This window comes from Salvelinus namaycush, chromosome 12 (genome assembly GCF_016432855.1).
Source record: "Salvelinus namaycush isolate Seneca chromosome 12, SaNama_1.0, whole genome shotgun sequence".
NCBI classification, from domain to species: domain Eukaryota; kingdom Metazoa; phylum Chordata; class Actinopteri; order Salmoniformes; family Salmonidae; genus Salvelinus; species Salvelinus namaycush.
In genome coordinates, this window is record NC_052318.1 from 27,083,391 (window position 1) to 27,317,214 (window position 233,824).

General features: G+C 42.9%; 3 protein-coding genes across 4 annotated transcripts; 1 reads left to right on the forward strand and 2 right to left on the reverse strand.

The window, feature by feature from the left end:
- Window positions 1-14,841: 14,841 nt before the first annotated feature.
- Window positions 14,842-17,341, reverse strand: LOC120057056 (polyubiquitin-C). Of its 2 annotated transcripts, XM_039005437.1 has the most exons (3): window positions 17,116-17,341; window positions 15,165-16,538; window positions 14,885-14,936 (listed from the first exon to the last, which is right to left on the reverse strand). In XM_039005437.1, exons 2-3 carry the CDS (start codon window positions 16,528-16,530, stop codon window positions 14,929-14,931), a joined length of 1,374 nt encoding a protein of 457 aa, XP_038861365.1. In that variant the 5' UTR covers window positions 16,531-16,538; window positions 17,116-17,341; the 3' UTR covers window positions 14,885-14,928. The 2 variants fall into 2 exon arrangements, with proteins under 2 accessions (XP_038861364.1, XP_038861365.1); XM_039005436.1 differs by having other exon boundaries at window positions 14,842-16,538; window positions 17,116-17,339.
- Window positions 17,342-21,282: 3,941 nt separating this feature from the next.
- On the reverse strand, window positions 21,283-49,004 carry LOC120057451 (N-acetylglucosaminyl-phosphatidylinositol de-N-acetylase-like). The gene is made up of 7 exons (XM_039006067.1): window positions 48,527-49,004; window positions 47,923-48,022; window positions 42,087-42,120; window positions 31,736-31,826; window positions 29,214-29,277; window positions 26,608-26,638; window positions 21,283-21,288 (listed from the first exon to the last, which is right to left on the reverse strand). The coding sequence occupies exons 1-7, from the start codon at window positions 48,594-48,596 to the stop codon at window positions 21,283-21,285; spliced, it is 396 nt and encodes a 131-aa protein (XP_038861995.1). The 5' UTR covers window positions 48,597-49,004.
- On the forward strand, window positions 47,944-161,214 carry LOC120057057 (nuclear receptor corepressor 1-like). Its single transcript, XM_039005438.1, has 48 exons — window positions 47,944-48,026; window positions 49,444-49,588; window positions 66,531-66,722; window positions 69,657-69,751; window positions 73,049-73,268; window positions 73,571-73,753; window positions 74,895-75,017; window positions 77,046-77,102; window positions 77,265-77,317; window positions 81,706-81,772; window positions 82,961-83,133; window positions 85,150-85,240; window positions 85,574-85,752; window positions 87,818-87,872; window positions 88,057-88,158; window positions 115,103-115,233; window positions 116,167-116,465; window positions 122,597-122,677; window positions 126,916-127,052; window positions 127,356-127,446; window positions 129,193-129,649; window positions 135,582-135,708; window positions 136,410-136,614; window positions 137,355-137,516; window positions 138,405-138,571; window positions 139,750-139,867; window positions 140,174-140,260; window positions 141,073-141,131; window positions 141,387-141,552; window positions 141,630-141,749; window positions 141,845-141,928; window positions 142,331-142,587; window positions 142,742-143,072; window positions 143,356-143,580; window positions 144,924-145,130; window positions 145,578-145,727; window positions 148,489-148,674; window positions 148,856-148,994; window positions 153,706-154,175; window positions 154,428-154,598; window positions 155,618-155,766; window positions 156,258-156,496; window positions 156,680-156,826; window positions 157,209-157,351; window positions 157,605-157,658; window positions 157,895-158,083; window positions 158,310-158,486; window positions 158,689-161,214. Exons 3-48 carry the CDS (start codon window positions 66,612-66,614, stop codon window positions 158,865-158,867), a joined length of 7,413 nt encoding a protein of 2,470 aa, XP_038861366.1. The 5' UTR covers window positions 47,944-48,026; window positions 49,444-49,588; window positions 66,531-66,611; the 3' UTR covers window positions 158,868-161,214.
- The last annotated feature ends 72,610 nt before the right edge of the window (window positions 161,215-233,824 follow it).

Genomic DNA, 233,824 nt, shown 5'->3' on the forward strand with positions numbered 1-233,824 from the left:
ATTGACCAGATTGTTGACTTTCTCCCTCTTGAAAAGCTCACTTATGACCTCCACAAGAGACAGCCCAAGTTTGATAGACTCTGGTCTCCACTACTCAACTATATTTCAAATTGGACAGAGTGAATGGGGGAATCAGGGAGATGAGCAGATGCGTGTTGTGTAAGGTGCTGTAAAATCTAAAAACTAATTATTGGCTCGTCATCTCAGCTAAGGCTGGAAATAGCTAATAAGAACCTTGATAGTGCTGCTGCAAGTTCTATAATTTAAATTTTGTTATAATTATTATTTGTGTGTGTGTGTATGTATGTATGTGTATGTATGTATGTATGTGTATGTATGTATGTATGTATGTATGTATGTATGTATGTATGTATGTATGTATGTATATATATATATATATATATATATATATATATATATATATATATATATATATATACACAAATAATTTTGTATTATTATTTTTTTTATTTTTTTTAAGTCACATCTGTGAATGTGGAATGTGTTTGGTTGGTTGAAAACTTAATAAAACTTTAAATTGAAAAAAAGAAAAGAAACCAACCCTCGACCCCTCTGACATCAAACTACAGACTGGTATCTCTGATCACATGCTGTCTCTGATCACATCTCTCGTTATCACTCTCAGAATGTTCTTCTTGACCCTAATCAGTCAGGCTTCAAGACGGGTCACTCAAGTGAGACTCCTCTGTGTCACGGAGGCTCTCTGCACTGCCAAAGCTTACTCTCTCCTCTGTTCTCATCCTCCTAGATCTATCCACTGCCTTCGACATTGTGAACCATCAGATCTCCTCTCCACCTTCTCAGGGCTGGGCGTCTCAGGCTCAGGACATTCTTGGATTGTATTCTACCCTGCAGAGCGCTTCTACTAGGTAATGTGGAGAGGATCTGTGTCTGCATTACGTACTCACTATTGGTATCCCCCCAGGGCTCAGTTCTAGGTCCTCTCCTCTTCTCTCTATACACCAAGTCACTCAGCTCTGTCATATCCTCAAATGGTCTCTCCTATCATTGCCATGCGGATGACACTCAAATACTCCCCCCCCCTCAGGCGGCAACACGCATCTCTGCGTGCCTGGCAGATATCTCAGCTTGGATGTCGGCCCACCACCTCAAGCTCAACCTCGACAAGACGGAGCTGCTGTTCCTCCCAGACAAGGCCTGCCAGCTCCAAGACCTCTCCATCACAATTGACAAATCCACGGTGTCTCCCAGAGTGCAAAGAACCTTGGCGTGACCTCGGACAACACCCTGTCATTTTCTGCAAACATCAAAGCAGTGACTCGTTCCTACAGGTTCATGCTCTGCAACATCTGTAGAGTACGACCCTACCTCACATAGGAAGCAGCGCAAGTCCTAATACAGGCACTTGTCATCTCCCGTCTGGAATACTGCAACTCGCTGTTAGCTGGGCTCCCCACTTGTGCCATCAAACCCCTGCAACTTATCTAGAACGCCGCAGCCTGCCTGGTATTCAACCAATCAATTCAACCAAGTTAATAGAAGAGATTACTACAATGCCTTTCATATTCAAACTACGGAAGGACTTGAAAGATAAATACAACTAGAAATTGGATTTAAATATTCAATATAACAAAACATTTGACAAACTATGACAAATTAAATAATTCCAGCAACACACTGAACACTTCCCAACCCATCACAGGAACTGAATGGCAAATGAGAGTGGATTATTGTTGTAGAACATAGTCTACTTCTGCTTGTCCCCATAAGAGAACCACATTTGGTGCTAGGTATAAACGTTTGCAGAGGGTTCTACTTAGAACGAGAAATGTACAATAAGATCAATCAATCACTGTGTACAGTGTGTGTAAGGAGAAACCAAGAGAGAGAGGATCAGAGGGAGCATGCCTAAGATCACACCAGATAGGACAGGCTATGGGATTTGGCTCCCTGACTTATCTAGTGCTACTCTTTGGACCCTATGATCACTCAGCTACACATGCCTCTCCCTACTGTCAATATGCCTTGTCTATTGCGGTTTTTGTTAGTGATGGTCTTATTTCACCGTAGAGCCCATAGCCCTGTCCAATATGCCTTAGATAGCCCTTTTGTTCCACCCCCCACACATGGAGTGACCTCACCTGGCTTAACTGGTGAGAAGAAACAAAACCTCTCGTCACTCAATGCCTAGGTTTACCTCCACTGTACTCACATCCTACCAAAGCCTTGTCTATAACATTATGCCTTGAATCTATTCTTCTGCGCCCAGAAATCTGCCCCTTTTACTCTGTTCCGAACACACTAGACGACCAGTTCTTATAGACTTTAGCCATACCCTTATCCTACTCCTCTTCTGATCCTCTGGTGATGTAGAGGTTAACCCAGGCCCTGCAGCCCCCAGCATCACTCCCATTCCCCAGGCGCTCTCATTTGTTGACTTCTGTAACCGTAAAAGCCTTGGTTTCATGCATGTTAACATTAGAAGCCTCCTCCCTAAGTTTGTTTAATTCACTGTTTTAGCACACTCCGCCAACCCGGATGTCCTAGCCGTGTCTGAATCCTGGCTTAGGAAGGCCACCAAAAATCCTGAAATTTCCATCCCTAACTATAAAATTTTCTGACAAGATAGAACTGCCAAAGGGGGCGGAGTTTCAATCTACTGTAGAGATAGTCTGCAGAGTTCTGCCATAGTATCCAGGTCTGTGCCCAAACAATTCGAGCTTCTACTTTTAAAAATCCACCTTTCCAGAAACAATTCTCTCACCGTTGCCGCTTGTTATAGCGGGGCACAGCCCCCAGCTGTGCCCTGGACACCATATGTGAATTGATTGCCCCCATCTATTTTCAGAGTTCGTACTATTAGGTGACCTAAACTGGGATATGCTTAACACCCCAGCCGTCCTACAATCTAAGCTAGATGCCCTCAATCTCACACAAATTATTAAGGAACCTACCAGGTACAACCCTAAATCCGTAACCATGGGCACCCTCTTAGATATCATCCTGACGAACTTGTCCTCTAAATACACCTCTGCTGTCTTCAACCAGGATCTCAGCGATCATTGCCTGCGTGCGTGATGGGTCCACGGTCAAACGACCACCCCGCATCACTGTCAAACGCTCCCTAAAACACTTCAGCGAGCAGGCCTTTTCTAATCGACCTGGCCCGGGTATCCTGGAAGGATATTGACCTCATCCCATCAGAGGATGCCTGGTTGCTCTTCAAAAGTGCTTTCCTCGCCATCTTAAATAAGCATACCCCACTCAAAAACGTTGAACTAAGAACAGATACAGCCCTTGGTTCACCCCAGACTTGACTGCCCTTGACCAGCACAAAAACATCCTGTGGCGTTCTGCATTAGCATCGAATAGCCCCCGCGAAATGCAACTTTTAAGGGAAGTCGGGAACCAATATACTCAGTCAGTTAGGAAAGCTAAGGCTAGCTTTTTCAAACAAATTTTCTTCCTGTAGCACTAATTCCAAAAAGTTCTGGGACACTAAAGTCCATGGAGAATAAGAGCACCTCCTCCCAGCTGCCCACTGCACTGAGGAAAAGAAACACTGTCACCACCGATGATTATCGTAGATTTAATCATTTCAATAAGCACCCCCTGCTTCTCCTTCACACAAATCCAGACAGCTGATGTTCTGAAAGCCCTGCAAAATATGGATCCCTACAAATCAGCTGTCTGGACCCTCTCTTTCTAAAATTATCCACCGAAATTGGTGCAACCCCCATTACTAGCCTGTTCAACCTCTTTTTGTCTGAGATCCCCCTTTTCAAAGGGGGAGACACTCCAGACCCAAACCGTTATAGACTTATATCCACCCTGCCCCGCCTTTCTAAAATCTTCAAAAGCCAAGTTAACAAACAGATCAACAATCATTTCGAATTCCACCGTACCTTTTCCACTATGCAATCTGGTTTCTGAGCTGGTCATGGGTGCACCTCAGCCACGCTCAAGATCCTAAACAATATCATAACCGCCATCGATCAAAGACAGTACTGTGCAGCTATCTTCATCGACCTGGCCAAGGCTTCGACTCTGTCAATTTTTTATTTTACTAGGCAAGTCAGTTAAACCTCTACCGCTTCTCTCTCCCGGATCCGGGATCCTCCTCATCAAAAAAGCTGACTAGCATAGCCTAGCCTAACAGGACAGGGATATCATATAATATAATTTTCATGAAAATCACAAGTCCAATACAGCAAATGAAAGATAAACATCTTGTGAATCCAGCCATCATTTCCGATTTTTTTAAATGTTTTACAGCGAAAACACTATATGTATTTCTATTAGCTAACCACAATAGCAAAAGACTCAACCGCATATTTTCACAATTTTTCTACCGCATAGGTAGCTATCACAAAACCGACCAAATAGAGATATAATTAGTCACTAACCAAGAAACAACTTCATCAGATGACAGTCTTATAACATGTTATACAATAAATTTATGTTTTGTTCGAAAATGTGCATATTTGAGGTATAAATCATAGTTTTACATTGCAGCTACCATCAAAAATATCACCAAAGCAGCCAGAATAATTACAGAGAGCAACGTGAAATACCTAAATACGCATCATAAAACATTTATGAAAAATACATGGTGTACAGCAAATGAAAGATGAACATCTTGTGAATCCAGCCAATATTTCCGATTTTTTTAAGTGTTTTACAGCGAAAACACAATATAGCATTATATTAGCTTACCACAATAGCCAAACACACAAATGCATTTATTAGCAGCAAAAGGTAGCGATCGCAAAAACCAGCAAAATATATAAAATTAATCACTAACCTTGACCAACTTCATCAGATGATAGTCTTATAACATCAGGTTATACAATACATGTATGTTTTGTTCGAAAATGTGCATATTTAGAGCTGCAAACCGTGGTTATACATTGTGAATATGTAGCATCGATTCACCAGAATGTCCGGAGCTATTTTGGACACTCACCTAATCTGACCAAAGAACTCATCATAAACTTTACTAAAAAATACATGTTGGACAGCAAATGAAAGATACACTAGTTCTTAATGCAACCGCCGTGTTAGATTTTTTAAAATAACTTTACCATAACAAACAGCTTACGTTATAGCGAGACAGCGCCTGCCAAAACGGCGGATAATAGGACTCAACATTTTCCCCAGAAATACGAAATAACATCATAAATTGTTCTTACTTTTGCTGAGCTTCCATCAGAATCTTGTACAAGGAGTCTTTGGTCAAGAATAAATCGTTGTTTGGTTTTAGAATGTCCTTTTCTCCTGTCGAATTAGCAACCTTAGCTAGCCATGTGGCGCGAACATGCCCATCTTCTCTTGACGCATAGAACGGAAAATTCCATAAGTCCAAATAAACGTTGAATAAACTGATAGAACTCGGTTGAAAACCTGCTTTACGATGTTATTATCACATGTATCAAATAAAATCATAGCCGGAGATATTAGCCGTGTATACCGAACGCTTATCATAAGACAATATCGAGGTGCTTCCCGCGCCTAGGTAGAGAAAGGAAATTCTGGACACGTCATTCCAAAAGCTCTTGTTCGACCTCAGATCAAGCTAGACACCCCATTCCACCTTCCACTGCCTGTTGACATCTAGTGGAAGGCGTATGCAGTGCATGCATATCCATAAATATAAGGCAATTTAATAGGCAGGCCCTGAAACAGAGCCTCGTTTTCAGATTTTTCACTTCCTGTCTGGAAGTTTGCTGCCAAATGAGTTCTGTTTTACTCACAGATATAATTCAAACAGTTTTAGAAACTTGAGAGTGTTTTCTATCCAATAGTAATAATAATATGCATATTGTATGATCTAGAATAGAGTACGAGGCCGTTTAAATTGGGCAAGATTTTTCCCCAAAGTGAAAACAGCGCCTCCTATTAAGAAGAAGTTTTAAGAACGAATTCTTATTTTCAATGACGGCCTAGGAACAGTGGGTTAACTGCCTTGTTCAGGGGCAGAACGATAGATTTGTACCTTGTCAGCTCGGGGATTAGATCTTGCAACCTTTCGGTTAGAAGTCCAACGCTCTAACCACTAGGCTCTCTGCCGCCCCAATCACCTCATTCTTATCGGCAGACTCAATAGCCTTGGTTTCTCAAATGACTGCCTCGCCTGGTTCCCCCACTACGTCTCAGATAGAGTTCAGTGTGTCAAATTGGAGGGCCTGTTGTCCGGACCTCTGACAGTCTCTATGGGGGTGCCACAGGGTTAAATTCTCAGGCTGACTCTTTTCTCTGTATATATCAATGATGTCACTCTTGCTGCTGGTGATTCTCTGATCCACCTCTACGCAGACGACACCAATCTGTATACATCTGGCCCTTTGGACACTGTTAACAAACCTCCAAACGAGCTTCAATGCCATACAACACTTTCCGTGGCCTCCAACTGCTTATAAATGCTAGTAAAACTAAACGCATGCTCTTCAACCGATTTTCTACCCGCACCTGACTGCCCAACTAGCATCACTACTCTGGACAATTCTGACTTAGAATATGTGGACAACTACAAATACCTAGGTGTCTGGTTAGACTGTGAACACTCCTTCCAGACACACATTAAGCATCTCCAATCCAAACCTAAATCTAGAATTGGCTTCCTATTTCGCAACAAAACCTCCTTCAGTCATGCTGCCAAATATACCCTCGTAAAACTGACCATCTACCGATCCTTGACTTCGGCGATGTCATTTACAAAATAGCCTCCAACACTCTACTCAGCAAACTGGATGTAGTCTATCAGTGCCATCCGTTTTGTCACCAAAGCCTCATATATTACCCACCACTACGACCTGTATGCTCTCGTTGGCTGGCCCTCACTACATATTCGTCGCCAAACCCACTGGCTCCAGGTCATCTATAAGTCTTTGCTAGGTAAAGCCCCACCTTATCTCAGCTCACTGGTCACCATAGCAACACCCTCCAATAGCATGTGCTCCAGCAGGTATATTTCACTGGTCATCTCCAAAGCCAACATTTCCTTTCGCCGTCTTTCGTTCCAGTTCTCTGCTGTCAATGACTGGAAGGAATTGCAAAAATGACTGAAGCTGGAGTCTTATCTCCCTCCCTAACTTTAAGCATTAGCTGTCAGAGGAGCTTACCGATCACTGTACCTGTACACAGCCAATCTGTAAATAGCTCACCAACTACCTCATCCCCATATTGTTACTTATCCTCTTGCTCTTTTGCTCTCCAGTATCTCTACTTGCACATAATCTGCACATCTATCACTCCAGTATTAATGCTAAACTAATTATTTCGCCTCTGGCCTATTTATTGCCTACCTCCTCATGCCTTTTGCACACACTGTATAAAGACTTTCTTTTTTTCCTACTGTGTCATTGACTTGTTTATTGTGTTATTGGCTTGTTTATTGTTTATTCCATGTGTAACTCTGTCTGTGTCACACTGCTTTGCTTTATCTTGGCCAGGTCGCAGTTGTAAATGAGAACATGTTCTCAACTAGCCTACCTGGTTAAATAAAGGTAAAATAAATTGCCTTACCTCCCTACTCTTCTACATTTATACACACTCTACATATATTTTTCTATTGTGTTATTGACTGTACGTTTGTTTGTAACTCTGGTGTTTTGGTCGCAGTGCTTTGCTTTATCTTGGCCAGGTCGCAGTTGTAAATGAGAACATGTTCTCAACTGGCCTACCTGGTTAAATAAAGGGGAAATAAAATACAAATGACCTGATGCACCCTCATAGGAATGGCATGGGAGAGCATGAGCAGGCCAGTGACTCGGCCTCCGTAATAGGGTCAGAGGCAGAGAATCCCAGGAGAGAGTGGGGACCCGGCCAGACAGAGACAGAAAGGGTGGTTCCTCTTGCCAGTGCCTTGCCGTTCAACTCAATCATAAGACCCACTGAAGAGATGAGTCTTCAGTAAAGACTTAAAAGGTAGAGACAGTCTGCTTCTCTCACACGGATCGGCAAACCATTCCATAATAAAGGAGCTCTAAAAGAGAAAGCCCTGCCTCTAGCTGTTTCCTTTGAAATTATTGGGACAATAAGGAGGCCTGCGTCTTGTGACCGTAGCGTACGTGTAGGTACGTTAAACCTTGAAATCAGCATTGGCCTTAACAGGAAGCAAGTGTAGAGAGGCTAGCACTGGAGAAATATGATACAATTTTGGCGTTCTAGTCAAAACATCTAACAAGAAATGTTGCTAAAATACCTGAAATGGTTCCAATTGTTTTTCCACCATTCCTTTTCCCATAGGGAATTTTAGAAATACTTAAAATAAGGGCAGTGTTTTGTGTAGGCTTAGACTGGTGTTATGTTTTGATAACCATGTAAATCTCTCTCGGACAAGGTGACGTCGATTAATATATTTGGCTCTATTTACACTCAGATTCGAAAATGCTAATTATCATCAAAGTGGACATCATGCAAGACTACAAATCACTGCAAGCTCCTCCACATCATCTCTAGCTGACACCTTTGCTAACAGGTATTGTGTCAATTTAAAACTTGCACAAGACTGTTCACAGAATTGTTAATTTAAAGAAATATTGCCAATTTATTAATTACTAAATTTAGCTAGCATTAGATCGTTAATCCAGAGATTCTTACATTTGCCTCAATTCCGCAGTCTCATCCAGATGATCATGGCATTTGTAGTTCTTTACGATAGCCACATTAACAGCTAATTAGCATTACATTTTGGGGGGTAATTACAGGCAAATATATTGATAAAACTCACCTTGTCCTAGGGAGATTTATACTGTTATCAAAACGTCACACCAGGGTAAGCCTACACGAAACACAACCCTCAGTGTTTCTAAAATCCCCTATGGGTAAAATGAATGGTGGAAAAACGATTGGAACCATTTGCTTATTTGACCGCTAGGTTTTATGGGTATTATGACTCATACTGTGGTTCTCTATTGAAGGAGCGCCAGGCCACCTACACAATTAATGTGTGATTATGAAACTCGAGTCTGAAAATAAGACATGTGCAGTGTTGCACACCTTTTTTCCACCATAAAGAACCTAACTAGAGGTATGTAGCTCAACTCTTTCGTTAGCTATTGAAGTTTGAAGGTCCGAATATATGACGAATATCAAAACAACTTTACCACAGTCCTGAACCGTGAATATTATAGTCATGAGGGAAAAACACCCGAACTCCCTAGCCCCGTTTCATGATGACAGCTTGAACGACCTCAAAGACATCCACGATTGACAATGAAATCTATTTGCGACTTTGTATGGAAATAATTCTTGCCATTTTAATACATTATTCATGCTGTAGTATTGATTATTTCTACATTGCTAGCATGCAATAAAAAAAAAATACATACAACTCACCCGATCACGTATGCCAGCACACAGATCTGAAAAACTCTAAATGAGATTCCCAATTTTCTGTTTTCGGCGATGACATATTTTTCTGTCTTGAAATTAAGGAAACCCAGGAAAAATGATCCCCAAGTCAATTCGCCCATATTCCTGTCCCCAGAGTTCGACAGCTGGTGATCGCGCGTGTGAGACTGGCAGCACTGAAGTTAGTGTCACTGGCAACTGCATGGGCTTTCATTAGTCCAAGTAAATTGCTGCAATTCCAATGACTTGTGCCTCGGCTAACCTACCATGAACGCGGTTTTAGTTTCTGCTTTAAATTGATAATGAAACTGAGACTGTAATGAAACACAACAATAATGTGTATAAATTATCATTCTTAAATCAGATCTCTGGTCAGCTAATAATTAACAGCGAATTCTTTCAATTAATATATTTATTCCCATGACTGCCAATCTTAAACATTACCTTCACCCTATACCAGGGGTCGGCAACAGGCGCCCCAAGTGAGTTTTGAGGCATCAAAAAAGACTGTAAAATCACTAGGAATTCATTTAAAAAAAATGTTTAATTTAGAAAATATTTTCAAAAGTATTCCCACAAATAAAATAAAAAGACATGTGATCGTGTTTCAATGTAATCACAGTATGAAAGTAGTTATTTTCAAATGCAACCTCTCTTTGGATTCAGATGCGGTCAATTAGCAGTTTAGAAATTATTATAATTATGTTCCGCGCCCGACCATTCTCTCTGACAAAAATGTGTATTGATTAGGGTACTCGAGGACTGTAGTTGGGAAACACTGGACTAAAACAACTGTTTAATTTGTATGAGCTATCAAATATGGCAAGAGCAGCCTACAGGCAACCGGCTGGGCTGGCCTGGCCTGCAAAAATACAATTGTTCAGTTGAGTAGCAAACTACAGCAAAGGTTAAAAAAATATTCTTACATTGGGAAATGTGGCCTGGACTGTCTGGGTAATAGACTAAATATTATGTCCATTATAACAAGCAATATGGTGTTAGGTCTAATAAATACCAAAACACATTGCGCTCATTAGGCGTGTGTGTGTGTGTGTGTGTGTGTGTAATATGACATTGTAGACTGCTGAACTGTGTCACCTGAACTGCAGTACCATCCCATTTAATTCAATCAAACTGTATATACGGAATATACAGTTGAAGTCGGAAGTTTACATACATTTAGGTTGGAGTCATTAAAACTCGTTTTTCAACCACTCCACAAATTTCTTGTTAACCAACTATAGTTTTTGCAAGTTGGTTAGAACATCTACTTTGTGCATGACACAAGTTCCAACAATTGTTTACAGATTATTTCACTTATAATTCACTGTATCACAATTCCAGTGGGTCAGAAGTTTACATACACTAAGTTGACTGTGCCTTTAAACATGGAAAAGCATGGAAAAGCATGGAAAATTCCAGAAAATTATGTCATGGCTTTAGAAGCTTCTGATAGGCTAATTGGCATCATTTGAGTCAATTTGAGGTGTACCTGTGGATGTATTTCAAGGCCTACCTTCAAACTCAGTGCCTCTTTGCTTGACATCATGGGAAAATCAAAAGAAATCAGCCAAGACCTCAGGAAAAAAAATGGTTCATCCTTGGGAGCAATTTCCAAATGCCTGAAGGTACCACGTTCATCTGTACAAACAATAGTATGCGAGTATAAACGCCATGGGACCACGCATCCTTCATACCGCTCAGGAAGGAGAAGCGTTATGTCTCCTAGAGATGAACATACTTTGGTGTGAAAAGTGCAATTCAATCCCAGAACAACAGCAAAGGACCTTGTGAAGATGCTGGAGGAAACGGGTACAAAAGTATCTATATCCACAGTAAAACGAGTCCTATATCGACATAACCTGAAAGGCCACTCAGCAAGGAAGAAGCCACTGCTCCAAAACCGTCATAAAAAAGCCAGACTACGGTTTGCAACTGCACATTGTACTTTTTGGAGAAATGTCCTCTGGTCTGATGAAACAAAAATAGAACTGTTTGGCCATAATGACCATCGTTATGTTGTGAGGAAAAAAGAGGCTTGCAAGCTGAAGAACACCATCCCAACCGTGAAGCACGGTGGTGGCAGCATCATGTTGTGGGGGTGTTTTGCTGCAGGAGGGACTGGTGCACTTCACAAAATAGATGGCATCAAAATTAGAGGCAGGAAAATTATGTGGATATATTGAAGCAACATCTCAAGACATCAGTCAGGAAGTTAACGCTTGGTCGCAAATGGGTCTTCCAAATGGACAATGACCCCAAGCATACTTCCAAAGTTGTGGCAAAATGGCTTAAGGACAACAAAGTCAAGGTATTGGAGTGGCCATCACAAAGCCCTTACCTCAATCCTATAGAAAAAGCGTGTGCGAGCAAGAAGACCTACAAACCTGACTCAGTTACACCAGCTCTGTCAGGAGGAATGGGCCAAAATTCACCCAATTTATTGTAGGAAGCTTGTGGAAGGCTACCTGAAATGTTAGACCCAAGTTAAACAATTTAAAGGCAATGCTACCAAATACCAATTAAGTGTTTGTAAACTTCTGACCCACTGGGAATGTGATGAAAGAAATAAAAGCTGAAATAAATCATTCTCTCTACTATTATTCAGACATTTCACATTCTTAAAATAAAGTGGTGATCCTAACTGACCTAAGACACAGAATTTTTACTAGGATTAAATGTCAGGAATTGTGAAAAACTGAGTTTAAATGTATTTGGCTAAGGTGTATGTAAACTTCCAACTTCAACTGTATAGGCTATAACACTTCACAACAATATTCTCACACAAAGTACTATGGTAAATCTCCCAGACAATCCTTATCTAAATACTGTTGAAGGGGGTCAGGGGTCACATGCTGCTTTTATCACGTTCTGTGGGTGTTCAGCTCTTCACCAGTTCTGGGTTCAGGTTCAGCTCATTAGTGTACTGTAGACATTTAGGGAGTTAAATTCTAATTCTATAGTATGTATGTACTATATGGGCTCCTCTTCAGGTTGCAAACACTTTGATTACAGAAGCTGGATAGGTCACTGCATATGAGAATCTTTTAGTCAGGCTGCTTGAGCCAGCTCATTTTTGTGTGGTAGTAATCCTGTTTTATGAGGGGAATGTAAATAGTGTTTACTTGATCCAATCCTATTTCAGATTCCGATGGAAAGATAAAACAGTCCTATGATATTTTCAGCGATCATATTTCAAATAACACCAGTCAGGTGTAAAGTAACAGGGATTTTTTTTTTTTTAAGTACTGCTTCAGTAGTTTTTTTGGGGATATCTGTACTTTACTTGAGTATTTATAGTTTTGACAATTTTTCTCCACTACATTCCTAAAGAAAATGTGTACTTTTTACTTCCATACATGTTCCCTGACACCCAAAAGTAGTTGTTACATTTGGAATGCTCAGGCAGGACAACAATATGGTCCAATTCACGTACCTATCAATATAACAAGTTGTCATCCCTACTGCCTCTGATCTGGCAGACTCACTAAACACAAATTTAATTTGTGTTTATGTAATAGGTGTACTGTATGTGTGTCTATAGTTTAGTTCAATGTTGTGTTAGTGTATGTAAGTTGTTTTGTCTGAAACTGAAGTTCCCCCTGCTGCTGTTTGACCAGGTCTCTCTTGAAAAATAGATTTTATCTCAATGAGAAAAACCTGTATAAAGGTTAAATTGAAATAAAAAAACTTTGTAAATTGTTTCTGAATGTTGTGTGTGCCTCTGGCTGTCAGTGTAAAAAAAGAAGACAACCGTGCAGTCAGGTTAGCTTAATATAAGGTATTTGATGTATATGTATATAACTTTAACTTTTTACCTTTACTCATATGACAATTGAGTCCCCCCCCCCCCCCCAAGAGTGTGCAAAGCTGTCATCAAGGCAACGGGTGACTACTTTGAAGAATCTCAAATATAAAATATATTTTGATTTAACTATTTTTTTGGTTACTACATGATTCCATGTGTTCTTTCATAGTTGTGATGTCTTTACTATTATTCTACAATGTAGAAAATAGTTTAAAGAAAAACCCTTGAATGAATGTGTCCAAACTTTTGACTGGTACTGTATATTTTGGATCAATTGTTGTGTGGTGAAAAATGTCTCCAAACAAAAAGCTTTGAATATAAAATTTGCTACATTGCTAGTGTTACCAGTTTGGAGTTTTGTATAAAAAGTTTTAAATTCACCACATACACCAAAGCGATAGAAAATAACTTTAATGCTCCATTCCATACACTGCAGCGTTGGTTTGTTTTAAGTCAACAGGGGGCAGCAAAGGCCAATTAACAGGAATTCAGGTACAAAATAGTACGTAACTGCCTGTGACCTTTGTTTTGGTGTTGGGGAGTATTGAACTACTACATATCGTTGAACTTGTAATTTAACAATGTTGCAGTAGCTTGGTCATTGAACTAAATGCAAATCTTGGTAGTGTTTTCAGTAGTGAATTACTTTCTTGCTTTGTAGCTAAGTACCAGAACTACACACTACTTACTTTGCAAAATTTAAATATGGGTGAAGAAAGCAATTACGATTTTTATAACTAAACCAAGATAAACCACAGCCTGTCGTTTCCAATGGGAGCAAATGAATCCTAGTGTGAAGAGCCTATTGGCACGTTCTAGCATGTATTTGGATATTTCGGTAGGTGGCCTAGTGGTTAGAGCATTGGACTAGTACCCAAAAGGTTGCAAGATCGAATCCCAGAGTTGAAGTTAAAATATGTCCTTCTGCCCCTGAACACTGTTCCTAGGCTGCTATTGAAAGAATTTTAGACTTGTGCAGTTAAAGGTAAAATAAAATTGTTAGAAAGGCTACTCTGAAGTGCGCACCCATGCACTCCTAAAAGTTGTGGAAACTTTGGCAAAGGGTAGTCTCACTTGAAACTGGTGTCTAAATTACACATTCAGGTAGCATAACCCCAAAGTGATCTGTCTTGCAGTTTGACTTCTGATTTATTCTTTCACAAAGTACATTTAGTTAAGTCTATATAGCCCTCAAGGGTCACTTTGTGTACCTTAACTTCCAGTGGGAATCAATTAGTAGCATGGTATACTACATTTGAGTAGCTTCCAACACGACATTTCACCCACCATTGAAAACTAAATCCCAGTGGAGTTGATCTGACAGGAAAATACTCTGCTCCTTGCCATCAGTGTGGCATAGGTTAATTTGGAGCATAAGACTAGGAATATGGTGGCAACATTGTGAAATACATCCCATGTAGACCAGATGGGTTGAGTCTCTCCAGCTTTAAAACCAGTGAAGTAATACCGTGGTAGAATTAAATTTGACAAATCACTCAACCATCCTGCGATACACCGCCATTGGTAAGTACTAAGCATGAAATGTTCCTGACCACTCATTATCTTATAGCATGCCTTCACTGCAAGTGTGAATTAATGTAACATCTTCCTATACTTCATGAATGACACCTCACGCAACCAACTTAAGATGAAGTTGCATTGTATCAGAAATCTATGAAAACAGAACAAATTAATTGCATTCATTTAGCCTTTAATGACTTCAATAAAAAAAAAAAAAAGGTGAAAACTGATAACATTTGTCAGAACAGAAGCAGGGGAAACGTTTACTGTCCTCCCCTGAGACGCAGCACAAGATGGAGGGTGGACTCTTTCTGGATGTTGTAGTCGGAGAGGGTGCGGCCATCTTCCAGCTGCTTGCCGGCGAAGATCAGACGCTGCTGGTCTGGGGGGATGCCCTCCTTGTCCTGGATCTTGGCCTTCACATTCTCAATGGTGTCACTGGGCTCCACTTCTAGTGTGATGGTTTTACCAGTGAGGGTCTTGACGAAGATCTGCATGCCTCCCCTGAGACGCAGCACAAGATGGAGGGTGGACTCTTTCTGGATGTTGTAGTCGGAGAGGGTGCGGCCATCTTCCAGCTGCTTGCCGGCGAAGATCAGACGCTGCTGGTCTGGGGGGATGCCCTCCTTGTCCTGGATCTTGGCCTTCACGTTCTCAATGGTGTCGCTTGGCTCAACCTCGAGGGTGATGGTCTTGCCTGTCAGGGTCTTGACGAAGATCTGCATGCCTCCCCTGAGACGCAGCACAAGATGGAGGGTGGATTCTTTCTGGATGTTGTAGTCTGAGAGGGTGCGGCCATCTTCCAGCTGCTTGCCGGCGAAGATCAGCCTCTGCTGGTCTGGGGGGATGCCCTCCTTGTCCTGGATCTTGGCCTTCACATTCTCAATGGTGTCACTGGGCTCCACTTCTAGTGTGATGGTTTTACCAGTGAGGGTCTTGACGAAGATCTGCATGCCTCCCCTGAGACGCAGCACAAGATGGAGGGTGGACTCTTTCTGGATGTTGTAGTCGGAGAGGGTGCGGCCATCTTCCAGCTGCTTGCCGGCGAAGATCAGACGCTGCTGGTCTGGGGGGATGCCCTCCTTGTCCTGGATCTTGGCCTTCACATTCTCAATGGTGTCACTGGGCTCCACTTCTAGTGTGATGGTTTTACCAGTGAGGGTCTTGACGAAGATCTGCATGCCTCCCCTGAGACGCAGCACAAGATGGAGGGTGGACTCTTTCTGGATGTTGTAGTCGGAGAGGGTGCGGCCATCTTCCAGCTGCTTGCCGGCGAAGATCAGACGCTGCTGGTCTGGGGGGATGCCCTCCTTGTCCTGGATCTTGGCCTTCACATTCTCAATGGTGTCACTGGGCTCCACTTCTAGTGTGATGGTTTTACCAGTGAGGGTCTTGACGAAGATCTGCATGCCTCCCCTGAGACGCAGCACAAGATGGAGGGTGGACTCTTTCTGGATGTTGTAGTCGGAGAGGGTGCGGCCATCTTCCAGCTGCTTGCCGGCGAAGATCAGACGCTGCTGGTCTGGGGGGATGCCCTCCTTGTCCTGGATCTTGGCCTTCACATTCTCAATGGTGTCACTGGGCTCCACTTCTAGTGTGATGGTTTTACCAGTGAGGGTCTTGACGAAGATCTGCATGCCTCCCCTGAGACGCAGCACAAGATGGAGGGTGGACTCTTTCTGGATGTTGTAGTCGGAGAGGGTGCGGCCATCTTCCAGCTGCTTGCCGGCGAAGATCAGACGCTGCTGGTCTGGGGGGATGCCCTCCTTGTCCTGGATCTTGGCCTTCACATTCTCAATGGTGTCACTGGGCTCCACCTCAAGGGTGATGGTCTTGCCTGTGAGGGTCTTCACGAAGATCTGCATCTTTACACCTGAATAGACAGTGAAACTTAAATTACCAGACCAACTTAATTATTAAAGCGCACTACTGACGTCCATTTCCGCAAGATGAACATTTTATACTTTGCTAGCTACTGGGGAAAAGGAATACAAACAAAAATATTTGTATTGCATGTATTATTTGCTTTCATGCAAGCCTGTTCAAAAGCATACGTAACAATTGTTTGAACTGCGTAGCGTTCGTTTAACTTCCGAATTCGATCGGGCGCCATTTTGTCAGTCCAATTTGCTCAGCCAGATAAAAATACGTTAAACGAAAGCAGCATAACAATTGGAAAAAGAAAAAAAAAACGGACAACCATAGTCATGGATAGCAAACTTGTAAATGGTAAGCCATACGAGGCGTATAGTAACAAGCCTTTATTTAAATTATGGCACAAAATCAAAATATTTTGTAAGGGAAGGGTGAAAGACGACGGTTGGTGAACAAAACCATTCGACAAAACTAGGTCAAGCCGAATTCTAGCAAGTAACGTTAGCAACTCTAGCATAGTAGTTAACACATGAATAGCTGTAAAATACAAAAGTTCAACTAATATATCTACTTACGATTAACCTCGAAGTAAATTTCACGAACACGTCTTCTTAGAAACTCTTCTTGCTTCTGTGTTCAATATGATTCACGAAAGGCGCGGACACTTTATTTATACTAAAAAAACATTGCGACGTGGAAAAGCGTCATGTGACAATATCCATCCGCGATTGAAAATATAGTCCGTGCTTTAACCTTAAACTTACAATATACATTTAATCCATTAATTTTGATTCGAATAAATACACATATAACACATACACGAATTATCGATTAAGAAAATATGATTTTAAAACAATTACTCTCGGCGGAGTTACATGTAATTTAATGTGTGCTGAGATGTCTCTAGAAATTGCTAGACCACCCGTAAGTCTGTGATTGGACGCTTATATTGTTTGTCTGAACAACGATTGGTGGATACTGTGTTGGTAATGTGACTTTTTTCAAACCTGTCTGACTGTACCATGAACTGTGTCAACAACACTGATATGTTGGAAAAGCCAGCTACCGTACATAAAAAACAAACGTGGTTTGTGTCATTTGAGATTTGAGAAACTGTAAAAAACTGTTTTAGGCTCAAATTATTATTTCCTTTGTTTCCACGTCACAATGTTTTCTAGGTATAAATACAGTATCAGTGTTGAGGGATAATTAATGAAACAATGGAAACTTTTGACACTTGTGTGTTATGCATTTTAACAATATGTACTGTCTGTCTCATCTCCTATTGATATAGGTCTACTCATATCAACACCAAGACACACCCTTCATTCACGCTATATGACAGTTGTCACATTTGTTTCATGTAAACATAATACGTAGAGAGCAAATGTCATGGTATTTCCCAATCCTAAAAAAATCCCAACATACTTCTTAATGTAGAGCAGAAACGTGTAGCATGAGGTCCAGCCTCCAGCAGATGAGAACATGTATCCCAGCTTTATCTGCACAAGTAAAGTATGTCAGGTTGAAGAGAAAGCTGACACTACTACCAGTAGTACCTTTCTTGCTCTACAGAGCACCTCCATGAGAAATGAATGAGAAATTCAGAGATATAAAGCAGAATGAGAAAAAAAAACACAGGCATGAAGGACCAAACTATTTTCAGACAGAACAACTTGAGGATTGTAATGTATAGGCTATTTACAGTGCATGGTAAATACAGGTTGCTTGGTAAAACACCATAGTAACTAAATACTGGTTTGCCCCACAAGTAAGTGCATCTATTTTTTGAAGGCCAGATATATTAAAAAAAATATACGACTCCTTTGACTCCTGATTCAGGATGGGGTACAGATCAACCCAGTTCTAACCTTTATCATCCTTACCCAATAACAAATCATGTTTGGATTGAATTTACACTATTGATTCAGTTGGTGAACGATTGCACCGTTGGAGGTCAGGTCCAAAGTTATACATTTGTTTATTCAGAATGAACAGGGCAGAAATTGTAAAACGGTGCTCTTTGGCTCTGCTTATCTGGATCCACTGCACTGTGAAAATGTTAACATTGTTGGGTCAGGGGCAGGGCTATGAAATTAATTCCACAGGCAGGGCCAACAGCTGCCTGAAACCAGATTGTTAAGCCAGTTAGGTCCTGTAACAGCAGCAACTACTAAAACACAATGCTGACATTTTCCATAACCTTCACAGTCTTTTCTTTTCATACATTATTTAACACGCTTTTCCTGTTGCTATAGTCCTTCTATTTTATTTCAAGAGGAGGCATAGAGATGGTCATACTGACCAAGCAGTTATCATCAGTTATTTTTAGGTGCACTGATTTTGCAGTGTGAAGGTTCCATTTATATCTGTCACATGTCCATACTGAGCACCATCTAGACTAAAGACTTGACCTGAGCTGGCCCACTGTAGTCCAAAACATGATTTTTCTGTGTTTTATATATATTTCCACACTATGAGGTTGGAATAATACTGTGAAATCGTGAAAATTATGATAATGCCCTTTTAGTGTAAGAGCTGTTTGAAAAGACTGCCTGAAATTTCAGCCTGTTTTGGAGGGATTGAGTTCTGACCTGCCAGACCACTCCCACAGTCCTAACAAAATTCTTGCTTTAGAAATTGTTCCATGCTAAGAAGCTATTTTAGTGCCTTTTTGACATTTGTTATTGAAAACATTCACAGTAAGGTACTTAATTGTTACCCAGAAATGTTTTGATATTGAGATAAAAAACAGCTGCATTAATTATAATATAATATTTGTGACATTATTGAATTCAAGCATTTTCATTTAAGGTTGATGAACAGTGTACCAACAGCTGCTGAGGGCCTAGTTTGATATTCTACTTCCTTCCAGGAACTCCGTAACTGACCAACTGTACAATATATTGAGGGCAAAGAGTGGTCTGGTCTGGTTTAGGTCAGTTACAGTATTCCCATGCGGATACACAGCAGCATTGTGGACTGTTGGTTCTTCATGTGACTCAATCCCAACGCGTGATCTCCACGTCACTCTTTCCTCAGGACTGGTTGAGCTTCACTGGAATGTGGTTGTGCAAGCCTCCTGTACTTTGCAACCCTGTCTGAGTGTTTATAATTATGGGAAGGAGGACAAGTTTTCATGCAAAACATGTTCCATAAGTCTCTGTTGAGCACTGTATATAAAGAGCTGCTTCAGCAGTGTTGTGATTTGAGAAAGTGTCAATTCTTTTAGAAAATATGAGAAATGATTTCAGACAGTCCGACATATTTCAATATACGTTTCTTGTGTGCTACAATAACCACAGCCCTTTTTACATAAGGTTATTTTATAATAACCCTCTACTCGATGTGATCATCTTTATAAAAGGGATAGTTGACCCAAATTACAAAATTACATATTGGTTTCCTTACTCTGAAAGCAGTCAATGGAAAAGGTAAGACAGCAATCCATGATTTGGTTTTATTTCCCTGTCATGGTTTCCAAGTCATATTAAAAATAAAATGTGATTTGTCACATGCTTTGTTATCAACAGGTGTAGACTAACAGTGAAATGCTTACTTTAAATCTTTATTTTTGGAAAATTGTAAGATAAAAGAAGGCCAGCATCCCGGAGTCGCCTCTTCACTGTTGACGCTGAGACTGGTGTTTTGCGGGTACTATTTAATGAAGCTGCCAGTTGAGGACTTATGAGGCGTCTCTTTCTGAAACTAGACACTCTAATGTACTTGTCCTCTTACTCAGTTGTGCACCGGGGCCTCCCACTCCTCTTTCTATTCTGGTTAGAGCCATTTTGCACTGTTCTGTGAAGGGAGTAGCGCACAGCGTTGTATTAGATCTTCAGTTTCGTGGCAATTTCTCACATGGGATAGCTTTCTTTTCTCAGAACATGGATAGACTGACAAGTTTCAGAAAAAAGTGATTTGTTGTTTCTGGCCATTTTGAGCCTGTAATTCAACCCACAAATGCTGATGCTCCAGATACTCAACTAGTCTAAAGAAGGCCAGTTTTATTGCTTCTTTAATCAGCACCACAGTTTTCAGCTGTGCTAACATAATTGAAAAAGGGTTTTCTAATGATCAATTAGCCTTTTAAAATGATAAACTTGGATTAGCTAACACAATGTGCCATTGGAACAAAGGAGTGATGGTTGCTGATAATGGGCCTCTGTACGCCTATGTAGATATTCCATAAAAAATCTGCCATTTCCAGCTACAATAGTCATTTACAACATTAACAATGTCTACACTGTATTTCTGATCAATTAGATGTTATTTTAATGGACAATTTTTTTGTTGTTGCTTTTCTTTCAAAAACAAGGACATTTCTAAGTGACCCCAAACTATTGAACGGTAGTGTACATTCAATACACACGCTGTCATGCACACCTTCTGTAGGACCTGTGGAGTCCAAAGTTTCAACACACCACACTTAAATCCTGATGGAGATGTTAAGGATGACTACTAACAAACACAGTAACAGTCATGTTTACCTTTGCTTTCTATGTAAACCTGAAACGTGCCCTGTATTGTTGTTTGTGGTACAACAGGGAGGATAGCAACGTGTTGGAGTGTCTCACATGGATGAAACTGAACTGACAGGTTTGGGTGTGTGTGTTTGTTCCCACCAGGCATAGCTCAACACTGTTTGGACCCAGGTACGGTACGCAGTGTGACAATTGAGAAGTTCTGTGGGCAGAAGTATGAGGAGACCATGTAGAACTACCCAAATATCAGAGACTTGTCTAAGCCTGTAGCAGACACGCACACAGCGGAGATAAAAAATGTACATACACATTAGCCAAATACATTTAAACGCAGTTTTTCACAATTCCTGACATTTAATCCAAGTAAAAATTCCCTGTCTTAGGTCAGTTAGGATCACCATGTTATTTTAAGAATGTGAAATGTTAGAATAATAGTAGAGAGAATTATTTCTTTCAGCTTTTATTTCTTTCATCACATTCCCAGTGGGTCAGAAGTTTACATACACTTAATTATTATTTGGTATCATTGCCTTTAAATTGTTTAACTTGGATCAAACGTTTCAGGTAGCCTTCCACAAGCTTCCCACAATAAGTTGAGTGAATTTTGGCCCATTCCTCCTGACAGAGCTGGTGTAACTGAGTCAGGTTTGTAGGTCTCCTTGCTCGCACACGCTTTTTCAGTTCTGCCACAAATTTTATATAGGCTTGAGGTCAAGGCTTTGTGATGGCCACTCCAATACCTTGACTTTGTTGTCCTTAAGCCATTTTGCCACAACTTTGGAAGTATGCTTGGGATCATTGTCCATTTGGAAGAACCATTTGCGAACAAGCTTTAACTTCCTGACTGATGTCTTGAGATGTTGCTTCAATATATCCACATAATTTTCCTGCCTCATGATGCCATCTATTTTGTGAAGTGCACCAGTCCCTCCTGCAGCAAAGCACCCCCACAACATGATGCTGCCACCCGCGTGCTTCACGGTTGGGATGGTGTTCTTCGGCTTGCAAGCCTCCCCCTTTTTCCTCCAAACATAACGATGGTCATTATAGCCAAACAGTTCTATTTTTGTTTCATCAGACCAGAGGACATTTCTCCAAAAAGTACTATCTTTGTCTCCATGTGCAGTTGCAAACCGTAGTCTGGCTTTTTTATGGCGGTTTTGGAGCAGTGGCTTCTTCCTTGCTGAGTGGCCTTTCAGGTTATGTGAATATAGGACTCGTTTTACTGTGGATATAGATACTTTTGTACCTGTTTCCTCCAGTATCTTCACAAGGTCCTTTGCTGTTGTTCTGGGATTGATTTGCACTTTTCGCACCAAAGTACGTTCATCTCTAGGAGACAGAACGCGTCTCCTTCCTGAGCAGTATGACGGCTGCGTGGTCCCATGGTGTTTATACTTGTGTACTATTGTTTGTACAGATGAACGTGGTACCTTCAGGCGTTTGGAAACCAGACTTGTGGAGGTCTACAATATTTTTCTGAGGTCTTGGCTGATTTCTTTTGATTTTCCCATGATAGGCCTTGAAATACATCCACAGGTACCTCCAATTGACTCTAATTATGTCAATTAGCCTAGCAAAAGCTTCTAAAGCCATGACATAATTTTCTGGAATTTTCCAAGGTGTTTAAAAGGCACAGTCAACTTAGTGTATGTAAACTTCTGACCCACTGGAATTGTGATACAGTGAGTTATAAATTAAATAATCTGCCTGTAAACAATTGTTGGAAAAATGTATTGTGTCATGCACAAAGTAGATGTCCTAACCGACTTGCCAAAACTATAGTTTGTTAACAACAAATTTGTGGAGTGGTTGAAAAACGAGTTTTAATGCCTCCAACCTAAGTGTATGTAAACTTCCGACTTCAACTGTATATTCTCCAGATTTGCCCAGACAAAATGTTTAATACAGTATGTTGTAAAACATATATTCTACATAACATTTTCTTTTTAAAAAATGCACCAAAAACACATTTAAAGTATTTTACAGATAGAAAGATGAAAAAAGTATTAGTTCACAATTTGCTCTGGACAAGTCCGGTCCTTGAGTGTTTTAACAAAACTAAACCAAAATAATTAGGCTGACTTCATCCAGTTTCCCAAAAAATGAATTTGCGCTATGTAAATATGCACATATTTACAGTGCATTCGGAAAGTATTCAGACCCCTTCACTCTTTTCACATTTTGTTACGTTACAGCCTTATTCTAAAATGGATTACATAGTTTTTTCCCTACACACAATACCCCATAACGACAAAGAATAAAAAAGAGAAATATCACATTTACATAAGTATTCAGACCCTTTACTCAGTACTTTGTTGAAGCACCTTTTGCAGTGATTACAGCCTTGAGTCTTCTTGGGTATGACGCTACAAGCTTGGCACACCTCTATTTGGGGAGTTTCTCCCATTCTTCTCTGCAGATCCTCTTAAGCTCTTTCAGGTTAGATGGGGAGCGTCGCTGCACAGCTATTTTCAGGTCTCTCCAGAGATGTTTGATCAGGTTCAAGTCCGGGCTCTGGCTGGGCCACTCAATGACATTCAGAGACTTGTCCCGAAACCACTCCTGCGTTGTCTTGGCTGTGTGCTTGGGGTCGTTGTCCTGTTGGACGGTGAACCATTGCCCTAGAGGTCCTGAGCGCTCTGGAGCGCACAAGATCAAGGATCTTTCTGAACTTTGCTCCATTAATCTTTCCCTCGATCCTGACTAGTCTCCTGGTCCCCGCCACTAAAAAACATCCCTACAGCATGATGCTGCCACCACCATACTTCACCGTAGGGATGGTGCCAGGTTTCCTCCAGATGTGACGCTTGGCATTCAGGCCAAATAGTTCAATCTTGGTTTCATCAGACCAGAGAATCTTGTTTCTCATGGTCTGAGAGTCTTTAGGTGCCTTATGGCAAACTCCAAGCGGGCTGTTATGTGCCTTTTACTGAGGAGTGGCTTCCGTCTGGCCACTCTACCATAAAGGCCTGATTGGTGTAGTGCTGCAGAGACGGTTGTCCTTCTGGAAGGTTCTCTCATCTCCAAAAAGGAACTCTGGAGCTCTGTCAGAGTGACTATCGGGTTCTTGGTCACCTCCCTTACCAAGGCCCTTCCTCCCCGATTGCTCAGTTTAGCCGGCCGGCCAGCTCTAGGAAGAGTCTTGGTGGTTATAAACTTCTTCCATTTTGGAATGATGGAGGGCACTATGTTCTTGAGGACCTTCAATGCTGCATAAATTGTTTGGTACCCTTCCACAGATCTGTGCCTCGACACAATTCTGTCTCGAACCTCTAAGGACAATTCCTTCAATCTCATGGCTTGGTTTTTGCTCTGTGGGACCTTATATAGACAGGTGTGTGACTTTCCAAATCATGTCCAATCAATTTAATTATTACAAGTGGACTCCAATCAAGATGTAGAAACATCTCAAGGATGATCAATGGAAACAGGATGCACATGAGCTCAATTTCGATTCTCATAGCAAAGGGTCTGAATACTTATTTACATAAGGTTTCTTTTTAAAATATTTTATAAATTTGCTAAAATTTCTAAAAACCTGTTTTGGCTTTATCATTATAGGGAATTATTTGTAGATTGATCAGGATTTTTTATTTTATTTAATCCATTTTAGAATAAGGCTGTAATGTAACAAAATGTGGAAAAGGTGAAGGGGTCTGAATGCACTGTAAGTACATACTGTGCAATTTGCATTTTCTAATAAAATATTTCAGAGAATTTTTAATACAAAGAAGTATTATATTTTTGTCTACATTCAACTGGTAAAAGTTGATTATGGGAAAACCCTATGAGGGTGTGGTGGCTAGCCTTAAGCAACATGTCTATGAAAAACACTGATCATTTACATATTTTAAGGAGACTGTGAAATGTGGATATCTACAGTAAATAGTTCATGGGGGAAAAGAGGCTTTAGGTAAGCTAGTGAAAATGAGAGGGGAGAATAGTATGCAGCTTTGCTAACAAGCTTTAGAATCACATTGAGGCTTATTTCTCCCGCTCAACACCGAACCCAGAGTACCAATGTGAAAGCACACTTGAAGGTCTGGGTGTGGCATGTTTACAGCTAATCAACTCGTGAAAAAACATCCCTCTCTCAACAATGCTCATCATTAAATAAAAGGGTCCTGGCAGAAATCAGCTGTCAGAGCAGCTTACAGATCATTGCACCTGTACATAGCCCACCTGTAAATAGCTCATCCAACTACCTCATCCCCATATTTTTTTTTTTTTTTTTTCTCCTTTGCACCCCAGTATCTCTACTTGCACATTCATCTTCTGCACATCTATCACTCCAGTGTTTAGTTGCTAAATTGTAATTACTTCGCCACTACGGCCTATTTATTGCCTTACCTTCCTAATCTTACCTCATTTGCCCACACTGTATATAGACTTTTCTATTGTGTTATTAACTGTACGTTTGTTTATTCCATGTGTAACTCTGTATTGTTGTTTGTGTCGCACTGCTTTGCTTTATCTTGGCCAGGTCGCAGTTGTAAATGAGAACTTGTTCTCAACTGGCCTACCTGGTTAAATAAAGGTGAAATTATATATTTTTTTAAAACATTCTAATGAACAGGTTGATCTCACATCCTATAGTAATAGAAATGTGACATCTCTCTCGTCTGTTGCCTAGATTAAGGGAAAGGATGACAGGGTATAGAGTGGTAAATGGTCTTGTTTGTTCAAAACAGTGATCAAGAAAGTGTCACTCTATAGGTCTAATAACACTTAAAACATGCAATATTTTCTACTGTGAGCCATAATGTATCTAGTAATAGCAGTAACTACTTCATTTACAATTAATTCACAAATAAGAGTCAAGATCCAGACAGCTGGGTTCAAGGGTCTGAATATTATGTAAGAGGAAGGTTTGAATCAGATGTCAGGCAGATTAATCTTGGCCAAGATGGAGTTAACGAGAGAGAGAGAGATCTGCCCATCTGCTACATTAAGAGGAGTTTAAAAGTTGGACCCTGGCCTGAGCAGTGCAAAGCTTTAGGAGGGGCTATGATGATGTGGTTCCACTATCTTACAAAGGCCAAAGCCATAAAGTGTTGGCGGAAACACAAGTGTAACAGAGGAGGGAGGGGGTTGTTGTATGGGAATAGATTCACATCCAGTCAGGAGAAAGGGACAAATGGCGACTGTGATAAAGGGGAGTTATAGGTCCACTTGTAAAATGCCCTCTGTCTTTTATTATTGTAATTGTGAATAGGCTGACTAAGAATAAAGTTCCTGCAGGATTTTTAGGTACTTCATTCATATTCAGTCTATTTACAATTACAGGAATATCACCCAGTTTGTTGTGTCCCCATCTACTCCCTACTGCCACCAGCTGACTAAGTGCAAGTGACACACACTAATTTCAACACTAGATGGCGGTCTTTTCTTAGGCTCCAGTTCCAACTACACTGCTTTAGATCAGTTCTCACTTGTTGTCCTTACGAGCTTATACGTGTACCAGTTTAGATTTGTAGTTCAAAACTCCATTTACCAACATGCAACATATCATGTAACTGATGCAAATGGTTTTAAATGTGTAATTTCTGATAAGGGCTCGGTCAAATAAAAAATACTCACCATCTGGTACTTCCCAGTGGAAGTGAGATAGCTGTTGGGAGGGGCAAGAAAAAAAACAATAGTTACTGAGGACTGAGCAGACAAACTTTGACTTGCAAGAAAATCCTACACATAGGCTTACTTGCTTTCCCCAGGTTTTCCTATGAGACAAATAGTTTAATAAAATCTGGACTGGGAACTAATTACATTGCCAAAGTTCTGGGCAGTGAAAGACTTTGTATGAGTGAACAATACACAATAATTATCAGGACACAGTATGGCCCTTCCAGCCATATTAAACCCGAAGGTTCCGTTTCCCTGGCTGCAGCTCAAATGGGTAAAAGGTCAACATCTTTAAGCCTTCACAAGGGAAAGTAGCAAGGCAGCAAAGTAACCTCTGAAATGTTAGGAATAAGATAATATGCAATTGGGGATTGTTCAAATCAAATCAAATTTTATTTGTCACATACACATGGTTAGCAGATGTTAATGCAAGTGTAGCGAAATGCTTGTGCTTCTAGTTCCGACAATGCAGTAATAACCAACAAGTAATCTAACCTAACAATTCCACAACTACTACCTTATACACACAAGTGTAAAGGGATAAAGAATATGTACATAAAGATATATGAATGAGTGATGGTACAGAACGGCATAGGCAAGATGCAGTAGATGGTATAGAGTACAGTCTATACATATGAGATGAGTAATGTAGGGTATATAAACATAAAGTGGCATAGTTTAAAGTGGCTAGTGATACATGTATTACATAAAGATGGCAAGATGCAGTAGATGATATAGAGTACAGTATATACATATACATATGAGATGAGTAATGTAGGGTATGTAAACATTATATTAAGTGGCAATGTTTAAAGTGGCTAGTGATACATTTTTACATCATTTCCATCAATTCCCATTATTAAAGTGGCTGGAGTTGAGTCAGTATGTTGGCAGCGGCCACTAAATGTTAGTGGTGGCTGTTTAACAGTCTGATGGCCTTGAGATAGAAGCTGTTTATCAGTCTCTCGGTCCCTGCTTTGATGCACCTGTACTGACCTCGCCTTCTGGATGATAGCGGGGTGAATAGGCAGTGGCTCGGGTGGTTGTTGTCCTTGATGATCTTTATGGCCTTCCTGTGACATCGGGTGGTGTAGGTGTCCTGGAGGGCAGGTAGTTTGTTGTTGTTGTCAACCTGTTGATGTTTTCTAATGAATTGTCATGTGGTTCCTGGTAATTTATGGATGGATTATGGTCTCTGGATGTTCCATGTCATATTTCACAGTCGCTACAGTAACTCTCCCTCTCCTCTCCCACTCTCATCAGTGACTGAAAGCTAGAGAACGCTTCACTTCTCCTCTTCCCTGTTCAGTACAGGCTCTCATTGGAGACTTAATCCAAGTTGACGAAATACAGATGGCCTTATACATTCACTTCCACAATGTTTTTTTAAACCAAGAGACAAAAATAAAACTCCATACAGCAAATCCTGAGGATTTGGCATGGTGGAGAAAACAGTGTGCATCACTTGTGGGTCTATGTCTAATGGGAATCATGGGATGTGATCTGGACAACACAACACACTCATCTTCTCAGACAAGAGACGAGGTCTGGGTGTTGGAGGAGAGCCATGGAGGCTCAGCTCAGAACAACCTGGTCTTGGAGCATTTCATATTATTATGTACGTAAATCCGAGACACATGGCATGTATTAATTTCTGAATGTCCATCACCCATTTCTTATTATATGTTACGAATTTGCAAAAAGTACAATATGTTACGAATTTGCTAAACGTATGATATGTTACGAATTCTAGCTAGGTGGCTAACGTTACCTTTGGGTTGCTAGACATTCACGTTATACACCCACCCATTCACCCTTACCTTGCCTTAAGCAATCATCTGTCTTATATAACCATACCAAATGTAACATATCATACTAATTTCAGTGTTTTCTTCACTCACTGTGTAAACCTTACTACACTGTAATGTAGCTACGTACACATCACAATAATTGCTGAGGGAACCCAAAACCAAATCTCCTGTGCACGCTGGCCAGCTACTACATTTTTAACATCTATTAGTTTATCATCACGGGAGACTATGACACGACCAAACATTCTTCATTTCATTTCACAATAGTCTGATGCTACTGTTGGACTGGTGTCCTCTCCAGTTCTCCTCTCTCATTCGCTAGTTCTCCTCCCTACTCTCATTTGGAAGTGATTTTATGTGGGTTTCTGAGAGCAGGGCCATCTGCAGATCCAGCGGTGGAGTGTGGGTTTGGTCGACCTCTCAACTATGCAACAATGTGTTTTTGTATGTGTGTGTGCGTGTGTGTTTATAGTGGGGTGGGGGGAAGGGAGGTTAATGTGTGCCGAGATGTTTAGCATGTGGTGTGTGTATGCTTTATAATTATGGAGTCTAGGAATGTAGCCTACAGGGCTGGTTCCTGGCATAGGTCCTGGATCTGTGGACAATATGTGTTTCCTAGAGTACTTCCCTTGGGATTGCCACAAACGGATCAAAAACAAACTATTAAAATACAATTAAATCTAAAGGACACACACAGGTCCGCCTTACAATGACGGACAGTGTTGTAAGGACATAGTCTAGTCTAGTTCGTACCTGATAGACTTGTAGATGGCAGTGTGATTGCTATGGCCACTCCTCTTCCATCGAAGGTCAGCACCTGAAACAACAAAAGTATTAATTTGAAGATACTTTATGCCATAACATAAGATAGCTATCAAATATCAATGTGAAATGTAGGCTATATGCAAAATAAATACATTGAACAAAAATATTAAACCCAACTTGCAACAATTTCAAAGACATTACTGCGTTAAATTCATTAAGCCCTAATCTACAAACATGGTTTGTAAACGATTTAATCATTTCTGCATCTGTTGGTCACAAAAAAAGTAGGGGGGCATGGATCAGAAAACCAGTCAGCATCTGGTGTGACCATCATTTGCCTCATGCAGTGCGACACATCTCCTTTGCATAGAGTTGATCAGGCTGTTGATTGTAGCTTGTGGAATGTTGTCCCACTCCTCTTCAATGGCTGTGCGAAGTTGCTGGATATTGGCGGGAACTGGAGCACTCTGTTGTACAAATTGTGTACAGATCCTTGCCACATGGGACCGTGCATTATCATGCTGAAACATGAGGTGATTGTGGCAGATGAATGGCAAGACAATGGGCCTCAGGATCTCATCACGGTATCTCTGTGCATTCAAATTGCCATTGATAAAATGCCCCACTGCCACTATGGGACACTCTGTTCACAACGATGACATCAGCAAACCACTTGCCCACACGTCGTCATACATGCTGTCTGCCATCTGCCTAGTACAGTTGAAACTGGGATTCATCCATAAAGAGCACACTTCTCCAGCGTGTCAGTGGCCATCGAAGGTGAGCATTTGCACACTGAAATCGGTTACAGCGCTAAACTGCAGTCAGGTCAAGACCCTGATGAGAACGACGAGCACGCAGATGAGCTTCCCGGAGACGGTTTTCTGACAGTTTCTGCAGAAATTATTTGGTACTGCAAAGCCACAGTTTAATCAGCTGTCCGGGTGGCTAGTCTGAGATGAAAAGAGAAAGAGAAAAGAGAAAGAAAAATGACTTGACTAAAGACACAGTAGTTTGAGAGTGAGTGAGGCAGAGGCTAAATGCTGACCATGACTATGCCCCTGAAACCAAACATAAAGTAGGACACCACCCACCTTCTAATCTAACCCATGTACTGGCCTGAGGGAAATATTTAAAATCTGCCAGAGGTGGCTTAGAAGTAGTGATGGGGGGGGGGGGGGGGGGGGGGGGGGGGGATCGATACAGTTACATATTGAGATATTATTTTTTATGATATATCGTACTGTATCATTTTTGACTATATCGCAATATAATTTGTGCTTATTCAGAGCTTGTTCTCCATCGTTTTCAGCACTTTTATTTCCATGACTGATTAAAACTCGTTTTCTCATGGCTCTCTCTTGTTCCTCTGTAGAAGACATATGGTGAGCAATATGTTTGGAACATCGAATCGCAATACAATCACAGTATAGAATCGCAATACATATCGTATCGGCACCTAAGTGTCGTGATAATTTCGTATCGTGAGGTTCCTGGCAATTCCCAGCCCTACTTGGAAGAGAAAAATATATATAATTACACATATAAACACCAGTTTCTAGAAATATTCCTTGTTGCCAAAGCAAACAGATAATAACGATGACTTCCAAAAGGGGAGAGAGGTGGATATCTGCTTTAACTCTTTCTTTGCTTATTCTAGGCTTGGACTTAACATGCTAAAAACTCTAACAGCAGTAAACTAATAGGAGGAATAGGTTATATTATGGGAAAAGTGAAATATTATATTTCTGTAGTTTCTTTTATGATCTAGTTCATCTTTTTGCATTATCCTTAACAGGATGGGGAAGACATGACCATCCAATAGATTTTTGTCTTTGATAAAAAACACAGATCGGTGGGATAGCCTACACTGAGATGTTTGGTTCTTAAGTGAAACTGCTAGCATCCTGCTGTGCCCTCTCATGCATATTTATTTATCTGAGAAAGACTGCATTCAGCTTTTGTCAGAATACTAATGGTTGAGGACATACATATATTTTTTGTTGAGATCTCAATTCCCAAATTCCTTTTGGTAAATGTCCTGTAACGAGTGAACATGCCAACAATGACCCGAGCTCCAACCAGCACCACAACCACATTCTGTTGCTGCAGACTGCAGCCATGTTGTTCCTGAGAGATGTTTACATGTAGCCAAGTCCCAGATCAATTTGCGCCGTCTTGCCAACTCCTATGCTCATTGCCATTATTTTGCATGACAATGACTATAGAAGTTGACAAGACAGACAGCACAAACCAATCTGGGATTAGGCTAATTTACATGTAATGTGGGGTTAATATAAAGAAAGAAAGAAAGACATGGCCCTCTTTCATTTCATTATCGGTGGATCTTGGGAAGCCTGTGAGAGACATACGCAGATACAAAACACTATTGACAATGATCAGAAAAATGTGGTGCAAAAACCGATACACACAACAGTCTACACAAATTTTCTAGCATTTTTCAGGATGAGAAATAATAGTGAGATTCAGTGATGAGTTGATCATCATACCAGGTTGATGGAGTGTGCTCTGATGTGCTTCAGGATTAGAGAGGAGGCCATTGAGATGCTCCATTCTACGTTGGGATCGTCTGGGAGATCTCTGAAAGATGAAGAGGGGAAAACGTTACGAGTTACACTGGGGCTCTGGTTGAAAGTACGAACAAATATGAAAATGTATGCACTCACTACTGTAAGTCGCTCTGGATAAGAGCGTCTGCTAAATGACTAAAATGTAAAATGAAAGTAGTGCATTATATAGGGAATAGGGTGCCATTTGGGACATATGCAGTATTAACAGAGGTCTATGCAGGCCCTTCTCTCCCTGACTAGAATACTGCAGCACACCAACCAACCAAAACAGTAACCTGACAACAATTTAACAAAATGGTGGCCTAGTTTTAGAACTAAAAGTTTGTTTTTGCCACTGAACCACACCGCTGGATTTACCAAATGTAGCCAACTTCTTACTATGCAGAAGATTCACACACTAGAAAATGTGTTCTTTCACATTTCACTTACCCCTACCTACATGTACAAATTACCTCGACTAACCTGTACCCCCGCACATTGACTTGGTACCCGTACCCCTGTATATAGCCTCGTTATTGTAATTTTATTGTGTTACTTTTTACAATTTTTTACTTTAGTTTATTTGGTAAATATTTTCTTAACTCTTTCTTAAACTGCATTTTTGGTTAAGGGCTTGTAAGTAAGCATTTCACGGTAAGGTCTACACCCGTTGTATTCAACGCATGTGACAAATACATTTTATTTGATTAGATTTATGCCAGCCAGGGTATACTGTGGCTGTGAGGTTAGGGGTCAGTGGAGCCTTAGCATAGCCTGGCTGACGCAACCGACGTGACTCACAGTGCACGGAGAGCTTTGACCACAGTGGTCTGGAAAGGAGGCCGTTTGTTAATGCAATATTTACTCAGAAATTGTGCAACAGGTTTGATTAGTTCTCTGAAATGTATTTTTTTTCTCAGGGGTTGAGACCTCTCGTTGTTTGGATTTGAAAATCCAACCATTGTAATTTAAACGGCCGGCGCTTGGGGGCTGTGTGTGGCTGGGTGTTTGAGTGATAAAGACACAGAGGTGAACCAAACAGTAAAAGCACAGCCCCCGTTATTGTCAACGCATTGTGCCGACAACATCATAGAGTCATTCCAGACTCTGAAGTCAGGAGCATAGAGTTTTAGGTGTTAGCTAGACTAGCCTTAGCATCCAATTATCTGAAACTACAGCCCAGCGAGAACGAAGACCATAACAGCTACATCACACACACACACAGCACTGGGTTCAAATAGTATTCAATCTTTTTCAAATACTTTAGATGTGCTTGATTGAGCCATAGAGTTTCTAAACCCAGAGGCGTAACATCACAAGACTTCCGGGAACGCTTGCAAAACAGACCAGGCCGGGGTTTGAGACGTCAATGAGAAGTGAAAAATTCTTCCTTAGTTGTTAATTTTCTAAAAATCTAAAGGCACAAGCTAGATTTGAGCCATTGTCTTAAGTAGTTGAACATATTACTCCAACCACGTGAAAGTGACAAATTGACATATTTTCATTTTTGTAAAAAAACAACAACTTTATATTGAAGGAGTGCCTTTGATTTGATGGCCTGTACATGCACATTTCGGTGCGAGACCACCCGTTAGTCCCGATGATGCATTTCTGCGCGTGAGTTTAGCTAGCCAACGTCGCCATGACATTGCCTACAAGTGTGATCAGGGATTTCTACTGAAGAAACCGTTTCTGCCTATCTTCATACTGTACTGTCTTTGATTGAGCTTTCCTGGCACCAGAGGCACAAGAGCACGTGCCCCCTCACGACAAATCTGAGGGGGCACATGCTCTACCAATTGAGCTACAGAGGACCACGTTACATGTTTTGTTGTTGGTTCTCTGTAATACTACTAGCCAGCTAGCAATTTTATGAAGTTGGCTTTAGCTAGTCCAGATGGGTTCCCAATCTCCCAACCTCATAACTAGCAACCAAGAAGCCATTTCAGGCTGTCAATCAAGTTAGCGCTAGCTTGTCTAAGTATCTTAGCTGGCATACCTGCTGGCAAGATTGGTAGACTTTAGAGAAGCAAACAATTACTAAATGTACTGAATAAGACTCACATTCCTTTCAATCTTTTATCCAGATTTTTACAGAGAAGCATATTTTGTTTCTTAAAAAAAAAAAAAATCTTACATAGAATTAAGCATTATGATTATGGCTCAGATCGCAGGAAAAAGCTGTTTCAGGTGTCAGAAAATAGCTAAAATTCTCCAATTTACAGATGGGAGGCCTAACCCCTATTTCTGACCACTCCCCATCCTTCCTTACATACTTAATGCACATTCAGATTTTGGGGATGCATGGGCCCTGCCTGACACAATGGAACCAATGGAATAGATCCAAAAAGTGCAAACCCACCGAGGCAGAATCAATCAAGCAGTCATAGTATTTGAAAGATTTCAAATACTATTTGGACCCAGGTCTGCATCTCACACTTTCCTGAGCTACCCAAGTCTGTCCATCAGACAACCTGATCACTCAACACACCATCTATCTATGGGGGGGCACTCATTGGCTAAATGCTGATCACTCTCACAGCTTCCCCCCTCCCTCTTTCTCTCTTGCACACTTTCCCTCGCTCTCACTCCCGCTTTAATTCTCTCTCTTGCTCTCATGTAGTCTTTCATTCCTCTCTCCTGCCTCTCTCTCCCTCCAGAGATATCAAACATTAAAAAGAGAGAGGGAGAGAGGCAGTGGAGCATGTCAAGAATGATTCCGACACACTCGGGTCGACGCAGTTCAGATGAAAACAAGGCGGGTGGAGGCAGTAGTTTCTCTCTCTCGCTCTCTCTCTCTGGTTAGCCATTTCTCTGCTAGCAACATGTTGATCTGAACCACAAGAATAGGAGGTTTGACCGGCGCAAAATGGATGCACAGGGCTAATAGAACGCATGGTGGCATTGGACGTACTTAGTTAAAAAACACAACCACAGCTCAACCTCGGGGAACCATATGAAAGAGAGAGCGAGAGGGCGGTTGTGTCGAGAAAGAAAGGGTAGACACTGGACAGACAGCAATGACCTGATGTCTTGTACATTTTGAAATGAGGATGGGGGGCAGAGCTGATTATATAAAAGAAAACACTGCAATATTGCATTTATTTACTTAGGAACCGTGGGAAGTCTAGTGTAGTCTAAATTGACTGTTACGCAGTGTGTTTTGTTAAATGTTATCTTTTACAGAGGGGATGATAGGCTGTGATTTTACTTTCAATATTTCTACAATGTTTTATTTGTACCCTAATAGGCCTACATGTATTTAACCTTAAAAAAACAGCTGTAGCAAATACAGTGTTCAGTCAGATAAGGGCTGCGATGCAAAAACAACGCTTCTTCTCAATACACACACACATTATTTACTATAAGCTGAGCTCCATGTCACTTTATTTCCCCCATCCAAAATGGACAGGTGTACCCTTGAGATGATGAAGCGTTTCAACCATCGACAGACAATTTTTTACTCTGGGGAAATTCCATGGTAAGAGAGTGACACTGAGACAGAGATTTTATACTCTAAAATGTATGTCAAACAAAAACCAATGATTGCAAAGTTAAACCATACAACTACGCACAAGGACTACTTTTAACAATTTCCACAGAACATTTTACAAAAACACATTAACTTAAAAGAGCAAAGTTTGGTAACAGAATGACTGCACAAACGGCACAAACCGTCATTGTGTTACCAAACTTTGCATTTGCACAGTTTTTCTGGTAAATGTGCTTTAAATGTGCTTTACTCTTACTGGATACCAAAACAACAAGTTGGCTAGGACACTTATATCCTACTGAACTATCAGGGTCATCTTCCTTAGCAAATACTGTATCTACTTGGTGCAGTGGAAAGATCAACATAAACACATGACGTATTTGAATTTGTGGAGAGACACTCAGGTCCAAATGAGGCTGTGATGGGGCCACTGAAGTTAGTCACCTCTGCAGAAGTTATAAAGTAATGAGGTGGGATGTATCTCAAATGGCTCCCCATTCCATATATAGTGCACCAATGACCATAGGCATCTTGTCAAATTTAGTGCACTATATTTGGAATAGGGTGCCATTTGGGATGCATCTATGAAGTTGCTGCTGTAGTCAGCCAGAGGGAAGACTTCAGTACAGTCTGTTCCATGCCAATGCGGCGATCGACAAGTTCTCTCCCTCTCATGTTGTGCAGGGAGTGGACAGGGTGAACAGAGGTCACGCCAGTGCAAGTGAAGCGGCAGTTGAGCGTGCTCAGATTAGGGCTGATCACAAAGGCCATGCCATATGATGCACTGGGGCCCTGCACAGAGACTGTCAACACAGCTGTCCTATTCAGCGGGCATTAAGGTCTGATGAGGACGAGGGGCCGACCAGCCAGCCAGCCACCAGTACAACTGACTGACTGTTTAGAAGAGAGGCAGAACACTGACTGACTGACAAGAGAGCAATAGATAGAAGATAAAAATAGAGAAAGGAACAGCATGCTTCACTTAGGATATGCATGGTGGTGCAGGGGGGGGGGAAATACATAATTTTTTCTAATGCCTGATTTGAGACGTTTTGCTTTACTTCAGTGCCTTCAGAAAGTATTCACACCCCTGGACTTTTTCTACATTTTGTTGTGTTACAGCGTGGGATTTTGTGTCACTGGCCTACACGCGCCTTTCTTTTTCCCAACACAATTAAGACAAAACCACGGCCCGTTATTCAGAAGGGCGTTCTACTACGCTCCCATTGGCTAGCTAGCGTTGTCTCACTCACAGGCAACGAGCGCAGAGACAGTGACCTTCCAAGGTAACGCAAGGATGGAAAGTGTAATTTAACAATTAGCTGCCTACCGTAATGCAGGCCTATTATTATCATCATGTTTGGTAACATTTGCCTATGTATTCGGTATTTTAAGTTGTTATATTATCATTAGTAGTCTATTATCAGGTAAAAGCATATGCTTATTATTCATAATTTCTCAAATATTTATTAGCTAATCATTCAGTCTAATACACTATGCTACAGCCATTGAATCTGTCTTTGAGCTTTAAGGGACGTTAATGCTAGCTCTGTCCACGACATTATGTTATTATATTTTTTCAATCTTGCAATACAAGGACAAATGTTATTAATCAGTTACTTAAATTTCGCGCTACGTGATATTCACTTCCGGACTTGGAGAGCGCTCAAAGCGTTCTAGAACGCCTCTCTGAATAACGGGGCGTGGTTTTGGCTTAACTGCATTGGGATAAAGAAAGACACGGCTTATACACAATACCCCATAATGTCAAAGTGGAATTAGGTTTTTAGAATTGTTTATAAATTAACTAAATCTAAATGACAGAGTGAAAAGAAGGAAGCCTGTACAGAATAAAACATATTCCAAAACATGCATCCTGTTTGCAATAAGTCACTGCAAAAAAACAGCAAAACACGTGGCAAAGAAATTTACTTTATGTCCTGAATACAAAGCTTTATGTTTGGGGCAAATACAACACAGCACATCAGTGAGTACCACTCTTCATATTTTCAAGGATGGTGGTGGCTGCATCATGTTATTGGTATGCTTGACATGAGCAGGGACTAGGAAGTTTTTTTAGGATAAAAAAAAATGGGAAAGAGCTAAGCACAGGCAAAATCCTAAAGGAAAACCTGCTTCAGTCTACTTTCCACCAGACACTGGGAGATTAATTCACCTTTCAGCAGGACAATAACCTAAAACACAAGGCCAAATCTACACTGGAGTTGCTTACCAAGACCGTGAATGTTTCTGAGCGACCAAGTTACAGTTTTGACTTAAATCTACTTGAAAATCGATGGCAAGACCTGAAAATGGTTGTCTAGCAATGATCAACAACCATGTTAACAGAGCGTGAAGAATTTTGAAAATAATAAATGGGCAAATGTAGCAAAATCCTGGTTTGTAAAGCTCTTAAGAGACTTACTCAGAAATACTCACACCTGTAACTGCTGCCAAAGGTGCTTCTACAAAAGTATTGACTCGGGGGTGTGAATACTTATGTAAATGAGATTTTCTGTATTTCATTTGGAATAAATGTGCAAAAATGTCTAAAAACATCTTTTCACTTCGTCATTATGGGGTAATGTGTGTAGATGGATGAGAAAGAAAACATTAATCCATTTTGAATTCAGGCTGTAACACAACAAAATGTCAAATAAGAATAAGGGGTATGAATATTTTCTGAAGGTACTGTACATCTGCACGAACTGGGCTCTAGAGACTGGGTAAACCATATTAATTAAATAACTTTTTGACAGCATCCCTTTTGATTTGAACAAAACTTTCCATACATGTTTGCCCATGGAAGAAGTGGTCAGAAAATTACTTTTTGGACATGAATGACAAAACATATATATATATATATATTTTTTTTTAAATTTCACCTTTATTTAACCAGGTAGGCTAGTTGAGAACAAGTTCTCATTTGCAACTGCGACCTGGCCAAGATAAAGCATAGCAATTCGACACATACAACAACAGAGTTACACATGGAATAAACAAAACATACAGTCAATAATACAGTAGAAAAATAAGTCTATATACAATGTGAGCAAATGAGGTGAGATAAGGGAGGTAAAGGCAAAAAAAGGCCATGGTGGCGAGGTAAATACAATATAGCAAGTAAAACACTGGAATGGTAGATTTGCAGTGGAAGAATGTGCAAAGTAGAAATAGAAATAATGGGGTGCAAAGGAGCAAAATAAATAAATAAATACAGTAGGGGAAGGGGTAGTTGTTTGGGATAAATTATAGATAGGCTATGTACAGGTGCAGTAATCTGTGAGCTGCTCTGACAGCTGGTGCTTAAAGCTAGTGAGGGAGATAAGTGTTTTCAGCTTCAGAGATTTTTGCAGTTCGTTCAGGTCATTGGCAGCAGAGAACTGGAAGGAAAGACGACCAAAGGAGGAATTGGCTTTGGGGGTGACCAGTGAGATATACCTGCTGGAGCGCGTGCTACGAGTGGGTGCTGCTATGGTGACCAGTGAGCTGAGATAACGTGGGGCTTTACCTAGCAGAGACTTGTAGATAACCTGTAGCCAGTGGGTTTGGCGATGAGTATGAAGCGAGGGCCAACCAATGAGAGCGTACAGGTCGCAATGGTGGGTAGTGTATGAGGCTTTGGTGATAGACTATCCAGTTTGTTGAGTAGAGTGTTGGAGGCTATTTTATAGATGACATCCCCGAAGTCGAGGATCGGTAGGATGGTCAGTTTTACGAGGGTATGTTTGGCAGCATGCTTGAAGGATGCTTTGTTGCGATATAGGAAGCCGATTCCAGATTTAATTTTGGATTGGAGATGCTTAATGAGAGTCTGGAAGGAGAGTTTACAGTCTAACCAGACACCTAGGTATTTGTAGTTGTCCACGTATTCTAAGTCAGAGCCATCCAGAGTAGTAATGCTGGACGGACGAGCAGGTGCAGGCAGTGATCGGTTGAATAGCATGCATTTAGTTTTACTTGCGTTTAAGAGCAGTTGGAGGCCACGGAAGAAGAGTTGTATGGCATTGAAGCTCGTCTGGAGGTTAGTTAAGACAGTGTCCAAAGAGGGGCCAGAAGTATACAGAATGGTGTCGTCTGCGTAGAGGTGTATCAGAGAATCACTGGCAGCAAGAGCAACATCATTGATGTATACAGAGAAGAGAGTCGGCCCGAGGATTGAACCCTGTGGCACACCCATAGAGACTGCCAGAGGACCGGACAACAGGCCCTCCGATTTGACACACTGAACTCTATCAGAGAATTAGTTGGTAAACCAGGCGAGGCAATCATTTGAGAAACCAAGGCTGTCGAGTCTGCCAATAAGAATGTGGTGATTGACAGAGTCGAAAGCCTTGGCCAGGTCGATGAATACGGCTGCGCAGTAATGTCTCTTATCGATGGCGGTTATGATGTCGTTTAGGACCTTGAGCGTGGCTGAGGTGCACCCATGACCAGCTCTGAAACCAGATTGCATAGCGGAGAAGGTATTGTGGGATTCGAAATGGTCGGTAATCTGTTTGTTAACTTGGCTTTCGAAGACCTTAGAAAGACAGGGTAGGATAGATATAGGTCTGTAGCAGTTTGGGTCTAGAGTGTCACCCCCTTTGAAAATCTTTGGGAATCTCAGACGATACGAAAGAGAGGTTGAACAGGCTAGTAATAGGGGTTGCAACAATTTCGGCAGATCATTTTAGAAAGAGAGGGTCCAGATTGTCTAGCCCGGCTGATTTGTAGGGATCCAGATTTTGCAGCTCTTTCAGAACATCAGCTATCTGGATTTGGGTGAAGGAGAAATGGTGGGGGCTTTGGCGGGTTGCTGTGGAGGGTGCCGGGCAGTTGACCGGGGTAGGGATAGCCAGGTGGAAAGCATGGCCAGCCGTAGAGAAATGCTTATTGAAATTCTCAATTATAGTGGATTTATCGGTGGTGACAGTGTTTCCTAGCCTCAGAGCAGTGGGGAGCTGGGAGGAGGTGCTCTTATTCTCCATGGACTTTTTTGAGTTAGTACTACAGGATGCAAATTCCTGTTTGAAAAAGCTAGCCTTAGCTTTCCTAACTGCCTGTGTATATTTGTTCCTAACTTCCCTGAAAAGTTGCATATCACGGGGGCTAATGCAGAACGCCACAGGATGTTTTTGTGCTGGTCAAGGGCAGACAGGTCTGGAGTGAACCAAGGACTATATCTATTCCTAGTTCTACATTTTTTGAATGGGGCATGCTTATTTAAGATGGTGAGGAAGGCACTTTTAAAGAATAGCCAGGCATCATCTACTGACGGGGTGAGGTCAATGTCATTCCAGGATACCCCGGCCAGGTCGATTAGAAAGGCCTGCTCGCAGAAGTGTTTTAGGGAGCGTTTGACAGTGATGAGGGGTGGTCGTTTGGTCGCAGACCCATTACGGATGCAGGCAATGAGGCAGTGATCGCTGAGATCTTGATTTAAAACAGCAGAGGTGTATTTGGAGGGTGAGTTAGTTAGGATGACATCTATGAGGGTGCCCGTGTTTACGGATTTGGAGTTGTACCTGGTAGGTTCATTGATCATTTGTGTGAGATTGAGGGCATCAAGCTTAGATTGTAGGATGGCCGGGGTGTGTCCCAGCATGTCCCAGTTTAGGTCACCTAGTAGCACGAGCTCAGAAGATAGATGGGGGGCAATCAATTCACATATGGTATCGAGGGCGCAGCTGGGGGCAGAGGGAGGTCTATAGCAAGCGGCAACAGTGAGAGACTTGTTTCTGGAAAGGTGAATTTACTTCTAATACTTCTTCTAATTTTAGAAGTAGAAGCTCGAATTGTTTGGGCACAGACTTGGATAGTAATACAGAACTCTGCAGGCTATCTTTGCAGTAGATTGCAACACCGCCCCCTTTGGCAGTTCTATCTTGGCGGAAAATGTTATAGTTAGCAATGGAGATTTCAGGGTTTTTGGTGGTTTTTCTAAGCCAGGATTCAGACACGGCTAAGACATCCGGGTTGGCAGAGTGTGCTAAAGCAGTGAGTAAAACAAACTTACGGAGTAGGCGTCTAATGTTAACATGCATGAAACCAAGGCTTTTACAGTTACAGAAGTCAACAAATGAGAGCACCTGGGGAGTGGGAGTGGGGCTAGGCACTGCAGGACCTGGATGAACCTCTACATCACCAGAGGAACAGAGGAGAAGTAGGATAAGGGTACGGCTAAATGCTATACGAACTGGCCGACTAGCACGTTCGGAACAGAGTAAAAGGAGCAGGTTTCTGGGCTCGATAGCATAGATTCAAGGCATAGTGTACAGACAAAGGTAAGGTAGGATGTGAGTACATTGGAGGTAAACCTAGGCATTGAGTAATGAGAGAGATATAGTCTCTAGAGACGTTTAAACCAGGTGATGTCATCGCATATGTAGGAGGTGGAACAACATGGTTGGTTAAGGCATATTGAGCAGGGCTAGAGGCTCTACAGTGAAATAAGACAGTAATCACTAACCACGACAGTAATGGACGAGGCATATTGATATTAGAGAGAGGCATGCGTAGCCAAGTGAACATATGGGTCCAGTGAGTGGTTGGGCTGACTGGGGACACAGCGATTCAGAGAGTTAGCAGGCCGATGCTAACAAGCTAACAGTTAGTAGGCCGGGGCTAAACAAGCTAGCAGTTAGCAGACCGCGGCTAAACAAGCTAGCAGTTAGCAGGGGCTAGCAGTTAGCAGACCGGGGCAGGCAAGCTAGCAGTTCGCAGACCGGGGCCGGCAAGCTAGCAGTTAGCAGACCGAGGCGAGCAAGGATCAGGAGCAGGAGATAGAGGTTCTCAAAGTTGACCTATTTTGCATACCCCACTGTACCGTGAGACATCCATGTCTTCATCCCTGGAAAAGACAAACGGGTGAGTTTGATATCATTTAAAAGCTTACAAAACAGGGTTGGTAAACTATTTAATAATTTATTTAAAAAATGTACATGTAATGTCAACAATTACTGAGTTACAGTTCATATAAGGAAATCAGTCAATTGAACTACATTCATTAGGCCCTAATCTGGATTTCACCTGACAGGGAATACAGATATGCATCTGTTGGTCACAGATTCCATAAAAAAAAGGTAGGGGCAGTATCTGGTGTGACCACCATTTGCCTCATGCAGTGCGACACATCTCGACCCATAGCATATGCCTGCCCATACCATAACCCCACCATGGGGCATCAGCAAACCGCACAACACCATACACGCTGTCTGCCATCTGCTCGGTATAGTTGAAACCGGGATTAATCCGTGAAGAGCACACTTCTCCAGCATGCCAGTGGCCATCGAAGGTGAGCATTTGCCCACTGAAGCCAAACTGCAGTCAAGTCAATACTCTGGTGAGGACGAAGAGCACGCAGATGAGCTTCCCGGAGACGGTTTCTGACAGTTTGTGCAGAAATTCTTTGCTTGTGCAAAACCACAGTTTCATAAACTGTCCGGGTGGTTGGTCTCAGACAATTCCACAGTGGAAGAAGCCAGATGAGGAGGTCCTGGGCTGGCGTGGTTACACGTGGTCTGTGGTTGTGAGGCTGGTTGGACGTACTTCCAAATTCTCTAAAACAACGTTGGAGGCGGCTTATGGTAGAAAAATGAACATTCAATTCTCTGGCAACAGCTCTGGGGGACATTCCTTCAGTCAGCATGCCAATTGCACACTCCCTAAAAAATGTAATAGATATTTAGCTTCATGTGAGTATGGAACATTTCTGGGATCTTTTATTTTAGCTCATGAAACATGGGACCAACACTTTACATATTTTTATTTTTGCTCAGCGTAATTCTGCACTGCGGCTCAGTGCGGGAGATGGGCTGGGGGCAGATGACCAGTCAATACTGGGGGCAGAGGTAGTGCTTGGGGCTGGTGAACAGGCAGTGCTGAGAACAAAATCAGGTGCTGTCTCCATTCACTGGAGTTGTGCCTTAAAACAAATGTATAAAAAAAGGGATACTTAGTACACATATCCAAACCATGTCATTAAGGGGTATTGTTTGTAGATTGAGTAAAAAAAACAAAAACTTAACCCATAAATAATGCTGTAAAGTAACAAAATGTGGAAAAAGGGGTCTGAAAACTTTCTGAATGCACTGTGTGTGTGTGTATACATACATACAGTTGAAGTCGGAAGTTTACATACACCTTAGCCAAATACATTTAAACTCAGTTTTTCACAATTCCTGACATTTAATCCTAGTAAAAATTCCCTGTCTTAGGTCAGTTAGGATCACCACTTTATTTTAAGATTGTGAAATGTCAGAATAATAGTAGAGAGAATGATTTATTTCAGCTTTTATTTTACATACACACAATTAGTATTTGGTAGCATTGCCTTTAAATAGTAAATAATTCCACAAGCTTTCCACAATAAGTTGGGTGAATTTTGGCCCATTCCTCCTGACAAAGCTGGTGTAACTCCCGGGTGGCGCAGTGGTCTAGGGCACTGCATCGCAGTGCTAGCTGCGCCACCAGAGTCTCTGGGTTCGCGCCCAGGCTGGGCTGGGTTCGCGCTCAGGCTCTGTCGCAGCCGGCCGCAACCGGGAGGTCCGTGGGGCGACGCACAATTGGCATAGCGTTGTCCGGGTTAGGGAGGGTTTGGCCGGTAGGGATATCCTTGTCTCAGTATGTAAAAATGTAATGAAATGTAAAAAATGTAATAAAATGTATGCACTCTACTGTAAGTCGCTCTGGATAAGAGCGTCTGCTAAATGACTAAAATGTAAAATGTAAATGTAACTGAGTCAGGTATGTAGGCCTCCTTGCACGCAAACGTTTTTTCAGTTCTGCCCACAAATTTTCTATGGGATTGAGGTCAGGGCTTTGTGATGGCCACTCCAATACCTTGACATTGTTGTCCTTAAACCATTTTGCCACAACTTTGGAAGTATGCTTGGGGCCATTGTCCATTTGGAAGAACCATTTGCGACCAAGCTTTAACTTCCTGACTGATGTCTTGAGAAGTAGCTTCAATATATCCACATAATTTTGCTTCCTCACGATGCTATCTAATTTGTGATGTGCACCAGATCCTCCTGCAGCAAAGCACCCCACAACATGATGCTGCCACCCCCACAACATGAAGCTGCCACCCCCGTGCTTCACAGTTGGGATGGTGTTCTTCGGCTTGCAAGCATCCCACTTTTTCCTCCACACATAACAATGGTCATTATGGACAAACAGTTATATTTTTGTTTTATCAGACCAGAGGACATTTCTCCAAAAAGTACAATCTTTGTCCCCATGTGCAGTTGCAAACCATAGTCTGGCTTTTTTTATGGCAGTTTTGGAGCAGTGGCTTCTTCCTTGCTGAGCGGCCTTTAAGGTTATGTCGATATAGGACTCGTTTTACTGTGGATATAGATACTTTTGTACCCGTTTCCTCCAGCATCTTCACAAGGTCCTTTGCTGTTGTTCTGGGATTGATTTGCACTTTTCGCACCAAAGTACGTTCATCTCTAGGAAACAGAATGCGTCATTCCAGAGCGGTATGACGGCCGCGCGGTCCCATGGTGTTTATACTTGCGTACTACTGTTTGTACAGATGAATGTGGTACCTTCAGGCGTTTGGAAATTGCTCCCAAGGATGAACCAGACTTGTGGAGGTCTACAATTGTCTTCTGAGGTCTTGGCTGATTTATTTTGATTTTCCCATGTCAAGCAAAGAGGCACCGAGTTTGAAGGTAGGCCTTGAAATACATCCACAGGTACACCGCCAATTGACTCTAATTATTATGTCAATTAGCCTAGCAGAAGCTTCTAAAGCCATGACATAATTTTCTGGAATTTTCCAAGCTGTTTAAAGGCACAGTCAACTTAGTGTATGTAAACTTCTGACCCACTGGAATTGTAATACAGTGAATTATAAGTGAAATAATCTGTCTGTAAACAATTGTTGGAAAAATGTATTGTGTCATGCACAAAGTAGATGTCCTAACCAACTTGCCAAAAGTATAGTTTGTTAACAATACATCTGTGGAGTGGTTGAAAAACGAGTTTTAATGCCTCCGACCGAAGTGTATGTTAACTTCCGACTTCAACTGTACACACTCCAGCAGTCAAAAGTTTGGACACACCTACTCATTCAAGGGTTTTTCTATATTTTTATTATTCTACATTGTAGAATAATAGTGAAGACATCAACACCATGAAATAACACATATGCAATCATATACTAACCAAAAGTGTTAAAACAAAATATATTTTATATTCTTTGAAGTAGCCACCCTTTGTCTTGATGACAGCTTTGCACACTCTCAACCAGCTTTATGAGGTAGTCACCTGGAATGCATTTCCAATAACAGGTGTGCCTTGTTAAAAGTCCATTTGAGGAATTTCTTTCCTTCTTAATATGTTTGATCCAATCAGTTCAGTTGTGACAATGTAAATAGTACCCGCAAAACACCAGTCTCAACATCAACAGTGAAGAGGCGACTCTGGGATGCTGGCCTTCTAGGCAGAGTTGCTCTGTCCAGTGTCTGTGTTCTTTTGCCCATCGTAATCTTTTCTTTTTATTGGCCAGTCTGAGATATGGCTTTTTCTTTGCAACTCTGCCTAGAGGGCCAGCATCCCGGAGTCGCCTTATCATGCACCTGTCTCGAAATTTGTTTTGATTTAGAATGAATCATTATCATGCACCTGTCTCAAAACAGGGGCAGCGGGAAAAGAATACATGAAATCTATGCACTTATAGCGAATGGAGGATGCGTTTGCCCTACCTGACTGTTCATTTTCATGCCAGCCAGGTAGGCTATACTTCTGTTGTAAAGATAAGCAATGTGCTTAATATTAGGAAAGTAGATACATAAATATATTAGGCCTAGCCTATGGGACCTCCTTTTTTTAATAGAGGCCATCACTCTGTTTTCTCGTGCAAGTGCATAGCCTACAGAAATGTTGTACAACATGAGTACATGGGCTCTCATGAAGTGTTTGATTAGATGTTCGATTACATTCGCATTGATGTCAGAGTGAGAGGGACAATATAGTGCTGAGTACCAGGTAGTTAGCAAGTTTGGCAGGCTACAATTGACCAACAACAGCATCAGAGCTTGGAGAAGCCTAATTATTGTGGAAAGCGGGCCGAACAGGCCCCCATTAACATCGACGGGGCTGTAGTGGAGCAGGTCGAGAGTCGAGTGTCCACATCACCAACGAACTATCATGATCCAAACATACCAAGATAGTCGTGAAGAGGGCACGACAAAACCTTTTCCCCCTCAGGAGACTGAAAAGATTTAGCATGGGTCCCCAGATCCTCAAAAGGTTATACAGCTGCACCATCGAGAGCATCCTGACCGGTTGCATCACCACCTGGCAACTGCTGAGCATCTGACCGTAAGGCGCTACAGAGGGTAGTGCGAACGGCCAAAGCATCCTGTCATCCAGGACCTATATAATAAGCGGTGTCAGAGGAAAGCCCATAAAATTGTCAGAGAGACTCCAGTCACCCAAGTTATAGACTGTTTTCTCCGCTACCGCACAGCAAGCGGTACCGGAGCGCCAAGTCTAGGACCAAAAGGCTCCTCAACAGCTTCTACCCCCAAGCCATAAGACTGCTGAACAATTCATAAAATCCCCACCAGACAATTTACATGGATCCCCTCCCTTTTGTACACTGCTGCTACTTGCTGTTTGTTTGTTACCTATGCATAGTCACTTCGCCCCACCTACACTTCTCCCCCAGATTACCTCAACTAGCCTGTACCCCCGCACACTGACTCGGTACCCTCTGTATATAGCCTCATTATTGTTATTCTTATTGTGTTACTTTTTATTATTACTTTTTATTTTAGTCTACTTGATAAATATTTTCTTATTTTTGAACTGGACTGTTGGTAAGTAAGCATTTCACGGTAGAGTCTACACCTGTTGTATTCGGCGCATGTGACGAATAAAGTTTGATTTGAAATTGCATTCTAAACTGAAGATCATGATTTGGTGATTATTGGAGTCAGGTGTGTTAGCTGGGGTTGGGGCAAAACTGACACCAATCAGGCCCTCGAGGACTGGAATTGCCCACCCCTGCTTTAGGTCAAACGGGGTGAGGGGCGTGACCGTTCAAAGTCAGTATTTTCAATTTCATGTTATAGCGCCACCATCTGGCCAATCTGTGTAATTTTGTAAATGCCAGATCTCAATGGCAAGATGCCTCACTCATCAAAGTTATGTCAAAATTAGGCCAGTGCTGTGTGAGATATTGTGTGCAACTAATGTACGTACTAACGCACAAACGGACAGAGACAGATACAGTCTCCTGCCCAATTTCATCGTTGGGAACAAAAATCACATTATTTGTTAGGCTTAATAAATTGACCATCGGTTGACTGTTCTGACAAGGTTACTTAACCACAAATGTATGCTAAGCAGGCACTTATTATTTAAAATAGCAGATTACTTTCTAAACCTGGATCCCAAGCACAACATGGGTAGTTTATATGCATGCAATCAATTTTTGTTATATAGTTAAATAAAATAAATTATAAGGGCATCATTTCTACTGGTACAACCAAGAAGCACCAAACTGGCGTAAGCCCTATCAATAGGTGTTTTTAAAAGGAATGTGTGGGGCTGATTGGCCACTATGTTCTGCTGCAAAATGATAATTATTCTGAAGTTTGCTTACTTGCTAGCTTCGCTGACAGAGACAACTTACTTGCAATCGTGCATAATGACTCTGGAGGCTGGTATTACCAACACCGCACAGCTGCCTAGAAGCTCTTCTCGACGCTGTACACCTTGATTGTAGTAATTGCCTAGGTAATTATTTGGAGAAAAGTAATTACTTTATATGTTGTCATTTAAAGCATTACTACTTAACGACATAAAAAATTATTAACACAAAATTACATGCACCGAAACATTTGAGTTGTTGTAGACTTCCGAACTATGCATGGCAGTAAGGTTAATGCTATCCGGGATTCTTGGGACCTGAGCGATTCATTAGAGGTGGAAAATACCAAATTTATTTGGTTGCTTGTACATTTTTATTTAGACCTTTTTTAGAAGTACATACCGGCCGTGACGGCAGTCAATGACGATAGTTAGTCAATCAGAAGCCCCTTTTTCGTGAGTAATTACCGTATTTTGACATTAAGTTTGAAAAGCTGTTACATGGCAAGTTGAAAGGCTGCTTCCTGGGCTTAATGGAGATTTAACGTCTCCATATCAACGTCTCCTGTAAAGCCAAATTCTGGTTCAGGAATACATAGGCTGCTCAAAGGACCAATCAAAACGAATGTTTTCCATTGTAAACCCACCTTGAGATACACAAATGAAGAGGAATTTAGTTCCTCGAGTCTTAAAATTGTTTGTACAAAGAACATGCATTCATCATCTGGATAGGCAGTTGAAGAGTGCTCGAACATCGCCAGACAAATCGCTTGTTTCAGATGAGTTGAATTGCTTGTCTCTACATAACAAATTTAAACAGTTTACGTGACTTTGCTGAATTCTGCTGATAGTAAATGCATTTTATCCAGACATAGGTACTACGAAAATTACAAATAAAACATGCATTTTTTTTGCCGTTCTTATAAACATTCCGTATTTTCAGTCTTATTTATCAAAGGTTCCGCCTAAAATAAGTTAATTTGCTACATTTCCTGTTTCTGGAACGCAACATAACATTTGAACTCACGACCATATATAATATCTAATTACAAAAACATCGAAAATTGGCATAAGTCAACGAATATCCAGTTGATATGAAAATCAGAAATGTTCTAATTATAATGTTAGTTAGGCATCTGAAAGTTTCCCGTTTCTGTTGCATGTGTAAGGTTAGGTAAACGACCAACCGATCATTTGTATTATTCAAGAAATAGATTTTTATTTATTTATCTAAACTGTGGACACATTATTACTTATATTTATGTTTTGGATAAATCAAAAATCAGGATCAACAAGCATGTTTTGTGTCAGGCGGAAGACACAGTTGATCTTTAGTTCGTCTATGGGGATGGTTTGAACGTTACACAACATTATCCTCTTTGGTATATCAAATAAAAAAATTTTTTTTTTAAATCGCGTAGTTTAGACAACGTTGACTTAATGTCTAATCACTGTTTTAATCCATATTTAACACACACAGTAAGCACTGAGAAAATATGCAAATGTGCATCATGAAAGTACTGTATTTTTTTCTTCTATATAACAATTTCTACAATCCTGCCAGGACATCGACAGACAAATGTGGTGCAGCGTTCTGTCTGCTACGACCCGTCTACTGTCCGTCAACAGCGGGTTTACAAAACATCTGCCCTTTAAGATCAATAAGAACACATTTTCTTCTTACACGGTACTTTTTCCCTGAATGTGAGGTGAGTGCCTATCTCTTCATATGTGCACAGAAGTTACATGTTTTTAAAATAGAGCATAACTTTGGGTTGCGTTTAGCTAGCATGTTAGCCACTTTAGCGTACTATATCGAGGCTGCAAATTTCCCTTTGCAAGATGGCGGCTTGCTTGAGAATTCAAAGTGAAAAATTGTAACAAACAACACTGTCGTTTCGCAGCATCCGATGTTTTCATGTACTTTATACAGTTCAAGTATGCTGCATTTACACATTTATGGGAGATGAATGCTAATTCGTCGATTTAAACTAAAAAGAAACGCACATATCCTTTAATTCAGCCACAAGCAATTGATATTGTAAACTAGTTAGCTTACCCAGTTAGCATACAAGCTAACAAGGCAAACACCAGAGGAAGGTGTAGACTGCAACGAGCATTACATTTGTCAAGTTGCTATTGATGTTTGCAGCTATATCTTGTTTAATACGTTTAGACAATCATAACTAATAATTGATTTTACCTTATGTAAGAAGGTTCGCTCCATACAGCAGTATCTGCAAACTATTTAGCTAAACTAGCTAGGTAATCATGTTATGTAGGCCTAGTAGCTAGGTAGCTATTATTGTAAACGTCTGTATAACCAACATCATCAACAAACCGAAAAGTAACCATTTGCATCTTTCATGGAGACACCATCCATGGTTAGTCAATAAATTGCGCTAATATGATCTTAGTGTGGTTTGTTGCAATATGTGCTTGTTATTTATTCATCCTCAACAGTAGGTTTTGTCCTTGCAGCTGTAATTCAACATCTGGTCCTGCCTGTCAACAAACTGGTATTAAAAGATAATAAGAGTCATATTAGATATTATGTTCTGTATTGATGAAAAACTCACTACTGAGGAGAATGTAAACAAGTTCACTAATGTCAGCTGGCCTAAAGAGGCAGACTCCAATCATCCCCTTTATTTACAAAGTGCAGTGCACACTTCACCTGTTTCGTCTCCTCTAATATGTCCTCCTCATTGATTTTACTTTAATACATTATATTAATGAGGGAAGTGGAAGAGACTCATTCAATACTTTAATTGGTTGTTGTGATGTTGCATTGCCTTAGGTTTTATAACTGTTACATTTCTGACGGAAGATAATTATTGTGCTGTCCTTGTAGGCATGCAGAACAAGCATGAGAAACACACTTGGGCCTTGTTTGTGCTTGTGGTCGGCGCAATTTGTTTTCTGTAGCCTCTATCCAAATTGTATCAGAGATGGTTTACAATCAGATAAATTAGAGGACCAGATTTATTTTTTTAGGCTCAATGTTTCATTTTAGGCTAGGTGTTGTGTAGAGTTTCATTCCAAGTATGAATTTGGATAGTTTCAGCAGCATATTTTATGTGATCTTATTGTTTTAAGCATTTTGAAGGAAAAACTCAAAGGAAACTGCAGAGATTTGGAGAGCAACTGTGGAGATTTTCTTCCCTTCAACATGCTTGTGTTTTTTTTTTTAGCAGCATGGCGTTGTAGATGCATAGCCGTTCATGATTTGTCTGACAGACAAAAATGTGCCTTGTTTGGTATTCCTAGCATTCCTGGCATTCTTGTCATCGCCATATCTGTCTGGATGGCACCCCTGTAGCAGACGTTTTTTACAAATCCTAGATTTTAAGATGACGAGGTGTTCATCAGATCAACATTCAGGCTTTCCTTCTCAAACAGGCTCTCTGTACAGGATTTCACTTGCGTCAGTGTAACTCTGAAAATATGGGAAGATCGGGACCTTCAACGTAAGCAGTTCTGGCAGAGCCCTGCACGGTAGTGATTAGAGGTCGACCCATTCATCGGAATGGGCGATTTAATTAGGGTCGATTTCAAGTTTTCATAACAATTGTAAATCGGGATTTTTGGACACCGATTTGGCCGAATATATATATATATATATATATTTTAACACCTTTATTTAACTAGGCAAGTCAGTTAAGAACACATTCTTATTTTCAATGACGGCCTAGGAACGGTGGGTTAACTGCCTTGTTCAGGGGCAGAACGACAGATTTTTACCTTGTCAGCTTAACTAGTCCAACGCTCTAACCACCTGCCTCTCATTGCACTCCACGAGGAGCCTGCCTGTTACGCGAATGCAGTAAGAAGCCAAGGTAAGTTGCTAGCTAGCATTAAACTTATCTTATAAAAAACAACCAATCAATCATAATCACTAGTTAACTACACATGGTTGATGATATTACTAGTTTATCTAGCGTGTCCTGCGTTGCATATAATCGATGCGGTGCGCATTTGTGAAAAAGGTACCTAACCATAAACATCAATGCCTTTCTTAAAATCAATACACAAGTATATATTTTTAAACCTGCATATTTTGTTAATATTGCCTGCTAACATCAATTTCTTTGTGTCACTTCTCTTGCAACAGAGTCAGGGAAAATGCAGCAGTTTGGGCCGCCTAGCTCATTGCAAACTGTGTGAAGACTATTTCTTCCTAACAAAGACCGCCAACTTCGCCAAACGGGGGATGATTTAAGAAAAGCGCATTTGCGAAAAAAGCACAATCGTTGCACGACTGTACCTAACCATAAACATCAATGCCTTTCTTAAAATCAATACACAGAAGTATATATTTTTAAACCTGCATATTTAGCTAAAAGAAATCCAGGTTAGCAGGCAATATTAACCAGGTGAAATTGTGTCACTTCTCTTGCGTTCATTGCACGCAGAGTCAGGGTATATGCAACAGTTTGGGCTGCCTGGCTTGTTGCGAACTAATTTGCCAGAATTTTATGTAATTATGACATAACATTGAAGGTTGTGCAATGTAACAGGAATATTTAGACTTATGGATGCCACCCGTTAGATAAAATACGGAACGGTTCTGTATTTCACTGAAAGAATAAACGTTTTGTTTTCGAGATGATAGTTTCCGGATTCGACCATATGAATGACCTAAGGCTCGTATTTCTGTGTGTTATTATGTTATAATTAAGTCTAAGATTTGATAGAGCAGTCTGACTGAGCGATGGTAGGCACCAGCAGGCTCGTAAGCATTCATTCAAACAGAACTTTCGTGCGTTTTGCCAGCAGCTCCGCTGTTTATCACTTCAAGCCTATCAACTCCTGAGATTAGGCTGGTGTAACCGATGTGAAATGGCTAGCTAGTTAGCGGGGTGCGCGCTAATAGCGTTTCAAACTTCACTCGCTCTGAGCCTCGGAGTAGTTCCCCTTGCTCTGCATGGGTAACACTGCTTCGAGGGTGGCTGTTATCGATGTTTTCCTCGTTCGAGCTCAGGTAGGAGCGAGGAGAGGGACGGAAGCTATACTGTTACACTGGCAATACTAAAGTGCCTATAAGAACATCCAATAGTCAAAGGTATATGAAATACAAATGGTATAGAGAGAAATAGTCCTATAATAACTACAACCTAAAACTTCTTACCTGGGAATATTGAAGACTCATGTTAAAAGGAACCACCAGCTTTCATATGTTATCATGTTCTGAGCAAGGAACTTAAACGTTAGCTTTCTTACATGGCACATATTGCACTTTTACTTTCTTCTCCAACACTTTGTTTTTGCATTATTTAAACCAAATTGAACATGTTTCATTATTTATTTGAGGCTAAATTGATTTTATTGATGTATTATATTAAGTTAAAATAAGTGTTCATTCAGTATTGTTGTAATTGTCATTATTACAAATACATTTAAAAAAATCGGCCGATTAATCGGTATCGGGATTTTTGGTCCTCCAATAATCGGTATCAGCGTTGAAAAATCATAATTGGTCGACCTCTAGTAGTGATGCACCGATATGACGTTTTTGGCCGATACCGATATCCAATATTTTCCTTGCCAAAAAGAAGATACCGATTTGTAAATCAAAATTGCACCCTTTTAAGCATTCTAGTACAGTAAAATAGTTAACACACACAAGGATGCAGCGGTCTCGGGCACTGCATCTCAGTGCATGAGTCATCACTACATTCCCTGGTTCGAATCCAGGCTGTATACATCCGGCCGTGATTAGGAGTCCCATAGGGCGGTGCACAATTGGCCCGGCGTTGGCCGGGGTAGGCCGTCATTGTAATTAAGAATTTGTTCTTAACTGACTTGCCTAGTTAAATAAAAGTTACACACACACACCACACTGACCAAAAATGTATTTTGTTGGCATTTACGTACAGTGGGGAGAACAAGTATTTGATACACTGCCGATTTTGCAGGTTTTCCTACTTACAAAGCATGTAGAGGTCTGTAATTTTTATCATAGGTACACTTCAACTGTGAGAGACGGAATCTAAAACAAAAATCCAGAAAATCACATTGTATGATTTTTAAGTAATTAATTTGCATTTTATTGCATGACAAGTATTTAATCACCTACCAACCAGTAAGAATTCCGGCTCTCACAGACCTGTTAGTTTTTCTTTAAGAAGCCCTCCTGTTCTCCACTCATTACCTGTAGTAACTGCACCTGTTTGAACTCGTTACCTGTATAAAAGACACCTGTCCACACACTCAATCAGACTCCAACCTCTCCACAATGGCCAAGACCAGAGAGCTGTGTAGGGACATCAGGGATAAAATTGTAGACCTGCACAAGGCTGGGATGGGCTACAGGACAATAGACAAGCAGCTTGGTGAGAAGGCAACAACTGTTGGCGCAATTATTAGAAAATGGAAGAATTTCAAGATGACGGTCAATCACCCTCGGTCTGGGGCTCCATGCAAGATCTCACCTCGTGGGGCATGAATGATCATGAGGAAGGTGAGGGATCAGCCCAGAACTACACGGCAGGACCTGGTCAATGACCTGAAGAGAGCTGGGACCACAGTCTCAAAGAAAACCATTAGTAACACACTACGCCATCATGGATTAAAATCCTGCAGCGCACGCAAGGTCCCCCTGCTCAAGCCAGCGCATGTCCAGGCCCGTCTGAAGTTTGCCAATGACCATCTGGATGATCCAGAGGAGGAATGGGAGAAGGTCATGTGGTCTGATGAGACAAAAATAGAGCCTTTTGGTCTAAACTCCACTCGCCGTGTTTGGAGGAAGAAGAAGGATGAGTACAACCCCAAGAACACCATCGCAACCGTGAAGCATGGATGTGGAAACATCATTCTTTGGGGATGCTTTTCTGCAAAGGGGACAGGACAACTGTACCGTATTGAGGGGAGGATGGATGGGGCCATGTATCGCGAGATCTTGGCCAACAACCTCCTTCCCTCAGTAAGAGCATTGAAGATGGGTCGTGGCTGGGTCTTCCAGCATGACAACGACCCGAAACACACAGCCAGGGAAACTAAGGAGTGTCTCCGTAAGAAGTATCTCAAGGTCCTGGAGAGGCCTAGCCAGTCTCCAGACCTGAACCCAATAGATAATCTTTGGAGGGAGCTGAAAGTCCGTATTGCCCAGCGACAGCCCCGAAACCTGAAGGATCTGGAGAAGGGCTGTATGGAGGAGTGGGCCAAAATCCCTGCTGCAGTGTGTGCAAACCTGGTCAAGAACTACAGGAAACGTATGATCTCTGTAATTGCAAACAAAGGTTTCTGTACCAAATATTAAGTTCTGCTTTTCTGATGTATCAAATACTTATGTCATGCAATAAAATGCAAATGAATTACTTAAAAATCATACAATGTGATTTTCTGGATTTTTGTTTTAGATTCCGTCTCTCGCAGTTGAAGTGTGCCTATGATAAAACTTACAGACCTCTACAGAAAACCTGCAAAATCGGCAGTGTATCAAATACTTGTTCTCCCCACTGTATGTCCCCATTCCCAGTAAAACATAATCAAAACCTATTTCTTTCACTTTATTTTATTTCACCTTTATTTAACCAGGTAGGCTAGTTGAGAACAAGTTCTCATTTGCAACTGCGACCTGGCCAAGATAAAGCATAGCAATTCGACACATACAACAACACAGAGTTACACATGGAATAAACAAAACATAGTCAACAATACAGTAGAACAAAAGAAAACAAAAAGTCTATATACAGTGAGTGCAAATGAGGTAAGATAAGGGAGTTAAGGCAATGAATAGGCCATTGTGGCGAAGTAATTACGATATAGCAATTAAACACTGGAATGGTAGATGTGCAAGTAGAGATACTGGGGTGCAACGGAGCAAGGTAAATAAATAAATACAGTATGAGGTAGGTAGATAGCCCATCTGTAAACAGTCCATCTATGTACAGGTGCAGTAATCTGTGAGCTGCTCTGACAGCTGGTGCTTAAAGCTAGTGAGGGAGATAAGTGTTTTCAGCTTCAGAGATTTTTGCAGTTCGTTCAGGTCATTGGCAGCAGAGAACTGGAAGGAAAGACGACCAAAGGAGGAATTGGCTTTGGGGGTGACCAGTGAGATATACCTGCTGGAGCGCGTGCTATGAGTGGGTGCTGCTATGGTGAATAGTGAGCTGAGATAAGGCGGGGCTTTACCTAGCAAAGACTTGTAGATAACCTGTAGCCAGTGGGTTTGGCGACGAGAATGAAGTGAGGGCCAACCAACGAGAGCGTACAGGTCGCAATGGTGGGTAGTGTATGGCTCTCTGGTGACAAAACGGATGGCACTGTGATAGACTGCATCCAGTTTGTTGAGTAGGTTGTTAGATGCTATTTTATAGATGACGTCACCGAAGTCGAGGATCAGTAGGATGGTCAGTTTTACGAGGGTATGTTTGGCAGCATGAGTGAAGGAGGCTTTGTTGCGATATAGGAAGCCAATTCTAGATTTAATTTTGGATTGGAGATGCTTAATGTGAGTCTGGAAGGCGAGTTTACAGTCTAACCAGACACCTAGGTATTTGTAGTTGTCCACGTATTCTAAGTCAGAGCCGTCCAGAGTAGTGATGCTGGACGGACGAGCAGGTGCGGGCAGTGATCGGTTGAATAGCATGCATTTAGTTTTACTTGTGTTTAAGAGCAGTTGGAGGCCACGGAAGGAGAGTTGTATGGCATTGAACTAACCTCCAGACGAGCTTAACACAGTGTCCAAAGAGGGGCCAGAAGTATACAGAATGGTGTCGTCTGCGTAGAGGTGTATCAGAGAATCACTGGCAGCAAGAGCAACAACATTGATGTATACAGAGAAGAGAGTCGGCCCGAGGATTGAACCCTGTGGCACACCCATAGAGACTGCCAGAGGACCGGACAACAGGCCCTCCGATTTGACACACTGAACTCTATCTGAGAATTAGTTGGTAAACCAGGCGAGGCAATCATTTGAGAAACCAAGGCTGTCGAGTCTGCCAATAAGAATGTGGTGATTGACAGAGTCGAAAGCCTTGGCCAGGTCGATGAATACGGCTGCGCAGTAATGTCTCTTATCGATGGCGGTTATGATGTCGTTTAGGACCTTGAGCGTGGCTGAGGTGCACCCATGACCAGCTCTGAAACCAGATTGCATAGCGGAGAAGGTATTGTGGGATTCGAAATGGTCGGTAATCTGTTTGTTAACTTGGCTTTCGAAGACCTTAGAAAGACAGGGTAGGATAGATATAGGTCTGTAGCAGTTTGGGTCTAGAGTGTCACCCCCTTTGAAAATCTTTGGGAATCTCAGACGATACGAAAGAGAGGTTGAACAGGCTAGTAATAGGGGTTGCAACAATTTCGGCAGATAATTTTAGATTGAGAGGGTCCAGATTGTCTATCCCGGCTGATTTGTAGGGGTCCAGATTTTTCAGCTCTTTCAGAACATCAGCTATCTGGATTTGGGTGAAGGAGAAATTGTGGGGGCTTTGGTGGGTTGCTGTGGAGGGTGCCGGGCAGTTGACCGGGGTAGGGGTAGCCAGGTGGAAAGCATGGCCAGCCGTAGAGAAATGCTTATTGAAATTCTCAATTATAGTGGATTTATCAGTGGGCAGCTGGGAGGAGGTGCTCTTATTCTCCATGGACTTTACAGTGTTCCAGAGCTTTTTTGAGTTAGTACTACAGGATGCAAATTTCTATTTGAAAAAGCTAGCCTTAGCTTTCTTAACTGCCTGTGTATATTTGTTCCTAACTTCCCTGAAAAGTTGCATATCACGGGGGCTATTCGATGCTAATGCAGAACGCCACAGGATGTTTTTGTGCAGGTCAAGGGCAGACAGGTCTGGAGTGAACCAAGGACTATATCTATTCTTAGTTCTACATTTTTTTAATGGGGCATGCTTATTTAAGATGGTGAGGGAGGCACTTTTAAAGAATAGCCAGGTATCACCTACTGACGGGATGAGGTCAATGTCATTCCAGGGTACCCCGGCCAGGTCGATTAGAAAGGCCTGCTCGCAGAAGTGTTTTAGGGAGCGTTTGACAGTGATGAGGGGTGGTCGTTTGGTCGCAGACCCATTACGGATGCAGGCAATGAGGCAGTGATCGCTGAGATCTTGATTTAAAACAGCAGAGGTGTATTTGGAGGGCGAGTTAGTTAGGATGACATCTATGAGGGTGCCCGTGTTTACGGATTTGGAGTTGTACCTGGTAGGTTCATTGATCATTTGTGTGAGATTGAGGGCATCAAGCTTAGATTGTAGGATGGACGGGGTGTGTCCCAGTTTAGGTCACCTAGTAGCACGAGCTCAGAAGATAGATGGGGGAGAATCAATTCACATATGGTATCGAGGGCGCAGCTGGGGGCAGAGGGAGGTCTATAGCAAGTGTGAGAGAGGCATGCGTAGCCAAGTGAACATATGGGTCCAGTGAGTGGTTGTGCTGACTGGGGACACGGCGATTCAGACAGTTACCAGGCCGATGCTAACACGCTAACAGTTAGTATGCCGGGGCTAAACAAGCTAGCAGTTAGCAGGGGCTGGCAAGCTAGCAGTTAGCAGGGGCTGGCAGTTAGCAGACCGGGGCTAGGAAGTTAGCCTTTGGGGGACGTCGCGATGGGGGAAAGTCTGTTTTTGCATCTTCGTGCGGTGACGTCGTGGAATTAGTAGGGTTCCAAGTAGCTCCAGGTAGCTAGCAGGCCTAGCAGGTTAGCAGAATGGGCCTTCAGCGTGTGTGGCGCCTGGGGCCTGTTGGAATCCTCGGGCAGATTATGTCTGTATTCCAGTCGTAGAGGATCGGCGGGGTTCCGTGCCCAGAACCGGCAGTAGAAGGGGTCCTGATATTGTAGCCCAGGAGTGGGCTTCGGTTGTAGCACAGGAGCCCTGGCCGGGCTAGCTTCAGGCTAATTGGTGCTTGCTCCGGGATGGAAACGCTAGCCAGGAGTGGTCACCCGGGATTGCGGTTAGCTAGTTGCGACGATCCAGATGAAAATGTTCAGAGTTTGCGGTAGGAATCCGGGCAAATGGAGAGAAATAGGTCCGTTATGCTCTGGTTTGAGTCACGTTGTTCGAACTGGCGAGAGTTTTCCGAGCTAAAGGTCAGCTGATGACCGCTAGCAATGGTTTGCTAACTGATAGCTGGTAGGTAGTTAGCTGGCTAGCTTCAGTTGAGGGATTCCAGATCCAAAGTAAATAGAAATACTGGAGAAAAAAAGCAGATCCACGCCACATTGGGTGAGGCGGGTTGCAGGAGAGTATTTAGGTTTAGGAAAATATTTTTAAAAGATATGCGAAGAAAAATATGTGTCCCTTGTATATCTTTTTACGACAGGACAACGGCGTCTGACTGCTACGCCATCTTGGAAGTTTCGTACTTACTTCCTGTGCTGTTTTGTTGTTCATTTGTTCAGTTTCATTCTCAACCAGGATTTCTATGGAACGCTGTTTGGCTCTTTGCATGTCAGATAACACTTTGACGTGTGAAATGCGCTTCTTGACCAATCATGACCTGAATATGACTGCACGTCACATAATAATTTAATGGGTTCAGTAATGTTTTTACGTAGATATTACAATATCACTCATTAATGCAAATGTCACAATGAATCATCGATACGTATGCTATGATGCTGGTAAAGTTGTCTCGTGTACCTACAGTGCTGGTCATAAAAAAAAAGCTAGCTAGCTCAGTGATGCAAACAATGTTATTCCCCAAAAACATAGCAAAACGACAATCTGTTTGAGTAGCAACAGTTAGCTAGTTAACTATATAGCTGGGTGTCATCTAAAATAGTCCTAATTTGTAAGACAGTTCTTACTTGATTACTGGTGGTCGGACCCATCTATGTGAAACTAGCCACAATAAGGATTGGCTGCAATAGTGGACTTTGCAGTTAGTCTTCAAAATAGAAGTATGTCATTGACAGTGATGTAAATGCATACAAATAGTAGAATTATGCCATAATTGAATAGATCATGCTAAACGAGGTTGGGATTTTGTTATATAAAGTCAACAAAAGACAATTTATTAATTTGACAAATCTGAAATCACTCTGCATGTATTATACTTTAGAATTGCATTGGGGGTGTATTTATTTCACTGTACAGCCTTACCTATGGATTGTGGATCAATGACATGGGGTATCAGTCTACTCAGTGTGACACCCAGAGAACATTAGCATCGTAGCTCTTATTGCGGGACTCTGAAACAACTGTGAATTGAACCACATTTATTGTCAACCTATGTGTATTGAACACTTTTACTGAGGGAAAAACAATGCTGCGTGGATGCTTTGAAGTCTGATAATTCTGAGGACATTGGGAAAACATATCTTGGATATTGAGTAGACTGATACCCCATTTCATTGATCCCCAATCCTTAGGTAAAGCTGTACAGTGCAATGTGAATATCAATACACACAATAGGCTGACTGGGGAGGTGATTTCACACAGTCACAGTCCCATGATAAGAGCTACAACGCTAATATTTGCGTAAACTCTAAATAGTTGTGTTCTGTTGGTGTCACCGAGTAGACTGATTTCACATTCCAACCTTGTTTAACAATATCTAGTCTAAATATGGCATGATTCCACCAATTGTAACCTTCTGTGACAGTACGTACATACCCCAACCAGAAGCCATGGATTATAGGCAACATTCGCACTGAGCTAAAGGATAGAGCTGCCACTTTCAAGGTGCAGGACTCTAACCCGGAAGCTTACAAGAAATCCTGCTATGCCCTGCGACGAACCATCAAACAGGCAAAGCGTCAATACAGGGCTAAGATTGAATCATACTACACCAGCTCCGACGCTAGTCTTATGTGGCAGGGCTTGCAAACTATTACAGACTACAAAGGGAAGCACAGCTGCGAGCTGCCCAGTGACACGAGCCTACCAGACGAGCTAAATCACTTCTATTCTCGCTTCGAGGCAAGCAACACAGAGGCATGCATGAGAGCATCAGCTGTTCCGGACGACTGTGTGATCACGCTCTCCGTAGCTGACGTGAATAAGACCTTTAAACAGGTCAACATTCACAAGACCGCAAGGCCAGACGGATTACCAGGATGTGTACTCCGAGCATGCGCTGACCAACTAGCGAGTGTCTTCACTGACATTTTCAACCTCTCCCTGTCTGAGTCTGTAATACCAACATGTTTTAAGCAGACCACCATAGTGCCTGTGCCCAAGAACACAAAGGTAACCTGCCTAAATGACTTCCGACCCGAAACACTCACGTCTGTAGCCATGAAGTGCTTTGAAAGGCTGGTAATGGCTCACATCAACACCATTATCCCAGAAACCCTAGACCCACTCCAATTTGCATACCGCAACAACAGATCCACAGATGATGCCATCTCTATTGCACTCCACACTGCCCTTTCCCACCTGGACAAAAGGAACACCTATGTGAGAATGCTATTTGTTTACTACAGCTCAGCTTTCAACACCATAGTGCCCACAAAGCTCAACACTAAGCTAAGGACCCTGGGACTAAACACTCCCTCTGCAACTGGATCCTGGACTACCTGACGGGCTGCTCCCAGGTGGTAAGGGTAGGTAACAATACATCTGCTACGCTGATCCTCAACACGCGGGCCCCTCAGGGGAGCGTGCTCATTTCCCCTCCAGTACTCCTTGTTCACTCATGACTGCATGACCAGGTACGACTCCAACACCATCATTAAGTTTGCCCACAACACTGGAGACCCTGATCAGACAACGATGAGACAGCCTATAGGGAGGAGGTCAGAGACCTGGCCGTGTGATGCCAGGACAACAACTTCTCCCTCAACGTGATCAAGACAAAGGAGATGATTGTGGACTACAGGAAAAGGAGGACCAAGGACGTCCTCCTTCTCATCGACGGGGCTGTAGTGGAGCAGATTGAGAGCTTCAAGTTCCTTGGCGTCCACGTCACCAACAAACTAACATGGTCCAAGCACACCAAGACAGTCGTGAAGAGGGCCCGACAAAGCCTGTTCCCGCCCAGGAGACGGAAAAGATTTGGCATGGGTCTTCAGATCCTCAAAGTTCTACAGCTGCTCCCTCGAACATCCTGACTGGTTGCATGTCTGCCTGGTATGGCAACTGCTCGGCCTCCGATTGCAAGGCACTACAGAGGGTAGAGCGTACGGCCCAGTACATCACTGGGGCAAAGCTTCCTCCCATCTAGGATCTCTATACCAGGCGATGTAAGAGGAAGGCAAACGATACCGAAACGCCAAGTCTAGGTCCAAGAGGCTTCTAAACAGCTTCTACCCCCAAGCCGTAAGACTTATGAACAGCTAATCAAATGGCCTCCGAGACTATTTGCATTGTCCCCCCCCATCTATTACGTTGCTGCTATTCTGTTTATTATCTATGCATAGTCACTAACTCTACCTACATGTATATATTACCTCGACTAACCTGTGCTCCCGCACATTGACTCTGTACCGGTACCCCCTGTATAAAGCCTCACTACTGTTATTTTACTGCTGCTCTTTAATTATTTGTTATTTTTACTTACCCATTTTTACTAAACACTTATCTAAAAACTGCATTGTTGGTTAAGGGCTTGTAATTAAGCATTTCACTGTAAGGTCAACACCTGTTGTATTTGGCGCATGTGACATGTGATGCATTTTTTTTTAAACATTTCATTAGCTCCTCTAAATCGCTCACTCGCTGCCTGCACACTCTGCATACGCTCTGCTCATGGCAGGTCTGAGTAACCATAGCAACGTCTCTGCTCGGGCTGCTCTGCTCAATGAAGAGACATGAGAGCAGTTAGCTGTTAGCTACCTTTCATCACTCTAAACTCAGTCAACTGAAGGAACATTACTTTCTGTGAAGTAAGAAAATATATTTGAGGTTGAAGCACTTCTGACCCTATGTTATGATCTTAGTCAGATATGACTCTACCGCGCAGCAGAGCACAAGGATAGTTCAGCTTCAAAATGTTAGTGATCAATTTAATGAAGCCCTGCCTGTTTCATAGTTATTGACGGAAAAAACAGGCCCTAACCCGACCATAATATCGGGTAGCAATACTCTATACAGTATATATGCGGGGTACAGTTTAGGGTATTTAAATAGGGTACACAAAACAAAAACTGCAACCTATAATGTGATTGAAATTGTATACTTTAAGTCCAACACTAAAAACATGAACATACAGTGAATTTGGAAAGTTTTCAGACCTCTTCACATGTTTTACAGCCTCATTTTAAAATAGATTAAATGAACATTTTCCCTTGTCAATCTACACACAATACCCCATAATGACAAAGTGAAAACAGGTTTTTAGAATTTTCTGCAAATGTATTAAAAATGAACTGATACCTTATTTACATACAGTGGGGAGAACAAGTATTTGATACACTGCCGATTTTGCATGTTTTCCTACTTACAAAGCATGTAGAGGTCTGTCATTTTTATCATAGGTACACTTCAACTGTGAGAGACGGAATCTAAAACAAAAATCCAGAAAATCACATTGTATGATTTTTAAGTAATTAATTTGCATTTTATTGCATGACATAAGTATTTGATCACCTACCAACCTGTAAGATATCTGTCTCTCACAGACCTGTTAGTTTTTCTGTAAGAAGCCCTCCTGTTCTCCACTCTACCTGTATTAACTGCACCTGTTTGAACTCGTTACCTGTAAAAAAAGACATCTGTACACACACTCAATCAAACAGGAGGGCTTCTTAAAGAAAAACTAACAGGTCTGATGTATTTCAAGGCCTACCTTCAAACTCAGTGCTTCTTTTCTAGACATCAAAGACCTCAGAAAGAAATTCTAGACCTCCACAAGTCTGGTTCATCCTTGGGAGCAATTTCCAAATGCCTGAAGGTACCACGTTCATCTGTACAAACAATAGTACACAAGTATAAACACCATGGGACCACGAAGCCATCATACCGCTCAGGAAGGAGACGAGTTCTGTCTCCTAGAGATGAATGTACTCTGGTGCGAAAAGTGCAAATCAGTCCCAGAACAACAGCAAAGGACCTTGTGAAGATGCTGGAGGAAACGGGTACAAAAGTATCTATATCCACAGTAAAACGAGTCCTATATCGACATAACCTGAAAGGCCACTCAGCAAGGAAGAAGCCACTGCTCCAAAACCCCAATAAAAAAGCCAGACTGCGATTTGCAACTGCACATGGGGACAAAGATCGTACTTTTTGGAGAAATGTCCTCTGGTCTGATAAAACAAAAATGAACTGTTTGGCCATAATGACCATCGTTATGTTTGGAGGAAAAAGGGGGATGCTTGCAAGCCAAAGAACACCATCCCATGTTGTGGGGGTGCTTTGCTGCAGAAGGGAGTGGTGCACTTCACAAAATAGATGGCATCATGAGGCAGGAAAAATATGTGGATATATTGAAGCAACATCTCAAGACATCAGTCAGGAAGTTAAAGCTTGGTCGCAAATGGACAATGACCCCAAGCATACTTCCAAAGTTGTGGCAAAATGGCTTAAGGACAACAAAGTCAAGGTATTGGAGTGGCCATCACAAAGCCCTGACCTCAATCCCATATAATGTTTTGGGGCAGAACTGAAACAGCGTGTGCGAGGAAGGAGGCCTACATACCTGACTCAGTTACACCAGCTCTGTCAGGAGGAATGGGCCAAAATTCACCCAACTTATTGTGGGAAGCTTGTGGAAGCCTACCCAAAACGTTTGACCCAAGTTAAACAATTTTAAAGCCAATGCTACCAAATACTAATTGAGTAATTTGACTTCTGACCCACTGGGAATGTGATGAAAGAAATAAAAGCTGAAATCAATCATTCTCTCTACTATTATTCTGACATTTCACAATCTTAAAATAAAGTGGTGATCCTAACTGACCTAAGACACAGAATTTTTACTAGGATTAAATGTCAGGAATTGTGAAAAACTGAGTTTAAATGTATTTGGTTAAGGTGTATGTGAACTTCCGACTTCAACTGTAAATATAAACAGTACCAGCACCCACAATGAGTACCGGAACCTATTTCTGTCCAAGTCATGCACTAATAAGAAGTAATCATCTAGGCCTATTTTATGAAGTTGCCTCTGGATCAGAGCATCACATTTTTCCCTTTCACACTGAGTGGTTATCTAAAAGAGACTTGGAAAGATTTTTCACATGTGTTGGGGAGCTATTGTCATTCTCAATGGATGTAAAACAGACATATTTGGTTACTACATGATTCCATATGAGTTATTTCATAATTTTGATGTCTTCACTATTATTCTGCAATGTAAAAATTAAGAAAACACATTTTTTTAATGAGTAGGTAGGTGTCCAAACTTGTGACTGTGTTACTGCTCAAGACACAACCGAACAATCCACCAGTCGACTAATTGGGGTCAGCCCTAAGCCTGTTTCCATTGATCAGCCTTGATGTTTCTATAACTTAATTGGAGTCCAGCTGTGGTAAATTCAATTGATTGGACATTATTTGGAAAGGCACACACCTGTCTATTTAAGGTCCCACAGTTGACAGTGCATGTCAGAGCAAAAACCAAGCCATGAGGTTGAAGGAATTGACTGTAGAACTCTGAAACAGGATTGTGTCGGCACAGATCTGGGGAAGGGTACCAAAAAATGTCTGCAGCATTGAAGGTCCCCAAGAACACAGTGGTGTCCATTATTCTTAAATTTAAGTTTGTAACCACCAAGACTCTTCCTAGAGCTGGCCACCCGGCCAAGCTGAGCAATCAGGGGAGAAGGGTCTTGGTCAGGGAGGTGACCAAGAACCCGATGATTATTCTGACAGAGCTCCCGAGTTCCTCTGTGGAGATGGGAGAACCTTCCAGAAGGACAACCGTCTCTGCAGTACTCCACCAAATCACGCCTTTATGGTAGAGTGGCCAGACGGAAGCCACTCTTCAGTTAAAGGCACATGACAGCCCACTTGGAGTTTGCCAAAATGGCACCTAAAGACTCTCAGATCATGAGAAACAAGATTCTCTGGTCAGATGAAACCAAGATTGAACTCTTTGGCCTGAATGCCAAGCGTCACGTCTGGAGGAAACCTGGCACCATCCCTACAGTGAAGTATAGTGGTGGCATTGTACAGATCAACAGCATTGCATATAAGTATCTCATTGAATTTTTTTAACCAATAGTTACATCATTCACGAGGCATTCGTTGTGCTGAGGCAATAGATAATCTTTGGGTGATAGACGCAGTAAGTGAATGAATAAAGTGTTTGGTGGAAATCAGCTTTGAAATCTGCATTTTTAGCATAATGACTTGCATTATGGTATCACAAACAAGGTACTAGGGTAGTGAATTGATGTTGGCTTTAGCTGTCAGCTAGCAAGGAAAGTTAGCCTTCTAAGCTGGAAGCTACCGGTATCATCTTCCATTGTAAAGTGTTCTGGGCTGTATGGACATTGTTTTGTGAACAGTAATTAACAGGTTCGACATTTCTACGTGCAGTGGCATATTATTCAAGTGTGTTAACTACTGTACAGCATGTGTGGGGAGCTAACATGCACCCGCCCAGACTCTGTGCAGGCTAGCAATGAGTAAGTAGGCAGGCACGATGTGCACTATAATAAGGGGTCGGCTGCACTGATAGACACATTTGACAGAAGTACCAAAAGTAACATTCTAGTACCAAACCGTTTTTCATGTTCTAGTATTGAAAATGTATCGACATTTCGGTATACCATGCAACACTAGTGTCCCTCTATCTGTCCTACGTCAGGTGGTTTGAGTCTCAAGCCATGCTCCAGCAGAGCCCCTGATCAGTGCAGCAACAGCCCGCCCGGCTCAACCCGGAGCTAGGATGTCCAGTAGCTCGGGCTATCCCCCTACCCAGGGCAGCTTCAGCAGTGAGCAGAGCCTCTACCCATCACACTCTGTCCAGTACACCTTCAGCACCACACGCCACCAACAGGTAAGAAACTGAGCTCAGAGAAACATCATTACTCTCTCAAACCTCTTAATGGTGGCACTGCACTGCATCTTTTAAACTTTTTTTTTTTTTTTTTTACACCTAGCAAGAATTCCTCTCTCTCCATGCAAATGATTCACTATTGTATGTTAATGCTGAATCCATAATATAATGGAAAATAGAGATTTCAAGATGAGACATGCCTTGGGATCTACTCTGGAATCAGGCAGACTTCTCATGTGTTTAAGTGAAAGCATGAGAGTATCCACTGGCTTGATCTAAAGGTACAACAATTGAGTTATTCTCAAGACAGTTTTACTTTTTTTTTTACTCTGGCTGCTTTAGTATTATTACAGTGCACTTGTGGTTATAATGATCAATCGATTTATCGCCTAATGCTGAAATGATCACTATAATTAGAGAAGAAGAGAGAGGCCAACTCTTCAGCAGGTGGTGTATTTTTGCTCACCAAGCGAGGAGTTTTTGTATGGAGGTCAGTGAGAGAGTGACGAATTTGGTCAACAAAAAAATTATAGGGTTATTTGTTACATGAGGTTATTTTATCGAATATAAGTTTTGTAATGCTTAAGTTGTTACGAGTGTACTGAAATACACTATATATACAAAATTGTGGACACCCTTTCTAATTAGTCGATTCGGCTATTTCAGCCACTCCCGTTGACAGGTGTATAAAATTGAGTACACAGCCATGCAATCTCCATAGACGAACATTGGCAGTAGAAGGTCCTTACTGAAGTGCTCAGTGACTTTCAACGTGCCACCTTTCCCACAAGACAGTTCGTCAAATTTCTGCTCTGCTAGAGCTGCCCCGGTCAACTAAGTGCTGTTATTGTGAAGTGGAAACGGCTCAGCCGTGAAGTGGTAGGCTACACAAGCTCACGGAACGGGACCGCTGAGAGCTGAAGCGCGTAGAAATCGTCTGTCCTCGGTTGCTGGCCTGCACAGAGCCCTGACCTCAACCCCATCGTGATTCTCTACACTATATTTGCTTGTTTTGTCACTACCTTAAATTAGGGGAACTGTTTAGAATTTTAGCAACCGGGAAATGGTGGTGCAAATTCTGCGTAGTGCACTTTTAACTTTGTTGTTCACATTAGGGACGTTAACAGCCGACACTCTGGGCCGAGGTGCTAAGTACCTATCGGGGGTCAGATTTCTCTGTCTGACCCTTTCGACTTCATCTGAGAATGTTTTTATTTTAGTCATTGGGTTATGAAAATCACTCAGTGTGTAAAACATATGTTTTTGCATGGATAGGCAAAGAGCTACAAAAAGCTGCAGCCTATAAAGAGGTGTGTGCGTGTTTCTGAACACTTCACTGTTTTTATCTCTCCTAGAATATGCCAGAACCCACTGTTCTAGCTAAGTTTAGCATGGATCTAGCCAGACCAGAGCTATGCAGTGTTGAGTGTTTTTCTCTCCACCACTTCCCCCTGGTCAGATGAAAGACTCCAGAAAGCGCTGGATTTCCATGGCTATAAATCAATTTGGTTATCTCTGCTCACTGTTGTGCATTCCTCAGGGCTTGATGAACTGATTCACACAGAGGCCAACATTTACTGCAACATAATCATCAATGCCTGATATTTTTACATGGAAAGGAACTTTCTGCATGTGTGTAGGACCATTTGTTGGGTAATTGGAGAATATATTAAAATGCCTATCTTTTGTTGTTTTGTGCAGACACTAACTGTTTTGCTATTTAATTAGTTAGCATTTGGTCTGACAAAGTTGAGAGATGCACAAGGTTTTCCTTGCAGTTATTGCAACATGATCACAAAGGTTGTTTCATGTTTGTTAGGTTGATTTGATTAGTGGTCAATGGTACATTTCTGTTTTTACAAACTATGTGGAAAAAATAAGGGTTGTTTTAGGAAATGTTTGGTCTAGGTAGGGCTGAACTTTCTGTTAAGTGCATTGACATGCTCTGGTTTGTTTGTAGGTCACAGTGTGCTGATAGCATAAGGGCATGAAATGCTAATTACTCCCTGATAGAAGCCTTTAAAGGCCCAGTGCAGTCAAATGTGATTTCCTGTGTATTATACTATGCGGTTGGAATAATGTGAAAATTATGATAATGCCCTTTTAGTGTAAGAGCTGTTTGAAAAGACCCCCTGAAATGTCTGCCTGTTGTGGTGGGATACAGTTTGCCTGCATGGTGTCATCATAAATGAGTTAATAGATCAATAAAGTTCCAAACCTCTCTGCCAGCAGTTTTCGGTTTTCCCCTCCCCACTCAGATCACGCACACAGTCCTAGCTAAATTATTGCTTGAGAAATTCTTTGCTGAGAACAATCACAGCAAGGTACTTAATTGTTACCCAGAAATGATTTGATATTTAGATAAAAACAGATGCATTTAACCTTTAAAAAAAACACAAAAAAACAGGTTTAAATCAATTCACTGGCCTCACTTGAAAGCAATAAAACTAGATTTCTAGTTTGACTGAGGTAAAAAGGTGCTTGAGGATGTGTGCATTGATGTAGTGTATTGTTGCTTCTCTGCGGTGGCTGGACAAAGACTTTTGTGTAAATCGTTAATAATCATCAAGTAGAGATGTTTCCCCTTTGATAGTGTATCATAGGCATAAATGTCTCTGCCTCCCTTTTGCAATCCAACATGAGGGATTCTGCAATGCTGGGCTTTTTTTCTCTTTTTTTTTTTGCATTCTGAATGCATAGGGCCCTACAAGTAGTTTTATTATCTTAATTTTTTTGTTGTTTTGAATTGTTATTGATTGGTTTGGGAAATAGCGCTGTTTTGGTGAAATGTGTTGTTGCTCTGACATGCCATGTGTGATCAACAGGCTGTGTCTCGTGGCTGTGCAGACCTGCCCTATTCACTGTGCAACTGGCTCTAGTCTAAACCAGCATGTTATTATAGTTTGCTTACTGTGTGTGTGTGTGTGTGTGTAGGAGTTCACCGTCCCGGACTACCGAGGTCACCTGCAGGACCAGCAAGGTCGACGAAGGCCTTCCTTGCTTTCGGAATTCCATCCTGGAACTGAGAGGTACTTAACGATACCAACGGCCACCTCAGCTTCAAAAGCCTGTTATCCTGTCTGGCACCGGGGTTCCGCTAGCGGAACTCCTCCCACATTCCACTGAAAAGGCAGAGCGCGAAATTCAAAAAATATTTTTGAGAAATATTTAACTTTCACACATTAACAAGTCCAATACAGCAAATGAAAGATACACATCTTGTGAATCCAGTCAACATGTCCGATTTTTAAAATGTTTTACAGCGAAAACACCACATATATTTATGTTAGCTCACCACCAAATACAAAAAAGGACAGACATTTTTCACAGCACAGGTAGCATGCACAAAGCCAACCTAACTAACCAAGAACCAACCAAACTAACCAAGAAACAACTTCATCAGATGACAGTCTTATAACATGTTATACAATAAATCTATGTTTTGTTCGAAAAATTTGCATATTTGAGGTATAAATCAGTTTTACATTGTAGCTACCATCACAGCTACCGTCAGAAATAGCACCGAAGCAGCCAGAGTAATTAGACACCAACGTCAAATACCTAAATACTCATCATAAAACATTTCTGAAAAATCGATGGTGTACAGCAAATTAAAGACAAACATCTTGTGAATCCAGCCAATATTTCCGATTTTTTTTAGTGTTTTACAGCGAAAACACAATATAGCATTATATTAGCTTACTACAATAGCCTACCACACTACCGCATTCATTCATCAAGGCACGTTAGCGATAGCAATAGGCACGTTAGCGATAGCGAATAAACCAGCAAAAGATATTAATTTTCACTAACCTTCATAAACCTTCGTCAGATGACAGTCCTATAACATCAGGTTATACATACACTTATGTTTTGTTCGAAAATGTGCATATTTAGAGCTGAAATCAGTGGTTATACATTGTGCTAACGTAGCATCTTTTTCCCAGAATGTGCGGATATTTTTATGACACAACTATTCTGACCAAATAACTATTCATAAACGTTACTAGAAAATACATGTTGTATAGGAAATGATAGATACACTAGTTCTTAATGCAATCGCCGTGTTAGAATTCTAAAAATAACTTCATTACGACATCCAGCTTAGTTATAGCGAGAGAGTACCCAAAATCTGGGCGCAAACGACTATTTCACATGTTCGACAGATATATGAAATAGCATCATAAAATGGGTCCTACTTTTGATGATCTTCCATCAGAATGTTGTACAAGGGGTCCTTTGTCCAGAACAATCGTTGTTTGGATTTAGAATGTCCTCTTCTCCAGTCAATTACCACGGAAAGCTAGCAAAGTAGCGCGAAGCTCTCCTTCCTGAACAAAGGCACACAACGCAAAACGCCTAACGTCCCGAAAAAATTTCAATAATCTAATAAAACTATATTGAAAAAACATACTTTACGATGATATTGTCACATGTATCAAATAAAATCAAAGCCCGAGATATTAGTCGTCTATAACGGCAGCTTTTCAGAAGGCAATACCAGGTCCCTTCTCGCGCTCTCCAGAAAACAGGAAACTGGTGACACGTCATGCCAAGAGCTTTTATTCGACCCCAGATCAAGTTATACACTCCATTTCTTCTCTCACTGCCTGTCGACATCTAGTGGAAGGTGTATGAAGTGCATGTATACTGATATATATGAAGGCCATTTATAGGCAGGCCCTAGAACAGAGCATCGATTTCAGATTTTCCACTTCCTGTCAGGAAGTTTGCTGCAAAATGAGTTCTGTTTTACTCACAGATATAATTCAAACGGTTTTAGAAACTAGAGAGTGTTTTCTATCCAATAGTAATAATAATATGCATATTGTACGAGCAAGAATTGAGTACGAGGCCGTTTAAATTGGGCATGATTTTCCCCCAAAGTGAAAACAGCGCCCTCTGTCCTCAACAGGTTATTATAGTCTGTTGGGGGGATGATGACAGTAATTTCTGGGATTTTTCAGTTATCCTAAAAGTAGCACAACAGAAAAGATCTACTCATATGGCCAGTTTCTCTGACCCATATTAAGCCTAGTCTTGGACTAAGAAGTACTTTCAATCGAGAGTCTCCACATGCTTTTTAGTTTAGTACTGGGTGTTATCTGGTGTCTGGGAAACCATCCTATAGAGCAGCGCTGTTAAATTCCAGTTCTGGTTTTTATTTGCACTCACCTGGTGTCCCACGTTTTTGAAGGTAAGGATGAAAACCAGAAGTGTTTCGGCCCTACAGGACCGACATTGAACATCCCTGCTATAGAATGTACTAGTGCATAAAACCCTGTTCTGAGTTCCGGATCCTGACTCAGAACAGGGTCAATACGGAATGCGGCTTCTAGGGCTCACCCCATTTTGTCAACTGGTCGACAGGGTGTTGGTCACCCGAGATTAATTTAGTCGAGCAGTAGCAAAAATTCTATTTTATGGTGTACAAGACACCGGTCTGACTCTCGCCTGTCCATTGTGGGGATGGTGCGGTCCATCACCGAGACGTGCTACTGCAATTGTATATGGTGATATTACGTAAGGACAATGGTACCACACTAATACAAATATTATTTTATAACAAATGCCCTTTTTCCCGTGTTGGATAGCGGTCGCTGTCCGCGGTTCTGAAACATCAATGCGCTGTTGAATTGGTGCCTTTTCCTAGACCGTGTTGCTATGTGCATAATAGATGATTATGATATGCTTTAGGTCAGGGCGTATTGGTCACGTGCGTGCGACGCATACATGTGTCACGTAAAGAGCGCAAGGGTTTAGGGAATTTTTTTCCTAAACGAATGAGGGATTTTTGGTAACTTTATCTATCGCGCAGCAAATCTGAGCACAATCAAGTCAATTGCAGTCGGACACCCTCTTCATTATTTCATCAAGCGGTGCGCTTAAAGCATCAGACCATCTCGGTGCATAAAGTTGATTTGATAAACTCATAGGATGTGTCTATAAATGGAAAAATATATGTTAAAATTCAATCAAATAGTTGGAAGATCAGACAACTCTGTCGACCAAAATTTTTTGCATCTCGGTATCATATTAACATGCATTAGACATGAAAAATATGTAGAATTGCAACAACAACTTAAAAATCTGCAAACAAGAGGGGTGTGAGCAGTTTGGGGTAGCATGGGTTGGGATTTGTTGCTACGCTGATGAATGACTATCCATCTGGACTTTTGCCACCTAGGAAATTTGTGTTACCGGACTTTCTCAAATAATACTTGAGCACCCCTGGCATAGATGTTATTGTAGAAGGTAGTCACTATAGATGTTATTCCTGTATCAGGAGGAGTGTGTGTGATCTGATGTTTACCTTCCCCCTCCAGGCCTCCAGAGAGACGTCATGGCTACGAGCAGCAGTTCCACAGTGTCACCTCCCAGCAGCAGGCTGACGGCCACGAGGCTCTGGAGGCCAAGCGGCCCCGCATGGAGACTGTCTCGGAGGCCCACTTCGCCCGCGGTGCCCTGCCCGGGGGCATCATTTTACCCCTGCAGTCCCACCAGGTCCAGGACAGCCTCAGAGCCAACGTAGGGGAGGTCAAGAAGGTGCACGTCGCCTATCTACCTAGTTCTAATAAAGACATAGAAAACAATGGCTAAAGCAATGTATTAAACCCTCAATGACTTTCAATATGTTTGAGGGTATCAATTTCAGCAAGGTGAGGTACAGCATGGCTCATTTTGATCACATAATGATTTATTTGGGATTCAAGTTGAGTTGTAGATTCTGTACAGTCCGTCAGTGACTCTGACTACATTGTAGTCGGAATGCACAATCTCAAACATGCACAATGTATTGAACCCCCGTTGACTGCAGTGGACTCACACGTTCTCTGTCTGTGTTCCAGGAGACCCAGTTCAGTGGCATGAAAGCTGAATCCCAGGCCCCAGGAGGGCTGCACCATGTGGGGGAGGTGCCTGACAGCTCGCCCTCCAGATTGTCCAAGGAGGAGCTGATCCAGAGCATGGACCGTGTGGACAGAGAGATCGCTAAAGTGGAGCAGCAGATCTTCAAGCTGAAGAAGAAGCAGGTGGTTTAGGCCATTGTTACGTGACACACTTTACTAGCCTGCCCCAGACCTGTTTAAATTATTAATATTCTGTGATTTGTGTCGATAAGAAAGATTTCCTATCTTGGATCTCTAGCCAATAGCATAAATATTGGAGTTGATTTAAACAGTGCCCATAAACCAAATGCATCAAAATTACATCTGATGGAATGTTGATTGAGCATAAACAAATTTATTTTTGTCATGCATACATGCCCACTAATACAAATATTTCACAAGATATTATAACTGAGTGAAAAGTCTCGTCTCAGTGACAAGGAGGTGGAAATGAACCAGTCTCTGTTGGAAGTGAGCCAGGCATGGTTAAAGGGCCTTAAGCTAAGACCCACAGGTTAGCTTGTTGTCTCAGGGATGGCCACTCATCTCCAGGCAGAGCTACAGGTTGCCCCCCCCCCCCCCCCTGCCTGTGGGATTATTTGCTATGTCAAGCGCTCTTCCTGTCCTGACCTGGTGAAGTGAGCATTAACTTGCTTTAAAACATTTTTTTGTAGTTGGATAGAAAAAAACCATATATTTTTGGAATCCCTACTCATTAGACAGGAAGGTAAACTGCGCTTGGCTTTGGGAGAAAGTCCATTTTTATGTTTCCCTGAAGCTTTTCCCAGGATTTTCTGGGATTTATTTATTCAAGGTATTCCAGGAGCCCCTAATCTCAGGCGCCTTACTATAACCAGGTTGTTTACTTAACCTTAGCATGTAAACGCACACACACACCAGTTCAACTATTGGACACACACAATACAAGTTCAACTATCAGTCAACAGTCTTAGATGGTGCATAAGATCAGCCATTATCAGTTCCATTACAGAGCTCTTAAAATAAATGCCCTAAAACAAGTGGGTGGGGAATAATCCGGCATGAGCCTCACATATCAGAGATTGGAATCAGATTAACACTGAGCCTTGTCCTCCTGTCCAGCCACCACCATTAGCTGAATCGAGGTGGAATTAGAAAACGTGAATATGCAGCATGAAACCCATGCCTAATTTTATAATTGTATGATTTATGGAGGAGAGGAAGTTTACCATATAATATTTTCCTGTGTTTGTCTGAGCACACACTCGTTTATTGACAGAGGTAATGTGTTGATGTTGTCTCTTAGCAACAACTGGAGGAGGAAGCGGCGAAGCCAGTGGAGCCAGAAAAGCCAGTGACCCCTCCCCCCATACCACAGGAACACAACAAGCACCGCAGCATTGTCCAGATCATCTATGATGAGAACAGGGTGGGTTTACCAGGGAATCCTCCTCTACTGTACACATGCTGCACGCCACCTTTACTATACATGTGACTACAGACAACTCTCCATGTGTCTGGTGGTTTTACCACGCTGTACTGTTATCTACTCCATACATGCTAAAAGTTATGAATCTGGAGGGGCAATGCATAACAATACTTAAATCTTACAATGCTTGTGTATAAGTTTCTAGGGCTAGAAAGGCTTGAATGTCATCCAGGATTCCGTTAAGTCTTGTTGTTCATGCATCATTGATATTTTTTCAAGACAGTCCCTGTGGATTTGTGTGTGTGAGTTGTATGTGTGTGTTTTGCTCGTGTGCATTTCTGTCAGCGAGCGAGACGACTTATTGAGAGAGAAAGGGTGCGTATAAAACAGGAAAGAGTGTCCCAGCTCTCCCAAAAAATTAAGCCGCCGGAAGTGGAGTCACCGCCTGGGTCCGGGACATGGCCGTGAATTGCGCAGCGCTATAGTAGCTCTCCCCCGCCTGACTCACGCAGCAACGCTGCTCAGTGAACAAATGGGAAAGAGGGAAGAAGGATTGAGTACATCGTGTTATGCTAATTATCGCCATCTACACGGAATATGTGAATTGCATGCAATTACCATGTGCCATGTGCTCAGGTAGAAGCTATTAGCCATTAGCCCAAACGAATAAAATTGTTTCAGTTGATACTTTTGCATCCAGGTATAATGATGTGGGTGAGTCAAATTATTTGATTGACTTTATTTCATATGATTTAATACATGCTACTAACAAAGTGCTCCATTATGAAATATAAATGAAAATAAACTTTATTACATAATATAAATGTTTAATCATTTTGAGACTACAGTAAATGGGTTTACTGCTATGTTATACATCTGCAGTCATGGTTGCCTTGTTTGTCTACATCCTAGTGCCTACTGTAGTCTTTTTACTGTAGAAAAACGGTTATCTCTAAAGTGGTACCAGGTGAGGCAGGTAGCATGCGAGGGAGTGCCAACTGCTCCTGCGCAATCCCCCGACTGAGCAAAGGAGTACAGCCACAGACTGCGTGCATCTTGTGTTTTTTAGCAGAAGGAAAAGGGAGGGAGGGACTGTGTGTGTGGAGGTTACTGTTGGTTGTGTCTGCACTGCATCCTTTTCAGGCAGCCATTAACCCTTTTAGCAGGAAAGCTTCTCCTCAGCCCAGCCTGTGAGAGCAGAGCTACGGGCCACGTAGAACATTCCCCTTGTGGTCTTGGTTATCTGCCACAGCAGTATCTGGGCAGAGTTTTTACAAAAAGATAATTTGTTTAAAAAAAAATGTACATGTGTTTTTAGGTTGTTTTTTACAGAGTTGACAGTCTTGTGTGATACGTGATCGGTCACTATTGCCAAGGTCTATTAATTATGCTCTACCGGAACACTATTTTCTCGGTCTTTGTATTGTGTGTCTGCTTTTCAAACAACTGTAGCTTCTCAATTCTTTATGTGTAATTTGGACAAAAGCTTAGAAACCACAAAAAATCACAAGCAATCAATATGCAAAAAGAATTCAGAGATGGACACATTCCTATTACTTATGTAAAATAGTTTGGAAATACAGTACATGGAGATCACATTTATTCGGTCACTCGCTCAGCTGATTGAGCTTCTTATTGAAACTCGTTTTATAACCTTGCCCGACAATCTCCCTTGGCTTTCCTCTTTTGGGCAGGGAGATTCGCTGCACAGTGCTGCCTGGGGAAAAAAAAGGTGGTATTTTTAGAGTTCAGACGCTTGGGAAGTCTAAAATATTGAAGCGTTTCTTTTATATAATTGTACCTAGTTGAGGGGAAGAAAGGGAAGATATTTAACAAATTAATGTGTCCAAATAGTAATTGTCCTACGCTGGTAAGAGTTTATGCAGCTGTAATTAAACACACGGAACAACAGAGCCTGCAGGCCACATTGTGTGTTCAATCACATAGGACTACTACTTTGAGTGAAGGGATTCTATTATTTTGAGACCTACTAACTATCATCATATTGTGTGTTTTATTACATTTCAGAAAAAAGCTGAAGAGGCCCATAAGATATTCGAAGGTCTTGGTCCTAAGGTTGAACTGGTAGGTGTTTGAGGGGTTTTTCAATGGTTGAATGATTGTTTCCTAGATAAGGTTCTTTGAAAAACTGCATATGGTAGTAATGAGTTGAGCTATTATAATACTAGTAGCTAATGATAGTCATTACTTAGACTGATTTCTACCCCCCCCCTCCCTTTTTCTTAGCCCCTATATAATCAGCCATCGGATACAAAAGTTTACCATGACAACATAAAGACGTGAGTATGCACTTTGTTTCTTGCATGTACGGTGTGTGTATATATGAACCTCTATTTTGATAACTAATGGTCAAGTTTTGTCTGCACTGTTAGCCGGGTCATGAATTCTCTGTTTGCTCCATTGACACAATTGAGAAAGATTGAAAAAGAGGATCCGTCGGTGTAAAGTGAAGGAAACTTATAGCTAGGTTAATGTAGGGTTGAAGGCCAGGCTGTCTGGGTCTAACCATGAGAAACTGGCCTATGGTTGAGGCCTTTTTATCAAGGACTTTCCTTCTGTGTGCTTAAGGTGGCCCAACCACTGTTCTTACCCCTCAGCGATGGTATCCTAATTAGAGATGGTGTGTAGGGTTGCACATTTTGGGAATTTTCAGGGGTAAACGCTCTGTGGGAATTAACAAGAATATTTTGGAATTAACGGAAATATATGCAAATTAATATTAATACCACTTAAATGTAGATGTTTTTGGCATTGGATATATTTACCATATCATATGGCGACCAGAAACATTAACCTTTTACCTTATCATAAGTAGACATAATTGCAAATGATTAAATCCTTCCAATAGATAAAAACATTTAGTTGCGAATTGAACTTTAATTAAATGGAATGATGACTCTTCACATGGAATGATTTCACTCTACAACAAATGGGAATATTGAATGATCCCCAATGATCCATCGCATCTCCCAAAAACGTTTTCAACATACATCGGTAAAATCATAGTCTAAACTAAAACTTTGGTTGTCTTCCTCTCAGGCTTCCATGTCTTCTCCCTGGACCTCCTCAATGTCCACCTCTTGAACATCAGACTCTGAGGCCTCATCTTCACTGTCCCTTTCCAACCTTGTTGCAGATGGCTCGTTGTCAGGCTCAAAAAGCCTCAACTTTTCCCATCATACTTGGGGTCCAACATGTACGCTGTGGCGTGTATGGGCTTCAGGCAGAAGTCTTCATGCTTTTTGATGTATTTCAGAACTGCAGTTTCCTCTGCTTGGCGCAACAGTGAAGTGGGCAGGGCAGTACGGATTTCTTCTCTTACATCTGCAAGCACAGTCTGAACGTCAGACAGAATGGCATTGTCTACCTCAATCTGTGCAATGGCTACTGCTATAGGTTTCAGGCTGCTTACCACTCTCTCCCAAAATACATCATCCAGGAGGATCCTCTTGTCCATATCGTCAGACTGTGATATGGCCATTTCTTGGAGAGACTCCTTCCCCTCCAGGAGACTGTCAAACATGATGACACCACCGACCCAACGGGTGTTGCTGGGCAGCTTCAATGTGGTGCTGTTATTCTTCTCACTTTGCTTGGTGAGGTAGATTGCTGCTGTAACTTGATGACCCTTCACATACCTAACCATTTCCTTGGCTCTCTTGTAGAGTGTATCCATTGTTTTCAGTTCCATGACGTCCTTGAGGAGCAGATTCAATGCATGATCCGCACAGCCAATGGGTGTGATGTGAGAGTAGGACTCCTCCACTTTAGACCAAGCAGCCTTCATGTTCACAGCGTTGTCTGTGACCAGTGCAAATACCTTCTGTGGTCCAAGGTCATTGATTACTGCCTTCAGCTCATCTGCAAAGTAGAGACCGGTGTGTCTGTTGTCCCTTGTGTCTGTGCTCTTGTAGAATACTGGTTGAGGGGTGGAGATGTAGTTAATTATTCCTTGCCCACGAACATTCGACCACCCATCAGAGATGATTGTAATGCAGTCTGCTTTCTCTATGATTTGCTTGACCTTGAACTCTGTTGAACTCTGCATCCAGAAAATGGGTAGATAAAGCATGTCTGGTTGGAGGGGTGTATGCTGGGCGAAGAACATTCAGAAATCTCTTCCAATACACATTGACTGTGAGCATCAGCCTTTCTCTGACTACGTTCCTCCACTGAGTCAAAATAAACTCCTGATTCCAGGAGGACCATGAGCTGTTGCTATCGATAAGGTGTCTGATTCATAATTTTCACCTCGAATAGAAGTAGAGGAACTTTTGTCAGAGGTTGCTTGTTGTGAGCGCTGAGGGAACTTTATGCACTTGGTCAGATTCTGCATCTTTGTTGCCTTTTTCACATATGATTTGGCACAGTATTTGCAAATTTACACAGCTTTTCTTTCTACATTAGCTGCAGTGATTACTATTTACTAGTTATCAAAAAAATGTCATATACAATATATTCACCCCACCCAGTATTGGATGTAGTCCTTGACTCAGACAGTGTAGTAGTGTGGGCTTTATATCATCTCATTAGTGTGCAAGATCTTGAGAATCAGCTGTACAGTCGTGGCCCAAATTTTTGAGGACACAAATATTAATTTTCACAAAGTCTGCTGCCTCAGTGTCTTTAGATATTTTTGCCAGATGTTACAATGGAATCCTGAAGTATAATTACAAGCATTTCATAAGTGTCAAAGGCTTTTATTGACAATTACATGAAGTTGATGCAAAGAGTCAATATTTGCAGTGTTGACCCTTCTTTTTCAAGACCTCTGCAATCTGCCCTGGCATGCTATCAATTAACTTCTGGGCCACATCCTCACTGATGGCAGCCCATTCTTGCATAATCAATGCTTGGAGTTTGTCAGAATTTGTGGGTTTTTGTTTGTCCACCCGCCTCTTGAGGATTGACCACAAGTTCTCAATGGGATTAAGGTCTGGAGTTTCCTGGCCATGGACCCAAAATATCGATGTTTTGTTCCCCGAGCCACTTAGTTATCACTTTTGCCTTATGGCAAGGTGCTCCATCATGCTGGAAAAGGCATTGTTCATCACCAAACTGTTCCTGGGTGGTTGGGAGAAGTTGCTCTCGGAGGATGTGTTGGTACCATTCTTTATTCATGGCTGTGTTCTTAGGCAAAATTGTGAGTGAGCCCACTCCCTTGGCTGAGGAGCAACCCCACACATGAATGGTCTCAGGATGCTTTACTGTTGGCATGACACAGGACTGATGGTAGCGCTCACCTTGTCTTCTCCGGACAAGCTTTTTTCCGGATGCCCCAAACAATCGGAAAGGGGATTCATCAGAGAAAATGACTTTAGCCCAGTCCTCAGCAGTCCAATCCCTGTACCTTTTGCAGAATATCAGTCTGTCCCTGATGTTTATCCTGGAGAGAAGTGGCTTCTTTGCTGCCCTTCTTGACACCAGGCCATCCTCAAAGTCTTCGCCTCACTGTGCGTGCAGATGCACTCACACCTGCCTGCTGTCATTCCTGAGCAAGCTCTGTACTGGTGGTGCCCCGATCCCGCAATTGAATCAACTTTAGGAGACGGTCCTGGCGCTTGCTGGACTTTCTTGGGCGCCCTGAAGCCGCCTTCACAACAATTGAACCGCTCTCCTTGAAGTTCTTGATGATCCGATAAATGGTTGATTTAGGTGCACTGGCAGCAATATCCTTGCCGGTGAAGCCCTTTTTGTGCAAAGCAATGATGACGGCACATGTTTCCTTGCAGGTTTCCATGGTTGACAGAGGAAGAACAATGATTCCAAGCACCACCCTCCTTTTGAAGCTTCCAGTCTGTTATTCGAACTCAATCAGCATGACAGAGTGAAAATTAATAGTTGTCATTCTCCAATCTTTTGGTCATAACTGTACATGTGATGGAAGAGTGCACTGTACATGCAGAAGGTGCAATTCCATTGAATGGTTTAACCAAAAATATTCCACAAGACATAGAATTGCTTTCTGTATCCCACAGAAAAGGTTCACTGTTATAAGCTAACTTTTTTTATGATAAATTTAAGCAAAATTTCCTGGCTTAACTTCCCATGGAAAATTTCCGGAAAAATTCCTGAAATTTAACGAAAATTTCCCGACCCTTTGCAACCCTAGTTAAGGTAATGAGAGCACCTCCCATGGACCGTGTGTGTAAAGTACTTGTTACACACCGATCAGACGGCAAGTAAATAAAATCTAAAATTACCCTGTTGTTTCTTCTGGATTGTTTACTGTGTCTGCGATCTCTATGTGAAATACCTCATGCACTGCATGTTGCTTTTGGAGAGAATGCAATTTACTACACCAGATGTTTTCTCCCCTCTATGGCTTTGGTGCCCCTCTAAAGTAATGACTCTGCAGTCTCCTGCTGTGTTGTAGGAAGGAAGTAGTGCTCTTTGCCCAGCTCTTGTTGACCAATGATAGACAGCGGTTGTGTTGTTGATACAGGATCCTCTCCTTATCGATTTCTTTATATCCATGAAGAAAAAGGCAAATAGTTAGGTTGATTGCAATTAAATAGGCATGTTTTGTGCGCATATAATATTGTGTACCTGTTTACTATTTCTTACAGGATCATTTTGTTGTATTGTTTACAGTAACAGTAGTGTCCCTATGGGCCCTAGATCAGTGCACACCTCACTGAACAAACAATTTTTCTCTCTCTCCCAGTAATCAAGTGATGAGGAAGAAGCTGATTCTGTTTTTCAAGAGAAGGAACCATGCTCGTAAACAAAGGGTAGGTCTCTCTCCCTGCTGTTGAGGGAGGGATTCAAGGGAAGGAAACTTCAAGGAATGTGTTGAATGCTTTGAACAAAACAGACTGATACAAACAATTGAACCCAAACACACATGGACAGCCTGACTGACATGGTTGTAAATCTCCACCACACAAGCTGTGCTCTCATAGAGATGACCCAAACGGACCATGGACAATAATACTTTAATTGTTTACCCCATTTGCAAGCTCTCTAATTGTATGCATACACAGTATGTTAAACTGCATCGCATTTCTCAATTTGGTGGCGTTTTATTGTCTGCTGCAGGTCTCTGATACCAATTTAATTTTAAATGAATAGGTGGCAGTCACGCACGCTAGCTTTAGCTTACATGCCCTCTTATTGGTTTCAGAATTTCATGGTTGACATGTTTATAACACACATTCTGTTTGAACAGGGTATCTCCTTGCATCCCTACTAGTATGGTACTGCATGTCCAATCAGTGGCTTTCCCTTAGGTAATGGATTGAGTAACCAATGTCATCAAAGGGACAGACCTCAGACCGAAACAGCACTGGCTAGCGAAATTACTCTTATCAGTTAGTCAGCCCATAGTTAAATATAGTTTTTACTAATGATCACCCCCATTGTAAACGTTTTCCTTTTTTAAATGTTAAAGGTAGCTAGCTATGGTTAACTGAGTGCGACTTTTAGCTGGCTGCTTCCAGGCAGGGTCAGGACAATGGCAGCACAGTGCGCAGCTTGGCCACCTGCCAAGAGGGAAGGTGGATTGTTTGGCCCTTGCTGGTTGAGAGTGGTAACAAGGCTGTATTGTCCTCTGTCTATGGGACTCTCTCTCGTCAATTATTTTTTTTTCTCTCTCTTTTGTAACAGTAAACGCTTGGTTAATGCACATAATTTGTAAAAGCCGTAATGTTCAAAATCAAACATATCAAGTCCAAGATGGCAAATGGAACTTTCTGGATTTGAGTTGTGGCCAGCATTATGTTTTGAGATGCGAAATATGACCAATAGGGCAGGGTATCATCAGCAGAAAATGTGTGATTTTTGGATACATTCTGCTTAGCCATGGCTATCTTGACCTACCTCTGAAAGCAAATGGCTAAGGTTTGCTTTAGGTCATCGTCATCATGTTGTACCTCAACATTCAAATCCCCTATTTATAAATGTGTATTATTGTGGTTCAGGAACAGAACATCTGCCAGCGCTACGACCAGCTAATGGAGGCCTGGGAGAAGAAGGTGGAGCGGATGGAGAACAACCCGCGTCGCAAGGCCAAAGATAGCCGCACCAGAGAGTACTATGAGAGACAGTTCCCCGAGATACGCAAGCAGAGAGAGCAGCAGGAGCGCTTCCAGAGGTAAACTGAGGGAACAGTGAACTGGAATTCAACTTTTCTCTTGTTCTGCCTGGCGGCTACGATGTAGCAGATTAATCTAAAGTCTTCCCTTGATTGGTTGCGTCCTCTCGCCACCGCCGCAAAATGCATTGACGAGGTTCCTCCCCTCTTCCCACTGTTTTGACACAACAAAGGTGAAAGCAATACAATCAGTGCCTCATATAATAAGCAATTGCTATCACCTGTCCAGTTTCTTTCAGGTCAGTGCATAGTGATGGAGATAAAACAAGGAGAGAGGAGGCCTCTTCACACTATTCAGATGCATCCTAGGTGGTGTGCTGAAGGCAGTCTGCAGTGGACTTATCAGCTGGCTGTGTCAGAGGACCGAGTCCAGCCAGTGTCTGGCTGTTTCTGGCACACAGGCATGGGTCTTTCCCAAATGTTAAGAGGCAGGTCAGGGCTGTTTGTTCAGACTGGTAGTACTAGACCAGGCAGAGAGAGAGCGCAAGCAGTGATTAGCCTCGAAAAAGTCTAGCAGATTTATCCCCCCCCCCCCCTGTCCCTGGTCTCTATTTTAAACTTATTTCCTTTTGAGAATTTTTCCCATATTTTGGATGCTATCATTGTAGCTGTAAAGAGTCAACATTTGGGTCAGGATGTGTCAAGGCATGTTGATTCATGATGTAATACAGTCCAGATTAAAAAGTTAAATGTGTCCTTTTTAGAAGTATTTTTTTCTGCAAAAAAACAAAACAGCAACTACTAGTCCACTATGCAGTAATTTCCCCCCAGTTTGAATGATTTCAGTCAATTTAAAGATGAACTTGTTTGGTCACAACATGTTGGCTATGTTTAATTGGATTCATGTTAGCTCTTTGCCTTTTGTGCTAATGGGGCTATTGTTGCCCCAGAATTAAGACATTAACCACCATTTACAAGTCCATAAGAACAAGGAAGCAACTGTACTTGTCTTTGATCCTTGTGATTTTCAGTTTTCCACTTCAAAGGCGTTTGCCAAACTCCCTAAATGTAAACTTTTTTTTAGAAATCATTCATTTGTACTTATTTTAAAGTAGGTTAACCCCTAAAAGTCTTCTGTGGGGAGATGGGTTCTACTAAGCTAACATTTCGAATTGTTTTAAGTTGGTCATACCATGGATAATTTAGCTGTTTGAGTTTTAGGACCCCTGTAAGTATAAAATGGAAATTATCCTTTACTGCTATGGCTCATAGAAATGCATTGATTAACACACTTTAATAAATGGCAAAACATTCAGTCAAATGTATCATAAGGAATAAGGTTTTCAAGTGTCTGTCCTATATCTAGAAGATATAAGATACCTCAGATTATAAAAAAAAAATTGTGGACACATATTTAACAATATTTTGGGGGGGCACAACCACTTACATTGTTTTTTTTTTACCCGGTCCCGGGTTACCTTCAGAAGAGTCACGTGACACTTGTAGGTGTCATAGAGCAAAACAGAGAATACCATCATGTTCGTGAGAGTCATCTTTCTATGTAGTGGTCATAATAGTTTGTGGGCCAAACCGTTCGGACGCTACCTACGTTTTTGTGAGATGACTGATTTTTGGCATGTCAAATGGCGCTGTAGCTCTGCCACTTTCCACTAGAGATGTGAAAGGCCAACCTAGGCGAATGCGGTGGATTGAGACGTAGCCCATACAAAAAACATTGCTAGTTTAAACAGACAGATTTTGAAGGGTGCATCAATCAACTCTTAAGGATTAAGGAATGGTGAGGGAGGTAAACTTCTTCCTGAATGCATAAACAGCCTTGTTAGCAGACACAATGTTTTCCCTGCTTTGTTTGCAGATTTCTCAGAAAACCTGTTTGTTACAGCTAGATTTAGCCTCTTTTTTTTTTCTGTGAAGAGGTAACGGAAGGGTCATGAGGGAAGGAGGGGCACACTGATGTGATGGCACCTACCCAGTATTGTTATATGGAGGATGCACATTTGGTATTTTTAAAAGGTCATTATGTTTCTTAATTTCCGTGTTTGTTCTCCAATTTAGGGTTGGTCAGAGAGGAACTGGAATGTCTGCGACCATTGCCAGAAGCGAGCATGAGATTTCTGAAATCATCGATGGGCTTTCTGAACAGGAGGTGAGTGCTGTCAACTTTGAAACATCTCAGTTAAAGGTCATCATCCATTACCACTTCCTCTAGTTCTCAAGAATTGTAGGCGTGCCATTGGCTACATCCCGATTGTCTACCCTTCTCTCTGTGCACTTCCTGTCATGGATTTCACAATGGTTGAAACTCCCTCCAGCCAATGCTTGCACCAATCCTATGCTTTTAAATTAATGACGAAGTATGCAAGTACATACTTAGGAAGAACGGTGTAGAATCTGGATGCAGCCATTCAATCATCAGTCAAGTTCAAGTTGAAACAAGGTTAACAAAAATTGAAATTGCTAAACCCCTCTCGTCCAATAGAATAACGAGAAGCAGATGAGACAGCTGTCCGTCATCCCACCCATGATGTACGACACCGAGCAGAGGCGAGTCAGGTTCATCAACATGAACGGCCTGACGGATGACCCCATGAAGGTGTACAAGGCTCGGCAGTTCATGAATGTGTGGACCGAACACGAGAAGGAGATCTTCAAAGAAAAGTGAGTACCAGTTATTTTTTTGTCCTTGTAGCAGGGATCATCAACTAGATTCAGCTGTGGGACGATTTCTTCTTGAGCAGATGGTCAGGGGGCTGGAACATAATTACAAATTTGTAGACTGCAAATTGACCACAAGAAGTCCAACAGACAATATTTGATTTGAACTATTTCAGTCCTTGCTTACATTTGTCTACGATCACATATCTCTATGTGTAGGAATACTTTTGAACAGATTTTCTCAGTTAAAATCACGTGGAGCTAGGGCTAACCCCATTTAGTCGACTAGTCGATTGTTTGGTCAATAGGCTGTTGGTCGACCGAGATTTCTTTAGTCGAGCAGTAGCAAAAAATAAATAAATGATCATGGTGTACAAGACACCTGTCTGATTCGCACTGAGTGGACTGATCCATTAAGGAGGCTGTGGGGATGGCGCAGTTTAAGACGTGGTACTGAAATTGTACGTGGTTATATTACATAAGAACAATGGTGCAATACTAATAAAAATGATATTATTTTATAACAAATGCGCTTTCTCCCTTGTAGGATAGCGGTTGCTGTCCATGGTTCCGAAACGCATCAGTGTGCTGTTGAATTGGCAACATGGTCTAAACGGCACCATGTGCATAATAGCATAGTTTACCAGCATATTGGTATTGAGAACAATACTGAAGCCAGCAGCAGAATGAGGAGATGAGATAACAGCCCTTGCCTTATTGTCTAAGAAAAGTGAGGAGAGAGGAAACCCAAACTTAATTAGGTCTATAATCAATAGCCTAACTGTTAAATGTGCCTGAGTTTATAAATCATCAGTATATCTACATAAATAAGACTGATCCAGCTTCTGTTGCCTGCTTTAGTGTTTGTTTAATAGCCTACTGATTCCGTGAGCACCAAGCCTCATGCAACGACATGTCCAGTAAACAATTTTGGCTGTTTTTATTCTTTGCTTTGCTGTAATAATGGCTTTCTTCTTTTTTTCTGTTAGAACAGCCTCTGGTATTATTTATAATTTGTCTGAAAAATAATATTTATAATAATAACACCTTGATCTCGTTCTTGTTTTTATAATAATAAGTAATGTCATTATCATTAGTTGGCTTAGTATAGCAGCCTTGTATAACCACCATCGAAGTGTATAACCACCATCGAAGTGTATACCTAAGGGATATCCTGTTTAGTCTTAATATCTACCGTACATTACTTAGACCTAAATTTCAATACTTCTATAAGCTATTGTATCAATCATTCATTCGGGGCCAATTGTGCGCCGCCCTATGGGACTCCCGATCACAGCCGGTTGTGACCCAGCCCTGGATCGAACCCGGGTCCTTAGACCGCTGTGCCACTCGGGAGGCCCTCCAATATTCTGTATCTTATCCACAGATAGTTCTCTGACCTCTTGGCTAGTGCTTTGTGGAAAAATATCATTCTGAACAAATTTCCTCGTAAATGATTTAAATTGTTTCCCACTGCGAATCCAAGTTCACTTGGAATTCCAAAATGTAGAAAAGCATTTAGCGACTCTAGGCTGCAAATATTTTTTTATGGAGGTTAGTGGCATCCTAACTCAACATTGTTTTCTTTCACTTAGCAGAAGATCTTTGGCTATGAATTGAAGAGGGGATATATTTCTTTAGCACCATCTAGCCTGACGACTCACACTGAAGTTGTTTGCTACGTACTTTAGTCCTAGACTGCCATCGCTGAAGTAATTTGTTGTGAGGGGCACAAGGGGCATTGTAGAAAACAGTCATCGGTGATTGGATTGACACATTACCCACGTTTTCTGGCTCTGGCCCAACCCATCGGTTTCTGGACCAATCAGACAGCCCCGAATGTGTTTGCATTTGGTGACGTGTCGGGCAGGTACTCGGATCCAGACTTTTGCAGAGAAGAAACTTAAGTCCGTGGACGTGGTGTAGCCTTTGGCCGGAGCAAGGAGTCTGGGTAGCCAGGCAACCATCCCTCAGCTGTATACCAAAACAAGTGGCGGGGCTGCCGTTTATTTTTTGAATCCCAAAATGTAGCTTTAACCGTGACTATTTTCCCTTGTTTTTCTCACAGGTTTGTTCAGCACCCAAAAAATTTTGGCCTCATTGCTTCTTATCTAGAGAGAAAGGTGAGCTACGGTGGATTGAATTCATTCTCTGGTGATTTTACTCTGTAGTAAAGCCTATTCTCCACTCCCCCATATGTTTATGAAGTTAATCCAACAAACCCAAAAGCACATGGTTTGCATTTGTTGTCTGTTATTTAAATGTTTCATGGGCTCATATGTCCCTCTGTCATCTCTCTCTCTGCAGTGTGTGTCCGATTGTGTCCTGTACTACTACTTGACCAAGAAGAACCAGAACTACAAGACACTGGTGAGACGCAACTACGGCAGACGGCGAGGGAGAAACCACGTGAGTTCTAGAGAGCATCTTCACTAGGGAATGACTAAATGTATTTGTGTTAATGAATGGGCTTTGGAAATACCGAGAGGCTGTCTGGGTGGGATTTAACCAGTAAATAGTGCTTGTGTCAGGGACTGGCATGCCAATGCCCCCCCCCCCCCCCCCCCCGCCCTGTTTTCGAGTGTCCCTCAAATGGAGCAACTAGTTACACGGAGAGATAACCCTATGGAATGGAACATTTTACTGCATCACTCGCGAACAGAAGAAGCAGCCTACCACGCAATTCATTGATGACGAGACTTGTGTTTTTCACAATACCTGTACTGGTGGCATTAATAGCTTTCCTTATATTTCTCATGCAAGAAATACGTACTTACCATATGAGTAACATACAGTATGAGAACTGCAAAATAACTATGCCCGTAATGTACCTGTAGTTCAATGTGGAGTAGTACTGAAGCATGACATTCCATAATAGCAGTTTGACATTTTAACAGTTGCGTTTCATTTGCGCAGTCATTTTCTGGAATTACTGAACCAGTGGAAGCAATTAAACATTAAAACCACTGTTCTGAACTAATATTAATACCAAATGTTTTAGGGTCCATACACGGATCAGCTACTACGTATTTGTATTTATTATGTATCCCCATTAGCTACTCTTCCTGGGGTCCAGCAAAATTAAGGCAGTTTATACAGTTTTAAAAACATTACAATACATTCACAGATTTCACAACACATAGTGTGCCCTTAGGCCCCTACTCCACCACTACCACATATCTACAGTACTAAATGCATGTGTATGTATAGTGCTTATGTTATCGTGTGTGTGTATGTGCCAATGTTTGTGTTGCTTCACAGTCCCCGCTGTTCCATAGTGTTTTTCCCCCCTGTTTTTTAAATCTAATTTTACTGCTTGCGTCAGTTACTTGATGTGGAATAGAGTTCCATGTAGTCATGGCTCTATGTAGTACTGTGTGCTTCCCATAGTCTGTTCTGGACTTGGGGACTGTGAAGAGACCTCTTGTTGCATGTCTTGTGGGGTATGCATGGGTGTCCGAGCTGTGTGCCTGTAGTTTAGACAGACAGCTCGGTGCATTCAACATGTACCTCTCATAAATAAAAGTAGTGATGAAGTCAATCTCCTCCACTTTCAGCCAGGAGAGATTGACATGCATATTATTATTAGCTCTCTGTGTACATCCAAGGGCCAGCCATGCTGCCCTGTTCTGAGCCAATTGTCTTTTTTTGTGGCACCTGACCTCCAGACTGAACAGTAGTCAAGGTGTGACAAAACTAGGGCCTGTAGGACCTGCCTGGTTGATAGTGTTAAGGCAGAGCATTGCTTTATTATAGACAGCCTTCTCCCCATCTTAGCTACTACTGCGTTGATATGGTTTGACCATGACCGTTTACAATCTAGGGTTACTCCAAGCAGTTTAGTCATCTCAACTTGCTCAATTTCCACATTATTTATTACATGAGTTGAGGTTTAGTGAGTGTTTTGTTCCAAATACAATGATTTTCGTTTTTGGGCTAACTTATTCCTTGCCACCCACTCTGAAACTGACTGCAGCTCTTTGAGTGTTGCAGTCATTTCAGTTGCTGTAGTAGCTGACGTGTATAGTGTTGAGTCATCCGCATACATAGACACTCTGGCTTTACTCAAAGCCAGTGGCATATCATTAGTAAAAATTGAAACAAGCAAGGGGCCTAACCAGCTACCCTGGGGAATTTCTGATTCTAACTGGATTATTTTTGAGAGGCTTCCATTTAAAGAATGTCCTCTGTTCTGTTAGACAAGTAACTCTTTATCAACAATATAGCAGGGGGTGTAAAGCCATAACACACATTTTTCCAGCAGCAGACTATGATCGATAATGTCAAAAGCTGCACCAAAGTCTAACAAGACAGCCCCCACAATAATTTTATCATCAGTCATTTGTGTAAGTGCTGTGCTTGTTGAGTGTCCTTCCCTATAAGCATGCTGAAATTCTGTTGTTAATTTTTTTTACTGTGAAATATCCATGTATTTGGTCAGACACAATTTATTCCAGAAGTTTAATAAGGGTAGGTAATAAGCTGATTGGTCAGCTATTTGAGCCAGTAAAGGGGGCTTTACTATTCTTGGGTAGCAGAATGACTTGAGCTTCCCTCTAGGCCTGAGGGCACACGCTCTCTAGTAGGCGTAAATTGACTATGTGGGAAATAGGAGTGGCAATATCATCTGCTATTATCCTCAGTAATTTTCCATCTAGATTGTCAGACCCTGGTGGCTTGTCATTGTTGATAGACAACAATAATTTTTTCACCTCTTACACACTGACTTTACAGAATTCAAAAGTAGAATTCTTGTCTTTCATAATTTGGTCTGATATACTTAGATGTGTAGTGTGAATGTTTGTTGCTGGCATGTCATCCCCAAGTTTGCTAATCTTGCCAATGAAAAAGTCATTAACTTCTAATGGCTGCATCCTGCTACCGGGATCGATATGACAGCAGCCAGTGAAAGTGCAGGGCGCCAAATTCAAACAGAAATCTCATAATTAAAATTCCTCAAACATACATGTGTCTTATATCATTTTAAAGGTTATCTTGTTGTTAATCCCACAAGTGTCCGATTTCAAATATGCTTTTCAGCGAAAGCACTACAAACGATTGTTAGGTCACCACCAAACCACAATAAGCACAGCCATTTTTCCAGCGAAAGATAGCTTTCACAAAAAGCAGAAATAGAGATAAAATTAATCACTAACCTTTGATTATCTTCATCAGATGACACTCATAGGACTTCATGTTACACAATACATGCATGTTTTGTTTGATAAAGTTCATATTTATAACAACATCTGAGTTTACATTGGCGCGTTACATTCACTAGTTCCAAAAACATCAAGTGATTTTGCATAGCCACATCGTTTCAACAGAAATACTCATCATAAATGTGGATGATAATACAAGTTATACACATGGAATTATAGATATACCTCTCCTTAATGCAACCGCGGTGTCAGATTTCAAAAAAACTTTACGGAAAAAGCAAATCATGCAATAATCTGAGACGGAGCTCAGAACAATAGCCAAATTAGCCGCCATGTTGGGGTCAACAGAAACTACATGATGAATGTTTCCTTACCTTTGATGAACTTCATCAGAATGCAGTCCTAGGAATCCCAGGTCAACAATAAATGCTTGATTTGTTCGATAATGTCCGTTATTTATGTCCAATTAGCTACTTTGGTTAGCGGTAAACAATTCCAAAGTCACAAAGCGCATCCGCTATAATGTGACAATGTCCAAAAGTTCCGTAACAGTCAGTAGAAACATGTCAAACGATGTACTGAATCAATCTTTAGAATGTTGTTAACATACATCTTGAATAACGTTCCAACCGGAGAATTAGATCGACTTCAGAAGAGCGATGGAACGGACGTCCTACTCATGTGAAGGCGCATGGTGAATGCGTGATCAGCTCGTGGCAGTGATTACTCATTCCTGTCTCCTTCGGCCCCCCTTCACATTAGAGTCATCAGACAAAGTTCTATTGACTGTTGACATCTAGTGGAAGCCGTAGGAAGTGAAAACTCATCAATATCTCGCTGTAATTTCAATGAGAGCTTGGTTGAAAATCTGCCACCTCAGAAACAATTCAACAGGAAGTGGAACTTCTCAGGTTTTTGCCTGCCATATGAGTTCTGTTATACTCAGACATAATTCAAACAGTTTTAGAAACTTCAGAGTGTTTTCTATCCAATACGAATAATAATATGCATATATTAGCAACTGGGACTGAGGAGCAGGCAGTTTACTCTGGGCACCTTTCATCCAAGCTACTCAATACTGCCCCTGCAGCCATAAGAAGTTAAAGAAGAAGCCATCTGATTCAATGAACGAAGGAGCCGAGTTCGCTTTTTTACCCAAAATTTCATTTAAGGTGCCCCAAAGCTTTTTACTATACTTTTTTATATAATTTGTCTTTGTTTCATAGTGTAGTTTTCTTCAGTCACATGATTTCTTAATTTGTAGTATGTTTGCCAATTAGTTGGGCTGCCAGACTTAATTGCCAACCATACCATTTTTCAATTCCTCATCAATCCAAGGGGATTTAACAGTTTTTAGTAATTTTCTTAATGGGTGTGTGCTTATTAGTAACTGGAATAAGTAGTTTCATAAATGCGTCAAGTGCAGTGTCTGGTTGCTCCTCACTTACACACCACAGACCAGCAAATATTCTTTACTTCATCAACATATGAATCACTACAAAACTTATTGTATGACCTCTTATACACTATATTAGGCCCAGCCTTTGGAACTTTGGTTTTCCTAGATATGGCTATTATATTGTGATCACTACATCCTATGGATTTGGATACTGCTTTAAAGCAAATATCTGCTGCATTAGTAAAGATGTGATCAATACATGTTGATGATTTAATTCCTGTGCTGTTTATATCTACCCTGGTAGGTTGACTGACAACCCGATCCAGGTTCCAGGCACTGGTTACAGTTTGAAGTTTTTTCCTGAGTGGGCAGCTTGATTACAGCCAATCAATATTTAAATCACCTGGAAATTATATTTCTCTATCACATACATTATCAAGCATTTCACACATATTATCCAGATACTGACTGTTTGCACTTGGTGGTCTATAGCAGCTTCCCAAAAGAATGGGCTTCAGGTGAGGCAGATGAACCTGTAGCCATATTACTTCAACAGTATTTAACATTAGATCGTCTCTAAGCTTTACACGAATGTGGTCCTCAATATAGACCGCAACACCGCCTCCATTGGCATTTCGGTCTTTTCTGTAGATGTTGTAACCATGTTTTGCTACTACTGAATCATCAAAGGTGTTATCTAAGTGAGTTTCAGAGAGAGTCAGAATATCAATGTCATCTGTTACAAGCAAGTTATTGACTTCATGGACCTTGTTTCTTAGGCTACATGTGTTAACATGGGCTATTTTTAGCACTTTTCTGGGTTGCTGGATTGTTTTTCATGCTTTACTGGGAAGCTTATCAGAAGTAGACTTACTCATGTTATTTACGTTGACGCTGATAGTGCAGGGTGAGCTGAATAAAGTGGTCTTCCTACTATTGCACACCGCCTCAGTGCTAACAGTGTAACTCTGGTTTATAGGCTCAATTTCTGCTTACAATAGCTGTAGGATAAACATATGTATTCAGTGCAATTAAGGGTACATAAATTGAATTTCTTACATTGTGTTTGCCAATGATCATGTACATTTGATGCAGCATTATGACGACTCATTGTTTCAACGCAGCCTTGAAATGCGGGGACAGAGTCCAGGAGCCAAGATGATTTGGATGGACTCCGTCATTCCTGTAGAGTATCTTCTGTTTACAGAAGGTGTCAAAGTAATCAATAAAAGTGACTCCAGCAGAGCTACAGTAGTATTTTAGCCAGATGTGTAATGCCAGCAGTCTGCTGAATCTTTCACACCCGCATGTTTCTCATATCAAAATTGACTGAGCACAGAATGCATCCCTGCGCTTTCTACAATGAGAATATCAAACACAGTTCAGAGCGTGATGTCAGATGTGTCATCAGAATCGGTGCTTCATCCAATATCACGTGTGACAGCTGTCATCAGTCAGCCGCATCACCTAACCAGCCATTAGCATTAGGCCTACATTAGCCTACTCAGCTGCTTCTCTCCGTTCACTCTTTCTGCGCATCTCCATCAGTTTTAAAATGTTATTTAGCCGTGATGGCGATCTGGGGTGTGCTGACAGTGAGGCTTCTGTTACATTTGTGTAATTATTGGAGCGGCTCGAGCGCGAGAAACGTGAATATATTGTATATTTGAACTTCGGCTGTAAGAACAAGTGCACATTACGGTCTGACTAGGCTTCACTGTCATCGCAATCTCCGAGTGCCACTGTCATAGAGGGGAAAACAGAGCACAGCGACCACATTGCGGCTTTACATTGCTGAAAACCGCGTGTCTATAGACCAAACAACTCAAAAGTTATGCCCTATATTATCGGAGCTATATCTTCTCCCCTTTCTACCACGAATCGCATTTTATAGAATTCCATAAATCGGGTCACGGGCCATTTTAAACTACTTGTGGGCCGCACATTTTTTTTTTATTTTTATAACAAATGATCTTGTTTAGTAATGTTACCTAGCTAGCTAACTTGGTAACTTGGATGGCAAAAAACTATCTATTTGGATATGAGCAAATCAGCTGTAAAATTTTCTGCAAAATATATTTTTTGCCTTTTTTATAATGCTTTAAAAATGTACTTAAACATCCAAGTGTAAACACTTAAGGAACTATATATGGCACATGCAAAATTAAAAAGCTAAACAAAACATCCCTTGCATGTAGGGCTGACCCCATTTAGTCAATTGTTAGGACGATAGGCTGTTGGTCAATGGACGATAGGCTGTTGGTCATCCCCACGATAGGCCGTGGGGATGACACACCAGTACCAGTAGTACATTTTACCATTAATTCCCATACATTTTAATCTACAATGTTTGGCTACTGTAATTTCTGAAAATGCATTCAATTTACTATTGTTATTATTTGTCTTTTACCGTTCTCATTGTCAGTGGACACGTTGTTCACGGAGCGCACAACCTCGGCTACACTTGTGAGGAACACGTTTTGGTTTATTTCATTTCATTTAGGAGTGGTCAATTTTATTCTTTGTCTTTTGTTTGTAGCACTCCTGTCAATGTTGAGTAAGGACACCTAATTATACATAGAAGGCGGCCTAGGCTACCTGGCCTGTGCGCAAATGTAGGCCTATAAATGTGGCCATTTGGGGATCGAACTCGCCAACACTGTGGAACTTCTCAAAGTAATTTTAATTTCACCTCAAACAGCAAGTAAGCAAAGTTTATTTATTTTTTTACATCCATTGAGTGACAATAGTTCCTCAACGTAGCCTATTTGAAAAATCTTTCCAGCTCTCTTTCGATAACCACTCAGCGTGAAAGGGGGAAATAAATGTCATGCTCTGTTCCGGTGGAAACGTCATAAAATAGGCCTACCTGATTTTCTTCTTATCCATTGCGCACAAAGCCTATAGCTATGTCTGTCCGGAGCTCACTGGAGCAGGAAACTGAGGGCCCAGAATATTTTATACAATGGTGCAAGTTTTCTAGCACGAGCTTCAGGCCTGACCCAAGTTAATAGTTGAAACATTGTATCAAGTTCCTTGCAGACAGGTCATGTGTAGCCAATGTGATTTATAGGATATTTGTTTTTATCAGGATATTTTCTACCTGCAGGCTGCAATATTTTTGTTTGTTGGCTTTATGTAGGTTATTTTTACATAGTTGGCATGGTAATAGAAGTTACTTTTTAGATTGATCATTTTCATTTAGATTTGGATAGAATTTTGATTAAACACATGACAATGATTTTGAGATACGAAGACTTTATTATAAATGAAATGAAACTGTTCCACGAAAATGTGCATATGAAAATCATAACGGCCACGCAGATCGGTAGAAATGGTATGAATAATTGGCACTCCAAATGGAAAAGGTTGCTCACCCGTGGTGTAGCCTATTAGGAGTGTAAAATCAGAATCTGCAAAGGCTAGCAGCAGCGGGAGGAAAAGGGTTGGGAACTTTTTTTTATTTTCTGGTTAGGCAATCTGGATTTCAGACTCCCTCTAGTCATTTGTGTCTTAATTATTTAATCAGTGTGCTTAAAGCATCAGACAAGCTCAGTAGCCTACATATAGTTGATTTTATTAAAACATATAGGGTGTGTCTATAAGGGAAAAATACACATTTACAAATTTCGATTGGTCAAAAGAACAGACCAAGAAAAAAAAAAGGTTGTCGTGGACAGCCCTAAACCAATATAATCATAGGAAGGAGATGGATCTGTTTTGTTTTTGTGTAGCACACGTGCAGAACATATAGAAAATGGTATCTTGATACTTGACTTGGCATCACATCGTTAGTAAAATGTTGGTATCTTGACAACCCTACTCTGAAAATAAGGCAATTGTTTGGCAGTTTACACAGTATTGATGCGTTTCCGTTTCACCTTTTTGGGCCCTCACCAGTTTGCATCCCTGCATTAAATAACAAGAATTACAATTCATACAAATTTCAAACGCACATAAAGCCAGCTAAATGTATATCTAGCTGGCTATGTTAGCTAGTCAGCTTGTTAAATAACAATTTGCTTAAATTAACATTTAAGAAAAATATACATGATTGTTTGTCTCCACATTTACAGTTAAGAGGAATATGTTAGTTAATGTTTTACATGATTCGTTGTGAAGTTATAGTTACTTACATTTGTTTACGTCCTAGTATTTTTGTCAGCCATTATTCTTGAAGCAACTCTCCAGTGTTGGGTCGCAGAGCTTCATGGAAGTTTTGGGAAACACTTGATAGAAAGTCTGCTCCTGAAAAGGCACTACGCCTTGCTCAAAGTTGAATTGGGATACCACCACGACTCGATGGGGGGGTGTATTGGGATTGAGCCTATATAACATGTTAGTGACGACGTATTTGTTTATCATCCGCCATGGTTTGTGTTGGGCTTTGGAGCAGGAGGCCCTCTAGTAAGCAAACCTTATCTTGGCTGCTCTTATTTTATGTCCTACCCTCCCTCTTTTTAAGGGGTCTACACAGAATACGCAAACTCGGTCTACTGAGCGTGTCAGTGTGGTTTTTCCGTCACAAAAGGGTGCGCTTGTAGTGTGCGCCGACATTCGACGTACTTCCATGCCAGATGACAATTCTAACGTGCCGTATCATCCCTTCCGTAGCCGTGTAGGCAATGAAGCTTGCTTGGTTCCTTGATCTGATCTATATGCTATTGGCTATGCATCAAAGTAGCCTATTTTGCATTGATAAGCAAATATAATCTCAGCAACTGTTCAAACAGTAAACGAAAAAACATTGTAGCCTTATTATCCCCCCCCCTCCCAAATGTATTTTGTTTTCGATGTAATAACTAGTGGTTCCAGGCTACTGGTAAAAACAGCTGTGAGATGTGCTTTTTTTGCATTGATAACCAAATATAATCTCAGCGAATGTTCAAATAATAAACCAAACAACATTGTAGCCTTATAGAATCCCACAAAATGTTTTTTGTTTAGAAGTGATCACATTATTCTAGGCTAAAACAAGCTATGTGTTTTTTCTTCATGACGACAAATGGACATTCTATTTTTGGCTAATATGGGAGCGAATGCATTGAAGCAGCATATCAAATTAGGATAATGTTGTAGATTACACTGGCAAGTATAAGAATGTTTGCCAGGTGATATTATTTCATTATAAATCTGATTATTTCACATGAAGATGTGAGAAGCTTAAGTTAGCTAGCTTGCAGTGTTTTAGCCAACTTGCTAGCAAGGGAAGACAATTGCCATTTTTTTTCCTTCTTTCACAACAAATGAGAAGACGACAAGAAGTATTTTGTTTAGAAGTAATGATTCCAGGTTATTGTGAAATGGTGGAGCCTGCTGTGCTTGTGCTTTTTTTTTTCTCCATGACCAAAACACGACATCCTATTTTCTTTTTAGCTGATAAGGGAATATATTACACAGGCAAGTAAAATATTGCCTGGCATATTTTATTTATTTTTATGAATCTGATTATTTCACATGGAGATGTGAGAAGCTAAAAATTCTAGCTAGCTTGGTGTACTTTTAGCCAGGCTTAAGCCAGCTAGCCACTATTTATTTTTTATTTAACTAGGCAAGTCAGTTAAGAACAAATTATTATTTACAATGACGGCCTAGGAACAGTGGGTTAACTGCCTTGTTCAGGGGCAGAGTGACAGATTTTTACCTTGTCAGCTCGTGGATTCGATCTAGCAACCTTTCGGTTACTGGCCCAACGCTCTAACCACTAGGCTACCTGCCGCCCCCTACTAGCAAGGGAAGGCGACTCAAAATGAAAAGACAAAAATTAAATACTTTGCTTTTGCCCCCTTGTGAATGGGAGTGGGATTGGCAAGGATATGTTACCAAAAGGCGCATGCATGCACATAGATCAACAGAGTGGAGCTTGTAGTGACCTTTAGCCCACAGTGCCTCCTCAGCTCTCCCTCCCTCTCTCTGTGTATTAGGCTAAGAGTAGAACCACAGGGGCTTGTGAGGTTTGGGAGCTGAGTGAGCGTAGGCTCTTGATGTGTTGTGTGGGTAAATAAGAACCAGGCCCCAGGCATAGAAGCAGAACAGAGTGGAGCTAGGTCTGGGCTGGCTTGCTGAGACTGATTTATGGAAGGGCTGGGGAGCAGCAAACGTTCCCAGGAATCTTTTTAATCTGGTTGCCATAGTTGGGAGGCTCCGTGTTGCTTTCCAGAGCCTGAGGGAAGAGAAAGTGAGAGGGAGGTCAAAAAGGAAAGTCAGACTCCCTCTCTGTGAACTCACCCAGTCATCCTCAATTCTAGTCTCCGTCCATCCTAACTGCTAAAATATGTTGATGCGCATCAGTAGGCTCTCTTGTTTAACTTTTTCGGGGGGTTTAAGGTAATTTCCTCAATTTTGGTTATGGTGAGAAACTTGTCAGAACCTTTATTTCTGCAGAGGGAGTGAGACATTGGCAGTTGCTTTTACATTGGGTGAGATGCAGACTTCACTTCACTCAATAAGGTTATCCGTGCCTTGGAGCTCTGCTTACCAACGGCGTGCCCGTGCTGTTTTACTTCAGACGTGTTAAATATTGTTTCCCTCTCTCACAAGAACACTGGAGGAGTTTTAATCAAAGAGGTTTATGCACATTTTGTCATTTTTGTTTCATAATCGCCTAGTCAGCCCTGAGACTCTGTTTTCCCCCATTCAAATCCAACAAGGCTCTCTGCTTGGAGTAGAAAAAAATAAAACATAGTTGGAGGCTGCAGTTGAGTTGATTGAGTGTTTTCCTTTGGATTTGAGCAGTGGTCTGAATGTGGGTTAGCGTTACATACGGTGCATTCGGAAAGTATTCAGACCCCTTCATTTTTTCCCACATTTTGTTACGTTACAGCCTTTGTAATTTAAATTTTAAAAAGTCTAAACGGGTTTTTCATTCCCCCCCCCCAAATTTCAAAAAAATTAAACAGATCCCTTATTTACATAAGTATTCACACCCTTGGCTGTGAGACTTGAAATTGAGCTCAGGTGCATCCAGTTTCTATTGATAATCCTTGATGTTTCTACAAGCCATGAGGTCGGAGGAATTGTCCATAGAGCACCGAGATAGGATTGTGTCAAAGCACAGATCTGGGTACCAAAACATTTCTGCAGCATTGAAGGTCCCCTCCCGGTGAAGCATGGTGGTGGCAGTGTTATGCTGTGGGGATGTTTTTCAGCAGCAGGGACTGGGATACATGTCAGGATCAAGGCAGAGATGAACGGAGCAAGTGCAGAGATCCCTGATGAAAACCTGCTCCAGAGTGCTCAGGACCTCAGACTGGGGCGAAGGTTCACCTCCCAACAGGGAAACGACCCTAAGCACACAGCCAAGACAACACAGGAGTGGCTTCGGGACAAGTCTCTGACTGTCCTTGAATGGCCCAGCCAGAGCCCGGACTTGAATCCGATCAAACATCTCTGGAGAGACATAATAATAGCTGTGCAGCGACGCTCCCCATCCAACCTGACAGAGCTTGAGAGGATCTGCGGAGAAGAATAGGAGAAACTCCCCAAATACAGATGTGCCAAGCTTGTAGCGTCATACCCAAGAAGACTCGAGGCTGTAATCGCTGCTGAATGTGCTTCAATATAGTACTGAGTATAGGGTCCGAATACTTATGTAAATGTGATATTTCATTTGTTTTTGCTTTGTCTTTATGGGGGATTGTGTGTAGATTGAGGGGGGGAAACAATTTAATAAGTTTTAGAATATGGCTGTAACGTAACAATTGGTGAAAAGTGAAGGGGTCTGAATACTTTCCAAATGTACTGTAAGTGGTAGTGGTATGCCCTGGGGCTGCTGTTGAAACAGGCAGCCAGCCTGCACTCCCTTTAGGGCTGGGCGATATTGACAAAATATATCACAACAATGTTCACATTTTTAAAGTTATTTTATGTTTTTGAATAAGTTAGAAATATGCTTTGAGTAATTCATGACCCTATGGTGGCAAAACATAAGTTATAATTGATTTCAATGGGGCTTTCTCCATTCAATTCAACTATAAAAATTGACATTATACACGCCGGAGTTGCGTATCACACTTAACAAACCAAACACTGACATAGCATTTATAGAAAGTAAACTGAGAACTCAAACGGGTCCGTGCATCAATACAAGTATATAGTAAAATATGGTATATGCGGTTCCAGCCTCAGGTGAGCGCGCAGAGGTCAGGCAGGCCTAGGGCAGGGCAAGGGAGGGTAAGGGATTGCACACAGGTTGGCTTTACGCCTAGATAAGAGTTGTGTGCGGGTGAGAGAGGGACTAGTGTGTCTTATGTCTGAGGACAGTACACCAAGTCCCATCTATTAACTGGCATACGGGATTTGTATTCATTGGTACACATTGTTTATGTTTGCAGGGTTACGGTAATATTAACCAAATGTTGTGAATTGTTGTACGCTAAAAGCTGTCTGAGTTGATGATCACCTCCATGACTCACACTTTTTCTGGGCGACAAACATTTAACACTGTTCAGAAATCCCCAGCATAGCTTTAACAGCTGATTTCATAATTTATTTCGTATCATCTCGTGTTGTCTGAGCTCTCCTCTCTCTAATGCCTGTATCCCAGGACGATGGACTGCCTTGGCTTTCCCTCTTGGGCTTTTCTAGCTCATTGATGCCTTTGGCGCTTCCTCTGGGCCTCTGGCCCATGTATGTGTAATTCACACATGTCCCTTGCCCCCCTATCTGCAGAACACACATTGAGGTCTGGAATTATTGGATCCCTTGATGAAGATGAGCAAAAAAGACGGCATAAAATAAACTGAGCTTTATTGTATGCACATAAAAATATATATATATATATATATATATATATATATATTACTAATACAATTGCTCAGAGAAAGATTTTGTTTAACAAGTAATAAAAAATAATATGGGGGTCAATTGTCAATTGTCATTGTGAGGATAAAACATTTTAGAAAAAGGCTAAGTGTTATGAGATTGGAGAACACATTGGGAGGGATCTTAGACCATTCATCTGTACAGAATCTTTCCAGATCCTTGATATCCTTCATCTGCGCTTATAGACTGCCCTCTTCAATGGTGTTCAGAGACTGAGATGGCCAGTTATAAAATGTTGATTTTGTGACCAATTAAACATTTCTTTGTGAATTTTGATTAGTGCTTGGGGTTATGGCCGCAAGTGGATCTTCCAGCAAGACAAAGTGTCAGCCTCCTGGCAGAGGCAACCAGGTTTTTGTCTAAAATGTCCAGGTACTTGGTAAAGTATGATGCTGTTGACCTTAACAAGGGCCCCAGGATCAGTGGAAACAAAATAGCCCCATAACACCAAGTACCACCATATTTACAATATGGATGAGGTATTTTCTTCATATGCATTTTTTTAACCACCGCTGGTGTGCATGGTCAGACTTCTATTTTTGTGTCATATGACCATACAATATAGCTCAGTATTTGTACTAGGCTATTAGTATTTTTTGCTAAGTAATTCCATTAATTCCGGATCCCACTGTACATGTACTTCATTGATCCCTGTGGACCCTGTACTTATAGAACATTCTGTCTATGTATGGATTATGGCCCCAGCCAACCAAACGCATAGATCAGGTCACAGAAAGGGCAGAGCACCAAGAGGCACCATGTCAGAGAATGAATAATAATCGGTTAGTCTAGCAATAGTGCTGTCTGCTGCCTCCAGACCAAATATTGCACACCGAGGTTCGATTCACTGGTCCGTCTCATCTTCTCCCTCTGACATACCACTGTCTGTGGAAAATATGTACAATATAATACAGGTGGGATAAGTGGGTATAATTGATGAGAAAGTGTTGGTGTGGTGCAGTTGTATTAATAGTACATCATATTTTATCACGGATGTAACATCGTGTTCCTCTCACTATTGTGTTTCCCACTGCCTGGTGACCTTCAGTCATATCTCGCTTGGCAGAGTAGCAGGGTATGACTGCAGAGTAGAGGCCCGAGTGGACTTCTCTACTTCTGAACCACTGTAGATTAATGCCACCAGTCAAGTCGTAAGAATCATGTGTGTGTTGTACTCATACCTGATGAGAGAAATAGACTAGTTTGTGTTAAGTCAGTAGACATTCCTGCTACTACTACTTGAGAGCTCATTTAAAGGATTGTCTGGCTTCTGACAATGGCTTTTACATATACTGAACAAAATATAAACTCAACATGTAATAATTTCAAAATTTTTACTGGGTTACTATTCATATAAGAAAACCAGTCAATTGAAGTAAATTAATTAGGCCCTAATCTATGGATTTCACATGACTAGGCAGGGGTGCAGCCATGGGTGGGCCTGGTTCCCAAGTGCCCACCCTGGCACAGCCAATCAGAGTGGGGGGGGGTTCCCCACAAAAGGGCTTTATTACAGACAGAACTCCTCCTCAGTTTCATCAGGTGGCTGGTTTCAGATGATCCTGTAGGTGAAGAAGCCGGATGTGGAGGTCCTGAGCTGGCGTGGTTACACGTGAGGCCGTTTGGACATACTGCCAAAACCTCAAAAATTACGTTGGAGGCAGTTTATGGTAGAGAAATGAACATTAAATTCTCTGGCAACAGCTCTGGTCGACATTCCTGCAGTCAGCATGACAATTGCACACTCCGTGAACATTTGAGAGATCTGTGTCATTGCGTTGTGTGACACAACTGCACCAAAAAGTGGCCTTTTATTGTCCCGGCACAAGGTGCACCTGTGTAATGATCATTTTTAATCAGCTTCTTGATATGCCACACCTGTCAGGTGGATGGATTATCTTGGCAAAGGAGAAATGCTCACTAACAGGGATGCAAAACATTTGAGGGAAATAAGCTTTTTCTGTTTATGAAAAAAGTCTGGGATATTTGTTTTTCAGCTCATGAAACATGGCACCAACACTTGACATGTTTTGTTTATTTTTGTTCAGTATAGTTAGAGGAAGCGACTCTGTTACTATATGTCAGTCTATACATGCAGAAACAAAAAGATAGGGCTCTGTTTACCTCGGAGACAGGAGGACATGTATCACAAGTTTGGTTCTGGGGTCACTGGAGGCATGATGTGTCCAGCAGCCCTCAGCATCATCAGTCCAATAATCACAAGTATTAGCCTTGTTCAGCCAGAGCACACAGCCACTGACCTTCTCACATGCAAATTCATCTGCCAGTCATTTCTTCTGCTGTAAAAGGGTTATGTAACAGTGTGGAAAAATGTGTTTGTATACATTATTGATAGGCTGTCATTATATATATATAGGAGTTCTTAACTGACTCGTCTGTTTACATGAAAGTTTGATTAAGTTAATATTCAGTCATGTATTACGGTATGCATTTAAAATACCCATTGTCAGTGAAGTGAAAATGCCACGGCCTTGTCATATGGTGGAAAGCAGCTCAGTCCGCCCAAGCCGTTGGCTGGAGCTTGTGTAAATTATCTAAACTTCCTCAGAGACTGTGTGTCGAGTGACTTGCGAGAGGGAGAGAGTGCAAGAGCAATGGAAAAAGAGTGAGTGAGGGAGAGAGGAAAAAAACACTGACAGTCTAGTCTATGGTTTTCTCTGGTTCGCTGTGAGCGAGAGACAACGATAACCCCCCTCAGTTAAAGCAGAGTGGTACGCCCCAGCGATCTGACAGGCCCAAAAAACTTGATGTGCTGCTGCGAGTGCCAATCAAAGAGAAGCGCTCGACAGGGATTACCTTGAGTGACCCCGCATAGATTAAAATGTGCATGTGAGATGGACGATTCTTCCAGCGGTTGAAGCGGCTTGATGACATGCTTTCCTGGAAAATGTGGAGCAGTGCCGGGGCCAGGCAGCTCTTCTAAGGAGCTCTGTTATGATGCTGCTATCCTGTCCTGCAGTATCTGTAGTGCTGCTACCGTTACCGCTGCTATGGAGGTACTGCTACTGGGGGTCTGGCCAAACTCACGACTGCTACACCCATAGGCTGTGGCTTGCTCAGGGGCAAAGGGCTTTTATGACCGACAAATGAATTTGCAGGTATGTGGCGTCTGGCTTTGAAACCAGTACTGTGGTGTGTTGGCTCTGTCTCTCTCCCCTTGCTTTAACCCCCCCCCCCCCCCCCCCCCCCCATCTTCTCTATTGTGCTCTTTTGCTCTCTCTCTCTCCCTCTTTCAGTTTCTTGGGACAGCCACAGTTGCTTGCATTTTTTAAAAACTTTCTGCGTATTAACCTTAACACCCATTTAAAGTTACAATGGGGAACACTGTGTGGATTTGAGTACAGTTTGTTTTTTCTGTACTCTTGCACAATCACACAGTTGCATAGCTACAGTGCCTGTTTTTTGTTCTTGATGATGTATGCTAGGCTAGTTGCTTGTGCATATGTGCCCGCTGTCTACAAATAGGCTACACTTAACATTAACTTTTTTAACCACGTGTTAAATTTTGTACAGATTGTGTACTTGTCCAAAAGTTGAAGTCACTTGTCTCCCCTTTCTCTCCCAGGGTGACTGAAAATGAGTGAAGTACATAGAAGGGGTCTGAAATAATTATCTGCGCTTGCCCATAGATGATGTTATTGCTCATTAGCGGCCGTCCAAAACATGTAAAACAAACATATCAAAAATGACATTGAAAAAATATATTTAGTGGGGCCAAATCCTTTCGAATAGTCTGTTCCACTCTGGTGGAGCTGGGGCATGAAAGAGATGTGTAGTAGCTAAGGCTACTAACTGTGTCTGTGTGCCGAAGCACGTAGATGGCGCAAGTGACCGCCATCGAGCCTCGCTGGCTGTGCGTCTTGTGATGGGTTGTAAATCTTCATGGCTGCAGAGCACCTGCTGTCCTCAGAACTGGATAATTATAAACTGATTTGCATTTTTCCCTCATCCTCCTCTCTTACTGGCCTAGGCACTATATGCGTTTTAGTTAGGTTGAACATTGCTAGAATAATATGGAAATAAGCCTAGGCCAACTACGCATATTTACATTCATAATTTATGCTACAGCTGTGGAAAGTTCTTTTGACTTTTCATTCGATTTTTCCATCTTGGTATTGTTTGCTCACTTTCACAGCTTGTAGCCTAAAATATTTGTCATTTAAAATAAGTATTTGAATGAGAATAGCATAGACTTTGATAATTATTCCCATTTTAAAAGCTGCAACTTTAGGACAAACACCTTATTAGAATAGTTTGGAAAATACTCTACTCTTCATAACCAGTGGTATAAAGTACTTACCCCAAAAACTACTTTAGTAGTATTTTTACTTATCTGTACTTTACTATTTAACTTTTACTTCACTACATTCCTAAAGAAAATAATATTTTTTACTCCATTTTCCCTGACACCCAAAAGTACTTGTTACATTTTGAATGCTTAGTAGGACAGGAAAATGTTCTAATTCACACACTTCTTAAGAGAACATCCCTGGTCAACCCTACTGCCTCTGATCTGGCAGACTCACTAAACAGTGTCAAATTTTATTGGTCACATACACATGGTTAGCAGATGTTAATGCAAGTGTAGCGAAATGCTTGTGCTTCTAGTTCCAGCAGTGCAGTAATATCTAACAATTCCCCAACAACTACATAGTACTCACAAATCTAAAGGGGTGAATGAGAATATGTACATAAATACGTGGATGTGCAATGGCCGAGCAGCATAGGCAAGGTGCAATAATGGTATTATATACATATGACTAATGTAAGATATGGAAACATTATTAAAGTGGCATTGTTTAAAGTGACTAGTGATCCATTTAAGGTGGCCAGTGATTGGGTCTCGATGTAGGCAGCAGCCTCTCTGAGTTAGTGATTGCTGTTTAGCAGTCTGATGGCCTTGAGATAGAAGCTGTTTTTCAGTCTCTCGGTCCCAGCTTTGATGCACCTGTACTGACCTCGCCTTCTGGATGGTAGCGGTGTGAACAGGCAGTGGCTCGGGTGGTTGTTGTCCTTGGTGATCTTTTTGGCCTTCCTGTGACATCGGGTGCTGTAGGTGTCATGGAGGGCAGATAATTTGCCCACGGTGATGCGTTGTGCATACCGCACAAGAGCCTTGCGGTTGAGGGCGGTGCAGTTGCCGTACCAGGCTGTGAAGCAGCCTGACATGATGCTCTCGATTTGTGCATCTGTAAAAGTTTGAGTGTTTTAGGTGACAAGCCAAATTTATTCAGCCTCCTGAGGTTGAAGAGGCGCTGTTGCGCCTTCACCACACTGTCTGTGTGGGTGGACAATTTCAGTTTGTCTGTGATGTGTGTGCCGAGGAACTTAACTTTCCACCTTCAACACTGCTGTCCCTTGGATGTGGATAGGGGGGTGCTCCCTCTGCTGTTTCCTGAAGTTCACGATCATCTCCTTTGTTTTCTTGACGTTGAGTGAGAGGTTGTTTTCCTGACACCACACTTCGTGTGCCCTCATCTCCTCTCTGTAGGCTGTCTCATTGTTGTTGCTAATCAAGCCCACTACTGTTGTCTGCAAACTTGATGGAGTTGGAGGCGTGTATGGCCATGCAGTCGTGGGTGAACTGGGAGTACAGGAGGGGTCTGAGCACGCACCGTTGTGGGGCCCCAATGTTGAGGGTCAGCAACGTGGAGATGTTTCCTACCATCACCACCTAGGAGAGGCCCATCAAAGTCCAGGACCCAATTGCACAGGGCGGGGTTGAGACCCAGGGCCTCCAGCTTGATGATGAACTTGGAGGGCACTATGGTGTTAAATGCTGAGCTGTAGTCGATGAACAGCATTCTTACATAGGTATTCCTCTTGTCCAGATGGGATTGTGCAGTGTGATGGCGATTGCATCGTCTGTGGACCTGTTGAGGCGGTATGCAAACTGAAGTGGGTCTAGGGTGGCAGGTATGGGGGAGGTGATATGATCCATGACTAGTCTCTCAAAGCACTTCATGATGACGGAAGTGAGTGCTACGGGGCGGTAGTCATTTAGTTCAGTTCTTTGCCTTCTTGGGTACAGGAACAATGGTGGCCATATTGAAACGTGGGGACAGCAGACTGGGATAGGGAGTGCCTGAATATGTCCGTAAACACACCAGCCATGGTCTGCGCATGCTCTGAGGACGCGGCTAGGGATGCCGTCTGGGCCAGCAGCCTTGCTAGGGTTGACACGTTTAAATGTTTTACTCACGTCGGCCACGGAGGGGGCGCAATCCTTGTTAGCGGGGACGCGATCGTGGCACTATTATCCTCAAAGCGGGCAAAGAAGGTGTTTAGTTTGTTTGGAAGCGTGACGTCTGTGTCCGTGACGTGGCTGGTTTTCTTTTTGTAGTCCGTGATTTCCTGTAGACCCTGCCACATATGTCTTGTGTCTGAGCCGTTGAATTGCGTCTCCACTTTGTCCCTGTACCTGCATTTCGCTTGTTTGATTGCCTTGCAGAGGGAATAACTACACTGTTTATATTCAGCCATATTCCCAGACCTCTTTCCATGGTTAAATGTGGTGGTTCACGCTTTCAGTATTGGGCGAATGCCGGCATCATCCACGGTTTCTGGTTAGGGTAGGTTTTAATAGTCAGTGGGTACAACATCCCCAATGCACTTCCTTATAAACTGACTCACCGAGTCGGCGTATAGATCGATGTTGTTCTCTGAGGCTGACCGGAGCATATCCCAGTCCGCATGATCAAAACAATCTTGAAGCGTGGATTCCGATTAGTCAAACCAGCGTTGAATGGTTCTTGTCACTGGTACATCCTGTTTGAGTTTCTGCCTATAAGACGGTAGGAGCAAGATGGCGTCGTGGTCGGATTTGCCGAAGGGTGGGTGGGGGAGGGCTTTGTATGCATCGCGGAAGTTAAAATAGCAGTGATCGAGTGTTACTCCCGCGAATACTGCAGTCAGTATGCTGATTATAATTTAGGTAGCCTTGTTTTCAAATTTGCTTTGTTAAAATCCCCAGCTACAATAAATGCAGCCTCAGGATATATGGTTTCCATTTTTACATAGAGTCCAGTGAAGTTTCTTGAGGGCTGTTGTGGTGTCTGCTTGAGGAGGAATGTACACATCTGTGATGATTACTGACGAGAATTCTCTTGGGAGGTAATATGGCTGGCATTTGATTGTAAGGAATTCTAGGTCGAGTGAGCAGAAGGACTTGAGTTCCTGTATGTTAATATGATTACACCATGAGTCATTAATCATGAAGCATACACCCCTTCCTCTTCCCAGAGAGGTGTGTATCTGTTGGTGCAATGCATGGAGAAGCCTGGTGGCTGAACCAATTCCGACAACATATCCCGAGAGAGCCATGTTTCCATGAAATGTTTCAATCTCTGTTTCTCTGAATGGCAACCCTTGCTCTAATTTTGTCTACCTTGTTGTCAAGAGATTGGACATTGGTGAGTAGTATACTCGGGAGCGGTGGGAGATGTGCACGTCTACGGAGCCTGACCAGGAGGCCGCTCCGTCTGCCCATTCTGCGGCGCCGTTGTTTTGGGTCGGCTTCTGGGATTAGATCCATTGTCCTGGGTGGTGGTCCAAACAGAGGATCCACTTCGGGAAAGTCGTATTCCTGGTCGTTGTGTTAAGTTAACGTCGTTCTTATATCCAATAGTTCATCCCGGCTGTATGTAATAAGACTTAAGATTTCCTGGGGTAACAAGGTAAGAAATAATACATAAACTAAATACAGCATAGTTTCCTCAGAACTCGAAGCGACCATCTCTTTTGGCGCCATCTCCCATGTGAGGGTTGGTGCGTGCCCCTGGCTATTTGTAAAAAAAAAAAAAAAAAATGGTGCCGCCTGGTTTGCTTAATATAAGGAATTTGACATGATTTATACTTTTGATACTTAAGTATATTTTAGCAATTACATTTACTTTTGATACTTCAGTATATTTAAAACCAAAGACTTTTACTCAAGTAGGATTTTACTGGGTGACTTTTACTTGACAATATGACAATTGGGGACTTCCACCACTGTTCATAACTTTAAGTTGTCTTAATTTAACTTTGATTTAATGATATTTCAGTTAGTAGTATTAGGCTTTTTGTCGTTTGGTTCGCAACAGCAAGGGGGAACTTCTTTTCTGGCCATAAAATAAAAAAAACTGGCTTTTGGTCCAGATCATCTGACATTCGAGAGAGAGAGAAAAATATATACAGTGCATTCGGAAAGTATTCAGACCCCTTGACTTTTTCCACATTTTGTTATGTTACAGCTTTATTCTAAAAATAAAAAAATCCTCGTCAATCTACACACAATACCACATAGTGCCAAAGCAAAAATAGTTAAACTAATTTAAAAATAAATCATTCATCATGTTCAGGGCTGACCCAGTAACCAGCTGAAATGTAGGGCACAAGGATGGCATGCCCCCCCCCCCCCCCCCCCCCCCCCCCCCCCCCCTTAACTCTCTCTACTCTTAAATACCCCTGCAATGGACTGTTTTTTGTTGTTGTTGTGAAATCTAATATTTTCTTCATACTCTGCTATATGGATGTCGCATGGATCTTTTATATATTTTATATTGACCTGCGTTAGTAGTTAGCACCTCATAGTTATTGCACTGGAGAAAAGCATTCACAAAAAGTATACACATTACACTTGTATTTCCTAAATGTCTGTCTATCCACCAGACCCGTTGTGTGTTCCTCTGCTTGGCTGCCTGCATTGCCATGCGGGATGTTGAAATGGATCCTGACTGGAATAGCTGTTATTTTATGAGGTGACGGAGCCTGCTGACCTTCTCCAGCCATGGCCTCCAGGGCCAAAGGGCGTGTGTGTCATGGAGTCATAAAGGTGACCTAGAGAAGTTCAGGTCACTGGGCTGTAACCAAGTCCACATGCAGGTTACATGGGAATTAATACCCACACTATAAGCCACACAGATGTTACTCTAGTCTACAGCAGGTGGCAGACTTTCACACAGACGGCAGGAGAAGAAATTAAGGAATGTAATTGTAGGGAAATCAGTCAGCGCTATTGCCACGTCTTTTTTTACACTACTCTCAATAATGCCTGCTTCTGTTGGACATGCAATGGCAAGAAGTGGTTTCCCTCTCTTGTTCTTTTCTTCTTCGTAATCACTTGGCAGTGAATGTTTATCTAGCAGCAGTCAAGCAGAACCCATTAGCTTTGGATAGCGACGCCAAGAGAGCCAAACCTTGCCTTCAGCGCCTGAATGACCAGGTGCCTACTTGGCACAGTGACCTGGATCATGACATGCAGGGGGAGAGTGGACAATCCACTGTTTTTGAGTTAGACCTGTGTTCAAATGCTATTTGAGTCTTTCAAATACTTGTTTGATCTAGCCCACCTGGAGTGCCATATGGACGGGTTTTGCAAGCTCAATAAAGCACAGAGTATTTGAACCCAGGTCTGGAGTCCAGTGTAGTGGAGGACAGAAATTCTAGTAAGTTTGTTATCTAATTGGATTAGCCTATTGGATCATTGGATCAAAGGTCAAACTGAACTGTAGGTAGGTGGGTTAGATGGCTTGCGGTAGATAAGTATTTTCTGTAAAGTTTGTTCTGTTTTTCTTTGCTCTCTTGGAGAGGAAACCAAATCGGACTTAATTGTACGTGATGAGTGTTTTCTGAAAGGGTTAAGTTTTTTTTTTCCCCCTCATTTGAGTTGAAGGTCATACCAAACTGAATTGTAGGTAGATGGGTAGGTTGAATAGCTAGCGGTAGATAGTATTTGGGTATTTCTGAACGGTCTATTCTCCTCCCTTTCCTCATTTGAAGGTTGTTAACAGCGTGTGTGTGTTTCAAAGATCTCTCTGATGCCCCATTTAAACTCCAGGTTAGGAAAAGGAAAAGATGATCTTGTGGTTGTCATTTCCTAACTCAAACAGCACTAGGGAACCAGTGAAAAGAAGGTGAAATGAGAGGGGAGAAATTAAAACTCAGACCAGGTCAGGGGGGGTGAAAAACTCAGTCTAAAAATACTGGCAAACAACAGGGCTCCATTGAGATTTGGAGAACATCAGTAGTGTGGAAGCAGCACTGGAAGCACTTGAGCAGAATGGGGAGAGAAGACAGGAATGCCATCATGGTGCCCAGATGGCCTCCAAAATAAACAAGTGATCCCTGACCCCACCAGGACTGCTCTAGTGTGGAGGAATAACTGGGGTACAGAAACCTTTTTAAATGGAGTTTCACAAGTGGTATTACCTGAACGTGTCCAAAAGGAACACAGATTTTTGTTGTTGCTAAATGTTTTCTGTTTTTTTGCTGAACATGACCCATGTCTACTTGGCCAAATGGTCTCTCTGATCTGTCTGTAGATCGATCCTACCACTAATGTCTGTCTTCATGCATTCAAATTCATCCTTGTCCCTCTTCATGCTTTTTAAATCTACTTATCTTCTCTGACTTTCTCCCTGTTTCTACTATTTCTCTCTTGTTCTCTTTCCCTCTTGCTCGCTCTCCTTTTATCTTCTCTGCCTCATTCCCCCTCTGCCTCACCACTGAGTTTTGAAATTCCTTGGCCCCATCCGGTACCAGCATGAGATGTTTGATTTGGCATAGCCAGACTTGTTCCAGCACAGTACTTTCGTGGAACAGGCAGAGGAGGGAGGTAGTCTGTGGTGTCCTGCGCCAGCAATGATAATAAAGAATGTTGCTCTATTCTCAATCACTCTGTGGGACTTGTCTTCAGACCTGTATCTGACCCAGGGGTTCTGCTATCTAGTATCTACTGCTTTTAGTGAATACATTGTAAACTATTACTGGTAAATATGTATGTAATGTATGCTTATGTGTTACGAACGTTCACTATGTGGATATACTTTACCAGTCAAGTTTGGACACACCTACTCATTCTAGGATTTTTCTTTAGTTTTACTATTTTCTAGATTGTAGAATAATAGTGAAGGACATCAGAACTATGAAAAAACACATATTGAATCATGTAGTAACCAAAAAATTGCATTTCAATTAACAGGTGTGCCTTATTAAAAGTTCATTTGTGGATTTTTTTTTTTTCCTTTTTAATGCATTTGAGCCTTGAGCCATTCAATTGTGTTGTGACAAGGTATGGTTGGTATACAGAAGATATAACCCTATTTGGTAAAATACCAAGTCCGTATTATGGCAAGAACAGCTCAAATAAGCAAAGAGAAATGACAGTCCATTACTTTAAGGCATGAAGGTCAGTCAATCTGGAAAATGTCAAGAACTTTGAAAGTTTCTTCAAGATCAGTTGCAACAACCATCAAGCGCTATGATGAAACGGGCTCTCATGAGGACCGCCACAGGAAAGGAAGACCCAGCGTTACTTCTGCTGCAAAGAATAAGTTCAGTAGTTACCAGCCTCAGAAATCGCCAATTAACTGCACCTCAGATTGCACCTCACGGAGTTCAGGTAACAAACGCATCAACTGTTCAGAGGAGACTGGGTGAATCAGGCCTTCATGGTCAAATTGCTGCAAAGAAAACACTACTAAAAAACACCAAGAAGAAGAAGAAGAAGAAGAGACTTGCTTGGGCCAAGAAACACGAGCAATGGACATTAGACAGGTGGAAATCTGTCCTTTGGTCTGATGAATCCAAACTTGAGGTTTTTGCTTTCAACTGCTGTGTCTTTGTGAGATGCAGAGTAGGTGAACGGATGATCTTCGCATGTGTGGTTCCCACCATGAAGCATGGAGGAGGAAGTGTGGGGGTGCTTTGCCGGTGACACTGTCAGTGATTTATTCAGAATTCAAGGCACGCTTAACCAGCATGGCTACCACAGCATTCTGCAGAAAAACGCCATCCCATGTGGTGTGCGCTTCGTCCAACTATCATTTGTTTTTCAACCGGACAATGACCCAACACACCTCCAGGCTGTGTAAAGGCTATTTTACCAAGAAGGAGAGTGATGGAGTGCTGCATCAGATGACCTCAACCCAATTGAGATGGTTTGGGATGAGTTGGACCGCAGAGTGAAGGAAAAGCAGCCAACAAGTGCTCCGCTTAAATGGGAACTCCTTCAAGACTGTTGGAAAAGCATTCCAGGTGAAGCTGCTTGAGAGAATGCAACGAGTGTGCAAAGCTGTCAAGGCAAAGGGTGGCTACTTTGAAGAATCTAAAATATTACATATATTTTGATTTAACACTTTTTTGGTTACTACATGATTCCATATGTGTTATTTTGTAGTTTTGATGTCTTCACTATAATTCTACAATGTAGAAAATTGTAAAAATAAAGAAAACCCCTTGAATGAGTAGGTGAATGAGTAACTTTTGACTGATCCTGTATGTAAATGTGTACTTTAGTATTTTTATACAAAAATGCAACATTAAGATCCTTTTCATCATTGGTGCATCAGCCAAAAGTTATATTGATTGGTGGCTGCAAAAGTAAATCTTGGTTTGTACAGTATCTGCATTCTTGCTGTAAGCTAATGTGATTACTAATTGTCATGGGCAATCATAATGACTTGAATGATTGCGAATATGATTTTTCTGGGTTGGGGTGGTTGTTGGTTCAGGACACCCTCTCACTCACCCCATCTTTCACTGTAATTCTCTTCATTTAGTCGTCATGTGAGGCCTTTGATTTTCTACACCAGCTGAATCCAGGGGGAACAATGGCATGTAATTGTACTTATGGTGTGTGTGTGTGGCATGATCCTGTGGACACCCTCTCCATGTGAAGATCATCAAAGGAAGCCATAGTCATCTTATTGGCACTGGGTGCATGACCAGGCTGTTAAACTCCACTCCTGGTTCCCTTTCTTTTCTTATCTGGTTAGCTTTGAGGATATTGGACTGCCTGGTAAGTGGGGGAATAACCCTAGGGCAGTTAGGCTAGCTCGTTACATTATGACATAGTACTGTTCAGTTTGTGGGGCAGTCTGTCTGTTCTCTCTTTAGTCTGAAGAATTAAGCAGCAGACCACTCAGTGAACTTTTAGCAGTCTTTTGAATGTGTAAGGGGTCAGACATTGTGAGTTTGGGTGATTGCTGCAACAGTAAAGATTTAACTGCTGTTTGATTTGTGGCTTCGCTTGGCTGGAGAGTGCATTAATAGGCCATGAAATGGTATATCATATCTGAAATAAACCGTAGGTCGCTCTAAAATTCATGCTGTGATTTGTAGGTCCGTCAGTTTATTGCTTTGTGAAGGGTTGTGAATGGTAATGAAGATATTGAGAACAAATGCTTGAATCCAATTCAAGTCTTTAATTTACATCCCAATGGAAGGATCATGCTCAGCTGAAACACTATGCCAGACAAGTTTTACACCTCATACTGTCAACTTGCACGTGTTCATTGGTCTCCTTCTCATTGGTCAAGTGCAAAAACACCGATACCAACTCATTGGTAATTTACATTAACACGGGTCAACATGGCAACATATGCCTTCAAGATAATACTGAAGATTGTGTATGCATTGGTACATCTGATCTTCTTAGTTCTCTGAGATGTGCAAAGCGGCCCATACCTTCCCGAGAAGTTAGCTATTCACACAGGCAATGTGTAGGAGAAAGGTGTTTTAGCCATGTTACAGAAATACACAGGTATTGAAACATAATCAGTTCCCATTTGGTATTTTTTACACTGTCACTGTTATTTTTCATCCTGAATCCTTTTCTTTCCTAAAGGGTGTTCTAGCGCACCACTATTATGTTGCCTTAAAAGGAAAGTGGGTCATGGCGAGCTGTTTTAGCTGTGTGCCTCATTAACCCCACTCAGTCACTAAATAGGAATTCAAACATGGCCAGACTTTTAAAACTAGACATTAATGAGCGGTGGGCTGCCTTTTTGTGTACTTTCTGGCCCAGATTGAACTGCGTCATCATAATGAACTTGAATAGACTAGAGTGCTCTCTGGCATCATGAGAGATTAGAGAATCTCCCTATTTGATGACTCTGGTGAAGAGTTGCCATGTATACATTTTAAAAATAGTAATAAAAAAAATGTATCCTTGTTTTTTTCCTAGCAAATAACACGATCCTCACAAGAAGAAAAGTCTGACGATAAACCTGAAGAGGACAAGTTGGAGAAGTCAGAGAAAAAAGAGGACGAGCAGAATAAGGAAGAGGAAGAGAAAGATGAAAAGGAGGACTCCAGGTGAGTTTTGAATAGCTCTGTGTGTGCGTATACACTTGTGCATGGGTTTCCCACAGGTACAGCTTTTAGTCCTGGCTATAGTCAGCCTCTGGCCTGGTCCACCTCTGAGAATCTGTACCTCCCAGTAAATGTTTACCTTCAGGTGAGGTGACAGGAATTCTGGAGCCCTCAGATGTGTTGTAAATCAGGCCATAGAGTGGGAGAGAACCACTGCCCTTCTCTGGGGTGATGGCCAGGCTGACCATACCACCCGACTGCTTTCAATGTTCCATCGATTACTCCTGTCCTCTCTCCTTCGGATGTTCTACTCCAATTAATTTTGAGATGGAGAAGGGTTTAGAAGAATTGAGGAAAAGCTAAATGAAAAAGAGCTACTGACTCTTAAGAGGAGAGCCCGGCAGACATCTTGACCCCAGGACTCTGATCCATTAGCCAGATAACTCCATGCCTTTTTACCCAGCTGGATCAGTGGGCAGCAGTTGGTCATGACTCATGTGTCCTAACCAACCATCAAATGAGAAATGCAAGTGCGAGAAGTGCAAGAAATGCAAGTACCTGCATAGCTAAATGCCTAGGAAAATCTAAATAATAGTCCAATCTAAATAATAATAATACATTTTTTTTTAAACATACATTTTTTTACAGGCACTTGCATTTCTCATTTGATGGTTGGTTAGGACACGTGAGTCATGACCAACTGCTGCCCACTGATCCAGCTGGGTAAAAAGGCATGGAGTTATCTGGCTAATGGATCAGAGTCCTGGGGTCAAGATGTCTGCCGGGCTCTCTTAAGAGTCAGTAGCTCTTTTTCATTTAGCTTTTCCTCAATTCTTCTAAACCCTTCTCCATCTCAAAATCAATTGGAGATGAATAAAGTTGAATAAAGAGTTGAATTGAATCAAATAAAACAATCCCTTCTCTTGTGTCCTCCAGGGACATCGGAAAAGACAAAGACAAGTGTGACGGCGGGGAGGACGAGGACGGTAAGGAGCAGAGCACGCCACGCGGCAGGAAGACCGCCAACAGCCAGGGCCGGCGCAAGGGAAGGATCACCACGCGCTCCATGGCCAATGAGGCTGCCTCTGTGGCGGCCGAGGAGCCACCGCCACCCGAGCATCTCTTGCCCTCCGAGCCCCCTCAGCCTTCCAAACCTGAGCCTACTACCCAGAAGGCTGTGAGAGAGCCCACCAAATCTGCACCGGGTGAGCCCCCCACGGACCCTAACAGAGGAGGTAAGCACCTCAGCTATTCTACGTTTTTGCTAGCCCACTACCATCCCCTGGAAGAAAAAAAAATGTTTACCAAGATGCATCTCAAAAAGATAGACTTTTATGCTTACTACGGTGGTTTACTAGTTTTGTGGTTATGTTGTATTTGTGACAATGGGACTGAGTATATAATATAAGTCTCAACTCCTGTCCACTCACGGTATTGCTCCTCAGCTATGGAGGCTTGAACAAGTGTGTGGGTAGTGAACTGTGGCTTCATGATTATGTTATGTGAGAGATCACTGTTGTGTTTTTTTCCTGGAAAGGCCCTGAAATATAATAGCATTGTGAGGATGCTTTTATAGGTCCCAGCTGTAGAAAAGGACGGCACAACTTGCTTAAATAAGTCCCAATGATCATGCAGCTGAGCTGAAACATCTCTAGCTTCAAGAAAAACACCACCATATAATTAACCCCAGTTACCTTTACACACATGTGATAGGGTGGGCAGTTAACAACTGGAGTCAGTTCTATTCATTAGCTATATTTCTATCATGTCACCACACTGAATAGGTCCCTGGTTCACCAGGTTCAGGTTGATTTTGTTTTGTTGTTTTGCTCCTCAACACAATGCCATAACATACTATCTCTCACTTCTGTAACCTAGCCAGAGGTTCAGTCTGTCTAGCCTATACCCTAGCCATCATCACCATGGCAATAGTGTGGTGTCTGGGGTGGACCTGTTGTCATGGCTCCTCACAGCTGTACCTCAGCCTAACCACTTAATTTGTCCTTGTGCTGCTCTGAGAGCTTCTTTTGATGTATGTGTGCTGAATGTCAGACAGTGCAGGCCCAGGTCTCTAACCAGAGCATTCAAGCAAACACAAAAGTGTTTTAGAAAGGTGAACTTAAGCTACATCCTTGTAAAGATTTGAATGGAATAATTGATTATCCATCTCAGAAAGGTGAATATCCATCCAAGGATGTAAAATCAAGTTGTATTATTTTTCAAGGAATTTAGTCTTTATGGCTGATTTCTGTATTAACCAAAACCTACATGTTGTGCTGTCCTTCCCTCCTCTCTGCTCTGTGTTTTAAGTCTGCACCTTATTTCCCAGTCTGTCTGTCAACCCCCTGACCCCTCTTGGCTCTGGTACGTCAGGGATTTGCATAGGACCATTTTAAGTTCAATCTTCTGAAATGACTGACTGCTGAGCAGACTGTGCTTGTCTCCTCTCTTCTCCTCTGCTGATTCACTGGTCGATTCACAGCCTCCGTGTTGGTTTTGTGTGTGTTAGGCTTGGGCGGTATCCAGATAGTCATACCGTTATCTTTTGCAATCCCGGGATATTCGGTAATACCACCACTGAACACAAAGGGGCTCTATTTTCAAACCCCACTGAGCCTTTGAAATCCAAAGGTTAGCAATGTTAACAAGTACATGTAAAATCCCATAGAGAATGCTAACGAGCATATTGCAAACATTTTATATGGTCTCTGATTGAAATTATTTGCAGGACAGACATCCCAGCTCAAAGTTATACAAGTAACAAAAAATGCTACTCAGTCTGCTGCCGGCACAAAACAAATATTAGACAGCAAGGCTCTAGAATCCAGGAGGGGAATTCTCTGATTTTACCAAGCAAAGCTTGATTTTGAAAGAAGCTAACCATTTAGCTAACTAGCTACTAAATCAGCAAATCAAAGGCACAACTGCATTTAGCACATTTTACACTGTTAACTTAGCCAGATAGATGTCTTATAACTACTAACATTTAGTTGTGAATTCCATACTGTAACTAGGTCCCTGGCGCATGCTGCACAAGAGTGAGTAACACTCAAGGCTCCGGTCTCATCTCTGTGTGCTTGTAAACAAACACCACTTGACTGGGGGCTACCGGTAAGCTTCATAATGAGAAATTATGTGACAGGTGAAATGAAGAATGCTATCTCCTAGTGTATTGCACAAGTTGACTGCAGGTATTTGCTTAAAAAGTAGCTTCAAATATAAACATTTATAAAAATACGTCAAAAAAATAGTTTCAAAGGTATTGACAGGATTGGTACAGTTGAAGTCTAAAGTTTTACATATACCTTAGCCAAATACATTTAAACTCAGTTTTTCACAATTCCTGACATTTAATCCTAGTAAAAATACCCTGTCTTAGGTCAGTTAGGATCACCACTTTATTTTAAGAATGTGAAATGTCAGAATAATAGAGAATTATTTATTTCAGCTTTTATTTATTTCATCACATTCCCAGTGGGTCAGAAGTTTACATACACTCAATTAGTATTTGGTAGCACTGCCTTTAATTTCTTTAACTTGGGTCAAACGTTTTGGGTAGCCTTCCACAAGCTTCCCACAATAAGTTGGGTGAATTTTGGCCCATTCCTCCTGACAGAGCTGGTGTAACTGAGTCAGGTTTGTAGGTCTCCTTGCTCGCACACGCTTTTTCAGTTCTGCCCACACATTTTCTGTAGGTTTGAGGTCAGGGCTTTGTGATGGCCCTCCAATACCTTGACTTTGTCCTTAAGCCATTTTGCCACAACTGTGGAAGTATGCTTGGGGTCATTGTCCATTTGGAAGACCCATTTGCGACCAAGCTTTAACATCCTGACTGATGTCTTGATGATGCTTCAATATATCTACAATTTTCCTGCCTCATGATGCCATCTGTTTTGTGAAGTGCACCAGTCCCTCCTGCAGCAAAGCACCTACACAACATGATGCTGCCACCCACGTGCTTCACGGTTGGGATGGTGTTCTTCAGCTTGCAAGCATCCCCCTTTTTCCTCCAAACGGTTCCATTTTTGTTTCATCAGACCAGAGGACATTTCTCCCAAAAATAGGATCTTTGTCCCCATGTGCAGTTGCAAACTGTAGTCTGGCTTTTTTTTCTTGACTTTCCCACCACCATGCTTGACTTGAGGCGGTGTTGGGTTTTCCCCAAACATAGCGGCGTTGATTGTGACCAAAAAGGTCAATTTTGGACTCATCGGTTCAGAGAATGGACTTCCAGAAACCTTCAGGTTTGTCCAGGTGGTCTCTGGCAAAGTTAAGATGGGCATTTTGGTTATTTTTTGACAGCAGAAGCTTCGTCCTAGCAACCCTCCCATGAATGGCATTTCGGTTCAAATCTAATTTTATTTGTCACATGTGCCAAATTCAACAGGTGTGGTAGACCTTACAGTGAAATGCTTACTTACAAGCCCTTAACCAAAATTCAAAAGGCACTTGCACATGCGAGCAATTTGTTTTGCAGGTGCATGGTAACAGTTGAACAGATGAAGGAAAAAGCCCTTAACCAACAAAGCAGTTAAGAAAATACCTTTTTTTAAAGTAAGATATAAGAATATCAAATAATTAAAGAGCAGCAGTAAATAACAATAGCGGGGCTATATACAGGTGGTACCGGTACAGAGTCAATGAGCGGGGGCACCGGTATTGAGGTAATTATGTAGGTGGAGTTATTAAAGTGGCAATGCATAGATAATAACAGAGTAGCAACAGCGTGGGGGGGGGGGGGGGGGGTCAGCAATGTAAAGAGTCTGGGTAGCCATTTGATTAGCTGTTCAGGAGTCTTATGGCTTGGGGGTAGAAGCTGTTTAGAAGCCTCTTGGACCTAGACTTGGCGCTCCGGTACCACTTGCCTTGCGGTAGCAGAGAGAACAATCTATGACTAGGGTGGCTGGAGTCTTCCTCTGACACCATCTGGTATAGAGGTCCTGGATGGCAGGAAGCTTGGCCCCAGTGATGTACTGGGCCGTGCGCACTACCCTCTGTAGTGCCTTGCGTTCGGAGTCCGAGCAGTTGCCATACCAGGCAGTGATGCAACCCGTCAGGATGCTCTCAATGGTGCAGCTGTAGAACTTTTTGAGGATCTGAGGACGCATGCCAAATGTTTTCAGTCTCCTGAGGGGAATAGATTTTGTCGTGGAACTTGAAGCTCTCAAGGAACTTGAAGCTCTCAATCTGCTCCACTACAGCCCTGTCGATGAGAAGGAGGGTGTGCTCGGTCCTTTTCCTGTAGACAATCATCTCCTTTTGACTTGATCACGTTGAGGGCGAGGTTGTTGACCTTGCACCACTGTTGACGTTGAGACTGGTGTTTTGCGGGTACTATTTAATGACGCTGCCAGTTGAGGACTTGTGAGGCGTCTGTTTCTCAAACTAGACACTCTAATGTACTTGTTCTCTTTCTCAGTTGTGCACCGGGGCCTCCCACTCTTTCTATTCTAGCCAGTTTGTGCTGTTCTGTGAAGGGAGTAGTACACAGCGTTGTACGAGATCTTCAGTTTTTTGGCAATTTCTCGCATGGACTATCCTTCATTTCCCAGAACAAGAATAGACTGACGAGTTTCAGAAGACAGGTCTTTGTTTCTGGACATTTTGAGCCTGTAATCGAACCCACAACTGCTGACGCTCCAGATAATCAACTACTCTAAAGGACAGTTTTATTGCTTCTTTAATCAGAACAACAGTTTTCAGCTGTGCTAACATAATTGCAAAAGGGTTTTCTAATGACCAATTAGCCTTTTAAAATTATACATTTGAATTAGCTGCAGCAAGGGAGGTCTGAAAATCTCTAGATGTTTTCTTTTACCTGATTTATTATTGTTCTTGTGGCTCTTGGGGATATTTTGGGAAGGTGTCCACTTCTAGGCCGAGTTCCTGTCATGTTAAATGCTCTCCATTTGTAAATGATTTTCCTCACAGTGGACTGATGGACTTCAATCTTTTTGAGATGGTTTTATAGCCTTCCCCAGACTGATGTGCCCTCAGTACCCTCGTCCTGATGTCCTCTGAGATCTCCTTTCCTCTTGGTGTGGTTTGTAGTCACCTGGATGGGTAACACCAAACTGACCAGGTTTTTGATCGGTATTTATCAGAGTTCCGCCCAAACTCATTCCTAAAGATCTCTCCTTTGATTAGTTCATTTGGTACCCAATTATTTACCCACCTGATTTTACTTACCTACTTGATTTAACCAATGCAACTTGGGGTTCACTTATTTTTGCACCTGCACTAATTCCTTTCTAATTGAGTTTTTCTGCTACACGCATGATTTCCTCTACACCAACATGTGGTATTGGTAAATATAAACCTGTAATGTCAGATCACAAAGACTGGTTCTGATTAAATGAAGATTTCATGGTAAAAACAAATCTGTAATTGCGCAAGGGGTTCACATACTTTCAAGCAGCACTGTACAGTATACTGCCCAAGCCTAGTGTTTGTGTGTTTAAAACCCAGTTTGATCTCATTCGGAGTCTCACCAGTCCTATGGGCCGGGTCAAAAGCAGTCCATTATATAGGGTATAGGGTCAGTCCAAAATGGCCCCCTATCTCTTCAAAGAGCCAGTCGTGATTAATGACCTGCCCACCTCCCTGGATCTTAAAAGCCATGATGGGGGCATGAGGGAATGGCAGTAAGATTAGACGAACATGTTGAACGTGACACGGGACAGGAGCAGTGATTCAGCAAACATTTGAGTAGATTCAAGTCTGTGTGGCCCTAGACTGTTCGCTAGGAGCCGTCTAAACCGTAAGAATGGATCTCCTCAGTAAAAATGTTTTGTGTAAATGTCGAGTTTGTACTGCAGCTATATTGGTCCAACTGTTTACACAGTCTCTATGGGTCCAGTGGAATAGGGTGGGCCAGGGTTCACTCTCTCTCAGCCCCAGCCTCCATCAGCACCTGTGTGTGTGTGTGGTTAATGGTTGTTGCATTGTAGCAGCAATATGAGTGGTAAATCTGTTGGCTGTTCTCTCTGTCTGTTTTGTCTCTGTCCAAGGCCGTTTCCCAAAGAGGGGGATGTTGGGAGGCCCGTCTCTCTACTCCGCTGTTTAGAGCCAGATCAGGTGACACGGACCCTCCCCTTGTGGGGGGGAGAGGGAGGAGGGGATTGGGAGGGAGAGAGAGAGTGAAGGGCAACAGAAGGAGGGTGCATGAGCATGAGAGAGCACGAGAGAAAGGGAGTGTAAGAGAGAGCGTGAGGGGTAGGTCTCGGCAGCGAGCCACAGAATGTAAACGGATTATTAGATTAGCAGCCATGAGAAGCAGACGGCTGAGAAGCGGAACGCGCTTGGTACTGTACTTTCTCTCTCTGTGGGCTGATTATGAAGGTTTCTGTTCTCTCTCTGACTTAAGCAGGAGGAGCTGCTGCTGCGAACGGCGAAACCGGAGAGACTTCTCGCTGGACCGAGGAGGAGATGGAGGTTGCCAAAAAAGGTAGTGTTTTTGTTTTATTTCTCTATCTACTGTTTCTCTCAGCCCTCTCTTTTTCGAGTTTGATCTCTCTACTCGTAATTTGTATTTATTATGGATCCCCATTACTTCCTGCCAAGGAAGCAGCTACTCTTCTTGGGGTCCAGCAAAATTAAGGCTGTTATACAATTTTAAAAACATTACAATATATTTGCAACACATTAAGTGTGTGCCCTCAGACCACTACTACCACATATCTACGACACAAAATCCATGTGTACGTGTGTGTATTATCTTATGCATGTGTTTGTGCTTGTCTCTTCACAGTCCCCGCTGTTCCATAAGGTGTATTTTTATCTGTTTAAAAAAAATTAAAAGGATTCTACTGCTTGCATGAGTTACTTGATGTGGAATAGAGTTACAAGTATTTATGTCTATGTAGTACTTTGCACCTCCCATAGTCTGTTCTGGACTTAGCGATTGTGAAGAGACCTCTGGTGGTATGTCTTGTGGGGTATGCATGGGTATCCAAGCTGTGTGCCAGTAGTTCAAACAGACAGCTCAGTGCATTCAACATGTCAATACCTCTCACAAATACAAGTTTGCTCCCACATAAACTGTCACTCTGACATTCTCCTGGCTGGGTGCATAACTGGTGGAGGCTTTTAGGGGGAAGCAAGACGGAGGGGTTTGAGCGAGGATACTTTTTCTGGTAGCTAACTGCAGTGGCTCTGTTCTGCGTGCCTCTCAAAACTGATCTATTAGGGCCAAAGTATGAAGTAACAGAGCGTGACAGTTTGAGTTTCCTCTAAAGATCATATCTATTATTCACAAAAACAATTTGCCAGGCCTCTGGATCTTATAGGACTTTACCCCAAAACAATTTTCTCTCCAAAACAACTCCTTTTGAGAGGTGAGTGTTTCATTTCATGCAGTTACTGACAGTGGACACAACAGCGTTTCTGCTTTCGCCAGTTGCGTCACTCAGTCCATGAGAGATTGACCCCATCGACCATAGTTACCTTCCAGCCAGGCCAGTACTCCTCCATCTTTGTCAGTGTAGACTCTGGTGGACAATGGGAGAAAAAGGGAGAGGGCGAGACATGTTGAGTTTCCATCATTTATCCTGGTGTTTTACCCAAAAGGCTCAGACTTTTCTGTTTCCATCTACGTGTACCGGCACCCGAGGCTTACTGGGCCATGTCTCCATCTACGTGTACCGGCACCCGAGGCTTACTGGGCCATGTCTCTGGCGGACCTGCTCCTCCTTGGGGCCAATGCCAGGCCACTGGTACTTTTCAGCTGTCATTTCCATAATAATGGCTAACTGTGAACTTTAGCACCTTCTCACAATGTAACAGTCTTGATAATGCTGATTCTGCTCGCCCACAGTCTTTAGTGTCACACTCCTGATGGAGAAACGATAACACTAGAGCTTACTTTAATAGAAAACACAGGCAATACTTTGGTGTGGGGTAAGTCTTAGGTGGAAGTGCAGCATGAGAGTGCCAATGGGGCTAAGCACATTGGACAGGAGAGAGTAAATAGGATTAATGGGGATTAATTAAGGCTGTCTTGGGTGGGTTTGCGGATTTGGAAATGATTTGGTCATGCCTCCCCCAACCCATGTACATTTTCGCTTTCTCCCGTACATAGACTTCAGTCGACAAACCTAGCCTATATTTCCCAGGGAGTTACTACCTCTGCTGTGTATTTCTGATCATTGTAATCATACAGTGACTAGGGCTGTTAATTTAGAGTAGTCTGGTTGAATTAACAGGGTCTAGCAGAGATGCCACTGATACCCAAGGTCTTAAATCTGAAGCTCCTCCAGACCAGACAGTACAGGGGGGGGGGGGGGGGGGGGTTTAAAAGCTGACATGTTTGAAAGGAGCACTTTCATTCATTGGGCTGTCTGACATAGTGTACATTAGATGCTGGCACGGTGTTCTGCGTAGTTTCACTACAGCTTTTTTATGTTTTGCCTACTGCTGGATGGGTCAGAGAGTACCCCCCCCATCTTTTTTTCTCAGACGTTCTCCCCCCCCATCTTCATGTAAGCTGTATGTAACAGGGCTTGTACGTGTGAGAAGGAGGATAGGTGGTAGTGCTGTACTGATCGTAGGCCTCATGATGAATATTAGGGATCAGTCGTCTGAAAGCAGCATTAAGTTCTACACAATTTAATTCATACATATCAACAACAAACTTTTAGGAAAGATGCTGATATGATTAATAGAAGTAATCTAAGAGATGGGTGAAATATAGCATTCACACATTTTCAAATGAACATGTATCACATTCTATGTAAACAACAGGTGTAGACTAACACTGACATGCTTACTTACGGGCCCTTCCCAGCAATGCAGAGAGGGGGGGAAAAGACATCGTAGAAAGAATAGCAAAGAACATTGAAAAATAATAACTCAAGGAAAAAACAGAAAAATAATAACACAAGGAATAAATGTAACTATGAGTAAGGATAACTTGGCTATATGCACGGCGTACCAAGTGGAAGTGCAGGGTTACGAGGTAGTTATGTACAGTGCATCCGGAAAGTATTCAGACCCTTTGACTTTTTCCACATTTTGTTACGTTACTGCCTTATTCTAAAATGGATGAAATAAAAAATATTTCCTCATCAATCTACACACAATACCCATAATGACAAAGCTAAAACCTTTTCTAAAAGGTTTTTAGAAATTTTTGCAAATGTATTAACAATGAAAAACAGATACATAAGTATTCGGACCCTTTTGCTATGAAACTCTAAATTGAGCTCAAGTGCATCCTGTTTCCATTGATCATCCTTGAAATGTTTCTACAACTTGATTGGAGTCCACCTGTGGTAAATTTTATATTGATTGGACATGATTTGGAAAGGCTCACACCTGTCAAAAAACAAGCCATGAGGTCAAAGGCATTGTCCGTAGAGCTCCGAGACAGGATTGTGTCAGCACAGATCTGGGGAAGGGTACCAAAAAATGTCTGCTGCATTGAAGGTCCCCAAGAACACAGTGGCCGCCATCATTCTTAAATGGAAGAAGTTTGGAACCACCAAGACTCTTCCTAGAGCTGGCTACCCGGCCAAACTGTGCAGTCGGGGGAGAAGGTCCTTGGTCAGGGAGATGACCAAGAACCCAATGGTCACTCTGACAGAGCTGTAGAGTTCCTCTGTGGAGATGGGAGAACCTTCCAGAAGGACAATCATCTCTGCAGCACTCCACCAATCAGGCCTTTATGGTCGAGTGGCCAGACGGAAGCCACTCTTCAGTAGTAGGCACATGGCCGACCGCTTGGAGTTTGCCAAAAGGCACCTAAAGGACTCAGACCATGAGAAACAAGATTCTCTGGATTGAACTCTTTGACCAAGATTGAACTCTTTGGCCTGAATGCCAAGCGTCACATTTGGAGGAATCCTGGCACCATCCCTACGGTGAAGTGTGGTGGCAGCATCAGGCTGTGGGGATGTTTTTCAGTGGCAGGGAGTCTTGTCAGGATCGAGGGAATGATGAACGGAAGAAGTACAGAGATCCTTGATGAAAATCTGCTCCAGAGCTCTCAGGACCTTAGACTGAGGCGACGGTTCACCTTCCAACAGGACAACAACCCTAAGCACACAGCCAAGACATCACAGGAGTGGCTTTGGGACATGTCTCTGAATGTCCTTGAGTAGCCCAGCCAGAGCCCGGAATTGAACCCGATCTAACATCTCTGGAGAGACCTGAAAATAGCTGTGCAGCGACACTCCCCATCTAACCTGAAAGAGCTTAAGAGGATCTGCAGAAAGGAATGGAAGAAACTAACCAAATAAAGGTGTGCCAAGCTTGTAGCGTCATAAGAAGACGTGAGGCTGTAATTGCTGCCAAAGGTGCTTTAACAAAATACTGAGTAAAGAATCTGAATACTTATGTAAATGTAATATTTCCTATTTTTTATATTTAAATTTGCAAATAATTCAAAAAAATCTGTTTTTGCTTTGTCATTATGGGGTATTGTGTGTAGATTAATGAGGGGGGGAAAACAATTGATACAATTTTAGAATAAGGCTGTAATGTTATAAAATCTTGGAAAAAGTCATGGGGTCTAAATACTTTCCATTAAATACTCCATTAAAGCTAATTGTTGGATTAGATAAGTGCTGTTGGCCTGCCGGGTTTTACCAGGTGAGATGGTGTCAATCTGTAGTAGGCTAATATGCTTAATCTGGGCCTGTTTTAGGTTCAGATCCCAACCCAGTCTCCCTCTCTCCCCTCTGCCAGGGCTTGTCGAGCACGGGCGCAACTGGCCAGCCATTGCCAAGATGGTGAGCACCAAGAGCGAGGCTCAGTGCAAGAACTTCTACTTCAACTACAAGAGACGGCACAATCTGGACAACTTGCTCCAGCAGCACAAGCAGGTACGGCAACACTCAACACAATTAATTATCAGGGTTGTGTTCATATGGGCACATCAAAAATGTAAATACAATGGCAATAAAAGAGTATACCTTATCGTCCAGGGAGTCCCTCCCGGTTTCAGTTAATTTTCTCAGTTTAGTGCTTAATGAATACACCCCTGTTCAGGTACAATGTGAAGAGGTTTGGTTTCTTTAACGTCTATTAGAACATCTATGTCTGTCACTATCTTTAATCGATTTTCTGTATTAATCAGAGGAGCAGTGAAGTTGATGTAGTCTGTTCTATAACCTGTGTTTCTTCAGGACACACGGCGGGCACGGGGAGATCGAGACCCGTCTCAGAGCGAGAGCATGGCTTCAGCTGACGACGACCAAAACCCAGAGGATAGTGATGGTCAGTCAGAGAGATGTTGCACACCATCCATCTGTTTATCCTCGCATTGACACACTTACACTGTCTGCACAGCACAAATACACAACCATTGTTAAGAAATTGTTTTTGATTATTTATTTACATTTGATCTGAGTGAATAAACAATGTAGTTGTGTGTGTGAATGAGAACTATTTTGAGAAACGCCTCTATGGAAGAGTGAAGCGAAGTGTAAAAGAGTGAGTCCACTTCAGAAAGAGCCTCTTGAACTGTCGGTCTTCTGAGAATTTGATTTGAATTATGGCGAAGGAGCCCCAGTATTTTCTCTATACTGTCTGTAGTTTTAATGAGAGAGAAAAAAGGGATCAAATGGAAAGGGAGAAGGAGGGGGGGGAAGCAAGAGAATAAAGATGTGAACTAATTCTGACTGCTGGGTCTGGGTTATGTAACTGTTCCTTGGCTTTGAAGAAAGCGTGCTGCATGGAACGCTGAGTGCTGCTCCACTCGTTTGATCCACCGGGCCTCCCCCGGTTTCTTTCTTTCTACCCCTCTCCCACTCTCTCCCCAACTCTCTGCTCTTTTCCCCATCACCCGGTCTCCTTCTCCTCTGTGTCTCTTCTCTCCCCCCTCTCTCTCCCACTCCACTTGCAGTCTTCTATCTCTCTTGGTCTTGCTCTCTCTCTCCACTCTTAAAGTTCTAAAATGCTGTCGTAACAGGGCAGAAAAGGCCTGTTTTGAATATTCAAATCCCTTGCCCTGCAATGCTCTGCCACGTATGGGGATAGGTTAATGCATGTGAGTCCAGATTAAGTCTGGGTTCTTTCCAGTTCATCCTGTCCCTAAATGTCCTCATGAATTCAATGTCTCCCTGGGTTTGTTACAGACCGATCACTCACTGACTGTTGCTCTTGGCCATCTCTTTCTCTCCCCCTCTTTCTTCTCCCCTTATCTCTCTCTTTCTTTCTCTTTTGGAGTGGAGCCCATCTCCCTCCAGCTTTTGGTTGTGGTAAAGCAAAGTGGCTGAGGTGAAGCAAATTGGTTTAGGGTTGAGCCTCTCGCCTGACCGGGAGGAGGGAGGTAGTAGAGGTTTCCCCCTACCCTTGCAGCCTGCTAGTCTCTCTCTCTCTATCCCTCCTGCTGCCTCGCTGCCCCTCCTGATGACAAACAACTACAATCAGATATTTGTAAAGTTGTCTGGACTACAGAAGGTCACTTATGTGTTGTTTTTGAAGCTCTCATTGACTCCCAAGGAAACTCAAACTGTCCTCAAGGTATTGGTTGGTTGGTGTATCTGACTGCAGAGTGTCACGTGGTTGAGCATAGGCAGTAATGCTGCTGGGAGGAGTGTTCAGTGTTCTAAAACCCTGCTTCTGTCAGAGGGGACACATTTAGATTATTTGTTTTTGGTCACATTATTTGGACAGAATCTTTGGCGTTTGATTTGATTCAGTTTGACCTCTGTGTTAGATTTATCTTGGCATCGACATATGCTTTTTTATTTTATTTTTTATTCAATGTTCAGGTTTCTTCTCTCCATGGCAGCAGTGCCAGACACAGGCAACATTGCGTGCATCATTGGTTTGCAGAATATTTACGCATTTTATGTGGTCTGTGTTTTTATCTATACTGCATATTTTTATCCATAACATTTCTATCTGCTTGGATCAGTATATATCTCCCTCTCCTCAGGGTCACTTCCTATGTATGCCATGCATAGTGATTTAAGTGTCTCTCACCCATGTCTTTTCCTGTTCTGTGTGCCCATAAAGGTGGAGAGAACAGCTCAGACACAGAGAGCGCCCCGTCCCCGTCGGACCCCTCCAAGGCCGGAGGGGATTCTCAGAGGGGAGACGGAGCTGGAGGGTCAGAGAACCAGTGGTCCAACAAGGGCCAGGCTAGCAATGGGAGGGTCCAGGAGCCCTCCTACGGAGAGCTGAGGGTCAAGTTGGAGAAGAGCCCCGAGGGAGAGACCAGAGAGCCTGGCTCTCAGGAGGATGGGGAGAGGGCCCGGGTGGCCTATGAGGGCCATGGGCTCCCCAAGAGCGAGCCCCAGGATGTGGACATGAAGCCTGGGGGGGCCGGGGAGGTGCAGGTGAAGGTGGAGCCTGACTCTGCCAAGGAGAAGGGAGAGCCAGAGAAGCAGAGGGAGGGGCACCACTCAGACAACGACTCCAGCGCCACCTGCAGCGCCGACGAAGATGTTGACGCTGAGCCTGAGAGACAGAGGTGGGTCAGGATGATGATCACAGGGATGGCCACTTGATTTGGACTTAAAAAACAAAGCTATTTGGGTGAAGCTAATGATCACTCAGCTGTTGATACTATCAGTATAGGGGATCAGATCAATCAATCAATCAAGTTTATTTTATATAGCCCTTCGTACATCAGCTAATATCTCGAAGTGCTGTACAGAAACCCAGCCTAAAACCCCAAACAGCAAGCAATGCAGGTGTAGAAGCACGGTGGCTAGGAAAAACTCCCTAGAAAGGCCAAAACCTAGGAAGAAACCTAGAGAGGAACCAGGCTATGAGGGGTGGCCAGTCCTCTTCTGGCTGTGCCGGGTGGAGATTATAACAGAACTATGCCAAGATGTTCAAAAATGTTCATAAGTGACAAGCATGGTCAAATAATAATCATGAATAATTTTCAGTTGGCTTTTCATAGCCGATCATTAAGAGTTGAAAAACAACAGGTCTGGGACAGGTGGCGGTTCCATAACCGCAGGCAGAACAGTTGAAACTGGAATAGCAGCAAGGCCAGGCGGACTGGGGACAGCAAGGAGTCATCATGCCCGGTAGTCCTGACGTATGGTCCTAGGGCTCAGGTCCTCCGAGAGAAAGAAAGAGAGAAGGAGAAAATTAGAGAGCCAAGATTTTCAAAATGTTCATAAATGACAAGCATGGTCAAATAATAATCAGGAATAAATGTCAGTTGGCTTTTCATAGCCGATCATTAAGAGTTGAAAACAGCAGGTCTGGGACAGGTAGGGGTTCCGTAACCGCAGGCAGAACAGTTGAAACTGGAATAGCAGCAAGGCCAGGCGGACTGGGGACAGCAAGGAGTCATCATGCCCGGTAGTCCTGACGTATGGTCCTAGGGCTCAGGTTCTCAGAGAGAGAGAAAGAAAGAGAGAACGAGAGAATTAGAGAGAGCATACTTAAATTCACACAGGACACTGGATAAGACAGGAGAAGTACTCCAGGTATAACCAACTGACCCTAGCCCCCCCACACATAAACTACTGCAGCATAAATACTGGAGGCTGAGACAGGAGCGGTCAGGAGACACTGTGGCCCCATCCGAAGATACCCCCGGACAGGGCCAAACAGGAAGGATTTAACCCCACCCACTTTGCCAAAGCACAGCCCCCGCACCACTAGAGGGATATCTTCAACCACCAACTTACAATCCTGAGACAAGGCCGAGTATAGCCCACAAAGATCTCCACCACAGCACAAACCAAGGGGGGGCGCCAACCCAGATAGGAAGATCACGTCAGTAATTCAACCCACTCAAGTGACGCACCCCTCCTAGGGACGGCATGAAAGAGCACCAGTAAGCCAGTGACTCAGCCCCTGTAATAGGGTTAGAGGCAGAGAATCCCAGTGGAGAGAGGGGAACCGGCCAGGCAGAGACAGCAAGGGCGGTTCGTTGCTCCAGAGCCTTTCCGTTCACCTTCACACTCCTGGGCCAGACTACACTCAATCATATGACCTACTGAAGAGATAAGTCTTCAGTAAAGACTTAAAGGTTGAGACCGAGTCTGCGTCTCTCACATGGGTAGGCAGACTGTTCCATAAAAATGGAGATCTATAGGAGAAAGCCCTGCCTCCCGCTGTTTGCTTAGAAATTCTAGGGACAATTAGGAGGCCTGCGTCTTGTGACCGTAGCGTATGTATAGGTATGTACGGCAGGACCAACTCGGAAAGATGGGTAGGAGCAAGCCCATGTAACGCTTTATAGGTTAACAGTAAAACCTTGAAATCAGCCCTTGCCTTAACAGGAAGCCAGTGTAGGGAAGCTAGCACTGGAGTAATATGATCAAATTTCTTGGTTCTAGTCAGGATTCTAGCAGCCGTATTTAGCACTAACTGAAGTTTATTTAGTGCTTTATCCGGGTAGCCGGAAAGTAGAGCATTGCAGTAGTCTAACCTAGAAGTAACAAATGCATGGATTAATTTTTCTGCATCATTTTTGGACAGAAAATTTCTGATTTTTGCAATGTTACGTAGATGGAAAAAAGCTGTCCTTGAAACAGTCTTGATATGTTCCTCAAAAGAGAGATCAGGGTCAAGAGTATCGCCGAGGTCCTTCACAGTTTTATTTGAGACGACTTTACAACCAAGATGAATTGTCAGATTTAACAGAAGATCTCTTTGTTTCTTGGGACCTAGAACAAGCATCTCTGTTTTGTCCGAGTTTAAAAGTAGAAAGTTTTCAGCCATCCACTTCCTTATGTCTGAAACACAGGCTTCTAGCGAGGGCAATTTTGGGGCTTCACCATGTTTCATTGAAATGTACAGCTGTGTGTCATCCGCATAGCAGTGAAAGTTAACATTATGTTTTCGAATAACATCCCCAAGAGGTAAAATATATAGTGAAAACAATAGTGGTCCTAAAACGGAACCTTGAGGAACACCAAAATGTACAGTTGATTTGTCAGAGGACAAACCATTCACAGAGACAAACTGATATCTTTCCGACAGGTAAGATCTAAACCAGGCCAGAACTTGTCCGTGTAGACCAATTTGGGTTTCCAGTCTCTCCAAAAGAATGTGGTGATCGATGGTGTCAAAGGCAGCACTAAGGTCTAGTAGCACGAGGACAGATGCAGAGCCTCGGTCTGACGCCATTAAAAGGTCATTTACCACCTTCACAAGTGCAGTCTCAGTGCTATGATGGGGTCTAAAACCAGACTGAAGCATTTCGTATACATTGTTTGTCTTCAGGAAGGCAGTGAGTTGCTGCGCAACAGCTTTTTCTAAAATTTTTGAGAGGAATGGAAGATTCGATATAGGCCGATTAGTTTTTTATATTTTCCGGGTCAAGGTTTGGCTTTTTCAAGAGAGGCTTTATTACTGCCACTTTTAGTGAGTTTGGTACACATCCGGTGGATAGAGAGCTGTTTATTATGTTCAACATAGGAGGGCCAAGCACAGGAAGTAGCTCTTTCAGTAGTTTAGTAGGAATAGGATCCAGTATGCAGCTTGAAGGTTTAGAGGCCATGATTATTTTCATCATTGTGTCAAGAGATATAGTACTAAAACACTTAAGTGTCTCTCCCGATCCCAGGCCCTGGCAGAGCTGTGCAGATCCAGGACAGCTAAGCCCTGGAGGAATACGCAGATTCAAAGAGGAGTCCGTAATTTGCTTTCTAATGGTCATGATCTTTTCCTCAAAGAAGTTCATGAATTTATTACTGCTGAAGTGAAAGCCATCCTCTCTTGGGGAATGCTGCTTTTTAGTTAGCTTTGCAACAGTATCAAAAAGAAATTTTGGATTGTTCTTATTTTCCTCGATTAAGTTGGAAAAGTAGGATGATCGAGCAGCAGTGAGGGCTCTTCGGTACTGCACGGTACTGTCTTTCCAAGCTAGTCGGAAGACTTCCAGTTTGGTGTGGCGCCATTTCCGTTCCAATTTTCTGGAAGCTTGCTTCAAAGCTCGGGTATTTTCTGTATACCAGGGAGCTAGTTTCTTATGACAAATGTTTTTCGTTTTTAGGGGTGCAACTGCATCTAGGGTATTGCGCAAGGTTAAATTGAGTTCCTCAGTTAAGTGGTTAACTGATTTTTGTCCTCTGACGTCCTTGGGTAGGCAGAAGGAGTCTGGAAGGGCATCAAGGAATTTTTGTGTTGTCTGAGAATTTATAGCACGACTTTTGATGCTCCTTGGTTGGGGTCTGAGCAGATTATTTGTTGCGATTGCAAACGTAATAAAATGGTGGTCCGATAGTCCAGGATTATGTGGAAAAACATTAAGATCTACAACATTTATTCCATGGGACAAAACTAGGTCCAGAGTATGACTGTGGCAGTGAGTAGGTCCAGAGACATGTTGGACAAAACCCACTGAGTCGATGATGGCTCCGAAAGACTTTTGGAGTGGGTCTGTGGACTTCTCCATATGAATATTAAAATCACCAAAAATTAGAATATGATCTGCTATGACTACAAGGTCTGATAGGAATTCAGGGAACTCAGAGAGGAACGCTGTATATGGCCCAGGAGGCCTGTAAACAGTAGCTATAAAAAGTGATTGAGTAGGCTGCATAGATTTCATGACTAGAAGCTCAAAAGACGAAAACGTCATTTTTTTTTTTGTAAATTGAAATTTGCTATCGTAAATGTTAGCAACACCTCCGCCTTTGCGGGATGCACGGGGGATATGGTCACTAGTGTAACCAGGAGGTGAGGCCTCTTAACACAGTAAATTCATCAGGCTTAAGCCATGTTTCAGTCAGGCCAATCACATCAAGATTATGATCAGTGATTAGTTCATTGACTATGACTGCCTTTGAAGTGAGGGATCTAACATTAAGTAACCCTATTTTGAGATGTGAGGTATCACGATCTCTTTCAATAATGGCAGGAATGAAGGAGGTCTTTATCCTAATAAGATTGCTAAGGCGAACACCGCCATGTTTAGTTTTGCCCAACCTAGGTCGAGGCACAGACACAGTCTCAATGGGTATGGCTAAGCTGACTACACTGACTGTGCTATTGGCAGACTCCACTAAGCTGGCAGGTTGGCTAACAGCCTGCTGCCTGGCCTGCACCCTATTTCATTGTGGAGCTAGAGGAGTTAGAGCCCTATCTATGTTGGTAGATAAGATGAGAGCACCCCTCCAGCTAGGATGGAGTCCGTCACTCCTCAGCAGGTCAGGCTTGGTCCTGTTTGTGGGTGAGTCCCAGAAAGAGGGCCAATTATCTACAAATTCTATCTTTTGGGAGGGGCAGAAAACAGTTTTCAACCAGCGATTGAGTGCTGAGACTCTGCTGTAGAGCTCGTCACTCCCCCTAACTGGGAGGGGGCCAGAGACAATTACTCGATGCCGACACATCTTTCTAGCTGATTTACACGCTGAAGCTATGTTGCACTTGGTGACCTCTGACTGTTTCATCCTAACATCGTTGGTGCCGACGTGGATAACAATATCTCTATACTCTCTACACTCGCCAGATTTAGCTTTAGCCAGCACCATCTTTAGATTAGCCTTAACGTCGGTAGCCCTGCCCCCTGGTAAACAGTGTATGATCGCTGGGTGATTCGTTTTAAGTCTAATACTGCGGGTAATGGAGTCGCCAATGACTAGGGTTTTCAATTTGTCAGAGCTAATGGTTGGAGCCTTCGGCGTCTCAGACCCCGTAGCGGGAGGAGTAGAGACAAGAGAAGACTCAGCCTCAGACTCCGACTCGCTACATAATGGGGAGAACCGGTTGAAAGTTTCTGTCGGCTGAATGAGCGACACCAGTTGAGCATTCCAACAGCATTTCCCTCCAGAAGCCATGAGAAAGTTGTCCGGCTGCGGGGACTGTGCGGGGGGGTTTATACTAACGTTACTATCTGTACTTACTGGTGGCACAGACGCTGTTTCTTCCTTTCCTACACTGAAATTACCCTTGCCTAACGATTGCGTCTGAAGCTGGGCTTGCAGCACAGCTATCCTCGCCGTAAGGCGATCGTTCTCCTGTATATTATGAGTACAGCGACTGCAATTAGAAGACATCATGTTAATGTTACTACTTAGCTTCGGCTGTTGAAGGTGCTGACGAACCATGTCCAGATAAAGCGTCCGGAGTGAAAAAGTTGAATGAGGGAAAAAAGTTGCGATGGAAAAACTAAAAATATAAACGGTAATTAAAAAGAAAAAGAAGAAAAAACGTAAAGTTGTCAGCTAGCAAAGTAAAGTTGGCAACAAAACGAACAGCAACAAAACGCACAGCAACACGTCTGCAAATTCAAGAGGAAGGGCAAAATGAGGGCAAAATTTACTTAGATTAATTATTAAGGTGGTAAATGGTTGATATTATTAGTGGTAATTGAATTGTTCCATACAGGACTCCTTTATTGTAACTCCTGTGACCATTACCTCAACTCTTTCTGACCAGTGTGTCTCACCGTTCCTCTCCTTGTCTCCCCCTCTCTCCTGTGACCTAAGGATTTTCTCTAGTATGGACAAGCCTTCGCTGCTCAGCCCTCCCGGCTCAGTGCTGATGTCCACGGCCAAGCAGGCCCACCTCAACATGCAGCAGCTCCAGCAGCGCGCCGCTGCCATCCCGCCCATGGTCAGTCACTATAGCAACCCACACTTTTCTATGATCAGATATGCCCATTCGGAGAGGCAGGCACACGGAGGCAGGCAGCAGGGTGAAAGCATGTCTTGTTTAGACCAACCTCCCTGTCAAGTGAGTCCATCATCCCCAGCATTTTTCCAACCAACCTGTCAATCAATTTGTTACCAATCATTAATCTTCTGTCATTCAATCAGTTGAGCAATGTGTCAGCATGGATTTAATTGTGCCCATGTTTTGTGTAATCAATCATGCTAATGTACTGACACTGTCAAATTGTTTTCTGATGTCAATTTCTTTCTCTCCAATGGCCTCTTCTATGGTGCTTCTGTCTCCTAATTTCTTATGGAATGAGATCAGACAAACTGGATTTTTTAAGCACTATGGCTGAGATTTGTGTGCAAAACACGAACACTATCAAATCTGACAACTGTTTAGCTAATGTTTTACATTTTAGTCATCCAATAATGTCCATTATCTTTTCTCTGGGATGGTTTAAAGTCATGCCTTAGTACTATGTGTTTAATTCTGACCCTGAAGTCCAATCAACATCTACTTTTCCTGTACTCTTACAAATGTAGATAGAGGAACTTCAGGGTTAGTGGGCAACGCATCAGCCGCTCGCTTCACTTGTACAGAGCTTGTCCCCCCCAGTCTTCCTCACATGGACATCTCTCCTCGCCCCCTTCCTGTAGGTGGTTCCTTTTGGTCCTGGCGGAATTTCCATAGGAGCCCCCCTCAGCGGTTTTGCCATGTTCCAGCACCAGATCACGGCTGTGCACGAGTCAGCCCACGCCGAGGAGAAACAGAGGCAGGACCAGGCTGAACCTGAGCGCAGCAGACAACCCACCAACTGCCCTGGCTTCACCACTCACAGCCCGACCATAGTGGACAGGGAGGGTAAGAGAGAGTACACACAAACACACCTACTCACACACCGATATCCTCCCTCTGAGTCCCTACCTACCTGAGCCTCTCAACCAACAGCAGCCTATTTGTAGCCAATGCATTTTTTCTGTCAGGTTCACTGTCAAAAAAGGAAATATGAGAGGAGAGAGAGAGAGCAGGTTCAGACTGCCACTCTAAAATGTCTTTCTGAGCCAGAACAAGATGTTAGCTGACCCCATTTCACCTCTGATGCAAACATGAAGCCTCTGATGGGGAAGGCTTGTTTTTCCTGAAATGCCTCTGGGGGAAGAGAGTGATTCTGCGGTCGACTTTTGAAGGCGCATGACTTGAGTGTGTCAGAGCAGGACACAGTCAGTGCCTCCCAGGCAGACAGACAGAGAAGCGGGTCCTATTTTGAACGGCAGAAGAGTCATTCAGCCACGAAGGTTTTCGGGTAGTCTCGCAATACCATGTTTGAAGAAGCCTGCAAAATTGAAGTTCGTGTTGGTGCATTAAAGCAGCCTTTGTTTTGTGAACTACGAATCAATGTCAAGATGCTTCTCAATCATTTTTAGTTGATTTGGAATGAATAATCAAAATCAACAGCATGTGTCTTCAGAAAACTGATGAATTTCCTTAAATTGTGTTTCATCTTCTGATTCTTTGTCTATTTGTGTGTGTGTGTGTGTGTGTGTAATTTGTTGTGGCAGTGTTTTCATTCATGTGTCTCTGTTCTGTATTGTGTTCTCCAGGTAAGCCCTTCCCCTACATGCCTTATGATATGAAGATGGCTCTGGAGCAGGAGGCCCAGTCTGGTCGGCCAGGCTCTCCCTACAGGCTCTCTCCCAGGGACATGAGCAAGGCCTCTCCTCAGCCCAACGACCCCAACGCCTCCCGCTACAGCGTGCCTCCAGGTAACCGCCCTCTGCTCTGTCCTCCCCCATCTGACCTCCTCTCTACCATTCACCTAGCCTGGTCCCATACGGTTTGTGCTGTAGCCAACTCTTGTTCCATTGGCTAAAGCTCGTACAGTTGGCCTTATTCTTTTTGCACTCCATCCCCATACTCTTTCCCCTTTGTCTCTGTGAGTAGATTCAGCTGTAGTGTAGCTGGCCTTGAGCATCTATCTGTCTCTATCATGAATTAACATTACACACACACAGCCTGGCTGCAGTAAGGCTTTATCAGTATTTAATTATGGAGTAGCTTGTTTTCTTATCTCCCGTGTGAGCTGCCAGGGTGCTGACATCTGTGCCTTCTGTAGGAACTCTCCCAGACAAATATAACATTTTTGATTTAGTAAAGTGCAGGGGCATGGAGAACGGGTGTGCGGTGGGGAGGAAAGGAGCGGGTCACTCCCGGTCACTGTGACTCACTAACAGAGTAGAACACTGCAGTCTGGGAAATCTGTGGGAGCAGCATTAGGGCAAATCAATGTTTGATCATCATGCACTCATAGATGGGAGATGGGATGCGGGTGGAGCCTGTTGGTAAGACTAATGAATGATTCACTGGCTGAGAATGAGAAACAATTTGGGCTGAATTTAGTAGCGAATTGAAGGAATGGCACCCAAAGAAAACATTATCCATACTGGACATCAATTTAGATAATTTTTTCCTGAAGTGTTTTTGGTGCAATCGTGCAGATACTTTTCAGTGCCTCGATTCTCTATTCTTGCCACACGTTTTTTTGTGTGTTTTCTCTTTCCTTACTCAGCCTATCCTAGACAAGTCTCATGCTAAGTGACCATATTATCGAGTGTGTCACTTTCTAACTTTTACTGTTTTCTCTCCTCTCCCAGTGCTCCAGCCAGCTCCCAACCAGGTGGTCCAGAGCCTGCCTGATGGAGTCCGTGTGACTTTCTCCAGACACAGCCGACCCGCCAACATTCCATCTCCTCCTCCGCTCATTCCAACCTCTAAACCCACAGACAAGCCTTCCTTTATCCAGGGTGGCTCCATCTCCCAGGTAAGACCCCTATCCATCAGGTGAGGCCTCAGATCCAGCCAGCCCCCTGGTAAAGACCGACACAGGTGTAGCTGGACAGGGCCGTTTCTAGCATTTTGAGTGCCCTAGCGGTTGTGGGGCCCTAAGCGGCGCTTACGTCCCTTGTGGAGCGTTTCCCAAACTAGGGGTTGCGATGTAATGTGGGGTCGCCTGATTTGAAAATGGGGTTATGCGAGAAACTCTGAAATACATTTTAAATGCGCTTGGTTCTTAGAACTAGCGTTACGTCAGTAACCTCCGGCAGCCACTAGATGCGGTTGTAATAAACAGTGGTTTCTGTTTTCTTCCTACAGATGTGGCTCTATCATTTGAACGGTTTATGCTACAAAATGTTATGACTCCATCACTGAACGATAAGACTCTCAGCAACACATATGGGTCTTCTGTTTCCCTCTACAATGAACACAAGCCTCATTAGAATAGAGTGGACATGAGCAGGCACTAAATCAGACTGGGAAAAATAATATCAATGATGATGATCTTTTCTACACAGAAGATCATACAAAATTATTGCCTGATGATCTTCTGAACTTCCCAATGCCTTTCCACATGCGTTTCAATCACTTGAAACCATACTAATTTCAGATCAAAATACTGCCAAATCTACTGACAGACTGATTTGTAATAGAATGTCATAGCCCCAATTTTTTTTTTAAGTAGGCATTTGCTATTGATGACATCACCTTTTTTTTTTTTACATGATGGGGTCACAGGCCAAAAGAGTTTGGCAACCCCTGCCCTTGTGCCTAGAAACTGCACGGTAGCTGGAGCTTTTGGTATGTTCTATTTGGTGGAAGAAGTGATCATATAGTTTTTCGGCACCATTCTCTCTTTCTCATTCAGTCATAATATAGCAGTATTTGTTGTGTGATAATGATTTACTAAGAAACCGATAAGGGTATTTGCCCTTGTAGCACACGGTAGTCTGTATTTAGTAACGGTTACTAGCCAATATGCCAAAGGGGAAACTTTGGTACATGTCACTTGGATCCACCTTTATTTGTGTACACTGCACCTTCCTTGTATTTCCCTGCTGTATATTTCCAGACAAGTTTCAAGGTTTTTCAGAAATCTTGGTTAACCAACTGGAATTTTGCAATCCTGACCTGATTCTGACCTGTCTGTTCCGGCCATTTCAGGGGACTCCTGGTACGTACCTGCCGTCTCATGCTGTCTACGGTGGCCCAGAGGGGGCAAAGAGTTCTGTGGGCTCCATATCCCTGGGCCTGCCCAGGCAGCAGGACCCCACCAAGCCTGGTATGACAAGCCATTCTGGACAACACACACACCCTACACACATTCCCAATGACTAAACTATAATACTACTTACAATAAATGCCCAATACATGTCTTCTTACTAAGTGGTATGCTAGTGTGGATATTGGAACATAGCCCTGCTGTCTATCATCATCTCCTGTCCTCTCACTGCTATTAGATTTGCATGAGAGAGGCATATTGTTAAAGTTTAATCACATTCAGACCTGATGTGACAGTCCCAAATATCCCACTTCCCTTCCCTAATTGTCCCCTGTTCATTCTCTCCACCTCCCTCCCTCTCCCTAGTGTCCTACATTAAGCAGGAGGAGTGTTCTCCGCGTGGTCAGTCTGAGGGACTCCTCTCTCGGACGCAATATGAGGGGGTAGTCAGAGGTGCGTGTTTGTCTGTCCATCTCAAAACCTTTCAATCTGTTTGTCAATGTGTTTATCCTTCGGTGTGGTTCCCCTTTCACCGTGGTGAAGTGTGTGAGTGTCACTCACCAAACGATGCAGATTCCAACAGTGAATACTCAGAAACCACACCTGTGTTCAAACACTATATTAAATCTTTCAAATACTCAGTGTTTGCCTGCTTGTAGTGGCAGATGAGTGGGATTTGCATTTCTGGGGCTAAATATTTCAAATACTATTTGAACCCAGGTCTGTGAGAAATTTAAGAGAAAAAGAGCATTATCGCAGGCTGAGGGAGAATGAAATGGAGGAGTCTGGCACCGACCTCCACCCTACCTCTCTCCAGCCCTCTGTTTGCACAGACCTGACAGAATGTGGCATGCTGGTGAGGGAGGGAGGGAGAGAGGGGGAGTGGGCCTTCACAAGCCCAAGTTCAACGAGCACCTCCTCTCACCAGCAGTCTTCCTCACACCTTCTTCTACAACTGACCTCTGAGGTGACATGGGGGTGTGGTTTGAACTTCAGGCCATTGCTCTACTCTTCACCCTGAAGTGTGCATTTGTTCACTCCCCTTCAAAGATTTAGAAGCATTACATTAGTGTAGCCAGAGTGTACCATATTTCTTACACCAATTATATTTTACATCCTTGGAGTCAACAAGTGCACAGTTCAGGGAGAATGAGGGGAAAATTGGCATTGAGCATTGAGTGATTCTGAGCAGGAATAAAATGCCAACTGTACAGCCCTCATGTATCCATGCATACCAACCTCTCTCTCTGTTGTCTTCCTTCTAGGAGGCCCAATGGATGGGGGTATCAGCAGGGGAAACCCAGCCAGAGGATCAATCACACAGGTATTAGAATGACATTAACATTGCTAAACCAGTATGTGTGTCCAAGCACCACCCTGTCTATGGATGTCTTATAGAACAATTTAGTTTATGATTATGTAAATCTGTGTATATTCTATGAAGTAGTCTAATATTCTTGGAGCAAATTTCTTTGAAATGAAAAATGTAACATCTATTAAATAGTTTCTGGTTGTTGATCTTCTCCCTCTCTCTGGACCTATTTCTCTCTCTCCCTTTCTCTCTCTTCCGTGTGACCAGGGCACGCCAGCCCTATCCGGGTCCAGCATTGCGGCTGACCTGCTGAAGGGCACCATCACCAAGCTGCCCACGGAGGACCTGAGTAGTCCAGAGAAGGCTCGGGAACAGCTGGCCAAGGGACACGTCATCTACGAAGGCAAGAGTGGACACATCCTCTCCTACGACGGTAAGGCTAAGTTCTGTTAGTGGTCACTCTGACCTTGATCCTTTTGTATATCTGTAAATCAGCTCCTGTCTCCGTAGCCATTAAGAACCCAAGAGAGGCCACGCGTAGCCCCAGGACAGGCCATGAGCTCAAACGCTCCTATGATATGATGGAGGTCGCCAGAGGCCACCCCGGGAGAGAAGGAGCCCCCTTCGAAGGTAAGGCGTGTGTGTTTTTTTTCCTTTTACCCTCGTCTCTGTGCATATATTCAGGCCACTGTGTGAGAGTGACTGACTGTGTGTGTGTTTGTCAGGGTTGATCAGCCGAGCCCTGCCCAGAGACAGTCCCCACGGGGAGTCTAAGGAGAGGCCCATCATGACTGGATCCATCATGCAAGGTAATTAAGCGATCAGGTGTCATCACAGCTCCAAAACTCAGATGTACTGGGTCATGAGCGAGAACCTGGCAGATCAGATAATTATAATGAAGACAACTGTATGTAAATCAGTCATTTGAAAACAGCTAAATCAATTAAATTAATCAGATATGATTTTTACTATTTAAATGTAACCCACATTAAAGCTGAAATCTGCAATGACACCACTGTTCACCCCCCCAACGCATTTGCTATTGTTTTGTTGATGAAACAGAGGAACAATGCTGTTCAATCTCATGTGCAATGATGTCCAAGGGAAAGAAAATGTGTTTGTTGTTTGAAGTAACTTCTTTGTTGTTGTAATATCTTGTCGTTTTCACCATGTACAGATTCCAGCTTTGTGTTTTTCTCTTCCCACTCCAGGTACACCCAGAACCTCTGCAGAGGTCTATGAGGAGAGCATGAAGTATGGCAAGCAGATAAAGAGGGAGAGTCCACCCATCCGCTCCTTTGAGGGAGGGATAGGTAAGGGTAAGCCCTACGAGGGGGTGAACACCATTAAGGAGATGGGCCGCTCCATCCACGAGATCCCCCGCCAGGAGCAGCCTGGACAGGACCCCCGCAAGACCCCCGACATGGCTGCCAACATCCGAGCCTCCATGGAGGGCTCCATATCCCAGGTGCGTGTTTGAGAGAGTGAGCACATTTGTGTGTGTAGGCGTGTGTGACAGTGTATTTTATTAGCCTGATTTGACTGAGTGCATCGTGTCGGTCTGTCCATTGTCACCAGCAGACTCTAATCCCTCCCCTCCTCTCCTCTCCTCTCTCTACCAGGGCCATCCTCTGAGCCAGTTGTCCATCAAGCACAACGTCAAGTCCCTGATCACCAGTCCCAGTAGGCTGCCCCATGGTCACACCATGCCCCCGTTGGAGGCCATGGAGCGGGCCAAGTATGAGGAGAGCAAGGCGGCAGCGGAGCAGCGAGCGCGCCACACCTCTGTGGTCAACTCGGCAACCTCCGTCCTGCGTTCCACCCACCAGGAGCAAGGAAAGTCCCAGCTCAGCCCGGGCATGTACCAAGATGCCGACGCCCGCAGGACACCGGTCAACTACAGCACTAGCTCCATGTCCAGAGGCTCGCCAATGCTGGGCCGAGGACAGGAGGGTACGTCTCGTCTGACAATCCCTCTCTTATTCTTCACTTTCAATGCAGATGTATCCTGTCAGCTGTATCTGACTGCACCATGTAGTTTCACTGTACAGCAATCAGTTCACAAGGGATGATGTGTTGCTATGGGTCTTTACATCATTACAATTTTCCTACATTGAAAGTGTTGAACACATTTTTATATTAGCTAGTTATGTTTACAGTACTATATATAAACCAACTTTGTGATTTTGTATTGATGAAACCCATTTGTAATTGTGATCATTTCTCCCCTATCCAGGCTCTGGGAAGCCTGCGTCCCATGACCGGAAGAGTACCATGACCCCCACTCAGAGGGACAGTGTTCCAGCCAAGTCTCCTGTGTCAGGGGGTGACCCCAACCACCCTATGGCCTCCCACAGCCCCTTCGACCCCCACCACCGCCCCATGGCCCCCGGAGAGCCCAGGTTCCACCTGCCTCCACACCTAGACCCTGCCCTCTTCCACAGGGCCGTCCTGGACCCAGGTAGGACACGCTACACAGCCACTCCAATGAACCTAAGCCAACCTCCATTAAACGACACAGTAATAGGCCTGAATCCTGGAATGATTCTGGGTAAACTGATGAAGGGTATCTTTGGCGTCTCTCATTCATAGGCACTGAATGTCCTGTCCAGTCTCAGGTTGAGTCAGTTGACGTTAGGGATCCACGATATATCGGAATCAGACGATATTAGCTAAAAATGCCAACATCGGTATCGGCCCGATGTCAAAGCTACCGTGCATACCTATATAACGTTGGTACATGATATAATGACGCTACGTAAAATTTTGCGCTACACATGCAACACAGCATTCCTAACCTAGCCCACAATGTCTGCTGTGTGGATCGAGCAGTCATTTGAAAGAGTAAGAAAATGTCTGCGAGACAACTCAAAGGCCAAATCCAAGATAATGTAATTCATTGCCCTTGACAATCAACCGTTCTCTGTCGTGGGTGATGTTGACTTTCGCCGACTGGTTGAGCACCGGTACACACAACCAAGTGCTCTATTTTTCATTTGTTGCCCTACCGGAGTTACACAGTGATTGCGTCACTGCTATTACCTTCACAACATGCATACTATAGAACGCCGTTTGGGTCTTTGCGTGTCAAGAAATATAAAGTAGTACTGTCAAAGCTGTACAAAAGTCTGCAAACACCGGTCACGAACAATGTGTTTACACTACCGCTTTGGTAATAAAGCATAATTTGTTCGACCACAACTTCTGGGGTAGCTAGCTTTAGCTTGGTACCAAGCTAGCACCAATACAACCAGCCTAAAAACAATGACCAGTAGAAACTGCAGTCATTTTCATTATTTTTAGCAATGATTTGGGAATCCTTGTAAGTATTAGCTAGGTTGCCACTTGCTGTTCGGCTATTGAAATTGAACTCCAGTTCATGAAAATAAATAGCTAGCCAGCTACTTAACCCTGTTGCCCAAAGCTAATGTTATAAGCAGCCAGCTAGCTTCATCTGGCTAGTGAGGCTCGAACGGACCGGGTTATGTGTTGTGAAGCTAGCCACAATAAGGATTAGGCACACTAGTGGGATTTGCGGTTTGCCTTCAAAATAAAAGTATGTCATTGACAGTGATGCAAATGAATACAAATAGAGTTATGCTGTACTTTTATTTTGAAGGCTAATCCTTATTGTGGCTTGCTTCACATAGATGGGTCCGACCACAATTAATCATATAAGAACTGTCTTATAAAATAGGATTATTTTAGATGTTATATCGGTGCATCACTAGTAAGGAGCGCTCCTGTTGTTCATATTATTGGTCTCTGTTTGCTCCTCATCTATCCTCCTCTTTCCCACTGCAGCTGCGTACATGTTCCCGAGGCAGCCGTCCCCAACGGGCTACCACAACACCTACCAGCTGTACACCATGGAGAACACGAGGCAGACCATCCTCAATGATTATATCACCTCCCAGCAGATGCAGGTTATCCCACGGCCCGATGTCGCCAGGGGCCTGTCGCCACGGGAACAGCAACCGATAGCTCTGTCTTACCCTCCCGGAGCGCGAGGTACTGGACTCTGGCGGCTGGCTGTCTGTGTGTCCCTCTCTCACGGGAGGGAGGTGGGGGGATAGTACGCAGACTGTGTGCTTGTGAATTAGTGGCTACCTTTTTCCAGACGCTCAGAAGCAAATGACCCTCACAAATGGCCTCATATTGATTTAGAATTTTAGTTTACTATAGCTGATTTGTTTATGTATATTTTGGGGCTGCAGCTGACTACAGCTAATACTTAATTTTATAAATTGGGTATTGACAAACTTCCAATTTTCATTTGCCCAGTGGTTGCCTCTCACAAGGTGACCACCACTCCACACACCTTGAGCATTGTTCAGAGTAAGGTGTCTGGTAAAACCAAGGCTACTGTACAAAGTGTTCATTCATAACTCTTCAAATTGATCCTATGGATTTGGTTCATGTTGCTCACTGTTGGCCCTTTGCTTCTGTCTGTAAAAGGGATTATTGATCTAGCCCAGATGCCTCCAACTATCCTGTTGCCTCACCCTGGGGGAACAGGTACTCCCACTTTGGACCGCATCACCTACATCCCCGGAGCTCAACCCCCTTTCCCTCCTAGGCCTTTCAACCAAGCCTCCATATCTCCAGGTGAGGACCCCATCCTGCCCCAACCTGACACCCTTCTTGTTCCTTTGTACCCTCCTCCTAACCTCACAGCCCCTTAAGCACTCTGCCCTGCTACACTCCCGAGTTCTGAGAATCTGAACATACGTCTACGCACCTCTATGGACCAGATCTAAATAAACACATAGTTCAGTAACTTCTCTTCTCAAAATCAGACATTCGCTTTGTTAGAAGTTCAATTTGAGATGCTACCATGCGACCGCTGTTGAAAGATTGGTCAACATCACGGTGATAGTCTAAACTTAAGCTTTGGTTGTCTTCCTCTCAGTCTTCCATGTCTTCTCCCTGGATCTCCTCAATGTCCACCTCTTGAACATCAGACTCTGAGGCCTCATCTCCACTGTCACTTTCCAACCTTGTTGAGGATGGCTCGTTGTCAGGCTCAAAAAGCCTCAAATTTGCCCGGATGGCCACCAATTTTTCAACCCTTGTATTGGTCAGCCTGTTGCGGGATTTGGTGTGTGTGTTCCCAAACAAGGACCAGTTGCGCTCTGAGGTGGCTGATGTTGGTGGGATTTGGAAGATGACTGAGGCAACAGGGGAAAGAGCTTCAGATCCACAAAGTCCTTTCCACCAGGTGGCTGATGAGATATGTTGGCACGACTGCCATATTGCATCTCCATCCCACAGCCCTTGCTTGGAAGTGCACTTCGCCAGACTGCCAAGAACCTTGCCCTTATCCAGGCCAAGGTGGCAAGACACGATAGTGATGACACCATAGGCCTTGTTGATCTCTGCACCAGACAGGATGCTCTTGCCAGCATACTTGGGGTCCAACATGTACGCTGTGGCGTGTATGGGCTTCAGGCAGAAGTCTTCATGCTTTTTGATGTATTTCAGAACTGCAGTTTCCTCTGCTTGGCACAACAGTGAAGTGGGCAGGGCAGTACGGATTTCTTCTCTTACATCTGCAAGCAGAGTCTGAACGTCAGACAGAATGGCATTGTCTACCTCAATCTGTGCAATGGCTACTGCTATAGGTTTCAGGCTGCTTACCACTCTCTCCCAAAATACATCATCCAGGAGGATCCTCTTGTCCATATCGTCAGACTGTGATATGGCCATTTCTTGGAGAGACTCCTTCCCCTCCAGGAGACTGTCAAACATGATGACACCACCGACCCAACGGGTGTTGCTGGGCAGCTTCAATGTGGTGCTGTTATTCTTCTCACTTTGCTTGGTGAGGTAGATTGCTGCTGTAACTTGATGACCCTTCACATACCTAACCATTTCCTTGGCTCTCTTGTAGAGTGTATCCATTGTTTTCAGTTCCATGACGTCCTTGAGGAGCAGATTCAATGCATGATCCGCACAGCCAATGGGTGTGATGTGAGAGTAGGACTCCTCCACTTTAGACCAAGCAGCCTTCATGTTCACAGCGTTGTCTGTGACCAGTGCAAATACCTTCTGTGGTCCAAGGTCATTGATTACTGCCTTCAGCTCATCTGCAAAGTAGAGACCGGTGTGTCTGTTGTCCCTTGTGTCTGTGCTCTTGTAAAATACTGGTTGAGGGGTGGAGATGTAGTTAATTATTCCTTGCCCACGAACATTCGACCACCCATCAGAGATGATTGTAATGCAGTCTGCTTTCTCTATGATTTGCTTGACCTTGAACTCTGTTGAACTCTGCATCCAGAAAATGGGTAGATAAAGCATGTCTGGTTGGAGGGGTGTATGCTGGGCGAAGGACATTCAGAAATCTCTTCCAATACACATTGCCTGTGAGCATCAGCCTTTCTCTGACTACGTTCCTCCACTGAGTCAAAATAAACTCCTGATTCCAGGAGGACCATGAGCTGTTGCTATCGATAAGGTGTCTGATTCATAATTTTCACCTCGAATAGAAGTAGAGGAACTTTTGTCAGAGGTTGCTTGTTGTGAGTGCTGAGGGAACTTTATGCCCTTGGTCAGATTCTGCATCTTTGTTGCCTTTTTCACATATGATTTGGCACAGTATTTGCAAATTTACACAGCTTTTCCTTCTACATTAGCTGCAGTGAAATGTCTCTACACATCAGATAGTGCCCGTGGCATTTTCCTGTAAAGATTAGAATTTCTTTTGTAAATTGTATTTTTTTTTATAAATACAATTCCATGTACAGATAAATAGTTAAGCAGTTTGATTAAACAACTCCTTTGTAAGATAAATGTTTTAAAAATGAAACCTGTATGGAAACAGGTGAATTAACACTCCTCAATTAGCAGGCTCAAGCAATATAAAACCCACATGGTAGCAACAACGAACTAGCAGAAATTGTTATAAATGATTTAAACATGTTTTGCTGTAGGCTACTATTTACTAGTTAACAAAAAATCATGTTTGTCATATAAAATATATTCACCCCACCCAGTATCGTAATCAAAACTTACCAGAAAGCATGTAGTCCTTGGCTCAGACAGTGTAGTAGTGTGGGCTCAATAGCATCTCATTAGTGTGCAAGATTTTGAGAATCGGCTGTACATGTGATGGAAGAGTGCGCTGTGCATGCAGAGGGTGCAATTCCATTGAATTTAGGATAGTTTAACCAAAATCTGCCACAAGACCTAGAATTGCCTTGTGTCCCACAAAAAAGGTTCACTGTTATAAGCTAACTTTTTTTGATGAATTTAAACAAAATTCCCGGGCTTACTTCCCATGGAAATTTCCCGGAAAGTTTCCGACCCTTTGCAGCCCTAATGGTGTGTAACCCTGCTGTGTGTGTTGTCTGTTTCTTTGTGTCTACAGGCCACCAAGCCCACCTCGTAGCTACTGCAGCGGCCAACCAGGAGCGAGAACGAGAGAGGGAGCGTGAGCGGGAGCATCGAGAAAAAGAGAGAGAAAGGGAGCACAGGGAGCGGGAACAGGAGCAAAGACAACGAGAGCGTGAGCGAGCAGTGGCTGCAGCGGTTGCCAATGACTACATGCGTGGAGGTGAGACTTGTCATTATATTGTATAGTGCTGTACTGTCATCAATAATACAGAAATGCATGTGAATGTGAGCTATATAATAGTAGTTTATTTCGATTGGACAGTGTTGGAAAAGCCATTATATGCTTCCAACTTTGAATTGCTCTTCTCTGTTATTGAAGTCCGCTCTTATTTGTCCCCCAGGTCAAGGGCAGCCAGACAGACCAGGTAGCCGTGGATACCTGCGTAGCCCCTCCCCCTCTATGAGGTCACAGGAAGCGCAGCAGCAGCGGCCCAGCATCTTCCAGGGAGCCAACAGCAAGGGCGTCATCACCCCTCTCATGTGAGTCTCTAAGCTTGCTCCGCTCTGGCCTGGTAAGCCCTGACCTCACCTCATGTACACTGAGTCTTAGTGTGTGTGTGTACTGTTAATCCATTCTTATGGGCATACTTTCAGTTGCAAACCGCAACACGTCAGGAGCATGCCTGCCTGCACTAAATGTTTTAATGTTATGCCGTTTGCAATGAAAACCCTGTACATGCTCACAAAACATAACAGCCCTTCTACTCTTTACCCTCTCCCTTGTTCTATATATGTACAGTACCAGTCAAAAGTTTGGACACACCTACTCATTCAATTTATTTTTTACTATTTTCTACATTGTAGAATAATAGTTTAGACATCAAAACTATGAAATAACACACATGGAATCATGTAGTAACCAAAAAAGTCACCTTTGACTTGACAGTTTTGCACACTCTTGGCATTCTCTCAACCAACCAACTACAATGTAGAAAATAGTAAAGATAAAGAAAAACCCTTGCATGAGTAGGTGTTCTAAAACTTTTGACTGTGTGCTGGACAAAAATGTAAAAGCATTATTTAAAGTGTTGGGCCCATGTTTCATGAGCTGAAATAAACATTTGTGAGCGTTTCTCCTTTGCCAAGATAATCCATCCACCTCCGGCATATCAAGAAGCTGATTAAACAGCATGATCATTACACAGGTGCACCTTGTGCTGGGGACAATACAAGGCTACTCTAAAATGTGTGGTTTTGTCATACAACACAATGCCACAGATGTCTCAAGTTTTGAGGGAGCGTGCAATTGGCATGCTGACTGCAAGAATGCTCACCAGAGCTGTTGCCAGAGAATTTAATGTTCATTTGGCAGTACCTCCAACCGGCCTCACACCGCAGACAATGTGTATAGCTTCGTGTGGGAGCGGTTTACCCCATGGTGGGGTTATAGTATGGGCAGGCATAAGCTACAGACAACGAACACAGTTGTATTTTATTGATGACAATTTGAATGCACAGAGATACCGTGATGAGATCCTGAGGCCCATTGTCCAGCCATTCATCCGCCGCCATCAGCTCATGTTTCAGCATGATAATGCACGACCCCACACCGCAAGGGTTAGTGGTTAGAGCGTTGGACTAGTAACCGAAAGGTTGCAAGATCGAATCCCTGAGCTGACAAGGTAAAAATCTGTCGTTCTGCTCCTAAACAAGGCAGTTAACCCACTGTTCCTAGGCCGCCATTGAAAATAAGAATTTGTTCTTAACTGACTTGCCTAGTTAAATAAAAGTAAAATAAAAAATGTTTAAAGTATCTTTACACAATTCCTGAAAGCTGAAAATGTCCCAGTTCTTCCATGGCCTGCATACTCACCCATTGAGCATGTTTGGGATGGTCTGTATCGATGTATGACAGCGTGTTCCAGTTCCCGCCAATATCCAGCAACTTCGCACATCCATTGAAGGGGAGTGGGACAACATTCAACAGGCTACAATCAACTGCCTGATCAACCCTATACGAAGGAGATGTGTTGCGCTTCATGAGGCAAATGCTTGCACACTGTTCTGGCGCTCAACGTCCTTTCCAACCGCTCCGCTAAAAAAAACATCCTGCGCTCACAGGGGGAAAAACGGTCGCTCCATTCATTAACTTCTTATGGCTGCAGGGGCAGTAATGAGTAGCTTGGATGAAAGGTGCACAGAGGTGCCCAGAGTAAACGGCCTGCTCCTCAGTCATAGTTGCTAATATATGCATATTATTATTAGTATTGGATAGAAAACACTCTGAAGTTTCTAAAACTGTTTGAATTATGTCTGAGTATAACAGAACTCATATGGCAGGCAAAAACCTGAGAAAAAATCCAAACAGGAAGTGGAAATTCTGAGGCTGGTCGATTTTCAACCAAGATCCTATTGAAATCACAGCGAGATATGGATGAGTTTGCACTTCCTACGGCTTCCACTAGATGTCAACAGTCTGTAGAACCTTGTCTGATGCCTCTACTGTGAAGGGGGGCCGAATGAGAGGGGAATTAGTCAGGTCTGCCATGACCTGACCATTCTTTGACCATGCGCGTGCACATGAGGGAGCTCTGTTCCATCGCTCATCTGAAGTCAATGTAATTCTCCGGTTGAAACGTTATTCAAGATTTATGTAAAAAACATTCTAAAGATTGATTCAATACATCGTTTGACATGTTTCTACTGACTGTTACGGAACTTTAACATTTCGTCAGCTTTTAGTGAACGCGCTTCCTGACGTTGGATTTGTTTACCAAACACGCTACAAAAATAGCTATTTGGACATAAATGATGGACATTACCGAACAAAACTAACATGTGGGAGTCCTGGGAGTGCATTCCGACGAAGATCAGCAAAGGTAAGTGAAGATTTATAATGCTTTTTATGAGTTTTGTTGACTGCACAATTTGGCGGGTAACTGTATGGCTTGCTTTTGTGGCTGAACGCTGTTTTCAGATTATTGAATATTGTGTTTTGCCGTAAAGCTTTTTGAAATCTGACAGCGGTTGCATTAAGAACAAGTGTATCTTTAATTCTATGTAAAACATGTATCTCATCAAAGTTTATGATGAGTATTTCTTTGACGTGGCTTTGACGTGGCTCTCTACAATTTCTCCGGATATTTTGGAGGCATTTCTGAACATGGCGCCAAAGTAAACAGGTTTTTGGATATAAATATGAACTTAATCGAACAAGACATATGTATTGTGTAACATGAAGTCCTATGAGTGTCATCTGCTGAAGATTATCAAAGGTTAGTGATTAATTTTATCTCTTTGTGCTTTGGCTGAATTTTTCTGTGAGTTGGTGGTGACCTAACATAATCGTTTGTGGTGCTTTCGCTGAAAAGCCTATTTGAAATCGGACACTTTGGTGGGATTAACAACAAGATTACCTTTAAAATTGTATAAGATACATGTATGTTTGAGGAATTTTAATTATGAGATTTCTGTTGTTTGAATTTGGCGCCCTGCACTTTCACCGGCGGTTGTCATATCGATCCCGTTAACGGGATTGCAGCCATAAGAAGTTTTAAAAGCACAATTTAACCAACACCCATCTATTTTTCTGACTACCTGGACCTACTATTCGGTTTTGAAGTATTAAAACCAAACCATATGATTTGAATGAAAAGTATTTTAATAAAAAAAGTTTAATGTAAGAAGTGCTCATCATTTGAAATAGGCTACATGTCATATTAAACAGCATGCAAACACTCTAAATAGGTCAGGAGCCAAACACGATTGAACGAAAATGTATTATTTAGGCTATATTATTTCAAGGCTGTAGCCTACAAAGAAATGCATTGTGAAGCATTTGCGAGTGAGACACAATTGGCTGGTAGGGACATAAAGTGCTCCACATTTAAACAACATTTTGTTGTATTAAATCATTAGTCTATAAATTGCACATATAGGCTGTGACTTACTTACAATTAAATACAAATTAAACGAAAAATGCATTGTTAGGCTCCGTCTGCATTGCTTTTTTTTTAATAATAAAAAAAACAGGAGTTTGGTGTGAGAATGTGGCTTCAGGCTCATGCGATGGTGCCTGGAGAGCAGGCCAGCAGTGGAGAATATCCTCACCGTGCTTGCAGAGCCACTGGAGATACTAAACACCCTTTTGGCCACTCTTGCCAGGCTGGGCGTAGATGCAGAGGTTTTTATTTTTATAGGTAGGAATTTGGTTTTCATACAAAATAGCCCAATCAAAAGTGAAAGCTCCTTGAAAGTGAGAATAAGCCAGGCCTATTGAGACAAAATCATATTATGGCTGTGTGTGTAATGGAAAAAAATGAATGAAACTTTTAAGAGATCTGAGTTTTAGTTTATAAATATTTTGCTACGATGACACACTTAGTTAGCAACCCATCTCATTCCTTTCATTTAGCATGTGCACGTAGTAAGTATACCATCAATATTTAGTGAACTCCATGACAGTAGCTAAAGCAAGGGACTATAGCAGCACATAAGTAGACTACAAATGCATGCTGGAGTGGGCATGCCCTGAGCTCATGAAGTGAGTGCTACTGGAGCGAAATTGGTAGCGTGCAAGAAGGCCGACGCACCAGCCTTTGGGAATCTAACTCTGCGCTCTAGTCACACACTGCTCTTCGCTCCGCTCACATACTCTGGTGGTCACAAGATGCTGACTGGTTTTCTGATCCACTTGATTTTTTTAAAGGTGACCAACAGAGGCATATCTTTATTCCCAGTCATGTGAAATCCATAGATTAGGGCCTACTGAGTTTATTTCAATTGACTGATTTCTTTAAATGATATGTAACTCAGTAAATTGTTGCGTTTATATTTTTGTTCAGTGTGTGTATGTATGTATGTGTATATATGTATGTGTATATATATATATATATATATATATATATATATATATATATATATATATATATATATATATATATATAATACCAATACAATGTTAACGCCTCCATCACCGATAGCGTCATTGCATTTTGGTACACCAGAAGTGCATTAATTTCCAATGGAACGCTGTGTTTGCCATGCAGCGTTGCAGAGGCAGTGTGTTCTGTGTGGTGCATACTTTGGATTTATCGAACGTATGCATGAAACTATGCGTAGACAGCTTGACAGAAGGTGAATGTTTAACTTGTGTTGCATACATATCCAGATGATGCTGCATACCATTTTGCATGATGACGCTGTTGGTGTGATCGAGGCATAACCCTCTACCTCTCTCTGCCCCCTCCAGGCCGGCAGCGGCAGCAGCCCAGGCAGGAGCCCGTTACAGCACTGCAGCCGACGCCCTGGCTGCCCTGGTGGACGCTGCCGCCTCCGCCCCTCAAATGGACGTCAACAAGGGCAAGGACTCCTCCAAGCACGACCGAGACGACGACATGTCTTTATCATCATCCGCGGTGGCCAGGCGGCAGCACGAGCAGCAGCAGGAGGCAGACAGACACTCCATGCAGTCTCCCTACGGCCCAATGTCTCTGCCAGGGGGGAAACTCCACCCAGGATATGCTGAGGGGCCCAGTGGTCCCCAGGGGAGTAAGGACAAGGGTCCTCCCAGCAAGTCACGCATCGAGGAAGAGCTGAGGACCAGAGGAAAGACCACCATCACGGCCGCCAACTTCATTGACGTAATCATTACAAGCCAGATCGCCTCGGATAAGGACTCCCGGGAGAGAGGCTCCCAGAGCTCCGACTCCTCCAGCAGCTGTGAGTCTTCCACATAGAACGACATAGAACAGTATAGAACGTAGACACAATGGGACAGATGGGATGGAAGGCAGTACGGAACACTGCTGTGGTGGTTAGAAACCTGGATATAGATTTGGTTTGCGTTTTAATTCCCAACATGTAAGACTTAACAACATAGCAAATAACAAAAAATAAATACAAATTATAATATCTCATATGTTAGTGAGAGGGTTGTTTTATAAGTGTGTGTGTCTGTGCCTGGCCCTGCAGTGTCGTCCAGTCGGTATGAGATCCCCAGTGGAGGGGCCATCGATGTGATCAGCCCAGCCAACTCTCCAGCCCAGTCCCAGCAGCAGCAGGACGACAGGGACCGGGCCGACAGGGAGAGGGCCGACAGGGACCGAGCCGACAGGGACCGGGCCGCACAGGCAGCAGCACAAGGTGAGATCAAATCAAAGTTTATTTGTCACATGCGCCGAATACAACAGGTGTAGACCTTACAGTGAAATGCTTACTTACAGGCTCTAACCAATGGTGCGAAAAAAAGGTGTGTGTGTAGGTAAGTGAAGAAATAAAACAGTAAAAAGACATTTGAAAAAAGAGTAGCATGGCTATATACAGACATCTGTTAGTCAGGCTTATTGAGGTAGTATGTACACGTAGGTATCGTTAAAGTGACTATGCATATATGATGAACAGAGAGTAGCAGAAGCGTAAGAGGGGTTGGCGGGTGGTGGGACACAATGCAGATAGCCCGGTTAGCCAGTGTGCGGGAGCACTGGTTGGTCAAGCCAATTTAGGTAGTATGTACATGATGGCACTATATACTGTGAAAAATACATGAATATATGTTCTCAGTGCTGGTTTCACTGACACAGATTAAGCCTGCACCTGGACTAAAAAAAAGCTTGCTCAATAGTGAATATCTATTGAAAGTGCATTTCAGTCAAGGGCTTAATGTGTCTGGGAAACTGGCCCTTACTGACCGGTAAAGCTCTATAGATGCCATATGGAGACTTGAAGTATTCTCTTGACGCTCTCAAATCACTCTTTCTCAAGTACTGTTTTCCTTTTCCAAGGTTTAAGTTACCTACCATGTCCTACATGAGTACAGTACAATCTCTGTACTGAGCTGACTTCAATACAAAATTTAACCAACTCTACAAGCTGTATTGAATTCAGGTTACTGCAGAGGCATACAGTATCTTATAGTGATGATATGGTGTAAACATACTACAACCCGAATGACTCTTCACCCGAGTCATCTGAGTACAACAGATATAGCAGACGACACCATTCCATTCCCCACTAGCCCCCGTCTGGTCACCAGACCGCTACACAAGCTATTTCTGTCCGCTGGAGGCAAATGTATATCAGTTGGTGCTGGCATACAATACAGTGCTACTCCCCCTCATCTCCCCCTCCCGCAACTCAGTTGTGTGTGTGTGGAATATTCTCAGCAGCTGGCATGCGTCCCTTTGACATGATCCGCTACCGCCAGTCAGCAGAGTCCCAGCAGCCCCCCTCCTCCCAGGCTGACGGAGGGTACTCCCAGTCCCAACAGGTCCCCAAGACCCACCGGGTCATGACCCTGGCTGACCACATCTCGGTAAGACACACTGGTAGCTTTCCACAGTTGCATGCCATGTCATTGCCTGCGCAGTCGGCCATCAGATTGATATATCATATTATGTGGTTATCTAATATGTTAAAACTAATCAGATCTATCAGGCAACTGCAATGTAGTCAGCCTGGAACGCACCCACTGACTGAAGAAGAGTCCAATGACTCATTCATAACCCTTTTTAACTGTGTTCCTGAGTCAAACTATCCATATTCTGTGTAACCAATACAAATTACTTTACCAAAAATGTATGTACAGTATGCATCCTATACCACTTTTTGTTGAGTGATGATATCTTGAGTGATCCATCGACTGAACTGCAAATGATGATCTCAACAACTCTGACAACAGCCTCTATTAGACAGCTTAAGAGAAATACTTTTAAGAGTAGTGACTGAAAATGTATGTGTGCCTCCAAGTACTAACATCTCCCTGATCTGTCTCTCCCCTTGTCCTCTCCTCTTTCTCCTTTATAGCATATCATCACCCAGGACTTTGCCAGGAACCAGGACCCTCCTCAGTCCTCCACTACCATCTCTGCCACCACCACATTCCAGAGTGCCCAGCTGCCCGTGTCTATCTTGGGCCCCGGGGGTCGTGCCAAGGGCCCCAGCCGCTACAGCCCAGAAAACCAGGCTCAGGCCCCATCACACCACCAGAGACCCACACCCAGCAGAGTGTCTCCCGATAATGCCCCTGACAAGCCCAGAGCCAGGTACAGTAACAGGACCTGCCGGTAGCCCAACACAGCCTCTTCACCAAGCCAGCCTGGGACATGGTCATTAGGGTACACCATAGCAAAATGTTTTGCAACGAAAAACAAAAACAAAAACTGGTACACCTCTGACCACTCCATCAGATTCTCACTTTTTGATCTTTTCCTCTGTGCCTCCCCCAGACCTGGTAAATCCCCTGATCGGGGTGGCAGGGGGGCGATAGAGAGCTATGAGCCCATCTCCCCTCCCCAGAGCTACCAGGATAAACAACAAGAGGCCAGAGAGCAGCAGCAATCACAGAGGCGAGAGGCTGACCAGCCTGAGATGAGGTGTGTAGGACTGGCATATCTTCATAAGAAGTGGGCGTACTCCCATTGTCTTTCAATGTTATAACTAGGCATATTTGTATGTTTTGGTGTCTTTGAGGTTTAAGTGACAAACTAAAAAGCATGACAGATTTTTTTTTTTGTATGTCTACATGCATTTGTGTGTGTGTGTGTGTGTGTGTGTGTGTGGATCCTGGATACCGTCCCCTGGCACAAGGACACATGGATTCAGTGCCCATGGGCGGAATGTGTCTTGTGGGCAGCTGTGACCCATTTGGCATGCCAACGGAGTGGAAACTGGGGAGAGGTGCCAGTTGCACGCTAGCCTACTCAGCCATCTGCTGCCTGACTCTTAACCCCTGTGGTGGCCTTTCTCTGGTTACAGGGGTGACTCTCGCTCCCCTGGCAGTGTCAGCTACCTGCCCTCCTTCTTCACCAGGCTGGAGAACACCTCCCCTATGGTGAAATCCAAGAAGCAGGAGATCATTCGTAAGTTGAACTCCTCTGGTGTCAGTGATTCTGATGTTGGTAAGTGTGCTCTCTTCTTATCTACCTTGTACTAACGTCATTTAAGAAAGCTTTCCAAAATGGAAATAATGTGACATTTGATGGAACTCAACTTATACAGTATTATATTAACATATAATGGGATGCATTGCACTCATTTCTCATTTTCACAAGGGGAAACATTGTAATAGGAAGGCATACTGTAAAACGACTAACAATGAACCCATTTTAGTTTCAGACATTTTGTTTACTGTGCTATCATTTCTCCTTTCAGGAAATGCACAACCAGGCACAGAGATCTTCAACTTGCCTGCTGTGACCAGCTCAAGTGCGTTTAGATATTTCTAACACCATAGGATCCCATTCTATCACCATTCAAACAAACTAGAATCATTTAAACCAGCAACTTGTGGGTAGTGTTCAGTAAGCACCAAAATGGAATAAAATAAATTTAAACAAACATTTTTCTAAATGTTTTCTGTTTGCATACACTAAAGAACACGACCGTGCTGGCTGCTCCATATCTTCCCTGTCTAATCGTCCATCGTGTGTTTGGCCCTCCAGGTAGCGTGAACCCCAGGAACCACTCTTTCAGCGACCCGGCCAGTAACCTGGGCCTGGAGGACATAATTCGCAAGGCCCTGATGGGGAACCTGGAAGAAAGGCCAGAGGAGCACCAGGGAGGGCCTCAGCCCAGCTCTAACACCCCTAGCAACGAGGCCCGCCAGGAGGCCAACCCTTCACCTAGCATGGGTCAGTGGCAAACAAGCACACATACAGCCAACTAAAACATTTATATAGGAATAGACACACATTCACATGCACACACAAGGAAATTACTGTCTCTATAGGCCCATCGTGGGAATCAAATTCTTAGAAATTCTGATATTTACAACAAACTCACCAGACTAGTCCTAAGCTTTTGCTAACTCTATTGCATTATAACTAACACTCTTGTATTTGTCTGATTGTCCAACAGGCAAACAGAAACTGCAGAGCAAAGCCAACAGCCGAAAGTCAAAGTCGCCCAACCCAGGCCAGGCATACGCAGCAGCAGGAGGGGAGCGGCCCTCGTCAGTCTCTTCCGTCCACTCAGAGGGAGACTACCACCAGCAGCCCCCTGCCTGGTCCTGGGAGGACCGGCCCTCGTCCACAGGTACTTAAGGCCCTTAGCCCCATATAAACCTTGACTGTCTGGCCATTTGTCTGTACATCATTCCACATTAACAGCCACACAGGTATTCAGAAATCTGGATTTTATTTTCTTGTATCTCAAAAATAGATTTTCAGCCTGACATAAGACACAAAGAACAATCTGAATCCCTCTAATGACTATCCTGTCTCACTTTACTCTCCAGGCTCCATGCAGTTCCCCTATAACCCCTTGACCATGCGCATGCTGAGCAGCACACCCCCCACCTCCATACAGGCCCAGCAGCCCCCACCTGGAGGCCCTCTGGGGCCCCAGCAGCGTGTATGGGAGCGAGAGCCCCTACTGTCAGAGCAATATGAGACCCTGTCAGACAGTGATGACTGATCCCTGCCACGAGAATCCTACCTGCCCCCCATCCCACCCCAGAGGAAGGGTAGGCCTCTCAGTACAGGCCTGCATGCCCACCCCCCAAAACTATCCTCACTTACTGGTGCTGATCGAGTGTGGGGAGAACAGGGGGGTGTGGCGGTGTCCCTTTTGGTGCAAGTGCGCCCTCTAGCTGCCAGTAGGAAGAAAGGCAGCGAGTGACTTCTGACGGGCTGGAATCTTCAGGATGGACTGACTGACTCCCTTTACGTCCAGAAGCTTTGATAGACACAGCCTGCCAGGACGGAGAACGCCTGAGTGATGAAGAACTTGTAATGTAAAAAGATGGAGATTTTTTTTTGTGTGTGTGTGGTCAATTTCTGTAAAGAAATACTTTTCTTTAAGAAACATCATTGTATGTAAATAGAGTAACCTTTTGCAGTGTTTTTTTTTTTTTTTTTTTTTAACTTTCAGTGATGCTTTTAAATGGATCCACTTTGTTTTTGAATTAATGGGGGGGGGGGTTTAATCTTGAATATCAGTCGGTCTCTCCCTGTCCATCTCTTACCCCCCACCTATCTAGCACCACAGTGAAGCTGAGAGACAGAACCTGTGGGTTGTACTTGAACAGAGAACTGTAGGAGAAGCCCTGACCACCAAGCACCACCAAAGCCTGTTGTGGACATAAGTGAATGAAACAAACACACGTTAACATTTCAATTGCGGCTTTGTAATTTGATGCCTGTCTTTGCAACACTGTGGAGAAAGATGATGCATGGATGTAACAATATTCCCCCTGATCTAGAACTTAAAGAAAGCTTTTGTCAGTCAGTCACCACACCCTTGAGAAAAACAAAACAAATGTATTTGGTACAAGTTGAGAACACTGGTGTAGGAGCAAGCAGAAAGGTGAAAGAAGACTAATTAATAAGCTTGATGTTGTTTCTTCTCCTCATGACTACTTCTGGGCCCCCATGATGATCTGAACTCTGTCATTGAGCCAATAGTTTTTGGATTAAGCTGACCACCACTACGGTGGGTGTATTGTATGGCATACAGTCTGACCCGTAGCTATCCCTCTAGGGTTTCCAACAAGTGCAGAATGTTCTACTTACAGTACTCTGCAACCCATGTCGTCGTGGTAACTAAAGTACATCAGGAACCTTTTCTAGAGGTTCACCCATGCCTTGTGGCTGGAGAAAAATAAGGCAGCTTTAAACACATTTTCTCAGAGCTATAAGTTGGTGTTTTTTAATGTTTTTGTTTTGTATCCTTAGTCCCCCCCCCCCCCCTTTTTTTTTGTTGTATACTGTCCAGACAGAAAACCGATGTGTGATTTGTCTAGTGTTTTAGACAAAAAAAGACAACTAACCAAACATAAATGGTCTGCACCATTGTTGCACTTTTTGCTTTGTAACCTTTGACAACAAAAGCATACTTTCTACCTGTTGTATAACTTATTCACGCTCCTGCAGAGGATTGTACTGAGATGTGCTTTGACTTTGCCCATCACTCATGGAAACCTGGATGTTTATGACCGAGTTCCTGTCTTCTCTTGTAGCTGGTACATGGTTTTGTAGTGTGACATGCATTGCAGTTTTACTTTTGTTTAGGGTACAGTCAAGATGTTAAGGAAGAGTTGCTTTTTTGCTGTCATGGTGAATATTCAAATCCATGGCCTCTCAATATTCTAGATTAATATCAGCCGTTTTTTGTCAACAGACATGTAGCTTCTTTAAATTTTGAATTGTGACTAGGTCAACATTGATAATGACAGTAATGTTCCATTGCAAGTCCTTTATGTCCGGATATGTGAAAGCATACCACGTGTTTTGGTTCTCTCAGCTTTTGCTTTGCCTAAATAACAATCCCAATCTGCTCTAAACTAGATTTTTTTTTTTTACAAAAAACATTTTGATTTGTTTTAAGTCCTAGAGCTCAGATTTTTGCTATAATTTTCAACATCAGTTATTCAACATCCTATTTTTGATGGGATGTCAAGTGTTTACAACGGCAATGACAAAAAGTTTACAAAACTTGAATCTTAAAGAAAATCGAAATGAAGACAAATAATTAGTGCATCTTTTCAGCTCGATGTCTGAGTCCAAAATGGCAACCTATTCCCTATATAGTGTACTACTTTTGACAAGAGCCTGTGCACCATATAGGGAATAGGGTGCCATTTGGGTGACATCCAATCTGTCAAACATCCAGTGCTATTTTTTTTTGTCTGTTTAAAATTTGAGACTTAAACTCGTGTATCCCATGATGTTGAAATGCAATGTTTGTGTCGCACAATGTCTCTTAGTAGTCTATTACAAGAGTTCACACCAATCAATAAAGTGGATCAGTTCTCCACCTCAAACGTTTGCATCTTTATTTCCTTCTCTGATTGGTCATTGGCTTACACGTTCTGAGACCTCCATCACTTAGTCTAGGGCTAGGCCAAGAGACTAACGGCTCCATCCAATACAAGGCAAGACTCATCTATAAGTGCCGCAGCATCTCAGTGCAAGAGGTGTCACTGCAGTCCCTGGTTTGAATCCAGGCCGCATCACATATGGCAGTCCCATAAGGCGGCGCACAATTGACCCAGCATCGTCTGGGTTTGGCTGGGGTAGGCTGTCATTGTAAATAAGAATTTATTTAACTAGGCAAGTCAGTTAGGGTTAAATTAAAAAATATCATTATAATGACTCCTTACAGTATAGTGAAATGACTAACAAAAAATTCAACTTTCATTGCTAAAATGTTTTTGGTATGCCGAAGAACCCTCAATGGAACAGCCTTTTCACATTCCTGCTGAAGACTAACAGATGGTAGATTAGGGCAAAAGCTACAGAGTGGTGGTAACTCTGCGAGTGCAAGTTGTTTTGGTGTGGCGAAGAGAGAGCAAGGTCGCAGATGCCCTGATCCCTTTGCTACACTTGGACCAGAAATGCAATCTTTGGTTTGGAATGTGGGATCTCTGCCATGAGGTACGCCTGAATTTTTTTTAGAGAACAGACATGAATGATTGATGTAAAAGTTCTAGTCTATGCTGTTTCTCATCGTTGTTTGACGGATCTGGTCTCTCACCATATGTCCTACGCTGCCCGGTCTCTACAGGACCACAGCAGGAGGTGGGAAGGGTCCTGGTGGACCATGACCAGTGGCTGGCCCAGGGAAAATAGCAGGAAATACATCCTGAACCTTCCCAGCCATAGAAACATAGGGAACAGTTAAAGTTAGACGAGGACTCTACCTTGTCTATAGACAAAAATACAGAACGAAAACTGTGTAATATAAGCTGATAGCCTATTTGTTGTATAAGCCAAGACAGTCAGTTAGCATCCATTTGGGGTTGTAAAGAAACATAGTCAATGTGTGCTAAGTGCCTCCTTATTTGGGCAGTCTCACCTGAATACCTCACACCCCTCTGCCCATGACAGACTCAGGCTTTTTAAGCCAGATGGCTGGCCCCTCTTAAGTCCATCATGAGGATCCTGGATGGGGGCAGGCACCCTCGTCCATCCTTCTGCAATGACACGCCGCAGAGACCTGAGATCTCAACAGCTCCTTCCCTCATCCTGTCCAAGTTCCTGAAAAATAGGAAATGTATCGCTTAAAGCAGTCCGGTGGTTTTCAAGTCAGAACATGTCATTTCAGGAACTAATGTAATTGCCCAGGTATAGGATTGCAGCTTGGTATAAAGCACTACACTCAACAGTCTACGTTTATAGAAACACCAATTTCATCTTACATTAAACATATCATACCATCTTTCCATTGGAGTCAAATTCATCCCAGTAATTGTATGGGATAAATACAACCTAAACATGCTCAAAGAAATATAAATAAAGCAGCTAGAGAGAACTATCACTCTCCTGAACATATTTTACATTGACATTTTAGTAATTTAGCAGACACTTATTCAGAGTGCATACATTTTCATACTTTTTCGTACTGGCCTTTGAACCCACAAACCTGGCGTTGCAAGCTCAATGATCTATCAACAACCACACGGGACCCCCACACATATTTCTCAGGATCAGCAGGGCAGGCCAGTCAACCGTGTGAAAACAAAACAATATGCCTTGCTTGTTCAACTATAAATGTAGCTGAGGAACGCTCAACTAAAGTTTCAGGTTTAAATGTCACGTGCACAAGTACAATGAAATGCCTTTCTTGCAAGCTCCAAACCCAACAATGCAGTAATCGATATCAATGTAGAGCTAAAAAATAACATAAGGTAGAACAAAACCACACGAGAAATAAGAAATAACACGAGAAAGTAAGAAGCTATATACAGAACCAGTTCCAATACCATATTTTGCAGGGTGATAGCGATAGATATCAGAGCTTGTTAAGAGGAGCTATAGGAGGACGGGCTCATTGTAATGGCTGGAATGGAATCTTAGAACGGAGTCAAAAACGTTTCCATGTTTGATGTGTTTGGTACCATTCCAAGGACTCCATTCTAGCTATTACAACGAGCCCATCCTCCTATAGCTCCTCCCACCAGCCTACTCTTTTAGATATGTGTAGGGGTAAGGTGATTAGGTGTCAGGATATATGATAGAGTAGCAGCAGCGTAAATTATGATTGTATGTGAGTGTGTGTGCGTGCGCGTGTGTAGAGTCAGTATAAATGTGTGTGCATGTTATGTGTGTGTTGGAGTGTCAGTGTGTGTGTGTAGAGTTATTTGAGTGTGCATAGAAACAGTACAAAAATACAAGGGTCACCTCAGATAGTCCGTGTAGCCATTCTGTTAGCTATTTAGTAGTCTGATGGCTTGGGGATAGAAGCTGTTCAGGAGCCTGTTGGTGTCAGACTTGATTCACCGGTACCGCTTGCCGTGCGGAAGCAGAGAGAACAGTCTATGGCTTGGATGGCTGAAGTCTAACGATTCCCCGAACTTCCTTTCAAACTGCCTGATATAGAGGTCCTGGATGGCAGGGAGCTCAGCCCCAGATATGTACTGGGCTGTCTGCACCACCCTCTGTAGCACCATGCAATTGAGGGAGGTGTTGTTGCCATACCAATCAGTGATGCAGCCAGTCAAGATGCTCTCAATGATGCAGCTGTCCCTGAGTCCTAAATTTGGTGACGAGCTTGGAGGGAACAATGGTGTTGAGCTGTAGCATTCTCACATAGGTATTCCTCTTATCTAAGTGGGTGAGGGCAGTGTGGAGTGCGATTACGATTGCGTTGTCTATGGATCTGTTGGGGCAATATGCAAATTGGAGTGGGTCTAGGCCTAGGGTGTCTGGGATGATGGAGTTGATGTGTTCCATACCAGCCTTTCAAAGCACTTCATGATTACAGATGTGAGTGCTACAGGGTGGTAGTAATTGTGGCATGAAGCTTTAGAGTTCATTCCAATAGGAATGATGGTAGCCATTTTAAGACGTGGGGATTACAGACTGAAAATTACAGTTGAAAATTACCATGAATATGCCTGCCACCTGATCTGCACATGCTCTGAGAGCGCGCCCTGGAATACCGTGCAGCCCTGCTGCTAGTTTTGACCTGATTAAAGACCTTACTCACTTCGGCCTGGGAAAGAGAGATCACCCAGTCCTCTGGGTCAGTGGGGGCCCTCACGCATGGTACAATGTTGTTATTGTGGAAGCGTGCATAAAATGCATTGGGCAGATCAGGACTAGGTCTTCGCTTGTAATCCATAATGGATTGTAGCCCCTGCCACATTCGTTGGAACCTGTGTAGTATCAGTCCACCTTATTCCTATATTGTCCTTTAACTCGTTAGATGACTGCGGAGATCGTAGAGGGACTTCCTGTACTTGTTTCTGTCCTCAGTCGTCGCTTCAGGGTTGTCTGCAATAGCCCTGTATGCAGTGGCCCTGTCCTCTACTGAGTTGAGCGATCCTCAGCTAAGTTTTTCCCTAATATACAGTGGCCATATCAGACCTACAAGTCACATTATGCCAGCTTGCAAAGTGATATTTTTTATTTACCCTAAATCTGCATTCAGAATGACTGTCAAGGTTAGAAAGACAAATATATAAATGAGACTAACAAACCATTTAAACCGGAACAACCATTTCAGTAACGGGTGCAATAAATCTAACTAACAGATTCCATTAGTTTAGAAACATGTATGTTATTTATCTTTATGCATAACATTTATTAATCAATCAATGCAAAACACAACAAACAAAAGATATATTGCAAATATATACAAATCTCACTGCAATAGAGCATGCTGGGAAATGTGATAATGATGGCTGTGGTTTTGCTAGCTTGACCAGCTAGACCAGGGGTATTCAACTCTTAAACAACAAGATCCGGAGCCTACTGGTTTTCGAAAATTAATTGCACCCACCTGGTGTCCCAGGTCTAAGTCCCTGATTCGAGTGGAACAATGAAAAAACGAAGTGGAACTGGCTTTGAGGTTGAGTTTGAGGGAGCTAGACTATGTAGGACCAGCATAGACCAGTATAGACCAGCTTGGTCACCAGCATACCCTACTAGTATTAGCTGGTCACCAGCGTACAAGCATGAGCTGGTCACCAGCTTGACCAGCTGGTCAGCCAACTTAACCAGCTAGCTAGACCATGCTGGTCAGACCAGCATAGAAGAGCATGGATCAGCATAAACCAGCATGGACCAGCTTGAAAATGTAGGCTGGTCTATGCTGTTTTTTAAAGTAGGATAGTTCTCATATACTATTTTAATAAATTCATAAAAAATCCTACAATGTGATTTTCTGGATTGGTGGCTGACTAAATACTTTTTTGCCCCACTGTAATTCTCCATATGGCAAGATGTGTTATTTAGGAAATGTTTTACTAACGTATGCAGGCCTCAGTGTCAAGGATGGATGTAGATCAGGGGTACTCAACTACTATTTGGGAAGGCCACACACATTTCCTAGGTGGCAAAAGGTCCAGATGTAATTTATCTTGTAGTAACAAACCCTCACCTCGCGACCCATGTGACCCCAAACTCTTCACAAACCTCTTGTTGGCAGAAAGAAAATGTTGCAGTTTGTAAGCTAATTTCCTGCAACTCAACACATTTTGCCATGGGGCGGAGATACATTTGTACATTTTTAAAGCTAATTTCCTGTAATTCTACTCATTTTGGCATGTCTTATATGTGTTCATATGATACCTGAGTGACTCAACAAAATCAATGGGTGTCGAGGTCCCTGGTCACGTAATCCGGCCAGGGACCTTTAGATAGCTGGTTAGCCTAATTTACCTAGCAAACATGGGCTAGTTGGTCAACTGGACATTTTTGTCAGGTTATAAATAGCTCTCTAAGACCTGTCAGTGAATGTGATAACTAGAGGAAAACTGCCCTTGCACTACCACATGTCAAAATTGCACCTTGTGCATTCTACTATTACAACTCTCAACAGAATTAAATTAAAAGCCTGACTGAGTTCTTAAAAATAAAAACAATGAAGTTGGGACTCGCGATCCTTATTTGACCTCGTTCTGTGTCCGGATCCGGACTACGGTCTACCTGTTGAGTATGGCTGATGTAGATTATCCGATTGAAGAAAAGTGGGGAAAATGGCTGACATGGAGAACTTCCTGTCTCTTATTTCTTGTAGGCCTACAGAGTTTATATTTTAAACACCCACTTTCTCAATTGTTAGAAACTTGGGGAGGATTGAAAATGATTTAATTGTACTTTTTTTTCATTGATTTACACAAAATACTCTATAATATTGAAGTTATTTTTTTTATATATGAATTTTGACCAATTAATACAAATTACATAACTAAACTGTAGTCATTGCATAAATACATAATAGGGGTTGACATAATTTTTGAATGACTACCCCGTCCTCTGTCCCCCAAACATAGATCTGTAAGGTCTCTCAGTCAAGTGTTGAATTTCAAGCACAGATTCAACTACAAAGACCAGAGAGCTTTTCAGAAGCCTCAAAGAAGGGCAGTGATTGGTAGATGGGTAACAACAATAAAACAGACACTGAATATACTGTCTCTTTAAGCGTGTTCAAGTTAATAATTATGCTGTGGATCATGTATTAAACCACCCAGACACATCTAGGATGCAGTCGTCCTTTGTAGTGACTCCACAATAATGACCTAAATGACAGAGTGAAAAGAAGAATACAAATATTAAGAATTAAAATATTCCAAAACATGCATATGTACTGTAAGGCACTAAAGTATACTGCAAGAAAAAAAAACACTGCAAAGGAATATACTTTTTTGGCCTCAATGCAGAGACTTAATTTTGGGCAAATCCAACACAACACATCGCTGAGTAACTGCCTCCCTATTTTCAAGCATGGTGGTGGCTGCATCATGGTATGGGTATGGTTGACATGGGCAAAGACTGAGGAGTTTTTCAGGATGAAAAAAGACGGGATGGAGCTAAGCACAGGCAAAATCCTAAAGGAAAACCTGCTTCAGTCTGCTTTACATCAGACACTGGGAGAGGAATGTACCTTTTAGCAGTACAATAACCTACAACACAAAGCCAAATCTACACTGGAGTTGCTTACCAAGAAGACAGTAAATGTTCCTTAGTGGTCAAATAACAGTTTTGATTTAAGTCCACATGAAAATCTATAGCAAGACATAAAAATTGCTGTCTAGCCATGAAAAGAATAATGGGCAAATATTGCACAATACAGGTTTGCAAAGCTCTTATGAGACTTACCCAAGAAGACTCATAGCTGTAATCACTGCCAAAGGTGTTTCTAACATGTGAATCCATATCTAATCAAGGTATTTTAGTGTTGTTTATTTCTATTCATCTTCAAAAATTATAGATTTTTTAAAGAGTGTTTTGTGTAGATCGTTGACAAAAAATGATAATTAAATCCATTTTAATCCCACTTTGTTACACAATAAAATGTGAAGATATCCAAGGGGCTGTAGACTTTCTATAGGCACTGAATGAATTACAGGTAACTGCCAAAATAAAGGAAACACTTGAGTAAATGAGGGATACAAATTACTGTAGCTATTATTATTTTACTATTGGCTAAACATAATGTAAACAACTTAGTACTTTGACCAACATATATCCCAATCCCAGTATGCACTATAAATATTGCAAGCTTCTAATGGATTACAGGTAGACCTCTGATTAATTTTTTATCATACATTTTGAATCTCGTGCTTTAATGTTGCGCTTTGCCCATACATTTTTCTCTGGCACATTTACAGGTTCTGAGATGCCTTTATTTTTACCTGCGGTGGCCGAACAAATCTTCAAAGACATACAGAAGACAGAAGAGAAAACTCTAAGTGAATTATAGCTTGAAAAAAAAACACTAGTTATCTCATCTGTGAATGTCATGCAAACACATCTCTAGTCGGGTGTGCTAGCCAGCAGATGGCACTGTTGTTATGGCTTTGTTATGACTGACCATTTTGTCTGAGTTTCCTGTTTTTATCACATCTGTTGAGACAACACAGATGTTTGTCTGAAGACAACTCTCATTGGACTGAAGACTGTTCCATTAATTGTATCAGCCAGCCATATTCTCCCTTCAACATTTTGGACATGAATTTAATTCTAACCGTTTTTTTGTAATTTCTCTCTTTACTTTGCACCACTGAGATTTCCTCTCTCGCCCCCTCAGATTATCACTCAGCCTGGTTCAGTCATCACCAGTAGACTATGTTTGTATCATAGACCAGACTTTGAATAATGGCCTCTGGATCAAAGAGATCAAAATGAACTCCTCCAGTCCAAACCAAATGTTGAACATCCTTGAAAACATATTTCAAGAAAAGATGACCAAGTGCTGATTTATAACCTGAATCTTTCCTGTGAATATAGTATACCCTATAGCAGGCTTCCTGAGATTTAAAAATAGATGTGCTATTGCACCAGAAGGAGGACTGCAAAAGGCATTGCATGATGTGGGCTAGGGAGAGATAGTAGGCCTAGGCTATTCTATGCCCTTCATGATGTCAGTAGCTACACTCCTCTTCATTGAGGTCAAGCCCTTACTTTCTCCAGAAGCTGTCAGCCTACTCCTCTCTTACTGTCTTCATGATAATTAAGGATATAAAAGCAAATTGCGAATTCACTTTTCATTATACTGTCTGAGGAATTATCTAGTAATGAGGGCACCTGAGTGGCGCAGTGGTCTAAGGCACTGCATCTCAGTGCAAGAGGGGTCACTGCAGTACCTGGTTCGGATCCAGGCTGCATTACATCCGGCCGTGATTGGGTATCGCTTAGGGCGGCACACAATTGGCCTGGGGTAGGCCATCATTGTAAATAAGAATTTGTTTTTACCTGACTTGCTTAGTTAAATAAAGGTTACATTTAAAAAAAAAAAATAAGATCCTATTTTAGGCCTATAGCTTATTTAAAACCAGATAGAGAAATTATTCTAACTCCATCACTGTTTTTGTGTGTTTTCATTGCAGTTGCTGATGATCTGCTCATTGAGTGTTACTGTACCTTTCACCTCTATTTAACCTGGGATTCTTCTCATGGTGTTGCACCAGACCCTTTCTCATCATGGACACACCTTGTTTACCAATAATCACATTTACCATTCCAGACATATTTTTTGCCAATTCTACACACGTCACATTTAAGGTCACTAAAAATAGTTTAGAACACTCCACGACAATCAAAATACACCACAACACAATAGTCATAGCTTTTTGTAGGGGTGATCCTTCTAGAAACTGTCTCACGTTACTGAAACTGAGTGAGTGTGTTTTATTGGGGAAACTGGTGGGCGAGTGAATGGCCTTTTGTGGCCACAGTGAGATGGAGATGCCGTCACTGTCACCTAAACAGACATACCCTCCCTTATTGGTTGGCTGGTTGGTGAGGCATTTCCTGATGTAGTGGGTGCTGTGGCCATAGCTGTGGCTGGGTCACATCCTGTCCTGTGTTTTGTTAATCCTGAAGGGTAATTTGCCTGGTTTAGTATTTTCTCCATTAAAAGAGCTAGCCTTAATATGGGTCCCTCTCCTTGCCTGTCCCCTGTCCCTGTCTCTCTCCCAGGATAAGGTTTGTGTTTGGCTCCTGTGCCCTGCAGGCCCTGTACCTGGTGGACCAGCGCTCTGTCACCTGTGTCTCATCCTCCAGTGGACGGACAGCATATCAGGTGAACATCTGCTACCCACTTTGTACTAGGGTTTAATACTGGTGACCGGTATACCGAGATATCCCGACGGTTACCGTGGACTTACAGTCAGCTCCAAAATGATTAGCACCCTTGATAAAGACTAACATAAAAGACTGTATAAAATAAATAATACAAACACAGCTATATTGTATGCAGAAAAAGGGGAAATTATATTATTTTATACCGATACAGTTGCATACATACATACATACACATATCTTTTTTTATATATATATATTTCCTTCATTACCCTCCAACCCTTCCACCCCTCCCCCAGTTGGAGCAAACTAGTGAACAACAACGCTTAGGCCTGTATTTCCAGCTTATACATACTGTAATATATGTATAATATACATTACTGGACACAGTAATATACATTTTATGTACATTTTATGGACACAGTCTATTTTACAATAGATTTATTTTGTTTGTTTTTAATTCTTGTCCTTCCTTTACCCTCAACCTCTCCCATATATTTATGATGTCCATCCGGTTCTATTTGCCATATCTTTCAAACTGTGCTCTTTCAAAAAAGTTCTTAACATATATTGCTGTGTTTATTCTCATGGAAAACCACCTAATCCATAACCGTTCCCTACAGTACCAGTCCCAGACTCCCTGTAGGTCATGTTGTCTTGGCTGATAGCAGGGCCTGCCCAGTCCAGTCAGTGTAGTTCAGTTGTGTTCATTGTGACTTAAGTTTCCTGTAAATGCCTTCGACTGCTTTTATATAATGGGACAGAAAAAAACACAATGAGGCTAAATACAGACAGTGGTTTCTGTTTCTTTAGGATAAATTGTTTTATCCCCTTTCCCTCGAGGTTTTGGTGACCTCTGTGGTCAATTGATGTGATGTTTATTTGAAATCATTAAGTTATAATATGATGTGGTTCCGGGCACAAATTCAGTTCTACATTTCAAAAGAAATGTAAATATTTTTTATGATGTGATTAAAACATATGTGAGTGAAAAGAAAGCACAAATCCTACCATGCAGATAAAGTGTTGGAAAGCCTAAAAAGAAACAAGAAGATAAGTCTTCCAATCACACAATTTACAACATATAGTCATGTCCAAAATTATTTGATTCCTTGATAAAGATGAGCCAAAAGACTGTATAAATGAAAATCCCCTATTGAAAATCCCCTATTTTCATTACTTTTTCATTACTTAAGACACATTCTAAAATGTTTTATGAGTTGGAGAACACATTGGGAGGGATCTCTGAACATTCCTCCATACAGAATCTTTCCAGATCCTTGATATACTCCATCTGCGCTACACCGCTGGTGTGCTTGGCCAAAGACCTCTATTTTTGTGTCATATGACCATAAGCACCGGTTCAATCCAAGTGCCATTGTAGGCGGATCTATGGTCAGATGTTAAGGGGCTATTTTGCTTCTACTGGTGGAACCCCATTGAAAACCTGTGGTTTGAATTGAAGAGGGCAGTCCATAAGTGAAGACAAAGGATATCAAGGATCTGGAAAGATTCTGTACAGCATCAGTGAGCTGTGCTCTCTTCCAATATATTTGGAGTAACTCATTACCGTGGCTTTGTTGTTCTTTAAAAACATAAACCCCCAAAATCATGAAATGCTAGCTATGTCATTTCTCTTAGATAACTTTTTCTCCTCCTGTCTTTTACTTTTTGACCACTAATCTTTAGGGAGGATGTGATTTGAGAGCAAATGTCACCTAGCTATTGTTTTCAATCTACCCCTCCCCTGGACCTTTCTGTCCATGGAGAAAAGGAGGTCATTCAGAAGTATTGGGACACATCCCGAGGGAGGAAGTGCGTAAATGTGTGGGTGTTTGTGTTTGGGATAACCTGATCTTCATTTAGGTTAGGGTGTCTTGTTTTGTGGTCTGAGGGGGAGGGTACACCATATTTGGGCAGTTGAGATTCAAGGTTTCCTCTGATTCAGTATTGGAAGACCTTTTGTTTCTCTCCTCCCCTGAATTCTTAGCCAGGAGGAAATACTTTGTCCTTCTCTGAATTTAATTGAACTTTGGTCTCCAGGGGATTTTAATCAACATGTCAATTACATTATAATGGGCAATACAACAATGCAACCTGGGACAACTGTACAAGTGGCACAACGTTGAATGTTATGGTGTTGTTCATGGTGGTGGAGGATTGCCACAGTACCTGCTTCCTATTTTTCATCCATTTGGCAACCCTCCAAATGAAAACCAGGGCTATTGACAGTGCATATTGTTTTATTTTAAAAAAGAGTGCGTGTTTTATGTTCTCTCTTTAAAATGCCTTGCTGCAGAATCCCTAGTCAGACAGAAGCCTACAGCCCAGTGTCTGTATTACCTTGTCTGTCACACCCTGATCTGTTTCACCTGTCTTTGTGCTTGTCTCCACCCCCCTCCAGGTGTTGCCCATCTTCCCATTAACCTGTGTATTTATACCTGTGTTATCTGTTTGTCTGTTGTCAGTTCATATTGTCATGTCAGGTCTTACCGCCTTCCTGTTGCTCTAGTTGTGTTTCCTAGTTTTTCCCGGTTCTGACCATTCTGCCTGCCCTGACCCCGAGCCTGTCTGCCGTCCTGTACCTGCCTGACTCTGACCTGATCACGAACCTCGACCTGTGCCCCGTGTTTCTAATAAATCTGAGAACTGTACTATCTGCCTCCCGTGTCTGCATCTGGGTCATATCCTGTCGTGATATTGTCAGCCCTGGCTAGAGGCTCCTATAGTTCTAGTGTGGGATACTAACTGATAGTAGCCATGTTGCCTCATGAGTTTGTTTTACATAAACAAGAGGTTGATAAATGCGACTCCTGCTTTCCCTTCTCCTCTTCTTCTCTTCTGCTATCCCTTCTCATTTCCCAGTGTTCAGTTACACAGATTTTAGTTAGTTATGCTTGCCAAGATATCTTGTAGTAGTGGTCTATAGTTTTATCTATAATTGTAAATCATTGTTAAAAACCTGCCCTACTCTCTGTGTTCCACGGTCATAACCAGGATGTAACCCATGGAGTTCCAGATAATTACCTGATTGTTCTGTATCATGACTACAAATATCACCTTTCTGCTTGTGAAGGACACAATATGCTCCTCACCCCAGTACCTGAGGACACATGATGAATGAATCTGTTTGATTGATTGCACATTATTTAGCACCACTTATGGAAGACATTAACTCAAGAATACATTTGTGAGACAAGTGTGAGTATTTCTGTCCAAATCATTGAAAAATAGGCTAGGGGACCTTATGTAGGCTGTTGGGTGGACAGATGTTAGCAGGGGTACTCTGCCCTATCTTTTACGAAAACATTTCCCAGAAAGATTCCAGGAGCATTATTTAGGGTAAATCTGTCAGCATCATGTAGGTGTCTGGCCACTGTCATCTCACCAACCCACACGTCTGACTCTGTCCAGCAGCTCAATGCTTTTATGAGGTCAGAAACTTTAGTGTCTGGAACCATGACACAGTTACTTGGCCGTCACTTCTGAGGAGAAGCTTGCAATAGCACCTAACTCAGTCAGAGGAGCTTAGCCTAATACTTGAACCCCCTTTTCCTATGTACTTTGTAGCTCTGGGCTAGGGAGACGAGCCGCTCTGGGACTTGTTGCTCTGGTCTTTGTTTTATTATGTGGTCCCGTGTGGCTCAGTTGGTAGAGCATGGTGCTTGCAACGCCAGGGTTGTGGGTTCATTTCCCACGGGGGGACCAGGGTTCAATTCCCACGGGGGGACCAGGATGAATATGTATGAACTTTCCAATTTGTAAGTCGCTCTGGATAAGAGCGTCTGCTAAATGACTTAAATGTAAATTATTGTGCCTGCTGTGAAACGAATGAATAAGCTGGCCTATCCCCTGCTCATAGCTTGCTACTGTTTGTTTGGCTCATCCATAACTTTAGGTGACCTTTTCCGTGAGAATATGAGGTTGTGCACTGGTTGACAGTTGTGACCCATTGGTTGTGACAGGGCACAGAGAACCAGGGAAAAGTTTTTGGCGGAATAGCAACATGCTCTTTTGAAGCAGCTTTTCAAAGGGCATAATTCTTGGAAAGCAACTTTTTTTATGCTGTAATTTCTGCAACAAAAAAATGTTTTGTTGACATACTGTATCATTAAGTATCCGACCTTGTAAGTATCAGGTATCAAGGTAAGACCCAGATGCAGACTGTTGAAGTAACAATGTTTATTGTAGCAACAGGGGCAGGCAAAGACAGGTCAAGGCAGGCATGGGTCGATAATCCAGAGTAAGAGCAAAGGTACAGGACGGCCGGCAGGCTCAGGATAGGCAGAGGTCGGTAATCCAGAGGGGAGCAGAGGTACCGATCGGCATGCAGGCTCAGGGACAGGCAGAGTGGTCAGGCAGGCAGGCTCAGGGACAGGCAGAGTGGTCAGGCAGGCGGACTCAGAGTCAGGACAGGCAAGGGTCAAAACCGGGAGGACAAGAAAAGAGAGACTGGGAAAATGCAGGAGCTGAGACACAAACTGCTGGTTGACGCAAACAAACAAGACGAACTGGCAACAGACAAACAGAAACGACAGGTATAAATACACAGGGGATAATGGGAACCCTAAAGATTGGAAAGCTGCCACAGTCATCCCCCTCTTAAAAGGGGGTGACACTCTAGACCCAAACTGTTATAGATCTATATCCATCCTGGCCTGCCTTTCTAAAGTCTTCGAAAGCCAAGTTAATAAACAGATCACTGACCATTTTTGAATCCCACCGTACCTTCTCCGCTGTGCAATCCGGCTTCTGAGCTGGTCACTGGTGCACCTCAGCCACGCTCAAGGTACTAAACGATATCATAACCACCATCGATAAAAGATTGTACTGTGCAGCCGTCTTCATCGACCTGGCCAAGGCTTTCGACTTTGTCAATCACCGTATTCTTATCGGCAGACTCAACAGCCTTGGTTTCTCAAATGACTGCCTCGCCTGGTTCACCAACTACTTCTCAGACAGAGTTCAGTGTGTCAAATCGGAGGGCCTGTTGTCCGTACCTCTGGCATTCTTTATGGGGGTACCACAGGGTTCAATTCTCGGGCCGACTCTTTTCTCTGTATATATCAACGATGTCGCACTTGCTGCGGGTGATTCGCTGATCCACCTCTACGCAGACGACACCATTCTGTATACATCTGGCCCTTCTTTGGACACTGTGTTAACAAACCTCCAAACGAGCTTCAATGCCATACAACACTATTTTCGTGGCCTCCAACTGCTCTTAAACGCTAGTAAAATGAAATGCATGCTTTTCAACCGTTCGCTGCCCGCACCCACAGCCCGACTAGCATCACTACTCTGGACGGTTCGGACATAGAATATGTGGACATCTACAAATGCCTAGGTGTCTGGCTAGACTGTAAACTCTCCTTCCAGACTCATATTAAACATATCCAATCTAAAATTAAATCTATAATCGGCTTTCTATTTCGCAACAAAGCCTCCTTCACTCATGCCGCCAAACATACCCTAGTAGAACTGACTATCCTACCGATCCTCAACTTCGGCAATGTCATTTACAAAATAGCCTCCAACACTCTACTCAGCAAACTGGATGCAGTCTATCACGGTGCCATCTGTTTTGTCACCAAAGCCCAATATTCGTCGCCAGACCCACTGGCTCCAGGTCATCTATACGCCTTTGCTAGGTAAAGCTCCGCCTTAATCTCAGCTCACTGGTCACGATAACAACACCCACACATAGCACGCGCTCCAGCAGGTATATCTCACTGGTCATCCCCAAAGCCAACACCCCCTTTGGCTGCCGTTCCTTTCAGTTCTCTGCTGCCAATGGCTGGAACAAATTGAAAAAACCGCTGAAGCTGGAGACTTATATTTCCCTCACTAACTTTAAACATCAGCTATCTGAGCAGCTAACCGATTGCTGCAGCTGTACATAGCCCATCTGTAAATAGCCCATCCAATCTATCATCCCCATATTGTTTTTATTTACTTTTCTGCTCTTTTGCACACCAGTATTTCTACTTGCACATCATCATCTGCACATCTATCACTCCAGTGTTAATTTGCTAAATTATAATTACTTGCTACTATGGCCTATTTATTGCCTTACCTCCTCACACCATTTGCACACACTGTATATAGACTTTCTTTTTTTCTATTGTGTTATTGACTGTACTCTTGTTTATTCCATGTAACTCTGTGTTGTTGTTTGTGTAGCACTGCTTTGCTTTATCTTGGCCAGGTCGCAGTTGTAAATGAGAACTTGTTCTCAACTAGCCAACCTGGTTAAATAAAGGTGAAATAAACATTTAAAAAATAAAAATAAAAAAATGGGGAAGATGGGCAACACCTGGAGGGGGGTGGAGAAAATCACAAAGACTGGTGAAACAGATCAGGGTGTGACAGTAGGTGGGTCTTAAATCCCAAATGTTTAAGACCCACCTACAAGGTCAGATACATAAATCTGTCAGCAGCATCATGTAGGTGTCTGGCCACTGTCATCTCACCAACCCACACGTCTGACTCTGTCCAGCAGCTCAATGCTTTTATGAGGTCAGAAACTTCAGACCCTGGATTTAGTGTCTGGAACCATGACACAGCCACTTGGACGTCACTTCTGAGAAGAAGCTTGCAAAAACACCTACCTTACTCAGTCTGAGGAGCTTAGCCTAATGCTACTTTGTAGCTCTGGGATAGGTAGAGGAGCCACTCGGGGACTTGTTGCTCTGGTCTTTGATTTATTTTTATGTCTGCTGTGAAACTAATGAATAAGCTGGCCTATCCCTGCTCATAGGTTGCTACTCTTTGTTTCCACATTGGCTCATCCATAACTTTAGGTGACCATTTGGCCACAGCATTGGGTACTGGCTAATATTTGGAATATTAGGAACAATTAAACATATATGTTTAGCTCTCTGCAGTTGCCTTCTCTTTGTAAGGATTAGACCTGATATGTGTAGCAACACCAGCCCTGTTTTGGTGAGTGAGATTGACATGTCTACTGTAACTAAGCCAAGACTACACTGTTTCTTAACAAGGGGAATCCATATTTATGACCATAACACAACCATTTCTTAGGTTTTGCTACAATAAATGATATTGAAGAAGTGTTTTAACACTCAGAGCACCGGAATTCCATAACTCAGCGTTTCCCAAACTCGGTCCTCGGGACCCCAAGGGGTGCACTTTTTGGGTTTTGCACTAACACTACACAGCTGATTCAAATGATCAACGTTTGATGATTAGTTGATTATTTCAATCAGCTGTATAATTCTAGGGCTAAAACCAAAACGTGCACCTCTTGGGGTCCCGAGGACCGAGCTTGAGAAATTCTGCCATAACTATAAAGGCCATGATGGTCATTCTGACCATTTCTATTTAAATTGTATAAATATTGCTAAATGAATACATTTTAACTCAGAAAAAAAAGAAAAGTCCCCTTTTCAGGATCCTGTCATTCAAAGATAATTTGTAAAAATTCAAATAACTTCACAGATCTTCATTGTAAAGGGTTTCAACACTGTTTCCCATGCTTGTTCAATGAACCATAAACAATTAATGAACATGCACCTGTGGAATGGTTGTTAAGACACTAAAAGCTTACAGACGGTAGGCAATTAAGGTCTCAGTTATGAAAACTTAGGACAGTAAAGAGGATTTCTACTGACTCTGAAAAACCCCAAAAGAAAGATGCCCAGGGTCCCTGCTCATCTGTGTGAACGTGCGTTAGGCATGCTGCAAGGAGACATGAGGACTGCAGATGTGGCCAGGGCAATAAATTGCAATGTCCGTAGTGTGAGACACCTAAGACAGGGCTACAGGGAGACAGGACGGACAGCTGCACCTGCACAGGATCGGTACATCCGAACATCACACCTGCGGGACAGGTACAGGATGGCAACAACAACTGCCCAGGTTACACCAGGAACGCACAATCGCTCCATCAGTGCTCAGACTGTCTGCAATAGGCTGAGAGAGGCTGGACTGAGGGCTTGTAGGCCTGTTGTAAGGCAGGTCCTCACCAGACATCACAGGCAACAATGTCGCCTATGGGCACAAACCCACCATCGCTGGACAGAACTGGCAAAAAGTGTTCTTCACTGACGAGTCGAGGTTTTGTCTCACCAGCGGTGATGGTCAGATTTGCGTTTATCGTCGAAGGAATGAGCGTTACACCGAGGCCTGTACTCTGGAGCGGGATTGATTTGGAGGGTTCGCCATGGTCTGGGGCGGTGTGTCACAGCATCATCGGACTGAGCTTGTTGTCATTGCAGGCAATCTCAACGCTGTGCGTTACAGGGAAGACATCCTCCTCCCTCATGTGGTACCCTTCCTGCAGGCTCATCCTGACATGACCCTCCAGCATGACAATGCCACCAGCCATGCTGCTCGTTCTGTGTGTGATTTCCTGCAAGACAGGAATATCAGTGTTCTGCTATGGCCAGCGAAGAGCCCGGATCTCAATCCCATTGAGTACGTCTGGGACCTGTTGGATCGGAGGGTGAGGGCTAGGGCCGTTCCCCCCAGAAATGTACGGGAACTTGCAGGTGCCTTGGTGGAAGAGTGGGGTAACATCTCACAGCAAGAACTGGCAAATATCGTGCAGTCCATGAGGAGGAGATGCACTGCAGTACTTAATGCAGCTGGTGGCCACACCAGATACTGACTGTTACTTTTGATTTTGACCCCCCCTTTGTTCAGGGACACATTATTCCATTTCTGTTAGTCACATGTCTGTGGAACTTGTTCAGTTTATGTCTCAGTTGTTGAATCTTGTTATGTTCATGCAAATATTTACACAGGTTAAGTTTGCTGAAAATAAACGCAGTTGACAGTGAAAGGAAGTTTCTTTTTTTGAGTTTATTATGTTAAAATAGGTCATAAGAAACCTCAGGACACCAAATGCAAATAGAATCAGTCGGAAAATGTATTGATTGAATGTAAATGTAAATACTAAAATAATTATAGTGTATTTTCTGACTGTAAGACAACAGTCTGCTCAGTTTGCCTGTCCAAACTACACCTAAACTATATTGAAACTAATTTCACACATATAATAAAAGATGTGGCCTAAAGACAAGATTAAATTGACAATAGTCTAATGGCTGACAATATTATCAATTGTCAATTATGCGATGGGTCGATCTAATCCTGGATGCTGATTGGTTAATGCCTATTTACTCTGTTCCATCTCACTGCGCAATCCACTGTCTCATCAGCCCAGGCAGGCAATTTATAAAATGTATCTCTACTATGAAAAGCATCTATACATTATCTTCCATTTATTTTAGACTAGCATTTGGTTTTCAACAGCGTAGATTTGTATTAACCTTGGTGTCTGTTTCTCCGACATTTGTAACATTGTTTCAATATTGAAATTCGATCTCCAGCTGTCCCATAGTAATGAACGTGACGGGAGTCGGGACGAGACAGACAGGTGGACAGCTTTTCTCAGCCAGTTGAAATTATGAATCAGCTGGCATCGTTTTTATGGACAAAGAAATGTCAAGAGAAAACAGGTAAGCTACCTTGCTGTTATTCTGGCTGCACCGTTTGACGTGACTGTAAGTTAGCCGTAGTTGGCTAGCTAGCAAGCAATGGGTAAGAACGTTGCCAGCTAGTATGGCAATGGAACATTTAGAACGAACAACTGGGTCGCGTCCCTAGATACAGAACAAAAATGCTTAACGACTGGGTCACGTCTCTGGCAACTGAACCACCAGCCGGCTTGGGTAGCAAGGTCTATATCTCGTGGAAGGATAAAATAGTATGAATAAATTCAGCAGAATAACTTTTTTTATGAAAATATATCAAACATTATTTGAATATGTTGGTAACCCGTTGTTTAAAAGTGATACTACCCTCAAAGCCAGTGTTTGGAGGATATATTGGCACGGTTTGCCGGCCCTGGAATTTGTCTCGGGCCTAACAACACCCGTGCCAATATACACCCATGCATTATCACTTAAATAGAGAATGAAGAAACTGATGACCTGCGTAGCGTGCATTGCCAAAGAAGCAAGGAGCTTACCAAATAGCACTTCTTCCATATCATCCTACAGAGGTCCATGCAAGCCAGACATAATAAACCTATCTTGCCAAACAACTGTACAAATTGCACATATGGTCTCTGTTTCAAAATATAACTTTTTCCGAAGAATAACCGTAACTCAATGCATTCCTCATGTGAGTAGGCTAATGGTGACAATCCGCAATAGCCATTTGGGATATTCCATTATATTCTTACTGTAAAATATATGTGTGTTGACTGAGGCAGGGCAGGGCAGGGCCTGTGATGTCTGCTAAACGAGCAAGCTGATTTCATTGGTGTGGTGCAGCGATAGCCTTGGCTACTAAGCACAGATAAATGCAACTCAAAACATGCTATTCTGTTATTTTGAAATTAATGGCCTCGTATCATGTTTTTCATGACCTACTTACAGTTGAAGTCAGAAGTTTACATACACCTTAGCCAAATACATTTAAACTCAGTTTTTCACAATTCCTGACATTTAATCCTTGTAAAAAATCCCTGTTTTAAGTCAGTTAGGATCACCACTTTATTTTAAGAATGTGAAATGTCAGAATAATAGTAGAGAGAATGATTTATTTCAGCTTTTATTTCTTTCATCACATTCCCAGAGGGTCAGAAGTTTACATACACTCAATTAGTATTTGGTAGCATTGCCTTTAAATTGTTTAACTTGGGTCAAACTTTTCGGGTAGCCTTCCACAAGCTTCCCACAATAAATTGGGTGAATTTGGCCTATTCCTCCTGACAGAGCTGGTGCAACTGAGTCAGGTTTGTAGGCCTCCTTGCTCGCACACGCTTTTTTAGTTCTGTCCACACATTTTCTATGGGAGTGAGGTCAGGGCTTTGTGATGGCCACTCCAATGCCTTGACTTTGTTGTCCTTAAGCCATTTTGCCACAACTTTGGAAGTATGCTTGGGGTCATTGTCCATTTGGAAGACCTATTTGCGACCAAGCTTTAACTTCCTGACTGATGTCTTGAGATGTTGCTTCAATATATCCACATATTTTTCCTGCCTCATGATGCCATCTATTTTGTGTAGTGCATCAGTCCCTCCTGCAGCAAAGCACCCCCACAACATGATGCTGCCACCCGCGTGCTTCACGGTTGGGATGGTGTTCTTCGGCTCGTAAGCCTCATCCTTTTTACTCCAAACATAACGATGGTCATTATGGACAAACAGTTCTATTTTTGTTTCATCAGAGCAGAGGACATTTCTCCAAAAAGTACAATCTTTGTCCCCATGTGCAGTTGCAAACCCTAGTCTGGCTTTTTTATGGCGGTTTTGGAGCAGTGGCTTCTTCCTTGCTGAACGGCCTATCAGGTTATGTCGATATAGGACTCGTTTTACTGTGGATATAAATACTTTTGTACCTGTTTCTCCAGCATCTTCACAAGGTCCTTTGCTGTTGTTCTGGGATTGAGTTGCACTTTTCACACCAAAGTACGTTCATCTCTAGGAGACAGAACGTGTCTCCTTCCTGAGCGGTATGACAGGTAGGTGGCCCCATGGTGTTTATACTTGTGTATTATTGTTTGTACAGATGAACGTGGTACCTTCAGGCGTTTGGAAATTGCTCCCAAGGATGAACCAGAGGTCTACAATTTTTTTCTGAGGTCTTGGCTGATTTCTTTTGATTTTCCCATGATGTCAAGCAAAGAGGCACTGAGTTTGATGGTAGGCCTTGAAATACATCCACAGGTACACCTCCAATTGACTTAAATGATTTAAATTAGCCTATCAGAAGCTTCTAAAGCCATGACATTATTTTCTGGAATTTTCCAAGCTGTTTAAAGGCACAGTCAACTTAGTGTATGGAAACTTCTGACCCACTGGAATTGTGATACAATGAATTCTAAGTAAAAATAATCTGTCTGTAAACAATTATTGGAAAAATTACTTGTGTCATGCACAAAGTAGATGTCCTAACCGACTTGCCAAAACTATAGTTTGTTAACAAGAAATGTGTGGAGTGGTTGAAAAAGCGAGTTTTCATGACTCCAACCTAAGTGTATGTAAACTTCCGACTTCAACTGTAAATTAAATATGAATGGATTTCTTTGTGATTGTGTACATTAACACTGGAAAGACATCATAATGACTCAAAATTAATTTCAATGTTTAATTACACCGCCATTTTTAAAATCATGTCCCCCTCATCCTTGACTTTTCCTAAATAAGTCTATATAACACACTGTCATTGTTAGAATGTTAATATCAAAAACAGAACTGGAGTTATAACCAGTTTTAGGAGGGCATGTAATGGTTTTCACCGGCCTGCTCCGCTCCTTCTCTGATAGTTGAATGTGCCATGCCCAGTTGACAATCACCCCGATAACTGCCTCGAAACTGAACCTAAACTATACCAAAACGAATTTCACACATAACAGATGAAATAAATGAAGTATAGTATGATGTGGGAAAATGGGTAAATTGATGAGTGAGGGGGAAGTGAAATGATGCAGAATTATGTAATCACCAATTGTGAATGAAGAACAGGGCGGGACATTTTATTGTATTCATCTATTCTAATTATAATCTCAAACCGGTGTAGTCTATACCAGTCCACCGAATCAGTCGGTGGACTGATATAGAATAGTCTACACTACACCTACTTGGAGTAGTCAGGGCCAGATTAAAGGAAAACTCCACCCAAAAACTATTTTGGTATTTGTTTCATTAGTCCATTGTTGATATAGACCCACATGTTTTGCATGTCAGCAATCAAGTTTAACATATGTAACTTTTGAAATACAGAAATATGACCGTATGATGCATTTACATGGCCGTATGATGCATTTACATGGCCGTATGATGCTGAATCTTTTTTAATAGCACACAAATGACCGAAATGAGTGGCTACTCTGACTGACAAACTGAGATCAATCTGGTCTTGAATTCAAACCAACAGTAGCCCAGGCCATTGAAGCGACACACAGATTGTACAATATTAACAGGAAATACATATACAGTATATACAGTATCAGTCAAAAGTTTGGACAGACCTACTCATTCAAGGGTTGTTCTTTATTTTTACTATTTTCTACATTGTAGAATAATAGTGAAGACATCAAAACAATGAAATAACACATATGGAATCATGTAGTAACCAAAAAAGTGCAAAGCTGTCATTAAGGCAAAGGGTGGCTACTTTGAAGAATCTCAAATATATTTAGATTTGTTTTACACTTTTTTTTGTTTTACACTTTTTTACTACATGATTCCATATGTGTTATTTCATAGTTTTAATGTCTTCACTATTATTCTACAATGTAGAAAATAGTAAAAATAAAGAACAACCCTTGAATGAGTAGGTCTGTCCAAAAATAATATTGGTTCTACAGACAGATTAGTCTCCTCTATTCAGCAGTAGCCATTTGCTTTCAAACTGTATGTTTTTCCCGCGATTGTATTTTGAAATCTGCAAAAGGCAGACCGACATCCGCAACCAACCATGGAAATATAATCCATAGATGGCAGTTCCCATTAAAGCCAGGACTGACAACCATTGCTTGTGTACCCATGAGTTTCACAGTCAAATAGCCAGGGTAAGAGGTTACAAAACCCTTCTATGGATTATATGTCCATGGCCACAATGCAACAACCTGCATATTTATCAGGTATGAAGGTAAGACCCAGATGCAGACAACGTTGAATTATCAATGGTTTAATAATCCAACAGGGGTTAGGCAATAGACAAGTCAAAGCAGGCAGAGGTCAATAATCCCAGAGGTGTGGCAAAGGTACAGGTAAGCAGGCAGGCTCAGAGTCAGGACAAGGGTCAAAACCAGGAGGGCGAGGAAAAATAGAGACTGGGAAAAGCAGGCGCCGAGAACAAAACTGCTGGTTAACTTGACAAACAAGACAAACTGGCTGGCACTAGACAAACAAAGAACACAGGTATAAATACACAGGGGATAATGGGGAAGATGGGCGACACCTGGAGGGGGGTGGAAACAATCACAAAGACAGGTGAAACAGATCAGGGTGTGACATATTTGGAGTGCATGCTGCCCAAACTGCGTTAATTGCCAAAATAAAGGAAACACTTGAGTTAATAAGGGTTACAAAGTATATGTTATGGTGTGGGGTGCATTTTCCTGGCATGGTTTAGGTACACTTATAGAATCTATGCCATGGCGCATTGAAGCTGTTCTGGTAGCTCATTATGGCCCAACACCCTTTATTTAGGCAGATACCTGTATGCGCTTGTTATAAAACTTAATCCACAGTTATTTTTTTCTACATTATTGATCCACTGTGGCTAAATTAAGCTCTCTGGTGTATTTTTAACATTGAGAGCGGGCTCCTGTGTTTGGATAAAACATTATTATAATAACAAAAAAAAGACATGCGCCCCCTACAGGCTGGGGCCCAGCCCCTGACTCACACAATTGACCAGTCACATGTATTTATTATGCAGTTTATATATATATTTTTATTAATCAGTTAATCAGTTAATCAGTTACAATCAAGGCAGGTCCCCCCAGTTACCCATGTGGGCCCACTACCTCCTCTCCTCCCCCCATCTGATGATTAGTAGAGCGGCAGCAGGCAGCAGCAGGCTGTCTACACTCATTGAGAGCGGGCTCCTGAGTCTTCCTGGGGTTGGCGGTTGCAGTAAAAAAAAATGAGGCCCTATATACTACATGTATAATATATACAGTATATATTTCCTCTATAATTTCTGGGGGTAAAAATGATTAGTATTTCATTTTTTGCTTCCTCTTGGGCCCCCCACGGACCTGGGCCGGGGGATCCAGCCATGTTAACCCCCTGCATTAATGCATTAAGCCTGCCCTGGGAGAAGGCTACACAGTGAGAGCATGAGTCATTTACAATGGCAAGAATACACAATCTGAATGAAAACGACTCAGATGGCAGGAACAAATGTATCATGACATCTCTGATGATTGTTATTCTGATTTATGCTGAACAACTTTCCATATCTGTGAAAGGATTCATATCGAGTAGCAAGTGAGCGAGTGTCTGATGTTTTGGATCAGCTGGCATAGCTGTACCCAGGTGAGAGGAACTTGTGTTCTACAACATTCTTGACTTGGCTGCTATTAACGCACATGTTTTGTTCAAGCAGTGCATGAACAACACCATGAGCAGGAGAGAGTCTGTCACACGGGCTACGTGAGAGACATATGAAGGCCAAGGCAGCAGCAAAATTGCACACAGCTCCCGGGGAAGAAAAGCTGCAAGGTTGGCAGACGCACTCGGAACAACATCTGTTTCAGCTGCAAGTGACTTGTTTGTGGGAAGTGTTTGCTTCAAGTGAAAATGACAAAGATTTGTGGTGACTGTTAGGGCATGGGCATGGGATAATCGCTAAATGAGACCCAGCTGTAGCATGAAGACGCACACCATACTGTATGCATGAGCAAGGCCACAAATAATGTGTCCAGTAACTCACAATAATTGACTCTTTTTTTACCTCTGTTATATCGACACAGCGGCTGATGGAAGGCTACTAAGTCAGAATCTGCACTACAGCGAAGCCTAATCAGACATGCCCGTGCTCATTATGGTTATTACACACTCTAAAAAGAAAAGGTTCCTGGAGGATCCTTTATGGGTTCTTCAAATTGAAACTGGGGCAACCCCTATAAGTTCTTCAAATAACACCCATTAATGTTTCCTCAAATAACCTTTTGGGGTAAAAAGTTCAACCCCCATTATTATTATTATTATTAATAATAATCAGCATAACTATAACACTTAGTTGTCAGTGTTTATTATGGTTTTAGTTAAAAGCATAAAAGCAGAATAAAACAAATGCGAGGTAAACATCCAGCAGAGCCCCAACTCCATTGGCTATATCCTCTGGCCTGTTGATGTTGATGTGTTGAATGTCCTTTGCAGGCTATCCATAGCCAGAATAATTTTGAAGTGCATGGTGATCGAACAGGTTTCCTATTATATTCATCAGCGGTGTAGGGAGGGTGAAGTCTATAAATGCAAAAAATTATAATTATACAGAGGATTAGCACCTTGGTTTTTGTGGTAAATGTGAATGCAAAATGTTTTCACTTTTGACAACGATTTTCATACACATACCTTGTTCATAATGTAGAGATGTAACAGTATAGCTTCCGTCCTTCTCCCCGCCCCTACCTGGGCTCGAACCAGGGACCCTCTGCACACATCAACAACTGACACCCACGAAGCATCGTTACCCATCGCTCCACAAAAGCTGCGGCCCTTGCAGAGCAAGGGGAGCAACTACTTCAAGGTCTCAGAGCGAGTTACGTCACCGATTGAAACGCTATTTGCGCGCACCTCGCTAACTAGCTAGCCATTTCACATCGGTTACAGAGAGTCCTTTGGGATCTTCATTGAAGAGTTATGGGAGGAAGAAGATGGCTGATGTGATGGAGTCCTATAAGGTTTTAGATAAACCATTAATACAAATTAACTGTAGATGATACATGTGATCTGCATAACATTATGCGGCAACCCAATACCAATTGTACATACCTTTGTGTGACTTCTCATCAGTATACAAGCAGACACAGACACACACAAATAAGGGATCAGTTTAGTCATCTGCGCCCAATGCAGCAATAGCCTTTAACGTATTCTTACATATTCTTACCTCTTTTTTATTGATATCCATTGAACTGTTTCAATTTTCTGATTTAGAAATAATTTTAAAAAGGGAGAAAGTGTCAAACAACAGCAATTTGAGTAAAACTCACGGACGATTAGTAAAACTTAAACCAAGTTTATTGACCCATTGGGTCATACAGCTGCATTAGACAAAGACATGGTTCCACCAGTGGTAGTATATATACCACAATTTGGGTGACGTCCTCCTTCTCTCTAAACATTACATCTTTATTGCTAGACAGGAAATTAAGTGATGCGCATAATAAACTGTTCCTTCTCCTTTAATGTGACCTGACCTAACCTCGGCCCCCCATTCTTCAAACCACATCTCTCCACCCTTATCAGTGCCTGCCAACATGTGATTGCCTTTCCTTTACTCAGTACCAAGCTTCCAAGCTTAATTGTCTCCACCATATACATTCCTCCTACAGATAACAATTAACTTCTGGTGTAGAAATCAGACTATGGCACTCAATATTTCAATAGGATACCTGATAATTAACAATATTTTATGTTTAGAGTCAGATCTCATCAATGGTATCATCATAAAGACAATTTTAATTTAGATCATAAATGGAGAAACCTTACCTTAAATTGAGATTTTTCCATTTTTCAGTTAAGTGCTAAATTCAAATCAAAACATTTGTTTGGGCTGTTAGGTTCCTGCAAGAACCCCAAAGAACTAAATAGGTTCCTCAATTAACCCCACCTCTTATGGGGTTCTTGGAAGAACCTTTAAGGGGCATTTTTCAGTGCCAAGAAGCCTAAGGTTCTTCAAGGGACTTTGGGGATCTTAGAAGAACCCTCATTGAACCCCTAATTTTTAGAGCAGGCAATGTGAAATGATACAGTGTGTAATGATTGTCGTCGGGAGAAGGAGAAGAGGACCAAGGTGCAGCGTGGTAAGTATTCATAAATACGTTTCTTTAATAAATATGAACACTAACAAAACAACAACACAACAAACGAACAGTTCTGAAAGGTGACGACAAACACTAAACAGAAAATAATCACCCACAACTCAAAGTGGGAAAACAGGCTACCTAAATATGGTTCTCAATCAGAGACAACGATAGACAGCTGCCTCTGATTGAGAACCACACATGGCCAAACACAAAGAAATAAACAACATAGAACACCAGACATAGAATGCCCACCCAAACTCACGCCCTGACCAACCAAAATAGAGACATAAAAAGGATCTCTACGGTCAGGGCGTGACACAGTGAATATGCTCGTGGTGCTCACAGCTCAAATTATACAGTACCAGTCACAAGTTTGGACAGACCCTCTCATTCCAGGGTTGTTCTTTATTTTTATATTTAATAATAATAGTGAAGACATCTAAACTATGAAATAACACATATTGAATCATGTAGTAACCAAAAAAGTGTTAAACAACTCAAAATCTATTTTATATTTGAGATTCTTCAAAGTAGCCACCCATGACCTTCATGTCTTAAAACCTCTCTAGGCTAGATGGGACGCTACCGTCCCACCTGACCAACATCCAGTGAAAGTGCAGGGCGCCAAATTCAAACTACAGACTGGTAAATATATAACATTCTTGAAAATACACATGCAATATGTCAAAATAAAGCTTAACTTCTTGTTAATCCAGCCACGGTGTCAGATTTCAAAAAGGCTTTACGGCGAAAGCAAACCATGCGATTATCTGAGGACAGCACCCTATCAAACAAACACAGACAATCATATTTCATCCCGCCAGGCGCGACACAAAACTCAGAAATAACGATATAATTCATGCCCTACCTTTGAAGAGCTTCTTCTGTTGGCACTCCAATATGTCCCATAAACATCACAAATTGTCCTTTTGTTCGATTAATTCCATCGTTATATCTCCAAAATGTCCATTTATTTGGCGCGTTTGATCCAGAAAAACACCGGTTCCAACTCGCGCAAAATGACTACAAAATATCTAATAAGTTACCTGTAATCTTTATCAAACATTTCAAACAACTTTCCTAATACAACTTTGGGTATTTTTTAACGTAAATAATCGATCAAATTTAAGACAGGTCGTGCGCCATAAACCACAACAGTACACTAGACTCGACCCTCGTTCTGAACAGCCTTACTTCTTCATTTCTCAAAGGAAAAACATCAACCAATTTCTAAAGACTGTTGACATCTAGTGGAAGCGATAGGAACTGCAAGCAAGTGCCTTAGAAATATAGATCCACATAGAAACCCCATTGAAAAGAGAGTGACCTCAACAACAACAAAAAATCCTGGATGGTTTGTCCTCGGGGTTTTGCCTGCTAAATAAGTTATGTTATATTCACAGACATCATTCCAACAGTTTTAGAACCTTCAGAGTGTTTTCTATCCAAATATACTAATAATATGCATATCCTAGCTTCTGGGCCTGAGTAGCAGGCAGTTTACTTTGGGCACACTTTTCATCCGGACGTGAAAATACCGCCCCCTAGCCTAGAGAGGTTAAAGAAACGATGGACTGTTGTTTCTCTTTGTATATTTGAGCTGTTCTTGCATAATATGGACTTATATATAGACCCATTTGCAAGCTTGGTTGCAAATGGGTCTTCCAAATGGACAATGACCCCAAGCATACTTACGAAGTTGTGGCAAAATGGCTTAAGGACAACAAAGTCAAGGCATTGGAGTGGCCATCACAAAGCCCTGACCTCACTCCCATAGAAAATCTGTGGGCAGAACTGAAAAGGCATGTGCGAGCAAGGAGGCCTACAAACCTGACTCAGTTACACCAGCTCTGTCAGGAGGAATGGGCCACAATTCACCCAACTTATTGTGGGAAGCTTGTGGAAGGCTACCCAAAACATTTGACCCAAGTTAAAACTTCTTATGGCTGCAGCCCGGTGTCGGTACACTTATGACAACAGCCAGCTCAAGTGCAGGGCGCGAAATTCAAAATATATATTTTTTTAATATTTAACTTTCACACATTAACAAGTCCAATACAGCAAATGAAAGGTACACATCTTGTGAATCCAGCCAACATGTCCGATTTTTAAAATGTTTTACAGCGAAAACAGCACGTATATTTATGTTAGCTCACCACCAAATACAAAAAAGGACAGACATTTTTCACAGCACAGGTAGCATGCACAAAGCCAACCTAACTAACCAAGAACCAACCAAACTAACCAACAAACAACTTCATCAGATGACAGTCTTATAACATGTTATACAATAAATCTATGTTTTGTTCGAAAAATGTGCATATTTCAGGTATAAATCATAGTTTACATTGCAGCTACAATCAGAAATTGCACCGAAAGCAGCCATAATAATTACAGACACCAACGTCAAATACCTAATTACTCATCATAAAACATTTCTGAAAAATACATAGTGTACAGCAAATGAAAGACAGGCATCTTGTGATTCCAGCCAATATTTCCGATTTATTAAGTGTTTTACAGCGAAAACACAATATAGCGATATATAAGCTTACCACAATAGCCAAAAATACCATTTCCCAGCAGTAAAAGTTAGCGATCGTGACAAACCAGTAAAAGATATATAATTTTTGACTAACCTTGATATTCTTCATCAGATGACAGTCCTATAACATCAGGTTATACATACACTTATGTTTTGTTCGAAAATGTGCATATTTAGAGCTGAAATCAGTGGTTATACAATGTGCTAACGTAGCTACTATTTCCCACAACGTTCGGATATTTTTCTGAAACTTTTTCTGACACACATATTCTGACCAAATAGCTATTCATAAACATAACTAAAAAATACATGTTGTATAGGAAATGATAGATCCATTAGTTCTTAATGAAATCGCCGTGTTAGAATTCTAAAAAATAACTTCATTACGACATCCAGCTTCGGTATAGCTAGAGTACCCAAAACTTGGGCGCCGACGACTAGTTCACATCTACGACAGATATATGAAATAGCATCATAAAATGTTTCTTACTTTTGCTGATCTTCCATCAGAATGTTGGACAAGGGGTCCTTTGTCCAGAACAATCGTTGTTTGGATTTAGAACGTCCATTTTCCCTCTTGAATTAGCAAGCACACTAGCCAAGTGGCACGGATCTCTCCATCGTCAACAAAGTCAGAGAACGGAACACGGCAAAACTCCCGAAAAAATTTCAATAATCTGATTAAACTATATTGAAAAAACATACTTTACAATGATATGGTCACATGTATCAAATAAAATCAAAGCCGGAGATAGTAGTCGTCTATAACGGCAGCTAAACAGAAGGCAAATCCAGGTACCACCTCGCGCTCTCCAGAAAACCGGAAATGGGGGACACGTCATACAAAGAGCTTGTATTCCACTTCAGACCAAGATAAACACTAAATTTCTTCTCTCACCGCCTCTTGACATCCAGGGGAAGGTGTATGACGTGCATGTATACTCATACGTATCATGCCCATTTATAGGCAGGAAGTAGAACAGAGCCTCGATTTCAGACTTTCCACTTCCTGGTCAGGAAGTTTGTGCCAAATGAGTTCTGTTTGACTCACAGATATAATTCAAACGGTTTTAGAAACTAGAGAGTGTTTTCTATCCAATAGTAATAATAATATGCATATTGTACGAGCAAGAATTGAGTACGAGGCCGTTTGAAATGGGCACCTTTTATCTGGTTACTCAATACTGCCCCTGCAGCCCAAACAGGTTAAAGAATTTAAAGGCAATGCTACCAAATACTAATTAAGTGTATGTAAACTTCTGACCCACTGGGAATGTGATGAAAGAAATAAAAGCTGAAATAAATCATTCTCTCTACTATTATTCTATTTCACATTCTTAAAATAAAGTGGTGATCCTTACTGACCTAAAACAGGGAATTTTTACTTGGATTAAATGTCAGGAATTGTGAAAAACTGAGTTTAAATGTATTTGGCTAAGGTGTATGTAAACTTCCAACTTCAACTGTAGATAACCAATTTTACTTTGCAATTTAGTCAGTGCCTCTGAAAAATAGGTGTTAAACAAATAGTTTTGTTGATGAAATGAACACTGCTGTCCAAGTGGCACAACATTGAATGTTATGGTGTTGTTCATGGTGGTGGAGGATTGCCACAGCACCTGCATCCTATTTTTCTTATATTTGGCAACCCTCCAAATGAAAACCAGGGCTATTGACAGTATGTGTTTTATGTTCTCTCTTTAAAATGCCTCGCTGCAGAATCCCTAGTCAGACAGTAGCCTACAGTCCAGTGTCTGTATTACCTTGTCAGCCCTGGCTAGAGGCTCCCTTAGTTCTAGTGTGGGACACTAACTGATAGTAGCCATGTTGCCTCTCTCATGAGTTTGTTTTACAGAGACAAGAGGTTGATAAATGAGACTCCCTTCTCCTCTTTTTCTCATCTGCTATCCTTTCTTTTCATTTCCCTGGTTTCAGTTACACAGATGGTAGTTTTGTTTGCCAAGGTATCTTGTATGGCCAGTCCTTCATACTGTTGGGTTCTGAGAATATGAAATATACTTATTCATGTCACTGAGGGAGAAAGGGTAATGTATAACGTTTACATTATATCAGGTATCCTATTGAAATATTGAGTGCGGGGAAGCGATCACATGGCAGGCATTGATAAGGGGAGAGAGCCATGTATTACTGATGAAGGGGGTCGAGATCAGGTCAGGTAACGTTAAGGGAGAAATAAAAGTTTATGGCAGTATCACTTTGTGTCCCGCCTAGCAGTAAAGACACAATGTTTGTTCAGATGTGTAGGAGGAGACTCAGCCTAGGAGAAAGGGTTAAATATCAGTGCTTGTGTGAAAATGTTTTTGTCTAATGCAGCTGTATTGATCCTCTGGGAAGAATAAACTTGGTTAAGCTTTCATAGTGTCTGTTGAGTTTTTTACACTGAGAATTAGAACCTAACAATATGTCAGGCCAAATTTCCCATTGTTCCCCTCTCCTTGAAGTGTGCACTTGTTCACTCCCCCTCAACTACTGTAAAAGCATTGAGTTGGTTTGTAGATGGATTGTCTACCATCCCGGCATTGTTATATCAATTTAATGCTCTTAAATCTTTGAGGGGGAATGAACGAATACACACCACAGTTACAGTCTCCCTCCAGTGCCCTCAGCTGGGTGGTTTTCAGTCTCGTTACTCTTCATTTGACACTTTTTAAATCGACTCCATGGAATTATCCCTGCGGAGTAACTCGTTTATAATGTAACATTTCAACGAATGAGGTGTTTTATTTTGTAGGTCACTAGGAAGGGACTACACAACTGTGAATTTGTCTCGGCTAGGGAATAATGGAGTCTGTTTCTGCCATGTTGAGAGTCATTAGTTGTGGAGACGAGGCTGTGTAATCTTCTGAATTAATGCCCTCATGCGTCATCTTCAGAATGGGGCTGGAGCTGAGTCCGTCACAAAGTATGGACAGTGGCATAAAGTACTTAAGTAGAAATACTTTGTACTTTGGGGTATCTGTACTTTACTATGCTATTTCTATTTCTTCAACTTTTACTTCACTACATTCCTAAAGAAAATAATAAACTTTTTCTCCTTACATTTTCCTTGACACCCACAAGTACTCATTACATGTTGAATGCTTAGCAGGGCAGGAAAATGGTCCGATTCACACACATATCAAGAGAATACGTGGTCATCTCTATTGCCTCTGATCTGGCGGACTCACTAAACATAAATGCATCATTTGTAAATGATGTCTGAGTGTTGGAGTGGGCCCCTGGCTATCTGTAATGATGTCTGAGTGTTGGAGTGTGCACCAGGCTATCTGTAATGATGTCTGAGTGTTGGAGTGTGCACCAGGCTATCTGTAATGATGTCTGAGTGTTGGAGTGTGCACCAGGCTATCTGTAATGATGTCTGAGTGTTGGAGTGTGCACCAGGCTATCTGTAATGATGTCTGAGTGTTGGAGTGTGCACCAGGCTATCTGTAATGATGTCTGAGTGTTGGAGTGTGCACCAGGCTATCTGTAATGATGTCTGAGTGTTGGAGTGTGCACCAGGCTATCTGTAATGATGTCTGAGTGTTGGAGTGTGCACCAGGCTATCTGTAATGATGTCTGAGTGTTGGAGTGTGCACCAGGCTATCTGTAATGATGTCTGAGTGTTGGAGTGTGCACCAGGCTATCTGTAATGATGTCTGAGTGTTGGAGTGTGCACCAGGCTATCTGTAATGATGTCTGAGTGTTGGAGTGTGCACCAGGCTATCTGTAATGATGTCTGAGTGTTGGAGTGTGCACCAGGCTATCTGTAATGATGTCTGAGTGTTGGAGTGTGCACCAGGCTATCTGTAATGATGTCTGAGTGTTGGAGTGTGCACCAGGCTATCTGTAATGATGTCTGAGTGTTGGAGTGTGCACCAGGCTATCTGTAATGATGTCTGAGTGTTGGAGTGTGCACCAGGCTATCTGTAATGATGTCTGAGTGTTGGAGTGTGACCCAGGCTATCTGTAATGATGTCTGAGTGTTGGAGTGTGCACCAGGCTATCTGTAATGATGTCTGAGTGTTGGAGTGTGCACCAGGCTATCTGTAATGATGTCTGAGTGTTGGAGTGTGCACCAGGCTATCTGTAATGATGTCTGAGTGTTGGAGTGTGCACCAGGCTATCTGTAATGATGTCTGAGTGTTGGAGTGTGCACCAGGCTATCTGTAATGATGTCTGAGTGTTGGAGTGTGCACCAGGCTATCTGTAATGATGTCTGAGTGTTGGAGTGTGCACCAGGCTATCTGTAATGATGTCTGAGTGTTGGAGTGTGACCCAGGCTATCTGTAATGATGTCTGAGTGTTGGAGTGTGCACCAGGCTATCTGTAATGATGTCTGAGTGTTGGAGTGTGCACCAGGCTATCTGTAATGATGTCTGAGTGTTGGAGTGTGCACCAGGCTATCTGTAATGATGTCTGAGTGTTGGAGTGTGCACCAGGCTATCTGTAATGATGTCTGAGTGTTGGAGTGTGCACCAGGCTATCTGTAATGATGTCTGAGTGTTGGAGTGTGCACCAGGCTATCTGTAATGATGTCTGAGTGTTGGAGTGTGCACCAGGCTATCTGTAATGATGTCTGAGTGTTGGAGTGTGCACCTGGCTATCTGTAATGATGTCTGAGTGTTGGAGTGTGCACCAGGCTATCTGTAATGATGTCTGAGTGTTGGAGTGTGCCCCTGGCTATCTGTAATGATGTCTGAGTGTTGGAGTGTGCACCAGGCTATCTGTAATGATGTCTGAGTGTTGGAGTGTGCACCTGGCTATCTGTAATGATGTCTGAGTGTTGGAGTGTGCACCAGGCTATCTGTAATGATGTCTGAGTGTTGGAGTGTGCACCTGGCTATCTGTAATGATGTCTGAGTGTTGGAGTGTGCTCCTGGCTATCTGTAATGATGTCTGAGTGTTGGAGTGTGCACCAGGCTATCTGTAATGATGTCTGAGTGTTGGAGTGTGCCCCTGACTATCTGTAATGATGTCTGAGTGTTGGAGTGTGCACCAGGCTATCTGTAATGATGTCTGAGTGTTGGAGTGTGCCCCTGGCTATCTGTAATGATGTCTGAGTGTTGGAGTGTGCCCCTGGCTATCTGTAATGATGTCTGAGTGTTGGAGTGTGCACCAGGCTATCTGTAATGATGTCTGAGTGTTGGAGTGTGCACCAGGCTATCTGTAATGATGTCTGAGTGTTGGAGTGTGCACCAGGCTATCTGTAATGATGTCTGAGTGTTGGAGTGTGCACCAGGCTATCTGTAATGATGTCTGAGTGTTGGAGTGTGCACCAGACTATCTGTAATGATGTCTGAGTGTTGGAATGTGCACCAGGCTATCTGTAATGATGTCTGAGTGTTGGAGTGTGCACCAGGCTATCTGTAATGATGTCTGAGTGTTGGAGTGTGCACCAGGCTATCTGTAATGATGTCTGAGTGTTGGAGTGTGCACCAGGCTATCTGTAATGATGTCTGAGTGTTGGAGTGTGCACCAGGCTATCTGTAATGATGTCTGAGTGTTGGAGTGTGCACCAGGCTATCTGTAATGATGTCTGAGTGTTGGAGTGTGCACCAGGCTATCTGTAATGATGTCTGAGTGTTGGAGTGTGCACCAGGCTATCTGTAATGATGTCTGAGTGTTGGAGTGTGCCCCTGACTATCTGTAATGATGTCTGAGTGTTGGAGTGTGCACCAGGCTATCTGTAATGATGTCTGAGTGTTGGAGTGTGCCCCTGGCTATCTGTAATGATGTCTGAGTGTTGGAGTGTGCCCCTGGCTATCTGTAATGATGTCTGAGTGTTGGAGTGTGCACCAGCCTATCTGTAATGATGTCTGAGTGTTGGAGTGTGCACCAGGCTATCTGTAATGATGTCTGAGTGTTGGAGTGTGACCCAGGCTATCTGTAATGATGTCTGAGTGTTGGAGTGTGCACCAGGCTATCTGTAATGATGTCTGAGTGTTGGAGTGTGCACCAGGCTATCTGTAATGATGTCTGAGTGTTGGAGTGTGCACCAGACTATCTGTAATGATGTCTGAGTGTTGGAATGTGCACCAGGCTATCTGTAATGATGTCTGAGTGTTGGAGTGTGCACCAGGCTATCTGTAATGATGTCTGAGTGTTGGAGTGTGCACCAGGCTATCTGTAATGATGTCTGAGTGTTGGAGTGTGCACCAGGCTATCTGTAATGATGTCTGAGTGTTGGAGTGTGCACCAGGCTATCTGTAATGATGTCTGAGTGTTGGAGTGTGCACCAGGCTATCTGTAATGATGTCTGAGTGTTGGAGTGTGCACCAGGCTATCTGTAATGATGTCTGAGTGTTGGAGTGTGCACCTGGCTATCTGTAATGATGTCTGAGTGTTGGAGTGTGCACCAGGCTATCTGTAATGATGTCTGAGTGTTGGAGTGTGCCCCTGGCTATCTGTAATGATGTCTGAGTGTTGGAGTGTGCACCAGGCTATCTGTAATGATGTCTGAGTGTTGGAGTGTGCACCTGGCTATCTGTAATGATGTCTGAGTGTTGGAGTGTGCACCAGGCTATCTGTAATGATGTCTGAGTGTTGGAGTGTGCACCTGGCTATCTGTAATGATGTCTGAGTGTTGGAGTGTGCTCCTGGCTATCTGTAATGATGTCTGAGTGTTGGAGTGTGCACCAGGCTATCTGTAATGATGTCTGAGTGTTGGAGTGTGCCCCTGACTATCTGTAATGATGTCTGAGTGTTGGAGTGTGCACCAGGCTATCTGTAATGATGTCTGAGTGTTGGAGTGTGCCCCTGGCTATCTGTAATGATGTCTGAGTGTTGGAGTGTGCCCCTGGCTATCTGTAATGATGTCTGAGTGTTGGAGTGTGCACCAGGCTATCTGTAATGATGTCTGAGTGTTGGAGTGTGCACCAGGCTATCTGTAATGATGTCTGAGTGTTGGAGTGTGCACCAGGCTATCTGTAATGATGTCTGAGTGTTGGAGTGTGACCCAGGCTATCTGTAATGATGTCTGAGTGTTGGAGTGTGCACCAGGCTATCTGTAATGATGTCTGAGTGTTGGAGTGTGCACCAGGCTATCTGTAATGATGTCTGAGTGTTGGAGTGTGCACCAGACTATCTGTAATGATGTCTGAGTGTTGGAATGTGCACCAGGCTATCTGTAATGATGTCTGAGTGTTGGAGTGTGCACCAGGCTATCTGTAATGATGTCTGAGTGTTGGAGTGTGCACCAGGCTATCTGTAATGATGTCTGAGTGTTGGAGTGTGCCCCTGGCTATCTGTAATGATGTCTGAGTGTTGGAGTGTGCACCAGGCTATCTGTAATGATGTCTGAGTGTTGGAGTGTGCACCAGGCTATCTGTAATGATGTCTGAGTGTTGGAGTGTGCACCAGACTATCTGTAATGATGTCTGAGTGTTGGAGTGTGCACCAGGCTATCTGTAATGATGTCTGAGTGTTGGAGTGTGCACCAGGCTATCTGTAATGATGTCTGAGTGTTGGAGTGTGCACCAGGCTATCTGTAATGATGTCTGAGTGTTGGAGTGTGCACCAGGCTATCTGTAATGATGTCTGAGTGTTGGAGTGTGCACCAGACTATCAGTAATGATGTCTGAGTGTTGGAGTGTGCACCAGGCTATCTGTAATGATGTCTGAGTGTTGGAGTGTGCACCAGGCTATCTGTAATGATGTCTGAGTGTTGGAGTGTGACCCTGGCTATCTGTAATGATGTCTGAGTGTTGGAGTGTGCACCAGGCTATCTGTAATGATGTCTGAGTGTTGGAGTGTGCACCAGGCTATCTGTAATGATGTCTGAGTGTTGGAGTGTGCACCAGGCTATCTGTAATGATGTCTGAGTGTTGGAGTGTGCCCCTGGCTATCTGTAATGATGTCTGAGTGTTGGAGTGTGCCCCTGGCTATCTGTACATAATGTCTGAGTGTTGGAGTGTGCACCAGGCTATCCATACAATTAAAAACAAGAACATGGTGCCGTCTGCTTTGCTTAATATAAGGACTTTGACATGATTTATATTTTAACTTCTACTTTTGATACTTACGTATATTTAGAACCAAATAGTTTTAGACTTTTACTCAAGTAGTATTTTACTTGGTAACTTTTACTTTTACTTGAGTAACTTTTAAGGTATCTATACTTTTACTCAAGTATGACATTGGGTACTTTTTCCACCGCTGAGTATGGACTAAGTGTCTGGTATGGTCAGGAGTTGTTGTCTGGCATGCGAGTTTAGGTATACTTTACAGCTACAGTATTTTTTGGAGTATATGCAATATTTGGAGAAACCTGGCTAGCTTTATGAGATTATTGTCTACCACTTTTAAATCCAATAGATGTTTAACATGCTCCCTCTTCCAGACACCAGGGGTGTATTTAGTGATGTAAAACATTGTGGATGTTTCAGTAAAAATAGAATGAACAGACCTGACACAATTCCATATTCTATCTGACGGACAATCATATCTGTTCTACACCATACATTTATTCCTATCTGAATGTTCTGTAACGTAACATCATCCTGAACAAGCCCCAAGGTTTAATGACACATGGACAAGTACAGTAACCCCAACAATGCAGTAATCTATATCAATGTAATAATACAAATAACAAGGTAGAACAAAAACACACAATATATACAAATAAGAAATAAGAAGAACACGATAAAGTAAGTAAGCATACTATATACAAGGTCAGTTACAATACCATATTTACAATGTGCAGGGATACTGGATCGATAGAGGTAGAAATGTGTAGGGGTAAGGTGACTAGGCATCAGGATATATGATAAACAGAGTAGCAGCAGCGTATGATGATTGTTTGTGAGTGGGTGTGTGTAGAGTCAGTATAAATGTATGTGTGTGTGTGTGAGCAAATAATGGATTGAGTGTTTGTATGTGTGTTGGAGTGTCAGTGTGCTTAGTGTGTAGGGCCCTATGAGTGTGAATGGAGACATGGAGACAAAACCTCTGTTTATGCTGAGTAAAATACAAAAGTCAACACAGATTGTCCGTGTAGCCATTTTGTTTGCTATTTAGTTAGCTATTTAGCAGTCTTATGGCATGGGGATCGAAACTGTTCAGGAGCCTGTTGGTGTCAGACTTGGTGCACTGGTACCGCTTGCTGTGCGGAAGAGATAACAGAGAGAACATTCTATGGCTTGGGTGGTTGGAGTCTTTAACTATTTTCCGGTCCTTCCTTTCACACCGCCTGATATAGAGGTCCAGGATGGCAGGGAGCTCAGATCCAGTGATGTGCTGGGCTTTCCTGACCAACCTCTGTAGCGATCAAGGTAGTGCTCGAGGCAGTGCTATTGCCATACCAAGCAGTGATGAAGCCAGTCAAGATGCTCTTAATGGTACAGCTGTAGAACATTTTGAGGATTTGAGGGCCCATGCCAAACCTTTTCAACCTCCTGAGGGGGAAGAGGCACTGTCGCGACTTCTTTACAACTGTGAGCGTGGACCATTTTAAGTTTTTAGTGATTTGACACCGAGGAACTTGAAGCTCTCGACCTGCTCCACTACAGCCCCGTCGATGTGTCTGGGGATGTGCTTGCCCCCCCCCCCCCCGTTTCCTGTAGTCCACGATCAGCTCCTTGGTCTTACTTACGTGAAGGGAGAGGTGGTTGTTCCGGCCCCACAATGCCAGGTTACTGACCTCCTTCCTGTAGGCTGTCTCATTGCCGCCGGTGATCAGGCCTACCACCGTTGTGTCGTCAGCAAACTTGATGATGGTGTTGGAGTCTTGCATGACCACGCGGTCATGGGTGAAGAGGAAGTACAGGAGGGAACCAAGCACACACCCCTGTGGGGCCCTCGGGTTCGAGGGTCAGCGCTGCGGGGGTGATGTTGCCTACCCTCACCACTTGGGGTCGGCCTGTAAGGAAGTTAGCAGGATGTGTTAGGGCTCTTTGGAGGAGCTCAGGGATTTGTGAGATAAGGATGAGATGAGGTCAGTGGGAGCTTGTTTCACCTCATTCCTCACCCTGTTCTACTGATCGACCGTTTTCAGAGCTCCTTCCTCAGCTGTTGTGAACATGTGTGGAATTGACTCAAGCTGTTATCAATGGCAGACAAAGGCAGTATAAGTACGAACAGAATTCACATAATTTTTGGAAAACTTTGTTCGATCAAGTACTTGCTAGAGACACAAGACATTCTCTCTCTTCTACAACACTGTGATGATTCAGAGAATCTTTCCATGGTTGTTTATTTCCTTGTTTGCATAAATCCACGGTCCAGGACACCTGTGTTTTTGTCCAGCTCTGCCTTTGTCTTTGACTCCTACTTGTTGTTTTTGTTACAGTGTCTGTAGCGGTCTAAGGCACTCCATCTCAGTGCTTGAGGCGTCAATACGGACACCCTGGTTCGAATCCAGTCTGTATCACAACCGGCCGTGATTGGGAGTCCCATAGAGCGGCTCACAATTGGCCCAGCGTCGTCCGGGTTTGGCCGGTGTAGGCCATCATTGTAAATAAGAATTTGTTCTTAACTGACTTGCCTAGTTAAATAAAGGTTACATTTTTTTAATTTTAAAAATGGTTTTGTTGAAGGTGATGGTCGGGTCAGGGCTGCTGTACACTTTAAATCAAATCAAATGGTATTTGTCATATGCTTTGTAAACAACAGGTGTAGACTAACAGTGAAATGTTTACTTACTGGCCCTTCCCAACAATGCAGAGAGAAACATCGAAAAATAATAGAAACATAATAAAACGAGGAATAAATACACAATGAGTAACGATAACTTGGCTAGATTCACGGGGTACCAGTACCGAGTCGATGTGCAGGAGTACGAGGTAATTGAGATAGATACTGTATGTACGTATGGGAAGGGGTGAAGTGACTAGGCAACAGGATAAATAATAAGCAGATGGGTCAAAAGAGTTAGTGCAAAGGGGGGTGGGGGGTCAATTCAGATCATCTGGGTAGCTATTTGGTTAACTATTTAGCAGTGTTATGGTTTAGGGGTAGAAGCTGTTCAGGGTCCTGTTGGTTCCAGACTTGGTGCATCAGCACCGCTTGCCATGCGGTAGCAGATAGAACAGTCTATGACTTAGGTGGCTGGTGTCTTTGACCATTTTTAGGGCCTTCCTCTGACACCGCCTGGTATAGAGGTCCTGGATGTCAGGGAGCTCAGCCCCAGTGATGTACTGGGCCATGCGATTGGATGACAAGCAGTTGCCATACCAAGCGCTGATGCAGCCAGTCAAGATGCTCTCAGTGGTGCACCTGCTACACCTCCTGTCACTACTGCCCCTGCCCCTGCCTTCACTTACACCGTGCTCAGGAAGAACGAGAGCCTGCTGGTGAGCACAGAGCAATAATAACGTATTCATATATTAATAGAACATACAGCCATAAACTGCAAAGACATCACACAAAACCTATGCACGCATGCACACTCACACACACAAACAAACACAAACACACACACACACACCACCTCGTTGGATCATGCTCTATGTCTTGGGTAATGCATAGATCCTGAGCAAGACAAGATACGGAATTCAACCTTTCAGGGTTACTCCCTCCCAGAAAGTGCTCACATGTTAATCTGTATAACAGTAGCACTGAGCAGACAGGGGATATTTTGGTCAGGTTTCATCTTTGATTTAGGGTTTCTATTTGCTACAAAACAATGTGGGCTACTAGCTACACCTTGAATAAGGACAACTCCAGTCCCTAGAGTGACAATGCTAAATTCAACCTGAGATACAGAAAGCAGCAAGAGACTAAAGGGTCAACCATAGTCTTATATTCTTAGACTGATGTCCATGAGATAAAAGAGACACTGGCAAGACACTGGCACTAGTGGTCCTTTTACGTCTCATTTAAACCTGTCCATCCCATATGACACCCAGGAGTCCAAAACCAAAAAGACCCCAAATCCCATCAACCCTCAGCTGCCTCTGAATATTTCCCTGAAAACAGAATACTGTATATCCATACTTCACAGTGAGGTTGACCACACTACTCCCCCTCTCTCCCACATAGAGCCAAAGCTGTCTGTGTTGTTTTAAGGGCACTGAAGACCTTGTCATCGTCATTGCGACCCCGTCATGTATCAGTTAGGGCAAATCAGGGCCAGACCAGGGGTAGGGCCACAGTCTCACTGTAGACCGCGTCATCATCCGCATCATTGGTCTACGTCTATCAAACAGAACTAGGTCACCCTAGTGGGCCACTGGGGGTTTCACATGGAGCGTACTGCCTGGACAGTCTACAGACCATGAAAGCCCAGGCTCCCGGCTCCAGGACCGCAGACCAGCAGGAGACAGACCACTGTGTACTGAACTGTTACTCTGAAAAGTATCCCTGAGATGATGGAACTTATTTTTGCCAAATGTTTTTGGGGAATATAATACATTCTTCCTACCTTATTACATTGGTATGACAAATACTGACGTTGTGGTTATTCATTTTTTTAAATAAATGTAATAACCGTAAGTTAAAAACAAATGAGTCATACATATATTAATCATGATGATGATAAGCGTATCTGAAAACTTGCCTGAAGTTGAATTCTGTCTGTGTGACACACACACACACACAGAAAAGAAAAGCTGCACACTCTCATGGCTCCAATGCATTAGATTTAATAAGCTAGCTAAAATTTCTAACATTCCTCCTCCTGTGTCAGTGTAAGCATATCCTGGTGGCTTACCTCAGTCATGCCATGGGACTGTCCCAGCAAGACAGCTATATCAATCCCAAAACAGACACGTAGATCACAGCCCAACAGGTCACTGAAACAGACTCAAACCCTTGCAGCACCATCTAAGACCAAGCTGCTAAAGCACATCCTGGGGAAAGATGTTTAAAAGCCAAAGCCTACTGCTGCTGCATGGTCTCCTCCAGTCTATCTGCATGTGTAAAGAGTATATTTATGGCTTTTAGGTCATTGTGCTGTTCTTCTGGACATCTGGTGTGGTTCTCTGCTTTCTGAAAATCTGTCAACAGATGTTGCATTTGTTTGTGACTGTGTAAGTGTTCTTAATATGTTGCCAGAGAATGTGCATCTGTTCATTGACTTTAGTTTTAGACTCTCCTTTTATTTGAAGACAAGTCAGTCACCCTATGGTGCTGCCTGCTGAAAGGGAAGTGTAAAGGTAAGATACGTTTTACTCAGTCCAGTGGTTCAGTGACCAGAGACTACAAAGATGTTTCAGTTTTTCAGAAGGCTTTGTATATTTATTATTTGTTCTGAAATTAAAACATTGAAATTGTTATATGTGGGTTTGTAAACTCTTCTTGTAAGAATATGAAAATTTGACCTGTAACATTATAAGCATAGCTTTTATTAACAAAATAATTCACCGTACATACACATTGGCAATTTTAGCATGTAAATCTTGGTGGGGAAAATGCATGCCAGCAAAGCCACTACACAACACAACACTAAACAATACATTAATTGCACTCTAACGGTGACAAAGGTTGCCCAGAAACTGTTAGGGCCTACATAAAGCTGTCCCAACAGCAGAGTCCAAATAGCAGTTCCAACACCTTACCACTGTTACACCTGGCTATCAGTGGAGCCTTGTCTGTCAGCGAAACAGTTCATTCAGCCTCATTTACTGCCTTTAAAAAAACATAGCTGATATGGCTGACTTGCTTAAACAAATGTGGTTTCTGCTGACAACTGAGATGTACAAACTATGGCATAAGGGGACTTCGAGCGAATAAGAGGCAATCCGTAATTTTGATTATATAACGATACAGGGCGAGACCCAGATGCAGACACGGGAGGCAGATGGTTCGAGTCTCTGATATTTATTATAATCCAAGGGGCAGACAAGAGACAGGTCATGGACAGGCAAAAGAGAGGTACAGAGTGGCAGGCGGGCTCAGAGTCAGCGCAGGCAAGCGTCAAAACCGGGAGGAATACAAAAACGGAGATAAGAAAAAATCAGGAGCACGGGGAAAAAACACGCTGTTTGACTTGACAAGACAAGACGAACTGGCAACAGACAAACAGAGAACACAGGAGTAAATACCCAGGGACTAATGCGGAAAACAGGTGACACCGGGAGATGGGTGGAGACAATCACAAAGACAGGTGAAACAGATCAGGGCGTCACAGTACCCCCCTCTCCCCCTCTAGGGGCGCCACCTGGCGTCCTACCTGGGTGCATACCTGGCTGACCGGGGTACCGGCGGTGAAAGTCAGCGATGAGGGCCGGGTCTAGGATGTCTTTAGCGGGAACCCGGCACCTCTCCTTCAGGCCATAATCCTCCAAGTCAACCAGGTACTGGAAACACCTGCCCCGTGGTCGAACCCTCAGGAGGCGTCTCACGGTGTACGCTGGCTGGCTATCAATAACACGGGGGGAAGGGATGGGTCTAGAAACAGAAATTGTATTTTAAATGTTTTTTTTAACGAGGCAAGTCAGTTAAGAATAAATTCTTATTTACAATGACGGCCTACAAAAAGGCAAAAGACCTCCTCCAACGGGGGCTGGGATGATAAAAAAAACAAAACAACATATAAATACAGTGGGGCAAAAAAGTATTGTCAGCCACCAATTGTGCAAGTTCTCCCACTTAAAAAGATGAGAGAGGCCTGTAATTTTCATCATAGGTACACTTCAACTATGACAGACAAAATGAGAAAAAAAAATCCAGAAAATCACATTGTAGGATTTTTTATGAATTTATTTGCAAATTATGGTGGAAAATAAGTATTTGGTCACCTACAAACAAGCAAGATTTCTGGCTCTCACAGACCTGTAACTTCTTCTGTAAGAGGCTCCTCTGTCCTCCACTCGTTACCTGTATTAATGGCACCTGTTTGAACTTGTTATCAGTATAAAAGACACCTGTCCACAACCTCAAACAGTCACACTCCAAACTCCACTATGGCCAAGACCAAAGAGCTGTCAAAGGACACCAGAAACAAAATTGTAGACCTGCACCAGGCTGGGAAGACTGAATCTGCAATAGGTAAGCAGCTTGGTTTGAAGAAATCAACTGTGGGAGCAATTATTAGGAAATTGAAGACATACAAGACCACTGATAATCTCCCTCGATCTGGGGCTCCACGCAAGATCTCACCCCGTGGGGTCAAAATGATCACAAGAACGGTGAGCAAAAATCCCAGAACCACACGAGGGGACCTAGTGAATGACCTGCAGAGAGCTGGGACCAAAGTAACAAAGCCTACCATCCGTAACACACTACGCCGCCAGGGACTCAAATCCTGCAGTGCCAGACGTGTCCCCCTGCTTAAGCCAGTACATGTCCAGGCCCGTCTGAAGTTTGCTAGAGAGCATTTGGATGATCCAGAAGAAGATTGGGAGAATGTCATATGGTCAGATGAAACCAAAATAGAACTTTTTGGTAAAAACTCAACTCGTCGTGTTTGGAGGACAAAGAATGCTGAGTTGCATCCAAAGAACACCATACCTACTGTGAAGCATGGGGTTGGAAACATCATGCTTTGGGGCTGTTTTTCTGCAAAGGGACCAGGACGACTGATCCGTGTAAAGGAAAGAATGAATGGGGCCATGTATCGTGAGATTTTGAGTGAAAACCTCCTTCCATCAGCAAGGGCATTGAAGATGAAACGTGGCTGGGTCTTTCAGCATGACAATGATCCCAAACACACCGCCCGGGCAACGAAGGAGTGGCTTCGTAAGAAGCATTTCAAGGTCCTGGAGTGGCCTAGCCAGTCTCCAGATCTCAACCCCATAGAAAATCTTTGGAGGGAGTTGAAAGTCCGTGTTGCCCAGCAACAGCCCCAAAACATCACTGCTCTAGAGGAGATCTGCATGGAGGAATGGGCCAAAATACCAGCAACAGTGTGTGAAAACCTTGTGAAGACTTACAGAAAACGTTTGACCTCTGTCATTGCCAACAAAGGGTATATAACAAAGTATTGAGATAAACTTTTTGTTATTGACCAAATACTTATTTTCCACCATAATTTGCAAATAAATTCAATAAAAATCCTACAATGTGATTTTCTGGATTTTTTTTCCTCATTTTGTCTGTCATAGTTGAAGTGTACCTATGATGAAAATTACAGGCCTCTCTCATCTTTTTAAGTGGGAGATCTTGCACAATTGGTCGCTGACTAAATACTTTTTTGCCCCACTGTATAGGACAAAACAAACATCACGACAAGAGAGACAACACAACACTACCTAAAGAGAGACCTAAGACAACAACATAGCAAGGCAGCAACACAACATGACAACAACATGGTAGCAACATAACATGGTAGCAGCACAAAACATGGTACAAACCTTATTGGGCACAGACAACAGCACAAAGGGCAAGAAGGTAGAGACACCAATACATCACGCAAAGCAGCCACAACTGTCAGTAAGAGTGTCCATGATTGAGTCTTTGAAGACAAAGGACTGTGAGACAAGGGCTTAATCCTGGACACATGAAAAGTAGGGTGAACACGGAGGGTATGGGGTAACAGCAGGCGAACAGCAGTGGGACTAAGGACTCTAGAAATGGGGAAAGGACCAATGAAACAGGGGAAAGTTTGCGGGATTCCACCCGGAGGGGCAGGTCCTGTGTGAACAATCATACCCTCTGCTCGAAACGATAGCGGGGAGCCAGAGTCCGGCGGCGGTCCACTTGTCGACAATACTTGGAAGTGGTCTTGAGTAGAGGTGTCGGCGGACGAACATCTGGTCTGAGGGCATATTGACCTCAACTTCTTGCTCTGAAGAGCTGGGGCTGATATCCCATGGAGCACTTGAAAGGGGAGAGTCCAGTGGCCGAGCAGGGGAGAGTGTTCCTAGCATACTCCACCCAGACCAGTTGCTGGCTCCAGGTAGTTGGGTTACTAGAAACGAGACACCAAAGTGTCGTTTCCATGTCTTGATTGGCTCGCTCCGTCTGGCTGTTGGATTGGGGATGAAACCCGGAGGACAGGCTGGCCGACGACCTGATAAGGGTGTGCAGAACGCTTTCCAGAATTGGGACGGGAACTGAGGACCCCGATCAGAGACAATGTCGACCGGCAGTCCATGGATTCGGAAAACGTGCTGCACCATGAGCTGGGCCATCTCCTTGGCTGAAGGTAACTTGGGGAGAGGGATGAAATGGGCGGCTATGGAGAAAAAATCCACCACGTCAGGATGAGGGTGTTGCCATCTGAAGGGGGAAGCCCAGTGACAAAATCCAGGGAAATATGGGACCAGGGGCGATGAGGGACAGGGAGTGGCTGAAGGAGACCAGACGGAGCTTGCCGCGGAGTCTTGCTTTGAGCACACACCATGCATGCGGTGACGAAGGCTGAGACATCAGGAGCCATGGTGGGCCACCAAATGCGTTGTCGGAGGAAAGCCAATGTACAAAAGGAACCAGGATGACAAGTAAGCCTGGAGGAGTGAGCCCATTCCAGAACCTGAGGCTAAGTCGAATCATCGACGAACATCCGGTTAGCCGGGCCCCCTCCAGGGTCGGGCTGGGAACGTTGTGTTTTGAGGACCAGGGTATCAATACCCCAGACAACCGAAGCCGCCATACATGAGGCAGGGAGGATGGTTTCAGATTCAGACGGTGTGGCAGCGGACCTGTACAGGCAAGAGGGTGTCCGGCTTCACATGTTTGGACCTGGGCAGTAGGAGATGGGTGAAATTGAACCTGGTGAATAACAGGGCCCAACGGGCTTGCCTTGAGTTAAGGCGCTTGGCAGTGCGGAGGTATTCTAAATTCTTGTGGTCAGTCCATACCAAAAATTTATGTTCCGCCGCTTCCTCCAGCCAGTGCCTCCACTCCTCCAGAGCTAACTTAACCGCTAGGAGTTCCCGGTTCCCAACGTCATAGTTCCTTTCCGCAGAGTTGAGACGATGGGACATGAAGGCACAGGGTTGAAGCTTTTGGTCCTGGACGGATCGCTGGGAAAGGACGGCCCCTACTCCCACGTCGGAATCGTAAACCTCAACCACAAACTGACGGGTCGGGCCCGGATGGATGAGGATTGGGCAGTAGTGAATTGCAGCTTCAGATCCATAAAAGCCCTGTCCGCTGCTGGGGACCATGTGAACAGTACCTTGGGGAAGGTGAATGCTGTAGCCCTGAATAAAATGGCGGTACAAATGAGCAAACCCCAGAAACCGTTGTAGCTGCACCCTGGACGTGGGTTGGGGCAAATCCACCACCGCTCTCACCTTTTCCGGATCCATCTGGACATTCCCTTCAGCAATGACGTATCCCAGAAAGGAGATAGTGGAGCAGAGGAACTCGCACTTCTTAGCTTTTACAAACAACTGATTCTCCAGGAGGGGCTGAAGGACTTGTCGAACATGGAGAACGTGTTCTTGGGCAGAATGAGAGAAAACCAGGATGTCATCAAGGTAAACAAATACAAAACCATTCAACATGTCCTGGAGCACATCGTTGACCAGGGCCTGGAAGACAGTGGGAGCATTGGTGAGTCCAAATGGCATGACCAGGTACTCATAGTGTCCACTGGCAGTGTTAAAAGCAGTCTTCCACTCGTCTCCTTCGCGTATCCGAACAAGGTGGTAGGCATTCCGAAGGTCCAGTTTGGAAAAGATGGTAGCCCCTTCGAGAGGTTCGAAAGCCGAGTAGAGGAGTGGTAATGGGTACCGATTCTTGATCATGATGTCATTGAGGCCCCGGTAATCAATACATGGACGCAGGGTCTTGTCCTTTTTTCTACAAAGAAGAACCCTGCGCCGGCAGAAGAGGCAGGAGGACGAATGCTCCCAAAAGCCAGAGAGTCCTCAATGTACTGCTCGATGGCCTTGGTCTCAGGGCCAGACAGGGAATAAAGCCGGCCACGAGGTGTGGAGGAAGGGAGGTAGCACGAGCCTTGCTGAAAACCTCCAGGAGGTCATGGTTCTCTGCGGGAATGGCAGAGAAATCCGAGGCCGTACTTAACCATGGAGGTGGACGTTCCGGGGAAGGCTGTGCCACCTTCAGGCAGTGTGAATGGCAGAACGGGCTCCAACCCAGGATTGAACCCGTGGTCCAGTCAATACCGGGGTTGTGCTTCTGGAGCCAAGAAAATCCCCCAAAAACAGGGATGTGGGGAGACTCAATGAGAAGAATCTGTATTGACTCACTATGATTACCAGATACCCACAGATTAATGGGAACTGTGCTGTGCGTGACTCTTCCAATGGAGCGGCCGTCCAGTGCCATGGTATCCATGGGAACGGAGAGGAGTTGAGTGGGGATACCTAGTTCCGATTCCAGTGTAGCATCCATGAAACTCTCATCTGCCCCAGAGTCAATGAGCACCCAAAGAGACTTAGACTGGTCTCCCCACAGCAGGATAACAAAAAAAGGAGTATGGGTGATGGGAATTCGGGGCTTCCCAGTCTGGCTGTACTTGTACCTACTAATGATTCAGGTCTCTTCACTGGGCAGGTGGCTATGAAATGCACCACAATACACACAACTGTTGGAGCTTAGCCTACGTGAACGTTCCCTAGAAGATAATCTAGCTCTACCCAGTTGCATAGGTTCTGGTATATCTGATTCACCCGTTGCCAATGACTCTCGAGGGAACTCGTGTGGCTTTCGGGTCTTCTCGGAAATACAGTTGAAGTCGGAAGTTTACATACACCTTAGCCAAATACATTTACACTCAGTTTTCCCTCACTTTATTTTAAGAATGTCAAATGTCAGAATAATAGTAGAGAGAATGATTTATTTCCAGTGGGTCAGAAGTTTACATACACTCAATTAGTATTTGGTAGCATTGCCTTTAAATTGTTTAACTTGGGTCAAACGGGAGCCTTCCACAAGCTTCCCACAATAAGTTGGGTGAATTTTGGCCCATTCCTCCTGACAGAGCTGGTGTAACTGAGTCAGGTTTGTGGGCCTCCTTGCTCGCACACGCTTTTTCAGTTCTGCCCACAAATTTTCTATAGGATTTAGGTCAGGTCTTTGTGATGGCCACTCCAATACCTTGACTTTGTTGTCTTTAAGCCATTTTGCCACAACTTTGGAAGTATGCTTGGGGTCATTGTCCATTTGGAAGACCCATTTGTGACCAAGCTTTAACTTCCTGACTGATGTCTTGAGATCTTGCTTCAATATATCCACATATTTTTCCTAACTCATGATGCCATCTATTTTGTGAAGTGCACCAGTCCCTCCTGCAGCAAAGCACCCCCACAACATGATGCTGCCACCCCCGTGCTTCACGGTTGGGATGGTGTTCTTTGGCTTGCAAGCCCCTCCCTTTTTCCTCCAAACACAACGATGGTCATTATGGCCAAACAGTTATTTTTTGTTTCATCAGACCACAGGACATTTCTCGAAAAAGTACGGTCTTTGTCCCCATGTGCAGTTGCAAATCGTAGTCTGGCTTTTTTATGGCGGTTTTGGAGCAGTGGCTTCTTCCTTGCTGAGCGGCCTTTCAAGTTATGTCGATATAGGACTCGTTTTACTGTGGATATAGATACTTTTGTACCTGTTTAGTACAGCATATACACAAGGTCCTTTGCTGTTGTTCTGGGATTGATTTGCACTTTTCACACCAAAGTACGTTCATCTCTAGGAGACAGAACACGTTTCCTTCCTGAGCGGTATGACGGCTGTGTTGTCCCATGGTGTTTATACTTGTCTACTATTGTTTGTACAGATGAACGTGGTACCTTCATGCGTTTGGAAATTGCTCCCAAGGATGAACCAGTCTACAAATTTTTTTCTGAGGTCTTGGCTGATTTCTTTTGATTTTCCCATGATGTCAAACAAAGAGGCACTGAGTTTGAAGGTAAGCCTTGAAATACATCCACAGGTACACCTCCAATTGACAAACTATGTCAATTAGCCTATCAGAAGCTTCTAAAGCCATGACATCATTTTCTGGAATTTTCCAATTTTCCAAGCTGTTTAAAGGCACATTCAAGTGTAGTGCATGTAAACTTCTGACCCACTGGAATTGTGATACAGTGAATTATAAGTGAAATAATCTGTCTTTAAACAATTGTTGGAAAAATTACTTGTGTCATGCACAAAGTAGATGTCCTAACCAACTTGCCAAAACTATGGTTTGTTAACAAGAAATTTGTGGAGTGGTTGAAAAACGAGTTTTAATTACTCCAACATAAGTATATGTATACTTCCGACTTCAACTGTACAGCTTTTGGGGATTTCCGGATTCCTTCGGAGATGAGCAAGCAGCAGTTGATGAACGAGTGTGTCACGTTCCTGACCTGTTTTCCTTTTTTCTTGTATTTATTTAGTTGGTCAGGGCGTGAGTTGGGTGGGTTGGTCTATGTGTGTTTTTCTATGTTGGGGTTTTTGTGTTCGGCCTGGTATGATTCTCAGTCAGAGGCAGCTGTAGATCGTTTGTCCCTGATTGAGAATCATACTAAGGCAGCCGGGGTTTCACGTGTGTTTTGTGGGTGGTTGTATCGCGTGTCTGCATTCGTGCCACACGGGACTGTTTGTCGATTGTTTCATGGTGTTCTTTTGTTTCGTGTTCAGTTTCGATTCATTAAATAATCATGGACACTAATCACTCCGCATATTGGTCTGATCCTTCTCGCCTCTCCTCCTCGTCCGAGGAGGAGGATTACGACGATCGTTACAGAGTGTGACCTAGACCAGACCTCCTCTCACTCCTGCGTTCCCATAGATGCTCATCGATCCTAATAGTAAGGGCGATGAGGGAATCGAGGTCCAGCGGTAACTCCAGAGCTGCTAGCTTATATTTTATTCGATACCTTCCTTCCGTGAAGGATTCCAGGCACCTTCCTTCCGTGACTCGATACCTTCCTTCCGTGACTCCGGATTCCAGGCACTCTCGGTGGCCATTTTGTGAAAATCTACTGCGTTGTCTGCCACACTACGGGAGTCTTGACGTAATTCAAGTAGTTTACGGGCCACCTCTCTCCCAGATACCGGAAAATCGAACACCTTCCTCCCCTCTGCCATGAAATCTTTCAGATGACGACAAATGGCGGATTGTTGCTCCCAAACTGCCGTAACTCAGGAGAGCGCCCTTCCCGACACTAGCGTAATAATATATGCTATCTTCGACCAATCCGAAGGGAACGAAGATGGCTGTAACTCAAAAATGAGGGAGCACTGAGAAAGAAAACCCCGGCAGGTTCCAGGATATCGCACCGGAGGTTGTAAGCGGGGTTCTCGGGGAGCCGGGGTAGGCTGTGCAAACCAACCACAAGTAGGGGAGTTACTGAGCGACTGGGAGGGCTCCGTTGTGGAATGCAGCCTTTGAGATAACCCACAAAATTGCCCAAGTAACGTCTTGAACCCCTGGTCGTGGTGTTCCGTCAGCGAATGGAGCCCTTCCATAAGGTTCTTGAGTAGCTCCTCATGTCTTTGAATGGTGGCTCCTTGCAGGGAGACAGTGTGACGGAGCTGGTCTGTGTCTTATTCATGGCCAGTTCGTACTATAACGATACAGGGCAAGACCAAGATGCAGACACGGCAGGCAGATGGTTCGAGTCTCTGATATTTATTATAATCCAAGGGGCAGGCAAGAGACAGGTCGTGGACAGGCAAAATATGATAAACCAGGTCAGAGTCCAGGAGGTACAGAGTGGCAGGCAGGCTCAAGGTCAAGGCCGGCAGAATGGTCAGGCTGGCGGGCTCAGAGTCAGGGCAGGCAAGGGTCAAAGCCAGGAGGACTAGAAAAACAGAGATAAGGAAAAATCAGGAGCACGGAAAAAACCACGCTGGTTGACTTGATAAGACAAGACAAACTGGCAACAGACAAACAAAGAACACAGGAATAAATACCCAGGGACTAATAGGGAAAACAGGTGACACCTGGAGATGGGTAGAGACAATCACAAAGACAGGTGAAACAGATCAGAGCGTTACAAATTAAGACATTAATGAGCGAGCTAGGACGGATGTAGTCAGTATAACTATTTGTACAGCCCTTTTGAATTCATAACATGGGCAACTCTTACGGTATTCTCCCTGTACACCAAGTCTGAACTGTAGGATAAATAAAGGGGGCATATATATATGCAGACAATGAAAGCTCTTACAATATTCGATGATTACATTTCTCTAAAACAGGCTATAGGCTAAATGTGTACCACCAAGTCAGAACAGAAGGCTAAGTTATGAGGGGAAAAGGGACCAAATGATGAGGGTGAGGCACATGGACGACTAACATCTTACTACACAACATACACTTAGTATTACTTTCTTAGTATCTCCCTGGCATATTACATCACTTATGCAGCAGCATACAATACATTTTTGGACTCATCTTGTTGTGCTGTGCTCACATGAACAGGAAGATGGCGCAGTGGTCCTTGGTGTGCAAATTTTGTCATCAAAGTCTGGCATTCTCTGGATTGATGGTGCTTCCAAGACAACTGGGAACTCGGAAAAAACAAGGTTGAATCATGACGTCAGGTCAGAGCTCTAGAAATAGGTCTGAGTTCCTGACTAGAAATTCAGAGTTGGATGACCATACAAAACATATTTTCCCAGTTGGAGCTAGTTTTTTCTGAGTTCCTAGTTGTCTTGAACTCAATGAATTCTGAGATTTCCCAGTTCCGAGTTTCCAGTTGTTTTGAACGAGGCAGAAGTCATGCTGGATTGACAGCATGGCCAATGTTGAATGTTTATCATTTTAAGCTTGGAAAAGAGACCCTTAAACCCAGACTTGGACCACACACCCACTCTACCGAATAGCAGGCTAGTGATTGCTTTGCAATGCTTGCAGTTAGCTACTGATTCCTTCCAAACCACTCATTGTGGAATTTGCGATTTCAAACTTATTGTGTAATGTTTATGTCCAATGGCCGATGAGCACCGATACATTTTATCTATAATTTCTCTTCATATGACAGGATTGTAAAGGATTTGCCAGTAGATTATCGACTTGATAAATGATGATGAATGCTAGCTTGCTAGCTAATATTTTGAAAGTATGATGTTGACATGATCAGTCCAATCAACACTACGGTAGATATAACGTGATTTGACGTCCTTTTTATCTGTGGCCAATGACCTTGAGCCTTCTTGAATGGGCACTTCTAATGCAACTCTATGGTAGCACCCAAGGGGCTTGAATTTTCGAGCTCTCCACGTAGATTTTGCAGTGACGTAGTATCCCCATGAGTGACAGAACACTGAACCAATCTATGGCACAACTAGAAAACATTACCAACTGTAACGATTGTCTATCTCGTCCTCCTCAGACGAGGAGAGGCGAGAAGGATCGGACCAATATGCAGAGTGGTTCGTGCTCATGATGATTTATTAAAACCGAAACTGAACACTGAAATACAAAACAATAAACGAAGTGCAGAAAACCGAAACAGTACCGTGTGGTGAAAACACTAACACGGTAGACAAACACCCACAAAACACACGTGAAACCTAGGCTGCCTAAGTATGATTCTCAATCAGGGACAACGATTGACAGCTGCCTCTGATTGAGAATCATACCAGGCCGAACACAAAATCCCAACATAGAAAATCACACATAGACAACCCACCCAACTCACGCCCTGACCATACTAAATAAATACAAAACAAGGGAAAACAGGTCAGGAACGTGACAGAACCCCCCCCCCCCTTAAGGTGCGAACTCCGTGCGCACCACCTAAAACTCTAGGGGAGGGTCTGGGTGGGCGTCTGTCCGCGGTGGCGGCTCTGGCGCGGGACGTGGACCCCACTTAAACAATGTTTTTGTCCGCCTCCTTAATCGCCCCTGTGGCCTTTTATGAGCGGCGATCCTCGCCGCCGACCTTGGCCTGGGGACCCTAGCCATGGGTCCCAAATGCACGGGGAATTCCGGCAGCGCCGGACAGGCGGGAGACTCCGGCAGCGCTGGAGTGAAGGACGCCTCCGGCAGCTCCAGAGTGAAGAGCGATTTTGGCATCGCCTGGCTGACTGCAGGCTCTGGCGGATCCTGGCTGACTGCAGGCTCTGGCTGGTCATGGCTGGCTGACGGCTCTGGCTGGTCATGGCTGGCTGACGCCTCTGGCTGGTCATGGCTGGCTGACGGCTCTGGCTGGTCATGGCTGGATGACGGCTCTGGCTGGTCATGGCTGGCTGACGGCTCTGGCTGGTCATGGCTGGCTGACGGCTCTGGCTGGTCATGGCTGGCTGACGGCTCTGGCTGCTCCTGGCTGGCGGACGGCTCTGGCTGCTCCTGTCTGGCGGACGGCTCTGACTGCTCCTGTCTGGCGGACGGCTCTGACTGCTCCTGTCTGGCGGGCGGCTCTGACGGCTCGGGACAGACGGGCGGCTCTGACGGCTCGGGACAGACGGGCGGCTCTGACGGCTCGGGACAAACGGGCGGCTCTGACGGCTCCTGACAGACGGACGGCTCTGACGGCTCCTGACAGACGGACGGCTCAGGCAGCGCTGGGCAGGCAGGCAGCTCAGGCAGCGCTGGGCAGGCAGCTCAGGCAGCGCTGGGCAGGCAGGCAGCTCAGGCAGCGCTGGGCAGGCAGGCAGCTCAGGCAGCGCTGGGCAGGCAGGCAGCTCAGGCAGCGCTGGGCAGGCAGGCAGCTCAGAAAGCGCTGGGCAGGCAGGCAGCTCAGACAGCGCTGGGCAGGCAGGTACACCTGTAGGGAGGAGACGGAGAGACAGCCTGGTGCGGGGGGCTGCCACCGGAGGACTGGTACGTGGAGGTGGCACCGGATATACCGGACCGTGAAGGAGTACACGCGCTCTTGAGCACCGAGCCTGCCCAACCTTACCAGGTTGAATGGTCCCCGTAGCCCTGCCAGTGCGGCGAGGTGGAATAGCCCGCACTGGGCTATGCTGGCGAACCGGGGACACCATTTGTAAGGCTGGTGCCATGTACGCCGGCCCGAGGAGACGCACTGGAGACCAGATGCGTTGGGCCGGCTTCATGACACCCGGCTCGATGCCCAACCTAGCCCTACCAGTGCGGCGAGGTGGAATAGCCCGCACTGGGCTAAGCACGCGTACTGGGGACACCGTGCGCTCCACCGCATAACACGGTGTCTGACCAGTACGACGCCCTCTCACTCCACGGTAAGCACGGGGAGTTGGCTCAGGTCTCCTACCCGGCTTTGCCACACTCCGCGTGTGCCCCCCCCCAAGACATTTTTGGGTCTGACTCTCGGGCTCCCAACCGCGTCGCCGCACTGCCTCCTCATACCAGCGCCTCTCTGCCTTCGCTGCCTCCAACTCGGCTTTAGTACGGCGATATTCCCCTGGCTGAGCCCAGGGTCCCTTGCCGTCCAGAATCTCCTCCCACGTCCATGAGTCCTGGATTTTTCTACGCTGCTGCTGCTGCTGTCGCTGCCCTTTTCCACTCTGCTTGGTCCTTTGTTGGTGGGTGTTTCTGTAACGATTGTCTATCTCGTCCTCCTCAGACGAGGAGAGGCGAGAAGGATCGGACCAATATGCAGAGTGGTTCGTGCTCATGATGATTTATTAAAACCGAAACTGAACACTGAAATACAAAACAATAAACGAAGTGCAGAAAACCGAAACAGTACCGTGTGGTGAAAACACTAACACGGTAGACAAACACCCACAAAACACACGTGAAACCTAGGCTGCCTAAGTATGATTCTCAATCAGGGACAACGATTGACAGCTGCCTCTGATTGAGAATCATACCAGGCCGAACACAAAATCCCAACATAGAAAATCACACATAGACAACCCACCCAACTCACGCCCTGACCATACTAAATAAATACAAAACAAGGGAAAACAGGTCAGGAACGTGACACCAACCCTACGCTTCTTATTTTTTGCTGGCTGCCCCACCACCACAGAAAGCACTAAGATGATGAAACACCTGCATTTCGAAGCTGCCTTATTCAAGAAAGCAAAAAAGAGACCATGTTTGTATGCGGCTTTATTAACTCAAGGATTCTTTATTTTATTTACATTGTTTGCAAATTGATATGTGACACATACTAATGCCAAAATAACATGCAAAAAATCATCATTTTTACTTACTTTCTTTTGCTAAACAGGTGGGGTTCAAAACAGGTAAAAACACCTGCCTTGAATGACAGGTCACCATAGTACATACAGATATTCTCATGTTAAATAACAGTATTGGTTTACAGTTAATTATTTAAACATTGAACATCATAGAACATCATAGACGTGAACCACAGTGGACTGTTTAGGCTACTGATCAGATGAAAGCAGGTTCACACTGAGCACATGTGACAGACGTGACAGAGTCTGGAGACGCCGTGTAGAACGTTCTGCTGCCTGCAACATCCTCCAGCATGACCGGTTTGGTCAGTCATGGTGTGGGGTAGCATTTCTTTGGGGGGCCGCACAGCCCTCCATGTGCTCGCCAGAGGTAGCCTGACTGCCATTAGGTACCGAGATGAGATCCTCAGACCCCTTGTGAGACCATATGCTGGTGCGGTTGGCCCTGGGTTCCTCCTAATGCAAGACAATGCTAGACCTCATGTGGCTGGAGTGTGTCAGCAGTTCCTGCAAGAGGAAGGCATTGATGCTATGGACTGGCCCGCCCGTTCCCCAGACCTGAATCCAATTGAGCACATCTGGGACATCATGTCTCGCTCCATCCACCAACGCCACGTTGCACCACAGACTATCCAGGAGTTGGCGGATGCTTTAGTCCAGGTCTGGGAGGAGATCCCTCAGGAGACCATCCGCCACCTCATCAGGAGCATGCCCAGGCGTTGTAGGGAGGTCATACAGGCACGTGGAGGCCACACACACTACTGAGCCTCATTTTGACTTGTTTTAAGGACATTACATCAAAGTTGGATCAGCCTGTAGTGTGGTTTTCCACTTTAATTTTGAGTGTGACTCCAAATCCAGACCTCCATGGGTTGATAAATTTGATTTCCATTGATCATTTTTGTGTGATTTTGTTGTCAGCACATTCAACTATGTAAAGAAAAAAGTATTTAATAAGAATATTTCATTCATTCAGATCTAGGATGTGTTATTTTAGTGTTCCCTTTATTTTTTTGAGCAGTGTATATTTTTTTACAAAACCATCAGTAGAGTTGAAAATGTTTTGGAAACCCATTTAACTTGTATTCTTTATTCGGTATGTGTGAATTTAACAGCAAAAGCTATTTTAATGTGCACCTCGTCATCAGACACAGCCTTTTATCCTCAACAGATCAATTTGATGGGAACAGGTAGACCACCTGACCCCAAGACACTCACCCAGACCTTTAGGTGGACCACCCAACCCCAGGACACTTATCCAGACTTACAAGTAGACCACCTGACCCCTGGACACTCATCCAGACCTATACATAGACCACCAGACTGCAGCTATGACAGACCCAAAGCACAGACACGTAGATCACAGCCCAACAGGTCACTGAAACAGACTCAAACCCTTGCAGCACCATCTAAGACCAAGCTGCTAAAGCACATCCTGGGGAAAGATGTTTAAAAGCCAAAGCCTACTGCTGCTGCATGGTCTCCTCCAGTCTATCTGCATGTGTAAAGATTATATTTATGGCTTTTAGGTCATTGTGCTGTTCTTCTGGACATCATGGTGTGGTTCTCTGCTTTCTGAAAATCTGTCAACAGATGTTGCATTTGTTTGTGACTGTGTAAGTGTTCTTAATATGTTGCCAGAGAATGTGCATCTGTTCATTGACTTTAGTTTTAGACTCTCCTTTTATTTGAAGACAAGTCAGTCACCCTATGGTACTGCCTGCTGAAAGGGAAGTGTAAAGGTAAGATACGTTTTACTCAGTCCAGTGGTTCAGTGACCAGAGACTACAAAGATGTTTCAGTTTTTCAGAAGGCTTTGTATATTTATTATTTGTTCTGAAATTAAAACATTGTGAGTAAAATCAATGACAATTGTTGTGTAGGTTTGTAAACTCTTCCTGTAAGAATATGAAAGTCTGACCTGTAACAATATAAGCATAGCTTTTATTAACAAAATAATTTGCCATACATACAGATATTCTCATGTTAAATAACAGTATTGGTTTACAGTTGTAGTCAGTTGAGTGAAAGAATAATTATTTAAACATTGAACATCATAGACGTGAACCACAGTGGACTGTTTAGGCTACTGATTAGTGACATCAATACTATAACACATTTGCAAACACACAGGTTGGAATGGAAGGCAGGATCACTATGAAAAGCTTGTTTTTATATGGTTTTTCTCCTTCATTCATCATTCACAAGTCATGCTTGTTAAAGGCTTTACAACCCACAGTATCTAGCAGGGATGGGATCAATTCCATTTCAATTCAGTCAACTCTGGAAGTTAACTGAGATTCCAATTCCACATTTTTCTCATTGAAAAGCACTTAGGGAAATTGGAATTTCAGTTTATTGACTGAAGTGGAATGGAATTGACCCCAGCCCTGGTGCTAAGGTCACATTTGAGTGAACAAATGATAGTAATACTAGTACAGTGCAGTCTCAAATGGAATGTACTTGAGGTTCTGCACACTCCTATAGTTTAGCCCTTGAAGTTGTAGAGGTCAAGGTTGATGGGTATGGTGAAGAAATTAAAAACTAGAGCCACATGGCTCTTAACTGCTAGGACAAGGACAGACAGTATGCAGTGGACAGTATACAGTTTGACAATATTGAGTGTTAAAAGCTTGTCCTTGTGGAGACGCCAGCCTCTCTCTTTTCTCTTTTATTACAGAGGCAGTTAGTCACAGTTGCCACTCTATGACGATGGTGGCCTGTGGTGGAATGGAATATGCCAATTGGGCAGATGATCACAGCTGTGTCCATGTGAAGGGTGTGTAGGTGTCTGTGTGTGTGTCTGTGTGTGCGAGTGTGTGTTTGTGTATATGTGTCCATGTGAGGGTTGTATAATATGCCTTTTAGGGATGCCAAGAGAAGAGGGTGACATCATATCCTATATTTGTTTTCCCATATGATTTAGGCTATGTTCAACAAGACCCTAAAATATGTCTGCATTTTGTCAGGAATAATAATGTAAATCCATCAATTTAAAAAGGTAAGTAATGATCAAATAATGAGGTATGTATTTGTTAGTACAAAGGTCTCAACCTCTAAATATCCTCTGTGTCTGTGCATTTCAGATGTATTTTTTCACATGAATCAGTCAGTCTTCCTCACTACATTCAAATAAAATAAAATAAAATTGTATTAGTCACATGCGCTGAATACAACAGGTGTAGAAGACCTTACAGTGAAATGCTTACTTACGAGCCCCTAACCAACAATGCAGTTTCAAAAAAATATGGATAAGAATAAGATATAAAAGTAACAAATAATTAAAGAGCAGCAGTAAAATAACAATAGCGAGATTATATACAGAGGGGTACCGATACAGAGTCAATGTGTTGGGGCAACGGTTAGTTGAGGTAGTATTTGCATGTAGGTAGAGTTATTAAAGTGACTATGCATAGATGACAACAGAGAGTAGCAGTGGTGTAAAGAGAGGGGGAGGGGGGGGCAATGCAAATAGTCTGGGTAGCCATTTGACTAGATGTTCAGGGGTCTTATGGCTTGGGGGTAGAAGCTGTTTAGAAGCCTATGGACCTAGACTTGGCGCTCCGGTACCGCTTGCCGTGCGGTAGTAGAGAGAACTGTCTATGACTAGGGTGGCTGGAGACTTTGACAATTTTTAGGGCCTTCCTCTGACACCGCCTGATGGTTGGTATGAAGCTTGGCCCCTCTGTAGTGCCTTGCGGTCGGAGGCTGAGCAGTTGCCATACCAGGCAGTGATGCAACCAGTCAGGATGCTCTCGATGGTGCAGCTGTAGAACCTTTTGAGGATCTGAGGACCCATGCCAAATCTTTTCAGTCTCCTGAGGGAGAATAGGTTTTGTCGTGCCCTCTTCACGACTGTCTTGGTATGCTTGGACCATGATAGTTTGTTGGTGATGTGGACACCAAAGAACTTGAAACTCTCAACCTGCTCCATTGCAGCCCCGTCGAAGAGAATGGGGACGTGCTCTGTCCTCATTTTCATGTTGTCCATAATCATCTCCTATGTCTTGATCACGTTGAGGGAGAGGTTGTTGTCCTGGCACCACACGGTCAGGTCTCTGATCTCCTCCCTATAGGCTGTCTCGCTGTTGTCGGTGATCAGGCCTACAACTGTTGTGTCATTGGCAAATTGAATGATGATGTTGGAGTCATGCCTGGCCGTGCAGTCATGAGTGAACAGGGAGTACAGGAGGGGACTGAGCATGCACCCCTGTGGGGCCCCTGTGTTGAGGATCAGCGTGGCAGATGTGTTGTTACCCACCCTTACCACCTGGAGGCAGCCCGTCAGGAAGTCCAGGATCCAGTTGCAGAGGGAGGTGTTTAGTCCCAGGGTCCTTAGCTTAGTGATGAGCTTTCAGGGCACTATGGTGTTGAACGCTGAGCTGTAGTCAATTAATAGCATTCTCACATAGATGTTCCTTTTGTCCAGGTGGGAAAGGGAAGTGTGGAGTGCAATAGAGATTGCATCATCTGTGGATCTGTTGGGGTGGTATGCAAATTGGAGTGGGTCTAGGGTTTCTGGGATAATGGTGTTGATGTGAGCCATGACCAGACTTTCAGAGCACTTCATGACTACAGGCGTGAGTGCTACGGGTCGGTAGTAATTTAGGCAGGTTACCTTAGTGTTCTTGGGCATAGGCACTATGGTGGTCTGCTTAAAACATGTTGGTATTACAAACTCAGACAGGGAGAGGTTGAAAATGTCAGTGAAGACACTTTCCAGTTGGTCAGCACATGCTTGCAATACACGTCCTGGTAATCCGTCTGGCTCTGCGGCCTTGCGAATGTTGACCTGTTTAAAGGTCTTACTCACATCGGCTTCGGAGAGCGTGATCACACAGTCTTCCTGAACAGGTGGTGCTCTCATGCATGTTTCAGTGCTATTTGCCTCGAAGCGAGCATAGAAGTAGTTTAGCTCGTCTGGTAGGCTCGTGTCACTGGGCAGCTCTCGGCTGTGCTTCCCTTCGTAGTCTGTAATGGTTTGCAAGCCCTGCCACATCCGACGAGCGTCAGAGCCGGTGGAGTACGATTTGATGTATTGACGTATTGACGCTTTGCCTGTTTGATGGTTTGTCAGAGGGCATAGCGGGATTTCTTATAAGCTTCCGGGTTATAGTCCCGCTCCTTGAAAGCGGCAGCTCTAGCCTTTAGCTCAGTGCGGATGTTGCCTGTAATCCATGGCTTCTGGTTGGGGTATGTACGTACAGTCACTGTGGGGACGACGTCATCGATGCACTTATTTATGAAGCCAATGACTGATGTGGTGTACTCCTCAATGCCATCGGAGGAATCCCAGAACATATTCCAGTCTGTGCTAGCAAAACAGTCCTGTAGTTTAGCATCTGCTTCATCTGACCACTTTTTTATTGATCTAGTCACTTGTGCTTCCTGCTTTAATTTTTACTTTTAAGCAGGAATCAGGAGGATAGAATTATGGTCAGATTTGCCAAATGGAGGGCGAGGGAGAGCTTTGTATGCGTCTCTGTGTGTGGAATATAGGTCGTCCAGAGTTATTTTTCCTCTGGTTGCACATGTGACATGCTGATAGCAATTTGGTAAAACGGATTTAAGTTTCACTGTATTAAAGTCCCCGGCTAGTAGGAGCGCTGCCTCTGGGTGTGCGTTTTATTGTTTGCTTATGGCGGAATACAGCTCATTCAATGCTGTCTTAGTGCCAGCCTCTGACTGTGGTGGTATGTAAAACAGCTACGAAGAACACAGATGAAAACTCTCCTGGTAGGTAGTGTGGTCTACAGCTTATCATGAGATACTCTACCTCAGGCGAGCAATAGCTCGAGACTTCCTTAGATATCGTGCACCAGCTGTTATTTTCAAAAAGACATAGTCTTACCAAGGGGCGGCGTATAACCAGCCAGCTGTATGTTGATATTGTCGTCGTGCAGCCACGACTCCGTGAAGCATAAGATTTTACAGTTTTTAATGTCCCGTTGGTAGTTTAATCTTCCGCGTAACTCTGCGATTTTATTCTCCAAGGATTGCACGTTTGCTAGCAGAATGGAGGGAAGTGGGGGTTTATTCGATCGCCTACAAATTCTCAGAAGGCAGACCGCCCTTCGGTCCCTCTTTCTCCACCTCTTCTTCACGCAGATCACGGGGATCGGGCCTGTTCCTGAGGAAGCAGTATATCCTTCACATCGGGCTCGTCAGAGTTGTGAAAGGAAAAAAAGGATTCTGCTAGTCCGTGGTGAGTAATCGCAGTCCTGATGTCTAGAAGTTATTTTCGCTCATGAAAGACGGTAGCGGCAACATTATGTACAAAATAAGTTTAAAAAATAAGTTACAAACAACGCAAATAAACAAACAAAAAAACACAATCGGCTGGGGGTACGTAAAACGTCTGCCTTCTTCTCCGGCGCCATCTTTTCTGTATATTCCTGAGCTTTCTCCATGACACTAAAGAAGCCATGACATTTGCTAAATTCAAGCAGAGCACAATAACACCCCACAAGTTCATATTATGTGTAAAAATACTTTTCCACTCCGAGCTGTGTTGCGTGTGTGTTATGCCCTCTCACTGGAGATTTTGCTGATGTTGCAGTCATAAATTGTTCCACTGTGCAGACTTTCCTATGTCTTTTTACACACAACCTGTACTGAGGAAGTGCATGATGAACAATACAGTACACACCTCAGCCAGGTTTCTTAGCTTAGTGACAATATATAAAATACCAAACATTGGTAAAAAAACATATTATTTTGAAAAGTTAAGGCATAGAAAAAGCAATGTTTTGAGTTATGGTTAATGTGTAGGAATGGTAAATAAAGTGTTGTCTTGTAGTAATGGATTCATTTCACAGTCCTGCAAATCCAGTTAGCTTTGACAAAATAAAAATAAAATCCTTAACAGTTGAAATCATAAGGTGAACTGTGCCATTGTTCACCCCAGTGGATTTGTTATTGTTTTTGTTAAGTTGATGAAACAGAGGAGAGAAGCATCCAGCAGAGTGGGATCTTTTTTTAAATAAGACTGCTTTTCACAAGCCTGGTCCCAGATGTGTTTGAGCTGTCTGGCCAACTCCTATGGCCAAGACAGCACAAACAGATCTGGGACCAGGCTAGCTTTTCATCACCTGGCCCCTGATACTCAGATTAACTCATAAGTAATGCTCCCCATTCAAGGCACATTTGACTGATTAATCTATTCAGCTTCACATATCATCATACCACTCTTTCTTTGTTCTGTAAACATTAAAGAAATTCACAAAAGTAGTGCAGTGGGCCTTTATTAGTCCTGTGTTAGCGGACCGATATAGCCGTCAGTAGCAGACTGATATAAAACCCCCTGTCAAAAAAAATGCAGCACCCCCAACCCCAAACATTTTTTGCACTGAGCAGAAAGGGGATATTTTGGTCAGGTCTCATCTTTGATTGAAGGTTTCTATTTGGATTGTAAATATCAGTGTTTTCTACAAAACAACCTGGGCCCCTAGCTACCCCTTGCATAAGGACAACTCCAGTCCCTAGAGAGGCAGAGCTAAAATCAGCCTGAGAAACAGAAAGCAGCAAGAGACTAAAGGGTCCACCATGTACTGTATATTCTTAAAGTCTGCTTCTACCATTGATGTCCATGAGACAAAAGAGATCCTTATTGGACACTGGCACTAGGGGTCTTTTTACATCTTATTTAAACCTGTCCATCCAATATGACACCCAGGAGCCCAAAACCAAAAAGACCCCTAAGTCCCATCAACCCTCAGCTGCCTCTGAATATTTCCTTGAATACAGAATACTGTATATCCATACCTCACAGTGAGGTTGACCACACTTCTTCCCCCTCTCCCACATAGAGCCAGAGCTGTCTGTGTTGTTTTACAGGATGCAACCATTTTTATCTCAATATCAAATCATTTCTGGTTAACAAGTACCTTACAGTGATTGTTTTCAATTAAAATTGTCAAAAATAAACAAAAATAGCTTCTTAGTAAAGAGCAATTTCTCAAGCAAGAATTTAGCTAGGACTGTCTGGGAGTGGTCTGAGTAAGGGGCCTAATTGGATGAGCCTAATGGGAGGGATATGTCACCTGAAAACTACCTGTTATTGGTAGAGAGGTTTGAAACTCTCTTTGTTATTGGTCTATTAATTTATACTGCCTGGTGATGTATCACCAGGCAGGCCAAAACTCCACCCATGTAAACATAGCTGCAGGAAGTACAGGTGCTGAGGGTGCTGCAGCACCCCCTGATAAATCTGAATAAATATAAAACATAAATACAGAAAAATATATATAAACGCAACATGCAACAATTTCAAAGATTTTACTGAGTTACTGTTCATATAAGGAAATCAGTCAATTGAAATAAATAAATTAGGCCCTAATCTATGGATTTCACATGGCAGGGAATACAGATACGCATCTGTTGGTCACAGATAACTTTTTTTTAAAGTAGGGGCGTGGATCAGAAAACCAGTTAGTATCTGGTGTGACCGCCGCATGCAACGCCTCACATTTTCTTTGCATGGAGTTGATCAGGCAGTTGACTGTGGCCTGTGGCCTGTGGAATCTTGTCCCACTCCTCTTCAATGGCTGTGCCAAGTTACTGGATATTGGCGGGAACTGGAACACTCCGTCGTACACGTCAATCCAGAGCATCCCAAACATGCTCAATGGGTGACAGGTCTGGTAAGTATGCAGGCCATGGAAGAACTGGGACATTTTCTTCTTCCCGGAATTGTGTACAGATCCTTGCAACATGGGGCCGTGCATTATCATGCTGAAACATGAGGTGAGGGCGGCAGATGAATGGCTGGACAATGGGCCTCAGGATCTCGTCACGGTATCTCTGTGCATTCAAATTGCCAACAATAAAATATAATTGAGTTCGCTGTCCGCAGTTTATGCCTGCCCATACCATAACCCCACCGCCACCATTGGTCACTATGTTCACATAATTGACATCAGCAAAACCGCTCGCCCACACGACGCCATACACGTGGTCTGCGGTTGTGAGGCGGGTTGGACGTACTGCCAAATTCTCTAAAACGACGTTGGAGGTGGCTTATGGTAGAGAAATTAACATTCAATTCTCTGGCAACAGCTCTGGTGGACATTCCTGTGGTCAGTATGCCAATTGCACGCTCCCTCAAAACTTGAGACATCTGTGGCATTTTGTTGTGTGACAAAACTACACATTTTATAGTGGCCTGTTATTGTCCCCAGCACAAGGTGTACCTGTGTAATGATCATACTGTTTAATCAGCTTCTTGATATGCCACACCTGGAAAAGGTAAAATGCTCACTAATAGGGATGTAAACAAATTTGTGGACAAAACTTTTGAGAAATTAGCTTTTTGTGCATATGGAACATTTCTGGGATCTTTTATTTCAGCTCATGAAACATTGGACCAACACTTTACATGTTGCATTTCTATTCTTGTTCAGTGTGTATCCTTTTTTTGTGAAAAATATATTTTCCCACAAAAGTAGTCCACTGGGCCTTTATTATTCCTGTATGTGCAGACCAAAATAGCCATCAGCCATCAACAAAAAAATTACAGCACCCCCCACCCCTAAACATCTTGCTGCAGCCATGCATGCAAAACCAGCAGACATTTTTCAGTTTTTCCTCATCCCTAGCAAACACAGTTGATTAAACTAATTGCATTCTAAACTGAAGATCATGATTAGTTGATAATTGGAGTCAGGTGTGTTAGCTGGGGCAAAAGTGTGACACCAATCAGGTCCCGAGGACTGCATTGTTTACTGTGTGCGTTTGTGTCTATTAGTGTTTGGTGTTTTTCAAGTGTACTGTGATCCTGCGGCTACTGTTTCTCAGTACTATGTTTATCCTTAACCACTGATTTCTGGTCTCTTCTCTGCACCTGGGTCCAACCTCACCACATCACAATAAGAGCGAGAATATTTTTCAAATGGCAGTCAAGCATCAATCATCGTGTCACCAGAATAAACCCTCAATATTTATTGGAAAGGATCATCAAACTCATCATCATAATTTATTTAATCTAAAAAACTCCATGGTTTCCCGAGTCGTAGTGGGAGTACCACACACCATATCGTCGGTGACTCCAAATTTACTTCGATATGATGGTTATTATATCAATATTTGCGCATAAAGACATTTCCATTGCCATTTCTCGCATAATTTATTTTACAGACACAAACAAGTCCCACCCATCCAGCGTGTTTTGTCGAGATTAGTAAAGTTTCCCAACAAATTTGCTGTTTCTATCACAGCTGTCATTATTTTATTTTATGCAGTATGACTTTACGCGATAAAAATTGTGGATGGAAACGTGGTTAGTAACCATGATTCCATCCAACCTTTTTATGGGAGTAAAGTACATGTCGGAAAAAAAATTCATGACAGGCCTGATGGAAACAGCAAATCGGTCGGTAAAATGTACAAATGTCGACAAAACAATATATGCTCGACAAGGTGGGATCTTTTTGTGTCGGTAAAATTTATTCGACGAGAAATGAGTTTTGGAAAGAATGCAGTTTATTAGGCTACAGATTAAATATATTATGATGAACTTCACAAGGTGGTGAAAGTGCGCGTGGTGATTGATTCTCCTTTCCAATAAATATTGAGGGTCTTATTCTGGAGACATGATCGATACTTGGCTGCAGTTTGACAAATACAAATAATCTTGTTTTTTCTCCCATAATAATCTCATCATGTAGGTTATCCTACCCGCACTGTATCTGCTAACTGTTGGCTAGAGAGCACGTGCCACGACCAGAGTGGGAACGCACAATCGCAATATATATACACTGCTCAAAAAAATAAAGGGAACACTTAAACAACACAATGTAACTCCAAGTCAATCACACTTCTGTGAAATCAAACTGTCCACTTAGGAAGCAACACTGATTGACAATAAATTTCACATGCTGTTGTGCAAATGGAATAGACAACAGGTGGAAATTATAGGCAATTAGCAAGACACCCCCAATAAAGGAGTGGTTCTGCAGGTGGTGACCACAGACCACTTCTCAGTTCCTATGCTTCCTGGCTGATGTTTTGGTCACTTTTGAATGCTGGCGGTGCTTTCACTCTAGTGGTAGCATGAGACGGAGTCTACAACCCACACAAGTGGCTCAGGTAGTGCAGCTCATCCAGGATGGCACATCAATGCGAGCTGTGGCAAGAAGGTTTGCTGTGTCTGTCAGCGTAGTGTCCAGAGCATGGAGGCGCTACCAGGAGACAGGCCAGTACATCAGGAGACGTGGAGGAGGCCGTAGGAGGGCAACAACCCAGCAGCAGGACCGCTACCTCCGCCTTTGTGCAAGGAGGAGCACTGCCAGAGCCCTGCAAAATGACCTCCAGCAGGCCACAAATGTGCATGTGTCTGCTCAAACGGTCAGAAACAGACTCCATGAGGGTGGTATGAGGGCCCGACGTCCACAGGTGGGGGTTGTGCTTACAGCCCAACACCGTGCAGGACGTTTGGCATTTGCCAGAGAACACCAAGATTGGCAAATTCGCCACTTGCGCCCTGTGCTCTTCACAGATGAAAGCAGGTTCACACTAAGCACATGTGACAGACGTGACAGAGTCTGGAGACGCCGTGGAGAACGTTCTGCTGCCTGCAACATCCTCCAGCATGACCGGTTTGGCGGTGGGTCAGTCATGGTGTGGGGTAGCATTTCTTTGGGGGGCCGCACAGCCCTCCATGTGCTCGCCAGAGGTAGCCTGACTGCCATTAGGTACCGAGATGAGATCCTCAGACCCCTTGTGAGACCATATGCTGGTGCGGTTGGCCCTGGGTTCCTCCTAATGCAAGACAATGCTAGACCTCATGTGGCTGGAGTGTGTCAGCAGTTCCTGCAAGAGGAAGGCATTGATGCTATGGACTGGCCCGCCCGTTCCCCAGACCTGAATCCAATTGAGCACATCTGGTACATCATGTCTCGCTCCATCCACCAACGCCACGTTGCACCACAGACTGTCCAGGAGTTGGCGGATACTTTAGTCCAGGTCTGGGAGGAGATCCCTCAGGAGACCATCCGCCACCTCATCAGGAGCATGCCCAGGCGTTGTAGGGAGGTCATACAGGCACGTGGAGGCCACACACACTACTGAGCCTCATTTTGACTTGTTTTAAGGACATTACATCAAAGTTGGATCAGCCTGTAGTGTGGTTTTCCACTTTAATTTTGAGTGTGACTCCAAATCCAGACCTCCATGGGTTGATAAATTTGATTTCCATTGATCATTTTTGTGTGATTTTGTTGTCAGCACATTCAACTATGTAAAGAAAAAAGTATTTAATAAGAATATTTCATTCATTCAGATCTAGGATGTGTTATTTTAGTGTTCCCTTTATTTTTTTGAGCAGTGTATATTTTTTTTACAAAACCATCAGTAGAGTTGAAAATGTTTTGGAAACCCATTTAACTTGTATTCTTTATTCGGTATGTGTGAATTTAACAGCAAAAGCTATTTTAATGTGCACCTCGTCATCAGACACAGCCTTTTATCCTCAACAGATCAATTTGATGGGAACAGGTAGACCACCTGACCCCAAGACACTCACCCATACCTTTAGGTCGACCACCCAACCCCAGGACACTTATCCAGACTTACAAGTAGACCACCTGACCCCTGGACACTCATCCAGACCTATACATAGACCACCAGACTGCAGCTATGACAGACCCAAAGCACAGACACGTAGATCACAGCCCAACAGGTCACTGAAACAGACTCAAACCCTTGCAGCACCATCTAAGACCAAGCTGCTAAAGCACATCCTGGGGAAAGATGTTTAAAAGCCAAAGCCTACTGCTGCTGCATGGTCTCCTCCAGTCTATCTGCATGTGTAAAGATTATATGTATGGCTTTTAGGTCATTGTGCTGTTCTTCTGGACATCTGGTGTGGTTCTCTGCTTTCTGAAAATCTGTCAACAGATGTTGCATTTGTTTGTGACTGTGTAAGTGTTCTTAATATGTTGCCAGAGAATGTGCATCTGTTCATTGACTTTAGTTTTAGACTCTCCTTTTATTTGAAGACAAGTCAGTCACCCTATGGTGCTGCCTGCTGAAAGGGAAGTGTAAAGGTAAGATACGTTTTACTCAGTCCAGTGGTTCAGTGACCAGAGACTACAAAGATGTTTCAGTTTTTCAGAAGGCTTTGTATATTTATTATTTGTTCTGAAATTAAAACATTGTGAGTAAAATCAATGACAATTGTTGTGTAGGTTTGTAAACTCTTCCTGTAAGAATATGAAAGTCTGACCTGTAACAATATAAGCATAGCTTTTATTAACAAAATAATTTGCCATACATACAGATATTCTCATGTTAAATAACAGTATTGGTTTACAGTTGTAGTCAGTTGAGTGAAAGAATAATTATTTAAACATTGAACATCATAGACGTGAACCACAGTGGACTGTTTAGGCTACTGATTAGTGACATCAATACTATAACACATTTGCAAACACACAGGTTGGAATGGAAGGCAGGATCACTATGAAAAGCTTGTTTTTATATGGTTTTTCTCCTTCATTCATCATTCACAAGTCATGCTTGTTAAAGGCTTTACAACCCACAGTATCTAGCAGGGATGGGATCAATTCCATTTCAATTCAGTCAACTCTGGAAGTTAACTGAGATTCCAATTCCACATTTTTCTCATTGAGAATCACTTAGGGAAATTGGAATTTCAGTTTATTGACTGAAGTGGAATGGAATTGACCCCAGCCCTGGTGCTAAGGTCACATTTGAGTGAACAAATGATAGTAATACTAGTACAGTGCAGTCTCAAATGGAATGTACTTGAGGTTCTGCACACTCCTATAGTTTAGCCCTTGAAGTTGTAGAGGTCAAGGTTGATGAGTATGGTGAAGAAATGTTTTAAAAAACAAGGAAATGGAAATACTGTATTTGTTGGACCCCAGTGATAAGACAATGCTTGTCTTAAATTCCTTATAAAAGTTAGTAATGCTACAGAGGTTTTGTATAAGTAGCACTCATGAGCCAAAACGGGTCCCCGAACATTGTGCACAATTGTGAACAATGTCCTCCAATTTGTACAATATATTACGAATTTGTAAGTGCTTAAGATCCCGTTCAATCTCTTTAACCTTGTGAACACTCGAAAAACACTACACAACACATTTTAATCTTAAAGCATAAAAATGTAATAGCCTTATCTAAAATGTCAGTGCATTTAAATCCTCATCTGACCACACCAAGGATGGCTCTTCTCATAGCAGAGGGGAAAACCACCTTCGTTTTGGCACCAATTGTGCCATTATGTCCAAACTGAGTCTCGTTAAACTGGAATTATTTTGAGGTTTGATTTTCTATCTCCACACAGGAACATGTGCAAGACCATATGGGTGGTCAAGTAGAGAGAGACATCTTGGAATTCAAACCAAGAGCGATGCACCATCTATTTAACAGATCTGTCTCAGACTCACAGATACAATATCACAATGACACTCTTACACTGACGAAGCATGTTTTTGTCTTTCACAGAACAAGAACTTGTCAGCCCCCTACAATTTAGTTAGGCTTAAGTGTTCCTAGCAGGGTTGGGGTCAATTTGGGTTTTTTGAATTTATTTCAATTCAAACCATGAATTTGAATTGGCTTTGAATTGAAGGAAGTAGAATATAATTCAAAGCAATTCAGAATAAATAACCCATTTGAATTTAATTTAATCCTACTTTCTATTTCCGCAACTCAATTCAGAATGGACCCGAACCCTGGATCCTTGATTCGTTCAATAAAGAGGGACCTCCTCAGCATTGTGTTGACTGACTTGGCTTGGTGTAGTGAAGTGGTGAATTTAGGAGTTCTGACTGAGTGAGGGGGGTGGAAACACATGGCTCTTAACTGCCATGCTGAGGACAAGGACAGACAGTATGCAGTGGAAGTCGTTACAGTCTGACAGTATTGAGTATTAGAAGCCACCTGGTTTGTTTCAGGAAGTGACACTTAAATCCCAGTGTCCATGTGGAGACGCCAGCCTCTCTCCCTTCTCCTTTTGTTACAGAGAGACATTTAGGCAAATGATCAGAGCTGTGTCCATGTTAGGGTTGTATAATGGCCCTTCTAGGGATGCCAAGGGAAGAGGATATCCTAGATTTGTTTCCCCATATGATTTAGGCTACAGTAAGACCCTAAAATAAGTAATTTTGTCAGAACTAATAATGTAAATCTTTAATTTTAAAAAGGGATGTCATGAGTAAGTAATAATCAACCTTTCAAATAATGAGGCATATACAGTTGAAGTCAGAAGTTTACATACACCTTAGCCAAATACATTTAAACTCAGTTTTTGACAATTCCTGACATTTAATCCTTGTAAAAATTCCCTGTCTTAGGTCAGTTAGGATCACCACTTTATTTTAAGAATGTGAAATGTCAGAATAATAGTAGAGAGAATGATTGATTTCAGCTTTTATTTCTTTCATCACATTCCCAGTGGGTCAGAAGTTTACATACACTCAATTAGTATTTGGTAGCACTGCCTTTAAATTGTTTAACTTGGGTCAAATGTTTCAGGTAGCCTTCCACAAGCTTCCCACAATAAGTTGGGTGAATTTTGGCCCATTCCTCCTGACAGAGCTCGTGTAACAGACAGGTTTGTAGGTCTCCTTGCTCGCACACGCTTTTTCAGTTCTGCCCACAAATTTTCTGTAGGATTGAGGTCAGGACTTTGTGATGGCCACTCCAATACCTTGACTTTGTTGTCCTTATGCCATTTTGCCACAACTTTGGAAGTATGCTTGGGGTCATTGTCCATTTGGAAGACCTATTTGCAACCAAGCTTTAACTTCCTGACTGATGTCTTGAGATGTTGCTTCAATATATCCACATATTTTTATTTCCTCATGATGCCATCTATTTTGTGAAGTGCACCAGTCCCTCCTGCAGCAAAGCACCCCCACAACATGATGCTGCCACCCCCGTGCTTCACGGTTGGGATGGTGTTCTTTGACTTGCAAGCCTCCCCCTTTTTCCTCCAAAAATAATGATGGTCATTATGGCCAAACAGTTCTATTTATGTTTCATCAGACCAGAGGACATTTCTCCAAAAAGTACCATCTTTGTTCCCATGTGCAGTTGCAAACCGTAGTCTGGCTTTTTTTATGCCGTTTTTTGGAGCAGTGACTTCTTCCTTGCTGAGCGGCCTTTCAGGTTATGTCGATATAGGACTCATTTTACTGTGGATATAGATACTTTTGTACCTGTTTCCTACAGCATCTTCACAAGGTCCTTTGCTGTTGTTCTGGGATTGATTTGCACTTTTCGCACCAAAGTACATTCATCTCTAGGAGACAGAACGCGTCTCCTTCCTGAGCGGTATGACGGCTGTGTGGTCCCATGGTGTTTATACTTGCGTACTATTGTCTGTACAGATGAACATGGTACCTTCAGGCGTTTGGAAATTGCTCCCAAGGATGAACCAGACTTGTGGAGGTCCACAATTTTTTTTTTCTTGGCTGATTTCTTTTGATTTTCTTTTGATTTTCGCATGATGTCAATCAAAGAGGCACTGAGTTTGAAGGTAGGCCTTGAAATACATCCACAGGTACACCTCCAATTGACTCAAATGATGTCAAATTAGTCTGTCAGACGCTTCTAAAACCATGACATCATTTTCTGGAATTTCCCAAGCTGTTTAAAGGCACAGTCAACTTAGTGTATGTAAACTTCTGACCCACTGGAATTGTGATACAGTGAATTATAAGTGAAATAATCTGTCTGTAAACAATTGTTGGAAAAATTGCTTGTGTCATGCACAAAGTAGATGTCCTAACCGACTTGCCAAAACTAGCTTGTTATCAAGACATTTGTGGAGTGGTTGAAAAACGAGATATAATGACTCCAACCTAAGTGTATGTAAACTTCTGACTTTAACTGTATTTGTGAGTGAGGATTTATATATACTTTTTTTTGCCAGAGGTCTCAACCTCCAAATATCGTCTGTGTCTGAATTTCAGATGTATCTTTTCACAACTCAGTCAGTCTTC

Excerpts from the sequence above, each read along its gene's own strand:
- LOC120057056 (XM_039005436.1), bottom strand. The coding sequence starts at position 16,530 with ATGCAGATCTTCGTGAAGACCCTCACAGGCAAGACCATCACCCTTGAG.
- LOC120057451 (XM_039006067.1), bottom strand. The coding sequence starts at position 48,596 with ATGCATGTTCTTTGTACAAACAATTTTAAGACTCGAGGAACTAAATTC. Across the intron at positions 31,827-42,086 it reads ATGTCTCACGGTACAGTGGG|AGATCTCCCAGACGATCCCA; the intron begins GTATGCAAAATA and ends TTCATCTTTCAG. Across the intron at positions 26,639-29,213 it reads GCCATCTACAAGTCTATCAG|CTATCTCACTTCCACTGGGA; the intron begins GTACGAACTAGA and ends CCCTCCCAACAG.
- LOC120057057 (XM_039005438.1), top strand. The coding sequence starts at position 66,612 with ATGTCCAGTAGCTCGGGCTATCCCCCTACCCAGGGCAGCTTCAGCAGT. Across the intron at positions 83,134-85,149 it reads CAGCAGGAGCGCTTCCAGAG|GGTTGGTCAGAGAGGAACTG; the intron begins GTAAACTGAGGG and ends TCTCCAATTTAG. Across the intron at positions 148,995-153,705 it reads GGCGTCATCACCCCTCTCAT|GCCGGCAGCGGCAGCAGCCC; the intron begins GTGAGTCTCTAA and ends TGCCCCCTCCAG.